The sequence below is a fragment of the Sitophilus oryzae genome, unplaced genomic scaffold, assembly GCF_002938485.1.
Source record: "Sitophilus oryzae breed Bouriz unplaced genomic scaffold, Soryzae_2.0 scaffold_1177_pilon_pilon, whole genome shotgun sequence".
Taxonomy (NCBI): Eukaryota; Metazoa; Arthropoda; class Insecta; order Coleoptera; family Curculionidae; genus Sitophilus; species Sitophilus oryzae.
The window spans coordinates 216215-485689 of record NW_022145812.1 but is presented as its reverse complement, the minus strand read 5'-3'; the positions used below and the strand labels follow the sequence as shown (position 1 = coordinate 485689).

At 32.7% G+C, this 269475-nt stretch overlaps 8 protein-coding genes and 5 long non-coding RNA genes across 15 annotated transcripts in view; 5 read left to right on the top strand and 8 right to left on the bottom strand.

The window, feature by feature from the left end:
* Nucleotides 1-20389: 20389 nt before the first annotated feature.
* On the bottom strand, nt 20390-20854 carry LOC115889442. The gene has a single exon (XM_030909428.1). It carries the CDS (start codon nt 20852-20854, stop codon nt 20390-20392), a length of 465 nt encoding a protein of 154 aa, XP_030765288.1.
* Nucleotides 20855-26454: 5600 nt separating this feature from the next.
* On the bottom strand, nt 26455-29092 carry LOC115889709 (putative nuclease HARBI1). 2 transcript variants are annotated; one of them, XM_030909772.1, is made up of 2 exons: nt 28945-29092; nt 26455-28890 (listed from the first exon to the last, which is right to left on the bottom strand). In XM_030909772.1, the coding sequence occupies exon 2, from the start codon at nt 27954-27956 to the stop codon at nt 26871-26873; it is 1086 nt and encodes a 361-aa protein (XP_030765632.1). In that variant the 5' UTR covers nt 27957-28890; nt 28945-29092; the 3' UTR covers nt 26455-26870. The 2 variants fall into 2 exon arrangements, with proteins under 2 accessions (XP_030765632.1, XP_030765637.1); XM_030909777.1 differs by having other exon boundaries at nt 26455-28885; nt 28945-28957.
* Nucleotides 29093-47057: 17965 nt separating this feature from the next.
* On the top strand, nt 47058-49096 carry LOC115889432 (uncharacterized protein K02A2.6-like). Its single transcript, XM_030909421.1, has 4 exons — nt 47058-47412; nt 48359-48606; nt 48746-48922; nt 48965-49096. The coding sequence occupies exons 1-4, from the start codon at nt 47058-47060 to the stop codon at nt 49094-49096; spliced, it is 912 nt and encodes a 303-aa protein (XP_030765281.1).
* A 13988-nt stretch (nt 49097-63084) lies between these two features.
* On the bottom strand, nt 63085-65644 carry LOC115889755. Its single transcript, XR_004051501.1, has 3 exons — nt 65428-65644; nt 65072-65187; nt 63085-64782 (listed from the first exon to the last, which is right to left on the bottom strand). It is a non-coding gene; the product is annotated as an uncharacterized LOC115889755 (long non-coding RNA).
* Nucleotides 65645-79534: 13890 nt separating this feature from the next.
* On the bottom strand, nt 79535-80632 carry LOC115889416. The gene has a single exon (XM_030909405.1). The coding sequence runs from the start codon at nt 80630-80632 to the stop codon at nt 79535-79537; it is 1098 nt and encodes a 365-aa protein (XP_030765265.1).
* A 6350-nt stretch (nt 80633-86982) lies between these two features.
* Nucleotides 86983-184221, bottom strand: LOC115889736. Of its 2 annotated transcripts, none has more exons than XM_030909805.1 (6): nt 184139-184221; nt 162333-162496; nt 153361-153554; nt 130345-130608; nt 128740-129725; nt 86983-87112 (listed from the first exon to the last, which is right to left on the bottom strand). In XM_030909805.1, exons 2-5 carry the CDS (start codon nt 162484-162486, stop codon nt 129681-129683), a joined length of 657 nt encoding a protein of 218 aa, XP_030765665.1. In that variant the 5' UTR covers nt 162487-162496; nt 184139-184221; the 3' UTR covers nt 86983-87112; nt 128740-129680. The 2 variants fall into 2 exon arrangements, with proteins under 2 accessions (XP_030765665.1, XP_030765675.1); XM_030909815.1 differs by lacking the exon at nt 184139-184221 and adding an exon at nt 183087-183142.
* On the bottom strand, nt 99898-103873 carry LOC115889726. Its single transcript, XM_030909795.1, has 2 exons — nt 103807-103873; nt 99898-100969 (listed from the first exon to the last, which is right to left on the bottom strand). Exons 1-2 carry the CDS (start codon nt 103851-103853, stop codon nt 100306-100308), a joined length of 711 nt encoding a protein of 236 aa, XP_030765655.1. The 5' UTR covers nt 103854-103873; the 3' UTR covers nt 99898-100305.
* LOC115889718 lies at nt 105840-107599 on the top strand. The gene is made up of 2 exons (XM_030909786.1): nt 105840-106083; nt 106743-107599. Exons 1-2 carry the CDS (start codon nt 105950-105952, stop codon nt 107320-107322), a joined length of 714 nt encoding a protein of 237 aa, XP_030765646.1. The 5' UTR covers nt 105840-105949; the 3' UTR covers nt 107323-107599.
* LOC115889745 lies at nt 132133-134132 on the top strand. Its single transcript, XR_004051500.1, has 2 exons — nt 132133-133463; nt 133731-134132. It is a non-coding gene; the product is annotated as an uncharacterized LOC115889745 (long non-coding RNA).
* Nucleotides 184222-207819: 23598 nt separating the features above from the next.
* Nucleotides 207820-269475, top strand: part of LOC115889402 — a 70506-nt gene continuing 8850 nt past the window's right edge. Inside the window, exons 1-2 of the mRNA XM_030909386.1 lie at nt 207820-208029; nt 223981-224114. Coding sequence (XP_030765246.1) covers nt 207820-208029; nt 223981-224114 — 344 coding nt within the window. The remainder of the gene's footprint in view (nt 208030-223980; nt 224115-269475) is intronic.
* On the top strand, nt 234809-238580 carry LOC115889690. Its single transcript, XR_004051489.1, has 2 exons — nt 234809-234947; nt 238364-238580. It is a non-coding gene; the product is annotated as an uncharacterized LOC115889690 (long non-coding RNA).
* Nucleotides 244790-250670, bottom strand: LOC115889683. Its single transcript, XR_004051485.1, has 2 exons — nt 250538-250670; nt 244790-245036 (listed from the first exon to the last, which is right to left on the bottom strand). It is a non-coding gene; the product is annotated as an uncharacterized LOC115889683 (long non-coding RNA).
* Nucleotides 259256-263172, bottom strand: LOC115889695. Its single transcript, XR_004051490.1, has 2 exons — nt 262997-263172; nt 259256-259473 (listed from the first exon to the last, which is right to left on the bottom strand). It is a non-coding gene; the product is annotated as an uncharacterized LOC115889695 (long non-coding RNA).

Below are 269475 nucleotides of genomic sequence, written 5' to 3'. Positions count from 1 at the left end.
TTGTTGTACTTCGTTCAGTTACGTATTGCTAGTAACTACAATAAAATTAAAAGAGACAAAATATACCAACAAACAGATAAACCACATAAAACAGACAACAAACACACTAACAAAACAGTCTGTCTAAATGAATTTAATTCACATAAATGAAGTAAAATTTATAGCAACAATGAAATGACAAACAGATGAATACAAAGGCAAGACAACAAACACACTAACAAAACTGTCTGTCTAAATTTAATTCACATATATAAATTGTAATTTAAAAAAATACAACAAACATTTTTTTTAATTAAAATTAAAATATAAAAACTACAATAACAAACAAATAAACCACAAAACAGACCACCAAAAACGCTCTACACAACAACAATAAAATTAAAATAGACAAAATACTAACAAACAGATAAACCGCAAAACACACAACCAAAAACGCTAAAAACGCTGTCTGTCTAAATTTAATTCACATATATAGTAAATTATAACCAACAATAAAATAAACAAACACATAAACCGCAAAACAGACAACTAAAAACGCTAACAAACTGACTACTCAATATGACATAAATTTCTATTCCAAATTTCTTTCATTATCAGATCATCAAAGATGCAACATAATAGTATCTTAATAAAGTCAGTTAAAATAAATAATTCTTTTATAGGACTGAAATATCAACATGTTCAATTGCACATCTTGTAGTAAATCTTTTAGTCGTAAAGATAACTTATTACGTCATATGAGGACTGCCTGTAGCAAGTCAAGATTTTTCAATCAAAGGGTTGCAAAGTCTACTGTGAATGAAAAAAAAGGTAAGACATTTTCTCACTAGTTTACAATTTTAGTCTTATAAATATTTCCTTTTACAGAGAGATTTTGTAAAGATTGTAATGTGCCAGTTTTGTCAAATATGTGGGTAGGACATTTACTATCAACTTTTCACAAAAAACAATTCTAAAATGATAGAAGATAAAGGAGTTCAAATTATTAAGTCGGCATTTAAGGAACGAATAGTGTCATACAGAATTACTACAGAAAAAATATTCTAGATGTCAAACAATAACTTTTCAACATTTGGAATCAAAAATTCAATGCATATTAGACTATCAGCTGAATAAACATACATGTATTAAAATTAATGGAACTTTTTGGCTACTATTATAACCCCACTAGTGAAAATTATGATGTTAAATCATTTAATACACCTTTCAATGTAATTTCTAAGAGCACCAGAGCAAAGACTTAATGGGAAAAACTTATAATAAGTGGTAGTAAAAAAAGCTGACGAATTTGCAGAAAGGGATTCTGGTAAGTTATATTCATAGTCAATAGGCAAAAATTGTTTTATTGCTATTTTTTTTTTTTTTAGGATGGGCTCTACTTAATCTTCTTTACTTGGAGATTAATATAAATAAATTCAATCCTCTGAAGTCATCCTCATTCATTGAACTTCCAGTTGAAATTTCAAGACGCAACGCTGTTGTTAACATAAGAAATAATGATGACTACTGTTTTGCATGGTCAGTAGTAGCAGCTCTTCACATTCCAACAGGACCTAATTTTGACATATCATCATACCCGCACTATTCAACAGTTTTAAACATCACAGGTATTGATTTCCCTATGTCATTAAAGACATAAAAAATTTGAGAATCAAAACAATATTTCTATTAATGTTTACGGTTTAGAAAAGTATTTTGATAAAATTTCTAATAATCAGAAATATGAAGTAATTGGACCTCTATATTATTCATGTGATAAGAAAGAGAAACATATTAATTTGCTTTTGATAAATGATGATGACGATAATTTTCATTATTGTTACATTGCTGATTTTTCTAGACTAATTTCCACTCAATTGAGCAAACATCACGGAAAAAAAACATTTATGTGATGGTTGTCTTCAATACTATCAAACAGAACAAAAATTACAATATCATAGTAAGCATGATTGTGATCATGTTAGAATTAACTTACCTTCGAAAGATCCAGTGACAGATAAGTATGGAAATGAAGTATGAAATAAATTAAAATACATAAATTATCATAAACAAATGGAAGTTCCTTTTATAGTGTATGCGGATTTTGAATGCATTTTAAAACCTTTAATAATGGAAATGATGATGAAAATCAAATAGTTCTTATACCTTAAAAAATTTGAACATATTCCTTATTCTTTTGCTTATTATATCAAATGCTCGTTTGATGATGCATTCTCGAAATTTGAAAGATATAGAGGTTTTAACTGTGAAAAAGTTTTTATAAATTTGTTAGAACAAGATGTATTAAATTTGTATCATACATTTTTAAAAATCCTAAAAATGAATAGTTTGACAGAATTAGAAAAAATTAAACACAACTATGCCACAGACTGTCATATTTGTGATAAACCACTTTTAAGTGATAAAGTTGCCGACCACTGTCACATTACTGGAAACTATAGAGGACCAGCTCATTCTTTATGTAACAAATATAAAACTCCTAATTATATTCCAGTTGTCATGCACAACTTACGTAATTACGACTGCCACCTATTTATCAAAAACCTATGTTTAAATAAAGAAGAATTAACAGTAATTGCATAACAAAGAAAAATACATATCTTTTGAAAAATATATTCCCGTAGATTGTTACGTTGACAAACATATCAGTATTATTAAGCGAAAGAAATTGTCCTTGAGATTTATTGACTCATTTCAGTTTCTATCATTTTCTTTATCAAAACTCTCAGATACCCTGAAAGATGAACAATGTGTAGAAATAAAAAAAAATTTTCGATGATGATAAAAAATTTCAGCTTATTCGTCAGAAAGGTGTGTTTCCCTATAGTTATATTGATTGTTTGTAAAAACTAGATGATACATATTTGCCAGAAAAAGATAAATTTTACAATAACATAACAGATGAGCACATTTCTGATGAAGAATATGAAAGAGCCCAAACAGTATGGAATTTATTTGAGTGCGAATGTATAGGTCATTATTCAGATATATATTTACTATCAGACACTTTACTTTTTAGCAGATATTTTGAAAATTTCCGTAAAACTTGTTTATCTACATACAAACTAGACCCTGCACACTTTTATACTTTTTCGGGTTAAGCTGGGAAGCTAGTTTACGATATACAGGCATAGAATTGGAATTATTAACTGATCCGGATATGTTGCATTTTTTCAAAAATAGCGTTCGTGGTGGGGTTAGTTCTTGTATAACAAGAAAATCTGAAGCAAATAATCCTTTTCTTTCAAGCTATGATGCATCAAAACCACATAAATACATAATGTACTATGATGCAACAAATTTATACGGTTTTGCAATGTCACAGTATCTACCAACAGGGGATTTTTAAGTTTAGTTATGAAAAAGAAATAGAAAATTTAGATATTTTTCTATTTCTAACACTTCTGAAAAAGGATTTGTGCTAGAAGTTGATTTAGAATATCCTGAAAATCTCCATGACCATCACAATGATTTTCCTTTTTGTCCTGAGAACTATAAACCACCCAATTCAAATTCCACAAAATTAATACCTAATTTAAATAGCAAATCCAAATATGTTATTCATTACCAGTTATTACAACAATGTCTACAAAATGGACTTAAAGTTAGCAGAAATACATAGAGTTTACAATTTCGCAATCTGCTTGGTTGAAAAAAATTTATAGATTTAAATACAACATTACGTAATGAGTCTAGAAATGAATTTGAACGTCATACATATAAATTAGCAAATAATAGTATATACGGAAAAACTATGGAAAATATTGATAGGAGAAACGATGTCAGGCTTGTTACTGAATGGGAAAAAATAAAAAGGAAAGATGGTGCTGAAAATTTGATTGCAAAACCATATTTCAAAGATCTGACAATATTCACAGAAAATCTAGTAGCTATTCAAATGCAAAGAATATCTGTTACTTATAATAAACCAATATATGTTGGATTTTGCGTTTTAGATATATCTAAAACTGTTATGTACGATTTCTTTTACAACTTTTTAAAAAAAAAAAAAAAAAAAAAAAAATGTTTCTCTTCTGTATACAGACACTGACTCTTTTATTCTTGAAATTGAAACAGACAATGTTTATTATGATATGCAAAAGAATATTCATAAATTTGATACATCCAATTACTTACCTAATAATATACACAACATGCCCATAACACAATCAGTAATTGGTAAATTTAAAGATGAATATGCTGGTGAACCTATTACAACATTCTACGGTACGGGAGCAAAAGCATATTGCATAAAAACTGAAAATAGTCTCTTAAAAAAAGCTAAAGGTATTAAGAAACCTACTATTAAAAATCAGTTAGACTTTATCCACTACAAAGATGTTGTAGAAAATAACTCTAAAAAATTTTGCTCTATGTATGTGTTTCGTTCTCGACTACATACAATTTTTACCGAGTTGGTAAATAAAATCGCGCTAAGTTCAGAAGATACGAAGTGTTATAAAATTCCACATGATTATAAAACACTCGCTTGGGGTCACCAGGATATTCCATTTACCAGTGGAGCGCTGATCATCCCGATTTAGATGTATTTTTTTAATTAACATTATATCAAACATATTGTTAATATTATATTAATAGTTTAATCACATATTTTGTTTTAATAAATTATTATTATATATGTTTTATATAGGTATATAAAAAATGTATATACATGTAATTATGATTACATAGTTGTAAATTTTAGTAATCAATTATTTTAGTCCACCACATATTTTATATTTCACTTGCTAATGTTCTCAAATAAATATACTTATATTAAGTATGTTTTAAATTATTTTATTTTCTATTGATCGTTCATAAGATGTGTTTGGAAAGCTTTGATAAATATATCGATAATGTTGCTTATAAAACATATGATACAAGGCTTTCTACCTTTAAAAAATGGAAAGGTAGATTAAAACCTGAGATATTAGCTGGAGCAGGATTTTACTCTATTTCATATAATGATGTTTGTAAATGTTACTATTGTGGAGTAGAAATTTATGATTGGATCCATGATGATTGTCCTATCGAAGAACATTATAAATTTGCACCAACATGTAACTTAAATGAATGCTTATTGCTAAACAAAAATAAAATTGCAAAAACAAAAATATTTTCGAAATGTAAAATTTATTGATTTTAGTATTAATTTACCTCTGTTTTCAATATATATTTGTTATAGCAAAATGTATTTATATTAGTTTATAATACTCGTTCAAATGTTATTGGGCTATCCTCTTGAATAGATGTAAATTTTGAATAAATAAATTGATACAGTATTTACTTTGTTTTAATGGCTTCTCAAACCCATTTTATACTCCTTTATTTCATTTTTCAAAACATTATTTATGTTCATTACCCTCTTAATGTAACACGATGTGAAATATGTTTCTCTAATAAGACAAATATAACCCTTGATAAAAATTGCCAATTTATGAAAGTTGGTTTAATTAATAATAATACAATTAGTTTTATGTATCACATAAACAAGGGAGAAAATGCTAGTAAGGTTTTTAAAGTTTATATTCATTGACTAAACCAAACCATTTTGATACTAATTGGATTGAAAAGATCAGGTAAATGCACATTTTCAAAATGAATCATTCAACTATACTAAATTTATTAATGAAAAAAAAATAATGGATATAACACTTTTAATATCGTTAATCTCTTTTTAACGTTTACAATATTTTTTATATATCTGTATTTAATTATCTTTTTTATTATAAATTTCAAACAGAAATTTATACTTTCAATAATCAATTTCATTTAAAACATTGTTGTGAATAGACAATAAGCAATGCACATAAGTTGATCGATATGAATAGGTGGGGATATAAAATGGTAGGGGTTTGAATATTAAAGTAAGAGAAGAACTTAATATCATTTAGTTCATTCACCATGTCTTCTAAAAATTTTGAAAATCTTTTTAAATTCAAAAATTTTCTTTTGAATAAATCTTGGAAAAGTTTGTTATTGTTGGTATAAGTAATCAAGATTTATCCCCGAAAATTATAATCGGTGGAAAAAATGGTGTCTCTATAATTTTAAGTGAAGAAAATTGGAATAGTTTTTGCAATCATCGGGGAGTTATTGAAAACTACTTCTCTTTCCCCAACAAATTAACGATCCCATGTTGAATATAGACAACTTTAATTATATATTTTGAGAAAGTCAACAGTCTTCCTGTTGTAAAAATTAAAGAAGAATATTCGAGATACGTATATTTAGGATACGAGTCTATAGAAACATTATGGCGATTAAAGGAAGTTGTGGATTACAGGATTTCTATTATAAAGAAACAAGAATTTTCACTTTTCTTTAAAGTGTTCCAAACCAGCATTTCAAGTCAGGAAGATGATCATATTGATAATATTTATCGTATTTACAACCAAATCAAAATCCAAACAGTGAAAATGTGTCAACAATGTTGGAGTTTCTAACACTCTATCCTGAAGAACTGGAAACCAGGTTAAAGAGAAATGGACTTAAAAGAAAATATTATGAAGAAATCGGTGACTTTTCTGGAAGAGAAAAATAAACTTTATGTGTTAGTGCAGTGGAATTTTGCTTATAAACAAGCACGAAAAAGTGAATTTAGAACTTATTATTTAGATAGACTTCGTTTTGAAAACGAATTTAATAATTATAAGCTTATTCTTGATCAAATACTAAGCAAAGAACACAGAACTAAAATGTATTTAACACGATTTGCTAATACTTATATTTAACCAAATATTAAATAAAACTATATTATATCAATTAGTGCTTTATTTTATTTTAAGTTACATAAAACAACTATACAACATCATTTTATTAATCCATGTATTAAATTTTTTATCTAATCCTAACCAATTTACATACTTTGTTTCCTTTTCTTCTTAGAATTTTTTCAACGAGATATACATCAAAGTGTTTTGCTTTCTGTAACTCCTGTTCATAAAATCCACCCTGAATTTCCTCATTTCTTTCATCTTCAATTATATATGTTCTGGGATTTGTCATCTTAACTTTTTAATTCAAATATTTCATTTGACCAATTTTGAGTGTAACCTTTGGAAAACACCCCGCGATACTTGCTTATACGCACATGATCTCCAACTTTAAGTTTAGCAAGTTTTGAATCTACTGTTTTAGCATGAGTAAAGATTGATCTTAAAATCTTCTTTTCATTTTGTTTATTTACTTAGTTTAGTTTCATTGCAATTGTTGAATGTTTGGTGTTGTTGTAATCCTTAACGATATCTTGTAAAATATTAAGCCATCTATAATTTCCTTTGCAAGCTAAACATTTTCCACATTCTGGTTTTTAATGTTCAGTTTACTCTTTCAACTACACTTGCTTTTAAATTGGAAAACGTACTATAATGATTAATTTTAAATCGTTCCATCAGTTTTTGGAAATGTTGGTTGAAAAATTCTGTACCCCTATCCGTTTGCAAATTTTGTGGATTGGTTTTTAAAGTATGTAATATGGTTTTCATTGCAGTTGCAACATCCTTACCAGATTTTGTTTTTACAGGTTCTACCCAAACATATTTTGAGAACACATTTATAACAACTAAAATATATCTATAACCCCTGTTAAATTTGGAATATGGTTGCATTTCTACTAGATCTGCCTGTAAAGATCATTTAGTCCTTTAACAATTACCCTTCTTCGCATAAATTTTTTCTAGCAGGTTTATGTAACTCATTAACTACTTGTTCCTTAATGGTTGTCATACTTTTTGAAATTTTACCAAAGATATTTAGTTTTTGAGAGTAGTTGTCCACAAAGCTTTTATACGTCTATCCATTCTTTTTAATTTTTGTATTTGTTCATCCTTATTAGTTTCAATCAAAATTTCATTAATTTTATTTCTTTGACTAGGTTATCTAGATATTCTTTAACAGTTGTTAATAGAAAATCTTTGTTTTATTGAATTTTCTACTTCCGTTTCTATTTTTCTTAGTTCTTCTTCAATTTTTTTTTAGAATGAGTATATATATATTTTGTGAAGATTTTGTATATATTGTCTAATCTCTAAAGATACAACAGATAATTTTTTACCATTAAAATTATCGTTTATAAGTTTACTTTTAGTTTGATCAATATTATCAATATCATTTCTTAGATGTTTAATTCTTTCTTTTGATTTTTAATTATCACTTCTCTAATTTGAGTGTTCATGGTCTTATCAATTTCATCAATATCAGCATTAATTTTTTTATTTTCTTCTTTTACATTCTCTTTCAACGATTCTAGACTTACATATAGTTCATCCAATTTTAAATTGAACTTCTCTAAACTGGATTTTATTGTAGAAATTTCACTTTTACTTTTATTTCTATCTTCACTTTCCAAAATTTTTTTTTTTCTGATTTTAATTTTGTAGCAGCTAACGTATTATTAAATTGCTGTCTTAGATCTTGTAGTTCTTCTATATCTTTTTTTTATGGTTAATTATGTGCATATTTAATGCTGTCGCTGTAATTTTCTCAGTTCTATCAATTTTATCATGAACATCCTTAAAATAAGCTACTTCTTGATTAACTCTTTCGTAAACTTTGTTTGTAAAATCTTCAAATTTTGTTTTAATGTCATTTTAAGAACTGCTAGTTTCAATTTGTGATGTATCGTTAATGGAATTTTAATTTGTTCTATTTCTGTTTTAAATTATTAATTGTTTTTATTATCATTAAATTGTACAATTTTATCTTCATGTTTTTGTAATTTTTTCATCAAAAAACTTAATTTGCAAAATTATTATAGTTTGATTCATTTTCACTTAATCTCTTATTTGTGTTGTCTATACTACCTTGAAAATGTTCCGAATTACTTTATTTTTCAATATAGTTTACATCTGTCTTAAACCTATTTAAAATTTTATTTCAACATTTGATAAGACTGTGTTTTCCAAGGTTGTTGTATTTAAAATGTTACGTTTAGAAATATGACAACCAAATTTATCAACAGACATGGTTTGATATTGGTAAACAATTGATTTGTTTATAACTGTCAATTCGTATTTATAGTATAACTTTAGCCTTCCTTAATTCCTCAATTATAGATAATATTTCATTGTTGTGGGCTGTATTGCCAGCATCTGTAGATGCTAGTAAAAGACGAAGTCGATCCACAAGTTCGTTTATATTATCCCAATACACATAATCTGTATTTGATTTATTTATTTTTAAAGGTTTAAACCTTTCCTTTCTGGACATCACTCATTCTACTAGTTCTAAATGGAGCTTTCGGTTTAGCAAAAGCTTCAGTCAACCTTTCCAATGGTGTTATTGTTTTAGTTTTTGTAATACCCTTTCGTTGCAAGTAAGGTCCAATTATTGTTACATATTTATGTGAACTATTTCCTTGCACTTGCTCGTTGGGATCAAAATTTCTACGATATGCATTAGTTCATTTTAATATGTCCATATAATTTTCTAAATCTTCATTTTTATATCCAACAGGTTCTTTTTAAAGTAATTCATATAAACCAACCTTTCCGGGATATTTTATACCTTCCACATGAATATTTTACCAATTATTTCCACAGGTTTTTATTATTTAAACCCAAAAAATTTATCTCTTTCGAGATCATGTACTATTCCATAATTATGATCAAACTTAGACTTTGTATCTCTCACACCTTCATCTATATATGTTCTTGGTAATTCGTGGAAAGCATTCAACCAATCATCATATCCCGAACTGCCAACATATGTTTGAATAGTTTGTCTTGTCTCTTCTAATATATCCTGATAAATTTCTATTTTTTCTGAATGGTTAAATTGTGAAGGAAATGTTTCTGCAATAATACTTGTTTCTTGTATATTGGGAATCTGACTTATAGATTCTGTTGATCTGTTAAAAAATGATGGAGTTTCAGGTGGTAATATAGGAGTTTTGCCAGTTTTCGGAGTTATTTTAACTTTTGTAGGTGTTGAAGTTTAAAAATATTCTTCTTGTAATGAAAGTCAACAGGTTCTTCTTTTTTGTGTAAATGTTCCGATTTTCCAATAGCTGAGACTAGTTCTTGTATAGGTTTTGTTATTGGTTTATAAGTCTGTTCTAACTCTGCTTGTGTTGTAGATGCTGCTGATTTTAGCATATGATACTTTTCTTTTACTGCTTGTCTTGACTTTATCAACTCTTTAGCTAAACGTTTATCCATGTTAGATAATTTTAAATGAGGAAAAACCACAAAACTCGTCTTATATATAAATATAGAATCAAATTTATTTCTATATCTACCATTATTTAATTGACAATTTTATCAATTACAAAAGAAATCCATAAGGTTCCTTCCAACATTTAGCCCTGGAAATAATTTTTTTAAACTGTTCAAATGTCATATCTATCATAAAATGATCATTATATATATGTTTAAACTTGAAGAATCTTGTTTAAATAAAATCAATAAATTTGAATTTTCACGAATTAGTTGTTTAAGAATAGAAGAGTAGCCCTGAAATATGAAAAAACAATCTGTGTTTGTATGTCTACCATGTGTAAAATAATCTCGAATAATTGATTGATTGTGACAGGAATATCATCGAAGATAATAACAGAATTTGGTTTATTTTATGGTGAAATAGCATTTTCATCATTATCATATTCAAAATATCCAATTTCTTTCATAGGTTCTAAAAGTTGTCTTAAATATTTATATTTCAGTTGATGTGATTTTGAATATATATAAACATTTTTCAAACCTAATACCATTAGGATGTTCAAGCAATGTTAACATAACATTAGTTTTACCACTTCCACTACAACCAACAATTAATCCTCTTTTCGAGCCACCACCAAACAAAACCCCATGTTTCCTAAATTGTTTGTGTGAAACTTTTTCATCATGGTTCTTAATAGGTAAAGAGAATTTTTGTTTTTCGATCTTCATTTTTAAAATTACTAATATATTCCATTGTGTGTAAAAGTATTTATACCCTATCAGCAACAGTTTATTTTGTGATATTTAAATACATTTAATTGTACATCACTTCAGTGTGAACAAAACTATAAATAGGAGACGAAAAAAAGGTTTCGGGTTAGTAAACAAAATTAAACTTCCCTTCAGATTTCACATACCAGGATATAACTACTGTGGACCGGGTACAAAATTGGAAAAGAGAATAGCCAGAGGGGATATTGGTATAAATCCATTGGATGCTGCTTGTAAACAGCATGATATAGCTTACTCTCAATCTGAAGATTTATTAAAGACACGCATCTGATAAATTGTTAGGAGATCAGGCTTGGAATAAGAGTAAAAGCTAAGGATTCTTCTCTCGGTGAAAAAGGCGCTGCATTAACTGTTGCTGCCATAATGAAAGGAAAACGAAAGCTTGGAATGGGTATAAAAAGAAAGAAAAGGAAAAAAAAGGTGGAAAGCTTAAAATGAAGAAAAAACGTATAATTCGAACACCTGAAAAAATTGGGGGACTTTTACCACTTTTGCTCCCAATATTGGGAGCGTTAGGTGCACTAGGTGGAGGTACTGCAGGAATTGCCAAAGCAGTCAATGATGCTAAAGCATCTAAACAACAGTTAGAAGAAATGCATAGACATAATATTGCAATGGAGGATGTTTCTAAGGGAAAAGGATTATTTATTAAACCGTATAAGGGAAAAGGACTTTTTATAAAACCGTATAAAGGTGGTAAACTTGGTATAAAAAAAGACCAAAGATTAACATAAGTTTTTCACGTAGACCGCTTACAAATATTGACATTATTAAATATGTAAAGGTAATGAAAATTCCTAATTTCAGAGGTGTATTTATGCTTGATGAAGTTCCAAATACAATATCTTAAAAAGAGTGTGGTGTTGTTAATTTAGATAGGAAGCAAAATAAAGGAACACATTGGACTTCATACATTAAAAATGATAATCATATTTGTATACTTTGATAGTTATGGAAATTTAAAACCACCTCTTGAACTTTCAAAATATTTTTAATTCAAATGGTGAAGTGAAAGTATTTTATACATATGAAAATAAACAAAATAATAATTGTTATACGGACAACTTTCTCTAAAATTCTTAAGAAAATAATATATAAGCTAACAACATGTAATAAAAATAGCATTTACACAATGTCTACAACAATAGCAATATCAGGAAACAGTTCAGTTTTATCAGCTGATTTCAATCCACCTATATATTTGGATGATGAAAAACAATATTACTTAGGTTTAGCAGATTTTGAAACTTTATGACTATACCCAATATAGAAAAGGGTCACAATAAACTTTATATAGATGATAAAGTGATTGTTATTCCAGATGGAACTTATGATATAATTGACATAGAAACATATATAAAGATAAAGTTAAAACTGTGTTTGAAAATGAAAACGTTGCTTTTAATAAAACCTAATACTAATACCCTGAAATGTACCTTAATGTGTAGCAAACAAATTGATTTTACAAAAGATTATTCAATAGGAAAAATACTAGGTTTTAAAAGTAGAGTCATAGAAGCGGATAAAGTAGATCATTCAGATAATGTTGCTAATATAAGTAAAGTCAACGCTATTTGCATTGATTGTAATATCTGTGTTGGTTCATTTAGTAACGGAAAACCTGTTCATATTATTCACCAATTTTATCCTGCTGTAGCTCCAGGGTATAAAATAGTTGAATCTCCATTACCCATATTATATTTTCAGTCAGCGTTAAAGCAATTAACAACATTACAGTAAAAATTGTTGATCAAGACGGAGATCTTATCAGTTTCAGAGGTGAGACTATTACAGTAAGGTTACATTTAAAACAAGCAGTTTATAAAATGGTTGTTAGATATAACAGAGGTAATATAAATTATTCTCCAGTTATTATTCCTAATAAAATAAAACTTATAAAAAGAGATTGACACAAAAATTATTACATAAAAAAATAAAAAAAAAAAAAAAAAAAAAAAAAATCATAATTTTCTAAAATCGTTAGGTTTTAAAGTCTTAATATAATGAGCATATTAAATGTAAACGAAAAGTTATATATTGATAACTCTATTGTTAGTTCAGAATTACATACCTATCAACCATACATTTCTTCAAAATTTGATTATAATGATGAAATACGTATACCAATCCAAGAACGATGCTTACACTCTACCATCAGAAAGCCTACTTTATATCGAAGGAAAGTTAACAAACACAGAGGGAAATTATACAAAGAGATTGCGATTTACAAACAATGGTATAGCTTTCTTATTTAGAGAAATTCGTTGAGTTAAATGGTATTACTATTGATGCCTTAAGAAATGTAGGACTAGCATCAACATTAAAAAGTTAACTATCCAGTAACACAAATGAAAGTTTAAAACTGCAAAATGCAGGTTGGTTTCCACACAGAAAAGAAGAGGATAGAATCTTAGTTGATGATAATGGAAAATTCTCCGTGTCTATACCATTAAAACTGTTAATGGGATTCTTTGAAGATTATAGAAAAATTATAATAAATATGAAACAAGAGTTGGTTCTTATAAGATCTAATAACGACTTAGATGGAGTTTTCTTTAAGGATGATGTGACACCGCCATCTACAACTGTAGAAACCCCAAAAGTTACTTTCGATAAAATCTATTGGAAGGTACCACACATTTTAGTTGATATACAACAACAACTAGCTCTCACTAGAATATTGGAGTCAAATAAAGATGTACCAATTGGATTTAGAAGCTGGGAACTTGTTGAATACTCTTCCCTAACTGAAACAACACGACTCACATGGCCTGTAAAAACTACTAGCAAACTTGAAGCTCCCCGTCATGTAACCTTTCAAGAAAATCAGAAAAGGAGATGTTAAAAAAGATATGAGTCAATTTGACAATGTAGATTTAACAAATATTAGAATATTTTTAAATTCCGAAAGGTATCCTTATCATGACTTATATTTAAATTTCAAAGAGAACAAATATTCATCTTTATATGAAATGTTTGCAAATTTTCGTTATTCTTATTATGGTACTTCTAATGAACCCATTTTTAATCCTGAAAAATTCAAGGAGATTTCACCAATTGCATATATTGATTGTTCTCATCAAAAGGAAACACTTCAAACGGGTTCTGTTGTAATGAAATTGAGTTTGAATCAAACAGTGCAATCAAAAAGACACATCTGCTTATTGTCTTATTTTACATGATAAATTATTTAGTTACAATCCTTTAACAAAGATTGTCAAACAATTATAAACTTTTACCCCCACTCTCTTAATGTTTAGTTTTGATATAAAATAAGTAAACATAGTGTCTGTAGTAGTAGATATGTCTTCAACACTACAGCTAAATAAAAATTTATTTTTAAATACAAAAATTGAAAGAACAAATTGCAAACTACTCAAGGGAAAAAGTCTAATTAAAGTTTAGTGAACTAAAAATATGAGGTTGATTGTGGATATACAAGGATTTAAAGATGAGAAAAACACCTTTTTACCTAAAGAACTTGCAGCCTTTGATGGACATAGAATCTCACATTATATATTTAAGAAACCTTATCCATTAGACTTTCTGTCACCAGAATGTCACAGACAGGCAGTATGGCTAATGAAAAACCATCATTGTATCAACTGGAATGAAGGATTTACACCTCACCATTATTTTTCAAATATAATTGAAAAGCTCACTGAAGAACCTGAAGTGGAATTTGTTTATGTTAAAGGAGCTGAAAAAGCAGAATTTGTAGAAATATTCAAAAACAGTGATTGAAATAGATGAACAACCTGCTTTGCCCATCGGAACACCAAAATGCTTTCATCATTCTAAGTCAACATGTATGTGTGCATTATCAAATGTATTGTATTTATGATAATTTTTTTCATGAAATGAATAAAATCTATATAATATTTATTACATCTTTTATTATTAAAATACAATTTTTTAAAAAATACTAAGGTAATTTTCAACTAAATTATTAGATGAATTATCCTGGTTAACTAAATTGCTATTTATGTTAGTGTTTACATCATCTGTTACTTGATTGTGGAATTCCCCACTCTTAACAAATTTATTTAAATATGTTATTTGATTTATAAAATCTAAGTCTATCATTACAGAGAATAATTCTAATATATTATCATTTTCATAATATTGTGCACAAGCATGCATACCTCTTTCATATTTAAGAATCACATCATAATATATTTTTTCCATCTGTCTAAGTTTTTGATAAGTTTCATGAAATGATTTATAAAATTCTTGATGAATACATATTACTGCACTAATAAGTTCAATATTCTCACTTGACATTTTTCACTTTAAAACAGAATATAGTTTTTTAAATATTTTGGAGTATGATATTGACGAAGAGGTCTATGTTTTCTTGATACTGTGCTTCCAACTTCTAAGGGTTGTGATAACTTGCCTTTAAATCTTCGCAGTAACTGATCTCTAGCATCATCCAAGTGGAACCTCTCGAACACCTTTAAAATTTCTATTATAACTTTGGAATTCTTCGTTAGTCTCAGGTATGGAACAATGTGTGTTAGTTCACTTGCAAAATATGTTTGACCAAATGCGCGCACAAATTCAAAAAGATTAAGCCGTTTTAGTAAATAATCAGCACAGAACTCAACTATCCGATGGCAGTCTTCTTTTCAATGGATAAAAATAAATCTTTTGATTAATTAAAATTACTTGGCTGCTAATCGTTTGATGGAAATAGGTATACTTTCGAATTAACAATCTAACAACATTAATAGTTTTTCTTATTGTGCGACTACTCTTGATATGTAGAAGAGATTCACTTTTATAATACGAAATTTTACTATATGACTAGACACTAATATAGTGAGAGCAAGTGTAAGTGGGGATAAGCAAGCATAATAAAGCTCTTTCTTTCTCTGTCTGTCTGTCTGTCTGTCTGTCTCTGTCTGTCTGTCTGTCTGTCTGTCTGTCTCTGTCTGTCTCTGTCTCTCTCTGTCTCTGTCTCTGTCTCTGTCTCTGTCTCTGTCTCTGTCTCTGTCTGTCTGTTTCTCTTTCCCTCCCTCCCTGCCTAAGGATATGCTCGATATTTGTAAATGTTAATAATATATCGATAATGTATATTTTGTTTTTTATTCACTCATCTCTATAAGCGAAAAGTTCATACCAATACCGAAAAGATCCACCACCTCCTCTTAATTTATGAATTCCTGCTCTTTCTTCTTGTTTGTTTATAACCTCCTCCTCCTCTGAATATGGGGTAACCTCCTCTCTCGGAGGAGGTATCCCATAAACTCACTACTATAATTATTATTGTAAGGGTTACGAGTAGCAAAATTACTGGGTGGCTGAAATTATTTGAATGGTTAAAATAGTTATTTCTAGAATTAAATTGATTTTGTTGATTATTATTAAAAGAATTAGGTGGATTATTAAAATTTCACGTTTGTGATTTATTAAAATCACTATTACGTTTTCCATATAACCTTTCAAAATTTTCAAATTCGATTACATAGGCCATCGTGTCTTCTAAACTTGTTGGCTTTTTAATATGTATATATGTTATTTTTTAAGGTACCACTAGAGCCTGCGATAATCGTATTTAACGCGGTTTTGTCAAGGTAAGAAATATGACAAAGTTTTTCTTGGCGTTGTAAAGTGGTTACTGATACGTTGTACCATGTTAACTCCTCAAAATTATAACGTATTGCCAAAAACATCGATATGTTCGTGCTTATCAATGTGAGTTCGGGTCAACTATTGTATTAAACAGTCCAGATTTCTTCTATCTGAGAATTATTCAATCAAAGCGTTCTTAAAACTATTCTAATCGGTTTAACATTTCTTATATTGATACAAGAATATTATAATTAAGTTCGGCATCATTTGAATTTTTGTAAAAATTAAAAATACTTTTACATCTATATATCGATGAATTTATTAAGAGTATTGCTGTCTCCATCGTATGGTTTAATATTATCCATTTTGGATTTGAATAATTCCCAGTTAAGCTTTGGTTCAGTAATTTTTTTAGATAGTATAGATAAAGAAGCGATTTTGGTTGATTGGTGTATAGAAAATGATAAACTATCTAATTTTCCTATAATTTCCTCTAATTCTGTCATTAATTTTTAAATAAACTTATTTTTAAAATTAAAGATAAAGTATTTATTTATGTATTGATTGTTAAAAAAATATTATACAGGGTGCTACAAATTCGAGGTACGAGCATTGATATCTCGGAAACCTTAATAGATACGAAGATAGTTAAATTTGGGCAAAGTTGCACCTTGAGATGTTCACCAAGACGCCATCAAATAAGTTTTAAAAATTTCAAGGATTGCTGAGTCTTTTGGAAAAAACGGATTTTTTGGAAAATCAATTTTATTTTTTCTTGTCGTTACTTTTTAGAAAAACTAATTACACATTCTCATAGCCACTTTATTAGGGTTATTTGGTAGTACTTTTAAATTTTCAAATTATCTGATAATTTGTCAGATACAGAGGCCAACTTAATTTTTTTAAATACGGACCTGTATTTTTTATTTCAGGTCTTGAAAGAACTCGGTCTCCTGAGTATAATGATATGCCACACGAGATACTTTATTTTGTTTTGGGTACCTTAACAACAACAAAACTAGTTAATTATTATTTAAAATAATTTCAAGTACGACTCTGGTTTTCTAAATTATTTAATCTGATCATATTCATCGCAACAATATTGATCACCGCTATTTAACACTGAATAAGAAAAATTGAGCCAATTCAAATAAATAATATCCAGGTCAGCAATTTAAATATATTATTTTTAACTTTTTTATTGTGAATTTGTAATCTCAGTATACGATCTAATAATATTCATAATATTAATCGTAGTTGTTATAAATAAATCAACTTCTATAAACTAGTTTCTAATGCTCTACATGTTCGAACCACCCTTCCTAATACACAAATTTATTTATTGTTCAATCTTATTTATAGTTCTTTGAACATAACTTCTTGTTATAGTTCCGAATGCATTTTGTACTCTTTATTGTAAATGTTGAAATGTATTGATTTCACTTTTACAAATGACGCCAAGTAATGCCCCTTTAGTTATTGCATTTGATTTTCCGTATTCAATGTTTCACCCCCCGTTATTGTTAAGTTTGAAAGCTTATCAATATTGTAACGATAAATCGTTTAAATCTTAAAAAAAACAGAGCCGGACTTGAAATTAGTTTAAATAAATTACGTTCAAATGTCCGAAACAAAAAAAATATTAAGTGTGGCATATCATTGTACTCAGGAGACCGAGTTCTTTCAAAATCTGAAATAAAAAATGCAGGTCCGTATTTAAGAAAATTAAGTTGGCCACTGTATATCACAAATTATCAGCTAATTTGAAAATCAGATAGCCCTAATAAAGTGGCAACGAGAATGTCCAATTAGTTTTTTGATTTCCTAAAAAGTAACGCCAGGAAAAAATAAAAATTATTTTCAAAAAAAAGACACAATAATTAAAAGTTATTTTTATTTTTTACGTTCGTTTCGACCATTCTTATTATTGTCAAATACATATACACACAACAATATAAAATAATTTTAAAATTTAATTAAAGACTACACATAACATATTAAATAACAAACCACATTACTAGTACATGTCAGACTCTAAAATAAATATTATCTATCTAATTATTTTATATTGTTGTGTGTATATGTATTTGACAATAATAATTTTCTGAAGAAGACCTAAGAATGGTCGAAACGTACGTAAAAATAAAAACAACTTTTAATTATTGTGCTTTAAATCGCTAACCTAAATCCAAGAATAAATCCCAACTATTTTTTTAATTATATCGATTATAGATTTATTTTTAAAATCGATAAATTATTTTTTCTTTTTTTCGTTCTTAAAATTACTGCTCCTAATGAGCTGCGAAATTTGTGTGCGCTATGCAAGGGCCCTAACTATCACTACCGAAAAACTTTAACCAGAGGATCGGAGAAGAGAGTTTTGATGCTGTCGTGTTTTTTCTCCCTTCTCGATCCTTTTGCGACTCGTGGGTGCTGCACTCTGTTGCCGTCGAGGTTTTGAGGTTTTTCTTCGACACGCGCTTAGTGGTTGAAACCACGAAACGACACAACTGGCCCGAAAAGACGCTCGAAAAATAGAAATGCCGTTGCACGTATCCTACCGACTGCGCCAATTATGTTGTTCGACGGAAGAAAATTCTTTTTAAATAAAATAATTGTAGTATAACGAGTACGTAAGAATGATTTTTAATTAACATTAACTTAAAATAAAGACTTATCAATAAGAGCATGATCAGCAGGTCTAACGGGAAGATCTTCTGTGCGGTTGCAGGTGTGACAGCGCGTTTGAGATAGCGCTGACGCTTGATGTCCCCATACTGCTGTGTCTAACCGTTATATTTTTGTTTTGCATTGCATTCGAATGTTATCTACACATTTTTAAACATCAAAGTTTGGGGTTGTTAATTAAAATTATACACCTTTGCGCGCTTCTCAGCGCCAGGGGTCGCAGAACTGGAACTGTTGACTGTACCTTTGTTTTTTAACAGTAAAATGCAATCGATTTTGAAAATATGAGCTTTCAGAAAACTCTTGCATGTTTTTAAGACGTTCGCAGATACCATTAGGTACTTCTGTTAATCTGGTGGCGGCCTGCTAGGAGTAGTTTACTATTCCTCTTCCCCAGAAAGATGGCAGGTCTGGGGGTTGTATAAGGTTATACCGCCTATGCTTAGACGTCAGAGCCTTGTTTGTGTAAACCGGGTGCACGACGTGAAGGTGAGGTTGACTTTTGGGTAAGCTAGGCTATATGTACCGCTTATATTCCCCTTGCACCCCTAGCAGCTCATTGATAAGAACAGCGAAAACCAAATGCCTCTTAATCAGCGAAGCAACGAATAAAATGTATTTATTAAATAACAAAGACAAAACTAACATCAAAAACAAGTCGGGGGTCGATCATAGCATATTTTGCGATAATTGTGACCCCGTGTACATATGCCAAACAGGTAGAAATATAGATATAAGTATTTGTTTGTTTCTTGAACTTGCGAAGGACCACCCTTTATACAAGGGAAATAAGGATTGCGGCGACACTACTTTTAATTAATTTATTACAATTAAAATGGTAAAAAATACAACAGCAAATTGAGCCCGTTTTACGTGACGTGACAATTATTTTCGCGAATTCTTCTCTCGTCTCTATGGAACTGTAAACTAAACGGTCAGGCCTGCTCACAATTACAAACATGCCGCCCGCGTTGAAAAATCCATTTTTCAAAGTATAACTTAAATTGTTTTTTTTTTCTAACTTGAAGAAAGACGAACTCTTTATTCGGTATCAACTGGTAACGCACAAATATATGTCCATTGGACAAACGAACGGACACAACACGAACTATTTGATCTGCACCAGGATGAAGTTCGACAATGCGAGCCATTGGCCATCGTAGCGGGGTTTGTTATCCTCTAACTAACATAACTAGCGTTCCCAAGTTCAAATTTTCTTGATTTGTCTTCCACTTGGAGCGATTCTGAAGATTGGTCAAATACTCTCGAGACCAGCGGCTCCAGAAATGCTGATATAACTGCTGAAGTTTTTGATATAGCGATAAGCGTGATGATTTGCACGCCAAAAAATCGACTTCGGGGCAACTTGCTGGAGACTCGCCTATTAGGAAGTGGGATGGGGTTAAAGGATCATAGTCTTTAGCATCATTAGAAAGCGGGGTTAAAGGCCTTGAATTTAAACACGCTTCAATCTGTACTAACAACGTGTACATATTTGCATAGTTTAAAGAAGTATTAATAAGAACGCGTTTTAAGTGGAATTTTGTGCTCTTAACTGCTGCTTCCCATAAACCTCCCATGTGAGCAGAGCGAGCTGGTATAAAATGCCAGTTGATCTGATCGTTAGCCAAGAACATGGATACGGTCTCGTTATGTTTTTTGTCGTTAATTAAAGTATATAATTCAAGAAAATAGTTTTTTGCACCTATAAAATTTAGACCGTTATCCGAATAGATGTTACTAGGCTTACCACGTCTTGAACAAAATCGTTTTAACGCGTTTTAAAAAACAATCTGGAGTCAAATCATCTTCGATATGATCACTAGTTCAACATGAACAGCATGAGTGGTAAAACACACAAATAAAGAAATATAAACCTTTATAAGCTTACTTCGGTGTAATCTTCCCTACTTAATGTAAATAAGTAAATAAGACTCGGCATGACACGTGACTCGTTAATTTATAAAAAGTTGAGTACCGTTCAAAGATGTCAAATTTAACTGTATGCATATGTTCCGTTAATTTTGTTTCGGTATTTAAATTTAAAGAAACTGCGTCTATGTTTATTTCGGGTAATTTGTCTAAATCGCCGGGTATAAACTCATTTTCAGTATTATCTAGTATTCGCGATTTGTTATATAAAATTCTGATCCATTAAAACAAATCACATTTTCAACGAAGTTTCGGGTTCCTAAACCTCGTGATATTATATCAGCGTTTACCTGTGTTTTCTTTTTTACGTGTTTCCAATCCTTTATATTTGACAGCTTTGTGATTTTAACAACTGTATCAGGTAAAAAAACGTGGCGATTTATTTTTGTCTTATTTAAATGTTCTAAAATATGTATAAATAGCATATGTAAGTTCTCATATTCGGCCATAAAATCTTTGTATTAAACTTCAAGTTCATTATTTTTTCTAAACCGTTTTTCCAAATTATGAAACTTTTTTAAAGCTACTGACTTTGAATCCTCTAACTTGGTTTTGCATTCTTCTTTAAACGCATACTGTACTATGAATCTACCCTCACTGTCGCGTTTTGTTGTTTCTCTAAAAATGTCTTCGCAGATTTGTTCCTCTTTTGAGAAAAAGTTTTATTTGGTATATTTTCTATAGTGCAGAATTTGTTTAAAGTTTCGTTTAAATCTTTATTCGTTATCTTTGTAGATAAATTACAAACTGAGTTTTGATTGACAATTTTCGGCAATGCAATTCTCGCTGCAAAAACCCAACCTAAATGTGTTTCTTGTAAAACTGGCAATTCACTACCCAATGATATTTTTCCGTTTTTAAGTAGTTCATAAAATGTACTAACTCCGAGTAATAAATCAATTTGTATAGGTACGTGAAACATTTCATCAGCTAACTTAATATTAGATGAATAATTTACTTTGTTTTTATCAAATTTAATCAAAGGTAGTTTCTCCGTGATTGCTGGCACTACTAAAAAGGAAAGATTTGCTTGAAATTGTTCAACTCGTGATTTTATTTTCGTGGAAACCCTTTGCGAGATGCGAGTTACTTTTTGATTCACTCCTGACTTTTTCATGTTTGAGTTTTAACTTATTGCATAAAGATTCCGTCATAATATTCGATTGACTTCCCGAGTCTAAAAGTGCATTACATTTATGCCAACTACCTGAATTATCCGAGATCAAAATAGTAGCAGTCGATAATAAAATCTGCTCAGATGAAAACTGTTAATACGATAATTCTAATGCGTTATTATACAATTCTTTTTGGTGAACATTAAATTCAAATTCCGAATTCTTATTTGTTTCCATTAAATTTCGCTCGAAATTCTGACTTGTAGCGCATGTAGCAGGCGCAGACGTATGAGCGCGCGCGTTCTGTTCACCAGCTGCAAACGATGCTGCGTTGCTACTATCATTAACATTTCGCCCTGAATTACCACCCTGGGATTTTGAATCGTGTAGCATGGTATTATGTTTAAGATGGCATTTTTTCCAACCACTTGATTTGCAATCACGTTTAAAATGTCCAGCTCTAAGACAGTTGCTACATAATTTATATTCCGTAATTACTTTATATTCTTCTGGAATTCATAAAACGCTAAATGATTCCAATGATTTTTATGACAGTATTGACAGTCTATACTGTAATGACGATTTTGACTAAAATTACATTTTACGGTTTTATAATTTCGGCGCGTACGATCTCCATAAGACTTATTTTGTAAAGTTAATTTCGAAAATTCATTATTGACAGCTTCGAGCGTAAAACATTTTTTCGTTAGAAAATCAACTAAATCATGCAAAGTGGGTAAATTTTGATCGGTTTGTTTATTTTCCCACTCTCATTTAATCCTGTCATCCAATTTTTGTAATATAATAGGTATAAGTAATATATCCCAGTGATTTACAGGTAAATGTAATTTTTCTAAAGCAGAAATATGTTGATGCAAAGAATCTAATAAACTTCTAAGTAGAGGAGCTGATTCTCGAGAAATCTGAGGTAAATTAATAACAAATTATTAACGTGATGATTTACGATTGCCCGTTTATTTTCGTATCTCTTTTGAAGTAAACCCAATGCAATAGAGTAATTTGCAGATGTAACATCTAAAGAATCGATTACTCTTAAAGCATCAGCCTTACAACAAATTTTTAGGTATAAAAATTTATCTATATCGCTTAGGTCGGTTTGTTTATGTACTACAGAATCAAAAATATTCTTAAAACTATACCATGTTTCATACTTACCGTAGAAACTCGGTAGGTCCAAGTCTGGCAGTTTGGCAACTGTGCTTAGGTTTGAAAGCGGTTTGACAGGATTTTCCGTTAAAATATTTTGATCATTTTTCTTTTGATCGGCGATAATTCTTTTTGCTGTCGCAATTAGCGCGTAAAAATCTGATTCTGTATCTAACCGATATCTTTTTTCTTCGGATACTAAAAATTCGAGACGCGTTTGTATTTTATTAAATGCAGAAAAATCCTCTTCTACACTTTTCAACCTTACTTCAATCTGGAAAATTTCATCGCGCTTGGTATCTAAAAACTGTTTAAATCGTTCTAGTCTTTCACAAATGACATTACGTGCGTGCTGAAATTCAGCAACTTCATTTTCGAGAGCTAAATCTGGCGTGGATGTGTTTTGTTTCGACTTTCGACCCATTTTTAGCTAAAGATCAGAGAAACTGTCGTGTTCTTTTCAATAATTGTAATATTCTTTCGTGCAAATACTAGAAACAGAAGTTAATTTACAAATTTTCACCTTTGTTATGAGACAAGAATAATAATTAAACGTATTTACGAGATGCTTTTTTACAATACGATAACGAGTAACAACTATACGAGAACTGCTACCTATATTTTTTAAGAATTACGAGACGTGAAAAAGCAAATAAATATATTTGACGTGAATTAAATAGATTTGTTTGTCAAAAAACGAGGAAATATACAAACGTGTATGAGTAACTATAACAACATATCAATACAATCGAGATAACGCTTTCTAACACTGATTATACAAACTACGTGGAATAAAAGGATATTTTTTGCGGGATGGATATGGGATTCTTTATTTCGTGGTAGGAAAAGCGGGAAAATAGAACGAGCTCACCTTCTTTCCTCTTCGACTTACGAGTACTGCTTCAAAATGCTGCCGATATTTTCATCTGCGTGCCTATCGCCTGACGCAGGTTTTCATCCGTCTCGATGGGACCAAAATGTATGTTTCATAAACTCGCGAAGGACCACCCTTTATACAAGGGAAATAGCGATTGCGGCGACACTACTTTTAATTAATTTATTACAATTAAAATGATAAAAAATACAACAGCAAATTGAGCCCGTTTTACGTGATGTGACAATTATTTTCGCGAATTCCGTTAATTCTTCTCTCGTCTCTATGGAACTGTAAACAAAACGGTCAGTGGTGCGATTCTATAACAACAAAGCAAGAAATGCGTTGTTGCTATCGATAGCGCTCGGCAGATTCCTATTCTATAACCGCACTCGGCAAATTTCGTTAGTCGATAACGCGGGCGATAACGCGGGCCAACTGCTTGATGCTTTGAGAATTTCGCTGTTATTTGAGGTTAAGAAATTTGTTTGCCGGTGATAAGTAATAAGTTTGTTTTTGGTTCTATTTTATTTAGGAGAAACTGCTTATAATACAAAATATATACAATAAAAAATGGAGAAAAGAGTAAAAACAAATCCTCTTCAATGGTCCATGTTTCTGGATTTTGCCGAGAAACACCCAGAGATATTAACTAAAAAATTCAGCTCCATGGGAAGCAAGCAGAAATATAATGATTTGTGGAAAGAAGTGTCATCTCACTTTAACAGTATGGGATTTCAACAGAAATCCGTGGAAAAATGGCAAAAGGTAACTTATTACTCATACCTACATTATTATGATTCAAGTATGAATACAATAGAAAAGTACCAATGGGGGGATCATACAATTTTTTTATGAATTATTGACAGAGTATGGATTCGGTACCTACCTAATAATCAAACAATTCTCATAATTAAAAAAGAAACTCTTAAAAAAAACTTACAAATTTAATATTTTTAAATTTGTAAGTTGACACTTACTCGACACCTAGGTTTTAATTTGTCATTGAATCATTGCAATTATAGAATTAGAGCTTCAAAGTAAAGTCAAAAATACTTTTTTGTCTAAAATACTAGATTACTAGATAAGTACTAGATTTTGTTGACAAAGCAAACTTAAAATTAAAAATAATACATAGATATACAGTAACAGATACTAAAATTACAAAGCGTATTATTGGTTCGTAGGCAATTACTGACTGGAAGTCTAAAGTGAAGGCAAAAGCAGCTGATTTAAATAGAGGATTAACCCAGACTGGAGGAGGTAGTCCAATGCCCCCCCTAAATGACAATGAGCAGAGATTGCTTCAAATTATAGGGTGGACCTCAGTGGAAGGACATAATGTCCCAGAGTTGGGAGTTGTAAGTTTATCTCTTGGAAATGAAGAGTACACGTAAAAATAATAGTACAAGTTCATATAAACTTTTTTCGAAGAGTCGATATTAACGGACATAAAGGGTGTCCAATGTTTTATTTTTATTTTTTCTTCACGACCAATTATAATTATATAGTTCATATAAACTTATGATATTTATGATATTATATGATATTTATAAGAAAATTGTATAGGTATTTTATATGTCATATTGGTAATGATATTTTTTTCAGAATATACATTTACCAGCTGCTATACAAGAAGCAGTGTCAGCTGAAATTGAGGAGGATCCAGCTGCAATTGTAGAGCAACTATTGCCTTTGCCTGTAACATTATCTCCACCACCATTAGCTGCAATCAAAAGAGCAGCTCCTGAGGAAGAGCCATTTAAGGCAGCAAAATTGGAACCAAAGAAAAAGATGAAGAAATCATCAATTAAAATGTCCAAGAAGAAATCTGATATTCAGATATGTCAGGACCAAACCATGGATATTTTAAATAAAATAAATGGAAACCTCTCTAGAATGGCAGATGCACAAGAAAGAATGTTCTAGATTGACAAGAAAGAATCATTCTAGAGAAGTTAAGTTTAAGTTAGGTTAGTTTTGAGTTAATGTTACTGTTTTTTATTTTTATATTTATAAAAATTGTGTTCTTGTTTTTTTTTGTATTTATGTAGATTTTTTTTTAATTTATAGAGTATATATTTTGGTTGTTACTAAGAAAATACATTTGTTTACGAGTCTATGTTTCCTATTTTCTTTTTAAATAAAGTTTCTAAAAATAACTGAAACATAGATTTTTTTTAGGTTTATTTCCATTATTGTGATAATGTTACACATCATTCCAACAAATTAGTATATTGAATTAAATAGTAGGCCAGTTAAAAACTTAAAAAATATTCAAAAAATGTAAACAGAATATTAATATACCTACAGTTTTAACTAAAAGGCATGTATAAATGCTTATTTCTCTAACAAGTTTCTCTAATCATACTTTTATACTGGTGTCTTATGAAGGTTTATTGAAAAGTTAATATTATTATGAAATGTATTCTTTAAAAAGAATACATTTCATAATACTAACAAAACTTTTAAGAGCTACTCATGAGAATGAAGACATAGATAAGCATGAGAAAAATAACAATCATAAAACATTATATCTTACAAAAAACATTACAAATTAGAGTATTAATTATTAAAATATCTATTAATCATTGCATTCCTCACTGCTCTTCCCACATCTAGAGCAGCTGGATCTGGTGGAGGTTCATCAATGTTGATTTGACCATTGGGATCCTCTTCAACATTCTCTTCCAAAGGGATTCTTGCTCTGATACACATGTTGTGAAGAATGCAGCAGGCACTGATAATGCTTGCTGCTTTTTCTGGACTGTACCTTAAGCCCCGTTCTCCTAATATGCAGCGAAATCTTGTTTTGAGTACTCCATTAGTCCTCTCTATACAATTTCTTCCTCTAGCATGACCCTGGTTGTACCTGTCTCCTGGAGTATTTGGTAAAACTCCAAGATTTGGGGTCATCAACCAAGGTTCTTGAGGATACCCTGAGTCCCCAAGCAACCATGTGTTTTGCTCACCATTTAGATAGGACTGCTCCAAAATATTACGTATTGCTGATTGCCTCCAGATATAAGCATCATGGCAACTACCAGGAAATCTTGCATTCACATTAGATATATTCAGATCTTCATCACAAATTAGTTGCACATTTATTGAATGATAACCTTTCCAGTTAATATATGCATGTTCTTCTTGTGTAGGTGCCAAAATGTTTACATGAGTACAGTCAACAGCACCAGCTACTCCTGGGACCCCACAATATTCAAAAAAAATTCTCTTTATTGAATTTCTTCTCTCTGCATTAGGAAATTGAATCCAATTATTACTAAAGTGAAGTACTAGAATCCTGGAAACCTCCTCTACAGCTCTACTAACTATTGGCTGACTTACAGCTAGCAGATACTCCTGGCCAACGCCTCTTTGGTAGTTCCCAGTAGCATAGAATCTTAGTGCTATGAGGATTCTTTGTTGATAATTCACACGAGATGTTCTATATGCTATGTCCATATATTGGCGAAGTTCTTGGAATAGATGGTTTACCAAATCCTTGTTGACACGATAAAGATGAATAAAATGGATATCTGGCAATGAAAATGGGTCGCTTATATCCCGAAGCCTCCTGTGTTCTTCACGAAGCTGCCTTAATTGATTTTCGCGTTCCATCTGCTGAATCATTAAAACTCGAACAGGCAACATATTAAATTAATTGACTGGGATTTAAAGCCAATAATAAATTTCAATTCACTTCAAATATATAGAAGACATAAACAAAAAAGTTAGGTTAGTTTCGTTTCTGATTTTATTGCTCCTCTTTCGCTAAGTATCTATTTTTACGACGTTGCAAATTTTTACAACGTTGACATCAAGCAAACAATCTCGCTATCGCTATGCTTCGTTTTCGCTTGCTGTCGCTATTCAGACGTCTATTATAGAATCGTACCACAGGCCTGCTCACAATTACAAACAGTATTAAAAAATATATAAAATGTATTTTAATAATATCAAGCAAAGTTCCGGTCTATTAACACATTCTATATTAAATAGTCACACAATTAATGAGTTCAATAATTAAGTTAAATTAAATTACTACATAAGGAATCAAAATGCAAACGCTTAAATTACCTGGAAGAGTTAGAAATATTAAAATCAGATAAAAACGATAATAATGTAATGAGACAATCAAGGATTTTTATTATCCCTATAGCAAATATATATCGTTCCAGTGTAGTCAGACGAGTAGTTTCAAAAAACTTTTTAAAAAGGCTTAACAAGCCGAAACTGTAATTAGTGATAGAGTTAGTATTATTCAACTTGAAATATCTAAAAGCGTGTGTTTTATTAATATACTAATTTCACCATAAAAACACGCTATGTAATATAAGATTTAGGGAAAAAACAACGATTAGAAGCTATCTAAATAACCGACAGCAGATCCTTTCTATCCAGGTTATTGAATGTGAGAAAAGGGTGATCAACTAGGTTGTACCTAAGAACTTTATAGTGGGCTCTGTATTATTTTATGTATACATTAATGAGTTACTGAACTTCAAACTTGATGTACACATTTTGACTTATGCTGATGATACAGCTGTTTTCTTTAGATCAACATGTTGGAATAATGAAAGCTAAACTAAAAAAAATCAGTGGAAATAGTATGCATTTTTTGATAACATAATCTCCTTACAGTTAATTTTAAGAACACTTTCTTCTTGCCTTTTACCTGCTATTCGATAGCCTTCCTGAATTCAATCTAGATATAACTTATAATAAACTAGTGACAATAAACTCAACAACAAAAATAACATTTATACGTAGGTCCTAAAAAAATTGTTTATAAGTAATAATATTCTATTATTACTTCAAAAAAAAATACTAAAATGGTGGATGATTAGGACAATAACCGACAGATCAACTTCAAAACAAAGATATAGAAAACTTGATACAATCAAAATTAATATTATATTTTTAATTTAGTTTACTTTGTTCTTTGCTCATTTTTACTTGTTTTTATATTGTACTCTTCACTTTTCATTTTAATATTTTTTAGTTCGTATACACTCACCGGCAAAAAAAAAACGGCCACTAAAAACTAGTCCCAATTTCAAAGTTGGATTTCTCGCAAACCACTCAGTAGATTTTAATGATTTTTTTTAAATTGCAAATTAATTCCTTCTTAACGGATGCTACGTCAGAAATGTTTATTCCGAATTTATTTTGGGCATATACAGGGCAGAACAATAAGACGAAGTTTTTTTTTAATGCTAAATCAAATGTCATTGTAGCCTCATCTTTTGTGAGCATTTTGTTTTTTTTTAATCACGACATTATCTCTGTTTGTATTGGAGATACGCTGCTTTAAAAACGAACGTCTCGGAAAAATGCTTCGCAGGCAAGACCGCGATTCATCCGTGAGAAGGACTTTAGCCCATTGCTCAATATCCCAATTCACATGTAAACCCGCAAACTGAAGACGTAGCTCGACGATGTCTTGGAAGTAGCTGGGGTCCTGTGGCAGGCCTCCTTGCAGACAAGCTGTTTTCTGTTAGTCTTCGTCAGATTGTTCTCTCACTGACTTGAGTTCTACGCACGGCTTGTAGCAGATGTTGATTCTGAAACACTGTAATTAATTAATTCTACGGTTTCGTAAAGTATTCAGGACAATTGCATTTATCTTCTGTTTTCTTTCGGAACCCACTCGCCTCGCCTAGTGAAATTTCCCTTTTCCATATACCAATTCCAGGCATCCTGGACTATTGTTCGAGGTATACCCTGGGTATCGGACACATAACGTTGACTTCGGCCATCCTCAATGAAAGCCACAATACGAGCAACATCCGTCACAGATAATGGCATTTTTTAATTTGACAACCGTTTTTGTCATTTTGCAAATACTCATAAATCCGTTTTCGCCTATGTCACTTTCATTATTTATACCTAAAACTTTCTGCCTGCAAAGCATTTTTCCCAGACGTTCGTTTTAAAGCAGCGTATCTCCAATACAAACAGAGATAATGTCGTCATTAAAAAAATAAAATGCTCACAAAAGATGAGGCTACTATGTCATTTGATTTAGCAATAGCTACTATAGCTACTTCACCCTACAGGGTGTTACAAAGTTTGGGCAAAAAAAAATCGTCACATTGTTGTGCCCTGTATATGCTCAAAATAAATTTGGAATAAAAATTTCTGACGTAGCATCCGTTAAGAAGGAATTAATTAAAAATTTAAAAGAAAATAATCAAAATCTAATGAGTGGTTCGCGATAAATCCAACTGAAATTGAGACTTTTTGAAACATGCCGTCAATAGCCCTTCTGATGACGTGGCTACATATAAAATGCTTCCTTTTTATCTTTAGTTCTTATTAAAAAATTGATACATTTTTATTCTCAAATTAATTCTATGAGAGCTGTTGGTGTGATAAAAGTTTTAGACTAAAATAGCCATATTTTAGTTAAACTCGATACAGATTGTGACATTACATAATTTTTCATGGTAACGTTGCATGGTAACGAAAAATTAAAAAATATCCAGCGGAAAATCAGAAGTTCATTGTAAAAATATATTTAAATAATCTTGTATATTTATGAAAATATTGGAGTGAATATTTCAAATTATGAAATTTCAAAATAAGAAACTTGATATGGAGTTAGTCTGGAACACATCAGATACGGTCTTCCTGTATCTAACGTATAAAGGAAAGCCCAGTTACAAAAAAATACTTGTCTCTACATATATCACTCAATGATCATAGCAATAAAAAATATAAAATAGGAATTACCTTTAAACTAGCATCAATCAAATCAGTTGTTTTCACCATGTTCCGTTCTGTGGCCGAGGAAAGTGCGGTTTTATTGTAACCATTCACTCTTATGTAAAATTCTAAATTAATGTTCTTTTGAATAAGCAATTTTACACATTCAATGAATGTTTCTGAATCATCATCTTCAGCCTCTGCACGTCGAATAAGTAGTATTAATGGATTTGTACCTGTAAATATAAATTATACCGTATCATAATTGCCGAAAATAATTTGCTACATATGAATATGATTTATTTTTATTTTGGTTTAGTTCTAAACAAATTTTTTTGTTATTATACTACAATTAACTACAATTTTATAATGACACATCTGTAACATGTCGGTCCTTTGTTATTCAGTTGCAATACTTTGGTCCTTTGTTATCAAGCAAAACTTTTAACTTCAATTACATTTTTATCTAGGCTATATTCCGTTTCTTATCTTGTATGTGGTTTTCTACTCTGTGCCGTGAAATTTTTAATGTTAGGGAACACGATTTATTAAAAAAATTGTTATTAAATTAACCAGCAGAAATGGCAAAATGCTTTTTTCTGGATTCTTTGCCATTTATACCTCATTCAAACTACTTTTTGTTGCAAAAAAGTCTTGAATTGTCTGACGAGCTTAACAGCCCATTTACAAAAAAAATCAACATTAATCTCCATTGAAAAGATTAATGAAGCCATCAAATAAAAAATATATAACAAGAATATTGAAATTTATAATTAGTTATATTAAACTGTGCTGTATTTTACAAATATTTTTCATGAACGGTTTCCTTTACTTAGTTTAGTAATCTTGCTAACTTGGTTTTACAACGGAATACAACCTTACATAAAATATGTGAATTTTAAATGTACAGGGTGGGTCAAATTCGACACATTTAAAGGGAAACACCCTTTTCTATAGGAAATAGGCGAAAACTAATATCGGTGTCTGGAGCTCAGTTTTTATCAAAAACATGATGGTGAAAACCATCTGTTATCTGTTCGGAGTTACGGGTTGTTCTTCAAAAATGTGCATTTTTAACAAATTCTTCTATTAAAACATTTCGAAAGCACCTTTTTACGTAGAATTTTTACGTAGAAGGTTTAAGTATATTTTTTTAAAATTAATAATTTAAGAGTTATCAATAGAAAACCTTATATATTTTTAATTAACTAAAAATATCTTAAAATTACCTTTCCAAAAATATAGCACACTTGATATTTTGTTATAGTCCCTTCGAAATACAGAATTTTTAAAAGTTCGCCACTTTTAACTAGTATGATTTGGAACCCTTATTGATGATCTGCCCCTAATCGAACTCGAAAACATATTTTCCTAACAAGACGAGGCACTGTATCAGAAAGCCAATTTCGGAAATAATTGAATAGCTAACCAAAATCCCAGCCGTTGGCCGTTGAGGCCACCGGATTTAAGGCACTTACTTAAGGTACTTAAGGCAGAAGAATAAAGGTTTTTATTTTTAATTTGCCCTCATAATCTAGATAAGAATTATAAGTACTTAGCGGTTATGCGAGGGTATCTTTCACCCCCACTGAGTTGATTGATTTCGGCGAGAAATGTTCAAAAACGGCCCCGTCTGACCATAACAGAAGACGGTCGATATGTCGAACACCTGCAGCAAAATCTCATGTCTTGGTTTGTTTGTTGTTGTTATTAGATATAGTCTAAGTGTGTTGATTCTAGTTAAAAATAGTTTAATATATTATAAAATTCTGCATCTCTCATTACAAATATTATTTTCGTTTTAATTGCTGCTCACAGCTAGAATTTTTTTGTATTACGGCCGGTGCCGTTCAAAGTCTACTTATTCAAAGTGAGTGAATTTTTATAAACTCTATATCCTGAAGAGGAATCGAGAAAAATATCAAGTGTGCTATTTTTTGGAAAGGTAATTTTAAATTTTTTCAATGAATTAAAAATATACAGGATGTCCCATATAAAAAATCAATTTCATTTCGATAAATAATATTCAAATTGAGCGAATCTCTGATGGACGATGGATAGGTTAGGTGTGAATATCGTGATTGCTTTTGCATACATTCCGGGTGATTGGCAGGCACCGCCTCCGGAAGTAGAGAAGCTCGCGCGATTCTGCAGCCAACGGCGACTACTTCTGCTATTGGGATGTGACTCCAATACGCACAATGAGGTATGGGGAAGCACTAATACTAACACTAGAGGTGAGTGTTTACTAGAATTCCTCTTAGCATACAATCTTGAAGTTCTCAATATAGGGAACACCCGCACGTTTGTGACAAAAACGCGGGCGGAGGTATTAGATTTAACAATCGGGAGTGCTAGTGTAACTAGTTACCTAAAAGATGGGAGGGTCTCAACGGAACCATCCCTATCAGATCAAAGAATCATCGAGTTCAAATTAGGAGGAATCATACTCCAAACTGAAATTCGAAGGGGAATCCAAGAAAAACCGATTGGGAACTATACAACACCAATCTCGTAGACACAACCTGGACGAAATAGATGCAGGTAGGACTAGGAACCACCTGTATCTAGAATGGTACGCAAGGGAAGTCAGTAGTGCAATATTGGATGCATATGAATCTAGTTGCCCCACAAGTAAGGGCATACAAAAAAGTAACAACAAGCCCTGGTGGAACAAGAAGCTGGCGAATCTTGGGTCGGCGGTCCGACGACTCTTCAACAGAGCCAAACCCAGCAGCGAATGGCAGCTCTACACCGAGAAATTAACTGAGTATAATAAGGAGATTAGAAGGGCAAAACGGTCTGACTTCAGATCCTTTTGCAAAAACATCACTTTAACTACTTATGCAGCTAGACTACACAAAGCTATGGCCAAGAGTAGGCCATAGCTTAGGGCCCATCCTTAACATGGAACTTAAGAAACCTGACGGAAGCTACACGGAATGAGATGTAGAGAGAGCTAACTTCCTACTTCATACACACTTTCCAGGTAGCATATCTATGGATACGCAAGTAGCTCCGACAGAACCCCACAATCCCCGCAGGGAAGACTGGGAGATGGCCAAGCTAGTAATAACAGAACAAAAACTGAAATCGGCTATTGACACCTTTCAGCCTTAAAAAAAAACAGGAATAGATGAGGTTTTTCCTGCCCTTCTAAAGAAGGGTCAGGAAATAGCTATTATTAAACATAGCTCCATTAACATTAGATTAGATTAATTAGCTATTATTAAACATAGCTCTATTAACAATAGACATCAGGAGTATACCAGTATATGCCAGGGATATATCTACAATATTCCTCAATGGGTATATACTCTAGACCGTCTGGGTATATACCAGGTATATAGTATATTGTATATACCAACACGTTGGGTATTTACCCATCGCCTATCACTGCTTATTTATATTAGTAGCGAGACATTTTTGAATAATAGCGATTAACTAACTACGAGTATCATTATACCCGTATAATTACTCAAACTTTATACTAAAATACGATTATATCTTCTGTCTACTTAATTAGATTAGTTATTTTAATATAGGGTAGAAATAATGTTAAAAGTAATCCGCGTAGGTTGATAGAAATCTCAGTAATTACGGATTATAGATCAAGAAAGATCTCCTCAAAGAACTAGGTAATTACAGCTACAGTTTTCAAATCAAAGACAGTTTTATAAATAATTTCTAGATGACTTACTTAGTCATAAACTGTGCTTTCAAATTAACAGGACCGATTCAAACTGCAGACGTCTTTAAGTTGTTTTTTATTATTTTGTAACTAGTTTATCGCCTTAGAGTCGATTTAGGTTGAAGATAAAAAAGCAATTTTTAAAGGATTAAAATATTAACTTCGTTCTCAAAAGGGGTCCTGCCTTTGTCGTTTTTCTGTAACTATCATAAAAAGTAAAGTGTTCTGGGGGACATTTCTAAATTAGGACATTTAGAGAACAAAAAGAAAAAAAGGTTTGCTTAAAGGTAGTATAATATTTGAATTATAACCTGTTCATACTGTTCATAACTTGCCTGCGGACTGTAGATCAGTTGCGTATCGTATAAACTTATATCCTAAAATGCTTCGTTTCGGAGATACAGGGTGTAGAAGTTTCATTTTTATTTCAATTTTTTCCTAATAATTTCTGAACTGAATTTGGTATTTGGATGAAAATTCTGGTGGTTTTTTAACATGAGAAATCTGATTTCGATGTCAATATGACTCCTACTTGTAGGGAGCGCCACCTACGGACGACATCCACTCCGAGCATACAGAGGAATTGGGCGCAGGTCACATCAGATACCGCGCAAGGCGTTCAGGATGGCCCCAAAAGAAGAAGAGGAAGGTCTCGTCTTTACCTTGCAATCTCTGGGAGGCCAAGCAAGTACAGAGGCGACTCGACACCGGACATATGGCCCCCCTAAAAACTACGGGAGGGGGAACAAAACAGAAGGTGGGCCGGAGAGAGAACATACATCCACAACCCGCATCAAACCTGGAGAATGCTCGACTGCACCAATCGGGTAGGACAAAAGGTGCGTCTCACGACGGAGAAGAGTGGCAGCAGGCTGGCCGTGGGAGGAAGAAGAAGCCCCCTGTGAAACCCCGCAGGAAACCACTACCGCCAAATGCATTAGTGGTCCATAAGGCGCAAGAAAAACAAGCTACTACAACAGGTGAAGTCAGACCCCGGCTTGAAAGAAATCAGGGAGAAAGTTGACAGAATCAGGCGAACGGCAAATGGCAACCTGCTCATCGTATTTGCGAAAGCGAAGGACGAGGAGATGGAGACCTATCTAGCGTCTATTAGGGAGACACTCAAAGATAAGGCGACAGTAGAGATGAGAATCCCGTAGTCGGAAATAGAAATCAGAGACCTGGACGAGTGGACAAACAAAGAAGAGGTAGTGAAACTTCTAAAAGACCACATTCCAGACCTGAACGGCCTCACTACCGATGCGGTGAAATCCCTGAGGGAAAGCTCGGCCTCGATGCAGACCGCGGTGGTCTGCCTTCCTGCCATCTATGCTAGAAAAGCGGCGATGTTGTGGAAGATGAAAGTTGTTGATGAAAGTATTCGGGAGAAAATATCACCCAACAGGTGCTACAAGTGCTGACACTTCGGGCACAAAGCTCTCTACTGCAGGAAGGGAGTGGATCGCAGCAAAACCTGCTTTAGATGCGGACAAGATGGCCACAAGGCCCCAACGTGCAAGAAAACTCCTAGCTGCATTCTATGCAGAGAGAAGGATCCTAACTGTAGTCAACAGCTGGGGGATGGAAATGTCCCATCTTCCAGAATGCTAGAAGAGCTGTCCAGAGCACGGAAAATGAGAGTTCTACAACTTAATCTGAACCACTGCAGGGCAGCCCAAGACCTGCTGACACAACGAGTGCGAGAAGTGCAAGCCGACGTAGCCATGCTTTGTGAGCAATACTACGACCTAGAAACCCAACCGTGGGTCTCAGACAGTACAAAAAAGGCAGCCATATGGGCATGCGGTAGACTGCCCTTCGAGCAGCTACCAACTAACCCTACTTCATGGTTCGTTAGGGCCAAGATGGGGGGAGTGTACTTGTATAGCTGCTATGCTCCGCCGAGTGCTCCAATCGAAGTATTCGAGACCTTTCTGGACACTCTCGTGGAAGACGTGAGGAGGAGACATGACCCAGTCGTAATCGCTGGTGACTTTAACGCCTGGTCCATTGAATGGGGCAGCCGTGAGACGGACAGAAGAGGTAAAGCCATTCAAGAGGCTTTCTCATCATTAAACCTCATTCTTATGAATGAGGGAAATACGAGTACCTACCGCAAAGGCGCCGCGAGCTCCATCATCGACCTAACATTCATTAGCAGTGTCCTCTCAAAAGGAGGCTGTGAATGGAGAGTCGATGAGGAGTTTACAAATAGCGACCATCAGGCTATAATCTGGGAAATCAACACCCATCCCAGCAGCGGTCGGCGCCAGGGGATCACAAGGAGGGAGCCATCAGGCTGGAATGGCAAACGTTTGGATGCGGAGACCTTACAATTGATAATGAGGGCCTCACCAGTACCCCGAACAACAACTGCAGAGGGGATCACGGAAGAAGTAGCAGCCATTTTGGAGTCAGCTTGCGACGCGTCGATGCCGAGGAGTGGACAGAACAACGGCCGGCCACCAGTTCATTGGTGGAACGCGACCATCGCCCAGCACCGGCGAGAGTGCCTCAAGGCAAGAAGGCAACACCAGCGTGCCCGAAAGCGTGACAGGGCCACAACAGAGGAGCTCAGACAGATTTATGAAGAGAAAAGGCGTCTCCTGCGAAACGCCATAAGCTCGAGTAAGCGAGAATGCTGGAAGGAACTCTGTGCGGAAGTGGACCAGGACCCGTGGGGCAGACCGTATAAAACGGTCATGCATAGGATTAAAAGCCTACCCTCAACAACACCAACTTGCCCCGACATGCTGCACAGAATAGTGGTACACCTATTCCCGGAAAAACCAGAACTCCACGAATTCCACCCAGAGGATGGAGAAGTGGATATCCCCGGAGTGACCATAGAAGAGCTCACGAAGGCCTGTACTAGGTTGCAGAATGGCAAGGCACCAGGACCAAGCGGCATACCCAACATCGCACTCAAAAGTGCAATTGCCGCGAGACCGGACATGTTTATAAGCATGTACGACGCCTGCCTGCAGCAAGGCGTATTTCCGACCCGATGGAAGCAACAACGACTGGTTCTTCTTCCAAAAGGGAAGAAACCACCGGACGACCCAGCCTCTTTTCGTCCACTTTGCATGCTGGATTCAGAGGGGAAAAACTTGGAGCGGATAGTGGCCGACAGATTGGAGCAATACATCGATCCTCAATTTTCTGAATTCCAATTCGGATTCAGGAAGGGGAGATCGACCATCGACGCACTGGAACTCGTCACGAACATCGCAAAGGAAGCCATCTCAGGAAAGAGATGGAAAGGCGGTTCCAAAAAGTACTGCTTCATCGTCACCTTGGACATCAAGAACGCGTTCAACTCAGCCCGCTGGGATCGCATTTTGGAGGCTCTCGAGCACATGGGTATACCCTACTACCTACGAAGGATGGTCAGATCATATTTCAGCGATCGACTTCTGCTTTACGAGACGGAGCAGGGAGCAGCGGTGCATGGGGTCACGGGAGGGGTACCTCAGGGCTCTGTCCTGGGGCCACTCTTGTGGATTGTTATGTACGACGGTCTGCTCCACCTTGAATTACCGGCCAACACAACACTCGTGGCTTTTGCGGACGACGTGGCGGTTGTCCTTGTGGCGAAATACTTGGAGGAGCTGGAAGCTGCATTCTCCATCACCATCAGGAGGATAAGACAGTGGATGCAATCGGCAGACCTGTCGCTGACGGAGCATAAAACTGAAGCACTCCTAGTGAGTAGCCGGAAGAAAATGGAGACCATCACCCTCAGAGTAGGCGACCATGATATCCAGTCGCAACGTCGCAACCCCATATTCGGTACCTTGGAGTGGTCTTGGATGAGAGACTCAACTACAAGGAGCATATCTCCAGCGTCAGCAAGAAGGCGGGAGCAGTTCAGGGCGCACTCTCACGGATAACGCCCAATATCGGAGGCCCCAGGCAAACCCGGAGACGATTACTGCAACAGTAGTTACCTCCCTCCTGCTATACGGAGCACCGGTGTGGTCAGAATCGCTGGAACTAAAAACATATCGCAGGACAATGACATCAGTCCACCGACTCTCAGCGATCAGAGCGGCGTCAGCATACCGGACGGTATCACAGGATGCAGTGAGTGTAGTGGCATCATGCCTGCCTGTCGACATCTTGGAGGGAGAACGCCAGCGACAACACCGCAAGAAGAAAGCCGAGCAGCGACATGTCTACTGTGAAGAAGAAAGGCCTGAAAGTCATCGTCTCTAGCAAGTGAGATGGGACCGCTCGACGAAAGGTCGGTGGACACATCGACTAATCCCGGATGTTACCAAATGGTTCACCCGTGTGCATGGGGAGGTTGGATTCTACATCACCCAACTCTTGACTGGGCATGGATGCTTTCGAGCATACTTGCACAGATTCAAGAGAAGTGACTACCCGAACTGTCACCATTCCCGCGTGGTGACCGAAGATGCGGAGCACGTGTTTCTTCCGATGCCCTCTATACGAGGAGATATGGACGGAACTCGAGAGAAATCTAGGCTTATCCATCAGCCCAGAAAATATAGTGGACCGCATGCTGAAGAGTCAGTCGGCATGGAACAAGGTAGCTGAGTATGCTGAGACCATACTCAAGGATCTTCGCACCACCTACGAAGAATAGACAGCAGTAACCCCAAATAAGAACGCCCCCGGCGAAGTAGTATTTACAAAGAGTGCCGCCGGGGAAAGAACGTTCCTGGAGAGAGGACAGAGGTGTAGGTTAGGTTTTAGTGAGGTAAAAATCCCACAAAACTCGTCTGGCACATAGGAGGTTTTACCAGGCGAGTACCTGTTGCAGGTTTCCCCCTTCACCTCTTAAATCAAAAAAAAAAAAGTTATGCCTATGCGACAATGATTAGAATGGTCATTGACGGAAACAGTACTGGGAAATTTTTCAGGTCAGGGGCTTGGAACATCCACAAAAAGAAAATTCCACTTCTCCAACTCCCAGTGGATGACATACCAAGAATTTACAACTTTGAGAAAAACCTCTCAGTAGTATTGAGTAATAAAAAGGATTGGAGCTTCGAAAACCAAAGCAGGGACAGGGAAAGGAGTATTTGGACCGATAACTAAATACTCCGAACCAATGGGCACCTACCCCAGTATCCTTTAGGCAGAAATTTACGCTATCGAAAGATGCGTACAATTTATTTTAGATAGGAACTATCAAAAACAGGAAATAAATAGTAACCATCAATTCGAAGTTGGTCAAAGAATGCCTAGAAGCTCAACAAATTAGGCAAAGAAAATAAAGTCCTCCTACTCTGGATGGCTGCTCACAATGGAATAGAAGGCAATGAAAAAGCAAATGATCTGGCTAGGAAAGGAACAAACACTCCACTAACTGGACCAGAACCGATCGGTTTTCCAAGCGGGAACCAACTGAAAGAGGAACTGAAGAATCTGGAAGACTCCATCCGTAACTTGGAATGGGTATCCTCCAACGGTCTAAGACACTCGAAAAAGTTCCTCAGAACTTACGACCGAGAAAAATCAAAGGTTTATCTTGATTTAAGTTAAAACAATCTTCAGATTATCACGGGTTTTTTAACAGGATACTGTCTCCTCAACGAACACCTCAGTAGGCTGAAGCTGAGAAACAACGGCAAATTCAGATTCTGTGGGGAAAATGGGGAAACACCAGAACACCTTAGCACTGAGTGCGCCGAGACAACGACCATTTGTGCCATGAACTTTAGTACTGCTGATGTCGAGGATGGAGAGCTGGCCTCTGTGGAGCCGTCTCAGATACTGGTTTTTGTTAAGGCTCTGAGACTGTATGATGAGTTATAACTCGTTATAATTCAAGAAAGGGGAACACACAATAGATCTGTAAGATCGCGGTGATTAACTCCCCTCCTAAACATTCTACATTCTACATTCTGAAAGAGCTGGAAGTAAATGTACGTTATACAATTTTTTTCGAAAACTTTTTTTTCTCACATCAGAAAATTCACAATATCGCTAACTTTTTTCGATTAGTTTATGTGCGATATTGCGCTGAATGATTGTAAAGGATCTCGGAACATATATATCGACCGCCTTGCATCGAGATTGCAATCTGGACCGCTGCTTAGTATCCCGAGATTGCAAACGCCACCCATATCCAGACAGTCATCCCTAATGTTCCCCACAGCCAACACAAGATAACAAGACACCCTCAATATGGGACTTCCTATCCCTATAGCGAGGTTTGTGCCTTGACATAGATGAAATGTTCTCAGGGCTGTTTGGTCAAATTATGCCACTTTGATAAATGTATCTGTTTTCTTCTAGTAGAATCGAGAAAATTATTTTCGACTTGTAGGCGCCGTTTTGGGCTGCTGTTAAAAAATATACCTCTGGTGGATACAGGAGGAAATATATATCAGAGAAACTAAATGAAAGCCTCGCACTGAGTTTCTGTATATCTCTCATTTTAATTTTGCGTCCAAAATTATGCCTAGTTATTTTTCAATATTAGCGTAGGGGTAGCAAAATCGATGTAAATGGAAGATAAATTCTCACTACAAATTTTCGATATAAGGTATTATATGAGAGCTAATTTGTGCATATTATTCTCATTTCCTTTCAGTGGTTGTATCTTAAATAGGGTGGGCTGAAAAAGCGTTTTTTTCAAAAATTTTGGATATTTGTTTTGGAACAGTGCGGAAAAGTTGCCTTTTGTTATTCCAATAATTTGAGATAATTGAGGTTTCTTATTTGTTCTTCCAAATTTTTAGACTAATAATTTGAAAGGTACAAATTATAACGTACATAATACACCTTTTTCCATAAAAAAAAATGAATTTTTATTTTCTCTTAAAGTTTCCGGTCCGGTAGGGGGCAGAAGACGTAATGTAATAAAAAAAGTGAAAATAAGTATTTTTGTTGGAATCAAGTAAGAAAAATTTTGCGCTCTATTCCAAATCAAAATTTCATGAATAAATTTTTCAAAATTTTGGAAATTTTTGAGTTCTTGTAGGGGGTAGAAGACGCACTACTATTGAAAAACTGGTAATTAACATTTTTATTAGAATAACCGACGCAACTTTTCCGCACTATTCCAAAGCAAATTTTCAAAATTTAAATTTTTGGCCCACCCTAATCTTTAATCGTTTATCCACAAGACGCAATGTAGCCATCTCCATATGTTGAAATCGTCACCCATTCCGACTTGGACACACAACTTTTACACACAAATCACTCCTATAGAGCAGATATAAAACGGGTCACTAAAGCACTAGCCTGAAAAATATTAGATTTAACTATTTCACAGGGTATTATACTGAAAAATATATATACTTTGTCAATATTTTTAAAATATAAATACTATTTAGAAAAAAATCACTTCGCTATACATAATAAGGGTCGATATTGATAAGTTGTGAGACAAACGAGATACAACGGATACATGAAATTGAAACATCTTCAATATACGTAGACCTGTAGATTTGAAATTAAAGGGGCTATAACAATTTTGAATGCGGCTCTTATCTTTTCACATTTTTTATGTGAAATTATATGAAATGAAAAAGTTTTTGAAACCCCCAAGGTTCTATCTTTACTAGTGAGAAAAAAACCTCCAATGCATTAAAAAAGTGACTAGTGTCACTTAGTTAAATCAAAATTAACACATTAATATAATATTAAAATAATATAATAAATAAATTAAATATTAGTACATGTTTTCTTACTTTCGTCTATTATGAGTATCAACTGACAAAATGTTTATTAATTTTTTGATTAGGTTAAATAATAAGTTAAATAATATAGGGTGATATACGGCGATTGTAAGTTAGACGTTTCTGGAGAACCGGTAATAGGATTTTTTGAAAATTTCATCATTTGATGATGATTTTTTTCATCTATCTAATTATTTTGAGAGTTTTTTTTGGGGGGAGGGGGGGGGGAGAGGAAAAACCTTTTAAAGATATCTATCGGATGTTCATGACAGATAGTGTGGGATTTCCACCCACTAAAAAACTTCATCCTTTTCTTCACTACATGTTGGAACTACCGGTAAGTATTACTTCAGCATGCAGCTCTGTCTTCTATTTAATCCTTCTGTCTTCTCTTTAGGTCTGCGTGTTTTATTTCTAATATCTTTTTTGCCATATCGGATACAGAATTCCATACAACTCTTGATTTTAACATTTGTTCTATTATATTGTTCGGGTCTAATTTCAGTCCCACTTCGTACTCGCTCTTTTGGTTTCTTGTAACACACTCAATATAGCGTCTGTTGTCGAAGATCCTTTTATAAACCCATACTGGGCTTAGCTAGTCCCCCTTTTTGGTTTAGCTCCTCATTTATGCGATCTTTTAATAAATGCTCTAATAGTTTCCCCATGCGGTCAAGTAGGCAAAGCAGTCTAAAACTCGGAGCTTGCTGTTCTGATTTACTCGGCTTCTCTAAGAGTACTAGTCTGGCTCTTTTCCAAACACTAGGAAACTCCCCGATAAGCAATTGTAGGTTCATTAACAATAAGCAATCGTCTGGGAACTTTTCTGCTATATACCGTATCAACTCCGGTGGTATCTGATCAGGCCCATGTGCTTTTTTGGTTTTGATTCTCATGGCCGCATTCTTGAGTTCTTCTTTACTAAACATTGGTATGTCTTGTTGTTGGATAGATATGTTTTCCCAGTTTGGTTTCTCTGATTTTGGAAATAATTTCTGGGCTTCCTCTATTCTGATTTTTTCAGAGAGATGCATAGGTGGTCTTAGTTTGAATGAATTTACTACTATTTTATAACCAATTCCCCATATATCGTTTTCAACTTCTTCCAGCACATTTCTTCGCCTTCTCTATAGCCTTTTTAAGTTCAGATCTTTCTTCTTTATACTGATCTCTAGCATAATTCTTTTCCTCCTCCGTCACATGTAGCTTATTTTTACGTGTAAAATGTCTCCTCTTTAATTGGCGTTCCTTTCTAATATTCGCGATTTCCGCTGACCACCAGTATACGGGTTTACTTTTATCATTCCTTATCCTAATTGTTTCGAAAGTTTTATCACAGGCTGTTCTGATAAGATTCATAAAAGTGTAAGGTGAAATATTTGTGTCTTGTCTGGTAATATATTGTTTTAACTTTTCCGCGAATATTTCCATTTTTTCGTCTTGTACTTTCCATCCGCCATGAATGCTGGTACATTTATTTGTGTGAGCCATGGAATAACCATTATTACTTTTGACATCCGGAATATTAAGGATGATATAATTGTGATCGGAGAGACTTTCTTCATCCGATGTTACCCAGCTTATATTTCGTGTTGCTAATATACTACTTGCAAAAGTGATATCGATATAAGACTCTGTCATGCCTCTCCTAAAAGTAGGAGTTTCTCCTTCATTCAAAACTATTAGATCTAGTTCGGCGGACCATTCTGACAAAATATCCCCTCGGTTGTCGTTCACTGGTAATCCCCACATTATAGATTTTGAATTAAAATCACCTCCCTCTAGGCATGGTTTATTATGGGATACTATACTCTGTTTAAGTTTACACAGGAATTGGTTAAAAATCTCCATATTTACATTTGGAGAGATATAGCAACTATAGAAAATCATCTCTGGAAATTCTACTATTTTGAGAGTTACCGTATGATGTGAAAAGTGGTAGCATCTTTGTTATTTTAAATAGAACATCCGGTATATTATTAAATTTTTGGAAGCTATTTTTATATCTCATATTTTTTTCTGATATACTAACCTATACTTGTCTTTAATAGTTTTCAAGATAATAATAAAACATATCTAAAATTGACAAAAACGTGATTTTGAATAAGCATAAATTGAACATTTATAAGGTTGAAATATGGGTTAGAAGTTAACGAAAGTCGATATATTCGATATGTCTAAATCAACCGATTGGATATTAAACAGGAAGACCAAAAAATATTTATTTTTGCTTGTTATGAAGATCAATCAAATTAGAGGGTTCACTTGGAAAAAAGTGTTGGAAAGTTAATTGTAGTCTTGATTTATTCAGTTGACGTGAGAGATAAATATCCTAGTTTTGCACGGTTGCTCGACCGCCGCTCGACTCAGGAGGACTAAAAGATGGTAAAATTCTTGGACTTTTTTCAGATTTTCGCCTATAGTTCCAAAACGTTGCATCCTAGCTAATATTTCACTATTACAAAAATTCAAGACCATTAAATTTTGCGTATGAGTATGAATACAATCTGTTATGAATTCAATAGAAATGTTGAAGGAGGATTTAGACCGATTGAAAACCGAACCATCAACCAACCAAAACGCACTGTTAATCAACGGCGTCGCAGAAGCAGAGGACGGAGCAAGTGACCTCTATACAACTGTCACCGATTTGATAAATTCAAAAATGGACATCGAAATTAATAAGTTTAACATAAATATTATTTACCGTATGGGAGCAAAAAATGGAACAACAACAAAAAAACCCAGATCTATAGTAGTATCGTTTTGTCAGCGCTGGCTGCGGGATCAAATCATTATAGTAAGAAACGTTTGAAGGGATCCAGGCTTGTTATTACAGAATTTTGTCGGGCAAAAGCATGAGAATTTATAAAGAAGCCAGAATGCATTTCAAAAACTTGTGTTGGACAGCAAATGGTAAAATTATAGTGCATAGTGATGGTGCAAAAGTGGTGATTGGTTCATCCGAGCAATTGACTGAGTTGATTGTATGAAAAACAGTATACAATGATGCGGTCTGAATTTGTTCAGAAGGTATGTATTTATTTTTATGTTTATATTTATGAATAATCTGGTCGTACAGGGACGTATTATTAATCAAATTATTAATGTTTTGACGATACAGTACTTATTTTTAAATGTACATTAACTTAGTTTGGTTTATGTTTAGAGATACATATTTTTTCTTGTAATCTACATATAATAATGATGGGTCCACTCTTATCTCTTTTTTTTTGTTTTTTTTTATATAGAATTTGTTATTATTGGTGTTATTGTTTTATCAAAAAAATCAATATCTTATTTTCAGTTTTATTTATGATATGGTTATAATAATCTTTTTATAATTATAAATTTTGGATCGGCTAGAGTGTTAATTGAATAATGCTTTTTCCCAAAAGCATTTTTTTGTTTGATAGTTTTTGGTTTTGTAATTTGAAGGGTATGAGCGGATATAAAAGGGGAGGCATTTTATTTTGGATGGTTTATTTGTCTGGGTATGGCTAGCATCATGGATTCGGGCGGTCAGCAGAGCAATAGAACGAGTAAAAAATTTTGTATAGGACATTTAAATGTTCGTACCCTAAATACCGGTTTTGACGAATTTGTTCACTATCTAAATAATTACCGATTGGATGTTTTGGGTCTATCTGAAACTTGGTTGTCATCTAACTATGGAAATGACGCTTTCAGTGTTACTGGATATTCTTTTGTTAGAAAAGATAGACATGGTCGAGGAGGAGGTGTGGCAGTATATATAAAAAAAAACATTTATCATACGAAATTCCTCATTTGGATATTGCTACTAATTTGTGTGAATTTATAGCCGTCCAGTTAACCATAAAGCAAAGAATATTTTACTTTTTTATTTATATAGGCCTCCTTCGTCAAATATTGAAGATTTTATTAACTTTCTGGAAAACTTGTTGAGTAATACTGTACCATTTTATGACAATGTGGGTGATTTTAATATTAATTTTTTAAAACAATCTCCTGTAACATTGAAGGTATCTAAAATTTTAGAATCTTTTAATCTTGTACAGATTATCAACGAACCAACTCGTTTTTCGGATGGTGCCTGCAGTCTAATTGATGTAATGATCACAAATAATAATTTTAATTATGATTTCAGCACTTCCGTCCCTGTATCTGAGTCAGTTTCTGATCATTGTTTGATATATGTTATATTTACTCTACAAATATCCCATAGCTCTACGAAATATATTGAATATAGAGATTATAATCATATTAACCAGGAAAATTTAAAAAAAAAATGCAATTATGTTACCTTGGGAAAATATTTGTTATATAGCGGATATTAATATTAAAATAAAAACTCTATACAGGATGCAACAAATTCGAGGTACGAGCATTGGTAACCATTATAGATACTGTAATATATACATATTATTACATCATGTTTGCAGGTACATAGAATTAAAAAAATGTTGATTTTATCCTAGTTCTGCAATATATAAAATATTATTTAGATATTAAGACGCAGTTTCATTGTAGAGTTTATACTGGCTATTTTAAACATTATTAAAATATAGTATTATTAAAATATATATAAAGTTTGATTTCCACTCAACCACCGAGTATTTCACATTGGCGACGAGGATGCGATAATAATCAGTGTTAGTCTCCATTCCTGGAAAGAAGAAAAACATAGTTTGAAGAAAGATTTAAAAAAAAATGGGGGAAGCTGAGAATCCATCATATTATGGAAAAATGAGAGAATTCAGTGCTCAAAATAGTGACTGGAGGATTTATAAAAGGCGTCTGGAAAATTATTTCACCGTAAATGGCATAACTGACAACGAGAAGAGGAAGGCATTGTTGCTTAATGCTCTGGATGAGGAAGCATATAAACTTATTTATAATTTGGCTTTACCAAGATTACCAGAAGATAAGACCTACAATGAACTCACCGAACTGTTCAATACACATTTTAAAGTGGCTGAGTCAGTATTCGTAGCAAGGTCAAAGTTTTTTACTTCGTTCAAAGATACTCACGAAAATGCGACTGAATGGGCAGCAAGAGTACGAAGTATGGCAATTAATTGTAGTTTTCCAAACAGTTTTTGACATGATGTTACATGATCGATTTATCATTGGATTTGATAAAGGACAAGTGCAGTCAAAATTGTTTAAATTGGAAGTAAAGTAAGTAGGAAGGAAAGTAAGGAATGTAAGTAAGGAAAAGTAGTGCAAGTTGCTGTAACTGAGCTAGCAGCTGAGGAAATTCCAAGGAAATTCAGCGAATTTATAATTAAAAAGGAGCCATCAGTGCTACATACCCGAAGTCATCGTGCTAAAGAGAGTGCGGGAAGTTCAAAAAAATCCGAGAAAAGTGAAAAGTGTTCGTGTTGTGGTCGAAAAAATCATATTACGCAAAATTGTCGTTTTCGAAATTATACCTGCAATATATGCAATCAGAAGGGACATCTACTGTGTGTTCGAAGAAAGAAAATGCAGCTAGTGGTAGAAGAAATCACAAGAAAAGACTTACACAAAAATTTATTGAAACTGAAGAATTTTTTTCCGATAATGATAATGAGGTAATCAAAAATCCATTTAGTGTTGACGTGTTTATAAACGGAAATACTTATACTTTTCAGTTAGATACTGGAGCTAGTATTTCGGCAATTTCCGAAAAGTTTTGGATGCAAAATTTTTCACAGCATAAATTAGTTCACCTAAATAAATGTTTAAATGTTTATACAGGAGAAAAAATGTTAGCTCTAGGATTCTGTAAATTAAAAATATTTTTCAATAATATTTCTAAACTAATAGATATATATGTTATTAAAAATGGGGATGCACCTATTTTAGGTAGAGATTTTATGTCGTCATATCACTTAAACATTTCACAAATTAATTTCTGCAGTGATTTACAAATTGAAAATTGCATTAAGAAGTATAATAAACTTTTTTCGCCGGGTATAGGTACTTTTAACAGAGGGACGTGAAACTTAAATTAAAAAATGAATCAGTTGTACCAAAATTTGTTAGAGCTCGACCGATTCCGTATGGTATTAGGGAAAGGGTAGAGTTAGAATTACGTAACTTAGAAAATTTTGGAATTATTAAACCTGTTGATTTTTCTTCTTGGGCTACACCTATAGTTCCTGTCCTTAAGAAATCAGGTGAAGTAAGGATTTGCGGCGATTTTAAAATTACTTTAAATCCAGTTTTAGAAATCGACCCGTTTCCATTGCCTAGAATAGAAGATTTATTTTCGGTACATATTATTAGTACCTTTATTACAAGGTGGTATAATTTTTTCAAAAATTGATCTTTCGCAAGCTTACGCTCAAATTTGTTTAGATGAAAATTCAAAAGAATTAGTAACTATATCAACTCATAAAGGTTTATTTCAGTATCAAAGACTACCTTATGGTATTGCTTGTGGGCCATCTAAATTTCAAAAAATTATGGAATCCTTGACACAGGATATGGAAGGATGTGTTTGTTTTTTAGATGACATTTTGGTATGCGGTAGAAATCCAGCTGAACATTTGAATAGAATGGATAAATTATTATCTCGATTACAAGATGTAGGTTTAAAGATTAAGCCAGAAAAATGCAATTTTTTTCAGGATAGGGTATGTTATTCAGGTTATATAATTGACAAAGAAGGTCTTCATACAACAACGGAAAAAATTAATGCGATTAAAAAGGCACCTGCGCCGAATAATGCTGAAAAGAGCTGCAATCGGTTTTGGGTATGATTAATTACTATGGAAAATTTGTTCCTAATTTAGCAACGTTACTTAATCCCTTATATAAACTTTTAGAAAAAAAAATGTAAGATGGTTTTGGAATGAAGCTTGTCAAGAAGCTTTTGAGAAGGTTAAAGACATTTTAACGTCCGCTAAAGTTTTGATTCATTACAATTCCATGTACCTACAAACATGATGTAATAATATGTATATATTACAGATACGAACATGGTTAAATTGGGGCAAAGTTGCGCTTTAGGATGTTTACCAAGATTCCGTCATAAAATTTTTAAAAATTTCAAGGATTGCTGAGTTTTTTGGAAAAAACGGAATTTTTTGAAAACTAATTTTTATTTCTTCCTGACTTTACTTTTTAGGAAATCAAAGAGCAAATTGCACATTCTCATTGTCACTTTATTAGGGCTATCTGATAGTATTTTTAGATTTTCAAATTAGCTGATAATTTGTGAGATACAGTGGCCAACTTAATCTTGGAATTTGTTTAAATACGGACTTGCATTTTTTATTTCAGATTTTGAAGGAACTCGGTCTCCTGAGTACAATGATATGCCACACTTAATATTTTTATTGTTTCGGACATTTGAACATAATTTATTTATAATAATTTCAAGTCCGGCTCTGATTTTTTTAAAGATTTAATCTATTCATCGTTACAATATTGATAAGCTTTCAAACTTAACAATGACGTGGAGTAAAACACTGAATACGGAAAATCAAATGCAATAACTAAAGGGGCATTACTTGGCGTCATTTGTAAAAGTGAAATCAATACATTTTAACATTTACAATAAAGAGTACAAAATACATTCGGAACTATCACAAGAAGTTATGTTCAAAGAGCTATAAATAATCAACAAAAAATAGATTGTCCATTAGGAAGAGTAGTAACCCTTTCGAACATGTAGAGCATTAGAAACTAGTTTATAGAAGTTGATTTATTTATAACAACTACGATTAATATTATGAATATTATTAGATACACATTATATTATTACGATTAATTTTATTAATTAATTAGATATACATTAGTACACTGAGATTCCAAATTCACAATAATAAAGTTAAAAATAATATCTCTAAATTGCTGACCTGGATATTATTTATTTGAATCTTTGAAATGGCTTGATTTTTCTTATTCAATGTTAATTAGCGCTGATCAATATTGTTGCCAAGAATATAATCAGATTAAATAATTTAAAAAACCAAAGTCGTACTTGAAATTATTTTAAATAATAATTAACTAGTTTTGTTCTTGTTAAGGTACCCAAAACAAAAAAAAAATATCGAGTGTGGCATATCATTATACCCAGGAGAACGAGTACTTTCAAAACCTGAAATAAAAAATGCAGGTCCGTATTAAAATAAATAAGTTGGCCTCTGTATCTCACAAATTATCAGCTAATTTGAAAATCTAAAAGTACTATCAGGTAGCCCTAATAAAGTGGCTATGAGAATGTGTAACTAGTTTTGTTGTTGTTAAGGTACCCAAAACAAAAAAAAATATCGAGTGTGGCATATCATTATACCCAGGAGAACGAGTACTTTCAAAACCTGAAATAAAAAATGCAGGTCCGTATTAAAATAAATAAGTTGGCCTCTGTATCTCACAAATTATCAGCTAATTTGAAAATCTAAAAGTACTATCAGATAGCCCTAATAAAGTGGCTATGAGAATGTGTAATTAGTTTTTTGGTTTTCTAAAAAGTAACGACAGGAAAAAATAAAATTGATTTTCCAAAAAATCCGTTTTTTCCAAAAAACTCAGTAATCCTTGAAATTTTTAAAACTTTTGATGGCATCTTGGTAAACATCTGAAAGCGCAACTTTGCCCCAATTTAACCATCTTTGTATCTATTACGGTTTCCAAGATACCAATGCTCGTACTTCGAATTTGTAGCACCCGGTATAATTACATTTTTTGTCTCCTCAATAAACATGCACCGTTGCAAAAGAAGAAAATTTAAAAAAGGCATCCATTTTTCTCAAAGAGACCTGGTTCAAATTAAAAAAGGTAGAAAGAAGACTCAAAGTCTCGGTCTCAACGTTTATACAATGTTAAACTGTTACACGTGTTTCGCTCATATACGAGCATCATTAGACAAATACAATTAAAATTAATCCGTATATGAGCGAAACACGTGTAACAGTTTAACATTGTATAAACGTTGAGACCGAGACTTTGAGTCTTTTTTCTACCTTTTTTAAAGAAGAAAATCACAGACAAACCATATTTACCCTGGATAACGGATAACATTAAATTATTAATAAAACTTAGAGACAAGGCACATCAAAAATATTTAAAACAACGATCTGAAGCCAAATTACAATATTATCGTCAACTCAGGAATTTTACAAAACATGCTATAGTTAGAGAAAAAATTAGTTATTTTGAGGGTTTATCGGAAAAGACCGGTAAAGACTTCTGGAAAGATGCTAAACGACTTAAGTTAACATTCAAATCAAGTCCGGAAGTTCCTGAAAACTTAGCGGATGTAGATTGTAGATAAGCTTAATATATTTTTTTCGAACTGTCATATAATTGCATTAATACTACCTCAAATAAAACAATAGATTTTTATAGGCAAAATAAGCATGATAAAATAAGAAATAATGTTCTAAATTTCAAACTAATAGATGAGGTATCGTGACATCAAATATTAAATTCTTTTCGGACTAATGCTGTCGGTGAAGATAATTTATCAACTAAAGCTGTGCATGCCTTACTGTGGTAAAGCGGTAATAAATATAATTAATACTTCTATTTTAAACAGTCTCTATCCCGAAATATGGAAAAAAGCTATTATAACACCTCTCTGTAAAATTTCCAAACCTTTAATTTGTGATTGATTTACATTGTGAAATAGTCATATCTGCCAGCGCGACCCCGGGGCTTAAAGCGGTGACGGCCAACCGAAAGGGTGAAATTTTGACACTAAAAATACTTATAATTGCCAAATAGCTTTTATTTATTGTGGCTGAAATGCCGGCAAACAACGCGAAAGAGGCATAGCATATTGACAAAAGAAAATCATCGCATACATGCATGTCGGTTGGTGGAATGTCATGTTTATTGTTAATTAATTTAAATAGCCGTATGCAAAAGGGCAGACAAAAAAATCGTTATTGAAATAATAAAAAAATATATTTATAATATAATCGTATATTATTTGATTTATCTATACTTAAATGTATGAGGCGGCCAGCGTTCCCTGAATAAAGCGTTAGAGTAATATCGCGCTTTTGATAACTGTCTGCAGCATACTGCAGCTGATTGAGCCACGATCTTTTTGTCTGCCCTTTTGCATACGGCTTTTAAAATAAATAAATATGACATTTCACCAATCGGCATACAAATATACCATAATTTTTTTCATTCTTCAAATTTAAATTTTTAATAATTTTTAAAATTTCATGCCACTTTCGCGTTGTCTGTCGGCATTTTAGCGACTAGAAAAATGTCTGCCAACAATTTTTCACGTTTCTTAATAATAAATAAAAGCTATTTTCGCAATTATAACTCATGTATCTTATAATATTTTTAGTGTCAAAATTTCACCCTTTCGATTGTATTCTGTCATTATAAACGTCAAAAAATTTCCAGTATAATTCGCTGTTGGGTGCCCACAAGGAAAAAACGTTCACTAAAATTTATCCGTTGCCATGGTGATTTGTCAAAAAACATGTTTTGATTGGTTAAAAATAGTTTCAAAATTTCACCCCTTCGATTGGTCGCCCCCGCTTTAAGCCCCGGGATCGCGCTGGCAGACATGATTATTTCATAATGGCTACACAAAAGGATACTTCACACAAAAAATTAGCCATGTAACGATGATAAGGTTTTTTATATAGCCAGCTCTTAGACTATAAATTAAAGGCTGCTCATATACGTTTGAAGAATTTTTCCTCTCTTAAGAAATATATACCATCAAAGACTAGGTATCAATTATGTAACACACTTATTTTATCTTTATTTGATTACGGCGATGTTGTTTATGGTACATCCATAAACGCTAGATTCTCTAGAAAAATCCAAATACTTCAAAACTCGTGTCTACGGTTTTCTTTCAACATTCCTTTTAGAGATCATATAACGCCACATCTTAAAAATTTATCTATTTTATCAATGACCAACAGACGACAATTTCATTTAATGACATTCATTTATCGAATTTTAATTACAGAGCAGCCTCCCTATTTGTTCTCATTATTTCACTACGTTGACCATGCTCATTCGACTAGGCAAGTGCATTATTTTAAAATTCCTCAACACCGAACAGCTAACTTCCAAAAATCTTTCAGTTTCATGGCGGCACATTTGCGGAATAATATTTCTAATAACTTTAAATTTCAATCCTTTACAGATTATAAAAAACAGATTAAAAACCATTTACTAAATTCGTGAAAATTATAATATCATTGACTGATTTGTGAGGTTCTTGTTCTTCTGATATGTCCGTCATTGGTTGCTGTTCCGGATATTACACTGTTTCGTTATGCCTCTCTGCTTGTCTCCGCTCATCCCTGATAAAATTATATTTAATCTTTTTTTTGTTTATTTATCGAATTTCTGTTTATTTTTGTAATATAATTTATTTCTACTTTGTTTTTGGGGTCGCACCACTCTGGCACTTTGTGTCTTTGTATCGGTTTTTTAATCGCGGTGCGATCCCTTTAGACACACATTTATTAAGAATAGTAAAACGAAATTATTAATTTGTAAAACGTAATATATATATATATATATATATATATATATATATATATATATATATATATATATATATATATATATATATATATATATATATATATATATATATATATATATATATATATATATATATATATATATATATATATATATATATATATATATATATATATATATATATATATATATATATATATATATGTTCCTGTCATCCCTTCGTGGGACATAGGGCTTCTAAGAGATGTTTCCATCTGATCCTATTCTGATCTGTCTGTTAGATCTCTCCCCATGTTTTCCCGACCTCTTGGGCTTCAGAGGTTACTGTTCTTCTCCAGGTATTCCTTGGTCTTCCCCTGGCACGTCTTCCCTGTGGATTCCATTCAAGTGCCTGTCTAGCGATATTTCTGTGGGGTCTGCGCAAAATGTGCCCAATCCAGCCCCACTTTCTTTTCTTAATTTCGATATCTATTCGATTTTGTGATATTCTTCTCCACAGTTCTTCGTTGTTAATTTGATTGGGCCAGAAAATTCTCAATATTCTTCGAAGGCACTTGTTAACAAACACCTGTAGGCGATCTATGAGACCACGCGTAACCTTCCATGTTTCGCATCTATAAAGCAAAACAGATTTGACATTGCTATTGAAGAGCTGGACTTTTTGCTATATATAGATGAGTTCCACATATGTGTAAGCATGCCAAAAGCTCTTTGTGCCTTCAAAATCCTTTCCTCTATATCTTTCTCTGTGCCCCCATCGCTGTAAACCATACTTCCCAGGTACTGAAATTCATCAACTCTTTCGATGGCTCGGTTGGAGAGGTATAGATCTTGGTTGTTGGGAGTATTTGACCTCATTTCTTTGGTTTTCGCCACGTTGATTTGAAGACCAACATTATTAGCTTCCTCTTGGAGTCTAAGAAGTTTTTGAGACATATCCGAATGTGAATGGGAAAAGATGCATAGATCGTCTGCGTAATCCAGGTCTTCTAGCCTGTTTAACAGTCCCCATTGTATCCCTAGTGGTTCTTTAAATGCTCTATTTAGTGCTACATCCAGAACGATGTTAAAGAGTAGCGGCGAAAGTATACACCCCTGTTTTACACCTACTGCAATAGAAATTTTCTCCCCCGCTTGACTTTTATGTAATACACAGCTTGTAGCATCATGATAAAGCATTTTAATCATGCGGATTGTTTTTTCGGGTATTCCTTTTTCTCTCAAAGCTTTCCAGATGGCTATGTGTTTTATAGTATCGAATGCTCTTTGAAAATCCACAAACGCCATGTATAATGGCGATCTGAACTCTTGAGATTGCTCTATTATTATTCTGAGAGTATTAATTTGGTCGATACATGATCTTTGAGGCCTAAAGCCTGCTTGTTCTTTTCTCAAAGTCGGTTCAAGGGCATCTGATATTCTTTTTTGGATGACTATAGCAATTATCTTGTTAATGGTGTTAAGTAAGGTAATGCCTCGCCAGTTCTTACACTGGGATAAGTCGCCCTTCTTGGGGAGTTTTACAATAAGTCCTTCTTTCCACGTTGACGGGATATGTTCTGTTTCCCAACTGCTTTTTATTATTGTCTCTAGTAGCTGTGCAATGTTTTCTGGGTGTATCTTAAATAGTTCAGCGGGTATAATTATCAGGACCTGCCGCTTTGCCAGTTTTAAGCTGTGATAATGCTTGCTTTGTAAAACGTAATGGGGTCTAATAAAAAAATTTGAATTTGAATTTGAATACGTTAAATTCAATTCGGTCCAGTAGTATGGCAGAAATAGATACATGAAGAATGGTGATATTTACCTATTTTGCTTATAAACGCATTAAAGTGACATTCAAACGTTCGTCACAAGGAAACGATCATTCTAAATAGTAAACCATACGATAAAAGTTACAGAGTATTTTACAAAGATCCAAAAATCAAATGTAATTAAGTAATGCACGCTGAGAAAATAAAAATATTTTCGCGTTCCGTTCAACAATTCTGCTTATTACAGTGAGTATCAATTCGTTCAATTCGGTTTAGTAGTATAGCTAATGCAATTGATTTAACACAGAGTTATCCATCAGTAACAATTGTTGGAGAGGAGATTGCACTAATGAAGGAACTTGGGAACCTGGGAAGGGTACGGAGGAAAATAATTTGCACTCTGCTTGAAATACTTGGAGAGTTTAAAATCAAACATTCTGTTCCTGCATACTTTCAGTAGATGTGATACCACGTCATCATTGTATCAGCAGGGGAAAATAAAGGTTGTCAAAACTTTGCTGCGCTGATCTTTAATTTTTAAGCAAATTTGTTTTACAAGTAAAAAGTTACTGACAAGCTAGTTTCCGTCTGAATTATACGCAGTGGTATTTTACAAAAAAAAACTTTTATTTTTTAGATTTCTATTTCAATGGCGATTTTTTTTTCAAGAATGAATCCGCCATGAAGATATAGACGTTATCGTAATTGTGGCTTAAGAAGCATGCTTCGTATATTTTATTTAATATTAGCAAAATTTAGTATATAATAATTTGAATGTTAATTAAATGTAGAATACCACTTCTTAAGTAATTGCATGGAAAGTTGGACGGACCGCGAAAATTTTCATTTCATTTGCTTAAATATATCTTTGTTGTATTAATTACTAAAAATATTAGTAATTTGATTTAAAAAATCAAATTACTAATAATTTTTTTGTCAATGATATATCATGTTCCTATACCTAAAACTTCCTGTTTTTTAGATAGAGGTATTTATAAATTAATAATTTTATTATTATAGCTTCATTTAAAGAGTTTTGTTTTCGTGACAATTTTAAAAAATTAGCCATTTAAAGTCTCACTGATACTTATAAATTTCAATATTTGTCATTGCAACGACTTTTCTTTAAACGAAATTATTATTATCTTTTAAATTAATTTACTGAGGAAACCAGTAGATTTAGGTTTTTGTTTTCAAACATGATATATCGGTGAAAAGGAATTTAATTTGTGTTTCGATTTTTTAAATAATTAGTATAATTTAAATGATAATAATAAATAAAAAATTAGGAGATATGAAACCTAGTTTCAAATAATGTAATAATATACAGGATGTTTCATTAAAAATAATAAGGCTGCTACCACTTTTAGTCTAAAGCGGCAACACTGAAACGCTGAAAATGGAGCAGGGCCCTTTATACAAAAATCCAAATTTTTAAAAAAAATCCTATAACCGGTTCTTCATAAACGTCTAACGTACCATTGCCGTGAATTACCCTGTATAGTGTCCATAATAAATTCCTACCATGATTTATGCCGGCATCAACAAATTATTTTTGTTGTTTTTAAATATAGCAAAATATAAGTAATAAACTAAATCAATAGTTTTCAGATATAAAATTATATACAAATAATCGAATTTTTATGTTTTTTTTTATATACAAGGTGGTCCGAATTGTATTCCGAAATCTTCGGCAGCAAATTCTGCATATAAAAGTAAGTAAAAAAGTTCGTAAATGTATGTCCTTAAATGCTTAGTTTCGCAGATACAGGGTGTAGATATTTCATTTTACTTCAATTTTTTCTAAATAATTTCTGAAGTAACATCAATATTTCGATGAAAATTGATGTCTGGGAGTTTTTTAACATGATAAATTTGATTTTGATGTCAAAATGACTCCTACTTGTAGAGGGCGCCTCCTACATATTTTTTAACTGGTTTGAAGTACCTGTATAACACTGTTGACTAAAAAAATATACATTTGCGGCTTTTTTACGTAAAAAACGCTCTTTTGGTAAAAATCGCTACAGACAATGGTTCTCGAGATATTTGGAATATAGATTATCAATACCTGTCATCATTTACATATAAATCAAACATGTTGACTAAATAGTTATTATAGACTGAAATCATAAATTTAATATGTTTTTGTGCTAAAAGTTCAACAGAACTGTTTTATCATTTTTCCCAGAAAAATTTATGATTAATTTAAAATAATAAAAATTTCCCAAATTTATTATTTCAGTTAAATAACTGTATCTACTGAACATGAACGTGTCTATTTTTTGTCAATAATGACATATGTATTGACTATTTCCATTCTAAATATCTCGAGAACGGTTGCTCTTAGCGATTTTTACTAAGAGATATTTTTTACGTAAAAAGTAACGGATATGTATATCTTTTCACCTCTTCAAAACAGTTAAAAGACATGTAGATGGCGCCCCCTACAAATAAGAGTCATATTGACATCAAAATCAAATTTATCATGTTAAAAGAATCACAGATACCAATTTTCATCCAAATATTGACGTTACTTTAGAAATTATTTAGAAAAAATAGAAATAAAAATGAAACTTCTGCACTCTGTATCTCCGAAACTAAGCCATTTTAGGACATACATTTTCCGGAATACAGTTCGGACAACCCTGTGTAATGAATCTTCTATGAATTCTAATAAAAATGTTTGCTCTTACCCTCAAAAAGTTGATTCATATTTGCCTCCTCTAATATTTTACCTATATCATTAACATCCTTAAGAATATCTTGAATTTCATCATAGTTCCTATTTTTTATAGCGACGCTCAGCCTAGTTAACTAAAAACATTTACAGAAATGTTAACTTCTCGTTATTTTATTTTTAATTTTTATTGTTAATCGTTTTTACAATATGATCAACCAGCCAGTAGAAATTATTTATTTCATTTATGTTCAATAGAGTGGCCGGTAGTAGCTCCAGCAGTAGTGTGTCTATCTGTGGTGCGAAAGGTACTGGGTTTGTTCCCCTGCCAGTACGGTAGTTTTATTTATTTAAAGTAGAAATATTTATTTATCTAAATAGAGCGACCAGCGGACCGCCATCACCACCAAAGGCAATGGCAAACCACCTTGAGTATATTTGCCTTGTGCCGCCTCCCAAATAGTGCCGTTCGGATTCTAAACTAGGATCTTTTTAACTCCAAGCTTGAGAATAATAAACATTACCAAGCAAATGTAAATAATCTGAATAAATTTATTTTAAGATGTGAAAATTTTATTGACAGCTATAAATCATTAAGAGATAAAAGTTTAAGTTTGCCACCAATATCATCTAAAACAGCTTTAATTCAAAGTTTTGCCTATCGGCGAGATTTAGATAGTCTTTTGCAGGAATTAACTAGGACATATCCATATAAAAATGAATCACTTTTAAATTTTGATTAAATTTTGAATGCGTCCGCTGCGAGCCGAAATTCTTAACATTTATGACGTCAGACCTCGTTTTCGCGCCAGGCGAATTTCAATAATTAATTTAAGTACTTTCCACATGGAATCTGTATAAATTGATTTTACATATACTCGTATATGTTATAGGTAAAGATGTATTAGAAATCATAAATATTTAAGTTTTACTCGACACGTGCACGGACCCCATTGTATTTTTTTTTGGGAAGTTTTGGACTAGTTCTGATTTATCTTGTTCCTTATATGTTTTGGGTCGCTGAATCCGAATCTGATGTTTGCTAACAAAATTTCGTGACGGAACACTGAAAAAAAATGCAAAAACGCAAAAAATTGCAGTTTTTGCGATTTTGCTTATAACTCCAAAAATGTGAAATTTTCAGAGATAATATTTCTATACAAAATAAAAGTATTCCTCCTCAGCTTCATGTGATACAATTTTTGCCTTTTCTGTGAGATAGTAGGCATTATAAAATCAGTAGTTAATATTGCAGCAGATTGGTTTCTTTGCATACTTGTCGATCTTTCTATCCTTAGTGTTACCGCAATCTTTTCAGTAGAGTAGCCATCAAAAATGACAAGAGAGAAAGGAAATAGGAACTAAGCTCGAACTGCGAAAATGTTTATCTGAATGTTTTACCATGGCAATTCTTTGGAAAAGTGTGGTTGGATTGCAATTGTTCTGTTTTCTATCTGCAGAGTCGGACTGGCCATATGGCTGACTATATAGTCAGGGTGGCGATTGCCAGCCGGGCCCCAGCCCTCGCGGGCTCTCCTGCCTTAGGACCTGCTTGCAAAACAATATCGAAATGAATTTATTTAGAGGTCATTGATATTTTACTATAAACTAGCTAAATATTTTTGAATATTATTTTTATTTTTTTGTTCTTTGACATTATAAACATTTATAAATGTTTATTTTAACAATAAGACTGACAATATTATTTGTATAATGTTTTGTTCTGTGTGGCTGTTGGTCTTTTGTTTGTTTGTTTGTGTACCTTGTTTTTTTTACTTTGTTTGTTAGTTTATCTTTGTCTACAAATTGAATTTTTTTTTGACAATAAAGACATATATTTATTTATTTATTTATTTATAATACAATTATGCCACTTAACTTTTTAGGCGTTACCATGAATTTGGTAATAATTGGTAGGTATACGAGGCGAAATAAAAGTATAAAATATTTACCTACCTTTTAAAAATGGGCAATTTTTCAAGTTTTAAAAATATTTTATTATAGACCAGCAGATTAAATAATATTTTGTTGTACTACTTATTTTTATCGCAATGGTACAATATTTACATTTGTATTGCATTACATTACGGACAGCTCCCTGATTTCAAACATTAACAATAAATTCATAAGGAAAAATTGTCCAAAACATAAGACGAGAAAATACGCAAAAATCCCCCGGGCCCCTCTTTACAATGCCATCCAGGCCCCTCTGGGCTTGTCCGACCCTGTACAGAGTTGTTCATTATTGCAAGAGGTTTTACTTTTTCACTTCATATTTAAATTTCATAGTTTAAGAATTACTGCCCATTAATGGGCTCTATACTTTGCTCTTTTAACAAGTGACAATGGATTCTTTCATCTGCAACTATACTAGTGCTCGCACATATTTTAAATATAATATAAATTTGATTTTTTTTATTATGGGAATGTGTATATTGTTGAAATTACTGTTTATATATCATTCAACTTAAAACTAAAAAAAAACAACGCATACTAGACGTTAATAATAAATTAAGAGTATTGGAGCACAAAAAGTAGATAGTTGCGGAAACACTAATTTTCATCAGGCTGTTGAGCTCGAACAGTTCTTCAGAGAAAAAGACATAGGACAGTATATTTACTTTAATTTTAAATATAAAGATTATTTACAAGAAGTTCATATTTTTGAAGTAATAAACAAAAAACCGCAAAAATTCAATTTTTTCCACTTTTTTGCATTTTTCTCCATGCAAACATCAGATTCGAATTCAGCACGCCAAAAAACACAATAAACAGAAGAAATCAGGACTACCCTAAAAACTTTTCTTCAAAAGGTTTTTTTAAGTACAAGGTGACAAGACTATCAGGACATTTCCGCCACATCTGCATCTGCAGAGAATATTTTTTGGTAGGAATTGCTGATCATTATTTTAACGATAAGTTTTCTGTATAAATTCTTGTTAATTGAAAATTATTCCTTTGTCCGATTTCGTACCGACAACATTCATTCTGTAACTTTTTAAATAAACAATTGTTTTTTAAAAGATTATCCTTCGGACAAACAAGATAATTGGCAGCTTGAAATCTTGTCAAATACTTCTTTTATGATAGCTAAACACAAAGCCAACTCTCAGCCGAATTGTTGTGGGAATTTAGCAACCTTTACGAAATAAAGATTAAAAAAAATGTTATTTTTTTAATTTAGATCTTCGATTTTTAATATTTGTCGAAAAAATCAGACACACGTAAACATCCTTTGGAAAAATATCACCTTCTACTTCAAAAATGGCAAAAGCCAGGGCTGTTACGATGTGTAAGATGCAACTACAAGTCATATTTGTTAAAATAAGTTTTTTAAGTGGTCATGTTGACTTAAAAACTAAAGCAGTGAGAGTATATTACTTCGGAGGATACACTTGAATAAGATAAGTACACATTTATTTATTTAGCGTATGGCGTACATGGATTTAATTACAACATCAAATGTATATATTCAAACACAATATAACATGTAAACAGATTGTCACAAATTGTAAAAATAAAAATAGATATTTAAAAAGTTATACACAAAACATATTACAAAAAGTACACTTAAATTTTAAAATCTAGGCTATTGATCCAGTTCAACACGGTGTCTGTGGCTTCAAAGAAATCACTGGCTTCTCCTCCATATGCTGTAAGAGGGCATTCAGTTACAATGTGATGAACAGTTTGACGTGGTTCTCCGCAGTCACAAGTTGGTGATCCGGCCAGTCCCCATTTATAAAAAGAATCACGACATATGCCATGAGACGTTCTTACCCTGTTGAGTACCTTCCACTCGTGGCGGGGCAGCTCCATCCCTGGTAGAGCTGCTGTAGGGTCGATGACATAAGCTGCTTGATCTGGTTTTAAAGAGTCCCAGTACTCCCTCCATTTATCATTTATACTGACGTTTTCTCCCAAAAGTTGTTCTGCTAATAGTAGTGCGGGGGATCTACCATACCCATACCGCCATTACTCGCTGACGAGTATTTGACACGCATCAGAAGATGGTCACGCAAGGCGTTTTCTTTCATGAGTTTTTCTGTGACTGAAAAGCCCGATACGTGATGTTATCTGTCTACCGCACTCCAGACATTCAAAAATCTCATCGCTTTGTTCCTCTTTTACTTTTTGGTTGTCGCTCTTAACTGACTTTACAATTTTTCTCCATTCCGTTCTATTGTGAGCTGCCTCTTCCCACTCATTCTGCTTGTTAATTCCCTTTAAGTTTTCGTGGAAAATATTCTTGAACCTTTTGAGTTGTCCACCCGGCCTCCTCTTACCGTCTACAAGCTCACCGTAAAGCAGAGTTTTTGGTATGCGGTTTTCTTGCATTCTGCATACGTGACCAGCCCATCTTAAGCGGGACTTTGTAATCATGGCTACAATACTCTCGCAGTTAGCGTTTTCAAGGATCGTTACGTTTGAGACGTGCTGGAACCATTTTATTCTTAAGAGTTGTCTAAGATGTCTCTGTTGCAACTTATTTAATGCGTTCATGTGTCGGCGGTACGGCACCCAAGTTTCGCTTCCATATAACATGGTGGGAATTATTATCGCTCGGTACACCGCAAGTTTCGTTTTTGTGCGCAAGTCATGATTGTAGAAAACCCTGTCTTTTAATTTCCAGAATGCTCTTGAGGCGCTGCTAACCCTGTGCTGAATTTCAGAGTCGATATTGGCCCTTTCCGAAATCAAACTGCCGAGGTAATTGAATTCCGCTACATATTCCAACAGTTCATCTCCGATTTTTATAGCATAGTTGTGATCTTCCGGGGGAGTGCACATGATTTTAGTTTTATCGATATTCAGCTTAAGGGGGGGGGGGCATACGAGGCCTTGGGGGATCTAGACTTCAGTCTTCGCAGACAGGCATCTGGCAAGTCATTGTGGACTGGAAGATGGGGATTTGATAATATTTTCTGATATTCCTTAACGAGTCTTTCCTGTCTTCGAATACTGGGAGGTGCAATATGACTCAGAGTGGGCAGCCAAGGTAGAGGTGTGCTTTTTAAACAGCCGCTGACTATTCTCATAGTCTCATTAAGTTTGGTGTCAATTATCTTTAGATGGCAGCTGTTTAGCCAAACTGGGGCGCAATATTCAGCAACTGAGTAAACTAGGCTGAGAGCTGATGTTTTAAGAGTGGATGCGTTTGCGCCCCAAGTAGTACCGCAAAGTTTGTGTATTATATTATTTCTAGTAGTAGAAATTTTACTGCTGTATATAGGTTATAAAAATTTACTGATTGTAATTGAACTGTAGATCCTGTATTATTAATCAGGTAAATGATGGAGATAAATTATTGTGCTTGATTACAATTTTATTTTAAGATAAACTTTTTTAAACTACAATCTCAAAAATCGAATAATGAATAATGACATATACAAACTAAAATATATAGGAAACTGAAATGATACCGTCTGTTGGAGAATTCAGTGGCGCCATGCATCGGGTCGTTACACAACTTATGATACAATTTTATTTTATTTTACAGGAAACTTTACATTTTAACTACATGTAACTATATTGTTGCGTCCACTCTAGCGCCATCTATTATCAATTTTTGGAACGTAATTTTTGTACAGAAAATAGATGATTTTTCTTCTATTTCCTATTTTTTAATAAGAATAAGTTACTCTAAATGCGACATCGCTCCATTATATCGTATTGTTCTCAAACAGGTGACGTTTCATTTAGAATTAACTTATCCTCATCAAAAAATATGAAATAGAGAGAAAAAACAGCTATAGTTAATAAAATAAGAATAATTAACTGTGTGTGTGTGTGTGTGTATGTGTGTGGATATGTTGAATAATTATTATTAGTAATAACTTTATTAAAAAAAGTAAATAATACAAATTATACAATAAATAAAATTTCTTCTTCAGACGAAGGCTCGCACGGCACTGCTATACTTAACTTGTTCATATAAATACAATAATAATTGTAAATCAATACAATAGCATTAAATAATATAAAATGCAACTAACAAAGTTTTGTCGCGAACTTATTCGATGCGTGGCGAAAAAATGTGAATTGGATCAATGGTATCTATGTATAAAAATGCAGACCCACGGATTAAAGCGAAGTAACGCGAAGAATCAAAATACACGCAATTAATCCAATGACATTTTGGCGCTTCGCAAAAGTTTAAAGCATGATGAGCACTTGAGCGAAGCGCGCCGAAGCCGAAGCCATGCGAAGCACTGTTTTTCGCACGCTATGGATAATTAAAATTGTTTTAACCTGACCTTTTTAATTTTAGTATTATGCGTAGAGAAATATTATCTATGTGACGATTTGATAAAAACAATGGATTCATAACGATAATATAAAAATGCCTTTTGTCTGCATTTTTTCTCAATTTCCACCCAGGTGTTGTCTCGTCTCAATTCATTATGATAATTTGGATTCTCAACATAACTCTTTGTAGCTCTGTATAATCATAATGAATGTTTCATCATCCTTGATCTCAGTAATTAAACTGAATTCACAGGTTGTACGATTCCTTTGCTATGCTTGAGATCTGAAACAAATAAATATGTATAATTATGTGACACATCAAAAAAACCTCGAGTATGGTTTATAGGAGGAAAAAATTAAAAGTTGATGCCATTGAAGGGCTCTAAATCTCAACAGAAATTGGCTATGAACTTTTTATCTTAGTCTTTAAGTTAACACAAGCATTATTTTTCATAAGAAATAATTATGGAGTTTATATGCCTTATAAAAGTAGGATTCAAAAACAATTGCTAATGAAGGAAATTTACATTTCTGAGTAGTATGCTCCACTTATTATATTTTTTAATTCTTACCTAACTTGGTTGTAAACAACTGCCTGGGTTAAATTCTTAAAAGAGGTCTTACAAGAGACAGATCTTATACCTCACTCACAAAAACTGCATCATCTGCACTCTGGAAGATCCTTTCTCTAAAATGATAGATACAATTTAAAAAATCTAAAACGATAATTTTAATAAAACTTTGGAATATCTAATAATTGAATCACTCTCTGCCAAATTAAAGTCGCCAGTGCCATAACTTGTTTATTTACAGTTCAATTAAAATATTTTTTGTTATAAAGTTGATATGATATATTTTTTAAAATAATGTTCATCTTCATTACTGAATATTTTGCAACATTAATTTGGTCTACGGTGTAGGTACCTACCCTTTTCAGCTACTGCTTTTATCTCAGGTAAAAGTACATGTCTAATACCAACGAGAGAGTGGTCCACCAACAAGTTCTACAACAAATGTTTGTCTTTAAATACAGGGTTTATACCTGGATCGACATCACCGTGCACCAAATTACCAGTAGGTTGATCATCTAAAAGATTATTTTAATTTTATTAGATCAAAATATCTGAAAACGTTCTTTATTTAACTAAATACATATACTTATCTATATGAACTGTTGTATATAAAAAATTTACAATTAACTTCTAAACCTCTTTTTATTCCAGGTACGATCTTGATTACAAAAATGTAAATCACAAACTCTATAAATCTTTTAAATATCTTGCTGTGTTGTATTTTCCATTTTAAGGTTTCGCACTTGATATCACTTTTAAAATAATGTAGGATCGTTCTTCGAGAATGTATGTCTTTTGGAAAACAAATCCGGCATCGGAACAACATACTTATGAAAGGGTTTACGGCCTGATTCCATCATTGTTTTTAATAAAAAGTTTAAAAAATAACTAAAATTCCAGTAAAACTTTTTTCGATTTTTGACGGTCCATATTATTTGATTAGAACTGACTTGATTTGATTTGAACTGCCTAAATATTTTCGCCTTAAGCGCGACCGGTGGTTCGTCACAGAACTAATAAATTTGTGTATAACTGGTTGCGGTAAAAAAGTCCTTTCAAAGATCTCAATTTCAGTTTCCCATATAATAATGAATTATAATGATAAAACAAGTGACATCTGTCCAAAAAAGACAGCGATTTAGAGTAACAATTTGGTTATAAAATTTGTGACAGTGACAATTTTGGTTATGTAAAAGAAATACATATTCTATAACTAAACGTTCTCTAATATATTCTATAGTTTACTGGTTGCCTAACGATTAATATTAATTTAAAAATAAATTTCCAACATGCCGCCCACCTTGAAGGCAACACCCTTCACCACAGCACATTGTCGTAGAGTAGTTTGGCCTCTTCATTCTTCCTCCTTGTCTTCTTGAGGTAATAGACATATCTGACTGCACGTATCAAATCTCCCTTCTGAGTCTTCAACGTGACAACTCGAACGGTCCATCAGATCCTGGATGAACTTCTATTATTCTTCCAAGTTGCCAACACAAAGTAGGAGCATTCTCGTTTTTAATCAGTACGAGGTCTAATATTGACAGACAACGGTTTTCCCCATTTGGCACGTGTTTGTATAGTTCTGGCAGAAATTCTTGACTCCAACTTTTCTAGAAATGCTGGAATTCTTTGATACTGTCTCAATCTGTTAACTTCAAAATTAGTCAAATCGGCTTCGGGTAAGGCAGTTAAAAGACGATCAATTAAGAAATGTCCTAGTATCAATGCCATGGAATCATTGGGTTCGGAAGATTTAGGATAAAGAGGACGTGAATTTAGGATGGATTCTGGTTTAGAACAGTGACAAACTTTTCGTAAGTTAAATTTGTAGTCCCTAAAACTCTCTTTAAATGTGAGTTAGAAGATTTCATACCGGCCTCCCAAAGGCCTCCGAAATTTGGAGATTTAGGCGAATTAGAATGCGAAGTAATATTATCAACAGATAAATGATCTTTTATTGAATTTGATTCAGCTTCCAATAATTTAGTTAGTTTCTGTAGTTCATTGTTTCCCCCATAAAGTTAAGACCATTGTAATAAAATATATTTGAATGTTGACCACGTCTTGCGATACATATTTTCAAAATTGCGATAAATGCAACTAATAATGATGATCTGGGTCCCTTCACCAAATATTCAAGTGTTTTAAATTATTGGCAGTAGTTTTTCTTGATAAAATGTCCGCAGGATTGTCCTCAGATCTCACATGGTACCAATCTTTTGTATTTGTTAACGACTGAATTTAACTAACTAACCAAACAAATGATTTCCATTTTGTCGACTCACCTTTAATCCAAGTTAAGGTTATGGTTGAGTCTATCCATAAATACTCTAAGCGTCTACTTCTAAATTTACCGATATTTATACCTTTCTGATCAATCGTGCTAATAAAAGTGCTCCGCAAAGCTTTAGTCGTGGTAGTGATACTTGTTTTGTTGGAGCCACCTTAGATTTTGCACAAAATAAATTAGTAGTTACTAAACCAGAGTTATTAGTGCAACAAATATACACACATGCTCCGTACGCTCATTCTGAAGCGTCTGAGAATCTATGTAGTTCTATAATATAACAATTGGAATACATAACATGCTTCGGTATTTTAATATTATCATAAATCAATTGACAGTTGTGTTCATCTAGCATAAATCATGTTTGGCACATTATCATCCCATCCAAACGTAAGCTTAAATTTTTGCTATTATGTTTATTGGGCTCAATAATCCCGGAAGATCATATAAATTTCAAAGATTTGTGATAAAATTACTCGTTTAGTTTTAGTTATATTGCCCTTATGTGGTACTATATTAGAAAAATACTGAATACTATCATTATACGCATTCCAAAAAATGCCTAGTGTTTTATTACATGCGTTCTCGCTAAATTCTGAAACACTAACATCTAATACATTGCTAATATTGAGTTGTTTTAGTATGGTTTCGTCTTTGCATAATCACTTACGTCGTTCAAAATCTCCTCTTTTCAAAATGTAAGAAATTTGTTTCTAAATAGTTAAATTTCTGATGCCAGTCAACAAATCATCTATGTAAAAGTCAGATTTACTTGCTAACGGAAACTCATGTTCATGATTGCAACCTAACTAATACAGACATTTAATTGCTAAATAAGGCGCTGCTGCCGTCCCATATGTAACAGTATGTATATAACAGTCTTCCGGAGTGTAACGTCAAAATATTCGTTGTAAGGGTTTTTGTGTTGGTCCAATTTAAATATTTCTATATATTTTAGAAATATCAGCACTTAAGAAATATTTATATTTTCTAAAATGAAGAAGAATCGAAAAAATGTGATCTTGTAAAGTTAGTCCAACATATTGTACATCTTTAAATGATAAACCACTGTCTGTTTTTGCTGATGCATCAGATGCAACCTTAACCTTTGTTGTAAGACATTTTGTAGATTGTACTACCGCGTGATGAGGTAAATAGTAAGATATAAGTATTTCATTAGGATCTGGTTTAAACTCAGACATGTGACCTAACTTTAAATAATCAGCCATAAAATAATTACAAAAATAATTAATATGTATTCTGTTATCAGATTATGATCCCTAATTAATTTTCTTTCCATCGAATGAAATCGATTTATTGCTGTTTCTTCCGAACTATCTAAATAATTAGTAGTTTTAGCAAAACGGTCTTCACAAAATTGTTCATCCTTTGATAAAATTTTATCTTTATATTCTGCCTCTTCTAATTTCCAAAAATTCTGTAGACTCTTTTGCTGATCTATGCTAACTGTACAACAATTTACTTGAATTATTTGTCTGGTTACCTTCAAAAGAGCCTGCTATTATCCAGCCAAATTGTGAATTTTGTAAAACTGGCAAATTGTCTTCTAAGTCTTTCTTAACCAGGTCACAAAATAGATCAAAACACAGATGACCCTAATAATAAATCTATTTTTCCACCTTGATCAAATGTTGGATCAGCTAACTGTATTTGATGATTTAAATTTAATGATCCTGAATGGTGAATTATTTAATTATCAAATGATACTGTAGGTAAGTTTTCTGTAATATTTTTTTTTCACTAAATACTTGACGCTTAATGAAAAATTGTTGTAACATGACTTTATGTTCACATCTACTAATCTGTTTATTGAAGTTGATATTTTACCTAGCCCTGTAACTAAATGATTTGTTTTAATGCTCTTTAAATCTAATTGTTCACATAAGGAATTAGAAATAAAGTTACTTTGTTACCCACTATCTAAAAGTGCTCGACATGATACAAAAGTGTTATCGGTTGGTAAAAGTACCTGACTGCTCAAATTTGTGTTTAATTTCTCTTGTACTGAACAAACTGATTTTAAAGCACAACCAGCTACTATAGGTTCAATTGGTATATTCCCCGAGCTATTACTTACTACTTCTGCTAATGCTCTTTCAAAATGTAATAGCGTGTTGTGAGACTTGTACTTTCTTCATTTACTTGTTGACTGGCATTAATCGCATCTATGTCCAGATCTCAAAGAATTTAAACATAATTTTAATTCTTTTAGTCTATTGATCTTTCTTTAGTATCTAATTGCAGAAACGACGGACAGTTATAAAGAGCATGTTCCTCTTTACAATGAAAACATGAAATTGTCCTAGTACTACAAACTTGTGATAAAATTACTTTATTTTTAAATTTAGAAATATTGTATTTATCCGATCATTATTCCTTATCTACCTTTGAGCTATGTGCTAAATGTTCTAAAATTTCACACCGTTTATTTAAAAATTTAGTCATATCTTGTGTTTCGACTTCCAATTGAGCCTGTTCAAATTCTTCAAACATTGATAAAGTTTTTTCGTGTCTAATATGCAGTTCAGAAATGATTTGAGGAGTTAAGTGATCCATATCCAACTCATCAACATAGTAATCCTTCTTAGTTTTCTATCGATAGCGTCTCTCTTTGCGATTACTTTCGCTATTGTTCAAAATGAAAAAAAATGAAATTAATAAAATATAGGTGATTTGAGGCAAGGACAGATACTGACAGGAAAGTTTTGGGAGGTTTGGAATCGACCCTTTTGTTTTCGTGGTCCAAAATTGCCCGACTGCCTTGCTCTTCAATGGTTATGGGTTTGGAATAGCCCTTTTCATCTTCGGGATCCAAACAATGCCTGAACTGCCTAGATGCTTCAACGATTACAAAAAATGCTTTTTGTTTTCCATGTGCTTTCTCTGTTTACCAATTTATCTCCATTCATCCGGCGCCAAGGACCAAATTATATTTGAAATTGAATTGTACTTTCTGTATCATTAATCCGGTAAATGATGGAGATAAATAATTGTGCTTGATTATAATTTTATTTTAAAATAAACTTTTTTAAACGACAGTTTAACAGAATTATAATGACAAGACAAGCGACATCTGTCTAAAAAAGACATCGATTTAGAGTATACTCTGTTTTTTTTCTCAGGTAAGATTTCGACAGACGATGACAGAAGAAAAGCAGATGACGTCCCATACCAATCTATTTATTTTACTAAAAAAAGTTTCTAAATATTTTTAAGTTATCTATGGATGGGTTTAAATATAAATCCGTCATGCGTCGTGTCTTGTTGTTTTTAACCAGTTTTATTGGTTTATTTAAAAAATGACAGATCGTATTTCAATTTTATTGGTTTGGCGGAATGATGAACGACAAACGGACGCCGATGCGTATAAACTCGCCTTTAGATTTTTGTAATTTTTGACGCTTGTCAAAGTCTTGCCAGATTATAGGTTATAATTTTGTGTCAACTTTTGTTTTTGTTAAATACCCTGCGTTTTGGAAGATGATGCATTTTGATTCGTATTATTACGTGTGTTTTGTGTCTTTTGAAGTCAAGTGGAGGAAAAATCGAGTGAAAATTAACTGTACACCCAGAGCACAGTTTATGGTTAATACTCGCTGCCCAGGCAGAAAGTCTTATACACCAATGAAGTTGCCATCGATAAAGTTTGTATACAATTTCGTCGTAGATAAGTGCATCTCGTATATGGTAGAAGGATCAAACTAAACACATACTAAAAACTGGAGTAGCTATAAAATATCGACATCACACGATAGGTAAATAATGGATTTTAGTACTGCAGAAAAATAATGTCAAAAAGGTACTGGTTTAAAAAATTAAGATTAAAGTTAATTAATCAACCTTTAAGGTATAAAAATTTGGTAGGTGTTATTATTAATAAAATAGTTTGTTTTATTTACCTATGTTGTTTTATTTATTCCTGTGGAATATTACAAAATGCGGGTAGTTTCATAAAGCTTGTAAGTAAATAATAGTTCTTTTTATATTTTTTTTTTGGTATGTAGTGTCTTGTCTTGTTTGTTTTGTATTAACACATACCGTTTTTATTAAATAAAATAACTCGATTACATTTTTTCAGTTTCATACAGTTTTTTTCACAATATTTTGAAGTAATCACTTGTCATCTTGTCAATCAAATTTTAAATATTTACTGCTATGCGTTCCAGTTGTACCAACTTATTTCTTTGTAAAATAAAATAAACTACTTTGAAATTAAAATGACAGACACATCTATCACTGTCAAGGATCTTCTCGTTGGACAGACTATAACGATTTGGTTATAAAATTTAGAGTGACAATTTTGGTTATGCAAAATAGATACATATTCTATAGTTTACTGGTTGCTTAACAATTAACGCGAATTTAAAAACAAATCCCCAACACTCATATTCCCTATTAAAATAACAACAACCGAATCCAAGCAAAAACTCTCAAATTGCATCTTTATATGGATATGGTAGTAGTATAATTGGAGGATAAAATTTTATTTTTAATTAAAAATACTAAAGCCCCATACTCACTATTTTGTTTGTTTGACACAGTGGTTCTCTTGCTTCGTTCATATTCACTGTAGTGTCTGTATTTGTTGCCATTATGTAATTACACACCACAAGACTTCAATCAGTGCTGAAATTGATTAAGTAACGCCTACTTTTGATTGCTGCAACACAAGCATGTTATATAGTCATTTCGCTTTGTAGTGGACGTGTAGTTATGTAGTGGACGCAATCTCATTAAGTTGTGATTATCTACGCCTTTAATCTGGAAACTTTTTGTCTAAACTCGATTATAACGATATTAGGGAATATTTTTAAAATAGCAGAAATATGTTTTTATCTCGAAATATCTAGTAAGCTATAACAGTTTTCAAAAATCCTAAAAGCGCAAATTTGACCTTATAAAATTGTAATTCTTTCTCTATTTGACCGACTCTCTAGCTTCATTAGTGTCCCAGATTCCCATAGAGAATGTCTAAAATAAATTCACCCTCTCTATTATGAAAAATACCACTAGGGATTGTCCATATAATAATTTGTTTTCTAAATAATGCCAGCAAGAACTTCCCAAAGTTTGTCAAACTACTTTTAAAGCAGAAAGTAAGTACCTACTATGATGCAAATAATCTTAAAAAAAATTCCACTAGTTAATTTTACCTCGTACATATAGTTTTGGTTGTTTTTGTCATAATTCACACAAATATTGCTAATTATAAAATGAGTCCCACCTCGATAATGGAAGAGTTATTCGTATTTTACATAGCTTCAGTCAATATTTATTTAGATCTAAATTTACGTTTTCCTTAAATTAATTTATTCAATAAATTTAAGTAAATTTTTGACAAACAAACTACCATCAGATATTTTTGCGAGCTATTTAGAGTGCTAAAATTTGGTATACTTACTTACGTTGAATTAGAAATAAATAAAAACAAACAAAATAAACAACTTTTTTACATCAAGTTACTGAAATATCAGAAAATATTCGACATTTTATTCATGGCGAATATCCGAACTAACAGGGTATATTTTTATGTAATTTTCCTAGCTTTTATTTTGATGCAAATCAAAAGCTAATCCATAATCAAAGTTAGGTAATTGCTGCATATAGAGTTTTCGGCTATTTTTGGATTATATAAGAAATTTTTTAGATACTCACATTCTATTGTCCTTAGAGATTGCAAATATGCTGGGGGAGAAGAGAAATTGTGTTTCTTTAAGTATTTTTTCAACCAAACAAACTTACGGGACCGGGGAGCAAATAGGGGTACTGGGTGGGGTAAAAACAATATTCTGATTAAAGATACTCATAACGTAACCATTTTACAATCCTTTAATTAAGCTTTTAATGTAAAATTTCTTCAAAAAATCTATGAAAAACTGTTTTATTCAGAAATCATTGGCAGGTTACATTGAAGGATATGTTGACGGTAGTGAAGGTTGAATTTTGACAAACATTGTGAATTGATGCATAGTTGCCAAATCAGCTAGTAAATTGTCCGGAATTTCATGCATCCTTTTTTTAAATCGCCACCAGCGGTATAGAGAATTTCTTAGTTATAGCTCTAGCAATGAAAACACACTGAGCGTTTTGGTTGGTTTGGTTTTGGTTGGTATTGTCTTGGTTGGTTTGGTTTAGATTGGGTTGGTCTTGTTTGGTTTGATTCTTTGTTTTAACAAAATTGCATTTTTCCTCAACTCAAGCTCTTTATGTTTGCCTCAACAGCATTAGAATAGACGCTTCATTTTATAGAATATTATTATTATATTTTTCAATGTTTGTTTTATTTAATTTAGTTTGATTTTGGCTACAGATATAAAAATTTTATAGGAAATTCAGTGGGACTGTCAAGATTACTTTCCCTTCTGTCGGTGTCATGTCAAATCAAGTGTTAAAGTTCTCATAACGTCAAATATGTGTCAAATATTAAACTAAAATATTTTGAAATTCCGTGCATAATCTATAATTTCTAAATTTTTTTAAATGGAAAATGCGATTTTTCTATATTTGTATGTCATGTTTTACCAGCACCCCTATTCGCTCAGTTTGTTTGGTTGAAAAAATACTTAAAGAAATACAATTTCTCTTCTCCCCCAGCATATTTGCAATCTCTAAGGTTAATAGAATGTGAGCATAGAATTTTTTTTCCAATACAAAAATAGCCGAAAACCGTATATGTAACTGTTACCCAAAGTTATTCTACTAAATCAAATAATTAAAATAATTTCTATATACAGAAAAGTCCACAGACTTCGAGACATAGGAAAATCAAGTCCATTTGTCGTGTGTCCAAATTTTGACAAGTTTTCAAAAATGACATTTTTGTTAGACTGACGTTTAATTTCATTTTATTTAAACTAAGAAGTTCGAAATTATTTATCTCAGATTCTTGAATTGCATTTAAAAATGGATGTATATCACGTTAATGAAAAAATTCAGATAATTAAGTAGATTTATCAGAACAAGTCGATTGAAGAAATAAAAACGGGATTCAGATAAGCTTTCGAGAATAGACCGGTGCCTTCAAAAGCCTCCATTCACAGGATAAAAGAAAATTTTGAAAAATATGGCTGCGTTACTCCCCACATACATATGAAACTAAAAATTGAAGATAATTCTCGTAAGGAAACATAAGTCTTAATATGCACTGCAATTGAGGAAAATCCAAATAGAAGCCGTGTACAAGTTGCTGAAGCAGTAAATTCAAGTACAACAACAGTTAAAAGGGTCCTCAAAAAACATGGTTATCGTTCAAGAAAAGCTAAAAAGGTTCATGAAATTTTCCCCGACGATCAATTTCGCCGTATGGAGTTTTGTGAAATAATGATGGAAAAGGTAAATCTTGACGAAAAGGCCTGACTGACTGGCCTGAATTTACTTTCTTAGGAGAATTGTTTTTACTGATGAGTCGTCCTTTTCCTGATTAAATCGGCAAAACTCCACGCAAATGGGATATTGGTCAAGAGAAAATTTTATAGGTTTTATAATCTGCTCACCCAATATCCATAAAAACTAAATGTTTGGGCAGGTATTGTAGGGAACACGTTATTGGACCATTTTTTTATTGGGGGCAATTTAAATACTACGAAATATTTTGATTTATTGCAACAGCAAATTGTACCGGCGATTCGACGATTATTTGGTGATATTTGGTGGCAATAAGATGGGTGTCCAGCACACAATGGTCGTATTGTGCAAGAATATTTAAACAATACTTAATAGGGCAATAGACTAATTAGTGGGCATGGAACCATCTTGTGGCCGCCAAGGTCACCTCACTTCTCGGTGAATGATTTCTTTTTATGGGGGTACATAAAATCTAAAATTTACGGCCATGAAGAAATTCAAAACTTGGAACAGTTAAGGAGCAATGTGAGGAGGGGATTTTATGATCGTTTGGGTTATTGTTTAATGCAAGAGGGAGGCATTTTTGAAAAAAAAATTGTAATTTATTAAATTTCATTATCCTGTTTTTTTACCGTTTACCCATTACCTACCTTGACGAACATGGGAAAACAAAGGTCCTTTTCAGGACCACAAATATTTTAATGGAAAAATTTGTTACTTTTATTTTTTTTGGATTAAAAAACAAAAGTTGTTAATATAATACCAATTTAAAAGTGTTTTAGTAGTGTTAATGCACACTATGTTATAAAATTTATTATTATTATAATGTAGGTACATTGTTAATACTATTATTCATTCGCAATGAATATGCAATGGCATTAAGGCCCAATTGCACCAATGATTTAAATTTTCCTTAAAGATAAGTAGAGCTTATAATGAGCTATATTTATATTTACTTTAATATTCACGTTAAATGAGGGAATTTGACTGATACAATTTTTGAATTTGAATTGTTTTTAATGATACTAACAATTTTAGTTCAATTTTTAATAAAATTTATTTAATATTAATAGAAATCTAAGAGATTTGAAACCTCTTTTAGCGATTTATAACATTCTCAAATGAATTACAGGTGCCCTTATTTTCTATGAAAACCACACAGATTTTTTCATACTCGCTACAGTTGCTATAAAAAACATAAATAAATGAATAGGGACACTCTTTATTCTCTTAGTTTCATAGGAATTACGTTTTTAAAGAAAAAGTCACAGTTATAACTCGACTTAAGCTAAGAAAACCTTAAATATCGCGGTGCAATTGGCCATACATTGTGTGAAAATTGCGACACACGCTAAATGGACTTAATTTTTCCTATGTCTCGAAGTCTGTGGACCTTTCTGTATAATTCGGGCTTTATCCTTGATACTGTATATTCTTTTTATAAGAATTTGTGAAAACCCTAATAAATATAAACATTTATTGACATTGGCCTTAAGTACTACTTATAAATAGTTTTGATAAAGTACGTTGATTTCCAATAGATTGTAGTTGTCCAAACATTGAGGAGTTATTTTTATTTGATTAATTCAAAAATTCATATAGGTATGTTTATCAAATATTTTGCGGATTTGAAGTGCAATAAATTAATCTGAATATTTCTTGATGACATTTCTGTAATCTTAGACAAATATAGGTGAATTTATTTTTTAGAAAAAATGGAGCAGAATTTTATAAGTATTAACATGGATTTTAAAAGTATTAACTATTGATTGCTTAATGCCTATAACTGAACAAACTAACGTGTAGATTTAGTTTTCGTTGACCCAATAATGAGTCAATATAAACATTGTATTTTTAATATTTTTATATACAACATGTGCCATCTCTCGTGGGGAGGTTCCTCACGTAAAAATAAGATTTATTTTTTATATCAACCTAGGTCCGATTCTGCTTTATTTCGTAACTACAGGGTGTTAAAGTCTTAATAATTTTTCGATTTATTATAATTTTCTTTCAAGTAGTTTTAGTGATTTGAATGAAATTTTGAGGGTAAAATTTCCTATACGTGTCAAATTCATCAGGGACGTGTATGTAGGTTATCACTGGAATATCTTTCAAAAAAAAAGCATGTACGGAACTGACTTTTTTTCTTTTGATATCAAAATTGGTGTAGGCCGTTTAATGCGAATTAAAAATTATCTCTTGATATTATGTCGAATTCGCCCTCCTTGATGAGATAAACGCAATTTTATTATTCACAATTAATAAAATTAAAATAAAAATGAAATTAATAAATTATTTATTTTACCTAAGTTATCACTAAGTATTATTAGTATTAGTTATTATTACTATTAGTCCAACCTACAGCAATTTCAAATTAAAAAAAAATGGTATTTAAGATAATTACAAAAAAAACTAATTTTAAAAATGTTTAACACCCTGTTTAGAGTTACAGGTACTATGTTTATAGGAACTTTTTTTCATATTTTTTGATGAGAAATCAACGAATAATTATTTAAAACTTTCGCAAATTAATTATATTAAAAAATTTTAAGGTTGCTCTTAGGCTTGGATCAAGGCAAATTAATAAAATTCCGTTTATCTCATCAAGGAGGCCGAAACCGACAAAATATAAAGAGACAAATGTTAATGGGCATTAAACTTCTTACACTATTTCGCTTACAAGAGGAAAAAAGTCACTGGCGTACATGCTTTTTTTAGAAAAATTCCAGTGATAACCCATATGCACGTCGCTGGTGAATATGGCAACACTTTTTTAGCCCTAAAATATGTAGCATTTATAGTAACTTTTACCCTCACAATTTCATTCAAATCGCTAAAAGCACTTGGAAGAAAAGTATAATAAATCGAAAAAATATTAAGACTTTAACACCCTCTATAGCTAGGAAACAAAGCAGAATCAGACCTATGTTGATATAAAAAAAAATCTTATTTTTACGTGAGGAATCTCTCCACGAGAGATGGCACATGTTTTTTGAAACAATCTGTATAAGAAAAACTGAAAAATATACATTTTTTATTTATTTATTAATATCTCTGAAACTATCGAAGTATATTTACTCATATCTTAGGATTATGTAGTGATCTGAAAGGAAGCCAAAAATGCAATAATATACAAGGTGTAGTATTTTAAGAAAATCATCCCAATCCACCCACACTTTTTTGAGCCATCCTATAGAAGTTAAAATATTTCCCTGAAATATATCCCCGTACATACTTTAGGTTTGCACTTAAAAAAAATCCCAAGTTTTTTTATTCTAGGAGCTACAGATGCCCGACGCACTATTGCCAAACCTTGTATAAGCGAAAAATACGAATTGGAAAGAAATATGTTTGTAATAGGCTTTCTACAGTATGTACGAAATAGCCTGAAATATGTCGAATAGTGAAAGGGATTATTTCGTACTGCCTCGTGTAATGAAAATAAGCCGAGACGAAATAAAATTAGGCGATATTTCCTCGAAATATCCCTTTTTATTATTCAACCTCGACATAGTTCGGGCTATTTCGCGCACAGTGTAGAGGCCGTTTAAGGATTTGTAATACGCCATTTAATATAACCCCCAAATTTATAAAACGTGCAATTTGGAAACAATAAATATGGGGACAAATATGCAAAGGAGTATTTTTATAAAAAATTGTGCTAAGTTCGTTCTAAGTGTAAGTTTTGTATAATTTGTCCACTAAAAATAATATACTTTCGAAGTCATACTATTCTAGATATAAACGTAAACGTAATTAAAAAAATGATATTAACCCCTCTCCTCCCTCGTGCTCATATTAATAATTACAATTAGGTATAAAGGCGCATTCTCACGACTCGTCTACTTGGCAAGTATTTTTTATTGGCATACAGGGTCTGGCGATATTGCTGCGTAGTTCCTATAATAAATAACTTAGAAATTCTGTAAACAGGGCCGAGCCGCCCATGTGTGCGAAGTGTGCGGTGCACACAGGCGCCAAGACGAAAAGGGCGCCGGATGAAATGCCAGCGCCAATTGTTTTAAATTAGTTTTGTTACACAAATCCAAAACTTACTGGTAAATTCCAAAACGAAATAATTTATACAGGTACTTAGTGGCAAATTTCAACATTTCATTTTGAATTTATGTTGAATATACTATTAAATGCAACTCACCAAAGTGGGATTATGGTAAAGTTTACAACATTGCTCAACAATCAAAAGAATCCTCATTTCTCAAATGCAGTAGTAAAAATCAACTTTTAAAATACACGTGAAAACTAACTACAAAAACTTTATAAAAAACAATACAACGTGTATGTGAGTACAAAGTCAAAGCACGAAAATTGCATGTCAAAAATCTTAAAATACAATAGCAATTAATTCTGCTTCATGAACGATCCAATTATTTTATTGTAAATACTTAAAAGACAAAAGAAACGAATTAATTTTCAAGATTTTCTTTACAGTAAAGTGCGTTTCTGTTAGCACCGCCGATCGTTCACTAACGAACACCATAGTTTCAAAAAAGGTAAAATATGTTACTCTTGATAAGTAAAAAAGGATAAACTTATGCATATAATAAAAAGAGTGAAAGAGAAACAACTACATAGAAATATTTTGACACATTGGTTCGTTTCATCAGCGAGAGAATTGAAAAGAAAAGCAAGATCTCAAAAAAGAGGGAATTGTAATACAAATTTTAGTATAAAATAATATCTTAACATTCAAATGACATTAAGGATGGTGAAATACAAAAAGCGATAAAAATCTTTTCAAAAACTCAACAATCAAACCCCACCCACACTACAGTATGAAAATATAACTATTGAGAACCTTGAGTAGCCACTTGTCGCAATGAACCATAGTTGCCACTGTACAAGTCTAAAATGTAACCGTAAATGACACTAAGACTCTGGGTGTCACTTCTTTTATTCATGGTGTTAGCTTGTGAATTTATGTGAACCATTTCAAGAAAAGTTCTTTTACAAAATGAGTCAGCTCTATCCAGAATCTCAGCACCATCCCAGTCTATCTTGTGGTCTAAATTGTTAACATGTTCCGACAATGCACATGACAAAACGCCCCTTCTACAGTCACTTTTATGAGATGTGATACGACCTTTTAAGTTTCTAGAAGTTTGGCCTATATAAGACAAATCGCAATCTCTACATTGCAACCTGTACACAACATTCCAATTTTCCATTATCTGAAGTGGTGTCTTAGTTCTCGAATAGAGTTTAGAGAGAGCCTTGACTTGTTTGTTAGCAATTTTAATATTATTATATTGTCTGAAAACGTTTGCAAGTTTATATGTAAGATTATCTATATAAGGTAAAGAGAAATAACTGACAAGTTGTCCATTTTGATCCTCTGTCACTCGGTTAGGCTCAAGAGGAGTATTAGTGATATTAGGTAGTTGTTGTGCTGTAGGTTCCTGGTTATTATTGTTCACTATAGCTGTATGAAACAAAAACCTATTAATGATTTTTTCTGGATAAGAATTGTCAATCAAAATATTTTTTAAAAGAGCCACAGATTCCTCTACATAATCAGAGTGGCTTAGTTTAACTGCTCTAGACTTCATTCCCAAAATTAAATTTATTTTTGATGTCATTGTGTGATATGAATGGTAGCTGATGAAACGATTTGTTTTAAGGATGTTATTTTCTGTCCTCATAACCAACATATCAAGAAACAGAACAGCTCTGTTCGTTTCTTCTTCCACAGTGAATTGAATATACCTGTCGTAGGTATTAAAAAATTCTAAAGTCATGCCTATCTGATATTTAGGAACAGCCAGTAACAAATCATCTACGTAGCGCTTAACAAAGGGAATATGATGTGGCATGTAATGTAGACAATCCTTAACCAGATCGTCCAACACAAAATTTACTAAAATGGGTGAAATTTTAGAACCCATAGGGGTGCCAAAAATCTGTTTGTAATACGTACCATTGAAAATAGTAAAATTAGAATCAAAAATAAACTCTATTACCCGCTCGAGTGTTTCGAAATCAAATGGACAACACGGGGAAATACTATTCCAATTATTACGCAAACTTTTCAGAACCACCTCCATAGAGAGGTTAGTAAACAAAGAAACTGAAAAAAATGAAAAAGAATCCCTGACATAATAATCATTGTCAACATTATACGCCCTAGTAAGAATATCTGGTTATATAAGAATATCTGTTATATAAGAATATCTGTTATATATTTGGCCAACTGAGCTGTTCCGTTTCTTGATATGTTGGTTATGAGAACAGAAAATAACATCCTTAAAACAAAATGGTATAGAAAGCCATATTGTTCAAATCGTTTCATCAGCTACCATTCATATCACACAATGAAATCAAAAATAAATTTAATTTTGGGAATGAAGTCTAGAGCAGTTAAACTAAGCCACTCTGATTATGTAGAGGAATCTGTGGCTCTTTTAAAAAATATTTTGATTGACAATTCTTATCCAGAAAAAATCATTAATAGGTTTTTGTTTCATACAGCTATAGTGAACAATAATAACCAGGGACCTACAGCACAACAACTACCTAATATCACTAATACTCCTCTTGAGCCTAACCGAGTGACAGAGGATCAAAATGGACAACTTGTCAGTTATTTCTCTTTACCTTATATAGATAATCTTACATATAAACTTGCAAACGTTTTCAGACAATATAATAATATTAAAATTGCTAACAAACAAGTCAAGGCTCTCTCTAAACTCTATTCGAGAACTAAGACACCACTTCAGATAATGGAAAATTGGAATGTTGTGTACAGGTTGCAATGTAGAGATTGCGATTTGTCTTATATAGGCCAAACTTCTAGAACTTTAAAGGTCGTATCACATCTCATAAAAGTGACTGTAGAAGGGGCGTTTTGTCATGTGCATTGTCGGAACATGTTAACAATTTAGACCACAGGATAGACTGGGATGGTGCTGAGATTCTGGATAGAGCTGACTCATTTTGTAAAAGAACTTTTCTTGAAATGGTTCACATAAATTCACAAGTTAACACCATGAATAAAAGAAGTGACACCCAGAGTCTTAGTGTTATTTACGGTTACATTTTAGACTTGTACAGTGGTAAATATGGTTCATTGCGACAAGTGGCTACTCAAGGTTCTCAATAGTTATATTTTCATACTGTAGCTTGGGTGGGGTTTGATTGTTGAGTTTCTGAAAAGATTTTTATCGCTTTTTGTATTTCACCATCGCTTAATGTCATTTGAATGTTAAGATATTATTTTATACTAAAATTTGTATTACAATTCTCTCTTTTTTGAGATCTTGCTTTTCTTTTCAATTCTAAAGTAAATTCTAGTCTGGTTCTATGTAAAGAAAAACTTTTTCTTTTTACTTAAATTAATTTATCAAGTTGTCTAATGCCTGTTTTCTCAGTGTAGCATTGATGTTATATTGCGCATGGTCGATCTCGCTGATGAAACGAACCAATGTGTCAAAATATTTCTATGTAGTTGTTTCTCTTTCACTCTTTTTATTATATGCATTAGTTTATCCTTTTTTACTTATCAAGAGTAACATATTTTACCTTTTTTGAAACTATGGTGTTCGTTAGTGAACGATCGGCGGTGCTAACAGAAACGCACTTTATGGTGGGTTCATACAGCCAAATAAAATAAAATAAGAATAAAATAAAATAAAATAAGAAAGTTGGTTATATGAGATACCGTACATGCGTTCATACAGCCAAATAAAATAACAAATAAAATAAGAAGTCTTTATCTTTTAACTTCTTGTTTTATTTTATGTGAAAAGGGCTTTGCGCACGCTTAATTCTAACCTACAAATATTTTCAGTTTGGATTTAATTTATTTTTTAATTTCACATAAGTAAAATGTATAATATAGTAGGCAACGAATAAATAAATATACTATAAATAGTAAAATTACTATAAACAATCGTAAAAGTTAACTTTTATCCAGCCTCATCGTACTGCGCATGAGCAAATATATATTTCTTATTTTATTTTATTTGACTGTATGAACGCACACAAATAAGAATTCCTTATTTCTTATTTTATTTTATTCTTATTTTATTTTATTTGGCTGTATGAACCCACCATTACTGTAAAGAAAATCTTGAAAATTAATTCGTTTCTTTTATCTTTTAAGTATTTACAATAAAATAATTAGATCGTTCATGAAGCAGAATTAATTGCTATTGTAATTTAAGATTTTTGACATGCAATTTTCGTGATTTGACTTTGTACTCACATACACGTTGTATTGTTTCTTATAAAGTTTTTTTGATTTTTACTACTGCATTTGAGAAATGAGGATTCTTTTGATTGTTGAGCAATGTTGTAAACTTTACCATAATCCCACTTTGGTGAGTTGCATTTTAATATTTTTTTTTACAAGAATAGAAATTGTATTTAATTACTATAATTGTAGAAGAGTCCTGAAGAAGAGAACAACTGAATTCTCGAAAGCTTGACTAAACAATAAAGGGTTTTTCCTTGAACTAACGGCCTTCTTATTAGACTGCAGCCCCAAGACACCTGTTTGAATATTTTTCTCAACTAGTCAGTCGCGTAGACTACCCATCTCTTTATTATATATATATATATATATATATATATATATATATATATATATATATATATATATATATATATATATAGTATATATATATATATATATATATATATATATATATATATATATATATATATATATATATATATATATATATATATATATATATATATATATATATATATATATATATATATATATATATATATATAATATATATAATAACTTAGAAAATATATATATAATAACTAATTCTGTATACAGGGCCGAGCCGCCCATGTGTGCGAAGTGTGCGGTGCACACAGGCGCCAAGACGAAAAGGGCGCCGGATGAAATGCCAGCGCCAATTGTTTTAAATTATTTTTGTTACACAAATCCAAAACTTACTGGTAAATTCCAAAACGAAATAATTTATACAGGTACTTAGTAGCAAATTTCAACATTTCATTTTGAATTTATGTTGAATATACTAATATATTATTATACAGGGTGGTTCGAAAACTTCGGCAGCATATTCTGCAGGTAAAAATAAGTAAAAAAGTTCGTATAAATGTATGTCCTAAAGTGGTTAGTTTCGGAGATACAGGGTGTAGAAGTAACATCAATATTTAGATGAAAATTGGTGTCCGGAAGTTTGACATGAGAAATTTGATTTTAATTTCAATATAACTCCTACTTGTAGGGGGCGCTACCTACATGTGTTTTAACTTTTTTGAAGAGTAATAACTTTTCGTCCGTAGGTATCCGTATAAAACAACTGAGTGAAAAAATTTACATTTCTGTGATTTTTTACGTAAAAAATGTCTCTTGGTAAAAAGATATTTGGGATGGAAATAGTCAATACATGTCATTATTGACAAAGAATAAACATGTTGAGTAGATAGTTAAAATTAAAGAAGTTTTTGATAGAACTGACAAAAATTTTGACAAATTAATATTGTAAATTGTAAAAATGAAAATTGTCGAAAAATTTGATGTCGATGGTGAAAATCATCCGAAAATCTTTAAAATTTATGAATTTTTTATATATTGGATGAAGCTTTATACTCCGTAGACGAAAGATTTAATTTGTTAAATAATAACAACTACGTATTTAAGTTTTTATTTAAACTGAGTGATGACCCAGATGAATGATAAGAACTAGCTGCAATCGTTTGTAGGAAAAACTTTCGCCAAATCATTGGATATTAACACCGCTGATTTGTCCGAAGAAGTTATGTTATATCAGTCTTTTTTCAAATATATCCAAAATATAATATAATATTAATTAAATAATGATAAGGTGACAATAGAAATATTTATGTCGAATCCCAACGGCAAAAAAAGGCGCTTCGTAGGTTTTGCACACAGGCGCTGCCCTGTCTGTTATAGATGCCCTGTACGCCAATTACAAATGTTTGTCAAGTATACACGAGTCGTGAGAATGCGCCGTAAGAAGATGGTAGCTTTGAAAATTTTCCGAAACTTTGTGTTCAGTAACCGATCTTAGCATTAATTCGAGTTGATATTTCTTCTTAATAAAATAGGATGTTCACGTTGCTCACTTCAGTATTTTTTATTAACTTGGCAAGTGGATAAAGCTCATACAGTTGAATCATACTAAATGATAACTAATTGTTTCATAAGAGATAGTGGAGTGCCCAGAGACTTTTACCTCGGAATTCAATTACTGTGAATGTATTAATTTGAAACCTTCTGTATTGTGTTTTATAAGTAAAATCCTAAAATGTTTACCCATTTTTTTCCGTTGCTTTTAATTTTTTATTTTAGTAATTTTAGTAAATTCTTATTTATTTCCTTCTTAATTTTTTGATTTTTTTAATTTGTTTTCTAAGTAAATTTATTGACATAAATGAATCTAATGCATAAGCTATACCTATTCTGCTTATATTCTAATCATTGAAATTTTGGTTGAAATCGAATTATACAGGGTGGCGCGTCATATACGACGCGGTTCTTGCAAGGAGAACAAAAGTTTGTATTGAAGTAAAATTTTGTGAGCTTATGTAAGTCAATTTAAAGCATTTTCTAAAATTATATAGAGTTCTACAGGGTGTCCCCAAAAAAAAGTTACACATGAAAGTTGTGATTTTTGTAATGGAACACCTTGTATATTAATTGATTTTCGGATTCTGGTAAAAAAATAAAGGCGAGTTTCATTAGAAAAGCATATGACTAAAATGTATAGTTTTTGAAATACATTCACCGACAGGAAAAATAGACACCTTAAAACTTTGATGTATTTTAAAGTTTAATATATTTTTTTCTAGTGGGCCGATTTTGATGATTTTTTAAGCAGTATCTAGCCAAATTATTTGACTTTTTGGTATCTCTTTCTAAATTAAACTACCCATCTGTTAATTATACGAGGGAAAACAAAATGTTGATATTTTGGTAAAAGTTTGAAACACCCTGTGGAATATGTTAAAACAGCAAGAAATTTAAACATCATTTTATCATCTAGATACATTCTTTCTCGATAGTTTGTTTTTTGGTTCATCTCATTAGCTTTATTTTTATTGGAGATATTCGCTTTTGAAGAAGACTAACATTTTTTCGTAATTTTTACATTAGGACCATGCCTTTGCTTTTGGTCCTAGTCAACAGATCTAGTAAGTTCTGGTCCCGAAGCAGGCCTTCTTGACATAAGATTTGCTACATTTAGTCTTCTTCTTGAATAGTTAAGGCCAGAAATGCAATAAAATGTGTGAACAATATACTGTGAAGTAACAAAATAGGTAAAGACAAAAAATTACTGGCGGTATAAATGGACTCGATAAGGAGATCAGCACGAACATCAAGGCTGGATAGAGTACAAAACGAGACAATCAGGGACAAAATGGATAGACAGAAAACTATAGTTTTATATATATTTTTTTCTAAACAACACGAGCCATATTTTTTAATGTAGTTTTTTATGAAGGTCTTTTCTGTACCACGTTAATGTCCTGAGGAAGGAATAAATAAATTCCGAAAGCTTGACAATTAACAATGTGTATTAATTCTTTGTCAAACCCTTCCGACTGCAACCCCACTAGATCCTAGATTTTCTTTCTCACTAGTCAGTCGAGACTACTTTCTGCTTATATTTTTATATAGAGATTGCCCAACTGAAGTGGTATGGACATTTTATAGTAATTTTATAGCAAATTCACTGAACTAAACAAATATAAAGCATTTCATTTGAAAAACTAAAACTTGAGAGTTGAGAGTAAAAATATATTTGACTCACTGTATACTACTCTCCTGTATATCTATAAAAAGATTTTTGAAACGGGAGCTACCATTAAATATTTTGTAAAAGATTTGGAGTGAAAATCTCAAATAGAAATCCTGATACAAAGCTTTTTCGGAACACGGAGCCATCTTGTATGTATGCATTTGTATATGTGTGTTTATTATTGAAAGCAACGAATTTAAATGGGTAAACTTTGTAATATATCTTATTAACAATACAATGCAAAATTTTTTATAAAAAATCGTTCCCAGTAAATGAATTCCGAGGTTTGTATCCCATAAGGGCTTAAAGCACTCCACTAAGATGGTAGCACCGAGTCATTAATTCTATTTTATTATTTTTTGTCAGTTGATTATTAAACTTTTAATTTGTACATAAGTCTATATGATAAAGAACTTTTCACATATGCATATTTTAAACTGTTTTTTGGGGTGTGGGGGAGATTAAAAATTGAATAATACTTACCACCTAAATAGTCACTTTTTAACCTCGGTGTCAATAGATGTATAAATAATTCACCGAATATTCCTGTATAATTATAATGCAACTTCAATTATGCAATTGAAATTAAATAGTCGGATCATTCCACTTAAATAGCTAAAATGTTATCAGAATTTATTAAAAAAATAATTCATCTTTATTTATTTTATGAATTTTTTAAATTATTAAATTAAATCAATCTTTATCTCCTTCTTTACACTTCAAAATAAACTATAATAAAATAAAACCCGATAAAACCAACCTATTGATAACACCAGACACGTAATTGCAGGAATGAGTCACTTAAGGTAACATTTAAAATAAAAATACTTAAATATTTATTATTTGAGTGTGTTTAACATATTAGGGCTAATAGTTTGGAAAGCCTCTCGTATTTTTACTTGAAGCTCATCCAGATTATTAGCCCTATTATGACCATACACTTTGGATTTTACATAACCCCACAAAAAGAAATCATTGGGAGGAAGATCTGGTGATCTAGCGGGCCACAAAATAGTTCCATGTCCACTAATAAAACGGTTGGGAAAAGTATTGTTCAAATATTCTTGAACAATACGGGCATTGTGGGCAGGGCAACCATCTTGTTGAAACCAGACATTGTGGAATCTTTCTCCCAATAACTCACGAATTCTCAGGACAATCTGCTGTAACAAGTCCAAATACTTTGCAACAGTTAAATTACCCTCTATAAAAAATGGACCAATCATATGCTCCCCTACAAAACCACCCCAAACATTTAGCTTTTGAGGATATTGCGTGCGTACCTCAAAATATTTGAGCAAATTTTCCTGAGACCAATATCGTACTTGTGTAGGGTTATGACGACTCAATAAATGAAAACTTGATTCGTCGGTGAAAACTATACGCCGAATAAAGTTTTCATCTAAATTGGCCTTTTCCATTACAAATTCACAAAACGCCATACGCCGAAATTGGTCTTCATGGAAAATTTCTTGAGTTTTGCGCGCTTTATACGATCGGTATCCATTCTTTTTAAGGACTCTTTTAACCTTGCTAGGTGAAGAATCTGTTACATCAGCAATTTGATTACTTGAAAACATGGGATTTTGATCCGCGGTAGCACAGATGAACACTTGCTTTAACTCCTGTTCTTCATTAATCAACACATCAGGCTTTTTGTGTTTTTGTGGGGACACGCACCCATGTGTTTCAAAATTATTAATAACTCTTGATATGGTAGGTAAAGATGGAATTGGCCTATTTACAAAAGTTTGTGGAAAAATTGTTTGTATATCCCGATAAGACATATTTTGGAAATACCATTTTACAATTTGAATTTTCTCACGAACTTCGTAAACATCCATTATTTTAGTTAAAAAATAAATTTTACACGAGAGCTGCCGCGAGAATCTATGTATTCGTTTTGGCTATTAAAACACGAATAAATACAAATTCTGAAACATTCTTATCACATATCTACCTATTTTTATTGTATCGCATTTTTTCGCCTGCTTTTTATCCGGCGGACGGGTATGCGCTAATTCGTCCGGTTCTGCCTATGTTACTACTAGGTGGTCCGGTCTGTATGATGGTTGTATGAATCAATTAAGGTATAGATTTAGATTCCAGTTGTCAAGTATTACTCAATAAACATTTTCCATTTAACATTAGTTAAAAAGAAAAATTAACACTGAAAATAATATAATATGTTATTTAAGTGGTAATAATCTAGAGAGAGTTACGATTCGAGATTTAACTTTAATTTAATAAACATACTACTGTACTTTTATATTATAAATCAATACAGATATTATTCAAATATTTGTTTAGTTAAGCACTTTATATATACAGAGTGTCCCAGTTCAAACGAAACAAGGCAATTTAAAGGCATTTCTGGTGTGAAAAGGACAACACGGTGAAACACGTCAACTTTATTTTCGAAGGCGGATATATGATGCGACTATTTTTGAAACCCCTAATTCAAACCGCACGGCCAAGAGTGGGCCCATCCCCAACATGGCACTTAAGAAAACTGACGGAAGCTACACGGAAGGAGATGAAGAGAGAGCTAACCTCCTACTTCATACACACTTCCCAGGTAGCATATCTATTGATACGCAAGTAGCTCCGACCGAACCCCACAATCCTCGCAGGGAAGACTGGGAGACGGCCAAGCTAGTAATAACAGAACAAAAACTGAAATGGGCTATTGACACCTTTCAGCCTTATAAAACAGCAGGAATAGATGGGATTTTTCCTGCCCTTCTAAAGAAGGGTGAGGAAATAGCTACACACCATCTATTAAACATTACAAGAAGCAGCTTAGCTATGGGATATATACCAACCATCTGTAGAAGAGCGAAAGTAATATTCATACCCAAAATAGGCAAACCTGACTGGGCTAACCCCAAATCATTTAGGCCTATTAGTCTCACATCGTTCATATTAAAAACGATGGAGAAAGTAGTGGACAACCATATTAGAGTAAATCATCTAAACCACTGCACGATAGTCAGCATGCATATAGAGCGGGCAGATACACAGAAACTGCTCTGTACCAGTTAACTGAACTAATACAGGCAAGCCTGGATAGCAAAGAAACAGCACTTTGTGCCTTCTTGGACATTGCAGGGGCGTTTGACAATATACCTCACAAGGTGGTCAAGCGATCTCTTGAAACAAGAGGGGTGAACAATACGATAATTCGCTGGTTTTGGAAATGCTCTCAACACGAACAGCAGAGGCTGAGATAGGTACCAAAACTGTAGTTGTTAAAACAACGCAAGGAACTCCACAAGGTGGAGTGACCTCCCCCCTACTGTGGAGCTTGGTAGTGGATGAACTACTGGAAGAATTAACTCTAGCGGGAATACACTGCATAGGGTCGCAGATGACATAGTCATCATTGCACAGGGGAAACATGAAGGCACCCTGTGTGATATTATCCAAAGAGGATTCCGCATCGCTGAGAGATGGTGCAGGACTGTCGGGCTGAGTATTAACTCAGATAAAACCGCAGTAGTGCCATTCACCAGAAAGCGAAGTTTGAAAAACTTGAAAAGAATCCATCTAGATGGAAAGGAAATACTGCCATCACAGGAAGTGAAATATCTGGGAATAACCCTGGATAGTAAACTTCTCTGGAACAGGCATATTAAGAACATTACCAGCAAAGCCACAAAGGCTCTCATGATATGCAGAAGACTGGCGGGAAATAGGTGGGGCTGCGCCCCTAACATTTTGCGCTGGATGTATACCATGATAGTAAGACCCATGATTACTTATGGAGCAGTTGCTTGGTATACAAAACTAGAGCAACGTACAGCAAGGCAAACCCTGTGCAAAGTACAGAGACTGGCATGTATCTGCATCACAGGTGCCATGAGAACATGTCCAACAGCAGCAATGGAGGTCATTCTAGACCTAACACCACTGCATATTGTCGTCGGTAGTTATGCCAATGCGACAATGATTAGAATGGTCATTGACGGAAACAGTACTGGGAGAATTTTCAGGTCAGGGGCTTGGAACACCCTCAAAAAGAAAATTCCACTTCTCCAACTCCCAGTGGATGACATACCAAGAATTTACAACTTTGAGAAACACCTCACTGTAGTATTGAGTAATAAAAAGGATTGGAAGAAAGAAACGCTTACTCAGCATATAAAAGACCATACCATCACGTGGTATACTGATGCTTCCAAAACCAAAGCAGGGACAGGGATAGGAGTATTTGGGCCGAAAACTGAATACTCCGAACCAATGGGCACCTACCCCAGTATCCTTCAGGCAGAAATTTGCGCTATCGAAAGATGCGTACAATTTATCTTGGATAGGAACTATCGAAAACAGGAAATTGCCATCCTATCCGATAGTCAAGCAGCACTTAACGCGATCAACTCAGTAACCATCAATTCGAAGTTGGTCAAAGAATGCCTAGAGAAGCTCAACAAATTAGGCAAAGAAAATAAAGTCCTCTCTACTCTGGGTGCCTGCTCACCAAGGGATAGAAGGCAATGAAAAAAGCAAATGATCTAGCTTAGAAAGGAGCGAACACTCCACTAACTGGACCAGAACCGTTCTGTTTTCCAAACGGGAACCAACTGAAAGCGGAACTGAAGAATCTGGAAGACTCCATCCGTAACTTGGAATGGGTATGTCCTCCAACGGTCTAAGACACTCGAAAAAGTTCCTTAGAACTTATGACCGAGAAAAATCAAAGGTTTTCCTTGATTTAAGTAAACAATCTTCGGATTGTCACGGGGTTTCTAACAGGACACTGTCTCCTCAACGAACACCTCAGTAGGCTGAAACTGAGAAACAACGGCGAATGCAGATTTTGTGGGGAAAATGGGGAAACACCCAGAACACCTTATCACTGAGTGCGCCGAGACGACGACCATTCGTGCCATGAACCTTGGCACGTCTGATGTCGAGGATGGAGAGCTGGCCTCTGTGGAGCCGTCTCAGATACTGGCTTTTCTTAAAGCCCTGAGACTGTATGATGAGTTATAACTCGTTATAACTCAAGAAAGGGGAACACACAATAGATCTGTAAGGTCGCGGTGATTGACTCCCCTTCTAAACGTTCTACATTCTACATTCGAGAGTTGTCGCGAGAATCTATGAATTCGTTTTGGCTATTAAAACACAAATAAATACAAATTCAGAAACATTCTTATCACATATCTACCTATTTTTATTTTATCGCATTTTTTCGCTTGCTTTTTATCCGGCGGACGGGTATACGCTAATTCATCCGGTTTTGCCTATGTTACTACTACGGTGGTCCGGTCTGTATGATGGTTGTATGAATCAATTAAGGTATAGATTTAGATTCCAGTTGTCAAGTATTACTCAATAAACATTTTCCATTTAACATTAGTTAAAAAAAGAAAATTAACACTGAAAATAATATAATATGTTATTTAAGTGGTAATAATCTACAAGGAGAGTTACGATTCGAGATTTAACTTTAATTTAATAAACATATTCTGTACTTTATATTATAAATCAATACAGATATTATTCAAATATTTGTTTAGTTAAGCACTTTATATATACAGAGTGTCCCAGTTCAAACGAAACAAGGCAATTTAAAGGCATTTCTGGTGTGAAAAGGACAACACGGTGAAACACGTCAACTTTATTTTCGAAGGCGGATATATGATGCGACTATTTTTGAAACCCCTAATTCAAACCGCACGGGGGGGGGGGTGACATCTACCCTTAATCGTAAATGTAATGCGGGGTCAAGTAGCACATCATTTGAAAGGATCTTTTCAGCGCCGCCTCATTTTTGGAGTTTTTGTCATGTCACATTTGGTGGGATCGGGCTGAAAAATAAATTTACCATAATTTGATGATGCTTTGATATTTGACAATTTTACAGGGGTCCCACTAAGAATAGCTCTCGGCTGTTTCTCGGAAAGTATTAGTAGTAGAGCTTGCCGAAAAAAATATATATTACTAAAGAGAGCATGAGAAATTGCTGGAAATTATTTTCAAGTTTGTAGAGCGGCCGCTAGAGGGTGCAGCTGCTATTAAAAATAAGAAAAAGGAGTTTTTACCCAATTGTGCTTAGATAACGGATACTATAAATAATAGATTTATAATCTTCAGTAAATTTTGAATATTTTTTGTTAGAACCATTTTACCCTATCTGCCAAAATAAAGTGGTGGGGGAAGGTTAAATCTGTTTATATTTAAATGTTAATAACTCCGGACTGGTTGATCGGAATCCAATAAGTGGGGGCTCGTTTAAAAGAGCGTTTCTTAAGAGTATTTAGTATTATTGCGAATTGACGACATGGTTTATTCTACTGCAGATAAAGTTGTGATAATTGAAACTTTCTTTAGTCATAACGGATGTGGCAATAAAACGGCACAGTTATTAATTTAGTAGCTAAATTTAGAGAAACTGGAAGTGTTCTTACAAAGAAGCGAGAAGTTCCACCTGGGGTAGTTAACAATGAGGCGATGCAAATAATATTATTTATCCATGCCGAACCAAGAACGAGTGTTAAACAATTGTAACAGCCACAGGAATAAGTAAGAGTAGTGTTTACAGGATACTAAAGTTCCACAAATTCCATCCTTACAAACTTCATCTGGTCCAAGAATTGAACGAAGCTGATTACAACAGACGATTACAATTCTTTGAAGAACCAAATGAAATGCTCATTGCTACTCCACTAACAAAATACTTATTTTTTGTGCAGAAATTAATTAATGAATGAAAAACTAAACATGATATTCACACGGGTGCATCATTTTCTCGTAGTAGGATTTCAAATGCTTAGACTAGTGGATTTATTTATCAAGAGAGGGCTTAAGTGTTTTAATCTGAAAAATTATACCTCACATGGTTCCACCTTGTAACCAAAAAGTTTGAAGTTGCTAGCTACTATAATTTCTGTTAATATGGCAGCTTGACCAAACTCTAGGGCTATAATCTGGAGAAAGATACCTTTAAAATTACGTATCACTCGACCCCTCTTCCCATTACAAAAACTAGGGGTGCCACTCACCCCCGCTCGGGGGGTTAAGCTAGAGGCAAGGTATTGTGCATAAAATGTGCCCCGTTTAAAAAATAGATCGACGTGTTCGAGCATTGTTTTTACTAAAATCCCAGTTCATTCAGAAAATGAATTTATTCCATACTTTATGTACACACTGTAGATATGACAGTGATTATTTTTAGACTTTATACATTCTCAGCAAAGAAACGATAATAAACACTACTCCAAGACATATGAAAGACCAAAAAAAAATCCTAAAATTTGAAGCATAGTATATTAAATGGGAAACGTTGAAAAATTATTGTTTTAATTTAACCATAGCCACAACACCTAAGAAACAACTAATAAAAATTATATATATAATATATGTATACAGGGTGAGTCTTAAATAAGTGCAAACATTTTCAGGGCTGGTAGATCTCGATTAAAGTATCATATTTTCTCTTTACCGTTTTTCAAATAAGTCCAAAATAACCGAGTTATTTTACTTTCAAAATTTCCAAAAAAAAAAATGATTTTTTGCTTAAATTTTGAGAACCATTGGATCCATTTTGGGTTTTCTTTCTTGTAAATTTAATCTACTACCTATGTTGCCATATTATCAAAAAATTATGTTTTTTAACTAAAAATTAAAAAAAAATCCAATTTTTTTTTTCAAAAAATTCTAAATTTTCAAAATTTTTCCATTTGCAACCTGGTTAGGCAGAACCTCACAATTCGCGAGCGTTACCACCGAAAAACAGCGGATGCATTCCAGCACACCTCGCCGCTATCATCTTGGCCCAGAGAAAACAATAAACAAAAGATGTTATCATGGGGACTGTAATAAAAAAGAAGAAATAATTTATTGGGCAAGCCTACAGTAAGATTAGCCATGAGACATGACTAAAACATGACTACCCGTAGACACTCAGTGTTTCTGCCCCTTCCGGCTTCATCAATACGGGAGGAATCGGCAACGATACCTCAAGAACGAATTCGAATAAACAATTCGAAATGATCAGTTTGCTTCATTTTAAGGAGTTCTTTAAAAAGTTTCAAATACATTTTTTGTAAAATAAAATAGGGAAAACTTATTCATAATTTTTAAAATTTACATGGGATTTCCTATGTCCAGGTCGGCGATGCAACAGACTGTATATGCAAAGTAGTAACAAATCCAGTGCGCGACTACGAAAATTTGAACCACTAAAAACAATGCTTTTGACGATAAGTTTATAAGCTGTGCTATTACATCTTTGATGCAGGGGGATAAGGAATGATGGGAGAATATAATTTTTAATTGTATCTATGAACGAAACACAAACGGAAAAAAATGCTGCTATACTAAAAAAGTTCCTTTTACTGATTTCCAATGGTGGTTGTGCTAACTTAATATTATCTTATCACAACCATCAATTTAACATACTTACCGATGAGCGGCAAATTTTTTGTTTTCAGGGCGAATTTACGGCTAATTTCTGGCAATTGTTCCACATAGTTACACACATTTTTTTAAAGCGGTGGTGCTATGCAGTACGTTCTTTACAGATTGACTTAATTATTGTATAAAGATAATTAATTACTTCATTGAACTAAAACTAATTATTTTCCTATTATACTCTGTCCAACGAGTGCATACGTAACAATGACAGTTTGTAGGCTGTTACATTTAATATCAAATCCCCTAAAACTTTTTTGTATAACATACGTTTACTCAAAATTTTCAAAACAAATGCACTTAAATTGAGTCACCATGTACAGGGTAAGTCAACGATAGAGTAAAGTCCATTATCTCATTTGTTTCAAGGTTTACAAAAAAAAAATATTAAATATAAAAGATTTTTTTTTTTTATTAATTTTTTTGTAATAGAGTATACAGGGTGGTTCAAAAAGGTGTGGCGAATATAACATAACTAACTAAATTATTTTCTTCTAACCGCACGATTTTACAAACATTATTTTTTTATATATTAATGTTATATACCTAAAACTAATACTTTTAATAATATTTGAATTTGTAAAACTTTTAAATAAAAAAAAATTTGAAAGAAATGTTAGATTGCAGTGTGGTAAAAAATTGTCAGTGATGCCATTGTTTCTGAAGTTGGACAACTAAAATTTGGTAGGAGAATTTTATAGAGATATAGAAAAAGACCTATGTAAAGATATTTTAGTTAGATGTTACAGGGTGTTCAAAATATATTTTTGAATTTCAACTACTTAAAATTAAGAAATTTCAAATTTTTTAAATGGGACACCCTATATATTATCATTTTTTCTGATAGATTTTACAAAACTCTTCAACTTTTATTAAGTATGTCATATACCTATTTTTAATAGTTTGCGATTTATTCCATTTTATTTTATTTTTACCCATATTTTTAATACAATTGCGCTGTAACATCATAGTTGCCATGACAAAAAGTAATAATTATCAAAATTTCTTGTTTTTCAAGCAAGTTAAGAACAAAATTTGAATTTTAGTTTAATTTGTTGTAATAAGTATAAATGGTAGAGGTAATAGTTACAGATTTTCCTGAAATGAATTAGTCAATGTGACTGATAAACACGAAGAAGCCAAGAAAAACATATTTTTTGGTTCAGTACTATATATTATATAGTACTTTGCTAAGTAGTATTAATATAAGTATAATAGATATAGATTACATATCTAGAAAACATCTTCGTTGTGTAATGGGACGGTTTCGCGGCAGTAGTAATATTGATTTTACCAAATGAATTATAAACCAGAATTACTACGAGAAAAAACTTTACTGTGTGTCGAAGAAAATTCCTATATCAGTAGTCGTCAACAATTAGGTAATCTAGTATTACCTTAATCTGCGTGTATTCGCCCCGATGAAAAATCCAAGTGTCATCTTTCATAATATGGAAATACACCAAGAAATTCACGACTGCGATTTTAGTTTATTTGAGTAAATTTAATTAAATTTAACTAATACCAACAATTGTAACTAATTATTAAGCTACTTGTTAAAGATAAGTAATAAATAGTTTGTTTTGTCATGGTAACTATGATTTTATAGGGTAATTGTATTAAAAATATGGGTAAAATAGAAAAAATTGGAATAAATCGCAAATTATTAAAAATAGGTATGCGACTTACTTAATAAAAGTGGAAGAGTTTTGTAAAAACTTCCAGAAAAAATAATATATAGATGTCCATTTAAAAAATTTGAGATTTTTAATTTTAAGTAGTTGAAATTCATAGATATATTTAGCACTCTGTATCATTTAATCCAACAATTCTGTATCATTTAACTAAAATATCTTTTACATATATATTTTTTTTTTCATCTCTATAAAACTCTCCTACCAAATTTGGTACTCCAACTTTAGAAACAGTGGCACGACTGGCAATTTTTTACCACACTGCATTTAACATTTGTTTAAACAAATTGCATTATTACAAAAGTATTAATTTTAGGTATATAACATTATATATAAAAAACTTATGGAATTTTACGCAGAATCTAAAAAGAAAATAAAATATAGGGTGTTGCATTTAAAAAAACATATGTTATATCCGCCACACTTTTTTGAAGCACCTTGTATACTCTATAATAATTTTAAAATGTGTATCTTAACCTTGTAAAGCTCGAAACAAATGAGATAATGGACTTTACTCTATCGTTGACTCACCCTGTACAATACTTATGAGGTGACATCCTTTATAGAAAAAAAAATTGAACAGGTTTATACGTCATATTATCTCTAGTAGATATAGTACAATTCTTTTAAAAGTTCCTCAATATGGCCGACCTAGTTACGAAAATTGGTAATTTTTTTTTAATGAAAAATAAGTTGGCGTTACCGAATTCAGAACTTATATTCTTTGGTTAATAATATTTTTCGGGATTGTCAAGTTGACGTTAAAGCAGTTAGGTTAAAAGTTTGGTTATTAGGTGGCTGTCATAAATAAAAAACATTGAATTATTCAAATTATTTAAATAAGAATAAAGGTATTTTACCGCAGATCTCAAGAGATTTTATTTAAAGGTATTTATAAACTTTCCCAGTGAGAATATTAACTCTCTTTATTCTTATATATCAAGTTAAAGGACGTAAGAACTATAGCAAGTGAATTTTTGTTTTCATGTTTTAACGAGAGGATGATGGGTTTCATTGTTATAGAGTTGTTAGATCGCCTAATTTCTCTTAATTTGTTTATATTTCATTACAGTTAATCAGAAACTGAATCAATTCAAAAGTGTACAAAAACAGCTACATATTTTATTAAAACTCTTATTTAAATATTTTTATATACTGTTAAACTGTACAAGTCTTTAGCAAAAAAGTTATATATATATAAGGTAATACATTATGTATAACTTATGAAAGTTTCTATATAAACTTTGATTCTTAGACTTACGATTGTTTAACTCTACGGTACAGATGTATAGACTCTACAGATCTAATATACAATATGAAACTTCTATTACTTGTTTTTAATCTAACTTATATTCCAAAATTATTTATATATTTTATATAATAAACTATATTTATAATACAGTTTAATATTATTTATATTAAACTATATTAATTTTATTTCTAAGCTAAATATCTCATAGCTACTCATTTCACCTCATAATAAGGAAAAAGAAATGCTTAAAAACTCATTAAATGTGCTTTTATTTAAAATATCAACATACAAAATAGTCATCCATAATCCATGCAAACTGCAAGAATGAATATAAAGTAATATTTACAACTGTAAGTTAGAGTGCAGCCCAACTAATACAGATTTATTGTCATGCCATTCATGTTTATTATCATAATTAATTTTTATTAATAATATACTCTATTTTGGTGTCACTAAGTTATTTATAAACCCAATACTTATAAAATAAAATTAATACTACTAATTAACTGACCAGATTAAGCCCAATGTCACTCTTATCAGAAAAGCCAAAAATTTTTTTTTTTTAATATTCACTTATTTTAAATTGCCAGAAAAACATTAGAAAGTAACTTAAAACTAGGTTTGGAATCAGAAATGACTTGTACACCTAATAAAAATGCATATGCATCAACTAGAGATTTTGGTTAAGTATAGAGCGTACTATAATACGTAATTTTGCTTATAAAATAATTTTCCTTTCAAACGAGCAGTACCTGTAAAACAAATAAATAATAATTTTTGAATCAATAGGTTACTTCAACACATTCAAGACAATTTAGATAAATAATTAGTATATGCATGTATATATTTTATTTACAATGTGAAGTACTGCTTTAAGATAATGTGTTAGAACATCAACTCTTTCAGAAGACAATTCATTAGCAAAGAACTACAGAGGTAATAGATGATCTGGCAACATCAACCACTCCATTCAAAAATTCTAAGTGAATTAATAAATCAAATGTTACATATAAAAACTAACACTGCTCTACAAGCTTAGAAATAAATAACGTTTTTTAATTATGGGAACTACCAGACACTATCCAAATACTTGTTATTTGTTGGTATTTTGAGAGATAGACGTAATATTTTGTCATTTAGGCTAGTGGCTTCTCATCACCAACCTTTTTACATTTTCAAAGCTTTTGTGAAACTCTCTCTCATCTCTGATCTATAAATTACTCAGTGTCCTAAAGCTTTTTTAATATACTCTTTTTTTCTGTCTCCCTCATGTAGACTTGCACTGAACAATCACACAGGAGGTGCCTCATTATTTTCACTGCATTTTCGATTATCAATAATGAATCTGTATTTTCCAGTTAGGTCCATTTTTCAGATCTATGCAGATTATGCTCAGTAAAGAAATCTGTAAGGTGCTGTAGGAAATCTGTTTAAGTTGAGGCCGATCAACCAAATGGCTTGTCTTTAGCTTGGGGTATGGTTGTAGTAGGGATCCAATATTTAAAGTAATATATTCCCGACCTCAAAATAATTTAACACTATTCTGGATGTGGTGACAGAATTTATAATTTTGAAATATATCTAAAAATGGTCACATCAGGCTAATTCCACATGTAACAAAAACTAATCTAAAATTTGACTCTAAATTGGATGATAATCATTTCTCAGTAATGGAAAGATACATGACATTATTTCCTTGGGTCTTAGTTCGATAATTTAATTATGCATTTGTTAGAATGACGATATTTTCAGAAAAGATATGATGAAATACTAAACTTATTTTTGACAGAACTTACAACAATGAAAATAATATCTATACTTTTCAGCGGTTCATTTTCAAAAAAGGGTTCTAAGTTTTTCGCTACTGGAAGAAAATCTACTAAATAAACGGTAGTCTTTGTAAACACCACTGCTTTGATCCAACGACCAATTTGTCATTGTATTTTAGTGAACAAATTTGCCTACTAAGAGAGAAAACCAACAAAATATACTTAACCTTTCAGGAGGTGGGCATATCTCCTCCTGTCGTCAGAAGCAAAAAATACAAAGAACAAAGAAAGAAAGTATTTAAAATATCTAAATACAACTATTCAAGAGCATGTTATTTTTTAGCAGAAAGGTCTATTATAAAATGTTGACGTTCTTACAACAATGGTTAAATTTGAAAGCTGTAAATTAAATAAGTTGATTTTTTCTTTTTCAATTACAGATTGTTAGATCTCTAAATGTTTACCTTAACAGGAGAGTGAAATTTCATATTTGAAAAAGAAAGGTTAGTGTTACTATTGGTATCAATAAATGATAATGGCTTGAGACTAAGAAATAAATATTAGTCAAATACAGTATGATCAAAATGGAATTAGCCAATGTAATCGTTCATTTTTCTGTAGCTTGCATTTTCTTTAAAGAGAAATAAAAAGATCTTTCATCATTTATCCACCTCATTCGTCATTTGACACATCAGAGTCATCATCTAGATTTATGATGATTGGCTTCTGGACACTAACTATTAATTTCTCTTTCTCCCATGTGTCCTTAATTAATTTAGTACACTGGCCCACATAATTTGCCCATTGTTCCACAATGACTTGCTCCAAAGCTGCTTTCCAGCATTCTTCTGGGTTTTTTATTTTGAGAATATGCTGGTCATAGTATCTTTTTGTTTGACTCCATACCAACTCAATAGCGTTAAATTGGCAGTGGTATGGAGGCAAACGCAATACTTCGTGACCAGCATCTTCTATAATTTTATTTACCGCAAATACTTTATCATTTTTTGGGATTTTATTAATTACATCCCATAACACACCCAATGTAGAATGTTCTGGAAAGCTAATGTTTTTGGAGCGAAGCCACTGTTGAATATCACTCTTTTTCCAGGTTTTGGTGGGCCATTTATCTAGTTGACGACTGTGATATGCCGCATTATCTAATATTATTAATGAAGGTTTCTTCAAATTTGGTAATAATTGTTGATGCAGCCACTTTTCAAAGTTAATTGAATTCATGTCACCATGATAATCCCCCTGGCTTGTCTTGGATTTAAATAACAAGCCAGCATCCTTTATAAACCCTTCTTCTGATCCAGCATGGAGAACAATGTATCTAAAAGAAATTAATAATATTAATATAGTGTAAATTTTATTGTATGAAGTAAAATATTAACATGTAGAGCACATTATCTATTTAATTTATATTTTTCTACTTCTGCATGATATTGAATTAGGCAGAACTTACTGAAAAAAGGGTACTAAGGGCCATGCCTGTTTATAACAAAATTTTAAATCAACTTCATGATTACACATTTAATTCAAAAACTGTAAAACTACATCCTCGTGAAATTATGGGCAAAAAGTTTGAAATAAAATAATTATTCTGCTTTTTTTCTTTCTTAATAGAGATATACAGGGTGCTACAAATTGAGGTACGAGCATTGGTATCTCGGAAAGCCTAATAGATACGAAGATGGCTAAATTGTGGCAAAGTTGCGCCTTGGGATGTTTACCAACATGTTATCAAAAAAGTTTCAAAACTTCAAGGATTGCTGAGTTTTTTAGAAAAAAAAAACGATTTTTTGAAAAATCAATTTTTATTTTTTCCTGTTGTTACTTTTTCAGGACTTTACAGAAAATCAAAACTAATTGAATATCTCATAGCCACTTTATCAGGCCTATCTGGACAGTATTTTTTAGATTTTCAAAATTATCTGATAATTTGTGTGATACATAGGCCAACTTAATTTTTTAAATACGGACCTTAATTTTTATTAAGATTTGAAAGAATTCAGTCTCCCGAGTATATAACGATATTGCCAGTTTATTTTTTTTTTTGTTTTAGATACTTTAACAACAAACTGTTTAATTATTATTTAATATAATTATTTTTTTTTCTGGATTTTTTAAATTATTTAACCTGATTATATTCATGGCAACAATAAGGAAAATCGAGCCAATTAAAAGATTTAAATAACAATATCTATGTCAGCAATTTAAAAATATATCATTTTTAACTTTTTGTGAATTTGAATCTCAATGTATGATCTAATAATATGCATATTATTAATCGTAGTTATTATAAATACCTCAACTCCTACAAACAAATTTCTAATGCTCTACATTTTCGAAATGGTTTATTTAATACCACCCTCCCTATTGCACACATTTATTTTTCGTTTAATTTTATGTATAACCCTTCCAAAAGATCTTATACTTCCGACTTCCGAATGCATTTTGTACACTTTGTTGTAAATGATGATGAGGTACCTATACTATATTGATTTTCACTTTAACAAATGATGTCAACACACAGGTTCAGGAACCTCGCTGGCCATTATGCTACTCCACCATTCCCAATCCATCGTCCGAGGAAATTATTTTATTGTTTATTATTATTTATCTTATTATTTTTTTTTATTATTTTATTGTATTTGATTTTCCGTACTTAATGGCTTATCTCACGTCATTGTTCAGTTTTAAAACTCCTCAATATTGTAACAATGAATAGATTAAATATTTAAAAACAGCAAAGCCGGACTTGAAATTAGCTTAAATAAATTGTGTTCAAATTTCCGAAACAAAAAAATATTAAGTGTGGCACATCATTGTATTCAGGAGGCTGATTTCTTTTAAAAAGAAGGGCCAAAAATGCAGTTCCGTATTTAGAAAAATCAAGTTGGCCTCTGCATTTTACAAATTATCAGATAATAAAAATCTATAATACTATCAGATAGCCCTAATAAAGTGGCTATCGAAATGTGCAATTAGTTTATTGATTTTTTTAAACAGTAACGACATGAAAAATAAAATTTATACAAAAAAAAAAAAAAACGCTTTTTCCAAAAACTCAGCAACTTTGAAATTTTTAGAACTTTTTGATGGCATCTTGGTGAAAATTTCAAGGCGCAACTTTGCCCCAATTTAACCATCTTCGTATCTATTATGGTTATGAGATACAATGCTCGTACCTCGAATTTGTAGCACCCTCGTATATGTTACGGTTAAAGCCCGATGTCCGGTTAATGTCGACATTAACATGTTAATGTTTGGGTTAGGCTATGGGTTGTTTTGTTGTGTGTTTGGTTTACTGAGATTAACCGGGTAATGTCGAGATTAACCGGACATCGGACCTTAATCGTAACATATACACAAACAATATATACTAGGGTTACAACTTTCAAAATAAAAAATGGAGGACGAGAGGGTAAAAAAGTAGCACAGGTGAAATTATTTTGAAACCTCGCCCAAATGTCTAGAATTTACCAAAAGTTTAGTGTTAATGGTATGCAATTGATCGTCTCTCTTACTTTCTTAACAATATATATATGCTCAAAATTTGTTTAAATAAAACTAACCATTTTAACAAAACTTTTTTTTCAAAACAAGATTATCAAGCCTATTAAATATTTTTACAAAAATATTTCTTCATCATATTTTCTGTACAAATGAGTGAATGAACTAGCGAAAGACGCAGATTAATTTTTTAAAGCATTGATGGCGATACAAACATTTTTAGATATTGAGTTTGGTATGTAAAAAACAGACCTTTTTTCAATATCATGAGACAAAAGAGGACAGTGAGATCAAAAGAAGACTGTCCTCTGAATAGGGGACGGTTGGCAACCCGAACTTAAACACCACTTGCGTGATTTTTTATTATAATAACTTAGAGGTTAAGTTAGAGTTAGCATATGTTGGAATTATATACTTGTACCCAGTTCCATGAAGAGTAAATGTAATGCTTTATACCTATGTCCTTCTCCAGAGGATTTTCTTACAGATCTTACATCATCATCCTGCCATGATCTTCTAAATGAACCATTTGAAAATACCCAGGTTTCATCAATATATATATGCAGGGTTTTTTATTTATACCCAACTCTTCATTCGCAATAAATCTATGAAATTAATCAGCTAACTAGGTTATAAGTTACAAAAAAGAAGTACCTTTGCAGAAAATTTCTTCTCAAATGTGCTATGTGAGGCAACTCCATTAAAGCCCTGCGATTGTCATCTTTTTTTGTAAAAACCAATGTTTAAGAGATGACCAAGGCTGGTCGTACTACCACCGTAAATTTCTTTTTTCCATTGTTGGCTTCTGAAGGGATTTTTATAGTCACTGGTAATCTAAATAAATATGTATAAATACAGCAACCATGTCTCATATGCTATAAGTTAAAGTGTTACACCACATAACATATAATTAGATTCCTGCTTTTGACATGTGCCTTATGAACTTTGGTTAAAATTTCTAGACGTACCTATTAAAATATTATTTACATATTATAATTAAAAGCTTAATGGTATTATATACTAAATATATTTTTACTATAAATTAAATACTATGCAACTGAAAAATGGTTAAATATATTATATCGCCCAATGATGGATAATTCCTGCAAGCACACATGCCAAAGGCACAACTCTATTTTCATGATTTAAGCATAGATAATGTTAGAAATAGGTATAGTTATGAACACATGCACTAATAATTTCTACATGAATTGGAAACATGGGATATGAGCCATGCATAGAATTGTTGTCAACATATTCTCTAATTAAATTCTAAATGAAATAACTACATGGAATATGAGTCATTCATAATATCGTTATAAACACATTATCTAAGAAATTCTACATGAAATAACTACTTGGAATATAAGCCATCCGTAAAGTTATGAACACATTTTCTAATTAAATTCTAAATGAAATAACTATATGAAATCTAATTTTTCTAATCTCTTTTTTTTATAAATACCATTCGAGAAATTCTACATGAAATAACTTGGAATATAAACCATGCATTTACTAACTCATTACAACATACCTGTTGTTTGATATTCTAACTATATCTATTACAAACCTTAAGTGTTTTAAGTGTATAATTATTTCCTGTTTTTTTTTGTAGTATTTTTTTTTTTTTTTTTTTTTTTTTTATAAAAATATAAAACAATGCAATAAATAGATTCATAAAAACTACTACAATTATTGTACATATTGTATATTTCACATCTTATTTGGTCTTTGGTGCCATTCCCAACATCAGCTGTCTTCAGTTTCTTCTTCTGTCTTAAAGTCTTCCCAACTAACTCGTCTTTTGGACCTTCTTTATATTTCGAAACTGACTTGCAGCTAATTTGTAAAGCCCGTGCTGTTTCCTGAAATATAAGTTTTTTAATCTTACATTTACCTAAAATATGACAATAAATAACAAACCTGAAGGGGACTGTATATTGAAGGAAATTCTTCACAAAATATTGTAAACATTTTTTACCCAAATATCTGGGCTAGTTTATTCCCACAAATTTGTGGATGAGACATAGCTTCCTAAAAAAAATTAAGTGCTTTACACATTTTGAATATCTTCCTGGCTATCCTGATTTTCTTGAGCAGTGAAAGATTATTTATATATAAACAAAACATCATTCTTAAAGGTGATTACAATGTCATCACTTTGTTATATTAAAATACCTTTAAAAACTATTTATTACCTGATCCATTTGATTTTCATTATCACTATCCGAAATATTGGGCAACGGTAGTGATTGCTATGTTTCTAAAAGATATTAAATTAAATAAAACTAACAGAGATGCGTTATAGGTTATGATCTTACCTTAAAAAAAGGCTCTCTCTACTGTGCCCTATCCTGATTAAACCTACCCGATAATAACTATAAAAATACAAACCATTAAAAACACAAAAATAAACACCCTCCTGGGGGATTAATACCCTATATAAACAAGGAACATACAAGCTAAATTAAAAGAACACAAACAAAACAAAAGAAAAACCAAACACAAATATTTCAAAATCACAAACACGGGCCGCAGCGTCGATCGTCGATCAGAATAATCTACCACAGAAGAAATGCAAGGAAGGTTGGAAGAATCGATTTGAGCTATGGATTTGAATTCTATGATTGGTTGGTTTTTCAAGGCCCTTCCAATTCCTGAAGTCGGGCGCATTGGAAGTTTACGTGGAATACGAGTATATCTATATTAATATCTCGCAATAGTATGGGATTGGTCTCTGCACTTTTTATCAGTATAAGTTGTGAATTCTTATTAACAGCTGCTGCCGTTGGTGGATATGCCACGTAAAACTTCCACGTCACGGTATTGGAGGCCTCCACCGGAAAATCAGGGCACAGGTGGAGCAGGTAATTGCACTTATTGCGGAAAGGAAAAAGAAGAAAATCACGATAAAACCAAGAATCATATGAGGTAAATTAATTGTACATATTTACTGACAACCCCCTTTTTGCATAAGTCTTTCCTTTTATGAATTGCTTATACAGGGCGAGCCTTAAATAAGTGCAAATATTTTGAGGGCTGGTAGATCTCGATTAAAGTAACATTTTCTCTTTACCGTTTTTTAAATAAGTCCAAAATAACCGAGTTATTTTACTTTGAAAATTTCCAAAAAAATAATTTTTGCTCAAATGATTTTTTTTCTGGATTTTTTTTCTTGTAAATTTTACCTACTATATATGTTGCCATATTAACAAGAAATTTTGACTTTTATCTAAAAACCAAAAAAAATTCCAAAAAAATTATCAAAAAATTCCAAATTTTCAAAAACTTTTTTCACGAAAAAAACCTCATAATCATGTTTCTGGGGTCGAAATATACTACCCCTAAAAATATTGGCACTTATTTAAGAGTCACCCTGTATATACTTTTTATTTCCATACAAATATACATTATCGAAAAAAAAACGGCTTTGCGAGATGTCTTTGAAATGAAGATCGCCCTAATTTTACTGATATATATTATTACTCATATTACATTATATGAGGAATGCCATGAATCGTTATTTCCAAGCCACTTTTTTCGGTTATACTGTATGTAGAGAAACGAATTATTTTAATTTATTGTTTTAGTGCTGTCAAAAAACTATTTTGCCACTTTTGTGGTGTTCAGCTTTCATCAGATTCTGACCTCCAAAAACATAGCGACACAGAAGATCATAATATAAAAGTTAATAAAAGACACCCAAATCAAACTCTATTCATAATGGAAGGTCCGGAGGTACAATGGAATCCGGAGGTAGAATTAGATCTAAAATTACGTAAGCTAGTTTACAATCTATATTATTCAAATACACTGCGTTACGAAGTCAGTTTGGAATATCTAAAGTATTATCAACAAGAGATCACATTGAAAGAATATTGGTGGTTATATAAGTACATACGTATAATATTTTATAAAATTGTTGTACCTACCCGGATTGATTCTCCTCTGCTGATACTTCTGAAAGAAGACCTAAAACTTTTGCATAAGCGTGAGCATACGAACAATTTAAGAATTAATGTTCTGAACGAAATGGTAAGTCTGATAAGCTCATTGAACAAACCTAAACGTATGTTGCCATCAACTCTACAAAAAGATATTATCGACCTTGTAAAAAAGTGGAATAATAACTTTTCAAAGATTAATAAGTCTTTGGTCTGTGAGGAGTAAAAATTTCCAATATGTTTTGTATCCTGCGATTGTTTCTATATTTTTTTAATTTCATTTTACATTTTAATTTTTTCTATTGTTATTTTAATTCGTTCAGTTAACCCGTTATGTTAAGTTTGTATTACGTAATTGTTTTAAATATTTTGATTGTTAACCTTTTATTATTTTCACCTATCATTCTTTATGTTAAACTAACTATTATAAGTTTATATTACATTACTTTAGTTTGATCTATGTATACTATTTTTTAATTATTCTAAATAAAACGTTATATCATACAAATATATACTTAGTATTTTATTACAAATCTAATAAAGAACCTATTACAATATTTTTTACATGTAGGTGCTTATTTTTAATTTATAGGGTTAGGGAACAAATTTATTAACCGATAATTTTTTTTAATGTTTTTGAGGGTGTATATCTCACACGTGTCGGAAGCATTAAAGACACACAAAAATTAAAAAAAGTTATTTAAAATGTATAAATGTAGCTACTACGGGAACATTTTAATTATTTAGCAGACACTTCAATTTAAACCATTTCAGCAGCATTTCCGAAATTTGTTGTCTTATTGGAGTTTCACTAACTCGACAGTATCAGGTTTCCTATTTGAGATTTACAATCTAAAAGATGTGTGTAATTGAAGTTTGCATTTCAAAAATGTTATCATAGATATACAGGGTGAGTCAAATATATGTTTCCATTTAAGTTTGTGTTTTTCAAATGGAACGTATATTACTTTAGTTCAGTGGATTTACTATAAAAAATTTCCATCCAAAAATACCCTAATACCATAGAGTATAATGAGTGGTTTTTGAATTATGACAATTTATACATACTAAATTATATACACACTTAAAAAACCCGACAGTATAACTAATTTATTAATTGACTAGCGTGTACCAGCGACTTCGTTCGCGTCGAATTAATCATTTGTAATGGTGATGATAAAGCAAAGCAAGAATTTCCATTAACATACAAACTAGATAAAATTTTCTCACATTTATGTCAGCATGAGAAAAAACAATATGGCGATATTATTATATAACTTAGTAATATTTGAGGGGTAGTTTCATCTCGTTGGAATTTGACTTTCGAAAAATCCGTTTGCCAAAAATAAGCTTTTTACATCAAGCAGTTTAACCAGAATCGTGGTTAAGAAATTACCCAATTTTTTGTTGATTTTTTAAAAAATTTCAAAATATGTAAAAAAAACCAAATAAATTATGCTTGTCCAAGCGTTTTCCCGAAAGACTAACCGTTTTTTAAATAACAAATATTGTAATATTTGACGGGTGTTTTCACCCTCTTGGAAATTGAGATTCGAGAAACCCCTCCTTATCGAACCTCTACACCCCACAGTCAATCCGTTTGCCAAAAATCAGCTTTAAACGTCAAGCAGTTTAAGCAGAATCGTGATTACTCAATGGTCATATTTTATGAAGCACCCTGTATAAATTTATAAAAAAAATCTTATGTGTGAGGTTCAAGTTAACGTCTCCTTTCTGCTGCAATGGCTAAACTGGACGGGACCTACTTTGTTTACGCGGAATCCGAACCGCGGTCCTCGGCCATATCATGGTCAATGGCCTACCGACTTAGGAAGTGTCTAAATTAACTCTTACTCACAAGATATCCGATCTCATCCGGCCTCGAACCGGCGTGAATGAGCAGTGTGTATCAATAGATTTTACACTTTTCCCTTGGACAACAGCACGATGCAAAGTTTCGAACCGGTCACCCGTCCATCAACTAGCATCGCCTTACGTCGCTTAACTTCGGTGTTCTAATGGGAACCGGTGTTTCGACGTAGCTGGGCCGTTGCCCCCAAAATCTTATGTAAAACAACAAAATAAAATATACGTGTTTAAGAGTTTTTCCGAAAAACTCACCGGTTTTTAAATAAATAATATTTTAATATTTGAGGGATAGTTTCACCCCCTTAGAATTCGAGTTTCGAAAAATCCCTTCTTATCGACACCCTAAAGTCAATCTGTTTTCCAAAAATCAGCTTTTTACGCCAACCGTTTTAAGCAGGATCGTGATTAATCAATGACCAGATTTTTCGAAACAGCCTATATACATTTTTAAAAAATCTTAAAATATGTAAAACAACAAAATAAAATACACGTGTTTAAGCGTTTTTTCGGAAACTTTACCGTTTTTTAAATAAAAAATATTGTAATATTTGAGGGGTGGTGTGGTTTCACCCTCTTGGAACTGAAATTTCTAAAAATCCCTTCTTATCGGACCTCTACACCCTAGAATCAACCTGTATGACAAAATTGAGCTTCTTACGTTGAGTGGTTTGAGCAGGATCGTGATTAATCAGTATGTCAGTCACTTAAGGATTATATATTAGTATAGATAACTCGACAGTATCAGGTTTCCTATTTGAGATTTACACTAGAAATATTTTACAAAAGATGTGTGTAACTGAAGTTTACATTTCAAAAATGTTGTCATAGATATACAGGATGAGTCAAATATATTTTTCCACTAAAGTTTCAGTGTTTCAAATGGAACGTATATTACTTTAGTTCAGTGTTTTTGAATTATGACCATTTATACATACTAAATTATATACACACTTAAAAACCCAAAAGTTATGAAATAGCAAAAACTTTATACCTATTTTTAATTGGGAATATAATAAGTATTTTGAAAGACACTATATTCCACGATTCAGGGTAGAGCTGTCACAAGTACTGGAAAAAAGTATTTCAAATATCAAGTTTCAATTAGAGAGACGGAGATTAAATTAATCAATTAGATAAATCCAATCCAAATCAAATAAATCCAATTTTGTTTAACCGGAAATCGATCTAATTATTTCAAGTCCATACTTTGATCATCTGCGTACTGTGAATTTACTGCGTACTGAATCAATTTCAAGTTCAAATTTCCTTTTATTGTAACTTTGAAGATTCGGAATAATATAATTCAAAGAATTCATCAGTAGTGTCAATTATAATATTGTCTTTAATAGATACACTTTTAGTTACCTGTATTTTCTCTGCTACCTCTTCTGTGTGTGCTTGCCTTGTAGATTAATAAATGTCTTTTGATAGAATGTAGAATATAGAATGTTTAGGAGGGGAGTTAATCACCGCGACCTTATAGATCTATTGTGTGTTCCCCTTTCTTGAGTTATAACGAGTTATAACTCATCATAAAAACAACAAACAAACAACGCTTTATTGTAAAAAAGCCAAAACAGCTTCATCGACAAAGCACTCACAAAACTCAAAAAAATACAAACAACAAAAAATACACAATACAAAAAATACAATTCAAAAAAAATAAGTTTTTAAAATTACAAAAAGAATATACATGGACAATTATAGGACAGTACGCAGTAAATAGATATAATTTTAGAGTTATAAAATATTAAATACTTGACCTTTGACCAGTGTGTGAGATGATCAAAATTTTAAAATTCAAAATTGTTCATAATTAAACATCAACAAAAAAGTCGTTTACCGCATATAGGTCTCAGGGCTTTAACAAAAGCCAGTATCTGAGACGGCTCCACAGAGGTCAGCTCTCCATCCTCGACATCAGACGTACCAAAGTTCATGACATGAATGGTCGTCATCTCGGCGCACTCAGTCATAAGGTGTTCTGGTGTTTCCCCATTTTCCCCACAGAATCTGCATTCGCCGTTGTTTCTCAGCTTCAGCCTACTGAGGTGTTCGTTGAGGAGACAGTGTCCTGTTAGAAACCCCGTGACAATCCGAAGATTGTTTTTACTTAAATCAAGGAAAACCTTTGATTTTTCTCGGTCGTAAGTTCTGAGGAACTTTTTCGAGTGTCTTAGACCGTTGGAGGACATCCATTCCAAGTTACGGATGGATTCTTCCAGATTCTTCAGTTCCGCTTTCAGTTGGTTCCCGTTTGGAAAACAGAACGGTTCTGTTCCAATTAGTGGAGTGCTCGCTCCTTTCCTAACTAGATCATCTGCTTTTTCATTGCCTTCTATCCCTTGGTGAGCAGGCACACAGAGTAGGAGGACTTTATTTTCTTTGCATTCGTCTGTATTATTATTTTTTATAATTATTATAGAGTTCTTTTTTCTTGAAAAAGAATTCGAACTAGACGTCGCGTCGTGTTGTGTTGTGTCAATTTCAAATGTTAATAAAATTGCCCAAAAAATGTTAATGCGTAAAGGAGAGCGTAATTAGGGCGTTGTTGGGTGCAATAACATTCAATAACTCAGCTGTCCCGGATATTGAACTCTCCCGAAACAACACTTTATAGCTTAATAATTTGTTACATCGATTTGATCAATAGTCAATACCAAAATGGATTCAAGCAGTTCGACGAAGCAAGTGAGTAAAGCAAGTGCTAGTTACATAATAAAAAATTAAATAGACAAGTATGAGAGGATGAAATATAATTTGTGTGTGTGTGTGTGTGTGTGCAATATTAATGGTAGCTTTTTTAAATACATACATACATACCGCCATTACTCCCTGACGAGTATTTGACACGCATCAGAAGATGGTCACGCAAGGCGTTTTCTTTCATGAGCTTTTCTGTGACTGAAAAGCCCGATACGTGATGTTATCTGTCTACCGCACTCCAGACATTCAAAAATCTCATCGCTTTGTTGCCTCTTTACTTTTTGGTTGTCGCTCTTAACTGACTTTACAATTTTTCTCCATTCCGTTCTATCGTGAGCTGCCTCTTCCCACTCATTCTGCTTGTCAATTCCCTTTAAGTTTTCGTGGAAAATATCCTTGAACCTTTTGAGTTGTCCACCCGGCCTCCTCTTACAGTCTACAAGCTCACCGTAAAGCAGAGATTTTGGTATGCGGTTTTCTTGCATTCTGCATACGTGACCAGCCCATCTTAAGCGGGACTTTGTAATCATGACTTCAATACTGTCGCAGTTAGCTTTTTCAAGGATCGATACGTTTGAGACGTGATGGAACCATTTTATTCTTAAGAGTTGTCTAAGATGTTTCTGTTGCAACTTGTTTAATACGTTCATGTGTCGGCGGTACGGCACCCAAGTTTCGCTTCCATATAACATGGTGGGAATTATTATCGCTCGGTACACCGCAAGTTTCGTTTTTGTGCTCAAGTCATGATTGTAGAAAACCCTGTCTTTTAATTTCCAGAATGCTCTTGAGGCGCTGCTAATCCTGTGCTGAATTTCAGAGTCGATATTGGCCTTTTCCGAAATCAAACTGCCTAGGTAATTGAATTCCGCTACATATTCCAACAGTTCATCTCCGATTTTTATAGCATTGTTGTGATCTTCCGGGGGAGTGCACATGATTTTAGTTTTATCGATATTCAGCTTAAGTCCCAAGGCCTCGTATGCCCATGTATATGTGTTCAACATTTCTTGCAATTGCGTATTAGCAACTAGAGCACAGTCATCAGCGTATTGAAGTTCTGTGATGAATTTTGTACGTGTTTTTGCCCTGAGTCTTTTTATGTTGAACAGACCGCCGTCGTATCTGTATCTAATGCCCAAACCTCTCTCCTGCAGATTGCTGTCCACTATAATGGAGAGCGCTGCCATGAATATATTGAATAGGAGAGGCGCTAAGACACATCCCTGCCTAACGCCTGTGTTTGTTAGGAAGGGATCGCTCAGTGATCCATGATATGACACTCTTGATTTGTTGCTGTTATGGAGGCTTTTACACACTGTAAGAAATTTGATGGGTACTCCGAACTTTTTCATAATTGCGCAAGTGCATCTCTGTTCACAGAGTCGAAGGCTTTTGTTAGATCGATGAATGCAACGTAAAGACTGCTGCTCTTTTACTTTTTCCTGTAGTTGGCGGATGGAGAATATGGAATCGACGGTACCGCGGTTAGTGCGAAAACCCGTTTGCGATTCTGGGAGGATTTTTTCTATATGTGGGTGCAGGCGGTTTGACATAATTTTTGCAAGAATTTTTCCTCCGATAGCCAGTAGTGAAATTCCTCGGTAGTTTCCGCAGTCTGATGCACTTCCTTTGTTCTTAAATATATTAACTATATTCGCGTTGCAAAAGTCCTGAGGTACCTCTCCGCTTTCCCATATGATATCAAAGAAGGCCTTAAGATGACCAATAAGTTCTTTACTTGCGCACTTATAGATTTCCGCCGGAATCGCGTCACAGCCAGCTGATTTGTTGTTTTTAAGCTGTTTTATGGAGTCCTTTATTTCCTGTTCTGTTATTGGAATGTCTAATACATCGAGGCTGTTATACTGAGGTATTATGTTGAGTGCTTCCATATTGGGGTTGTTTTCTTGGTTAAAGATATGGCTGTAATGCTCTTTCCAGCGGTTTCTGATTTGCTCTTCCTCTTTTAGAAGTTCGCCATTTTGTGCCATGATTGGGCATCTTGCCTTCTTAGTTGGACCGTATACTTCTTTTACAGCCTCGAAGAATTTCCGATAGTCGTGATGCGTGGCATACTCCTGAATCTGACTAGCTTTTTGCGACCACCAGTTATCCTTTAGTTGGCGCAGATTTCTTCGGAGCGTGTTGTTGGCTGCCTTAAAGTTGTCTGCTAGTCTGGGATTGTGTGGATTTGCAGTGACGGCTTGATGTGCTCTATGCTTTTGTTCCAACAAAGCCTGTATATGCGGTTGATTTTCGTTAAACCAGTGATTTTCGTTAAACCAGTTTTCGTTAAACCGACTGGTTTAGCTTTTTTAATCAACTAGTGATTAAATGTTTTATAAACATCTTCTAAAATTATAATTATGTACCATAAAAAATTTCTTTACAGCCGATAGCTCCAATTATTATGCTCCACTAGCAAAACCGGTGATAAAACTCTGCTCGCTACCGTAGTTGAACTCATCTAATTTTTTTTTAACTGGAACAATAAATTATAATGCATGTTAAACCTTCTGAATTCAAAATATTTACCTTTTTATTTTCTTTTGTTTACAATTTCCACAAATTATGCTTTCTAACAGTTTTAGAATAATTATACTAATGTTTACGTTTACTCGCCATTTAAAACCGTGTATTTGTATCTGTTCGTTATTTACGATATTCCTGGGCGGTGGCAGCACCGGCAGAGAATGCACCAAGCCTATACCGTTAATTTTTTATCGTGCCACTCGAGCCTCGTGTCGCCTCGGCGAGTGAACACTTCCAACAGTTTAGCTTTGTCTCCTTCTATACAATAACAAAAATTCAGTATTTACATAGACCAGCTATAGATAAGGAAGAAATAATGATTAATACCGGCAAAATCCCAACAAAAAAGCAAAGCTATGCCGCCAAAAAAAGTAAAAAACATTTTCTAATAATATTTATTTTCGCATTGTCTTCAGTTTAATAACAACTTTTTTGATCAGCGGGGAGGTATTGTAACGGGTAATCCATTGTCTCCATTTTTGGTTTGGTTCGGTTTGGTTTGCTTTGGTTGTCTCCATTTTTGGTTAATTTATTCTTGAGCAGGTTATAAAAAAGGACACATCATTACACCATCAACGTCAAATACAGTAGTGAGAAAAGTAGAATAAACAGTAGTGAGAATAAACATGATAAAAGAATCTTGAAAAAAATCTTTTACAATCTTTATGCACTTGCAAAAAAAACGAACTTAGAAAAATTAGACAAACAAACAATTTTTTTTAAATATTTTTTTCATCCTAAGCGCTTTCAGATAGAGCGGAGCGTCCGCGACTTCGAGCAAGTACCATGAGTTTATATGAACAATTTCACATGGGTCGCGTATGGATGAACTATGTTGGAAAAGTATCCGCGCGGACGCTCCGCTCCATCTGAAAGCGCTGTTATAATTAAATATATTTACTAGTATTAAGTCGTTAGTATAAATTACTTTTTGTTAAAAATTTAAAATGTGATGCTGAAAGTACACACTCGCTGAGGGGACCACAAAAAATGCAAGGTCCAGCGAGGCGCTGATTCCATATACCCATGGAATATTGACATTTTAATTTTTTTTAAAGCAACATATGTAGAAAATGTACTGGTAGTAAAAATAATAACATTGCAAGCCCATTTGTTTAAAAAAAAAGAAACGATTTAAATCTTTGTAAAAGAGTATACCAATTATTACTAATTTTTTAATATACCACCATTATTTCCGCCCAAAAATTCGTTAATTACATACTTAATTGTTTTAATTAATAAATTATTCTAAATAAATGTGGATTTGACTCAGAAATCAATACCATAAAGTTGTGAAAATGAACGTCTCTGTTATTATAAATAAGCATTCGTTAAAAAATGAAATAAAATTTATAAGGTGTTACTTTTTACCACACTGTCTAATACACATACAAAATTCAGTTTTTTAGTATTTGGAGCAATGGGCTCTTTCACTATATTTTGGAATTAGCATAATTGAATAAAGCAATTAATTCTACAATTTTCCGCTATCTCACTTTCGAAAAATTTGAAGTCGTTCTTCAGAAAATAAATAAAAACAAAAAAGGCCAGAATAAAAATCCGCACTTTATTTTTAATACGTCACACCAGGCATGTTGAAAAGCGGCAACAAGGCCGCGGCCGGGCCACCATGCTGACCCACCACCACCTCCACACAAGGTCATTCAACCTTTTCCAATATGGCGGAGATAGAAGTGCTTTATTTGGCGCGTATTTTAAAAACTGGTTTATTTCCAAATAGACATTTTTCACACAAATGTCGGGTTAGATTACGTAATAGTTCACTAATTTTTTCTTTGAATAAGAAGACTAAGGAAGGAGCATATCAAAAATCTTAGGTCCACCGCGATGGGCCTCAAATATGACCGACTTAAATTCCGGTTTATCAGTGCCGTTCTAATTTTATTTAAAAAATGTAAAACTATGATGTAGGGTAGACGTGGGGTGACTCAATAATATGTTGTTTTATTTGACATTGTGAATAAATGTGAATAAATTGTTACAAAAATGTATAATTCTAATAAAAATAGATAAGTTATAATAATTATTTATTAACACAAACATCCGATACGCTACTGAAGCAGGTAAATCTGGTAAATCAAATTGACGTATCTAAATTCTTTGACATATAATCTTTGACAAGTAGTAAATAAAAGCAAAAATGCAAGAAAAAATATATAATTAATTAATTTAAGTGAATTTCATAAATGATCGGTTTACTACACGTGTGTATATGCCTATTGCTGCCAAAAGTCACTAACTAACATTTTTCCGAACAACCAAATTCAATCACTAACTATGTGTTGAAGCGGAAAATCGATTACAAAAGTCAAAAATATTTTAATACCGAATAGTTACTAACTATAACATCTTTATGCAATGCAATTCATCTTTACACGCATCTTTCTCGGAAGTAATAAAAAGTAAATTAGTGATTTTTGGCAGCAATGGGACGATATTATATAGTCACTTACTAGCGAAAAGTTGTTCCATTATTTCACTCGGTTTTTGCCGAGATCTACCGTACGCTACACAACCAACTATTTTAGAGTATTTTTCGATAAATCGCGATAGTGTGACGCATTTTGCACTGTTAATTTAAGTTCTGCCACAATTTCCATCTAGATTTACTACCTTTATACAACTATCAGTAGTAGAATAAATAATAAATAACATAAAATAAGCTCCGTAAAGACTGACAAATCCATAAAATTTGAAATCAAATTCAAATGTGTCAAATGAATCGTCAAACAGAACTGTCAAGGATCCCCACCCTAGAGTGTTTTTTCCGCCCACCATGGATGAATACATGGATAGCATTATGCTCCTTCCTTAGTCTTCTTATTCAAAGAATTTTTTAATATACAGGGAGTCTAAAATTCTCCACATAAGTATGGAATTTTTTGTATTATTACTTTTATAAAAACATCAGTTAGTTACTTTTTATAAAAAGGTCTGCTTTCTCAGAAAATAGGAAAAAAATAGGAAATAGGAAAATATCTTCATGACAAGGTAACTCAAGTTCAAAAATCGCAAGCCTCTCTAGACACTGTCAAAGCTCTGGGAACCTGTCTAAAGAAGAACAATGATCTCCTTCCGGTCATTAGGAGATGTACGATATTTTGAGTTACCATGACTCCAAGTGGAAGACCTTGTACAAGAAAGTGGATGACATTCACAGCCTCCATACCAGTTCGTCCGATGGTAGACAAGAATCTTTATTCCATTCCATCAGGGACATGAAGCAAGATATTTTCAACTTGTCATCTATTTTACTGGACAATCATGATGAGTCTATTAAGGTCCAAATTCATGACTCATCAAAGGAAGACTTATCAAAGGAGTTGGGTGATTTGCGTTTGAGTGTAAATAAAATGGCACTCATGTTGGAAAAGTTGGCCTCCAGCGAAAAGACATCCAAGAACATTCCTCCAAAGAACATTAAAAGTACCAAACCAAACCCACAAATAGAAAAAAGTCTATTTCGACGCAGACTGAATATTCAGATAACAAGGATACAGTGGGTATTACTTCTCCCAATACCATCACACCCACACCTCACGGATTGTCCAAGAAAGAAGACTGGCATTATCTGATAGTGTCCAAAATCCCACCTCCTTATACAGCAAACCAGCTTGCACACTATGTCAAGGAAAAGCTTGGAACTACTGACTTTATCCGATGCTTTCCCTTGCTGAAACACAAGGACATTTCACACTCTGACTTCAAAATTGGTGTGAGGACAAGAGCCACCTTGAGCAGCTGAAGGACATAGGTATGTGGCCGCCAGGTACTGAAATAGTCACTGCCAATTCTTTTACAAGACCTTTAAAGTTATCACCGCCAGCACCAGGTACTTCGTCCACAGGCTCTAAACAAATTTTATCCAACACTGTTGACATCCAAAGTCTACCACCTTGCTCTGACTCGACATTCATAAATATACCGAGGGAGGTTAAATCTGCTATGATTTGTTCTGACAAGGAGGCTATTGCTGTCTGTAAGTCTCTTGGGCTGAAAAATGTGGAAATTGTTGTGGAAGAGAGTGCGAGGAGGGATGTTGGGCTGCATATGGACCTGTTGACTCTGCCTGTGGTTCGGATGACGCAGAATTCGGATGAGGCAAATGGGCGTTATTTGCTTGCTAGGCTGAGGGACCCTTCCATATTAAAGCCTATTCGGCTATTCCTTGCCTATCTCCATGATCAACCCTCAAGTGTGTGTTTTGAAGGGCACACCAACACCAGCATCAAATTATTTATGGCATCAGAGGGACTTCCTAGTGACGCGGATTCCCTGCGCAGGCTGTATTATCGCTTCCACAACGTTTATGGTATTGACTCAGCTGAAGTGGATGCGGATCTTTCTGCCTTCAGGTCCTTCTTTTCAACGGAAAAACTTCAGCAGCTTCAGAGAATTAGGGAAAGTCATACCAAGTATTTCTCTCCAAGTAAAGCTACAAATTTTTAGGTGAAATGACGCGAACAGAGGATCAAGCACCCTCTGAAAAACTAGACGATAGCAAGCTTAGTGTTTTTTTAATTAATATTCAGTCCTTAAGACATGAAACGGATGAATTATATCTTTTATTAGAAGAGCTCAATTTTCCAGAAATTGTTGCCATAACTGAACATTGGTTAAATATGGATGAGTCTGTATTTGTCAAAAAATACACTATATTAACTAGATTCAATAGAAGTAACTCATCTCATGGAGGTACTATGATAATGTCTACTAACAACGACTTTTCGGCAGTAACTAAGTTCGATACTCTGATATCCGAAAAAATTTTTGAATTTTCCGTCGTTTATCATAATGCTTTTGACCTCTATATTATTTGTATTTACAGAACACCTGACGCTGACGTACATATTTTCAGTCAAAAATTGCTAAGCTTGCTTTAATCCCTACCTATAAAAAGTAAATTAATTTTGTGTGGCGATCTGAATATTGACTTTTCCAGTGTGTGTGCAGCTAAGGAGTCTCTCCAGTCCGTTTTTCATTCTTTTGGTATACTCATGCATGTTGACTCACCAACTAGAATTACTAAAACTGGCTCTAGTACTATAGACTATGTCGTGTCGTCTTTTGACCCGGAATTCGTTGACTGTAGAGTCCTTCACTCAGGTTTCTCTGATCATGAGGCAGTATTGACAAAGTTTTTGCTAAAATCCAAATGCAAAAATACCTCGCCCAAATTGGGCCGTATTTTTCGGATGAAAATTTTCTAAATTTTCACCACCTATGTCTAACAACAGAGTGGGTTGTCCTCTCGGCTGACGTCGATTCCGAATTTTCTAGATTTATGGATACCTTGTCTAATCTGGCGTAAAAGGCGTTTCCTCTTAGGCCTATCAAAAGTAAACAAGGTATACCCTGGTCTACTACAGGCTTGCGTATATCTGCAAAGAACATGCGCTCATTATCTCACCTTAAGAAATTCACGGACAGCGTCTTCTTTCATAATTACGTGAAACTTTGTAGAAAGGTTTATCGTAAGACTATGAAAGCTGCCAAGGACATTTATTATAATGCGAGGCTAGCCAAAGCCGGTAATGTCGCTAAGGAGACTTGGGCTATTGTAAATGACTTAAGGAATAAGACTTCTTCGTCTGGCACAGTCTTTAATTCACCTAAAGATTTAAAAGTACTTACTTTGTTAATGTGGCTAAAAATTTAGTGAACACCATAACTCCTTCCCATGATTCACTTTCATATCTCCCGAAAGCAAATGAGAATTTACACAGTTTCTTCCTCACGCCCGTAGTATTAGATGAGCTCCGCAGAACAATTAATAGTATTAAAAACAAATCCTCATCTGGGACTGATGGGCTTACTCTCAAAATGTTCTCTGAACTTCCTGAATGCACATTAAACCATCTTACTACTTTAATTAACGAGTCATTCCAAAAAGGAGTTTTTCCAAACTGTCTTAAGACAGCAATGATTATTCCTCTGTATAAAGGAGGTGATAAAGATGAAGCTTCGAACTATCGCCCAATTGCACTCCTGCCCACATTATCTAAGATCATTGAAAGATTGGTTAAAAAATGGTTTCTATCTTTTCTCCTTAAATATAAAATACTTACTACCCATCAATTTGGATTTCTAAGTAACAGTTGCACAAATGATGCTATGTTCGACCTTTTTAATAATGTATACTCTAGCCTGAATAACCATCACTCTACAGCTAAAATTTTCTGTGATTTCTCTAAGGCTTTCGATTGTGTAAATCATAATATCTTAATTAACAAATTGCAATACTATGGTTTCAGGGGAGTGCCGCTCGAATGGCTTAAGTCATATCTTGGCAACAGAGGGCAGCTTGTGAGGATTGATACGTCTATGTCTTCTTGTAAGCCTATAGAATGTGGTGTCCCTCAGGGTTCAGTACTTGGCCCTATTTTATTTCTGGTGTTTATCAACGACATTGCAAATCTAGACATTAGCGGTAAAATCTGCCTCTTTGCGGACAATACTAGTTTCACTTGGAGCGGCCCAGATGTTGCGGCGCTATATGATACTATATCCAATGACTTACGCACCATTAAGTCTTGGTGCGATTCTAATCTCCTATGCCTCAACCTATCAAAAACTAAAGTTTTGTCATATAAAAGTACTATACAACCTTTTGTACTTAATAACACTACTATTGACGTCGTGGACTCTGTGAAATTCTTAGGACTTCTTGTAGACAACTCGTTAAAATGGGACTCTCACATTGAAGCTCTATCAAAGAAACTAAACGCTGCCTGTTTTGCGCTAAGATCAGTTTCTAAGGAACTTAACTTCTCAACCTCTAGAATAGCCTATTGTGCCCTTTTTGAGTCACATCTTCGTTATGCCCTTCCATTCTGGGGTACTTGCTGCGCAACAAAATTTGATCGTGTTTTCATACTTCAAAAGAGAGCAGTTCGATATTTATTGGGACTGAACAGTAGAACTCACTGCCAGAATTTCTTTAAAAATTTGAAAATACTGACTCTTCCTTCTTTATTCATTTTTGAATCCGTTTGCTTAATCCGCAAGCACATATCTGCTATTCCCGAAAGACCATCTCATAACTATCCACTTAGGAATGCAGAGCACGATCTTTATCTGCCAACCCCGAGCTCAGAACTAGTTAAGGGTTTAATACTGTACAATGCCAAAAAAATGTACAATCATCTGCCTTTGAATATCAAATCGCTTTCATTCTTTCCCGCATTTCGCAAGGCTCTAAAATCATACCTACTGGAGAGAGCCCTATATGCGGTAAACGACTTTTTTGTTGATGTTTAATTATGAACAATTTTGAATTTTAAAATTTTGATCATCTCACACACTCGTCAAAGGTCAAGTATTTAATATTCTATAACTTTAAAATTATATCTATTTACTGCGTACTGTTCTAAAATTGTCCATGTATATTCTTTTTGTAATTTTAAAGACTTAAATTTTTTTGAATTGTATTATTTGTATTGTGTATATTTTGTTGTTTGTATTTTTTTGTGATTTTGTTGTTTGTGAGTGCTTTGTCGATGAAGCTGTTTTGGCTTTTTGTACAATAAAGCGTTGTTTGTTGTTTGTTTGTAGGTAGTGTTAAAATATTCAAACTTGAGGTAGCATATATAGGGTGTTCAAAATCATCGGAAAAAGAAATAACCAGAAATATATATATGACAGAAAATAGTAATATAAACTTATATTCAATTGCAAACACTTACCTAACATAATTTAGAATTTACTGAACTTTGATAAATATATACTATTATGGACAGTATAGGAAGTTACTTGTCTTAGTAAAAGTCTTGGTAAATGCTCTTGGAATTATAAACTACACTGGCTTGTGTCAAAAAATATGGAATATTGTTTCTATGTCTTGCAGTATTACACAAACGGGAATAAATTTAAACTATAATAGGTGAGGATAAATAAAAAATACAATATATGTGTTTCAAGATTTTATTTTTAAAAAAACTAAATACCTTCTTGAAGGTTCGTAAGTGAAACTTACGCTTAGCTTAGTTATCTTTACTCTTTCTCTTTACATAGGGCATTGTCTTTGTGGTAAAGAAGTCATTCCTTTTTTTGCATAGTTCTTCAATAAAATATTGGATATTCTGAACAAGATGGATTTAATAATAAATTCTGACGTCTGTGAGGGGCAATTGTGATATAAAAAAAGACTAATATCCAGGCCATTTATATTTTCAAATGTCAATGTTGTCAATATCTTTCTGTGATCTTTTTTATGTAAAAAGCTTGAGTCTTCTTCCAATATTAGGTAAGTGTAAGCAGTAGCCATAACTACATCCTCACTAGGTTAACAGAGGCTTTGGCCTTTGGCCTTTTTGAGGCATGTTTAATGCACTTCTTACCCGAGAACTACTAGTAGGAGTGAAATTATCTCTTTTAATAGCTGTCAACCATTTTTTACGAAGCTCGTCATTTTTGGGGAATATAAAAGCAGAAACCTTGGGACCCCCTCTATAATTCCCGTGACAATTTGGAACAGAGCATGTAAAAGGCATGCTACAATAAAATGTTAATACCTACCCTTTAATACCTATCTTTTGATTATTGTAAGTAACCATTATAAAGTACTATGCAGACTGGCGGCGAAGGCTTTTTACTCATTTAGGTGTAATATCTTAATAAGTACTTCTAGTTCTTACCTTAAAATAATTAATAATACGAGTACGACAAGCACAAAAGTTTGAAGTTCCCTATGTGGAATGGCTGGTTTGGATTTTTATTACACTGTTATTTTGTCACAATTTTCTGATCACACCATGCACTGAACACTAAGAACTAAACAAACGTGTTGCAGAAGCACAACAAACTAAAGATAATTAATTATTTCTGGTATGCAATCGGAACGAGAAACCACTACCGGCTTTTCAGGTTAAAGGTAAACAACTCGGTAAACAATTTAATAATGCGCTGCCTTCGCCGCCATATTTGCCTTGCCCATATCATGTTGATAGGCCTTGAGTTGAGGTGGTGCTGGTCAAATCAAAACGCAATGTTGCCAGTTGTTGGCTGGCGCACGAGCACGGTTCTGCAAGGTGATTGGGCGTATTTTTCATACGTCATCAATTGGCACTTTAAAATTATTTCAAATTAAAGCAATTTTGAGGGCCTATAAAAAAATTATTCAATGTCATGGAACTATTTTTTTTTGGATAAATATACTTAAAATAGTCTTCTATTTCAGATTTTGTCCTTGAATTGGGTATTTTATTTTTTGTGAAAGAACCCATTATTATTAATCAACGTAAACAGTCAATTAATGTAGTTTAAATACTGGGATCATATTAATTAGTCCTCTTTAACAAAAAATATTTAAACTGAATATTTAAACTGCGTTTTATCTTTTAATGAAATAAGCGTATAATATCGACAATATTCGTATCTGTACTCTTTGAAAATTTGTTACATCATTAAAAAAATCTAAAATGTCAATATTCCATAGGTATAGTGATAAATGAGGTCTAAATTATAAGAAAATGCATTTTCTACGAAAACTTGAAAAGATGAGAAAAAATGGTATAATACAATTTGATAGACAATTAAATTATGCATCTGATTCTCGTAAAATATACAAGGTGTTCCATTTATAATAAACAAATTATTACCGTTTAATGCTAGTAATTATTTAAAATAAATTTTTAGACACTCTGGATAAGATAGAATTTTGCTAATTATTGCAACACAATATCTGATCAATAAATAAACTTCAGTAAATATTTAGTATCAAAAACTTCGATACCGTTGAAGAAATGAAGCCTTAAAATTTTTAATGCAATTTCATAAAATTGAAAATATTTCAAAAACGGTAAGGTTTAAGTGTGATAAACCTTAATCAAATTTATCTTTATTTCAATCGTAGAATCTAAAAATAGAATAATATACAGGGTGTTCTATTAAAAAAATACAACTATAACATTTTTTAATTCACTCTGTATCTTGTAAATATGTTTAAATTGTAGCTCTAATAGCCCTTCAACGAACCTAAAATTTACAATTTGTAAAAATCTAACCATTTAGCTACAATACTCCGTGTCGTGTATCGTGAACAACCCTATACAGGGTTGTTCTAGAAGTTCAAGGCAAGAAACTCTTATACAAGAGTTTCTTGCCTTGAACTTCTAATATAGAAATTAATTCCACAATGTGTTCGTCATAATGTGGATCAACCTGCTCTCACTACCAAGCTCACCTGATGATGGGGTAGGGCCCCGAAACCGGTAGTGAGAGCAGGTTGATCCACATTATGATGAACACAGTGTGGAATTAATTTCTATATTAGCAGTTCAAGGCGGGAAACTTCAACTGCGAGGGAAGAGTTTGCCCAATAATTTCATTCTTCTTTTTTATTATAGTCCCAACGATATCATCTTTTGTTTATTGTTTTCTCTGGGCCAAGGTGATAGCGGCGAGGTATGTTGAAGTACCTCCGCAGCGGTTTTGTGGTAGTAACGCTTGCGAATTGTGAGCTACTGGTTAACCAGGTTGCAAATGGTGCCTAGTGCCTCGTTTGCTTCCCTTTTTCTTTTTTCAGGATCGCTAGCTCATCGTTGCTGATTCCTCCCGTATTGATGAAGCCGGAAGGCAGAAACACTAAGTGTCTACAGGTAGTCGTATTTTAGCCATGTTTCATGGTTAATCTTACTGTAGGTTTGCCCAATAATTTTAATTTTTTTTAATAATTATATTTAGTTTTATTAATAATTATAAAAAATAAATAAATAAACAAGTCTCAAATTACAGGCATTTAGATGCATATGAGAGCGTCAAAATTAATAAATGTAAAGATAGTATGAACACAAGGCAATGGTCCAATTCCTTCAAGTTCTCTGGTCCTATTGTTCTAGTTTCGGTAATTAATTATTACGTTCGGGTGGTTTAGATTATCGCTTGGCCATTTTTCAATTTGTAGATTTTAATTAAGTTTTAATCATCTGCTGATGTTTATTGAAACGCGCTTCCAGTGCAAAAGTAAAAGTGTCTTGGTGAATTAGTGTTTTCTTTTGCTTAAACCTGTACGTTAGATATCTTAAAGGAATGTAATTGGTAAAAATATAGTTGTATGAGATTCTCTGCAGAAACGTATTAAGAAATTAATTCTGTGTTATTTTGACAAAGACTTTTGCACTTGCATATTACGTAGTGTTCATTCTACATTATAAAGTAAAGGAATATATTTTAAAACTAAAACTCACAGTTCCATGTGCAAAGAATTATTAGAGACTCTCGAAATCAGGATGAATGCTGAAAATATCTTAGATGGACAGAACTGAAGAACAAATTAGTACTTACAGGTATGTCAAAATTTTTAATTATATTCTCTCTTTAATTGTAAAAGTAATAACCAAGAAATATAATTTTCTTAAAGTAACAATTATTTTATAAACGTCTCTTCTATCTAAGTATATGACAAGTTTGTTAAAATCTCTACCATTTAACCCGTTAGAAAATAAAAATCGTTTTCACCAAATCGAAACTAGAGTTTTCATTATTTCAAAATATTTGTAGCTCGAACATTGACTAATTGAAGTTAAATAGAATATAAATTTTGCGATGTATTTATATGGTGTTCTGGAATGGATAGTATATATGGAATGATTAATTATAAAATTTCAGAGCTCTGTCCATTTTTTATTGGTTTTGCTTTCATTTATATGTATGGGCACAAACTAAGAATTTATTGATATGTTTGTGTTTTTTGTGTTCCATAGAAAATATCTCTCTCATACAAGTAATTAAACTATGATTGTAACATATTGTTTATGGTGGAACAATATATGGAGGAACTTCCGGCTCAAAATATCATAGCAGTCAAGAACGTAGTCAACTGTCAAGAAGGGAAGCAAACAATAACATGATCTGCGACATTTGCGGAAGGAAAAACCATACTAAAGATAAGTGTTTTCACAAAAATTCAATATGTTTAAATTGTAAAAAGGCAGGGCATTTAGCAGTTATGTGTGACCGTAGAAAAAAATTTTCAGAAAAATAAAGTAAATCATGATTTTATTAAAGAAAACAATGTAAACAGTGATGATGAAAATAGTTTAGACGAAATTCCTTTGTTTACTATATATATTAAAAAATTATTTGCTTTGGAGAAGTGTGCTACAAAAAACACAAACATATCAGATAAAGATTTAAATTATTGTTTGCCAAAACAGGGAACTCGACCATTTTAAAATAGATTCATTTTTTATTGATATTTTGGTCGAAAATGTTCCAATTAAATTTCAGATAGATACTGGTAGTGGAATATCTTGTTTTTCTTTAGATTTTTATTTAAATAATTTTAAAGAACAAAGAATATTGCCGTCAAATAAATGTTTTATTGTTTACAATCGAAATAAATTTCAACCTGAAGGATATTTAAATCTAAAAATAGAATACAAAGGCATCAAAAAGATTATACAATTTTTTGTGATAAAAGATGGAGGCCCACCTATACTTGGCAGAGATTTTTTAAATTTATTTGAAGTAAAATTGGATATTGCAATAAATAATTATATAAACTCTATTGAAAATTTAGTTAGCCAATATAGTGAAGTTTTTTCAGAGGGTTTAGGTTTATTTAACAAAGGTGTTGAAAAAATATATATAAAAAATAATGTAGTGCCAAAATTTTTTAATGCCAGAACAATTCCTTTTGCTATTAAAGACAAGGTTGAAGCTGAAATTAATAGACTTAAATTTTTAGGTGTTATTTCGCCAGTAGAGTACAGTCGCTGGGCTACTCCCATAGTCCCGGTATTCAAGAAGAATGGCGATATTAGAATATGTGGAGATTTCAAAGTTACTCTCAATCCTGTTATTGAAGTAGATCAACACCCAATGCCCACTATCGAACAACTTTTCAGCAGACTTCACGGAGGGGGAGAGTATAGCAAGTTAGATTTATCGCAAGCTTTTCAGCAAATAGAAGTCGACGATGATAACATACACCTTTTAACAATATCAACACATTTGGGATTATTTAGGTATAATCGCTTAACTTTCGGTGTGGCTTGTGCACCAGCAAGATTTCAAAAAATAATGGATTCCCTATTTGTTTCAATTAAGGGGGTGGCAGTATTTCAGGATGATATTTTAATAACGGGCAAAAATAAATCAGAACATTTTAAAAATCTACAAACCGTGTTAAGCATTTTACAAAGGGTAGGTTTAAAGGTAAATTATAAGAAATGTAATTCTTTTAAAGAGAGTATTGAGTATTTAGGGTTTATTATTGATAAAAATGGATTACATCCTTCCAATAAAAAAACAAAAGTAATTGACGATGCTCCCAGGCCGCAAAATGTAAAAGAGTTGCAATCATTTTTAGGTAGCATAAATTACTACGGTCGATTTGTTAAGAATATGTCTACAATGTTAAATCCGCTTTATAATTTGCTAAAATTAAATGACAAGTGGACTTGGAATGATCTTTGCGATCAAGCATTTGAAAATATTAAAAAAACTTTAAAGTCTGATAATGTATTAGTTCATTATAATCCTGATTTAGAACTTCGACTAACTACAGATGCTTCTTCAGTGGGAATCGGGGCAATTTTAAGTCATAAGTTTCCCACTGGAGAAGACAAACCTATAGCTTTTGCTTCGCGTACTCTCTCAGCGGCTGAACAAAAATATTCGCAAATAGAGAAGGAAGCCTTGTCTATAATTTATGGTGTTTTGAAATTTTATCAATATCTTTATGGCAATAAATTTAAATTGATTACAGATCATAAGCCTCTAGTATCTATTTTCGGACATAATAAGGCTATACCTCAGTTTGCAGCAAATAGATTAAGACGATGGGCTTTAATTCTATCTAATTTTAATTATGAAATAGAATTTATTAATAGTAAAAATAATAAGGCGGATTGGTTGTCCAGAATGCCTTCTAAAAGTGAGAACGATTTTCTAAACGCAGATAAATTAGACGTAGATTACTGTTACTTTTTTTCAAGTTGTTCAGATTTTAAAATAAATTTTGACAATGTACTGGGGGGCTTCAATTAGTGATAATATCTTTATTAAAATTAAAAATTTTATTAAGAAAGGTTGGCCCGTAAAAAATAAAGATCTTGAACTTCAGCCCTACTATGTTAAAAGGTTTGATTTTTATATTCGTGATGATTGTTTATATTGGAACCATAGATTAGTTATTCCAACAGTTTTACGTAACGAAGTTTTAAAAGAATTACATAGCAGTCATATGGGAGTTGTTCGAATGAAAAATTTTGCGCGTGGTTATATATGGTTTCCAAATTTAGATAAAGAGATTGAAAATATAGTTCAAAATTGCCAAAATTGTATATTTCACTCAAACGCACCAGCGCGTGCCGAAATTTCCCCGTGGCCTGTCCCGTCAGGTCCCTGGGAAAGACTGCATATAGATTTCTGTGAATTAGATCGTAGATTTTATTTGGTAGTAGTAGATGCCTATTCAAAATGGATAGAGATTTTTGAAATGTCAAATATTAATGCGGTGTCAACAATAAATGAGCACGGAGCACTCACCTGTAAACGGAGCACTCACCTGTAGAAACCGCAACACAAATTTCATACAAATATTTTTTCACTCAAGAGAATCCTCGTCTGGTAAATCACAGTCAATAATAATATAGTTCACAACTGGCATATTTTCGCACTGTTGTATTTGATTCCCTATAGTTCCTGCAAAAGATCTTGGACCTGGTTTGACCATCAAGCTTTTGAAAAAGATGCCTAAGAGGTAACTCATTAGCGTGAAGCTGGCAGACCAACCTTTGTAAAGGGCGTCCTAATTTTAATTCTAATTGAGAAATTGCACCATTTTTTTCCTGTATTCACCACAGTTCCGTCACATCCTACTGCTACTAGTTCTTCTAGGTCATATTCATTACTTTCTAAGAAGTTCACAATACTTTGACAAATGCTTAGAGCCGATCCAGAACTGGGAACTGTGTGACCCAAAAATATAGAACCCGGCTCCTGAACTAAAAAATGTGTTCTTCAAGTACAGTTCTTTTGTGGGACTTACCTTCAATATTTTTAATAACATAGGTTTTATCTTTCCTTCCGTCAAAATAAATGGCCTTCAAAGTTTCCGAGGAGTTTTGCTTAAAACTGTTTCTTGTTTGCTCTCTTGCTCTTCTCAGCTTACAACGATCTATAACGTTTTTTTTATAGTCTTTGGTGACATCGTGTAGCACTGCCGTTGCCACTGCTACTGCAGATCTATCTGATAGTCCGTAGCTGTCACAAACTTTAGTCAGGGTAGGCAGTTTCACAAAAATTTTTGTACACTGGATTTTTCTCTTGATACTGTCATAGGAAGTGGAAGGCAATTCATGATCAATTTCTATATCTGTCGACTTTCGCTTTCTTGATAAATTGATGTTGTTTTCATGTTGGATGGATTGTTGTAGTTCTTTCCGTTGCATATCTTTTTCCGTTCTACTGGCCTTCTTTATCAGCGAGGTTTTTTTGAGGTTTCCATTATGTCAATTTTCCCAATAACCATTTTTCTAAGCCCCCTCTGATCTATCAAAAAAACCTGTTCATTTTTGCAAGAACATTGCTGAAAAAAATTGCATTTGCATGCGCTGATATCAAACAGGCAAGTATTTTCGGTTTGAAATTCTTTATTTTTTATTTTTAACAGCCGGTAGAGGGCAGAAGACGTGATTTAATCAAAAAATTAAAAAAAAAAATTTACTAAAGTTAACTTTTGATAGGTATTCCAAATCGATCATTTTTTAAGAGCTGGTAGAGGGCAGAAGATTTGATTTTATTAAAAAGTTGTAGTTTTTATCAACACTTTTTTATCAACGTTACTAAAGGCAACTTTTCGTAGGTATTCCAAGTCGATGTTTTAAAATTTTTAAAATTTTGAGATTTACGATCCAGACTAGTACTTATAATTTGTGTCTAAAAACTTACTGCTTCTCATTTGTGGTTTAGGAAAGATTTGAGTTTCAGAAGTTTACTACCTACCCTACCTCTTTACCCGACCTGCTAGCTGGACAACATCGGTTCCCATCAATGCAGCGAACGAGTGAACTCAGGGGCATCAGAGGTACAACTCAATTTAAGTACCACAGTTATATATTTTTATATTGTCTGGCATTAATTTTGTAATATTATAACAATATTTACTTACTGGAGTATTTTTATTTTTACGTCTTTTTTCGGCAATTCCTTCTGAATCTGCACCATGATCTAACAAATAAGCTGCAGAAATAGTATAATTTAAACTACAACATAGTTGAAGTGGAGTATTAAGTTTTGGAGGTGCTATATTTAAGTCGTTATTTAAATTCACGATTTGTGTGTGATTGATATTTATAATATAATTTTCTCTTCCTTCTTCGAAGTATTTTTTTAAACCATCTTGAATTGATAATTCTCTTTCTGCCTGAGGTTCCTATAAAAAAATTTATGATATAGACATATATTCTAAAAAATCTACAAATAAAACCGTATAATATATGTTTGTTAATGCTATTTATGTTACTGTTTTTTAATTACCAGTTAAACAAAAAGAATGAAGAACGATACATTAGAAGCACACCAATGTAGAGGCATAATAAAGATAATATTAATTCCACCCTGTGTTGGATTGGGTTGCAGGGGTTGGGGAGTATGACAAACACAGTGTGGAATTAATTTCTACACTGGGTGCGTCTCAAAAGTGGTTCACCACCTATATCTTTTTTATTTTTTCAGATAAAAAAACGAGATTTGGTATGTTAGTATATGACATAAATTAGGATTGATTCGCGGATTGAATTGTTTTCGGTCACTTACGGTTTCGCCCGAAGAGACTACAACTTTCGATTTTTAAATGGAACCCTCGGCTTTTACTTTATTCGATAGAAAATATCACTCTGAATAGAATGACATATCATATGTCAACATTTGACATTCTTGCTTAAAAAAGAATTGTATATTAAATTTCACCCTAGTGTGTCATGGCTGTATTAAAAACACTAACTTTTAATCAAGGAGCCTTGGAAAAATAGATTTGATCGTCGATGTTTTAGTGTCTTATTTTGGCCGGTTAAAAGATTCCCAAATCGTATTTTAATCATATATCATTTTTTCTCAAATGGAACGAGGGTGACTCATTAGCATATTTGGAAAAATAATTTTTTTACGAATAATTTGGTACCACACGCTTGATAATTTGAGTCAAATTATCGTTCTGAACCGCATATTACAATTTCAAATAAACCATATGCGAAAATGTCAAAAGTTGGCATATGCTATGTCATTCTATTCAGACTGTCATTTTCTATCGAATAAAGTAAAAAAAATACTGAGAGTGTCATTTAAAAATCAAAGCTTCTAGTCATGGTCATGGTCTTCTGGTAAAACAGGAAGAGACAGAAAACAATTGAATAAATCTCGATTTTTTATCTAAAAAAATTAGAAAATTATAGGTGTGAGCCACTTTTGAGACGCACCTGGTATTGCTATACCAAGTTCAAGGCAAGAAACTCTTATATAATTTTATTATATTTTATTCAATATACAGGGTGTTCCAAAAAATAAGTGTTATCTCTCATGGGGAGATTCCTCACGCAAAAATAAGATTTATTTTTCATATCAACATAGGTCCGATTCTGGTTTGTTTCGTAGCTACAGGGTGTTAATGTCTTAATATTTTTTCGATTTATCATAATTATTATTTATTAGTTCCGTGTGCCCTTTACCTACACCGCTGCCACCACACATTATCGCTCACCAGCATCAACGATGGCAGAGAGAGAGAAAGAACCCTATATTATAATTATATTCGCGTCCAGTCCGAATGTATTATCTTGATTTTTCTATACGTAGTAGTACCGTCCCTGCGTGCACAATTTTAAAGCTATAAGCTAAATTCCATCCCGCTACCAGTCTAGGTGGCCGCGCCGGCCCTGGCGCGGCGGTGGGTATTCATTCGTCTTTCGTGCACGGTGCAGTGCGGATCGTAGCTCTCCGATTTCTTCGTCGTAGATCGATGAAGCCATTTTGTTTATTCTCTACTCATTTTGGATATTACTATGTAATATACGGTGTTTTACAGCTAGGTAGAACACAAGGAACAATATGTAAGTATTGTATAATATTTATTTTTAGAGAAAAACGAAGTGGACGTAAATAGCGGAATATTAGAATTAGATAAAAGAAGAAAACAATAAGAATATTATATATATCGGACTGTTGTACTCTCAGTGAGACAAAGTTCGTACGTGTAAAGAATGTCCTTCTCCTTGTAAGAGGAATTCTCATTTATATAAGGTTCTATATCTCGCAGTCAAGAGAATATTATAAATGCCAAAGTGTTGCATCTCCGAGTGAGTCAAATTTCGTACTTTTAGAGGATGGCCATATGAGAGAGATTCCTTTTATAAGTCAATATTGATATCCCACTATCGAGAGATAAATTACAGGTATCACAGGTAAGTATCTTATAATATTTATTTTCAGGTAATTAAATAATGGAGGGAAATAATTGAAGTGGAAGCAAATCTCTAAATGTAGAAATTAGAGGCAAGGAGGAGACAATGGAAGTAGACAAATGGAGAAAGCAATAAGAATATCGTATATATCGAACTGTTGTGCTCCCAGTGAGACAAAGTTTCCTATTTAGAGAATGCCCTTCTCCTCGTGAAAGGGATTCCTATTATATGAGGTTAGAAATCTGGCTATCAAATAATATTATAAATATCGAACTGTTGTTTTCCCAGTGACGCAAAGTTTCCTATTTATAGAGAATGCCCTTCTCCTCGTGAGGGGGATTCCTATTGTATGAGGTTCTAAATCTCTCTATCAAGAGAATATTATAAATACCGAAGTTGTGCCGAAGTGTTGTATCACCCAGGGAGTCAAATTTCTCATTTTTCGAGAATGGCCGTCTCCGTGTGAGGGATTCCTTTTATAAGTCATTGTTGATATCCCCTATCGAGATATTAATTACACGTATTACCGGTGAGTATCTTATAATACTTATTTTTAGGAAATTAAATAATGAATGGAAATAATTAAAGTAAAAGCAAATTTCGAAATATGGAAATTAGAGGCAAGGAGGAAACAATGGAATTAGACAAAAAGAAAAAATGAGAATAACATATATATATCGAACTGTTGTCCTCTCCGTGAGACAAAGTTTCGTACTTACAGAGAATGCCCTTCTCTTCGTGAGAGGGATTCCTATTATATGAGATTCTAGATCTCGCAATCAACAGAGTACTATAAATGCCGAAGTGTTTTATCTCCCAGCAATGAAATAAGGTATGAAACAAAATTTTGTACTTTTAGAAAATGCCTATCTCTGGAATGGATTTCTTTTTTTATGAGATTTTAGATCTCACTCTCAAGGGAATATTATTTATATATTTAGGTGCCAAATATTTGTATCTCCCAGTGAGACAAAATTTCGTACTTTTAGAGAATGCCCATCTCCGTGTGGGAGGGATTTCTTTTATACGTTATCGATAGCCTTATCGAAAAATTAATTACACGTATTACATGTAAGTCTTTTAGAATATTTATTTTTAGACGAATATTGGATGGAAATAAATAGAAGTACATCCCGAAATGTGGGGATTAGAGGAAAGGAGAAAACAAAGGGATGAGGAATATTGTATAAACACGGACTGTTCTTCTCCCAGTGTTCTTTTCATAGCGAGACAAAGGTTAGTACTTTTAGATAATCCTCTACTCCGTGTGAGAGGGATTCCTTTTTTAAGATATTCCAGAGCTCGCTATCGAGATAATATTATAATAACCGAAGTGTTGTTGTCTCAATGATACAAAATTTTTTAATTTTAGTGAATGCCCTTCTCCGTGTGAAAGGGATTCCTTTATAAATGACGTTCTCGGTCTCGTTATCGTAGAAGTAGATTTCACAAAAGAATTTCAAGTGATAAATCTAAAAATTTTAGACCCTCAAAAAAAAAACGATATATTTCAACAGGAAAACTCCCCCACACATTATATTTATAAGGCTGTACGTTCAAAAAGCAGGACAGTCGTTATTTAAGTGTCACTATCTCATAACAGATCGAACACAAGGTCAGCAACTAGGAAGAGGAAAATAACCAAATCTAGCGATTTGTGCAGTTTGTTGGGGGAAGGGCAATCCAAAGAGACTACAGAACATTCGACTCTTCGATGATGATACATTCTTCTTCGGGGAGACGAATTCAGTCTTAGCCAATGATCTGGCTTCAGCACAGAACAAGGTCCAACTTTTATATCTGAGAAAATATTTTAGCTCCCTAATTTACCAAGGAGCCGTGGCATGTCGCCTATCCTCTCCTGTGTCATAATTGTTAAGATGAAGTCCAGCATATTTTCGAAATCAAACTCTTAAAAAAAAAAAAAAATATCTGGGTTATAAAATTTAACAATAGTCGTAGACTTAATATTCTTTTAAAGGAAGAGAAAAATATTCATAAATATATCATGGAACAAATATGGACGGTTGTTATAGATACCGGACGCATAGTCCTAATGTGGTTGACGGTATCTTGTACGAAAGGTATCAACTATTTTTCCCTCTGAAGGATTTTCAAATGAAAATCATGAGGAAGAAGGACCTCTGGATAAATTTACGTTTGAACCTTGCTTAGAGGAAAAGATACAAACAACGGAATGTATCCAGATATTTGTGACAGATATTCGAATATGTCTTTACCTTCCTTCTTTGAAAAAGAGGGGGGGGTGATACATGAGGCACGAGCGGCCAATTCATTAGGTACCCTCCAGTTTGCTGCCTTGCCAGCTTCCTACCATAAAATAGGCGACAACCAACTTAACGTTGACCTCCAAGTCATTAAAAGTAATCAACTTATCTGACCAGCTAATAATATAATAACTCAAATATGTATATAATAATAAAATAGCTAATATCCTAGATTTTCATAGCTAATATGTAGTGTGTGTGTGTATATATATAAAAAGAAAAAAAAAAACGTCCCCTATTTTTCTCTATTTTGGCTAAAGAAATTTCTCTATTTTGGCTAAAGCTATTCTAATGGAAATGTAAGTTTTATTCTAAATCTTAAGAACACGTAACTGTGTCTCATTTCAAAAAGGGAGGTCCTTATGATAACGGCTGTTAAATGCTAATTTGTTTATGTAAATCTTTGACTTTCATATGTTGGAATACTCACCATCTACATTTAGAGTTTATATTTACCCATTTCGGTCTATAAAAGCAGTGTTGTGTTTTGGCCAATACTTTATACATTTTGACAAAGTGACAGACTTTGTGCAAATTATCGAAACAAAAAGTTAGTTTTTTCTTACAGCTTACAGTATATAATATATATTTTCTCCTCTACAATACCCTTTCGAAAGAGATGATTATAATAACATTAATGTAAACTTTCGCAGACTTTGAATTTTTTCTTAAATATATCTGGATGGTTTCTCGTTGAAAGAGGCTTTTGTAAGATATGATGTGTCTAAGGTTTACTGCATTAAAATTTTACCATAAATGTTCCCTAACAGTTCTACTTTCTTATCTAGAAATTTCGGAAAGAATAGACATATCAATTAAATCATAAAGTAGAAATAGTTTTCTTGCAGTTTTACGTATATAAATAGATTATATAATTCTTGCCGTGAACTGCTATGAAAAATAATAAATCATATATTGGTTTCACGTTTAACCTTAGATATCAGAGACAGATGTCAGTTTGTTTTTAGTCAGTATATAATTATATAAGCATATCATAGTTACTGAAAATTATCAACAAAAAAAAAAATAAAATAATAAATAATACAAATAATAATAAAACTTCTGGTATAAAATTGACACAGATCAATATCTGTGTCTACTTTATATCAATGTCCACAATATCCATACCAATGTATGGATCGAAACCTAATATATATGATTACTCTGGTTTAATTCATCGACGTAATTAAAGCATTTTGGAAAATAAATTATTGAAAATCTTAATTTCTTACTAAAGGCTTAAAAGTAAGGCCTTTAAATATAATAAAATGTATATTTAAATATTAAGCAATGGGTTATAAACACATTAATATATATATATATACTTATATATACTATATATATATATATATATATATATATATATATATATATATATATATATATATATATATATATATATATATATATATATATATATATATATATATATATATATATATATATATATATATATATATATCGGTATAATATATATATATATATATCGGTAAGTTCTACATTGAGACAGGGATTTCTATAGACACGATGAGTTAACTGGTTTATGAAGTATAATTGAACAATTTTGGCAGAATCCTTTATGGAAGTGCCATCTTATGGGTTTCTGTCTCTGCTTAGAATGCATATATGTATAGGTTAAATTGTCACAATTTAATAAATCCATGTATTGATGGCCGTTAAATTGGTTTCATCTTGGTTGCATTCAATAAACATATTTATAATTTCAGCTATTTTTTGTCTCAAAAAAAAATGCTTTCTGCACCACATTCATTAATTTGCAACCATCAGTTCTTTAAACATCTACGTATAGAAAATCAAGATAATACATTCGGACTGGACGCGAATATAATTATACGATCAAACGAACTTACCTGAAGTGAAGTTCGATCGTAATTATATGAGGCGTCCAGTCCGAATGTATTATCTTCCCACCCCTCCCGTTTTGCCCCATGGTCGCTTGAATTAATGAATAAATCTTTGAAAAATGAATACCGACCACCTAGACTGGTAGCGGGAGGGAATTTAGCTTATAGCTTTAAAATTGTGCACGCAGGGACGGTACTACTACGTATAGAAAAATCAAGATAATACATTCGGACTCGACGCTTCATGTAATTACGATCGAACTTCACTTCAGGTAAGTTCGTTTGATCGTATAATTTTCTTCCAAGCGTTCCAACTTCCACTTTTAGGGTTGCGAATGAAATGCGACATATTTTAAAGCTAAAAAAATGTCGACGTATTCACCAGGGCCGTGCATATGGGTTATCACAGAAATATTTTTCTAAAAAAAGCATGTAAGCCACTGACTTTTAAATTTCGATAATTATTAATGACGACTAAAAGTTGTCTCTTGATATTTTGTCGATCTCGGCCTCCTAGATGAGATAAACGCAATTTTATTAACGATGTACTTAAACAGCCGTTAAACGGTAGCCTACTAAAATGCCGTTAATAGATATTGTGACGTCGTTCATGTCGGCGGAAAGTAATGCCTAGCCTTAAGCATTCTGTTAGAGCACCTGTGGATCAGTGTTTGAGGCTATCGCTTCGTAAGCAAATGGTCCGTTGTTCAATTCTCACGCCGACCAAGATTTTTTTATATTTTTTTTGTTTATAGCGTGATCTTATTGCAGTGGTTTCACTCTTTTTGGTTGGATTGGTTTAGTTATTTGGCGGGTTGGTTAGCGTGGTTATTTGGAGGGTGTTAATTCATTGGTTAGTTGGTTATTTGGTGGGGTTGGTTGATTTTTACTAATTTATATTTGTTTTTTATATTTTTTATCAGTGTCGAGGTTAGTTGCGTTGGTTAAGTTGTTTATTTGGTGGGGTGGGTAGCGTTGGTTAGTCCTTATAAAATTCCTATATTTCATAAAGCCGTCAAGTGGGTCACATCAACGATGTCATACCTATTAACGGCATTTTAGTAAGCTTCCGTTTAACGGCAGTTTAAGTACAGCCTTTTATTAATTTGTCTTGATCCAAGTCTAATATTGTCTGTCCAACGACAAGATCCTTGACAGTGATAGATGTGTCTGTCATTTTATTTTCAAAGTAGTTTATTTTACTTTACAAAGAAATAAGTTGGTACAATTGGAACGCATAGCAGAAAATTAATATTTAAAATTTGAATGACAAGCAGGGTTCGGAAGTAGTTAATTAAGACGTAATATACCTGATTAACTACGTGTAGTTTTTCTTCAAAAACTACGTCTTTTCCCGTTCATTAACTACATGAAAACTACGTTAATAAACTATGTATTGATATTATGAATAATTTTCCTTTGTATAAGGTGTAATAGAGATAATATGATGTAAATATTACATTTAAAGCCATATTTCTTCTGTTTTCTTAAATACATGATGTGTTTTTAAAGTTTCAACTATTATAACCTCACCTCAAACCTTTGACATTTGAAAGTTACCTACATAAACTACATTAACTACATGTAATGTAGTTTATGTAGTTTTAAAAGTAACATGTAGTCTTCCGAACCCTGGTGACAAGTGATTACTTCACGATTACTTCAAAATATTGTGAAAGAAACTGTATAAAATTGAAAAAATCTAATCGAGTTATTTTATTAAAAACAATAAACAATTACAGTATGTGTTAATACAAAACAAGCAAGGGTGTATTTTATAAAACACCACATACCAAAAAAAGACATAAAAAAGATTTCCTGCTGTCAAGCTCAAACTTCTTGCATTTATAAATATTATTATTCAATATGATTATTATTTACCTATCATGTGCTGCTATTTTACAGATACTATACAGTTTTTGTTATCATATACAAGATAGTATACAAACTTTATTTGTGGCTAATACAACTCTCTGGCCATAACTGTCTCTGGGCACCGAATATTAACTCTAAACTATGGTCTGAGTCAAGAGTCAGCACTTAATTTCCCCTTTTAGTTTTCCTCCACTTAATTTGAAAAAACACGAAACGCACGTAATAACACAGTCCAAAATTCAAAATACAAAATGAAAATATTTATCATATCTATTTGAAATAATTTGACACAAAATTATAACCTATAATTTGGCAAGTTTGACAACTCTCAAAAATTTTAAGTCGAGTTCACACGCATCGGCGTCCGTTTGTCGTTCATCGTTCCGTTAAACCAATAATATTGAAATATGATCTGTCATTTTTGAAATAAACCAATAAAACTGGTTAAAAACAACAAGAGATGATGCATGACGGATTTATATATAAACCCATCCATAGTTAACTTAAAAAATATTAGAAACTTTTTTTAGTTAAATAAATGGATTGGTATGGACGTCATCTGCTTTTTTTCTGTCATCGTCTGTCGAAATCTTACCTGAGAAAAAAAAACCGAGTATAGCAACCTATAAAAAATTTTAATATAGTTAACTTGCGAAAGTTTTAAATAAGTACTCATTGATTGCTCATCAAAAAATATAAAAAAAGTTATTCATGAACATAGATATGGAAATGCCTAGTTTTAGAGTTACAACATGTTAAAACTTTTTCAAATTAGGCTTTTTGCATTTATCTTGAATACCATTATTTTTTACTTGAAATTGCTGTAGATTGGACTAATAGTAATAATAAAATAGAAAACAAATTTCTTGCAGTATAGGTATTGTATAATAAGGGTGTATAGGTATATAGTGTATAGGTATATTATACAGGGTGTCCCAGAAATAAGTGCAAATATTTTAAAGGGTAGTAGATCTCGATAAAAGAAACATAATTTCCCTTTATCGTTTTTCAAATAAGTCTAAAATAACGCAGTTATTTTACTTTAAAAATTTCCAAAAAAAATGATTTTTTGCTAAAATTTTCAGAACCTTTTTTTATACTTTATAAATTATGTAAAATATATAATTTATTAATTTTATTTTATTTTAATGTTATTAATTGTGATTAGTAAAATTGCGTTTATCCCATCAAGGAGGCCAAATTCGACATAATATCAAGAGATAACTTTTAACTGGCATTAAACGGCTTACACAATTTTGATATCAAAAGAAAAACGTCAGTGGCGCACATGTTTTTTTTTTGAAAAATATTACATTGCTGACCCATATCAAATTTAATTTATTAATATTAAAATATGAAATTTTGTGGGCACACATAGATTAATTTAGCGCGATTTCTTAAAAATATATATTCCCGGTATAGCCTAATATGCAGTTAAACTAACTATTGTACTTTAAATCAAATTAAAACTTGACCCAAAAATTTATACATTGTGAGATCAAATTAAAATTGAACAGTGGTCACTTAAAAGCAAGTAACCTTTTTATGTTATATGGAACACCCAGTATATTACTCCGATATTCAATCAGGAATTCAAAATACTATTAAGATTGTCTACCCATTCAACAACTATTTTTCTAGATATTTTCATTTTTATGATTTTGTGTCAGTAGATATTTATTATTTGATAAAATCTAGGTAGCTGTGATAAGTCCGACTGATGATTATTAGTTCAACCGTGGCTAACGTCATATTCAAGGCCTGACTGTTTTGACAGTTCTACCGAAGTGGTCGAGAATTAGTAGTCGTAAACAAACCTATTCTTTTCATTAGTTTCGCAACAAATCTGTGTTTTTTACGCGTTTCTATGCTAATAAAATTATACTAAATAATTTTGAGTGTACTCTTGTGAGTGAATAGTGAACTATCTAGATCCGATTCATAACATCGTACCCGCGAAAAAAAACCATACTTTCGGTTTTTAATTTTAATTAATTATAGTAACACCGGCGATGCGGGCTGTGTGTCCGGGCTAGGAAAATGTTGGGGAATTTATATAAAAACATAATTAATAGCGTTAGTGTTAGTGTTTAGTGTTAAACCAACGTAAGTGACGTGTATTTTTAGGTAAAACAGTTTTCGTTTCTTTATTTTTTCTTTGTGAAATAAAAAACGCCGCGACATTGTTCTGTGTCTGTGCCTTGTAGCAGCAATTATAATAAGTAGTCAGGATCTGTCTACATTCTCTTTCCCAACAATATTAACTGTAACTAGGTCACGTCCAAAACCTACAGAAGATGCTGTGCCTATAATTTTTCCAAATCAACCCTCTTATATGACTGTGCATGTTCCCAAACATCCCGATGAAAGAAAACAAGATTTGGAAATTCAGGATGAAATAAATATTGAAAATTATTATTATTATTATGAAATATATATTATTATTATGAAATGGCAATATATTTTAAAGAAATTAAATGAATTGTACTTTATTTTAGTATTTTATATAAAAAAAGATATTTTTATCTTTTTATTTAAGATATATGGAGATGGTTACTTGATGAACATCGAACTACAAAGTATTTAATGAAAATAGTTAATTCTAGGTCATATCCACATTTTTTAAATATGTTAGGCAAATTTTTACAATTATTATTTTTAATTAAACTTTAAAATGTGTTCTGCCCTTATCATATAAAATACATTTTCTTAACTTGTCGATAAAGTATAGTTTTCAAATTTTTTAATATTTGGAAACTTTATCACAAGGTATATTATTACTAGTTGCTAAATACTCGCTAACGCAATTTTAGGACATGTTTTTTATTATCTGGATTTTATTCTGTTCATCTTATGCTGTTGTTTATTTCATATTAATATTCGTGTTTTAGATCTAAATTTTAATGCTATTCAATTACTTTAACGCGATAAAAAGTTAATGTTATTTTTTAATACATTTGTGTATAATAGTTTTCATATTTATATCTGGCAAAACTATCAATAAATACTATTATTTATGCAAAAACTATATGCAGTACCATATGGCCCAATACAAAAGCCCGACTATTGCGGTGACGTCACAAATCGATGTCTCTGGCCTGTATCTCATGTTGGTTATTGTTCAACTTTAACAATTAGTTATCATTTTGTATCAGGTAAAACAAAAAAAAATCTCTGAAATTTGCCAAATATGGAAATTTATCTTACATTAGAGAGAACTGATTCGATTCTATTAGTTGGTGACTGCAATGTGCATTCACCAATTAATAGAATGATCAAATGATCCAGATCTATCTAGTCTCGACTTTTTTATGGGAGTATGTTAAAGACAGTGTTTACACTCGACCTATGGTCGACAACATGAGAGAAATTATTGTGGCTGCTTTTCAAAATAGAATTCTACATAATATGCCTTTAACACGAAAATAAAACAGGAAAAGATCTTTTGAAAAGAGAATGATTTTATGCAGTGAACAGGAAAGGAAGCATTCTGAGCATTTGATTTCATCTAGCTAATTTTTGTCACATAATTATACGTTCATATGTAGTTTCAGTTCTGTAATAATTAAAAAATGTTTTAAACGTGTTTTTTTATTACCGATAAATATTTTACTCTACATCTTTTAATTTTTGTTAAATTAACAAAAGGTTATAATCAATAACAAATAGGATATAATCCTTAACTATGAGTAAATATATTTGAAAAGTTTCAGAGATATTAATAAATAAATAAAAATTATATATTTTTCAACCTTTCTTAAAAAAAATATTAAAAATACAAGAACTGTCCTGAAATCAAAACTATAGTAGGTATTTAGTTTAGATGGTCTGTACTTACTTTGATTTAAATATGGTAATTGTGTAAATCATACAGGATGTTCAAAATTCAACGCCAAACTTTCTCAAATATAAAATAATTTTTCTTTGTTTCTTTAAATTGAACACCCTGTTAATTATTTTTTTCAATAGATGGAGAATTAAGAAATGAACATTTTTTGTATTTAGAGTATTTCAAAATTTTTAATGATGTCGCAGATATTTGCGGTTTTATATTTCATATGGCATTTTCCACAGTAAATTTTTATCAAAGCCACCAAATAATTTTTCACTCATATTTTACCGTTGAGAGAGCCATATGAAATAATACTGCGTGTATCTGCGAAGCCATTAAAAATTTTGAATTACTTTAAATACAAAAAATGTTCATTTTTTAATTCTCCAATTAATAGAAAAATAATATACAGAGCGTTCTATTTAAAAAAAAACAAAGAAAAATTATTTTATATTTTAGAAAGTTTGGCGTAGAATTTTGAACATCCTGTATGATTTAAGATTGCGATATTTATAGCAAAGTAAATACCTAATATAGTTTTGATTTGAGGACAGTTCTTTAATTTTTAATATTTTTTTAAGGAAGGCTGAAAAATATATATTTTTTATTTATTTATTAAAATCTCGGAAACTATCAAGAATTATTTACTCCATATCTCAGGATTATGTAAAGTGAGCTGATAGCAAGCTAAAAATGCAATATTATACAGGGTGTTATTAAAAAAAATCACCTCGATCCACTCACATTTTCTTGAGCCACCCTATAGAAGTTAAAATATTTTCCTGAAATACATCCTTGTACATGTACATACTTTAGGTTTATCTTCTTCTTCTTCAGATGCCTATCCATTCACTGGATGTTAGCGACCACATGTTGAAACCTGTCTCTATCTCTTGCGGTGTTTATGAGCTCTCCTATAGTCTTCAGACCGGTCCACTGTCTGATGTTTCTCGCCCATGACAGCTGTTTTCTAGCTATTCCCCTCTTGCCTTCTATTTTTCCTCCAAGTATGAGCTGCAGAATGTTGTATTTTTCATTTCGAACTATGTGTCCTAAGTAGGAGGTCTTCCGTTTTTTAATTATATTTAATAGTTCTCTCTCCTTCTGCATCATATTGAGTACTTCTTCATTAGTTATCCTATCGGTCCACGATATTTTCAAGAGACGCCTGTATGTCCACATCTCAAACGCTTCTAATTTATTTATAGTATTAGTTTTCATGGTCCACGCTTTCACCCCATAGAGCAGGACGGACCATATGTAGCACTTTGCATATCGTAGACGCAGCTGCAGTTGGATGTCTCTGCAGTTCAGTACGTTTTTGAACTTAAGAAATGCTGCGCGCCCTTTTTCTATTCTTGTTCTAATTTTTTGCTCAGGGTTCCAGTCCGCATGCAGCCAACAGCCAAGATACTGATATTTTTCCACCCGTTCTATAAGTTGATTTCCTATGCTGGGGGTTGAGTTCGCATACCTTAGTTTGTCACGGCTAATGATCATGAATTTGGTTTTATTAGCGTTGATGTTTAATCCATATCTGTTGCTAGCTATATTTAGGCGGGTACACATGTCTTGTAACTCAGTCATATTGTTTGCTAGCAACACGGAGTCATCTGCGTATATTAGGTTTGATATTGGGATTCCATTTACCTTTATTCCCTGCTCTGAGTCCTCAAAAGCCTCACTGAAGATCTCCTCCGAGTACATATTAAATAAACGTGGAGAGAGTACACAACTTTGTCTTACTTCCCTACGTATACGGATATCCTCAGTTCTGAAGCTTTGTGTCTTGACATGTGCTCTTTGATACCAATATAAATTTTCGATGCATCTGATGTCCTCATCCACGTCTGTTTTCCGTAGTATCTCAATGAGTTTACCGTGGCGCACTCGATCAAACGCTTTTTCATAATCAATGAAACACATGAACACATCTTTCTTAACGTCTAGGCAGTTTTGTACCAGCACTTGTATGCGGAACAGCGCTTCTCTGGTGCCCATTCCAGCTCTAAACCCAAATCCAAACCCAAACCCAGCTCTAAACCCAACTCTGAACCCAAACCCAAACCCAATTCATTTAGGTTTATACAAAATTTCCAAGTTTTTTATTCTAGGCGCTACAGATGCCCGACGCACTAATGCCGGACCCTGTATAGTTTTTAAACATTTCGGAGCATGATATTAACGAAGAGGTCTATGTTTCCTTGTGTTATGATTTTTATGAGTACCTTGTTTATATAGTGTATTGTTATGATTAACAAATTATGGTTTATGTATTATGTCAGATTGTATTATTCATAATGCATGGTTTTTATGACAGGCGATAGAATGTTACCAGAGATAAGATTGGGAGTGAGGCGTCCGCAGCAGTCAGTCGGTACCGTGCGCTCGCACGATACACATGTTTGTGTCGTAATCCTAGAGTACTAAAATGTAATAAAAAGTTATGAGGAAATCCAGTGTTTTGTTGGAAATACAGAGATCTACTATTTTATCAGAGTGGGATGAACTACTAGAAGTACACAAAAGTTTAAAAAGTGCCAATATGCCATGTTGTGTGTGAATCCATAAGTTAAGTTGCTGGAAAAGGACATAAAGCCATAAAGCAACAAATCCAGCAGTGTTAGTGAATAAAAAGGATAATAGTACATACAGGAACATTTGGAAATTGGCTTATCCACTCCTACTTCAAAAATGGGAAAAGACAAGGCTGTTACGATGTGCAAGGTGCAAACTGCAAGTCATGTTTGCTAAAATAAGTCTTGATTGACCATGTTGACATAAACACTAAAGCAGTGAGAAAATATAGCTTCAGAGGATACATTCGAATAAGATAAGTACCTACACAGATATCAATTAATTGTTAATTTATGTTTCATAGTTACGAATATAAAATTTTTAGTTGCTTGTTTATGATTTTAAAGACGTTATTGAAATTAATATTCCAATAAATTGAATTTGTAAAAGAATCAAATAAAATAAAAGGTTCAGATCAATTAATGATAGTGATATCAATATAGGACAGCCTGTATAACACAAAAATGTTTTAACTAAAATTAAAAACGAGCATCTTTTGCATAATCTCTTTGCAAATTTGATACAAGCAAAATCAAATTTTTAATGTCTAAATTATTTAAATTGATTTTGTAAAGGCTATTCATTTCTAGTGAATAAAATTAAACAATATGAAGGTTTAAAATATCACCAAGGTTTAAATTTACACTGTGAACAAATAATCGCAAAAATAAGTCTCTACAAACATTATAGACCGATATAGTCTAAAAATAATTATTGTTTTAATAAAGTTTATGATTCAAAAATTATTTCTCTCTGTTTCTTATAAAGATATAATGCTCTTTTTAAAATAATTAAGGACTAATTATTTTCAGGACGGTCTTGGAAAATAGTCTGTTAATAAAAATAAATGGAGTTACACAATATGTTTCAAAAAAAAAAATATGGTGATAATTGATAACAGAAAATGTTCGTACACTGGTCGATAAACACACAGAGTTTTTTACATAACACAATAATATTTGTTTGGATTTGTAAAAAGAAATTAGTATGCACAAAAAATTGTTTTGTATGTTTAACAATTTATACAGAGGAGTTTAAAAGAAACCATTTAATTAATTTTGTGTTTTTGATTATATTTTATGTTAGGGTTTTAGTAAAGCCCTTCAGGATTTTACCAGAAGATAGAGTGTCGGAGGAATAAAAAGTTTAAATAATTACTTTTGTTCGGCCTCAAAAAAGAAATAAATAATAAATAAAAAGAAATAGGAAGTTTGAAATACCAAAAGCTGTAACTTCAGACAATAGCAATTAAAAAAAATAAAGTTTATCAATATAAGAAATCAGACTGTTTTGCAACAAAAATAAAATAAATTAGCATTGAATGCAATGTCCTCACAACATTCTACTTCCTAAAAAAAAATGTTTATTCTGAATGTTCTCTTTGGAAACAGTATATGATTTCACTTTTTGAATGATTATTATTTTGTTCCATGATTTATTCGCTAATCTCTTTTATTGAAATCTGTTTTAGTGACGTGAAAGACATATTTAAAGTGCTTCATGAATTATAAAATTATAAATGACAATTCAGTCAGAATCTTGATAATATCTCCCAATGGAGATATTATCAAGATTCTAGAACCCTAGAGAGAGCAAGGTGTCTCTTTTGGTAGCACAGCCGAGTAGAGTAATTTACAGATGATAAGTTTGCTGAGCGATTTGGAATATGAAGTTTAGAAGAATATGAAGTATCTGTTTCTTTTATATAGAAACAAATTGAGCAACTACCTACTACTTATATAGTTGGAACGGTTTCAACCATCATATGTATCCTTTCAAAGTCATCACACCATTCACTCTGTACTATTTATTTAACAAAATTCTTAATGCATTTAAAAAAAATCCCGAATTTAATTAAATTAAAATAATTTCCAATCTCTAGTGTTCATCAACACTAAGTATCAGAAAAAAACAAAATAATAATTTATGTTTATTACTTATGAATAACAGTTAGGTACAGATATCAGTCATTGCCTCCAGCTTTCATGGAATGTTGCAAATTTGACTGCTGTATATAGTTTATCAAAACTCAATAATTTCTTATTAAAAACAATTGAGTAAATATCATTTCCTATTTAACCACAACAGAGTTCAAGCAAAAACACTCAAATTGCACCCTGTATGTTTACAGGATAAAATTTTCTTTTTAATTAAAAATACCAAGAATTAAATATGACTAAGTACTTGCTAAACAAAGAGGATCAGAATATCATCAATATTTCTAATATTTCTATATTTTGTTTTAAAGACAACTGCGATAGTTTAATAAAATGTTCGAAGCATATTGATAAAAACTAAAGTTCTTTGGTAAAAAAAATAACTTTGGTAAAAAAAACCTGTTACAAACAAATTACTGCATACAACTAACACTATATTTCGTACAAGGAATTATGAAAAACCATACCAGTCTTTCATGAAGTTGGCTATTATTAGTAAATTGATATTTAATATTTAAGACTATAAAAAAAACATCTCCAGTTTTAACAAAAGTTTCAGTTTTAATTAATTTTAAATTTTACAGGAAGGTATAAAAAATTAGAACTAAATGTTCTTATACTTTTAGTAACACGTAACTTTTAGCAACACGTGTAAAAGCACAGGGTTACAATGCTGCAACCCATATTAATTAATTAATGTTTGGCTTCGATAATGATCATTGAGGATCGTTGGTTGCAGGGGATTATGGGCCCGATCCTCTTCAACTGGGTTCTGATTGGTGGTCTAATTGAATCTAAACTTTTCAGTAAAAATAGTAAATAAAAAAAAATAATTAAAAATAAAAACGAAATATCTTTAGTATTAAAAATAATTGGAATATTATTCATTAATACTTATTTTTATTAAAATAGGGTCAAAATATAATCGATTGAAAATATACTTGGTTGGTTACTGTATGAAAAGCAAGGTGAATTTAATTCTCATATTTGGAGAAGTGTGATTTAAAACTGCAAACAGAAGTAAAAGAAAAATAAATCAGTTTATGAAAGCTTTTGGCAGATAAATATTTCTAAATATAAAAAAAATTACAGTTCCATAGTAAATAAAATTTTCAGTCAAAAACTAAATGAAATCTATGCAATAATCAAAGATCAAATGAGTTTGTAATAAAAATAATTAATTCTGACAATTGGGGTACTACAAAATACAGTATCTGCCATAATGTGACGTCTAATATTAAAAAAAAAGAAATCTAACGTCTAATATAAAATACTCTTTGACTTTATGGATTCACTTAAGGCGAACAATTATTAAGTAGATATAAAGTTTTGTATGTTTCAACATTCAATTCCTTAGAACCTTAAAAAGGGACATCGATTTGCAGCGATGCGAGTAAGGTCAGGATGAACGAACGTTCTTTTAAAGTTACAATTTACTCTTAATACAACAATTTAAAAGTGGATTAGGTTTTCCCCACTTTACTTATTTTCATTCTTACTACTACTAAAATAAAACAAAAATCAAAAAATTTAAGTAGATCAAGTTAAATGTTTAGATGATGTTAATATAAGCAAATACTTCTTAGCCAGTATAAGGCGTGTATTGTCAGTTACTTTATATTTTGAAATTTGGTTATTAATTATTTTACTAAGGATTAGGTGGTCTTTGTTAAGATGACCTTATAGAGATTTATTTTTGAATATAAACACAACGAAGGTATTACTGATTTAAATCTAAAAAATAAGTAGAGCTCTAATGCAGAGCATAAAACCTAAAAGTAAGTAGAGGCTCTAATGCGAGCATAAAACCTAAAAATAAGTAGAGCTCTAATGGGCATAAAACCTAAAGTAGTAGAGCTCTAATGCGAGCATAAAACCTGAAAGTAAGTAGGAGCTCTAATGCGGCTTATAAAACCTAAAATCAGTAGAGCTCTAATGCGAGCATAAAACCTAAAATAAGTAGAGCTCTAATGCGAGCATAAAACCTAAAAGTAAGTAGAGCTCTAATGCGAGCATAAAACCACAAAAATCAGTAGGCTCTAATGCGAGCATAAAACCTAAAAATAAGTAGAGCTCTAATGCATAAAACCTAAAGTAAGTAGAGCTCTAATGCGAGCATAAAACCTAAAAATAAGTAGAGCTCTAATGCGAGCATAAAACCTAAAAAAGTAAGTAGAGCTCTGAAATGCAGAGCATAAAACCTAAAATCAGTAGAGCTCTAATGCAGGCATAAAACCTAAAAATAAGTAGAGCTCTAATGCGAGGCATAAAACCTAAAGTAAGTAGAGGCTCTAATGCAGGCATAAAACCTAAAAATCAGTAGGCTCTAGTAGAGGCATAAAACCTAAAAATAAGTAGAGCTCTAATGCGGGGCATAAACCTAAAAATTAAGTAGGCTCTAATGCGGGCATAAGGCCTAAAAATGAAGTGGAGGCTCTAATGCAGGCATAAGAGCCTAAAATAAGAAGTGAGGCTCTATTTTGACATAAAGAGCCTAAAAGTAAGTAGAGGCTCACAATGCGAGCATAAAACCTAAAAATAAGTGAGCTCTAATGCGAGCATAAAACCTAAAAATAGAAATAGAGCTCTAATGCGAGCATAAAACACAAAATCAGTAGAGCTCTAATGCAAGCATAAAACCTAAAATAAGTAGAGCTCTAATGCGAGCATAAAACCCTAAAATGAAAATGAGCTCATGCGAGCATAAAACCTAAAAATCAGTAGAGCTCTAATGCGAGCATAAAACCTAAAAATAAGTAGGCTCTAATGCGAGGCATAAAACCTAAAAGTAAGTAGAGCTCTAATGCGAGCATAAAACCACAAAAATAAGTAGAGGCTCTAATGCAGGCATAAAACCTAAAATAAGTAGAGCTCTAATGCGAGCATAAAGGCAAAATAAGTAAGCTCTAATGCGAGCATAAAAACTTAAAAACAAATAAAGCTCTAATGCGAGCATAAGAACTTAAAAATAAGTAAAGCTCTAATGCGAGCAAAAAACTTAAAAATAAATAAAGCTCTAATGCGAGCATAAAAACTTAAAAATAAGTAAAGCTCTAATGCGAGCATAGAAACTTAAAAATAGATATTTTTTTTTCTTTTTTTTTATTTTTTTTATTTATCTTTTCAGAAGCAATAAAGGAGGGAAGTCGAGGACGACCGGAAAGTAGGATGGCCGAGTGTTATGATTTTATGAGTACCTTGTTTATATAGTGTATTGTTATGATTAACAAATTATGGTTTATGTATTATGTCAGATTGTATTATTCATAATGCATGGTTTTTATGACGATAGAATGTTACCAGAGATAAGATTGGGAGTGAGGCGTCCGCAGCAGTCAGTCGGTACCGTGCGCTCGCACGATACACATGTTTGTGTCGTAATCCTAAGTACTAAAATGTAATAAAGAAGTTATGAGGGAAATCCAGTGTTTTATTTGGAAATACGAGATCTACTGTTACACTTGATATTGTGCGTCAAATTAAAATATTTTCCTGAAATACATCCTTGTACATGTACATACTTTAGGTTTATACTTAAACAAAAATTTCCAAGTTTTTGTTCTAGGCACTACAGATGCCCGACTTTGAGTCACCCTATAGAAGTTAAAATATTTTCCTGAAATATATTCTATGTTTTCTTGATATTGTGCTTCTAATTCTTCCGGTTGTAAAGTATAGTTATTAACGTAATAAGGCCGATAAACAACAAATAACGGCCGGGCTGAAGTTTGTGATCCGAGGCGATAGCCGAGGATCATAAGCAGCCAAGGCCGTTATTTGTTATCGGCCGTGTTGCGTTCTAGATTTTTCGTCATACTGCAGATTTTTAGAGCAATAAACACTACTATTTAATAACAAATTTTTATTGAACAATAACACACAAGTAAGGATAAAATACATAATGTCTTATACTAAATTCATTTTCATGATAATAGAACATAAAATTAAAAGTGCACTTGTTGTTCTTAGAAATCATAATCCTTCCCAGGGATTTACAGATTTTATAGAAAGATGATGCTACTGAAGAATGGCAAATATTTGTATCCACTAAAGACACATTATTTTGGAGCTATCATGAAAAAGTTGATTTATTATTTTCATTCTTTTGGAAGTTTTCTATGTAAGTTTCTGCCACTGTTGAAGACTCCCATCCTCTAGCTCCTTTAGCGATAGTAAAATCACCACCATTTTTCGACATGGTTGCTGATGATCTACAGAAATGAATGCCCTGTATAACGTTCTGGATTCTCCAAGTTCAAAAATTTTGCAATTTTCTGCGGTACGCTCCCGATGGTATGTATACCGACGATTTACTTAACACCTTGCCTTTCTTGCAGCAATGAAAAATTTTGGATTGTCAAGTTACGAGGACGCAGGTTGTCTTATTTTGTATAAACCATAGGCATCAAACGGAAGGCCCGTTTTGGAATAAGAAATTTCCTATCTTTCTTATTTTAGTATTTCTTAATGAGACAAATATTTTCTCCGAAATCTTCGAAATCATCAACTGTAGTATTAACTCGCTGCGCCTACAAGCTCAAAATACCAATACAATTTTTTCAGTAACCAGGTGTAATCCTCGGCATCCAGTAGAAAATTATTTATGTCATTCTCCGACAGAACTTTGGCTTTTTTGGTGAATAACCTTCGTTTTGCGCCTCAGAAACATGAACAGTTTGCAAATCTATGAACAAATATAAATTTAGATGAGTATGATTAAATATCAGAAAGGAGCTCTAATGGCTTTTTACCTTGATATGTCGATGTTTCATATACTCTCAACGCAAACTTCAGCATGGATATCTTTGTCCACAGTGATGTAGAGGAGAATACATTTCCGACATTCTTTTAGCATAAGCCAACAATACCGCTTCATTTACCGCTGTTTATACTTCTATCCTGCCACCACTTCAAAAATTGTCATATTCCTGCGATATCTCTCTCTGGTTATAGTCGGAAGTAAATTTTGAGTAGCCGCAGCCGCTTCCTCCTGTATTTCCAACGGAATTTCTCGCGACATCTCGCTATGGTCTATTTTCCCAATTTTTGTAACTGACAATAAATAGTCATTATTGTTGCAGGTGACAGACGTTACGATTACCTTAGAAACTTAACGGCCGCCGGCCGTTATGATAACGTCCGGCGGACGTTATATGCATCTTTTCCATTCTGATTTTGCTTATGTTATAATAATATAACAATATAGTATGACGAAAAAGATTTAAAATAAAAATTTAAAGTACAGATTTCAGTTAACGCCTCCTTTTTGCTGCCAGGGCTAATCTGGACGGGGACTACTTTGTTTACGCGGAATCCGAACCGCAGTCATCGGTCATATCATGGACAGTGGCCTACCGACTTAGGAAGTGTCTAAATTAACTCTTACTCACGAGATATCCGATCTCATCCGGCCTCGAACCGACGTGAATGAGCAGTGTGCATCAATAGATTTTACACTTTTCCCTCAGACAACAGCACGATACAGAGTTTCGAACCGGTTACCCGTCCATCCACCAGTATCGCCTTACGTCGCTTAACTTCGATGTTCTAATGGGAACCGGTGTTTCAACGTAGCTAGGCCGTTGCCTCTCTTCCGGTTGTGGTAACTTGCCTTCAAATCTGCGCAGTAACTGATCTCTAGCGTCGTCCAAGTGGACCCTATCGAACACTATTAAAATTTCTAGTATAACTTTTGAATTCTTTGTTACTCTCTGATATGGAACAATGTGTGTTAGTTCACTTGCAAAATATGTAGGTATGTCCCAATGCACGTACGAACTCGTAAAGATTAATCCTTTGTAATAGAAAATCTTCACAAAACTCCTAGCTAGTTATCCTATGACAATCTTGTTTGAGTGGAAAAAATAAATCTTTTTGATTAATTAAAACCGAGGGGTGTCTCACTATTGGAATTACATGTACATTTTCTTGGCAGTCGCTGGCAGTTATATTATGTACATTTTTTGCCCAAGTGAGACACCCTTCGATTAAAACTATTTGATGAGAAATACTTTGACGGAAATCAGTATATTTTTGAATCAGGTTTTTAACAACATTAGTTTTTTTTTCTATTGTATTGCATCACTCTCGATTAATAAACGATATTCACGTTACTTTTACGGTATTCTCAAGGATTCTCAAGACTACTTATATGACTATTGATATAGTGGGGATAAGAGTAATGGGAATTAACGAATGTTTGAAACGTATATTATATTGCTGGGAGGAAGAAGAGTATAATGAGGAGGAGGATCTCTCATAATAACTACTGCCCCCCCCCTTTATGTGTAAATCTCTCTCTCTCTCTCTCTCTCTCTCTCTCTCTCTCTCTTGAATAATAATATAATTGAATTACCTTTAATCTGGATTCAATCAAATTAACTGTGTCTGTCATCCTCAATTCTCTAGCCCATGAAAGTGCAGTTCTATCATCATTACCTTTAAATTCTAAATCGATTTTCTTTCTTATAAGAAATTCTACACATTTAAGGCATTTTATTGGTCTCTTATCTCCATGTTGAATAATAAGGAATATTAATGGATTTGTGCCTGTAAATATAAATTAAATCGTATCATGTATTACAGAAAAACGACCATATATCATATATCATAATATTTTCTTATTTTACGGTAGAGGGCTTTTAAATTGAAAAAAAAGATATTCAGTTATATAATATAAGTTAAGTTCAGTTTAAATCAGTTTGATAAGTTTAAAGAAGTATTAAACTATTTTTTTTCATAATCATTCATTAAGTGCAAACCTAAAGTAGGTATGTACTAACATGCATCTGAGGAAAATATTTTCTTAATATAGTAATAACTTATACAAGGTGGCTCAAAAAAGTGTGTGTGGATCGGGATGATTTTTTTAAATGGACCGCTCTGTATATTATTGAATATTTTCTATCCTTTCCGATCACTTTACCCCCATAATCCTAAGATATTAATAAATAAATAAAAAATATATATTTTTCAGCCTATATAAAACAAATTATTTAAAATACAAGGACTGTCCTGAAATCAAAACTATACCGGGTGCGTCTCAAAAGTGGCTCACCCCTATAACTTTTTTATTTTTTCAGATAAATTGACAACGATATTTGGTATGTTAGTATATGACATAAATTGGGATTGATTGACGTACTCAATTGGAAATGACTACAACTTTTGACTTTTAAATGGCACCCTCAGTATTTTTTTACTTTATTCGATAAAAAAAACACTCTGAATCGAATGACATATCATATGTCAACTTTTGACATTTTGGAATATGGTTTATTTGGAATTGTAACATGCGGTTCATAACGACAATTTGACTCAAAATACCAAGTGTGTGGTATCGAATTATTCGTAAAAAATGCTTTTTCCAAATATGCTAATGAGCCACCCTCGTTCCATTTGAAAAAATTGAGATATGATTAAAAATACGATTTGGGCATCTTTTAACCGGCCAGGACAAGACACTAAAAATATTAGAAGATCAAATCTATTTTTCCAAGGCTCCTTGATTAAAAATGAGTGTTTTTAACACAGCCATAGCACTCTAGATTGAAATTTGAAATACAATTTGTTTTTCAGTTACTATGTCAAAAATTGACATATGCTATGTCATTCGATTCAGAGTGTCATTTTCTATTGAATAAAGTAAAAAAATACCGAGGGTGCCATTTGAAAATCAAAACTTGTAGTCATTTCCGGTGAAACCGGAAGTGACTGAAAACAATTGAATACGTCAATCAATTTATGTCATATACTAACATACCAAATCTCGTTTTTTTATCTGAAATAATAAAAAAGTTATAGGGGGTGAGCCACTTTTGAGACGCACCCGGTATGCTAATATAATAGCTATATTTGCTTTAGATGGTATGTACCAAAGATATTTAAACTCAGGAGATACAATTGTTTACCTTTTTCCTTCATCGGCCATTATTCTATCCTTATTTTCCCATCTCTCTTACACCGAAAACGTTTTCTAGATTTACCTGTATATTGATATTAGTATTCGATTAAATACCACAACCAATTATTAAGTAAAAATATAATTTTTTTTTTTTCGGTCAAGAGGCTTGAAAAAGACATATACTGTCGAAACGTCGTCACAAAATAAAAAAATAATGAACAAAATCTAGAAACATCTTTGCAACCCCAACGACCTAAAGCCAAGAGTGAAAACAAAAAAATATAAAGTAAAAATAATTTCGTTATATTTCTATAATATATCAAGTACATTAATTTGCTAACGTCAATTTTTTCATTTAATGCTTAACTGCTTAACTATTTTAAATTTTGTAACGGAATAAAAATATCATGGTCGTGTTTCTTTTAACAATAAAAAGTAGTTTGACAACGTCAGTTTTAGAAATATGCCGGCGTAGTACAACGGCTTTCGAGGATGAATGGAAATTCCTATATTCTCCTGTTGCGATGTTGCTACGCCGCCGATCAAGCTCCCTATTCTTTATTTGCAGTATTATAGCAATTTTGCTTTATTTTGTAGACTTCTGTGGACATTAATTTGAAAATATGGTGCATTCATGTATTGTGTACAAGAGGATGTTTCATTTAAATCCAAATTTATCTTTTCACCGGTAAATAAAAATAAGTAGGGTTAGGTATATTATTATATCCTATTCTCTGTAGATCAGAGGCGTACCTAGACATAAAAAAAGCAGATTTCTAAACTAAATACACCAAACCAATGGGCATCTACCCCAGCATCTTTCAGGCAGATGTCTACGCTACCGAAAGGAGCGTACGATTTAACTTAGATAGAGAAGATTACAGTTGAGGGTTGGAACCTTTGGTGTTACACAGCAAAATAAAAACACTAAATCACCACAATACACCAAAACACTTTTACTTATACACTGGACGCGCGTTTCGCTAACCATGTTACCATCATCAGCAGATGATTATAAACTAAAGTACAATCTACAAGTTGAGCGTTTATATACTCGCCCAGTGCGCACCGAGTGGGCATGGCAAAATCTAGCCAACCGAGTCAGAGCCCACTGAGCCTAACAGTTAGATTTCCGCCACTAGAGTAGTAGGAACAAAGAACTTGAAGGAATTGGACCGTTGTCTCTGTTCATACTATCTTTACATTTATTAATTCTGATGTTTTCATATGCATTTAATTGCATATAATTTGAGCCTTGTTTAATTAATTTTAAATTTATTATGTATAATTAATTTTAAATTTATTATTATTTAATATATATTTATATTAATTTTATTATTATACATATTAAGATATATACAATGTTCTTTATCAACAATATGTTCGGCAACGCAAGATTTATCCGGTCTACCATATCTTATCTGAGCTAAATGTTCTTTAAATCTAGTTAATATTGATCTTCTAGTTTGCCCAACATATTTCTGATTACAATCTTTACAAGAAATTTCATAAATACCCGACCTATCCAGTGAAGGTGTTTTATCCTTTGGATTACCTAAAAATTTGTTGTAATTTATTATTAGCACTATACACAAGTTTATAATTGACATTCTTAAAAATTCCTTTTAGACCACGGGATAACTCTCTATCAAACAGTATCGAAAAATATTTATACGTATCTTTCTCCACTTGAAAAGTCGAATTTTCAGAAATCATTAACCTATACCAAAGAATATCTTAATACCCTAGAAGTCTCGTCTGGCATCAAAATCTGACCTGTCGATGGGGCCTCGCTTTGGCGAGCGAGGCCCCAACTTCGTGGAGCCTCGCTATTTTGCTCGGAATTGAACGAATAGACGCGCGGCGTTGCCTTGTTTTGTGTGTACTTTCTTGAATAGTTTTAAATTATAGTTTTAAATTTTATCTATTGCTATAATAATCAGTCTTTCCGTTCTCCGCACTCCGCAGTTTACATATAATATTATCTTATATAATTCCCGTGTTACAGTTTTGAGTTACCGTACTCCTCCGAAACGGCTTAACCGATTTTTAATGAAATTTTATATGTATATTCGGTAGGTCTGAGAATAGGTAGTTATATATTTTTTTATACCCTTAAATGATAAGGGTAGTCCATTCCCCATTTTTTTTTATTTTGTGAAAAACAATATTTTAATTTTTTTTTTTATTTGGCATTAAAAATACAAACAACACTAAATTTTCACCTTTCTACTTTCATCCCCTATTTTTTAATAGGGGTTGTTTTTTTAATTTTTTGTTACCATCTCCGAAACGGCTTAACCGATTTTGATAAAATTTTATATGTATATTCAGTACGTCTAAGAATAAGTTGTTATCTATTTTTATACCCTTAACTGATAAGGGTAGCCGAGAGGGTAACCCACCCTAATTTTTTTTTAATTTTTGAAAGGAAAAAAATGTTTTTTATTTTTTTATTTGGCATTAAGAAATACAAACAACACTAAATTTTCACCGTTCTACTTTCATCCCCTATTTTTTAATAGGGGTTGTTTTTTTAATTTTTTGTTACCATCTCCGAAACGGCTTAACCGATTTTGATAAAATTTTATATGTATATTCAGTACGTCTAAGAATAAGTTGTTATCTATTTTTATACCCTTAACTGATAAGGGTAGCCGAGGGTAACCCACCCTAATTTTTTTTTTTAATTTTTTGAAAGGAAAAAAAATGTTTTTATTTTTTATTTGGCATTAAGAAATACAAACAACCCTAAATTTTCACCGTTCTGCTATCATCCCTATTTAGTAATATAGGGGTTAATAGGAGTTGTTTTTTTTTTTTTTGTTGCCATCTCCGAAACAGCTTAGCCGATTTTGATGAAATTTTATAAGTATATTGAGTAGGTCTGAAAACAGGTTGTTATATATTTTTTTATACCCTTAAGTGATAAGGGTAGCCCACCCCATTTTTTTTATTTTAAAAAAATATTTTTATTTTTTTTATTTGGCATTAAAAATACAAACAACCCTAAGTTTTCACCGTTCTACCATCATCCCCTATTTTTAATAGGGGATGTTTTTAATTTTTTGTTACCATCTCAGAAACAGCTTGATCGATTTTGATGAAATTTTATATGTATATTCAGTAAGTCTGAGAATACGTTGTTATCTGTTTTATACCCTTAAGTGATAAGGGTAGCCCACCCCCCATTTTTTATATTTTTGAAAAAAAAAATATTTTTAATTTTTATTTGTCATTAAAAATACAAACAACCCTAAATTTTCACCGTTCTACCATCATCCCCTATTTTTTAACAGGGGTTGTTTTTTTTAAGATTTTTTGTTACCATCTCGAAACGGCTTAACCGATTTTGATAAAATTTTATTTGTATATTCAGTACGTCTAAGAATAGGTTGTTATCTATTCTTGTACCCTTAAGTGATAAGGGTAGCCGAGAGGGTAGCCCACCCTCATTTTTTTTTTTTTGGAAAAAAAATATTTTTTTATTTGGCCTTAAAAATACAAACAACTCTAAATTTTCACCGTTCTACCATCATCCCCCCTATTTTCTAATAGGGGTTGTTTTTTGATACCATCTCGAAACAGCTTGGCCGATTTTGATGACATTTTATTATGTATATTGAGTAGGTCTGAAAATAGTTTGTTGTCTATTTTTATACCCTTAAGTGGTAAGGGTAGCCCACCCCATTTTTATATTTTCTGAAAAAAAATATTTTAATTTTTTTATTTGGCATTAAAAATACAAACAACCCTAAATTTTCACCGTTCTACCTCATCCCCCCTATTTTTTAACAGGGGTTGTTTTTTAAGATTTTTGTTACCATCTCCGAAACGGCTTAACCGATTTTGATAAAATTTTATATGTATATTCAGTACGTCTAAGAATAGGTTGTTATCTGTTCTTATACCCTTAAGTGATAAGGGTAGCCGAGGGTAGCCACCCTCATTTTTTTATTTTTGAAAAAAAATATTTTTTATTTGGCCTTAAAAAATAAAAACAACTCTAAATTTTCACCGTTCTACCATCATCCCCTATTTTTTTAATAGGGGTTGTTTTTTAAAGTTTCTTGTTACCATTTCCAGAAACGGTTTTGCCGATTTTGATGAAATTTTATTATGTATATTGAGTAGGTCTGAAAATAGTTTGTTATCTATTTTTTATACCCTTAAGTGATTCCCATTTTTTTATATTTTGAAAAAATATATATTTTATTTTTTATTTTGCATTAAAAAATACAAAGAACCAAAAATTTTCACCGTTCTACCATCATCCCCTATTTTTTAATAGGGGTTGTTTTTAATTTTTGTTACCATCCATGAAACAGCTTTGACCGATTTTGATAAAATTTTATATGTATATTCAGTACGTCTAAGAATAGGTTGTTATCTATTTTTTTATACCCTTATGTGGTAAGGGTAGCCCACCTTCATTTTTATTTTTTGAAAAGAAAAATGTTTTTATTTTTAGTTGGCATTAATAAATACAAATAACCTAAATTTTCACCGTTCCACCATCATCCCCTATATTTTAATAGGGGTTGTTTTTTAATTTTTTTGTTACCATCTCGAAACAGCTAGACCGATTTTGATAAAAATTTTATATGTATATTCAGTAGGTCTGGTTTGGTTTGGTTTGGTCACAACCTATTCCTAGGTTGTTATCTATTTTTTATATACCCTAAGTGATAGTGGCCCACCCCAATTTTTTTTTTTTATTTTTTAGACAAATTTTGTATTTTAATTGTTTTATAAGGAGTGCTTATTTTTTAGGGGGTGCTTGTCCAAAAATTTTCTTCTGGGTACACACTTTCATCACTTAAGGGACCTCTGTACAAATTGCATACTCCTAGTCCTAGAACAGATTTTACATAAAAATTATACAAATTTTTACCCTTAGTTTTACCCCTTAAGGAATGAATTCCAAAAATCGCTCTAATTATTCAATTACGCTACATAATAAACCTCTGTGCAAATCATCAATATATATAATCATCATCATATTCCTTGAACAGAATTTATTGTTCCAGAACGTTCAACCCTTCATTTCACACCCTTAGAGGGCGAATTTCCAAAAATTGCTTCTTAGTGCTAAATTACGTTACATAAGGAACGTCTGCAAAATTCATACTTCTAAAACCAATTTTAACAAATTTTTGTACAAATTTTCATCCCTTATTTTTTAGGGGATGCATGCCTAAAATTCGCTTCTAGGTACTCACTTTCATCATTTAAGGGACCTCTGAACAGAATTTCATACTCCTAGTCCTAGAATGGATTTTACATAAAAAAATTATACAAATTTTCACCCCTAGTTTTACCCCTTAAAGAATGAATTCCAAAAATCACTCTAATTATTCAATTACGCTACATAAGGAACCTCTGTGCAAATTCTCATATTCCTTGAACAGAATTTATTGTTCCAGAACGTTCAACCCCTCATTTCACACCCTTAGAGGGCGAATTTCCAAAAATTGCTTCATAATGCTAAATTACGTTACATAAGGAACGTCTGCAAAATTCATACTTCTAAAACCGATTTTAACCTTTTTGTACAAATTTTCATCCCTTATTTCTAAGGGATGAATGTCAAAATTAGCTTCTAGGTACTCACTTTCGTCACTTAAGGAAACTCTGTACAAAATTTCATACTCCTAGAACTAACACTTTTTGTACAAAATTTCACCCCCCAGTTTCACTACCCTTAGGCTATACATTTCCAAAAATCGCTTATCAATGTTCAAATGCGCCACATCTGTGCAAAAGTTCATACTCCTAGTAGGTACAGATTTTTTATGTATAATTACGTCCCTTTATCTAATAACACCCCCTTATGGGTCGAATTTTAAAAAGTTACTTAGTAGTGCTCATCTTAGAGAACGAATTAATATTCTCCGTATTTACTCCAGTTTCCTAATACTAACACAGATAACACATAATCATACTAGTTAATTTTTTATTGGAATAGAAGTAATTTTTATTAGAAGGTACAAAAAAATTAAAAATCTAAAATTTTATTTTCATAGCTACGTTTTTTTTTCATAGCCTTAGGATGCCTCATGTACTATCGAATATACGAAATATATAATCAATACGTGTTGAACTTTCTTTAAATATCGAGAAATAAAATATGTTTGGCAACACCGTACGAAATATCGCCGCCCGTAGTCCTCAACATTTAAAATATTAGCATTTTCAGGCTTCGATTATGTTCAAAAGCGCCACCGTATGACAAATCACTAAAGCTTCCACACGAGAGTTCTTAAAACTATAATATTCTTTGCCTATACTTACGTTTTCTAATTAATTTATCAACTAGTGAAGGAGAATATCCATTACACTCAGCTACATTCCTAATGTAATCTCTTTCTATTTCATATCTTTCTTTGGAAAGTGGGAAACTAAGTAATCTATGAACTAAGAAATTTAAACTAGCCATTTTATGTTCAACGCTATGATGTGATTCATTAGGAATATATCTGCGTTGAAAGGAAACAACTATATTTTTGAGATGTTTCGCGACTTTATTGTCACTTTTTCAGGCACCAAAACATATATTAATCCATATGCCTACAAACATACATAGCTATGCCAACCGCCAACACTAAGACACATACAGAAGTACTATGTTTAAGTACTCTAATGACATAAACCTAGCATCGGTGTGCATCCAAAAAATACCCCATGTTTCTGTTCGTTCGTCTTTATGTGTCTTAGTGTTGGCGGTTGAAATCGTCATGAATGTTATTAGGCATATAGATTAAAATGTTTTGGTGCCTGAAGAAGCGACAATAAAGTGGCGAGACGTCGCAAAAACATAGTTGTTTCCTTTCGAGCCCAAACACCCACGATTTTTTTCTGCGATTATATAAATATTAACAAATTAACACTTTAAATAAAAATACAATTTTTCTTATCGTTGTCTATTATGTACCAATTGATAAACCAGTTTTATTGATTTTTTGATTAGGTGAAGTCGAATTTGTTATCAAAATATTATTTTAGTGATTTTTAAAGATACTATAAACATATGGGTAATAAGGAAAATCTGTATGACTCATTTATATAATGATGTAATGATAATATTTTTTTATGTTCATTATAAATGAAGGATCCATGGGGAAAACTTGATAAGCGCTAATTTCTTTATTTTAGGATTTTACAATATTATAGTAGGTCTAACTGGTTTCTATAAAATGTATAAACTTTGCAGGGTAATAAGTTGTTAAATCTTATGATATATGCCTAGTAAAAATATCGAATACACGGAAAGAACCTGATAACCATCAGCCGTCCAGTGCTCTCCTGTAACATTAGTAAAATGGCGTATATCATGATTTTCCTCTGGACCCTTCAAATGCTAAACCGGCCACCAAACCAAACAAGTGCATGAAATATATTCTGCTATATATTTTTGTTCTTACCGGCAAAAATTTGATTATCTTCAGGCTCTCCATTTAATATTGCATTTAAATCATCAATATTTTCAAGAATATCTTCCATTTCCTTATAGTTAAGATGTTGGATAGCATATTTCAAGTCCTCCAATACTTCATGGTTTTCTGCTGGATTATCCATGATTGTACTTCTAAAGTTAGATAAGTTTAACATCAGGTACTAATTATAATGAATAAAAATGTATTTGTGATAATTTTACTATTTTTTTTAAGTAGGTAGCAGATATTTTCTATTTCAATGCATATTGATCATACGTGTCACAGATAAAATGTGCATAAATTGGATTTTCTATTAACTCATTTTGATAAATTTTGCTGGTGAAAGTTTTTACTTTGAATTAGATTAGAAATGGCATAATACAATTTGACTTCTTGAAAAAAGCCTGCGTATTTTGCCACTAAAAAAGAAGTTATTCTTTGTTAACACTACCGGGTCGAATCCACACTGAAAAAAAAGCTTTTTGATCATGAAACAAATTTTGTCTAACCGATAAAAAATGCTTAACGTTTCAGAAGGCATGTCTCCTCCTGTCATTAAAAAAAAATAACAAAAATATAAAACCAGCGCGCCCCAAATTATCCTATATTATTATCCTAATTTTGCCCGCGCATTATCCTAATTTTGTAGAAGTTGACGTAAAAAAATTGGCGCCGGGAGGCACGTATAGTCGCCCATACTAAAATATGTTAATATCTCGAAAATTGCGACTTTGACTGATTTTGATGTTATTATAAACTAGGTTTTTCCCGCGACTACGTTCGAATAGTTCGTGCATTGATTTGAATCATTTACTTTGTATATAGAGCTAGTGAGCCTTACAAATGCCCTATTTAAACTATGTTTTTAAGAGTTTTAGAGCTGCTCGTATTTCATATGAAAGTTATCAATTGTCGATTTTCTGGGTATTATACAGGGCAAGTCTTGAACAAGTGCAAATATTTTCAGGGCTGGTAGATCTCGATAAAAAACCATATTTTCTCTTTACCGTTTTTCAAATAACTCTTTCGAATTACTTTAAAAATTTCCAAAAAAAAATATTTTTTGCTTAAATTTTGACAACCACTGCAGCTTTTCAGATTTTTCTGTCTTGTAAATTTAATCTACTACCTATCTATGTTGCCATATTATCAAGAAATTATGGTTTTTAACTAAAAACTAAAAAATATCCAAAAGGTTTTTCAAAAAATTCCAAATTTTCAAAAGAAATTTCGCAAAAAAACTCATAATCGTGTTTCTGGGGTCAAATATACCTACTACCGCTAAGAATAATTGCACTTATTTAAGACTCGCTCGACAAAAAATCGATATTGTTATTTTTGACTTATTACATATTTTTTATTGAAAATTTATAAAAAGCCGTCAATATTCCAATTTCAAGAGCATTTTTATTCTCTTTAAATATTATTATGTACTTAAGAAAATTCGAAAATTTAAAAACCGTTTTTTATTTTTTCATCGCCTGTATATGACATTATGACACACTTTGTATACCAAAAATAAAACTTTTGATTAGAGCCGTCTGAAATAAAAAATCTTAATAATTCTAGAAGTTATCGAAATAAAAGTATTTCAAAGAAGTTCAATTCTAGCCACAAAATGTTTTTGAATTCTTGTAAATTTTTACTAACTTTACCCATTTGGTTGATGAATTTCAAAAATCTCTTCTAATTCTTTTTGTTGGATTTCATTCTTCTAGACCACATAGTAAGGAATTTTCACACAACAAATTATTCCGACATAATTTTACTCTCTAAGAGGATGAATTTCCTAAAATTGCTTTGTGTAGCTATTTCACTAATGTCGTTTAAACGAACCTTCCTTCTTAGATACATTTATGTATCTAAAGCTGGCTGTATGAACTGATCACTAAAATATCTGAAAAATGATATATAATCTAACTGACAAACCACTGACAATGACAAATAATTTATTTCTGGAGGTATTGTGTGTAGGTGTTTTTCAGGTATGTTTTAATATTTAGTCGATTTACACAAAGAAATAGCCATTCAACAATTTAAAAATACTTCATAACAAATCTAGACATATATACCTTTCATTTAAAAAAAGAATCATCAAGATTGGTAAAGCAGTTTCGGCGGGATGGATGTAACAAAAAAAAAACATATATAAAAGCTCAAAAGCCATTTGAGCTTTTATATATGTATGGATTTTGTTGCAAATATTATTCCTAATCTTAATTTGAAAACCGCATTTCGCTAGCTACTGTAATTTTGGAGTTACGATTTTTTAAAATTTTTAATCCCCTCCCATACCCCCTTACCAACACCCCACTCCCACCAAAAACTAATGGCCAGATTCTCCGGTGCCACAGTATTTTTGTGCCAAATTTGGTTAAAATCGGTTCAGCGATTTTTGAGTTATCGTATTACAGACGGCAGACAGACAGACAGACACCATGAAAATATTTTGTATTTAGGTCATTTATGACCCAAATAACTCATTTTGAGTGAAATTAAAAAAGCTTTTTTTTTGCCGATCCTAATAGCCTACCATACCTATTGGTATGGTCGGCTAAAAATTGCTGTTTTTTTTTAAATAAATACCAATTTTCAGCCACCTAGTAAAATATTTTTGTGTCTTTTTTCTAAACAATAGCATCCGTTCCTCAAATATCATTTGGACGAATATACTGGCAATTGTATGCTGATTTAAATAATTAAATCGAAAATACAGGCCTTAGACCGAAAAAAACATAATCTATACTAATATATAAAATCCTTAAGTGACTCACATACTGATTAATGACGATCCTGTTCAAACCATTCAACGTAAGAAGCTCAATTTTGGCATACAGGTTGATTCTAGGGTGTAGAGGTTCGATAAGAAGGGATTTATCGAAATTCCAGTTCCAAGAGGGTGAAACCATCCCTCACATATTACAATATTTTTTTTTAAAAAACGGTCAAGTTTCCGAAAAAACGCTCAAACACGTATATTTTATTTTGTTTTTTACATATTTTAAGATTTTTTAAAAACGTATACAGGGTGTTTCGAAAAATCTGGTCATTGATTAATCACGATCCTGCTTAAAGCGCTTTACGTAAAAAGCTGATTTTTGGAAAACAGATTGACTTTAGGGTGTAGAGGTTCTATAAGAAGGGATTTTTCGAAACTCGAATTCTAAGGGTGTGAAACTATCCCTCAAATATTAAAATATTTTTTATTTAAAAACCGGTGAGTTTTTCGGAAAAACTCTTAAACACGTATATTTTATTTTGTTGTTTTTATACTCGTATATTAAGATTTTTTATAAATTTATACAGGGTGTTATACAAACTGCTTGACATTTAAAGCTGATTTTTGGCAAACGGATTGACTGTGGTGTGTAGAGGTTCGATAAGGAGGGGTTTCTCGAATCTCAAATTCCAAGAGAGTGAAAACGCCCCTCAAATATTACAATATTTGTTATTTAAAAAACGGTTAGTCTTTCGGGAAAATGCTTGGACAAGCATAATTTATTTGTTTTTTTTTACATATTTTGAAATTTTTTAAAAAATCATAGAGGATTAATTTCTCAACCACGATTCTGCTTAAACTGCTTGACGTAAAAAGATTATTTTTGGCAAACGGATTTTTCGAAAGTCAAATTACAACGAGATGAAACTACCCCTCAAATATTACCAAGTTATATAATAATATCACCATATTGTCTTTTCTTATGCTGACATAAATGTGAGAAAATTTTATCCAGTTTGTATGTTAATGGAAATTCTTGCTTTGCTTTATCATCACCATTACAAATGATTAATTCGACGCGAACGAAGTCGCTGGTACACGCAAGTTAAATATAAGACTCAATGTATTTCTAGTTCTCCATCCTATTATGATATTTATATTGTTACTATTACATATTATTTTTATTTAGGAATTAGGTAAATAATACACATAATGTATGAAAATTCAACAATTTTTGAATTATGAAGTTTCGACTTTGACATGTTAAATGAAAAGTTTGTAATTTCCTGACTTGATATAATCTCATTTTATACATCTATAAATACTAACTTGAAAACTAATCAAATATTCATTCAGTGTCACAGTTTCTGCAGAATGGTATCGTTAAATGAAACAAATCGAAATTAATTAAATCGAATTGTTGAAGTGATATTTTCAATAACTTGCTTGGTTGCTTTGAGGTATATTATATGTATCTCGATTTTTGCTTAGAAATGAAGAAAGAACCGACATGAATTACAGGGAATTCCATTAAAAAAATAAAACTTTGATGTACCACTACTTTATGACCGACCCTGTATACTTAAATTTATTACCCGCTAATAGATATTCAAAAAACCCTATAACTTTTATATATATATATATATATATATATATATATATATATATATATATATATATATATATATATATATATATATATATTTTTTATTTTATGTAACTAACTGTATGTGTGTTTGACGGAGATTAAATAAATAAATAAATATACAGGGTGCTACAAATTCGAGGTACGAGCATTGGTATCTCGGTAACCGCTATTTATTTATTTATTTAGCGTATGGCATATTAAGACACAAAGTAAATATATGACAAAAAGAAAAAAAAGTTAATAGGTACGGACATGGTTAAATTGGGGCAAAGTTGCCGCTTTGGAATGTTCGCCAAGATGCCATCGAAAAAGTTTTAAAAACGTCAAGGATTGCTGAGTTTTTTGAAAAGAAACGGATTTTTTTGAGAATCAATTTAATTTTTTCCTGTTGTTACCTGTTGTTACTATTTAGAAAACCAAAAAATTTATTAGGACTTACTGACAGTATTTTTAGATTTTGAAATTAGCTGACAATTTGTGAGATACAGAGGCGAACTTATTTTTTTTAAATACGGATCTGCAATTTTTACTTCATATTTTGAAAGAACTCAGTCTCCTGAGTACAATGATATGCCACACTTAATTTTTTTTTGTTTCGGACATTTGAACACAATTTATTTAAACTAATTTCAAGTCCGGCTCTATTTTTTAAATATTTAATCTATTCATCGTTAGAATATTGATAAGCTTTCAAACTTAACAATGACTTGGGGCAAGACATTGAATACGGAAAATCAAATGTAATAAAATAATAAAAAATAATATAAAATAAATAATATAAATATAATATCATATTAACAATTAAATAATTTTCCCGGAAAGGGGATTGGAAATGGTAAAGCAGTATAATGGCCAGCGAGGTTCTTGGACCTGTCGCCAAGAGGCGGGGAGATATTACTTGACATCATGCGTCATTTGTAAAAGTAAAATTAATACATCTCCATGTTTACAATAAAGAGTACAAAATGCATGGAAGTATAAGAAGAATGTTAAATAAAAAGAAACGAAAAATAAATTTGTACAATAGGGAGGGTGGTAACTCTAACCCTTTCGAATATGTAGAGCATTAGAAACTAGTTGGTAGGAATTGATTTATTTATAATAACTACTATTAATATTATGCATGTTATTAGATCGCACACTGAGATTTCAAATACACAACAAAAAAAAATAAAAATAATATCTTTAAATTGCTGACCTGGATATTATTTATTTGAATCGATTTTCCTTATTCAATATTAATTAGCGCTGATAAATATTATTGCGGTGAATATAATCAGATTAAATAATTTAAAAAACCAGAGTCGGATTTTAAATTATTTTAAATAATAATTAAATTGTTTTGTTGTTGTTAAGATACCCAAAACAAAAAAAAGTATAAATTGTGGCACATCATCGTACTCAGAAGACTGAGTTCTTTCAAAACCTAAAAAAAATGAAGTTCCGTATTTAAAAAAATTACCTCTGTAACTGATGATGCTAACATGGTTAGCGAAACGCGCGTCCAGTGTAAAAGTAAAAGTGTTTTGGTGTATTGTGGTGATTTAGTTGTTTTTATTTTACCTCTGTAACTCACAAATTATCAACTAATTTAAAAATCTAAAAATATTATCAGGTAGCTTTCATAAAGTGGCTATGAGAATGGGTAATTAGTTTTTAGATTTTCTAAAAAGTAACAGGAAAAAATAAAATTTTTCAAAAAACTCAGTAATCCTTAAAAATTTTAAAACTTTTTGGATGGCGTCTTGGTGAACATCCCAAAGCGCAACTTTGTCCCAATTTAAACATGTTCGTATCTATTACGGTTACCGAGATACCAATGCTCGTACCTCGAATTTGTAGCACCCTGTATATAACTTACCTTTTATATTTTACATAATAATCGACCGTTCCCATCAAATAGTTTTGCTTCTATTTCGAAATACGGCTGCTATTGTTTAAAAAATGCGAAAATTTGTCTAGAATTAGAAAAAAACAATTTTTTCTCATAAAGTTTTTGAAAATTCGGAAAATATTCGACATTTTATTCATGGCAGATATCCAGAAAGAACAGGCTAATAATTTCTATATAATGCTGGCTTTATCCTTGCTAGAGTATATCCGTTTTATAAGAATTTGTGAAAAACAGTAATTTACTACAAATATAAATAAACATTTATTGACATTAGTCATGAGTACTACTTATAAGTAGTTTTGATAAAGTACATTGATTTCCAATAGATTATAATTGTCAAAACTGTGATTAATTATTTTTATTTTATTACATAAATAGCTAGGTACATATATATTTATCAGACATTTTGCTGTTTTCAAAAGAAGAGAAGCAATAATTTAATCTGAATATTTCTATATGACATTTTTGTAATCTTATACAAATATAGGTGAATCTATTTATATTTATATAACTCTACAGGTTTGTTACGCATAATATATTTTTTACATAACGTAATGTGTGTATAATAGATGTGTGTATAGATGCCCGACGTACCGTGTATACCCTGTATATCAATTACAAATGTTTGTCAAGTACATGAGTCGTGAGAATGCGCCTTAAGGTAAGTATAGGGTTAAGAAATACTTTGACGCACCGCATCAGCGCACAATGAGTATGAGGCTTTAGAATAGCGAGTATTTTAAAAATATTAACAAATGAATTTTATAACAGTATGCTCTTTACAACTAATCATAGTAGGTGATATTGCTTAGTGTATATGACTGAACTAATAACGTGTAGATTTAGTTCCTAATTGTCAAGAATTAAACATATATAATTCTCCCTTTAAAATTAGTGAACAAAAAAGAAAAATAAACACTATTATATTTATGTTAATATAATTGGTAATAACCTACAGGAGAGAGTAAAAATTAGATATAATATTTTTCAAAGCTAATTTAAATGGAGCATCCTTTTTTATTATTTAAGTAAGTTAAAAGTCATAAACCAACTTATGGTAAAGAATATTTTATTCAGAATTAAAATACATACATTTTCCTATAATTTTTGTTATTTAAGTTTTTATCTCTGAAGAACTCTTCGGGCTCAACAGTCAGTTGAAAATTCGCTTTTATTTTGTTGTCTCTGCAAATACCTACTTTTTTGTAATTTAAAACATATTTGATGGCTATTCTCAGAAGATTGTGATTGTGGAAATACTAAAGGCACAGAAAGAATCGACAAGAATGCAAAGAAAACAATTTGCTGCAATACTATTTGCAGAGTCCATAGTGCCTACTGTCTCAGATAAAAGGTAAACATTGTATCACATTAAGCTGAGGAGGATGCTGATGTCCCTATTGCGAAAAACACTTTTATTGACCCCATTAAGTAAATACGTCACAATAAGGGGGATATTCATCTTTTGTAATTTTGATGTAGCCCTGATTTCTTTCTAAAACCAGACAGAGGACAGGTATCAAAAACATTCTGTGATATCCTTTCTTACAGTCGACAACAAAACTGTGTCCTAATACTCTATTAATCCTTTACGCAACAAATAGATACGATACTAGTAAAAGAAAATTAAAATTCTTAAAGTTTTACAGAAAAATAATGACTAAATCCGTCACTAATGTTTTTAAAGATACCCAAGCACACCAGGACGATATTGCTGAAGTTTCAGAAACTTATTTCTAATTGATGTATATAGTAAACACTACATAGAATGACACACTGCACTGAACGAGATAAGGTACAGATAATACATATCATTTCGACCTATATTAATAGCACATAACATTGCTTCACTGCACGAGCATTTCTTTGAAGGGCAGGAGAGGTTTTTCAACAAAACCACATATAATGAGCAAACAAGAAATTCAAACGAGTGCGAGTGGGAGTGGGAAAGCACCAGAGAAGGTATCGTTCCAGCGGTGCATTTCTTGCAAATTCAAGAAAGACTGTCAACGCAATTGTGAACACAGAAGGACAGCAGGACTCTAAACGACCACATTATAAATTTAGGTGCTCTATAAATGTGATATTATAACTAATTTTTCAAGTTTTTTTGTTGATACTTTAGTTTTTTATAAAAGAACTAGCGTGTACCAGCGACTTCGTTCACGTCGAATTAATCATTTGTAATGGTGATGATAAAGCAAAGCAAGAAATTCCATTAACATAAAAACTGGATAAAATTTTCTCACATTTATGTCAGCATGAGAAAAACCAATATGGCGATATTATTATATAACTTGGTAATATTTGAGGGGTAGCTTCATCTCGTTGGAATTTGACTTTCGAAAAATCCGTTTGCCAAAAATAAGCTTTTTACGTCAAGCAGTTTAAGCAGAATCGTGGTTAAGAAATTACCCAACTTTTTGGAACACCCTGTATTATTTTTTAAAGAATTTCAAAATATGTAAAAAAAACAAATAAATTATGCTTGTCCAAGCGTTTTCCCGAAAGACTAACCGTTTTTTAAATAACAAATATTGTAATATTTGAGGGGCGTTTTCACCCTCTTGGAATTTGAGATTCGAGAAACCCCTCCTTATCGAACCTCTACACCCCACAGTCAATCCGTTTGCAAAAAATCAGCTTTAAACGTCAAGCAGTTTAAGCAGAATCGTGATTACTCAATGGTCATATTTTATGAAACACCCTGTATAAATTTATAAAAAATCTTAAAATATGTAAAACAACAAAATAAAATATACGTGTTTAAGAGTTTTTCCGAAAAACTCACCGGTTTTTAAATAAAAAATATTTTAATATTTGAGGGATAGTTTCACCCCCTTAGAATTCTTTATCTTCTTATCGAACCTCTACACCCTAAAGTCAATCTGTTTTCCAAAAATCAGCTTTTTACGTCAAGCGCTTTAAGCAGGGTCGTAATTAATCAATGACCAGATTTTTCGAAACACCCTGTACATTTTTAAAAAATTTTATAATATGTAAAAAAACACGTTCTTACGTTGAGTGGTTTGAGCAGGATTGTGATTAATCAGTATGTCAGTCACTTAAGGATTTTATATATTAGTATATAATATATAGATTTGTGATATATATTTGTGTATATATAGATTTGTGTACATTCTGCCTTTACAGTGAAAAAATTAATTTTGAAGCAATGTCGCAAATTACGCTAATTTTAACCAGCGCTAGAGTCTAATCGAATTGTCTGAGGAAAAAGATTATATAAAACTATAGTAGTAAAAAATATATGTACATATTTTCCAATGACTTACTCTGTATATACATATCACGCTATATAGCTTATTAAAATAGAATTAATTAGTTTTATTTAAAAACGCTTTATATGTGTAAAACAGTTAGTCTAAAATTTTTAATTTTTTAAAAATCACATACTTATAAACTAAAATACAATTATACTTATAGAAAATACAATTAGTAGCCATTTATCCGTTATTGTAACCAGTTGTCATATAAATAAACATGTGTATAAATCATCATGTGTATAAAAATCACTTTTTATAGACATGAAGTTATTTTCAAAATGTTATTACTACTGCTGGAAACTTTGCAAAGAGCTAGAAGTGCTTTAACGCAAAGAAAGAGTGAGAGGAAGGTTTGGTACAACAGTAACAGGGGTATCGCAATGGGCCCAAGGCCTCCGAGAGATGGATCAAACATGATACCAAACCCCAGCAGCCTAACCTGTTACTAGTCCTGGCATCTTTTTGAAGAAAATTGTTAATAATTTCAAATAAGTAACATAATAAAAAGCTTTTTGGAAACAATAAACCACTTTGTGTAATAGATAAAATAAATTATCTATAATTTATTCTCATATACAGAATAGCTCATAGAAGGCAAATTAGCCAAATCGGTGAAAAACATTATAGAGTTATGAAAATCCAATTAACGGTTCCTGAGTTGATATGTGCCAAGTTACCAAATAGAGACAGTATAGCTCAAGGAGGGAAAGGTCATGTTTTACTTTCTCGCGTAATACGTATCTCGGAAAATATGACACTTATAGAAAAATAACTTTATAAACAAAAAAGCTCCGAAAATCTCTATAAGATAATCAAGCGCATTTTTTTCATAGGCCTTTAAGTGTTAATGTGTTAGGCCTAGAGTTAAAATTGTGGACTGGTATTACTTATAAAAGGAATACCAGTCCACAATTTTTTTTTCGCATTTAAAATCAAATTAAATTCTTCTTTATCAGTAATATAATATTAATAGTTTTCCGTATATAGCTTTTGTCTCTTTGTCTTGTCTATAGCTAAATACAGCAGGCTCTACTGGAGCCATTTAGTGTGTAAACATTATGTGGCTCACTACGCTTCAACCGCTTATTATTACCTGCAAATTGTTCATCATCTGTGCTCACCAAAGGCTGAGTTATTCTAGATACCCAAAATGCAAAATAAAACAATAATTCACCACAATATACCAAAAGCAATTTACTTTTGCACTTGACGCGCGTATCGCTACCCATATTAGCATCAACAACAGATGATTTAAACTAAACTAATATCTAGGTAAAACTTGTTTTTTTTTTAAATACGGATATCTCTAAAAGGATCTTCGACAATTGACGCTATATCGAGTGTGTTACAAGAAGCCAAAAGAGCCAAGGCTTTTGCACCCCAAAATAGAAAACAATGTCTTCTTGTAACTATAGATGTTAAAAATGCATTTAATTCGGCGCCATGGGAAGGCATTGTAAAAGCTCTTAAAAAAAACATTTCACCGTATCTAATCCGAATGATAACTAGCTACTTCACAAAGAGGGAACTGCATATATGTCAAAATAACACAATGGATATATCGTGCGGAGTACCGCAAGGCTCTGTCCTCGGACCATTGTTATGGAACATCTATTATGACGAGGTGCTTCGATTAGAGATGCCACCGAATGTATTACTTGTTGGCTATGCTGACGATTTGGCAATTGTGGTAACCGCAGACTCAGAGGCAGTTATAGTAACGACAGCAAATACTGCTATACATAGGATTGTAGAATGTATGAGGAACTTAAAACTAAAAATAGCACCAGAAAAAACAGAGGCGGTGATATTGTCTAATAAAAGAGTAATGCGTCAGATTTCCATTAACGTCCTTGAAACCAAAATATTTACAAAGCCGGAAATAAAATACCTGGGGGTGTTTATTGATCAAGGGGCTTTTATGAAGAAACACATAATCAACACATGCGTAAAAGCTGAAAAATCTGCGAAGGCTTTAAGTTGGTTAATGCCAAATCTAAATTTAATGGACCATCATCAATGAAACGACAAATGCTAAGTGCGGTAACACATTCAGTTATGTTATACGCAGCACCAATATTGCATGAAGTCCTAAAGGTAAAAAAATACAAAAATATGTTTACGAAAATACAAAGGAAGCTGGCTATAAAAATATGTTGTGCTTTTCGTACGGTGTCTACAGAGAGTCTACTAGTGATTGCAGGCGTGGTACCCATAGATCTACAGGCAGGGGAGAGGAGTCGCACATAAAAAGCTGAGCGAACAGTAAAAATATTAGAAAAACATCGCACCCTAGATTTTTGGCAAGAAAGATGGATAGAAACGAGTAGTGTTGGAACTTGAACAAGAAGACTGATCCCAGATATACGACCTTGGGTTAATAGAAGGCACGGAAACCTGAATTTCTTCTTAACACAACTGATAAGCGGCAATTGCTGTTTCATGTCATACCACTATAGGTTTAAAATAGGAGAATCACCAAGCTGTCACTATTGCGAAAACACACAAGATGATGTAGAGCATACTTTTTTCTCGTGTCCCGGTTGGATAGGAGAGTGAAGGAAACTATATGGCAAAAAAGATATTAGAAACAAAAGAGGCAGACCTGAAGAGAAGACAGAAGGATTAAATAGAAGACAGCGCTGCATGCTGAAGTAATACTTACCGGTAGTTCCAACATGTAGTGAAGAAAAGGATGAGGTTTTGTAGTGGGTGGAAATTCCACACTATCTGTCATGAACATCCGACAGATGTCTTTAAAAGGTTCCTCCTCTCAAAATAAAAAAAATAAAAAAAAACGGTTATCTCTGGTTTGTGGTAACAAAATTAATCAAACTGAGGCACGTTTAATAAAGATTTTCTGTCTTAATAATTTGCAATAAAATTTTTGTCGCAATATACTTTGGCGTGGTAGCTAAAACGTGGTAGCTCGGTTTGATAACATAGCAGATATTGTGCCGTTCTATAAAATATTCAAATATCTGGTTATGCTCTTTTTATGCATAATTAAATAGACAGCCATTAAAAACATTATTCCAACCAACCCAAAAACATTTCGAGACTATATGGCGAAAAACAAGAAACTACTGAAGCAGTTGATTTATCCATAGCTAAGAAGGCAGCATTGTTTTAAAGATTGATACCTAGTACTCCAGAGAGGGTGCAGACGTCCATTATTTTAAATTTGTTATTACCCGAGATTAGAGTTAATCTTAGAAACGTTTCAGGTATGGAAAATTTGAAAAAAGACTTGACTCGAGTAGCAGGGCAAGTAGAGAGTAACAGGGCAGAGACAAAAAGGGTAACCAAAATCGCAAATGCCAAGTAATAAGAATATTTCAGTAATTAACTCCACTTTTCATTCTGCTCAACATCTGCCTCAGGTCCAAATTAAGATTTTTGACAAAATGGTGAATGCGCTGATTGATTCGGAATCTTGCAGTAATTTTATTCGTATTTCGGTTATTCCTTCTAAGCATTCAAATGTTTTGCAAGAAGAGGCACCACACAGTGTTTTGTTTGCGTGTAGGTATGCCAACATCACTAGTTTTGGGTCAGTTTTTCAACAATTTTCTATAGAGAACACTAAATTTAATTGTACCTTTCAAATTGTTTCAGAGTTAGAAGAAGAAATAATATTAGTGGCTCCTTTTAGAACAAAATTAAGTAGTTATAGATTATTGTAGAAAATGTATATATGCAGGTGTGGAAGAACAAAAAACATTTTATTTTCGATAAAATTGTAATTTTGATCTTTCAGAGTATTTAGACAATTCCAGATCAATATAAATTAGATCTTTATCCCCTTTTTTAAGAATTTAGCGAACTTTTCTCCATTGATAATTTACAACCTACTGTGTCTACCACAAAACACTCTATTAGATTAAAAACAAATAAAGTAATACAACAGAAACCTTATAGAATCTTACCAAAAAATAAAGAGGTACTTTATGAACAAATCCAACAAATGTTACAAGCCAGCGTTATAGAACTGAGTAATAGTGACTACTCGTCACCATTCGTATTAGTAGATAAGCCTAGTACCCAACCGCGATTTTGTATACATTTTAGAGCTTTGAATCATGTAACCATGGACGAACCTTCAAACTTGCCTAAAATTACAGATACGATGAAAGGTCTAGGTGACGGAAAAATATTTACTGTAATCGATCTAAAAAGCGGATATTGGCAGGTTATCTGAGGACTAAAAGAAATATACAGCTTTTTGTACACAAGAAGGACACCTTTATAATTTTAATCTACGACAATGTCATTATGACACATTTAACATTGTCATTTGGATGTCATTATGGCTCTCATAATAGCACTAGTGCTATTATGAAAGCCATTCATAATAATTCATAATAACACGCAAATTTACATAGGCTTGCTCGTACGTTTGTCTTGATTTTTCGGGAAGTAGGGAATCGACAACATTTTGCGCAATACCTCCAATATCCGAAGGGACACTTTGAGAATCAGAATCACCCATATTAATATTACTTTTTGCTTTTTGCTAAAACTGAACGTTTAACATAAAATTGAAAATCAATAATTGAGTTGTAAAAGTCAAAATGGAAACAGTCAACAAACACGGTTACCACGGCGTCGACGAATATGGGTACCTGATAATTTTGAATTTTAATTTTTATGAGGATATCTCTGATATTATAAATTAAATCTAATCTCTCTGGATCGTCCCTCGTGCCGCGTCGTAGATTAAATTTTGAATGATACACGTTCGATACGAACTTTTTAATGAAACTTGTGTAACGTTACACGCGTTTCATTATGATGTTCGTATCGAACTTGTATCATTAATAACTATAACGCGATGCCTTTCGGGCTTAAAAATGCGCCTTGTGCGTTCCAAAAATTAATGACACTAGAAGGTCTATCTGGTCATTTACAGAAATTTGTAATGGTCTACTTAGATGATATTATCATTAATCCAAATTTCCTATCGCGTAAAAAGCATTTACGGTTAGTCTCAGAGCGATTACGTCTTCATAATTTACATGTTTCATTAGCTAAATGTCAGATTGCCTCTTCAAGCATAAACTATTTGAGTTACCATATAGAACATGATCCGAATACTCCACAAACTTATTAAAGGAATTTTAAATTTTTCAGTACCAAAAAACAATTACAAGCTTTTCTTGGTACTTGTAACTAGGTACGCGAGTTTATAGCGAATCTGTTAGATATAACTTTACCATTAACAAGACTTCTCCAGAAAAATATTAGATTCCGATGTGCAGATAAGCAGGAGGTAGCTTTCAACAAAATAAAAAACCTTGTTGGCAACCCTTTGGTTTTACACCGGCCACACACAACAGATCTGTATCTGAATATGGTTACGGCGATTAACTACCCCCCTAAAAATTCTACATTCTACATACTTTACTGCGAAATCAAGTATTGGGGACCATATAAAAGTAAATCCCAATATGTTAAAAAAAAATGGAAAAAAACACACGATAATAAAGTTGAGATAGCTAACAAAACAGGCAAATTCCACAAAGGTATAATAGATGGTATGATAATCAAATATAGCTTCTAGAAAAAGTCATAAAAGATACTTACAAACCTAAAAAAGAGTTCTGCAAGATTAGTGGCAAGCTTAGTTTATATTTGGAAAAGCTAAAAAGGAGTGACATGCAAGAATGGCTAGAATCTGTTATGAATACAAGGAAAGAATTATCCGTATCACAGAGTTAAAAATAAAGAACTTGAAACACGACTAACAGAGCTGGAAGAAAAGAGTTCAATCAATGCAACACCAGCGATAATAACTAGTTTAGCTTTCAAATCCCGGTGACATGCAAAGGATGCATGAGACTGCAATATATTGAAAATAGAAAAATTAAACTAAAGAAGGAGACATATCACAATTTTCAATCAGTATCTGATAAGAACTGGGAAGAAGTATTTGAAGAAACAACCTCGGTTATTTTCTGGCTCTATCTGGATTTGGCTGCTTCAATAAATACCTGTACAAACATCGAAGATCAGAGAGCGCTGAGTGCCTGTACTGTAGTAAAGAACTGTTAAACATAACACTTTTTATCTGTATCAGATGATAAGAGCAAAGGGAAACCGGAAAATACTTTAATGCTACAAATATAATGAAGTCTTTAATGTCTACCGAAGAAATATGTCACCTGGGCTATAAAACCATAAGACACATTATTGAGACCAAAGAAAGAGAACATAGACTGAATAAAGCCATCCGGGCCATATAGGTCTCCATAAAACATACTTATATGTAATATTATACTGTGATATATACTTACCTGTGATAAATACCTACCTGTGATAAATACCTACCTGTGATATATAGTTTTACCTGTGAAGTATACACACCATATTTGTCTAAAATGTTCAGTCCGCCAGAGATTCTGTGTTATATAATAAAGAGACCAGACCAGGCAGAGCGTGCTGAAGAAATGCGAGGGCGATTTCCGACGCGCTTTTGTATACATCCGAAGTGGAAGTTTTTAGTAGGTAGGCGGAGTTACAGCGGAGTTCGAGTCCGACCCGCCACCCTTTAGAACACAAGTTCGGTAAGGTCTTTAGAAGATTGTTTACCCCTCACAAAAAAGACAGTTGCGGGTTGTATTACATTCTGGAACTTTTGTGTTCTATTTAACTGTACAAAAAGAGACATAGCCTGCCATTTAACCGTTTTATAAAAAAATACAAAACTGTTGATGACTGATCACATAGCGCCCTTTAGGGCACAAACATAGTAAGGCATATAGATGCGATGCTCGCCAAGATGCTGGCCGCGATGCATCCTATGCGCACTGTTTTAAAACGGCGAGTAAGTACGCGTAGGATGCATCGCGACTATCGTACAAACATAGTGCGGGGCATTTCATCTCGATGGGATGCGCGCCATTCACCTCGCCATCCGGCGATGCTGAATCAAACATGTACAGATTTATGCCTCAAAACATACTGGAGCCTCGCACCTCGCCACGCACCTAGATGTTTAGCGCGATGCTTCCTGGGAAACAAAATTTTTGTTTTTTGCGAGAAGCGGACTCGGATGCCTGAAACTTTACATTTGATTGGTCGGTTTAGGATCACAATTCGTTGAGCATATGTCGAACTAGAGTCGGGTGGAATAAAATGTTCACAATACTAATATTTAATTTATCACCAACAATGTAAATAACCTTGATTCTACAGGGTTCGGCAATAGTGCGTCGGGCATCTGCAGTTCTAATAATAAAAAACTTATGAATTTTGTAGTCCAGACATAAAGTATGTATTAGGATGAGGAAAATATTTGAACTTCTAAAGGGTGGCTCAAAAAAGTGTGAGTGGACCCCGAATATATTTTTAAATGGAACATCTATATACGGGGTGGCGCAACTCATTCGCCTCGGTTGATTATACGAAAACGGAAATATGTAGAAACAAAATATTTTATGGGCATATGGGGGAAGACCACGTGCATAATTTAAAATTATTTTGAAATGTACAGGATATGTCAGAACTAAGATTTACACCAAAATTATATTTTTTCTTATGGAACACCCGGTATTTTATTTCATATTTGGATCCTTGGACACAAAATAAGGCAGGTATTATAAGGGTTATTATATATTAATATGTTTACAAGCTTTGGTTTTTGAGATATTTAAAGATATTTAAATATGCATGCTACAATGGAATAGATTATCAACACCCTGTACATTACTTTTTAGAATTAATTCTTGTGCTGAGTTTAAAAGTAGAGAAATAAACTTTAATGAAAATTGTATTGCTGCCTTAAATTTATACAGGGGTACCAAAAATTTATGATTTATTTTAAATATTTATTTTACATAAAAACTTTGTTATTTCAAATACGACAACCTGTTTTTTGAAATAAATCGAAACAGATTCAAATGGTCTTTCAAACTATATGTTATATTAGGGTGTCCTATACCTATCTAGGTCAGATTTTGAATACAGAGCAATTTTTCAATAAAATGGCAACAAAGAGGGCTGATGTCGTCATGGCAAGTTTCTAGTGACAGTAGCTATTTTCAAAATTCAAATTAGTTTATGGACTTTATTTATTTATGATATGTGTCATCCATATTTCACAAGTACACAAGACCTACAGTTTATCGCCGAATCCGAACGGCACTATTTGAGAGGCTGTACTAGACAAATATACACAAGGTGGTTAACCTAATCCAGAACTATCTCTGTTTTAAGCTCTGAAAAAGCAGTTTAATTAACTTGTTTTATGAGATAGAGCAAATATAACTAAACATATAATAAAAAAAAAATTAATTTTTTTTAAATTTTTATTTTTTTTAAATTTTTATTTTTTTCTTAATTAAAATGGCTAAATCTATAATACCTTTTTACGTACATATTTTTGAGAAAAAATACCGTTTGTTGATGGGCTATAACCGATGCGCACGCTAGCGAACATTTGCCGAACTTGAAAATAAAATTCGAGCGATTTTTCTCATTATCTTTTTTCTAGAGTTATAAGTTAAGTAATGGTGCCCGGTGGCGTAGAGGTACAGGCTCTCTTCTACCAATCTCAAGGTTGTGGGTTCGAATCCCACCCGGAATTTCATCAGCCGACTATTTTTATTAAAGTAAAAATAATTTGGGTACCTAGGTCGACTCAGCCTTAAATGAGTCCTTGGGATTCACAATCCTGAGGTAATAATAGGCGGTTGAAGCGTAGTGCTAGCCACATTACCTTCCTTGTATACCGAACGGCTCTAGCATGGCAAGCTATACCTTGCTACTCCCAAGGCGTTAAACGCTATATACGGGAGCTATTATTATTATATAAGTTAAGTAGCTTTTGAGTTACAGATCGCATACATTTTTCGTTTACTACCCGGTACATTGTTATTATATTATTCTACATGCTCTATTATAATATTCCTTCTGGTGTGGAAGTAAGCGCAGTTAACGTAAATGCAAAATCACAAAAAGTGATTTTAATTTAATAATAGATATTTATAAAAATGCACATATTTATAAAAGAAAATTTACAAAAACTTTTAGTAAACAATATGAGCAAATTAACAGTTGACATAGATATTTGCTAATTTAAGTGATTTTACGTAAACACACCACATTAAGATATAACATATATTAAAAAATCACAGTATATACTAATAATATATACTAAAATCAATGTTCAATATGTCATGATATTGTATTTCGTTAAAGCTATATAACCGAAAAATACGAATTGGTGTGTTTGTAAAGATGTGTTTGTAAAGATTTGGTATACGCCATTTGATATAGCTCCCAAATTTTTGAAACGCACAGTTTGGAGACAATAAATGTGGCGACGAAAATGCAAAGAACTATTTTTGTAAAAAACTGTAAGCTTCAGTTTTGTATAATTTTTCTACTAGAAATCATACTTTCGAACTCATACTATCCGAGATAAAATCGAAAAAGTAATTGAAAAAATTATCTCGTGCTTACTTGCCTCGTTCAGGGACTTGTGACACACATCAACCACACATCAGCCTAACAGCGCTTTCAGATGGAGCGGAGCGTCCATGACGGACCGTCCGTCGTGTTTTTTCAAGATAACCATCGGACGAACTCCGTCGGACGGAGCATACCCACCAATGACCTCTAAATAAAGTATACCCGGCATTTCATTCATAAAAAGAAAAAGACCAGAATCAGACATTCGTTTCTTGTTCTATGCGAGTGGGAACAAGACGGGCTGATCGCAGTCATGAAGGATTCCCGAGAGAATGGCAACGCTGTTCAGAGATCTTAAGAATGTGTGCCAGTGGCGCAGTTACTTTGATTGTAATATATAATTTAATATTATATTCTCGTAAATATGATTTTTGGATACGATATATTGTTGTGCCAGATGGCTCTTCAAATTTTGAAAATGACTACTTCTATACTCCAATCACTTCTATACGAAAATAACTAACTGAAATTATGATATGCACATTTCTATAGTAATGTCTGTAAATTGCTCCAGTAGTAATATAATCCATCAAGCGTTCAATGAATACGAGCCGAAGACGACTTTTATAAAACATTTATGTGAATTAATGGTATTATTTTGATTGAAGCAACGGTGAAAAATAAGAATATTTTAAAACTGTCGTGACGAATTGCAATTTAATATTAGGTATAAAAATATTACTATTTATAACAACAATAATAAAGATCTTTGTTCAACAAAAGAAAATTTCTAAAATATTTACTTATTTCAGGATCAGTTTCTTCGCAGATAATCGGGACCTTGTACTGAATAAATAATTAACTATTCAATAAAACATATCAAACAAAGACGCATTTATCTTTTAAACTATATAATTTTTTTTTGTCTTAATAAGCAAAACAAAAAATACATTCCTCTATTACAAAAATTATACTATCAAAAAAAAAACGGCGTCGGTGATAATTTTAGTGATAATTTTGGCAAGGTGATATGTCATGACCCCTACTCTTGTTTATTTTTTAATGACACCTACTCACTTATTGGCAGTAGTACGCCTTATGGTTGTATTTGATTTTTAAATGGTGTAATATAAACTCGAAAACATTTTGTTTGAATATCGATTTGTGTTTCTGGAAACGTTCTATCCTTTTATAATTTTTCTATAATCAGTATTAGTTTTTGACAAGTTTTATGTCAATTTTTAATAAATGACATCTAGAAATAGACCTCGCCAAAATTATATTCGATTGTTATTCCCAGCAGTCTTTGACGCCGTTTTTTTTTCGATCATACGGTATTTAGTATGTAATATCCATTATATAAATCTATTTTGATTTTACACTTAAAATATCATCTTTAATAACGAAAAATCCTAATAACAATCAGTATGATCGAAAAAAAAGGCGTCCAGTTGGGTTAGAAATGAACATCGATGACATTCCCCATATACGCCGTTTTTTTTCGATCATATGGTATATCACTATTAAACATTATTCGTAATTGTGACATCTTTAATTTTTTTATATATTTTTTCAACAAATTAATATTCGCATTTGTATACTTGGTTTTGATAATATTTAAATATTATGATCAAGATATTCAATAAAACCAAACGTGACGAAACTAACTTAATTCATTACTTATAACGGTACATTCCAAAACTGTGTGATTTACTAATATTTCCAAAGATTTTTTCCTATTTTACCTTTCGGCACCGCACTGACGTAACATAGCCTTACTCACCTTCGAAATCAAACTTCTAGGTTTAAATCGTCTCTATTTTTGCAAACGAAGCAAGTTCGCACCATTGTCTTATTGTTTCTGAATAAAATCGCTAAAAATAATACCACAAAACACTAAAATATCTGAAACTCACCTCATAAAACATTTCGAAAAACCACAACACATTGGCAACGCCGTAAAGCAATTTATGAACGAATTCGAACTGGATGTTTTGTTGGCTGCCTGAATTTAGGAGTAAAGATAGTAAAATGCGTACGTTCTCAGTATCAGCTGGCGTTGCGACGTTGTCGATTGTTTTATGTTAAATTTCTTAAAATCTAAAAATTATAATTACAGAAGATTTAAATAATGGCTAATGCTGATTGGGAGTAGTTCGTGATACTAGGCTACCTTTAATTATGATCGGTTTAAAGTATTCTACGACGTAATCTATATTTGGAATTCCTGGTTTACAATGTGGGTTAGCTATCCCCGTACGTATACGTAGGTAAGATTTCCTTTTAAAATGCGGTCGAATTGGAAATTTGGCATACATGCAATTTTCTAAGGCAATGATGGATTTCGCCAAAATGTAAGTCGCCGGGTCTAATTTATTTCGATGTCATTGATACCCACCCATGTAAAATTGTTCATATAAACTCATGGTACTTGCTCGAAGTTGCGGACAATCCGTCGCGGACGGTCCGCTCCATCTGAAAGCGCTGTAAGTGTTAACAGCGTTTTCACAGGCGACGGACCGTCCGTCGTGTTTTTTCAAGATAGCCGTCGAACAAACTCCGTCGGACGGAGCATACGCGCCCATGTGAAATTGTTCATATAAACTCATGGTACTTACTCGTACTTACTCGTACTTCCGTCGCGGATGGTCCGTCGCATGTGAAAGCGCTGTAAGGAACAGTTTTAGAAACTGTTCCATTTTACAAAAGTCTTGGATTTTTTCTATCGATTGGCCTTTTTTAACTAATTGAATAATTTATTTATTACAGTTAGGTATAAGAGAATTGCTTTGAATACATTTTTGTGAGGGAAATTAAAAATTGAATAATACTTACAGCCTAAATAGTAACTTTTTTACCTCAGTGTCAATAGATGTATAACTTATTCACCAAATATTCCCGTAATTATTATGCAATTTCAATAATGCAATTGAAATGAAATAGTTATATTATTCCACTTAAATAGCTGAAATGTTATCAGATATTAATAAAAAATCAATCTTTATTTATTTTATGATTTTTTTTAATTCATAAAATTCAATCAATCGTTATCTCCTCTTTTATACTTAAAAATAAACTTAATAAAACCAAGCCATTGATAACACCAAACACGAAGTTGCACCAATGAGTTTTGATTCCTTTGGATTCAATTATTTTTTACTAATTCCCCTTTTATTTAATTTTGATTGCTTCAAATGTCTTGATTTCAATATTGAATGTCTCACGTCAAATTTTAAGTTATTTGCTGTATTGATCGGCTCCAATCGTCATATACCGTTTATGATTTCTGTTCTATAAACTCTATTGCTATTTTGATTTCATGATTGAAGGGCTTACTTACTTTATTTATATCGTTATATTACTTTGAAAAACGGTTTTCCCGAGAAAGGAATGCCCTACAAAAAGAAACAAGATCCCATCAATAAAATAAAATGAAAAAAATGTCCAGTCTCGCAAGGCGCAGTTCTTCCGCTAAAAAAATTATCGGTTATCTCAGTTAGTGTCTATGGAAGCCCCTATTCAACAACTTTGTTATAAATTGTTATCTAATGAATTATACCTATTAATATATAGTTAGTTACCGTAACACTATTAGACATCTTCATTTTTATAATAATTGTACAGCAAGCACAGCGTCATCATTTTAATAGATATTCTACTAATTTGGTTACTAAGTAAATATAAACAGTGCACTTAAGAATGAAGTATTTTAATTAGTAGAATATTTTGCAGTGCAGTTGCCAACTTATTATTGTAAAACCCTGTTTATTTTATTTCATAATATTCTAGATATATTTCAAACGCCGTAGCAAAATCACACCAATTTTGTCAAGCGAGGCTTCAAAGCTTATCGCTCCAGATTGTTTAGTCTACGTAAGGGCAAGCGGCGATAATATAAAGAGAACGCTGGTCACGGCACTTCTTATACTTATAAAAAATATCTTAAATATCATAGTTTTTTATGAAAGACGCACACAATATCGGAGAGGCTCAGTTTAATATCTGGGTTGGCATTTAGTTGCTTTTGAATCTTTTAAAGAAGTGGAGTGTCGCTAAACGTTAATTTAAATACGAGCTAAATAATTATTTTAAATAGTTGTAAACAAAATGTTGTAAACAAAAAAGTTGGAATAAAATTGTGACAATGTTGTGGCAGTGTTAAAGCTACAAGGGTGAGTTGGTTCACTGAGTATGCATTCTCTACATGTTCTAATTTTATAATTGATTTATTTAAGAGTATGAGTTTAAAGAGTTATCTTCTCTATAATGATTTGTTGAGTAGTCTCTGTAACTGAAGCAGACCCTTCCGTTTGGTGTCATTGCACGTCTAAGTACAGAATTTATATTATATAAGTAAGAATATATATATTTATATATTTTATAACGAGCTAGTGGCAAGGGTTCACTAGGCTGGTGGCAAGGGTTCAACAGTTGTTTAAAGGGCTAGTGGTAAGGGTTTACTAGGCTGCTGGCAAGGGTTCAACAGTTGTTTAAAGAGCTAGTGGCAATGGTTCGCTGGGCTGGTGGCAAGGGTTCACCAGTTGTTTGGAGAGCTAGTGGCAAGGGTTCACTAGGCTGGTGGGAAGGGTTCACCAGTTGTTTAGAGAGCTAGTGGCAAGGGTTCACTAAGCTGGTGGCAAGGGATCACCAGTTGTTTAGAGAGGGCACTTCGCGTTTAGTGCCGTAATATGTTTTTGAGATTTCGGAAAGCACCCTCCGTTTAATACCCGTTGTAACATTAGAACTGTGGTATTTTACCTTAATAATAAATATCAGGAATTTTGTAGGACCGACATACTCACAAAGATTTTTTTTTTCAGGCAACTCTATGTCATGAACAATCCTGAACAAGAACCTGCCTTACCCATAGCCTTTCGAAGTTTGTTTTCTTTTAAGTTTTTTTTGTTTATTTACGAATGATTATTTTATATTTTTTACATTTATTAAAGTCGATTAAAATTTGATATGGTCAGGGTTTTTGGTACATTATTATTATTTTGGGAATAAATTATGTCTAATATTTATGATAACAGACTATAAGTGTAGTGAAAACCTAGGAATTAATTAGGCTTAAATGTTAGTTTATAGCTAGTATGTATTTTGTTTCACCTACAATATTTGTAAACGCTGCACGCTGATACAAGTTAAGCGTAATCTTGAGAAAAATTTGAGAAGCAATATTAAAGAAATCCATACATTACAAGAAATTTGAGCCAAACCAAATATAGCTTGCTATAGCGTCCTGCTTTCAATTCATATTATTTGAGATCTCGCCCAACAGATGGCAATAATAGACATAAAATTTTTGCTTTATTTCACTTTTTATTCACTGTCTTTAATGTTAATATATTACACTACTTTTTTTCTGGACTTGTATCTTGAATTATAGATTAATAGTATTTTATTTTTTTATAATTTGATAATTAAAAATATGATTGTATTATGAATGCCTATTCGCCTAATGAGATTAAAACTGAGATTAATCAAATATATATTTTAATCCAGAGGTGCCTTTATAAAAATGTAATATTTATAACGGGCGTTTTTAAAAGTCGCATGCGATTTCGAGTCGGCTGATTATTTACATTCAAACGTGAAAATATATTCCCTTGGAGTCGATCGGCGGACTATTTCATTACATAGGTGCGCAGCTTCATAAGAATACCTATATTAATTTCAATTCTGCAACTAAATAATCGGCCAACTTAAAATTATATAGTACCACCTTAAAATTATTGCCTGCCTATATAGCTCAGGGCCGATACATCGTTTCACATGGGTGACCTTCAACAAATTAGAGACAAGCTGTAATTTTGCATGGAGCTTCATTTTGTAGATCCTTAAACATCCTGAAACCCCAGCGATGAACCGTTGAGCCCGTCACCCCAAAACCACCCCTACAGGGGGTAAAAATGGCCCTTTTTTACTTTTTCTTCAATAACTCTAAAACTGCGAACTTTAGGAAAAAAAGTCACGAGTAAAAAATTGAAGAGAAGAAAATTTCCTACCTGATAGGTAAAGAACCAAAATTTTTAGAATTTCAGTGGCGCAGATGCGAATTCTTTAATTTAGGAGAATTATTTTAATAACCCACCATTCTGTGTTTAACTTCAAATGAAAGCATTTTTGAGATAAATCTCGATACCAAAAAAATTATTAGAATACAAGTTCCTATAAAAACGATCTCTTTAATAGAGGTAAGTTACCAGTGGCGGAGATATTTTTTTAAATGTGCGTTTTTGACATTTTAAAAACATTGAATAAGAAAAATTGCAGTTTTACAAATAATTTCCTATGAAATAGGTATATTCAAAAATTTACACATTTAATAACAAAATAAGAAAAACTTTAGCTCAATAATAGGATAACTTATGTTAAGGATAGTCCTCATTCACTTTCACATTTGTTGAGTTCATACATGTAATGCCATTGCATTGACCACATGCCATAGTGCAGGTAAGTCCCATTCGCTTGCATGTACATGCTTTCTTAGAACCTCCCGCAGAGCAATTGCAAATTTTTTTCTCTAAAACCCATGTAGGAGCAATGGGCTGGTCTAAGTGTATTGGATGTATCTCTTGATTTTTCATATTCCAACCCCAAACTTGCGGTGGTAAATTGTTATTTAACCAAGCCTGTACCCATGCAATATTTTCAGATCTGTTTTCTCAATACTATAATTATATAACATATCACTATGGTAAAAACATCACTGTTGTTTTTGATGGCTATGAAGAGATACAGACCACAATTGTAGAGCAGAATCGCAGATCTGCAGGTAAAAAAATGATACCAATTGTATCTTTCTCGAATTTATCTGCAATGAAGGTACCAAAGGCAGATTTGTCAAACACCAACAAAAGCAACTTCATTCGTGCGCTCGGAAAAGTATTGTTGGAAAATGGGAATCAATGTTAAATTCGCTGATGGTGATGCCGATGCTCTTATTGTAACTACAACGTTCGCCAATAAGTGACAATTTACCAGAAGGGACCGTAGCAGTAGTTAGCGAAGATACGGACATTATAGTGTTACTGATTCATTATTGCCACAAGAGACTGTTTATGATTCGTCCGGGAAAGGTGTCAAAACCAAATAAAATAATCGACATATCGGCCTTACAACAAAAATTGGGGGATGAAGAACGTGATTCTTAGTGTCCACGCTATATCTGGTTGTGACACAATGCTCTCAATAAAGAGAAGATTAATTTAGTGAACACCATCCAGATGAAAAAGTTATGTGAGCTATTAAAAGAATTTGACAATCGCGAGGCTACAAAGGAGAAGTTAGAAGAAGTTACATCTCAGTTTTTTATAGCAGCATATTATCATTACCACCAATCTCCAATAGTGCGAAATATCATGGACTTAGAGTTTTTCATCAGGTAAGTTAAATTTATGTTGTATTCAAATCTTAAACTAAATTCTCATTTTTAACTTACAGGTACAGGCTTGGTTAAATAACAATTTACCACCGCAAGATTGGGGTTGGAATTTGAAAAATCGAGAGATGAATCTAATACATTCAGACCAGTCTATTGCTCCTACATGGGTTTTCGAGAAAATTGTTTGCACTTGCTCTTCGGGAGACTGTAAAAAAGCATGTACATGCAAGCGAATGGGACTCTGCACTATGTCATGTGGTCAATGCAATGGCATTACATGTATGAACCTAACAAATGTGGAAGTGAATGAGGACTGTCCTTAAGATAAGTTATAATATTTTTGAGCTAAGGTGTAAATTTTTCAATATACCTATTTCTTGGGAAATTATTTGTAAAACTGCAATTTTTCTTATTCAATGTTTTTAAAATGTAAAAAACGCACATTTAAAAAAAGTATCTCCGCCACTGGTAAATTACCTTTATTAAAAAAATCGTTTTTATACGAACTTGTATCCTAATAAATTTTTTGGTATCGAGATTTATCTCATAAATGCTTTCATTTAAAGTTAAACACAGAATGGTGGGTTATTAAAATAATCCTCCTAAATTAAAGAATTCGCACCTGCGCCACTGAAATTCTAAAAATTTTGGTTGTTTACCTATGTGGTAGGGAATTTTCTTCTCTTCAATTTTTTACTCATGGCTTTTTTTCCTAAAATTCGTAGTTTTAGAGTTATTGAAGAAAAAGTAAAAAAAAAACATTTTTACCCCTTGTAGGGGTGGTTTTGGGGTGACGGGCTCAACGGTTCATCGCTGGGGTTTCAGGACGTTTAAAGATCTACAAAATGAAGCTCCATGCAAAATTGCAGCTTGTCTCTAATTTGTTGAACCTCGGCCTGTATAGGCTCTGGACTAATACTGTAAATACTCGTATACTGGAATAAAAGTTTCAAAAAATCATGAAGATGATATATCAAAACAGAGTCGCCCTGTATATGTAGAAATAATGGAATTTGACTGCCGACTGTTTGTGATTGTCCGACTGTTTTGTGCCGAAAAATGTGATTTGTCATACCCTAGTATAAAGTATTAAATTAACTACTAGTTAATAAGTGTCAGTTTAGTTATTTGGATTGATAGAATTAAGAAAAGTCAATTTAGCATTTGATATAAAAATAATATATATTTTTTAAGTCATCCAGGGAATTTATTTATTTTAATTTAATTGCGACCGCTGTTCCTTGAGAATTAGAACAAATGTGATCTAATTTATGATTTTATTTTATAGTTTCGGAATCCTCTTGGCACAAGCTGCCTATCAAAAATTTCATAGATATTAATATTCCATAGGCGTCACTACCGTTTTATATGAATTAAATTATATTTGCTTGCTCCAATTTCTCAAAAGAAAAACCTTGGATTGGTTTGCAATTACAATGATTACAATTGTTTAATGAATTTTAACAATCCATTTGTTTTATTTTTTCCGAGTGGTGTGACTTCCTGGTGTGATTTTTGTGTGAGTATGCTCTAATTTTAAATAACATAATTAAAAAATAAAAATTAAATATCTACATATACAAATTAAAATAATTATTATAACTCTATAAAACAAAATAACTACTATAACTAGAATAAGTTAATTCTAACATAACAAAAAATAGAAAATATATCCTACATATACATTTGACTAATAAATAAGTAAATATCTCTAAATAATGCATTAGAATATAATATAAATACTGTCTTATTACACGCTCCATCCCCGTCATTTAAACTTACTACAATGGATAATATGGCTTCTCGCACCTAAAAAGTTCTTGAAAGGATTTTCCCAACCTTTTCTGAGAATTGTTTTTTAGTTACGCCTCTTGTTGAACTTAAATTGAGTATTATTGCCCTTTCTGATTGTAATTTTATTGTTTTAATTTCCAACTAAGCTTGCCATAAGATGTCTGTGATTAAGTAATTGTGATAAAAATAATTTTTAACCATTTTTATTTTTTTTAACCTTTTGAATTTGTGATTGTATTTTATAACCTGACCTCTCTATGACTATATTATAATTGTTTAACTATTCTGATTGTAATTTGATTATTTTAGCTTTCTGGGCCTGAAGATGGGAATTAAATGAATCCTGAAACATGTCACCCCATTTTTAATCAAATTAAATTGTTGAAATAAACATCCTAAAAGGATATTTTGAGTCCCTTACCCCTCGTCACAGGTTTTAGATTGATATGTACTCACACTGGGTTGGAGAACGTTTAGCATATTTTATATACAGAAAAAAATTAATGTTAAATGGTTGTAATGTTTTATTATTATTAACTATATTATTTATTTTTGTTCAAATAGCTGGACACAACGTTGTTACTCGTTCATTACCTCAGTTGATTGAGGCTAAGAAATAACGGCGAATACAGAGTTTGTAGGAAAAATGGAGAAACACCAGAACACCTCATCACTGAGTGCGACAAGACGGCAAGCATTCGTGCCACAAACTTTGATACAACTGATATCGTAGATGAAGCAATTCTTACAGTGCCATACTCTATATAGAGCGTCGGCTACCTCTCGCCTGTACTTGTGATGTGTGTCATCAGTGTTTCACAAGTACACGGGACCTACAGTTTATCGCCGAATCCGAATGGCACTATTTGAGAGGCTCTACAAGGCAAATATACTCAAACTGGTTTGCCATTGCCTTCCTTGAGGTGGCGGCTCGTTGGTCGCTCTATTTATTTTAAAATAAATATTTTATTTAAATAAATAAGCTACCGTACTGGCTGGAGATCGAACCCAGTACCGCAGATCGACACACTACTGCTGGAGCTACGACCGGCCACGATGAAGAACTAACCTCTGTAAAACCGTCTCAGGTACTAACTTTTTTCACAGCGCTGAGACTGTTTAACGAGTTATAACTCAAGAAAGGGGGTCACAAAAGATCTATACGGTAGCAGTGATTAACACTTTCCACCCCTTCCCACATAATCCACAATCTACTACTCGTTCATTAAAAGTTTGTCTTTGCGATTTTAATTGTTCAAAATGATACACCTGATAAAAAAAGTCTGGATTTTTCACCACCACTGTATGGTAAAGTTTGATATAATTACTGTGCCCTTTAGTTTGGGACGTCTATAAGACTGTATCCAGTGCACCAATTACTACTGGGACTACTTTCGTCTTCGTGGTTCCACATTATACTGATTTCAATTTCAAGATATTTATACTTGCTGATTTCTATCTATACTTGCTCTATTTCTTTTGCTGACACGTTGACATCGCCTCGTCTGTTTATATATTTATAATAGTATTCGGTCTGAATAATATTGTTCGGTCTGTGATAATTGGACTACAGTGTTTTTTTATATTTAGGACCTTCTTGCCCGCTTCTCGGGAACTTGTTTCATAAACCAGCGCTGGTTATTAGCTTTATGCTGGGAATAGCTTACATACCCCGAAAGTTGTTAGCGTGAATACCTTAGGTTTTTTCAGGCCCGGATTCACCTATTACGGCCTATTCAGAAGACGAGCGGAGAATGGAATGACAATAATAATACTTTATTGTCTAATAGGTTAAATAACCCAATTACAAGGCAATACATAAGAAAATATGAAATATATACATTAAAATTAAAAATAACAATAAATTAGAGAAAATAAGGAAAATATAAAGAATATGTTTCTAGAATGTAACTTAACTAAGAAAATATAAAGATTGAGTAAAAAAATGTTGAAAAACTTTAAAGACAAGATAGCAATAATACATAAGTATACATGTTAAATAATTCTATAAACAATAAACATTCCAAGAAGTGAAAGCATCAACCACACTACAATCCAATACACACACCAACGGCAATCAAACCATAGAGCAAAGTTTACAATTTAATACAGACACAATATTTATTTAAAATTTTGATTTTTATGTTATATCTAAGCATGGGCAAACTACAGTTAAATAAATCAATACCAAGGTAACTTACAATTTTATAAAATAGGGTACAAGATTGGTTATTTCTAAGAAAAAATGAATGAAGAATAAAGAGAATTTTGCTCCAGAACTATTTTTAATATTGATCTTCTTAAAGAAGGGTTCAAGAATATATTTAATAATTTAGAATAATATCTTGTGTAACACTTTTAACTGTAATCTTCTTACTGGTGTTTTCAATCATGGGACTCCATTCCTCTGGTATATAAACTCTCTTTCCTTATTTTTTTTTCTTTTTCAACTAGAACATATAACCTGTCGCAGGGCAAATAACTATGTCCAGGTTCTGGATAACGATGTCTATTCTCTTAAATATTCCATGTAACAAAAGAGACTGCTAAAAATGAACAAGAACGGAGTTCTTATTCTGCGCTGCACAGTTGTCACTAGAAACGTAAAGGGTAATAAATTAACCGAGCTAAGGACTTTGTTGTTCGGTTCTTGCTGTTCGGTTCTTGCTGCAAACCCAAAGCAGCTCCAACTAACGTTACCAATTATGTACTGTTATATTGAAAGAACTTCTTGTTGCAGTAAACGAACGGCCAAGTTTATTAAAGGGAAATTGTTAAATGGAAGCTGAATGGACCACAAAAACTATTAGTGTTACTAGTGAGGTACCGCAAGGCTCAGTGTTAGGGCCAACATTGTGGAATATACAGGGTCCGGCAATAGTGCGTCCGGCATCTGTAGCTCCTAGAGTAAAAAACTTGAGAATTTTGTTTAAGTGCAAACCTAAAGTATGTACCAGGATGTATTTCAGGAAAATATTTTAACTTCTATAGGGTGGCTCTAAAAAGTGTGAGTGGACCTGGATGATTTTTTTTTAAATGGAACGCCCTGTATATTATTGCATTTTTGGCTTTCTTTCAGATCACTTTACATAACCCTAAGATATGAATAAATAAATTTCGATAGTTTCAGAGATATTAAAAAATAAATAAAAAAATATATATTTTTCAGCCCTTCTTAAAAAAATTATTAAAAATACAAGAACTGTTCTGAAATCAAAACTATTTTAGGTATTTACTTTAGATGGTCTGTACTTACTTTACTATAAATATGAAAATCGTAAATCATACAGGATGTTCAAAATTCTACGCCAAACTTTCTAAAATATAAAATAATTTTTCTTCATTTTTTTAAATGGAACACCCTGTATAATATTTTTTCAATAGACGGAGAATTAAAAAATGAACATTTTTTGTATTTAGAGTATTTCAAAATTTTTAACGGTTTCGCAGATATTTGCGGTTTTATATTTCATATGGCATTTTCCACAATAAATTTTTATCAAAGCCACCCAATGATTTTTCTATCGTATTTTACCATTGAAAGCGCCATATGAAATAATACTGCGTGTATCTGCGAAACCGTTAAAAATTTTGAAATACTCTAAATACAAAAAATGTTCATTTTTTAACTCTCGATCTAATAAAAAATAATATACAGGGTGTTCCATTTAAAAAAACAAAGAAAAAATATTTTATATTTTAGAAAGTCTGGCGTAGAATATTGAACATCCTGTATGATTTACGATTACCGATTTACGATTACCATATTTATAGTAAAGTAAGAACAGACCATCTAAAGTAAATACCTAATATAGTTTTGATTTCAGAACAATTCCTGTATTTTTAATAATTTTTTTAAAAAGGGCTGAAAAATATATATTTTTGATTTATTTTTTAATATCTCTTAAACTATAGAAATATATTTATTCATATCTTAGTATTATGTAAAGTGATCTTAAAAAAAAAAAATCTTCCGTGAAAGGAAGCCAAAAATGCAATAATATACAGGGTGTTTCATTAAAAAAAATCATCCAGGTCCGCTCACACTTTTTTGAGCCACCCTATAGAAGTTAACATATTTTCCTGAGATACATCCTGGTACATACTTTAGATTTGCACTTAAACAAAATTCTCAAGTTTTTTATTCTGGGAGCTACAGATGCCCGACGCACTATTGCCGGACCCTGTATTTTATGCCAACCTAGTACATATAGATCTACCTAGCGCCGCGCCGTGACCTTAATTAGATTTGCTGTTGACGTATCCCTGGTTCTTGTTGCTGAAAATAAAAATTTGTTAATGAGTAAAGCTCACACTGCCCTTCTTATAGTTTCTATCTGGATGATGTATAATAAATTAAAATTAGCACCGAAAAAGACGGAAGCTGTGCTAATATCCACAAAAATAAATATTTCTCCAGTAGTTTTCTAAGTATAATAGGGAACTAGATTGAAACCGAAAGATGCAATCAAATACCGGGAAGTGTGGCTAGTAAAAAAAAAGCACCTTCAAAAGCCATGGCCATTTTGAAAGGTGAGGAATCATTAAGGGCACTATCGCGTTTACTACCAAATGTTGGAGGCCCAAGAACTTTAAAGAGAAGAGTCATACTTGGGGTAGTTCATTCACAACTACTTTACGCTACTCCTGTTTGGATAGAAGGAATAACTAAAGCTCAAAATAAATTAAAACTTGCCCGATTGCAACGGGCTGCAGCAATCAAAACAAGTTGCGCGTATAGGTCTATCTCGAGAGATAGCCTTGGTTATAAGCAGGACCTCCTATACACCTACTTCTGCGAGAAAGACATGAAACATATATGGGTCTTAATAAAAAAGAGGCACAGCTGGAACCGGACAACTCCAATACTCGTAGATAGACCTATAGGATAATTCAGGACTTAAAACAATGGATTAATAGGCCATATGGGGAAACTGATTATATTATAACGCAAGCCCTCTCCGGTCATGGATATTTTAACAAATACCTCTACAAACGTACTCGATCGCAAACCGACAGATACTCATACTGTACAAAATATCCATGACGTAACAACTTGATACTATTACTTAAAATTTCAAAAATATTTGTGGGCAAAGGGAAATGCGCTAGTTCGTACCACCTTCCAATAGGGAAGCTTCACGGAACCATTCAGGAAAACAAAAAACTTCTTCAAAAACTTCTGGTAAAAACTTCTGTCAAAACTCGTTTTGCTAAAAATTGTTGTTAAAATTCAGCTGCTGTTTCCAATATCTTCTCGTTACCAAAATGTCAATTCTTTTCAGGCCCTTTTAGATGGCAAGAGGTACAATCTATAAAAAACTATTTTTTTCTATGGGAAAGAAGTCAAAAGACGAAAAAAAAACTATGACTTACATTTCGGGCTATTCTCCGCCACGTACGATGTAAAATATACTTTTTAGATGTTGATGCTGGCTTGTTTCCTTTGTAATTGAAAAATAAAAATATGGCACATATCTCAAAGCCTGAAAAAAACCTCAAAAACTATCAGCACTAGACAGGAACTTCTGTGATAATTCCCAAAGTTCTACCCGAGATTATCTTCTTAAGACAAAAAATAAATACACACCAGACTGTGCACAAAATATTCAGGAAAGTTATTATTACCATTTAAAGAATAATTTAAACTAATATGGGGACACTACCCGTACCTTGGATATTACTAGGACCTTGGATAATGCCCGTACCTTGTAAATAGTTCGTACCTTGGAATCAATACATAGATATGGGACACCTGCCCATACCTTGGACACAGTCCGTCCATAAGATAACGGTACAGGGGAACACTACCCGTACCTTGGTCACAGTCCGTCCATAAGACAATGTACGTCCATAAGATAATGTACGTCCATAAGATAATGTACGTCCATAAGACAATGTACGTCCATAAGATAATGTACGTCCATAAGACCCTAAAAATACGAAACTCTTGTTTAAAACCAAACAAGGTCTAATAAACAAAATAAACCTACCTCGAATTACTTCCGAGGGCTCACTAAATAATAAAGAACATGTCCTTTCTTCCATGTGACATTCTGGAGGACAAAAGAAAAGGGACGTCAACGTGCCAGCAAAATACAAATACAAGTTAGGTTGGGACATCCAAAACTCTCTCCTAAAAATATTCAATAATAATATCGAATCTATAAAAGATAATAACTCATCTTTACCTGTAGCTTCGAAATGGCAGCTGATTCAGATTTTGCAGCAAGATTTAAATTACCATTTCTAAAAGCAGGATTTGCAACCGTGCCGCAAACTGGCCAAAAACCGAGTGAGGTTAAAACGCAGAGAGGCGCCTTGACATATAACAAGGATCTTTACAGCGCCATGGCGCTTTTATATTAAATCGACATAAATGTTCTTAAAAATCTAACCACTAGACATAGTCTGTACGATTACTTAAGATGGACGTTATTGTTTAAGACTGAAAATGTTTTAGATGTTAAATGTAAAACTAGAACTTAAATCTACACGTAGCTGTTCTTTATGTAACCTTGCTTCAAACAGTGGCAGCGTGAGGTGGTCTCGCATCTCTGTACTCGGCCATCCAATACAACAAAAGGGGACCAGAATGAGGACACCATGAATTGATACAGCCGTAACTACTGACTAGACTGAGAAATGGAAACGAAGCAGCATGGGGCTTACGCTACATCCATACTGTTGCAATATGGGGACACTACCCGTACCTTGGAACACTACTAGGACCTTGGATAATGCCCGAACCTTGGAATCAATACCTAGATATGGGACACCTGCCCATACCTTGGACACAGTCCGTCCATAAGATAACGTACAGGGGAACACTACCCGTACCTTGGACACAGTCCGTCCATAAGACAATGTACGTCCATAAGATAATGTACGTCCATAAGACCTTCGAAACACTTCCGAAGGCTCAATAATAACCAAACAAACTGTCCTTTCTTCCATGTGAAATTCTGGAGGACAAAAGAAAAGGGACGCCAACGTACCAGCAAAATACAAATACAAGTTAGGTTGGGACATCCAAAACTCTACCCTAAAGATAGTCAATAATAAATTTGCAGCAAGATTTAAAATACCATTTATAAAAGCTGGATTTGCAACCGTGCCGCAAACTGGCCAAAAACCAAGTGAGGTTAAAACGCAGAGAGGCGCCTTGACATATAACAAGGATCTTGACAGCGCGCGCCTCCACAGAACAGTGAAACGATAGCAGGGTTGGCGACTAGGGAACGTAAACATTACGCCAAGCGTGCCAAATAAATTATCAGGCCTGAACGATACGGAATCCGGTGATTATAGGCCAGACATCATATATTATATATAAAAAAGATATGTAACGAACTAAAAACGTTACAGTATATAGGGTGACCCAATATTACGTGGACATAGAACTACTAAGTATTTTTGGAATCAAAATAAGTTTATTGGACACAATTTACCTCTATACAAAAGTGCTTCGTTTGTCCACTAGAGGGCATCGAACTTTAAACAAAATAAACACATTTTTTCAGATTTTTTAAAAACCATTATTCCGATTGGAATGAGATTTTAGGTGTCTATATTTTGCTAAGTGCTCTAACATTTGACTGTCACAAAAATCAAGAAAAAGTACGGGACAAGCCAAAATCTACACCGGTACAAGCCAAAACCTACACCCCTACATAAATTTTAGTATAAATATTATCCGACTTAGTATAAATATTATCCAACAGGGAAGCTTCACGGAACCATTCATAACAACAAAAAACCACTTCAAAAACTTATGGTAAAAACTTCTGTCAAAACTCATTTTGCTAAAAGTTGTTGCTAAAATTCTGCTGCTGTTCCCAACATCTTCTCGTTCCAAAAATGTCAATACATTTCAGCCCCTTTTAAATGGTAAGATATACAATCTATAAAAAACGATTTTTTTCTATGGGAAAGAAAGCAAAAGAAGAAAAAAACTATGACTTACATTTCGGGCTATTCTCCGCCCACGTACGATGTAAAATACACTTTCTAAATGTTGATGCTGGCTTGTTTTCTTTGTAATTGAAAAATAAAAATATGGCACAAACCTCAAAGCCTGAAAAAAACCCTCAAAAACTATCAGCACAGAAAAAACTACCCAGGAACTTCTGTAATAATTTCCAAAATTCTGCCAGAGATTATCTTCTTAAGATAAAAAATAAACACACACCAGACTGTGCTCAAAATATTCAGGAAAGTTATTATTACCATTTAAAGAACAATTTAACTCATTATGCCCAGAACTATTTTTTCTCTCGGATTTGGATGATTTTTTGATACAAGATATAACATATAATATGATAATAAAACATTTTGAGTCCATTTTTTTCTACGTATGATATATCATACGGTGGGAAATAAGAAGATAAAATATTTCATATTATTTTATTTACAAGACCTAGCAAGAATAGTAAAAATTTATAAGCATTTTGTATTTTTGGCAAGTTCAAATATTAAATTATGTAGAAAAATTACTTTTCGTGATATAGGCGGAAACATGTATGTATGGATAAAGACCAACATAGCATTTGAGGCACACAAGTTTGGAACATTTTCCACACTTTGCACAACGACGGTGAGTTGCTTGCTTCTCTATCCAATGATTTTTTGTATCGAATCTAATATTAGGCATCACTTTCGAAATTAATTTTGGTTTTGGACCGGTAACTGATAGTGGAGATGGAGTAGTGAGTATAGCCAAAACTCTTCTTCTTATAAACTCGACCAATGGGATACTTTAGTTTGAACATTTTCTATACAGATGCCACATATTCACTACGGCACCATTGACACAAAAGCGAAAAAGGGCCAGATTTATTATCGTCTTCGCTGCCGCTATCGTTTGATGTTTGGTTGTATCTCAGACTAATGGCAGCTTCTTCTAGTGTAGCTTTACCGCCACCTTTATTTACAAGAATAACCTCCATATTTTGAGCCAAAATTCCTCTGCCGATGTCGCTAATATCGGGAAAACTTTCACCGTCGCTGGTGCGTCTTGCATCTTGATCACTATCTCACCGTCATGTCATCTGGGGGAAAAAGAACCAGGTTTAACCGGTTAGAATTACAAAGAGTCTGATAGTCTTCATTTTCAGACTCCAACTCTTGTAAATAATTCAGAAGATCTTCCGCATCTTTAGGATTAGAAGGATCATATATTTTTATGTTTCTAAAAAAATATACTAGACAATGTATATTTAACAAAATTATGACAAAATTATGACAATAATAAGCAAAAAAAAACATACACGTATAAACAAAACAATATATCGCCTATTTCTCAGCGTATGATATATCATACGCAAAAAACAAACTTTAACAATTAATCTTGGCCCAATAAAATATTTTAAAAAACAAACGTACACGAAACGAATTATTATTGGAGAACAAGATAACATAAAAGTACAATTTATAGAAGGTTAGACTTACCTGTTGCTCATATTTGAATGAAAATAAATATGTAACGTCCAAACTAACACTTACAATAGGAACACTAAATATTTTTTGTCAACTCAGTGATATTTTATCTATAGATATGAATATAATGAACAGTTTTTAATATTCAAACATAAAGCCGGAAGAACACGTTGCGTTAGTCCAGACCAGACGAGACGAGAGCGAGACATATTCTATCCATTTTTTGAGGCAAGCCTGCCACGAGACAAGCGAGTTGGATCATAGTGAAAGGAACCCAAACACATATTAAATTGTAATTGAATACAACAAACGATGGCCAAATAATAACGCATACATATAAATTTTTGTATCTTTAACATGGCATTTGGTTCGTCTTATTTTATTCATCGTCGGTTTTTTCCCTTCTGGTTGTTTTCCCCTTTAACCCTTCATTTGTTTCGAGACTCGACATCTTTTACAAAATATGCTTTTTAACGCTTTGTTAATGAACAGAACACAATTTTAAGTAGAAAAGTTATAAGGACGGTTAAGAAGCCCATTTTAAAATTACTGTAGATACGATATACAAGGTACTTTGTAAAAATTGTTGCGGATATAACATATATTTGTAATGGTAATACCCCATTTTTTATTTTATTAGTAGATTCTGCATACAGTTCGGTAATTTTTTTACATATAATATTATACATCTAAAATTAATAGATATTGTAATAATTCAATTTGTTTAAAGAAATCTTAGATTTCGGTACGGTAAAATCGAGGGTAAAATTTATCAATGACACAACATTTGTAAATTCTATCAGAAAAAATGATAATACATACAGTGTACCATTTCAAATATTTAAGATTATTTAATTTTAAATAGTTGAAATTCATAAATCAGAGCTAATATCTCGCAGTCGAGCGAGCCGACCAAAAACACGTCCGGATTGTGCCGCGAGCCGCGAGCTTTCTTTGATCGGCCGTCGCAAAACCGACAGAAGACGGATAGCGATGAGGCTCCGTGGGTTAAGTTAGGTTAGCTTAGGATACCGGTGTTGTCCCGTATCAATAATAGAGGATATGCCCCTCTATCTCTATTGCCTCCTTGGATTTGAGGTCAATTCCTATTGTGATAACCTGACCATGACTCTCCTCCCTCGAGTTGATGCTCATGAACATGAGCTAAAATTTCTATATTTTTATTGTTTTATGATCTGGCATTAAAAAATACATACCATCCTAAATTTTCACCCTTCTACCATCAACACCTATTTTTTAATAGGGGTTGTTTTTTTAAATTTTTTTACCATACTTCTCCGAAATGGCTTAACCAATTTTGATGAAATTTTATATGTATATTCAGTAGGTCTGAGAATAGGTTGTTATCTATTTTTTATACCCCTAAGTGATAAGGGTGATCCACCCCAAATTTTTTTTATTTTTTGGACAATTTTTTTTATTTTTTTATGATGTGGCATTAAAAATACATACAACCCTAAATTTTCACCCTTCTACCATTAACCCCTATTTTTTAACAGCGATGACAAACCAACGTTTGCCGGGTCAGCAAGTAGTTTTGTATAATTTTTTTATAGTTCGATTATCAATAACATAACATAATGAATATGAATTTATTAAATAACATATTTTAGAAAAAAAAATTAATAGTATATACAAATTACTGATTTTGCTGCTGGTTGCGTAATAGTTTGGACAACTTCTAGAAACGTTTATTAAATTTTCAAATAACATTAAATCAAAGGAACTATATTAAATTTAATAAAGTAATTATTTATTTTAATTAATACAAAAAAAACACGCGCGAAACGGCTTTCAAAAGAACTTCGATAGTAACATCTTGTTTCACAAACTATTTCAGTCGATTTGTATATAACGGCCCAAACAGCCGCTCCCGACGAGAAATAAACAGAAAAACACCAAGTGGTCCCGCTTTCTTCCCAGTTTACTAAACATTGTCCAGGATTAAAGTTACGCCAATGCTTTCCATTTTCGCGCCACTAACTCACTCCACGAATTGTAAAACTTCGCTCGACGTTTTCCGCCACAACGAAAAACACATTTTTCGGCCGATGGATGGATAGAAAAAAACAATATTTAGCAATATGAACGACAGTTTACGACAAAGCGCCGATTTTCCGTCTATCCTGACCCGATTCGAAATCAAGCAGGCGGTCGGAATGTGTGCCATACGTTTCGGTCAGACAATTGTATCCAGTAGGTTATTTGTTTTCTACTGGTTCGCCGGGAAACGGTAAAACTACGGCGCGCGCGAGTGACAGAATAGAAACCTGTTTTGTGGTTGACAAGGACAGAACATGGTGCCGTCGAAAGATCTGGAACATAACCTTATTTCACGAATCGAACGTAAGTAAAATGTAAATACTTGCTTTATGTTGTAGTACAATCAAAAAAGAAATATGAAAATTATGTGTCATTTGAATATAAAACTTCAAACCGCAGTGTTTGGCCATATAATGGCATACCGATATAATGAGCAGTGGCGACTTGCTTTGTCGTAGCCGAGGGTTTGAGATGAAGCAAGAAATTTCGTAATAATTCATAATTTTCTGGTTCTGGTTGAATGATGAACTCTTGTTGACTGATTCTGGAATATATATTTTCAAATAGATACCATATGGTGTTTAGTTTGAAAAATCGTGCGGTTAGAAGAAAATAATTTACTTAAATTTCGAAAAACATTTATAGAAAGAATTGACTTAAAATATAAAAAAAATGTAAAATAAAACTTTTAGAAATGTGTATGTGTATTTATATTTTTGTGACATTTGAATGTCTTTTAAATCCTACCGTGGAAATGTGTGTAAAGAACATTGACTTGATTTTTAGTGAAATGGCACTAGACCACCTGTTTAAAAATGTAAGTTTAGATTCATTTTAACATCATTTATATTTATTTTTAGATTTATTTTATTCTGACTATTCACTTTATTTAAACCCCAACAAAGCAACGCTTATACGTTTTCATCACGCACAGAGGCCTGTTAGTGAATTGGAGGTCAAATTAGATAATAAAAATATTTATTTTAGTGAGACTACTAAATTCCTTGGACTTTACATTGACTCCAGCCTTAACTGGAAAGCACATTGTGCTCAACTCGTACCTAAAATAGGCTCCAACAGTTATGTCTTAAGACAACTAAAATCAGTTCTAACATCAGATCAAGTAAAACAAGTTTATTTTGCGAATGTCGATGCCAGACTGAGACACGGTGTCTGTTTTTGTATACGATCTCTGGCAGGTATAGCGCCCTCACAGATTTGTAGGGACTATTTTAACAAATTTAGTATTTTAACCCTTCCATCTTTGTTTTTATATGAAGTGTGAAGAAATTATAATGTACATTGTTTTAGTAGTAGAAGCGCCTTAGATTTGCATTTAAGCATTTGTAAATCTAAGGTGGCTTATCGATCACCACACAATATAGGACCTTATAGGTATGTTTAATAATCGTCCTATTAAAATTAAATCCCGTAATACATTAAATAAATTTAAGTTAAATTAAAAAAAAAAATTGTTGGGAATGACCTTTTATAGTGTGGAGGAATACCTGCAAATTGTAATATGAGGCCTACGAGTATATGATAATTTTATGATAATTTTATTATGATCTGTTGTGTTTGTTTTTGTATATTTTGTTTCATATAATTGTGTTAGATTTAAGAATTTATTGACTATTCTTATACAATAGTACATTGTTTTATGGAAATAAATAAATGATTGATGATTGATTATTGCAAAAAAAATATAAACAAACCTTCGATAGTTTCGATTTTATTACTTTTTTTGTTTAATATTGATCAACTGACGAATAAACTAATAACTGACAGTTATTAAAAAGTCCGTATAAATCTATGTCTTAAAATGCTTAGTTTCGGAAATACAGGGTGTAGAAATTTTATTTTTATTTCGATTTTTTCCAAATAATTTCTGAAGTAACGTCAATATTTGGATGAAAATTGGTGTCTAGAAGTTTTTAGTATAACTATTTTATTTAATTTTTTTTCCAGATAATGTCTATATTATCTCCAAAATATAGCCCAATTTCTAGCTTTTAATTTCCAGAATGCTCTCCCTAAATTTCAGAATCGATATTAGTCTTTTCTTGAAATCAAACTGCCGAGATAATTGAATTCCGCTGCATATTCTAATAGTTCACCTCCATTTTTATATCATTGTTGTGATTTTCCGGGGGAGTGCACACGATTTTAGTTTTATCGATGTTCAACTTAAGGCCCAAAGCCTCGTATGCCCAGATATATGTGATCAGCATTTCTTGTAATTGCTGTAACGTTTTTGCACCAAAGGGCGAGTCATCAGCCTATTGAATTTCTGTGATGAATTGTGTGCGTGTTTTTGCACTGAGTTTTTTTATGTTGAATAGACCGCCGTCGTAATTGTACCAAATGCCCCTTTCCTGCTGTTTGCTGTCCTCTATAATGAAGGGCGCTGCTATGAATATGTTGAAAAGGAGTGGCGCTAAGACACATCCCTGCCTAACCCCTGTATTTGTTAGGATGGGATCGCTCAGTGATCCATGATATGACACTCTTGACTTATGGAGGATTTTACAAACATGTAAGAAATTTGTTGGGTACTCCAAACTTTTTCATAATTGCCCAAAGTGCATCTCTGTTCACAGAGTCGAAGGCTTTTGTTAGGGCGATGAATGCGACATACAGTTTGGACGGAGAATATGGAATTGACGGTGCCGCGGTTAGTGTGAAAACCCGTTTGCGATTCTGGAAGAATTTATTCTATATGTGGGTGCAGGGCGGTTTTACATAATTTTTGTAAGAAAGAAGAACATTACAATGGGATAGCTCCATGATGGTGGATGACATTCCCGCTTCCTGCAAGTGGTTGTTAATGTCCACTAACTGCTTCAATGGCACAGGTTCACAAAGCGATAAGGCCTGCCGCGATATAATCCGGGCACCGGAAAACGGAAAGCCGGTGCCTCTCCAATATCAGCAGGAATAATAGCTGACCATACTTCGGCAGCTGGTTCCTCGGAGTCGGACTGTCTTAAGTAGGCAATAATTCCGAGTTCAACACTGTCTAGGGGTTATTTCTATGATCGTCTCTCTCGAGGGATGGTGATGGGAGTTCGTCTATAAAAGATTTTTAAACCACTCCTTCACGAAAAAAAGGAAAGCCGGTGCACTATGGACGTACACTTCCAGCGGTCCTCTCAAATCAATCTCCGCCTTATGCGGCTTGATCGTGTAGAGAGTTTGAACAGATTATAATATATAGACATTATATGATAATATAGACATAGGTGTAGACATTTTTTAAAATTATAATACCGTGCTGGCAACTGTTACTCTTGGGTCGGTATTTACATGTGTGGAAGTAAATCGCATAGGGATCTTACTAAGTCGTAGTGAGAGAAATGCGACGGAGTGCTGTTGCGGCGTTGCCGCTACGCCTTTGCCTATCAAGTAAAGTAAAATCACGATCGCAAACCGCTTATTTTTAAAAGACTTTTTTTTCGAAAAGATAACTAGATAAAATCATTAGAAATGTTTCTGAGCATCTGAAATAGAATTATAAGGATATATTTAGGGTGTCATTTTTTTTGTAACGAGAAAACGTCAATAATCGCGATAATTTAAAAACTCAACTTTTTAACACATAACAGGCCATAACTCAAGAAACACATTAGATATTGAAACTTCTTTTTTATTTTGAAGATAGGATCTTTTACAATATGTTTACATAAGAAAGAATCGATAAGGTTCTTTTTCCATTCAAAAATTGTAAACAACCCATCTATTTACTTTTAGAGCATAGCAATTTTCAGCAGTCGTGTAATTTTTTTATTGATATAGATTTTCACTTACTGTCTACGAAGAAAATACAGCAGAAATATTAAGAAAGTTTTTGAAAAAAAACTACAATCAATTATTTCTAATAGATTTTGAGATATCGATTTTTGAATTCAGAGTTCTAATAGCCCGACCACTGTCGAAAACCAACTCAGTTCCACTTATTTTTACCAAAAATGCAAGTGTTTCTAGCTTGCACTTAAATTTTCAAGCTATAGGGAAAATTACAACGACTCGTTAATGAATAAACAAATAAACTATCACGAGACGTAATTAAATCGTGAAGCTGAACGCATGATGTACACCTTTCCCTAGAACTTTAAGTACTGACAGAAGTAATGATTGGATCGACCGGTCAACTGCGACAAATCTGCTATATCCCCTTCCACGTCTCTTAGCAATGTGCACATTCTCGATATATTTCATACGTTTGGCAACGTCTTTACTGTTCTCTCTTTGTTCAGTACATTATAAACGCATTGTACCCTTCTTACATAGGGAAATCTCGACCCAAGACTAACAAAAATTGCCCAGTATACTCCAGCCCTTAGTATACTCTCGCATTAGAGCAATTGCACGCATTCATAAGTCGTCGAAGATCTTAGGTCCCATACAATATACGTTAAATTAAAAATATATTTTGCTCACTTAAATTTTAATATTTTGAAAGAAGTTTCCTTAAATATGTAGTAAATAAATTTAATTTTCTAACGTCTACTGGGTATTTATTTTTTTAATTCAACATACAGACTTTACTATAATACAAGGTGGACCAAACTGTATTCCGAAAACTTCGGCAGCATATTCTACAGATAAAAAAATATATAATATGTTCGTATAAAATAGTTTCTAAGATACAGGGTGCAGAAGTTTTATTTTTATTTCGATTTTTTCCAAATAATTTCTGAAGTAAGGTCAATATTTGAATGAAAATTGGTGGTTGAGAGTTTTTTTACACGAGAAATTTGATTTTACTGTCAATATGACTCCTACTTGTAGAGGGCGCCACCTACATCTTTTTTTAACTGGTTTAAAGAGTAATAATTTTTTGTTTGTACCTGTATAAAACTAATGAGTAAGAAAATGTAACGACCATTAACGACATTTTTTACGTAAAAAAGTTCTCTTTGTAAAAATCGCTACGAGCAACTGTTCTCAAGATATTTGGAATCGAAATTATCAATACCTGTCATCATTGACATAAATTTAAACATGTTGACTAAATAGTTGTTAGACTGAAATCAGCAATTTGAAATGTTTTTGTGCCAATGGTTCAACAGAAACTGTTTAATCATCAGTTTCTCAAAGAAAAATTTATGATTAATTTAAAAAAATAAATTTCCTAAATTTATCATTTCAGTCAAATAAGTATCAACTCGAAATGTTTATTTTTTGCCAACAATGACATGTATTCCGTTTTTTACCAAGATTTTTATCAAGAGACATTTCTCGCTACAAGTCTTTTCGCTGACATTTTGCTGATACGTGGGAGCCTAGTATTGATTATTCAATTAATATTAATTACAAAATTAATACAATAATTATTTCAGATCTTTTAATTTCTAGACCGTGTTTTTTGGTAACTAAATCATAAATCCATAAAAATAATAAGTCCAGTTAACCATAAAAATTATAAATCCTTTATCTGTAACATCGAATCAAAGAAATTTCCGCTGTTTCCTATGAAACATTTACACAACTTTTTTAAGAGTTCATTATTTTAGACACAAAGCAGAAAAAATATTTTTTAGGAACTATGTTAAACTGTGACTTAATTCTGTTAGTTTGGCCTAAATTCAGATTTTAGCATTTTTTAAAAATACTTTACTCCTCTGACGTAAACAAATATAATATATACAAGGCGCGAAATGAATCTATTGGGGAATATAAACACACAATAAATTTACATTCCCTTCGGTTTATTTCAGCTAAATAAGCTTTTTACATAACAATATTAAATATAGATTTTCACTTTTTTTTCGTAGGTGATTTAGCGGACCGATGAAGTGATGCTTCGCAGATCCAGTGTAATAATTCCCAAATGGGGAAAACTAAAACGGAGCATCATAGTCCGACTCATACGACCGGCCACGGGAAGAAGCCTTTTTACAAGACGTACCCGTTTCATCAATCCGCCCTTAGAGTTAAGTTACATAAGAAGCGGAACGATTTTGCACACTCAAGACGGACAGCCAGAGAGGATAATTTAAGGAATATGGACCTTTTGAGGGGATTTTACACTTTAACGCAGGTATGTGAGAAATCACCATATTACTCGAGAGATTAACAAAAGTCTATAAGAAAGTAAGAAAACTTCTTTGTTTGTCGTGCTATTCTACCTGTCCGTATTCTCACCTATATTTTGTTTTATACTAGATATATCTGTCATGAATTGTGTTCTACACTTTGTATTTGTATGTATTATTTCTATTCTATTCTTTTTGTTATATATTATGTACTATTTTTATGTAAATTGTTGATGAATCTTTTAAGACATACGAAATATATATAGTGCCACTGTCATGTAAGTAATCATAGTGGCAATTGAGACAGAGAAACGTTTTCGTTCCAGATACTCAACTGCAACAGTCAATAGTCCTTACGTTGCTGTTGTGCTGATGGAGAATTACAGCCACTAGTATACATCGGTTTTTCTGTTCTTTTGCTGGTCTAAATGCCACGAGGGGTGTCTCACTCGGGTAAAAAATGTACACGTACTGCCAAAATATCCTTCCACTGCTAAGCGACTGCCAATGACTATGAAGAAGACTGCCAATGACTGCCAGCAACTGCCAAGAAAATGTACAGGTAATTCCAATAGTGAGACACCCCTCGAAATGCCATTAAAAACAGGTCTCTAATAAATCTTTAACTATTAAATTGTTTTGGAATTAGCTAAACTGATCGGTTAACCAGCTAAGGGTGTCTGCAACGACATCCCGTAATCCTGCTGTTAAAACATAACAATTTGTTAACAGAAGAACTACGGAACGTCGTTGTAGCCACCCTAAATGGTTAAATAGGCCTAACGCTAAAAACTGGTTCATAATAACTATGATAACAATTAAATGACTAAAAAACTTAATCTGGTATATCATAGTAAAGAACTCTCTATCAACGAAACACCAACCCTCCATTATTGTTCTTTCAACGTAGAGATTGTTTGAATTGAGTGCCTGGAATGAAAGCGTCTGTCTACCTAAAGTGCCCCCATGTCTACTCACTTGAATAGTCATGACGGAATTTGTTAAATATACTATATTTTCAACATACTCTCAAGTGCCTCCATGTCTACTCACTTGAGTAGTCATGCCGGACCTTCTTAAATATGTTACGTACTATGTTAAGTACTATGTTTGCCCAATTTGGCTTCGATAAGCCAAATTGCTCAAATTATCTGAGAGTCTAATCCCCCTTAAAGACAAAAGTTTAAAGAGACTAATTGCGTTAAGTTCCGGTTATGCCCGCTACACACGCAACGATATATCGTAGCGATTTCAAACTGCACAGATAAATCGAATACCCCTAGTGTCTCCACATGTTGCAGATATCTGCGTCGATCGTCAGTTCTCTACAGAAATTCGCGCGGAAACATGTCATCGGCAATAACAGAACTTGATGAAGACGCATTCGCATTTTTGGTTGATGATATACTTAAAGGAAAAAAAGTCACGTAGGGTGTGGTGTAAAGTCTGGCTTCTAAAACGGAAGTCATACTGTCATATAAATTTATTAAATGAATTAAAATTCGCTCCAAAAGATTGGCTGGTTTATTTTAGGCGGTATTTTTTTTATTGTGACCATGGTAATTTTTTGATTTGGTTTGCCAAAGGCAAGTTTCATTTCTGTAACATTGTATGAACTCTTCCAATAATTGCTCACGGTGTCCGCTTCGATCGTTCCGACATGTTTTAGGACTAGGACCTTTCCACGGACGTGTGCGTATTCTGAGTTTGTCTAATAGCCTCTCATAAATTGAGCGATCGTTCGGATCGATCGTTGTCGCCATCTACACGCAACGATAAACAGCGCAAACGCAATCGACAACGGTTTATCGAATAGAAATTGCAACTGCCGCCAATCATCTGTGCAGATGAAAATATCTGTAACGATTTATCATACATACGTTCGATAAAACTGTGCAAATTGACTGTACAGATAGATCGCTAACGATAAATCGTGGACGTCTGTAGCGGCCATTAGATATACTAACTTCAAAAAATTATACTAAGAAAATATTTTAATATATTACAATAAGCACATAAAAATAACTCCAAAGGACAAAAGTATATAAGAAGAACAGCCAAATTATTAAGAATTAATTTAAGAATTTGCAGGTTACGTTAGATAACGTATCATTTAAATTGTAGCTGATCAAGTTAACATAAATATATGATCATGGAATATGATCAAGGGTAAAAAACAGAAAAGCATGCGATTTGTAATAAATGTTTATTAGTTGTAGTATATCTAGTCAACTCTTTCACCTTCATGCTGAGATGCTTTCACATGTTCATGATGCAAATGCGCGGTTAGTTAAATATGTTCGTGTCCTTCCTATGCTGATTGCTTTATTCTACTATATAAGATTTCGAGTTAGATTTTTAGTTAGTTTATGATATAGTTCGCATGGAGTACTTATAGAAGAACTCAATCATATTCAAATCTAAAATGTCACTTCATCTAAAGAAGAAATCACTGGGTCAATGTGTACTATCAGTCACGACCTGTGCATGCAAAACCTGGACACTTAAAAGGGACATTATAAGGAAAGTGCAGGGTAACAGTAATTCTGTAACTTAGAAAACGCTAAGCGCTTTTAGACGCTCAGCGTATACTCGTATGACTAATCACCCTCCACGCACAGCGTATACTCGTATGACCTCGTCCCTAATCTTCTCTTCCAAGATATTTTTAACCACATCATATGTTCGGCTCCAGCCCTCAGGTGACTCCATTAACTCATCCATCATGCTTCGGGCGTTGAAAGTTTTGCCGGTTTTATTCATAAAAGCTAATCGATAATCTTCCCATCTCGTGCACTCAAACATTGTATGGTCTCGATCGTCAGGCTGATTACAGTATTTGCACTTATCAGATTTTCTCCTGCGAAACTTGAATAAGTAGGCATTGAAACATCCGTGACCGGTGAGTGCCTGCATAAGAAAGTAGTCCGGTTCTCCATGGGTCCTCTCTGTCCATCTTCTCACGTCCGGGATTAGTTTCCTCAACTGCTCTCTTTTTACTCCATTCTCCCATCTGATTTGCCACTGCATCATAACCTCATTCTCTAACTCTAGACTTCCTTGTCCTACGTATCTCTTGGCTCTCTCTTTGATTTTTAGGTCAATCGGCTTGCCCGCCAATACTCCGGCCGCTAGTTCCGATACTCTCCTGTAAGCACTACAAATGCGTAGATTTACTTACCTTTGCATTGAGGCGAACTTTTGCGTAAGCTTTCTGTTTTCGGTCACTGTGTGCCAGATTGGTGCACCATAGAGCATCTGTGAATGTATGACCGATACCAGTATTCTTCTCTTTGAGGCTCTGGGACCCCCGATATTCGGCATTATGCCGTTTAACGCGCTTAAAGTTTTTCCAGCTTTTTCCAAAGTTCTACTAGTATGCTCTGCAAAAGTGAGGTTTGTGTCTAGCCAAATACCGAGGTACTTGATGGAATTTTTGGGTCGTACAATAACTCCCTGAATTTTAAATTCGACTCGCGTCATCTTCCTTTTCCTGGTGAGGAGTATTTCTTCTGTCTTTCTCTTCTTGTCTTTCTTCTGACAGATATGAAGCTATCATGTCCACGTCTCTTCTTAAGAGTTGATCGATTATTTTCTACCAACTTGCACTATTAAATGCGTTTTTGACGTCCACTGGGATTACTCAGCAAATCCTACAATAGGCATGGAAGTAGTCCTCTGCTTCTCGAGAGAGACTTATTATTTGCTTTACGGCATCTACGGTTTGTCTCTTTTCCCTAAAGTTATATTGCCTTTCGGAAAACCCTCCTGTTCTTTCTATCTCCATTTTTAGTCTACCAAGGATTAGCTGCTCGAAGAGTTTCCCTTCCACATCCAATAGACAGATTGGCCTGAAAGATGAGGGACGATCTGTAGGTTTATTGTCTTTTCTTATGAGGGTTAGTTTAGCACGTTTCCACTCCGCTGGAAACCGCTCTGCTTTTGCCAATTTATTGTAAGCTGCTAGTACATAGTCCGGCGCGGTCTGCGCTGCTAGTTTTACCATTTCAGGTGGGATCTTATTTGGTCCTGGTGCTTTGTTATTTTTTAGTTTTGAGGCTGCGCGGCTCAGCTCTTCCATGCAGAACTGTAACGGTTTGTTAGTCTTAGTTTTGCGGTATGTGACTAATTCGTGTTTTGAGAAGAGATGATTGACGATATCCATTCTCCAATGTAATCTGCTGTTTCGGCCGAAATCTCTTGATTTGTGTCATAACAATCCTATATCCGTTCCCCCAGATATCCTGATCAACGGTGTCACACAACTTCTTCCAGCAGGTTCTTTTTGCCCTCTTTATGGTATTTTTCAGGTCTTTCCTGGCTTCCTTGTAGCTATCCCAGCAGTAGGAGCTGCCGTTTAATGGAGATCTACGGGCTGTTCTGATATATATTCTTTTCGTTTTTGCGCTATTTCGTCATTCCACCAATACATGGGCTGGCCTCTGGGGTGATTTTTTGTATAGGGCATAGATATATTACAGGTTTTTATTAGGATTGATGTAAATTCTCTGCTTGATGATGGCACTTTATTTTTGCATGTTTTGAGAAACTCGGCAGCTTTTTGACTGTCCATTTTTTTAACAGTTTAGGTATTTGTTTGATTTTTCTGCTTTAAAAAATATTTTTTATCCGAAAGCTTGAATATTATATAATTGTGATCACTAAGTGACTCGTCCTCGCTAACTTTCCAGTGAACTATTTTATTTTTTATGTCGGATGTGGCTAGTGTCAGGTCCAATATAGACGCATAATCCCGCCTTTGGATTGGATCATTCCCCATTCTGGGGAGACTTAGCGTTAAAATCACCCCCAATGACCGCTTTTTCTTTATTGCGCTTTATGCGTCCACCAATTTTGTCTAATAGCGTTTCCAGGTTCTTTATGTCATCATTACCTGATGTGTATACGCTATATACGCTGTATTCTGCTGTGATTACATATGCATATCCTATGCCACTTCCTTGTTCCTTAATAATTATTTCAGTGTTCAGCACTTTTATAGTTACGTCTAGCGCGTTGTCATATATCCAGTCACTTTTATTTCTGATAGCATTACGGTTTGGTTCACTCACCATTAAAAAATCCTGCTTCTGTTTAAATTAATTTGCAAAAATTTCGTCATCATTGCCCTGAATTGCTTTGTCTTTTTTTCAGGACATTCTTTGCTGCTAGCCTGATGACCGTCTCTCCCACACTGGAAGCATCGTGCCGTATTGCGACATTCTTTTGCTTGATGGCCTTCTTTGCAGCATTTCATACATAACTTCGTCCTATCTGGGCCTGTGCACTGCAATTTATCGTGTCCGAGCAACCAGCATTTTGAGCATTTTTGCTCTCGCCTTCTTTCCTCTATCTTGCAAGGCACCCACCCGATTCGAACGGCTGAGAGGGCAAGGACCGTCTTAGCGTTAGCATCTGATAGTATTAGTGTGGCATTTTGCTTGCCACCGTATGCAGGTCTTAATGCACGCACTTCAAGTTCGGTGTTTTTAATGCCGGTAGCCGCAGAAATCACCTCCGCTACTTCATGCTGCGTCACTACTTCATCCATCAATTTTATGTGCAGGACTCTGACGTTCTGAGAGATGTTGAAACCTCCGGTACATTCTGTTCTATTGTCTTTTTAAGAGCTTCCATTTTGTTAGTACCATTTTCCACGGTCAGTAGTAGGTTTCCATCTCTTGTTCTCCTCACAGTCTTTACATCCACACCAATCTCTTTCGGGTTTACCGATTGTTTTACCGTCTTAAGCAGCTCAGCGTATGATTTGTCCTTCATTTGGACTATCAGCGCATCCTGTTTTGATGGTCCATCTCTTCGAGGAACAATTGTGGCATCTCCAGTCGTCTTGTCTCTCGGCGTCCGTGATCCTTTCTGATCTCCTTTAATATCTATTAGCTGCATATTTGTTTCGCTGAACAGGTACAGTAGCATTCGGGTCATCTTTAAGCCCATAGGGCCTTCCATGTCTGGAATAACCATCTTAGTTGTTTTTTTTACGGCATATTCCTTAATGGATTTTAGAGATTTAAAATGGTCTACAGTTTCCATTTTTAGAGACGAGTCTTTGTTTGCAATGATTGGATAGTGGACCATCCTTGTTGTGTGCGCGAAGCTACCGTCCTGATCAGGGAAGCCGAGGGAGTAAATCATCCTGGCTACGTCTCCCTTCATTTTGCCTTGTTTCAAGAGTCCTTTTTTACCTCCGACTTTTAAGATCATTTTATTGACCTCTTCGAACTGCGATTGAAATGCGTTATTGCATGGAAGTATTACATTACATTTCGTCTCCGACTGCAAGTATTGGCATGTTTCGCTTAGAACTGTACCAAATACTTCTTCTTTCCAGTCTTCTTCTGTCTCTTTCTGGTAATTTTCGAATGTTTCTGTTGTTTTAAATGCACTTCTTATTTCTTTCCTCCCTAGTTCTCTGATGCATTCTGCACAACTGGGCTTAGAGGGATTCTCACAAGATTTTTCCTCTCCCATCCTTTGTATTTGTTTGCGCAGTCTAGCATTTTCTAGACAAGCATCTTCCAGTTCTTGTATGTTATTTGCCGCTTCCATATCTTTGTCTAACCAGTCAGACATTTCTCTTGTTTTGAGCCTTTCGATCTGCAGGCGTAGATTTGCACTTATTTCACAGAATTCATTTTTTGGCTTATATGTCTCTTTAATAGTTTTATTCGAAAGACCTGATTTGTATTTTCATGCTTTCCAGAATGCCCTTGAGAGTTTTTCCGGTATCGCTTTTGTCCTCATGTTCTGGTGTACTAACTGTCCTTTTCCTTTTTGTTGCTTGTAATTCCGGTAGAGAATGAGTCCTACTTTGGGGTGAGGTTCTGGATATAGAGTCTCTTCTACCGAAAGGATTTTCTTTTTTGCCTCCTACGCTGCTGGCATAGGGGTCTTGGGTCTCTTTAATTTCACCAGTAGTGTGTTCTTGTGTCCAGACCTGGTCTTCTACCTGAGACACTGAGAAAAATGTTGTTTTGCTCCCCCCAGAATCCAAGGTGCTGCCTGTATTTACAGGGTGGGATTGTGAGTCATTGACTCTACCCACCTGGGGTACATATTCTGTTTTGTTCGACATTATATTTTCCCTGTGAATGGGTCTTGTTCGGTTACCCTCCCTAGACTGGTTGTCTCCACCACGACTAACGACTCCAGTCTCGCCGTTGCAGCCGGCCGCTACGACTCAGACGCTGCATGTTGTGTGTTCCCATTTTGTCTGGCCCTTCATTTAGAATCTGTCCGACTAGGGTGGCCCTACCAGTAGCTACGCTACCGTCGGATAGCCTCTAAACTCATTAGGACACGCAAGCCCACTCGCCACGTCAAGGCAGGAACACTTGGAGTGGGTACTCGTATGACATTAGTTTTCGCTTAGTGTACTTAACTACCGATTTGGGTATCCTCATCTGACGCGCTTAGCGTCTTTACTGATTGCGCTAAGCGATTCGAAAACGGATACCTTAAAGCTTAAAGGATAGTTTTACTTGTCGAACTGTCAGTAAAAATAGAAAAAAAATGTGATTTTGTGCGTTCTCTTGCTCTGTAGTGAAAACTACTACTTCTATAAATTCCTCAATAAATAATTGATAATTTACGACTGGGCAGCTATAAATACTTATTGTTCAATACATCGAAAATGCTGGGAAGCGTCTTCAACATTTCCCTCGTATAATAAGAATAATGACATATCCATAGAAAAATAGGTTGACATAATTCTAATGATGATGATGAGATTTTGGGGTGTAACTTATAGTGATTTTTCATTCCGAGACTCGTATTTATAAGTTGAAGTTTCATAGTCGCACCGATATAATAGATATAAGTTCGGTTTGGTTTGCTTGTCTTAAAGTTGTCGAAGCAGTAAAACACTTAATAATTGTCTCAAACCATTTTTATTTTCTCACCGATTTCTTTTTTTAATGGACATAGAATAACAAAATATCTTCGTCATTTTCTTGCTTGGTTGATGTCATTTCGTTGTCAATTTTCTTAATAGTAAAAAAATCAACATTAGGTAAAGGCAATTATAATTATTATTGTCATGAATTTACATTCAAATAATCTTGCTTTTTATACATTTTTAAGTTCTTTTAATTTTGTTAAGCGGGTGTATTTATATTTTTTAAGTGTCCTAGTCAAGCATCAAACATTGTTCCTATTATATCATTAAATATAGCTTATGTAAAATTTTATAGGAAACTATTTTAAAAGAAAGTAAATGTTTCAACGCCAATTTTTTCCAAACAAGAAGATTAAAATACGAGGACATACTCCGGTAAACGTTGACTACTTGTATACATGTTTCGACCTCCAGGCTGACGTTTTACCTTGCTCCATTCCAAAATAAAACGGCCATTTTAAACTTAATTACACGGTAAATTACCAATTAGCTATAAATCAACGCAGTTTCTATTTAGATTCGGCAGCAGAAATGAGGTATAAAATTCTAAATCGCCATATTATTGTTTGTTTTCGTATTATGCCTATCGAGTAATTAATGAATGAATTTGGGGTATTCGAGATGAGGTGCAAAACAATTATGAAATTGTCTAATTATACAGGGTGTTTCACATTTGATTTTGAAATTTTTAGAATTACTGGAAACAAGTTTATAATTTTTAAATGTTTATTAGGGTTTCCTCTACTTTCTTGATATAATCTTTTCCGTGGATCTTCACCACTTCTTCTTCTAGTAGGTTATTTATCTGATTTCCTGATCTGTCAGTTTCCATTCCGTTGATGTTGTCATTTCAATTTTTACTGTTCTGTAATCATTCATTTATAATTTCGACCTTTCTTGAGTTTCCTCTGATGAAAGGTGGAAATGAAAAATATTTCGTATGAACTCGTTTCTTTTTCTAGTATATTTACTGGAGGATTTTGGAGCATTTTTCTTCGTTTCCACTAATGATCGTTTTGTTTTTGATGTTTAATATCTTGCCCATGCTAGGCATGCCTAACCACAAACTTGGTTTATTGTTTTATATAATCTGGTTTACTAGCTTTTGAGACTTACTGTCTCAATTCGACTTTGACATCTCCGTAGCTGATTTGGTGTATATCAAAATATCTAAACTTAAGTTTCTGTAGCAAAAGGGACCGTCAAAATGTATTCTGTAGCGTAGGAAGTGTTTAAGCTATCCTGTATTTTGATTTTATGACTCAGATTATCATATTGTACTATTAGTCCTATTCTTCTTTCCGTTTTACTTTGTGTATCATATTTTATCTATTAGTGTAAATGTCGTAGCGTTATTCAAAGGGTGTACTTCTGAATAATGCATTTTGCGCGTGTGTGCAAGTAGATGGGATTTCAAAATGATAATAATAATAGCTCCCGTATATAGCGTTTAATGCTTTTGGAGTAGCAAGGTACAGCTTGCCATGCTAGAGCCGTTCGGTATACAAGGAAGATAATGTGGCTAGCACTACGCTTCAACCGCCTATTATTACCTCAGGATTGTGAATCCCAAGTACTTATTTAAGGCTGATGAAATGCCGGGTGTAGGATTCGAACCCACTACCTTGAGATTAGTAGACGAGAGCCTGTGCCTCTACGCCACCGGGCACCTCTACGGGGAGCCTACGGGCAGCCTGTACCTCTACGCCACCCAATTTCAAAATGATAATTCTTTTATAATCCCACTTTTTCTGTCAAGAATGTCTTGAAATTTTCTATGGAGCAGTAAGTTTAGATCACCTACGTATCGATACCTTACTTTGAAAACCTCTTAAGTACCCAAAACCTGTATTCAAAGGAAAAACTAAAAACATTTTTCAAGTGAGCTCTATTCTTATTAATTGTGAAATGTTGTCTACAATGTTGTCAATATTATCAACTTATTATTATAAACTTCAAATAAAACAAACTATGAGGTCTTGAGTGTCTTGAGAGTATCGAAATAGGCTATAAATAAGTATAATTATTGCCAAAAACCGAACTAACGAGGTTTTCAAAGAAGGGTATCAGTATGTTGTTGTGTAGAAACCTATAAATTTAAGTTTGCTCTGTGAAATGCTCTATAAAAAACGTACGTATAGTAGGGGTGACCAGGGGCGGATACAGGAATTTATTTTAGGGGGGGGGGCCAAAATGAAAAGCAATGTAGAATATGCTTTTTAGGGCGCCATTTTTAACGCAAAAGCCTAATATTTTACACAATTCACAGATTTTAGGGGGGCCCGGGCATCATGGGCCCTCCCCCTGTATCCGCCACAGGGGGTCACAGAACTCCATACTGGGGACCGCCTTTCATCATCATATTTTTAGAATTATAAGGCTTTGCATTAATATTCTGATAATAACAAAGTGAATGTGTACTGGCGAGTCACAAGCGGAGACTATTTTACAAAATGGAGATCCAATTAAAAATGGCTTAGAATATAAATATTTATGTTTAAATATCAATCAAGATGGTTTTCCATACAGCAGTCAAAGATCGTCAATCACAAGAAAGAAAAGCTCCATGATGAACGGAATTCTATGGTACCAAAATATATCTAAGTATATAAAGGACATTTTTTTTTAGTTACATATAGCAGCGCAATAATATGTATTCACAGGAGAAATGGATTTCTGAATATGAGAGATAATGGAAGCTAAATCTACGATTGATGACATAAGAATCAAACAGTTATATGTTACAACCGCTATGTTTTGATAAATAAGTCTTATATGCAAAATTGATGCTCAGTTACTTTTATTTATTAATTATCTATATCAGAACAGTAGATCGTGTTTAATAAAGCATTCAATTACAGAATTAGTATTAACTAAACAAATGGTTTTAACATGTTAAAGACAAATTATGTCAAATGAAACACTAACTAGTCCTATGTAAAATTAAATATCCAATAATAACAAGGTGCCAAAAAAATAGTGTATCTGACTTTGGTAAATGATTCTACAGATAAAAATAAAACAACAAGTTCCTATGAACACATGTCCTAAAATGCTTGCCGAAGAAGTTACAGCACTGGAAAGGTTTAGTAATAGTATATTTTGCAACTAGTGCGACAAGTTGTCGATTGGACATGAGAGCGAATGAGCGCACGCGCAAAGCGAGTGCGCTCAACTTCGCTCTCATGACCAATCGACAACTTCGCACGAGTTGCACATACTATTTTTTATTACGTTGCTTTTTAATATGTGTCTTTTGTTATATTTCAGCATGTAAATAAAAGAGACATACTAAAAAGCAACGTAATAAAATAAACAAAAAATAAAAAAATATTTAAAAATGTCAACCTCACTTCTTTAATGTTGACACTTCGAGACCAAAGATTATTTTCTTTTATCTATGTTCGAGACTGTCTTTTTGCTTGTCAATTTGCGTGTGTCAATGAAAATTTGGGTGCGAGAAGTTTACTTGTCGCACTCAAATCGACATTAAATTTGCTCAAAACTAATGTGGTAATTGTGAAGTGGGCGATTAGCGTCTTTTTGACTCCAAAAGAATGCGAAAAGATACAACTTTCCCCTCATGAGTAATAAAAAAATATATATTTTGGTTATTTTTAAGAACATTGGTAAACCGTTTTTGGTGAAATTTGCTACTCTTACACACATTTTAATGTCAAAGCGAATGGCAATTGTGAAAATTTTCGTAATAGCCCTGAATGGGTACTTTTCATTAAAGTATGGAGTACTACTAACTGGTGTGGTACTTGTTTTATCTTTATAGATAAAATAATTTCAACAAATGTTATAAAAAGCTAGGACATTTTTACGTAAAACAGATTCTCTTCGTTTAGTTCGAAAAGGTGAACTGGTTTCAAGATATTTGCGTTTAAAGATTACGATGCATTGACTTTCGTAATAGTAAAATGATAAAATGTAAAGAAATTATAAATAAATTAATCTCCTAATCTTGACAATGCTAAAATCGATGTATCGCAACCTTTAAACGCAAATATCTTGAAAACCATTCACCGTTTCGAACTAAACGAAGAGCACCTTTTTAATATAGAAGACCTAGCTTTAATTTTCATTTATTCAAATTACGGTATCTATAAGAATAAAAGAAGTACCACCAGTAGTACTGTCTACCCTAATGGAAAGTACGCTTTCATGTCTATTACGGAATTTTACACTATCGCCATTCGCTTTGGTATTAAAATGTGTGTAAAGATACGAAGTTTAAAGAAAAACGGTTTAACAATATTCTTAAGAATAAACAAAATATATTATTTTTATTTAACCTATCGAATGCTGTAACTTTTTCGGGAAACATTTTAAGTCATGTATTCATAGGTACTTTTTATTTTATTTTTATCTATAGAATCGGTACCCGGTGGCGTAGAGGTACAGGCTCTCGTCTACCAATTTCAAGGTAGTGGGTTCGATTCCCACATCAGCCGACTATTTTTATTAAAATAAAAATAGTTTGGGTACCTAGATCGACTCAGCCTTAAATGTGTACTTGGGATTCACAATCCTGAGGTATTAATAGGCGGTTGAAGCGTAGTGCTAGCCACATTACCTTCCTTGTATACCGAATGGCTCTAGTATGGTAAGCTGTACCTTGCTACTCCCAAGGCGTTAAACGCTATATACGGGAGCTATTATTATTATTATCTATAGAATCACCCACCGAAGTTAGATACACGATTTGTTGACACCCTGTATAAAATAATATTTATTATATACCGGGTGTCTCAAAAATTGCTCACCCCTATAACTTTTTTATTTTTTTAGTTAAAAAGCGAGATTTGGTATGTAAGTATATGACATAAATTAGGATTGATTGACGTATTCAATTGTTTTCGGTGACTTCCGGTTTCACCGGAACTGACTACAACTTTTGATTTTTAAATGACACCCCGGTATTTTTTTACTTTATTCGATAGAAAATGCCACTCTAACGAAAATTTGACTCGAAATACCAAGTGTGTGGTATCAAATTATTCGTAAAAAAATTCTTTTTTCAAATATGCTAATGAGCCACCCTCGTTCCATTTGAAAAAATTGAGATATGATTAAAAATACGATTTGAGGATTTCCTAGCTTGCCAGGACAAGATACTAAAAACATTATACGATAAAATCTATTTTTCCAAGACTCCTTGATGAAGAATTAGTGTTTTTAACATAGTCATGGCACTCTAGATTGAATTTTAAAATACAATTTTTGATTAAGCGAGAATGTTAAAAGTTGACATATGATATGTCATTCTATTCAGAATGTCTTGTTCTATCGAATAAAGTAAAAAAATACCGAGGGTGCCATTTAAAAATCAAAAGTTATAGTCACTTCCGGTGAAACAGGAAGTGACCAAAAACTAATGAATACACCAATCAATCCTAATTTATGTCATATACTAACATACCAAATCTCGTTTATTTATCTGAAAAAATAAAAAAGTTATAGGAGGTGAGCCACTTTTGAGATGCACCCGTTATATTAAAACAATACCTACTTTTATAAGAGGATTAAATAATATAAGGTTTTATAATAGACTTTTTGCTACAAATTATCAACACTATAAAATTTGTTGTAATTTCTTTTCGATTAAAATATGCTGTGACGAAAATCTCCAGCAGTATTTTAGGAACATTTCTGAATTATTTAGAACACGCACATGTTTAAATGTCTTTACCAAAATATGTCCCAAGTCTTTTGATGTTATTTAAATAGCAAGACCGCACGCTTTAATACAAATGGATTAGTGTTTCGGCAATAAAGAAGATTAATTTAGTCGATCTGATGTGAATTATAGATTTTTTTAGGAATCTCTGTTCTTGAATACTGCTAAATCTCAATTTCAGAATATTTTTAATTCTTGACATATTTTAATGTCCTCCTCGTACTTTTAGGCTTATCGGTTATGTTGATTAATGATGGCGTTTTAAATATGGCCAGCCAGAGTTTGTAACAGAACGTTAAAATCTCACTTTTAAGAACAGCCCAAAATACAATTCTACTAAGTCTATTTAAAGAACATTTATTTCTGTATTTAAAATGTCAACAAAGGAAGAAATGGAAGGAAGAAAATTATAATGCTGTATATTTACTTTAAACAGTTGTAATAATGTAACTTCCAGTATACAGGGTGATCCGAATTGTATTCGAAAAACTTCGGCAGCATATTCTGCAGATAAAAATAAGTAAAAAGTTTATATAAATTTACTTCCTAAAATGCTTCGGTTCGGAGATACAGGGTGTAGAAATTTTATTTTTATTTATGTTTCTTCAATTGTTTGAACTTTAGTCGATATTTGGATAAAAATTGATGTGTGGGGTGTTTTTTAAGATAAGAAATGTTTGAATGAAATGCGTTTTAACTGTTTTTAAGGGTAATAACTTTTCGTCCGTACCTGCAAAAAACTATTGAATGAAAAAATGTACATTTCGGTCATTTTTTACGTAAAAAATGTATCTTTATAAAAATCGCTACGAGCAACTGTTCTCAAGATATTTAGAATGGAAATAGTCAATACATGTCATAACTGACAAAAAATAAACATGTTGAGTAGATAGTTATTTGAAATGAAAAATTTGGGAACTTTTAATTTGTTTAAATTAATCAGAAATTTAGATATAAAAAAGGAGTAGAGCGAAAAGGGGATCTCTGCATCAGGTGGCGGCGGCGGTGGCTGGAGTGACGTCATAGGCTAACGACATGTAAAATAGGCTAATAAATAAGAGTAAACAGGTTTACACAAGAAACAACCGCTTTAAAACAGAAATAAACAGGTTTGAACAAAAAAATTAACAGGTCTGTTGTTTAAAGCTAAAAAGCGGTTCGAAGCAGTACAAAAGCGGCTCAAACCTGTTTATTCTTGTTTATTATCGTATTTTAACTGTGTTCTTACCTGATTTACGTCTCACGTATGACGTCATACCGCCACCGCAACCGCCACCACCTGATGCAAAAACCCCCTTCTCCCTCTACTAAAACGTTTATTTTTTAATTCTCCATCTAACAAAGAAATAATAACCGGGTGTTCTATAATGAAAATCGAGGAAAAATATTTTATATTTTAGATAGTAGAATTTTGAATATCCTGTATGGTTTAAGATTACGATATTTATAGCAAAGTAGTAGAGGTATTTCTGGTAAAATACTCGCACAATGTGGTCATAAACGTTAAGGCGACATAAAATCAGGGTTTAATCTTTTACCGGTAACGTGCGGTCTACGGGACCCCTTTAACTATAATTTAACTTACAACGTAACAACTCATAACAATTGCATTTTGAAAAATTAGGTACACCGCGGAGATACCACGATAAAGTTTCGTATACAGTGGACAACAGCATCTTGCGGAACTACAATGTGGTAGTGTAGCAAAAATATGTCGTCGAGATCTTCGATAACTCACGTTAGCGATTATACACCGGGAGTAAATATATTATTTCCGATGTTCTTCTCAACTTGGTAGATCAAAATGATGGCTTGTTGTGTGTTTTGCACAAAAGAGCTGAATGTCTCTAATGCTCAAAAAATATCTGCAATGACTTTGTATCGATTGTATCAATGAGTTTATATCGACCTATTGCCTAAGGTCTAATTTTTTTAGAACATATTTGTTACGATATGCTAGTGTTTATTTCAATGTTCTTCAGTATTTTTATTATCTATATATAATTTATGAGGAAATGCTCCTGATAAAGGATTTGTTTTCGTTTAGGCTGGTCAGTACATAAAGGCGCATTCTCACGACTGGTGTACTTGACAAACATTTGTTAAGGCGCACTCTCACGACTGGTCTACTTGGCAAGTACGCCAATATTTGCGTACTTGGCAAGTATTCCCACCAGTCCCCACTTGTAAACAACATCGGCAAAAAATCCTTGGCAAGTAAACTGTATACTATAGTCGCATCGATAGATACCGGTCGTCCCGAAATTGTCGTTGCTAGTGATTCTTTACTGTACACCATCATAAAATTATATTTTTAATCAATATTAATACTTTTTATTGTAATTTATTTTTCAGACCAGTACCATTACAAAAGACTCTATCATTTTTCGTCTGCATACTAAATTTACTGTCGTCGTACTCGTTACCCTCTCCATTGTGGTTACAACCCGTCAATATGTTGGAAACCCCATCGACTGCATTCACATAAGGTTAGTAAGCTATATTATACCTACTATTATATCAAATTCAATATTAGTATATGAAACATTTTTATTTCAAAGATCATCTACTTATAAACAATAGCACACTACTATTAATTATCTGTAATTTGTTGTTTATTATATTGAAATTTATTATACCTATTTATTATACAAAGGACTACAAAATATGCAGTGAGCATAGTGCATATGAAAAGAAAATAATGCTTTAATTTTTTTATTTGAAATGAGAGACATGGACCGAAAGTTTTGTTATTAGTTAGACCCAAGTAGCATCTATCTGACTTTGAACTAAATCTGACCTGAAGTGACGTCAGATTCTGTGCAAATTTAGGTCGGGTACTGGTGATACGACCGGTGACGTCGCTTTCGGTAAATCCAACGATCTGTCGACGTACAAAATAACAACGTACTGTTTTTATTAATTTTCCAACGTCGTTCCCACGTTGGCTTGCACGACGTACATATATTTAAAATAGCCCGACATCTACCTGTTGTCCGAATAGGATACGTCTCGCTGATAATCCCTAGAGTAACGTCCAATTATATTTTGTTGTATTTACGTATCTCTATTTACATCCGTACATACAACCAATTAAGTAGCATTTGCAACGTCATAAACATCATGAATATAACCCAATAAAAAGTTTTTGTAAACGAACTTATTTTTTTTATTATGCCTAAAAAACACTAAAAAGGCATTTAGACATTAATCTACATTTTACAGAAAGAGGTCGAGGCTTTTGCAAAATAATAATAGTAGTAGTGATGTCTTGCCTCCACTCACGAATGCAGAGGAGACGGTACACCAGCCAGAACAGGTAGGTATACAATACTTATGTTTGTGGTATTAAGAAAGTATTCTCCTCGTTCAGGTAGTGGTAAAAACTTAATGGGGTAATAATCCGGAAGAGATGCTGCATTACACTGGTGGCATCTTAATTTCTTTTTTTAGCTTAGGAAACCAGTAGACCCCATCCTCCTCCCACATGTGAGGTACTGGTTCCAATTCTTTTAAATTTTGTATATATACTATCTTAAAAATGTGGCTGCCCATTTTTTTAAGGAGAAAACAAAAACTAAAATATAATTGCACAAATCCACAAATCACTGACACGCAAAGTGAGGTTACGCCTACGAAACCGTTGAACCGTCAACCGCCAAACATTTTTTGACAACAAACAATTGAGCTATCATAGACCAATAACAGTCGGGAATCGTTTACCAGGAATTCGAAAAATTATATGCTCTGTGGCCGACGACGGATGCTCCTACGTATGCCGGACGATCGCAAATTTTACGTGGCGTACGTTGGAATTATATACGTCATAATACGATTGCCAGTCGTCCGGTTTGATGACTTCGGTCGTGTGAGACGACTAATGTTGGAGACCCGGTCGGAATTGATATATTGTTAGTTCATATTAAGCCGGACACAGAAATCCGCCATTCAAGTATCCGATTGTCAGCGATTTTAAAATCGTTTCTTGTTTTTAAAATTTATATTCACATTCCGATTTCTAGTAGAATAATATTGATAAGGTTGAATTTGGGGAGTACCACAATACAGTTTTATGATTAAACCAGCTAGAAAATAGAAAAAAATATATTTTCCAAGTTACTTTTTTATAGATATTTTTATTTCATAAATCTACATAATTTTGAAGGCGCTCGTTGTTTTCCGGAGTGTTTTAATCAGATATATCAAAAAAATGACTTCCGTTGACAAAACTGATGTCTGGATTAATGATTCAGAATTATTATAATGTGAAATTAGATAGGCACTTATAGTTATATTCGAGGAGTGAATATGAAACCATTTGTAATTAGATAGTTTGGTTAGGTTTTTATGTATTCTTGGTAGCGAATATGAAACCAAACGTAACGTAAGTGCTTAGCGACGAATTTTAAGTGACTAAAATCCAACGTAATATGACGTTGGTAATTGGTAGAATTACATTCCCTATTAGATCAGATACTGACGTCGAGGCGACCCGAATCTGTATTCCCCATTTAGGTGCAAATAAGGGTCGTCAGGCGGTCGAACCCACGCGCGACGGCGACGTTGGTACCCGACGTCGGGTTTATTGAACGCGACGTATACCCGACGTTTGATAACGTCCAAATGCTACTTGGGCACTTTGGGCAGGTTGATGTAGATTAGTATTTCTGATTATAGCAAAGTGTGTTACAATGATATATATAGAAAACAGAAGAAAAAATTACAAACTCATCACAAGATACAATTATCTTCTTTATGGCAAAATACTATTGAGATATCAACCCGGGAACTACTGCCATTAACATAGCAAAAAGTTTATCTATTAGAAACCTAAATTTAATATACAGGGTCAGGTAATAGTGGGTCAAGCATCTGTAGCTCCAAGAATAAAAAACTTGGGAATTTTGTTTAAGTGCAAACCTAAATTATGTACGAGGATGTATTTAAGGAAAATATTTTAACTTCTATAGGGCGGCTCAAAAAAGTGTGAGTGAATCGGGATTATTTTTTTCGGGGGGCAAACCGCTGCCAAAAATGGTGTACAATAAATACCAATTTTGGGAAAAAAAGTACCAAAAATACCAAATTATTTCCAAAAAAATACCAAATTAGAACCAAAAATACCAAATTAGTATTATCTCTTTTTAGTATCTAAAAAATTTAAGATATTTGAAGCTTTGGGACCTATTCATGTCAAACTACGATAACTAGGTCAGAAAAACATATAAGCTTAATTCGAGTTTCAAAAAAGTACGGTTCTAGAACGATTTAAAACAATCGCACAGTTTAATTACGACAATCATTCATTTCAAAAGTTGCAAAAAATCATATTGTGCTAGTGTTTTGAACCGTTTTAAACCGTACTTTTTGGGAACTCGAATAAAGCTACTGTCATGACACATTTAAAAAGTCATTTTAACGGTTCCATTAACATCGATACTTCAAAAAATATAATTATATGCACAAGAAAAATAAGAAATTCTAACGAGATCCATATTATGTTTCCATGATGCGAGTTCCTTAATATCTTGACATTTTTTCGTATGACGCTATGTACCGTTTTTGCGTAAAAACCATTTTTAATGGTTTTGAATAGTAAATTATTAGAGACTGTATTTAAAATAAGTAATTATTCTTAAGTATGTATATTACGAGGTATATTACGAGGTATACCGCAGACGGACGGCTACTGTCAAAATTTCAGCCGAATCAGACTCGTAGTTTTGTTTTGACCACGTGTGGAAACGGTGGTGTGCGTCGATTTTAGAGAAATGGAGAAAGAACAATATCGATCGGTGAATCGATTCTTGTTTCTTGAAGAGAAATCGCATTTTTAATCATAACTCAGGTTTTTCAAATTGAACGATGGTCGCGTATTAGCATATTTAGATAGAACATTTTCTTACGAATAATTTGGTACCACACACTTGGTATTTTGAGTCAAATTCTCAAGAAGAAACAAAACAATTTCAAGCGAAAAAGTCAACAGTTGACATGAGATGTCATTCTGTTCATAATGTCATTGTCTTTCGAATAATGTAAAATAACAGAGATGAGCATCAAATCGCAAACTGCGATTCAATCGTCATTCGTTTTAAAATCGCAATCACAACCTGCGAGTGGCTCTCAAAGGAAACTGCGACTGCGATTTCTTCTATTTGCGAGTTTCTATTTAGGCAAGCAATATTGCTATAGTTGCTAGTTGCGATTTTACTGCGATTGTGATTTTGTAAACTAGGACCGTGATAACTTTCTAACTGCGATTTTGAATTTTTAGGAGTTGCGATTTTGTTGCGAATGAAATTGTGTGGTACATTGAAGGCATTTTATAGTAAACTGCGATTGTATTTTTTCTCTGATTTAATTTATTTATAGAGAGGGTATTATTTTTTAGACACAAAATCAATATTATTTTTTAGACACAAGATCAATAATATACCGGGTGTTTCTCAAGAGCGTTCGCCTCTGTAACTTTTTTATTTTTCTGATAAAAAACGAGATTTGGTATGTTAGCATAATATGTCATAAATTAAAAGTGATTGACATATTCAATTCGTTTCAATCACTTCCTGTTTCACCGGAAATAATTACAACTTTAGATTTTTAAATGGCACCCTAGGTATTTTTTTACTTTATTCGATAGAAAAATGACACTCTGAATAGAATGGCATGTCATATGTCAACTTTTGGCATTTACGCTTAAAAAGTCGTATTTTAAATTTCAATCTAGAGTGCTATGGCTGTGTTAAAAACACTAATTTTTAATATAGGATCCTTGGAAAAAGATTTAATCGTATATTGTTTTTTATGTGTTGTTCTGGCCGATTAAAAGATGGCCAAATCGTTTTTTTAATCATATCTTAATTATTTCAAATGGAAGCTCATTAGCATGTTTAGAAAAAACAATTCTTTACGAATAATTTGGTACCACACATTTGATATTTCGAGTCAAATTGTCAGATGTTCAAAAATAATTTAACAACTGATTTTTTTTAACTTTTTTTAACTGTTAAGCTGTAGGTACGTAAACAAACAATTATATCCCTAGTGCAATATTTAAATATTAAAATCGCAATCGCAGGTTAGAGTCCTAGCGATTTAAAGATCGCAATCGCAGTTTTGCTCATTTCTATAAAATAATACCGAGAGTACTTATTAAAATTCAAAGGTTGTTATCACTTTCAGTGAAACAGGAAGCGACCGAAAATAATTGAAAACGTCAATTATTCCTGATTCATGTCATATAACGACATATCACATAAAAATCAAATTTTTATTTGTATTAAAATAACAATAAAGGTCTAGTCACTTTTGGAAAAACACCCGGTATACTAAAGAAAATCTTCTTCTTCCTACTCTATATTAGCCAGATTACCTTTTAATTCTTCACAACATGCCTATAGTTTTAATCGATAGTAAGGTTATTACTCTATTGATTAGTATTAATTGGTGAACTATTGCGAACTAAAATAATGGTTTTGTTAAAGCCTAAAAAATAGTTAAGAAGTTTTATTAGAGCCAACAGAAACAGAGAAAAATATGTAATTATACTATACTTAGTCTTATACTTTTCTCATTGTTATTATTTTATATTGACACATTTGGAACAAAACCAAAATTTGAAGCAAAATATTTTCTTAGTCAGACTGGAAATACTATGTTGATGATATATTTGCAACATGAAAATATATTTTAGGTTTACGTTTTCAGAATGAATAATTTTTAAAATATAATTTCTCATCAAATAATTATTAACAACAAAAGCAGAGAAAGATATATTCAGTATTCAAAACGATAGTAGATGGTATTAAGTAATAGAGTATTTAGGCCGAAAATTAAATACTCCGAACCAATGGGCACTTACCAAGGCATCTTTCAGGCAGAAATTTACGCTATCGAAAGATGCGTACAATTTATCTTAGATAGGAACAATTGAAAACAGGAAATAGCCATCTTATCCGATAGTCAAGCAACACTAAACGCGATCAACTCAGTAACCATCAATTCGAAGTTGGATAAAAAAGGCTTAGAGAAGCTGAACAAACTAAGCAAAGAAAATAAAGTCCTCCTGCTGTAGGTGCCCGCTCACCAAGGGATAGGCTAGAAAAAGGCTAGAAAAGGAGCGAATATTCCACTAACTGGGCCAGAACTCTTTTCAAAGCAAAAACCAAGTAAAGGCGGAACAAAGGAACCTGGAAGACTCCATCCGTAACCGGGAATGGAAAAGGAATGGAACGTCCTCCTAAAGTCTAAGACACTAGACAAAATTCCTCAGAACTTACAACCGAGAAAAATCAAAGATTTTCCTTGAACAACGACGAGTGCTGATTCAGTGGTGAAAATGGGGAAACACCAGAACATCTTATCACTGCGTGCGCCGAAATGACGACCGTTCGTGCCATGAACTTTGGTACGGCTGATGTCGATGATTAAGAGCTGGCCTCTGGAGCCGCCTCATAACTGGTGATAACTCAAGAAAGGGGAACACACAATAGATTTTTAAGGTCGCGGTGATTAACTCCCCTCCTGAACATTCTACATTCTGCCTTACCAATATATCTAAGTAAAATTTCATGTGGAGTATTAAAATACCGCACTCGAGTACTGGAGGGCTTCGAAAAACTAAAATATATTTTTATGATTTAAAGGATTATTGGTAAAAAGCAGGTAAGTCAATTTTTTTCTATATTTAAATATTCGATGCATTTAGTTCAGAGTGAATGTAAGCATCAGCATAAAAATTTATACAAACAGCATAAAAGTTTATACCGTAAAAAACGGCGCCAGCGATGGCTATGAAATGAAGATCGCTGTCATTTTATATGTAAATTTATATGGGAGTAATTTCCCAGTCAACTGGACGCCGTTTTTTTCTCGATCATACGGTATTACATTAATTTTAAGACAATACGTTAAGTGTAATCCTTATTCTAATTATCCTTAATTTTAATTATCCTTAATTTTAATCGTATTTAATTAACACAAATGCATTTTTTATTTAGTTAAGCACGTATCTAATAAAAAATAATTTTAAGTGATAGCTATACAGGGTGTCCCCAGAAATAACTGCAAGTATTTTAAGGGATGATATATCTGGTTTAAAGAAACTTATTTTCTCTTTACCCTTTTTAAAATAAATTGAAAATAACCGAGTTATTTAACTTTGAAAATTTAAAAATATTTCAACATTTTGAGAACCGCCGCGCTGGCAAAAATCGGAAATTACTCGGATCTCGGGATGCTCGCCGGCCACTGTTGGCACATCGACTAGAATGACATAAAAACTACATGTAAAATTGTACACCACCCAAGAGGTTTTCCAAAAGTGCGTTATTTTTTTTAAGTGGGTGATCGTCAGTAGCCCTACTTCCAACATGATCTGTTCGAATTTAGACCATTTTAGAATATAAGTATCTAGTTTATTAAAGCAAGTTTTTTAACACATTTTGTTGTATTTATGTAAACTATTATGTGAAAAATAATATTTTGCAAGTGATAGTTTTGTGATGTTCAGTTTAATAGATATGTGGGTGTGTAGTGGATGGTATAGTAGTTATATATTCTGGATAAAATACTGATAATTTTTTATCAAAAAAGTAAGCACTAACTAAATATTAAAAGGTTACCCCTGTTGATTGAACGATTGAAAATATTTCCTAACATTGAGAAAAAGAAGCTGTAATAATTGTTATGATTTATTCTTTCAGTTTACTCAACTGCAAAAAGTTCGGTAAAAAGCATTTAAAACATTTAAAACATACCGCGTTTCTCTAGAATTAGTATAATAATAAATCTGCATTAATATGAATAAAATTAATATGATTAGCAACAATGATTTTATCCATTTACAGTTTTCCTTTTGTAAAATTTTTGTGAACTAATAATTGTAAGATTAGAATTGTGGTATTTTTTATTTCTCAATATATGCCCTAAGTATGATGTTTTTCTTATTTTATTATATTAAGCAATTCTCTTTCTCTGTCTGTTCTGTTGTAAACTTCGGTAATTGAGATGTGGGCTGTCCATGAAATTTTAAACATTCTTCGATATATCCATATTTCGAACGATTCGAGGCGATTCATCTGTTGAATTTTCAGTGTCCATGTTTCTGATCCGTATAATAGGATTGACCAAACATAACACCTGACGAGCCTAGTTCTCAACTCAAGGTCCAATCTGGGGTTCTGGAAAACTTTCTTCATTTTTAAAAATGCATTTCTCGCTTATTCTATACTGTTCAATTTGCGAAGTTTGAAACTTTCGTATTCATTTTCGGCGCCATATTGGTTTTCACGTATTTCTTGACTTGGTTCATGAGTTGTTTATATCTCTGGTTGTAAACTAACAATAACAAATTTAATAACAAAATATTAAACAATGACAAATTTATTGTAGCCTACCCGCAGTGTATACAATGAATAAATACGTCCTCTATTAATATGTTCATGGATCTTATAAGCAGGAATTCCAGGAGACAAACGAATACTGTGACTTGTTTTGCTGCTTTTTGTTCTTTATCTTTCACGATTTCTCTGGAATTTATTCTTTGCTCAGTCCAGCATGAAATTCCTAAAGCCTCCGATGCTCTCTATAAAACACGTGAATATTTTCGATTTAGTTACAAAATATTAACTCGGTAGTTGTCCAATTACATCGTAAACAGCCGACACAGGTAAAAGTTTTTTTCCACCATCTTTTTCGAGTTTCAAATACTCTTGAGCCGTTATTCTTTTTCACTAAAACGGGACGGCATTTTAAACACAAATTAAATCACAAATAACTAAATAAACACAGAAAACCCCACAAAAATTTACAGGAAACTATCGGAGTCGTTAAAATTTAACGACAACGTTGACACTCGGCGATATTCTTTTGTTCGATTTCGGCGGGTAACACAATAAATATGATGTTTGCCTTTTTCTATTCGTGCACATTAGACAAGGAAGTACGATTCTTTATACGTAATGAAGGTGATCCGTGTGTAAAACGAAAAAAAAAATAATCGTATGATGTAAGAAATATAAAGGACTTACGTTTTTGACACAAAATTTCCATTTCATGTGATAAATATGGATAAGAGAGAGAATGACAATATGTGACGAAAGACTCAAACTTCGCAAATTGAACACTATTCTGGTTTTTATTTCCACGTCGTTGTTCAAGGTGTTAACTATCCAGGACCCTAAATATTTGAACTTTTAGACCTGTTCTAAGGTATTGCCCTCTATTTTTAATAGGAATTGGTACATTTTGATTCTTTCCAAATACCATGACTTTGGTTTTAGAGGAATTGGTCTTCATTCCGTATTTCTTACACGAGCCTTCAAGTCGCTCCGCTAAACTCTGGAGTCCAGTAGTAGAGTCGGCAATAAGAACTGTCTCTTAGGCAAATTTAATGTTGTTAATGACTTTGCTGTTGACTTTAATACCGCAATCTGTTGAAGAGAAAGTTTCCTAAAAAATTGCAGTTACCCACCAGTTAAAATACTTGCACTTTGTAACGTTTTTAGTTCGTTACATGTCTTTTTTTATATATGATATATGATGTTTGGCGTATCGTCACCTGATTCCGTATCGATCAGGCCTGATAATTTGTTTGAGGCGCTTGGCGTAGTTCTAAAGTTTTCAAGCCGACAATCCTGCGCTGCTCTGTGGGCATTTATTTTCAAAGTTTATTCGCTCTCCGCGAGGTAACGTCACTTTTGGTTTGGCCGTTTAGCCGGGCGGTTGCCATCAACCCGGCTTTTAGAAATGGTAATTTAAATTTTGCTGCATAATTTGAATCAGCTGCTATTTAGAAGCTACAGGTAAAAATGAGATATTATGTTTTTTTGATTCGATATTATAACTGCGTATTTTTAGGGTAGAGTTTTGGATTGGCCCACCTCAACTCATATTTGGTGTTTGCTGACACGTTGGTTTTCTTTTTTTGTCCTCCAGTAAGTTAATGGAAGAAAGGACAGTTCTTTTGTTTATTATTGAGCCCTCGGAAGTATTTCAAGGTAGGTTTATTTTGTTTATTAGATCTTGTTTGGTTTTAAACAAGAGTTTCGTATTTTTAGAGTCCAAAGTACGAGCATTATCCAAGGTCCTAGTAGTTCCCTTCCAAGGTACGGGTAGTGTTCCAAGGTACGGACATTATCATATGTAAGGATATCCTATGGATGAGTGTCCACTGTGTGCATGGTTTGTCTCATGTACAGATTGTCCCAGTATGGATGTAGTGTAACCTTCATGCTGCTTTGCTCTTATTTTCAAGCCTAGCTGATAGTTACGGCTAATTTGGTTCATGGTGTCCTCGTTCTGACCCCTTTTATTGTATTGGTCAACAGAGAAGCCGAGAGGAAGTGCAGAGGTACAAGTCCCACCTCACGCTGTACTCTTTGAAGCAGGATTGACTCAAGAACGAACAGCTAAGTTTAGTTCTGGTTCTATGTTTTACATTTTCTATATTTTCAGTCTTGAGTAATATCGTACCGATTTTACGCTTAGTGGTTAAATTACTTGTGTCAGATTAGTATTTAAAATATGATTTAGATCTTAGCTTTAGCTTTCTTTGCGAACATTACGTCTTGTAATAGCATTACTTTCTATATATAAATAGCGTCATTTTGACAGATGAATAACCGAACAGATTCTAGAATCTACGGCTATTATATATATATATATTGTATTTTTCTATAGTCTTTATCATTAAACATATTTAGTACTATTTTTAACATAACTTTCTTTGACAAATAACCACTATAAATACTATAATTACTAGAGTTCTACAATGTCATTTACTATCAACATCGTGAATAAATATAGTCATTATTAATTAAGTAATATACAACTGTGTTTTCTTTCTCTGTTCATGCCTGGCGCCCAATATTTGTATTTTTGATTTATTAATGTTAGTTAGTTTTTTCTCCGGTGAAATACCTTATCCACGACTGCTCTCTGATGAAAAGCTGCCGTTCGCAGTGGTAGTTGTTTAAAAAACGCTATAACTTTTCTGAGACACCCTGTATAACAAACGGATAGCATAAAATTGTTCAATTTAATGTTTATTAGCTGATATCTCGGATAACATGCAATCTGGCATATTAATGGATGAAAACTTAATATTTCGTGTTTAATCAATTCCTTTAAAAACTCATATTGATAACCGGACATTAATAAGCTGCAGTTTAGATGTATATTTAAAGGAAATTTTGGCTACAAAAAATTACAGTTCAAAATGAATATTATACTCGTATATGCTGTAACCATTCTTTTTGCTTATAACCTTATATTGGTCGACAATGCTCCTCAGGAAGACAATATACTTTCATCATTAGGTAAGTGATTATTTAAAAGTACCATAATGAGTTTAAAATTTCTTTGTATATTAAAATTTTTACATCTTTCTTCATACTAAAATGTTTTTTTTTATATTTTAAAGTTGCAGTGGTTAATAAATCTTATATCCCTTATACCCCGTTGAATTAATAATGTAACATAACTATTGTTTATAGAAAGTACAGTAAATTACAGACTTTTAAACACACTTTCAATCAGCAAGATTCCTTTGATATCTTATTATGCAAAGGTGCTACTATGGGTATATATTGCTTTATATTTTTGTTAAACAGATGCGTTAACACATCTGTTTAACAAAATATATCACTCCAAGAAATTACCGGAGGATTGGCTTAAAGTGACCTTTGTTGTCATTCCCAAGAAAAATAATCCGAAGAAATGCGAAGACTTTAGATTTATTAGCCTCATCAGTCATGCACTTAAAGCGTTCACCGTAAAATATATAAAAATGTGATGAAACGAGCGGAGAGATGCAGTTTGGATTTATTAAGGGACTAGGAAACGTGTACTTGTGAAACACTGATGACACAGATCACAAGTACATGCGAGAGGTAGCCGACGCTCTGTATAGAGTATGGCACTGTAAGAAGAAGAAGGAGAAGGGACCAGGAACTAGTCCTTGTTTTCGCTAAAGCTTTTGGTGCAGAAATGTTACGAGCAACAACATATCTTTATTTGTTTTATTGATTACAGAGAGCATTTGATAATGTCAAGTATGATTTGGATTAGTATGATAATGTCAAAGTATAAGGATTAGTATGTTAATGTCATAGATTAGGACATCCAAATCATAAATCAAGTATACTGGAACCAGGCAGTCGAAGTGAAGATAAATGACGCAGTCTCGACCGAAGCCTTTGAAGTAACCAAATGAGTACGACAAGGATGCATTGTCACCGATGCTTTTTAAACATCTATATCGAAAAAATATTCCAGCTTGCTCTCGAAAACGAGTCCAGAGCATTAAGGGCAATGGAAAGCCCACTAATAATATCAGATATTCGGACGATACTGTTTTATTGGCCTCCACTATGGAAGAACTGCTAAATAAGATGAATAGTGTCGGACAACAGTACGAGCTACATATTAGTACTTCAAAAACAAAAACCATGGTGGTTAGTAGATAAATCCAAAATGTTAACCTCATTATAGGCGGCGAGATTATTCATCAGGTGGATAGGTTTAAGAATCTCGATTCGATAACAAATGGGACTGCGGAGGAAATTAAAATACGAATCGGCATCGGCATGACCAAAACAACATTTCGAAGGCTTCTGAATATCCTCCTACAACAACGCTTACCATTATACCTCCGACTAATAGTGATAATGTGCTATATATGGTCCGTCCTGTTGTATGGTGCGGAAACGTGGTAAATCGAAGTAAAGTCCCTAAATCGCATTGAATCGTTTGAAATGTGGACTCCTTCTGACTATTTAAGATTTTGTATGTCAATCATATTTCAAACGAAGAAGTCCAGCGAACAGCCGGTGTCGAAAGACAGCTGATAGTAAAGCCTCGGAAAATGTCATTCCGAAACAGGTCCCGCAGGGTAAAATTGAGGGTCGAAGAGGGCCAGGAAGAAAACAACACATAACTCAGGTATTAGTGCGGGATATCGGACGCGATAACCCATATTTCGTTGGGCAGAAGACAATACCCAAACAATAAAATGAAGTACATAGTGTACAGGGTGGTCGAAATTGGTCTGTTTTAACAAAGAAAACCTATTTCCTGATTAGACTGTGGCAAAACCGACATATATGTCATGGGCGCGATTTGTTAGAAACATTTAACTGCCAACTGAGATAGTTTTTGAATTTTTTACCATTTGGAAAAATTGCCCATAACTTTTTTTACTTTGTGGAATAATAGAATTCTGTAATAACGTTCTTAAGGCACTTTTTAGGCACAATCCCACTGGATTCGATTGAGTCATCAGTTTTTTTTCTCTACTTGCTCTTTTTGTCAGAAATAATAAAAAAATATAATTTTTTAAATGGAAATTATAGTTGGCTATGAACTTGAAAATGCTGAACCCTTTCCAACGGTATAAAGTTATGTGTATTTATTTCTAAGAATGAGAGAAATATTAGGTTTTTTATCTTTGTGTCGAAGCGGGCCTATTCTCACAACTATTTCTAAGAAGGAGAGGTCTATCTATGTACCCTTAACTTTATATCGTTGGAAAGGGTTAAATGCCAGCACTTTTTTAAGTTCATAACTAACTCTGATTTCCATTTAAAAAATTATATTTTTTATTGTTTCTGATACAAAGAGCAAGCATAGAAAAAAACTGACTACGCCACTGGATTGTGCCAAAAAAGTACCTTTTGAACGTTATTACAGAATTTTATTATTCCACGAAGTAAAAAAGTTATGGGCAATTTTCTAAATGGTAAAAAATTCAAAAAGTATCTCAGTTGGCAGTGAAAATATTAACAGGCGGTTTACGCCATTAACCGTGTCTCAGAAATGGAACCCATGATATCTATGTGGTTTTTGCTCTATATAGTCAGGAAATAGGTTTTCTCTATTAAAACAGATCAATTTCGACCACCCTGTACAAATGATTCCCAACGTACACGATTGCATCTGGGACCGGAAGAACATGCTTTTATAACTAACGCTATTTATCATTAATATATATAATTATTTATTATAATATATTTATATACCCATATACCTTTTGTTAAACTCTAGTTACTTGTTTTACTAATTTTATTTACTAATTAGGGATCTTCCCTTTTTATATAAGAATATAGATTTAATTACCTGGCAATGGTAGTATGAACTTAGTAAGTGAAGTGTCCATTAAGAGTATTTTATAATTACAATATCAATGCATTGTGGTAGATTTGTGTAGCTGTTAATAGTTTTGTCCAGCTTATATTTTATTTAATATATAATAAATCATTAGAAAATATATTTAATTTCAATAAATTTTGCTATTATGATTTTCAAGGTTAATAGATTTTGATAAAAGAAATATGTTTTTCCAGTACCGTTTTTCAATTAAGTCCAAAACAGCCGAGTTATTTTAATGTGTAAATTTGAGAGAAAAAAAATATTTTTGCTAACATTTTGAGAACCACTGATTTTTTTCCGTTTTTTAGTTTCTCTAATCTTTTTCCTTTAACCAGGATATTTTGTTGTTCAACTGAAAAGTTAAAAATTTTCTAAAAGATTTTTGGAAAAATACAAAATTTAAAAAAAATCACGAAAAAAACCCTCATGGGCGTGAATAGACGTAAAAATATCTACACTTGTTTAAGATACTATATTACACCTATTTATGATATAGCAATTATTATACTCATAAGTTTGCCCAGAAAAAAATAAAATAATAATGTTTTTTATGACGTGTATTTATTTATTATTTTTATAATTTCAGTAAGTGCAATTAGATGTAGCCTTGAGGAGACCGTCAACAGCAGAGGAAATTATTCTCATAGTCAATGTCAGCAATCGTGTTCAGTTAAGGGTTACACTAACGGTTATTGTAAAACCAATGGAATTTGTAGATGTTACAATAGAGCTTGAGCCTCATAAGTTTGGAGTACAATTTTATTATGTTCTGTTGAGTTTTATGAAATAAATGTTTTCAGACCCATATAATCTATACTGATATATAAAATCCTTAAGTGACTGACATACTGATTAATCACGATCCTGCTCAAACCACTCAACGTAAGAAGGTCAATTTGGGCATAGAGGTTGATTCTAGGGTGTAGAGCTTCGATAAGAAGGGATTTTTCGAAATTTCAGTTCTAAGAGTTTGAAACCACCCCTCAAATATTACAATATTATTTATTTAAAAAACGGTCAAGTTTCCGAAAAAAAACGCTTATACACGTATATTTTATTTTGTTTTTACATATTTTAAGATTTTTTAAAAATGTATACAGGGTGTTTCGAAAAATCTGATCATTGATTAATCACTATCCTGCTTAAAGCGCTTGACGTAAAAAGCCGATTTTTGGAAAACAGATTGGTTTTAGGGTGTAGAGGTTCGATAAGAAGGGATTTTTCGAAATTTCAGTTCTAAGAGTTTGAAACCACCCCTCAAATATTACAATATTATTTATTTAAAAAACGGTCAAGTTTCCGAAAAAAAAAACGCTTATACACGTATATTTTATTTTGTTTTTACATATTTTAAGATTTTTTAAAATGTATACATAGGTGTTTAAAAAATCTGATCATTGATTAATCACTATCCTGCTTAAAGCGCTTGACGTAAAAGCCGATTTTTTGAAAACAGATTGGTTTTAGGGTTTGGTTTGGTTTGGCTTTTTGTCGAATTCTAAGGGGGTGAAACCACCCTCAAATATTAGAATATTTTTTATTTAAAAACCGGTGAGTTTTTCGGAAAAAGTCTTACACACGTATATTTTATTTTGTTGTTTTACATATTTTAAGATTTTTTAAAAACGTATATAGGGTGTTTCATAAAATATGACCATTGAGTAATCATGATTCTGCTTAAACTGTATCCTAACTATACTAGGATTTCCTATACCTCAGATTTTGAATAAAAAGCGATTTTTAAATAAAATGGCAATCAAGATGGCTGGTATCGCCATGGCAATTTTCTAGTGACAGTAACTATTTTCGTAACTAGTAACTAGTAACAGAAACAAAATATTTTATGAACATTATTAACATTATTATTTAAACAGTTTTCTAAAATTTACCCACAATAGTTTAATAAGTAAGTATTCTTTATTTTATGAAGAAAAATAAAGCCATATCTGCTGGTGGAACGAATGGATATGTTACTAGTGATTTTATTTTGTGAGGAAAATTTGTTGAGGAAAATTGGCCTCAAGAGCTAATGCTCAAAGATTTTGAAACACGTTCCTTTGAAAAACTACTTGTCCTATTTCCTATTTCGCAGAATTGGTAGTGTAGTTTATAAAAAACCTATTTGGCAGAAACCTGTCGTTGGAAGTAGAGAAATTGAATTTGCCGTAATTGGCTCTTTTATAAAAAAAAATCATATACCTACAATCTACAAGTTATTGTAAAATAAAACAAAGAACTACTTCTTCGTTTTACTTGATAGAATAATAAATACATATTAATAAATATTATTTATTAAACTATTGTAGGTCAATTAAATAAACTGGTATATATTTAAATAATGTCTATAAACTAATGTCGATTTTGAAAATAGTAACTAACTGTCACTAGAAAGCTGCCCTAACCTAACCTAACCTAACCTAACCTAACTAGTGAAAATATTTGCACTTATTTCTGGGAAACCCTGTATATGCGATTAAATATTTCATTTTCTAATAGTTTTAATTTTCTAATTATTATTTTTTATTAAACGCTAACAAGCCTGCATCTATTTTAAGTTTTAATAATATTTAGTTCTGAAAGTTAGTTCTTTCCTCGGTTCTTTCTTTAAGTACTATTATAAGGTAAGGATAAAATATAGAAAAATTAATTCAAAAAGACTAATTGTATACAAAAATAAAAAAATAGTAAGATTTCAGGACTTTATATTAACAATGGCACCGCTGGCTGTATTCCGAAAACACGTTGAGATGACAGTTAGCATGTTTACCTCCCACTCCAAATGTTTAGGCGGGAATCACTTTGTCGCTTCTCTACGATTGTTCTTCTCTGTCAGAACTATGCCCAAGAGTTTCAATGAGTGTGTTAGAAATCGGGGGTCAGCAACACACTATTGACCTTTGATTTTTCATTTAGTGGTATGATAGAGATGAAAACCCAAACCACTACCCAGTCAGAATCTGCTCTAATGTAAATCAACAATTATTAAAGCTTATTATTTAAGTGCGCTACATTTTGAAAGTTATAATTTCCTTCAAATCATTCCTCTCTCATTACTTACAGTATATCAATAGTAGCTTAGGATATACGAGTATCAGTGGTAGTTAAATTGTAATACTTACAATATATCAGTAGTATCTTAATGGAGAAGAAGGAATGTCGAAAAGAACAATAAATCAAAGAGGCGAAGTGATCATATCTATTACAACGTAAAAGAGTGCTGAATAAATAAAGTAGTAATAAATAATAACTTTTTTTAATTATCAAATATACTAGGGACCTAATGTTATTGAAATATCTGTAGAATAAGTGGAAAATAATAGAGGTTAGGGAATGCAATCCCGCAAATGCTGGATCCCGCAAATGCTGGATCCCGCAAATGTGGGATCCATCTGTGATTCCGCGGGATCGAGGTTGCGAGATTTATCGTGCGGGATTCGCGGGATTGACACATTACTACTGGGTAACACAAATACGTTTAAAATAAAGTATACGGAGTGTACCGCTTAAATTTCTGTCCCGATATTGAAGGATGGCTATAGAATTTCAATGCATTTCCTACATAAGTCTATCCTTGTGTTGTAGGAGGTTTGACTAAACAAGGATGAACCTATGTCTTCAAACCATTCGACTCGATATTCTGTCCTTCAATACTGGGACGTAAATCCTCGACCGTCGTATATTTTATTTAAACGTATTTGGGGTAACAGAATCGATCTCGATCAAGGTCAAATCCCTTCATTCCGGGCCGATGAGTCGACGCTCGGAACCTGGGGGACCCGTTTAACTAGTACTTGTGGACAATTTCGTCAAATAAACTGCCGGACATAATTATCGGGACAAGCAAAATTTTAGGGTAAATTTAAAGTTGAATATCTCTTGAACTAAAAAAGATTTTGGGATGCGGTTTGGACCAGGTTTTAGATGCATCTATTGTGGTTTTCGAAGATGCTATGTGGTTTTCGAAAATATATTTAACGAATTTTCGTATACCGGGTGTTTTATAAGAGAGTGAAAATTTGGTTCAGAATCTTTTTTACCGCAAATTTACGAGTTTTAAAAATCGAAATGTTTACCAAGTAATGACCGAGGGGTAAACACATAGGGCAAAAAGTGTACACCTAAGATCCTCTATCCTTAGTAATATCCCCATCCTCTGTACATCCCCTAGTACATCCCCCTACATCCAGCTTAGTGTACATCCACTACATCCTCGGTACATCCCCTACATCCTCTAGTAGATCCACGGTACATCCCGTGAAATCACTTCATTGTACATGAAAATAACAAAACAAACATTTACTGGATCTGGATAAAATTGATAGTTAACAGTAAGGCTCACCTAGGGGTACTCCGCCCCCAGCCACTGACATCACTGACATTCTATTCAATATATCCCATTCCATATCTTCCATCTAATTCAAATATTATTCGGATCTATTGGTTAATAATCTTCAACAACTAGCTAGTGTCACCTAAAATGCTATAGGGGCTTCCCCCGGACGCAACTCTGCCGCTAAACAGATTCGCATCCCAAACGATGAGGCTAATTGGGGTCCTCACGCAACGCCCCACCGTCTCAATCGAGAAGCAAGAGAGACCTCAAACTCTCAAGACCATCCTCGAAGGAACGACGTCACAAGAGGTTTTCTACTTCCATAGTCAAAAGACTCGCTACTTCCAAATGTCAGCTCTGTGACAAAATACAACACTACACAGCCGGCCGGCCTATCAACAACTGACTGACCTGCCGCCTGCCGAGCTAAGCATCCTCTTACATCACAATTTTACCTGATCACAAATATTTACATCGTTTGCCAATGAATCATACTGTTTTATCTAATCGACTTTCAAATAGAGTGTTTTAGCATTACCAAATAAATAGAGAGTTTCCGAAGGAATGCATATTGTTTATTAGAATAGTAAATAAATAAAAGCATTATTATAACAAACTTATTTTCCAAGTTTTACAAATATGCATTTTTAGTCATATGTTATAAGTGGTACAAAAGCGTATAACTAACACAAGTTAAAAAAAACTTCAACATCAGAATAATATTTAATATTAAATATATTTTTTGAACACCCTGTATAAATCGGTCCAAATTTCTGTACAGCTAGTTTAAGATACACGCTGTATCAATATATTGTGCGCCTATGCAAAATGTACCACGCCATTTGTACCATTTAGGACCAAATGTATGACTATTGTTTACAGTCCCGCAATTTTGCGGATCCGCGGGATTGATTGCTTTAATCCCGCGGGTTTGCGCAAGATTTTGGTGCGGGATTGCATTCCCTAATAGAGGTGTAGTAAAACCTCACCTTTAATCATTATACACTAACTAGTGTGTACCCGCGACTTCGTTCGCGTCGAATTAATCATTTGTAATGGTGATGATAAAGCAAAGCAAGAATTTTCATTAACATACAAACTGGATAAAATTTTCTCACATTTATGTCAGCATGAGAAAAAACATATTGGCGATATTATTATAAAACTTATTAATATTTGAGGGATAGTTTCATCTCGTTGGAATTTGACTTTCGAAAAATCCGTTTGCCAAAAATAAGCTCTTTACGTCAAGCAGTTTAAACAGAATCGTGGTTAATCAATTACCGAACTTTTTGGAACACCCTGTATGATTTTTTAAAAAAAATCAAAATATGTAAAAAAATAAAATAAATTATGTGTGTCCAAGCGTTTTCCCGAAAGACTAATCGTTTTTTAAATAACAAATATTGTAATATTTGAGGGGCGTTTTCACCCCCTTGGAATTTGAGATTCGAGAAACCCCTCCTTATCGAACCTCTACACCCCACAGGAAATCCGCTTGCCAAAAATCAGCTTTAAACGTCAAGCAGTTTAAGCAGAATCATGATTACTCAATGGTCATATTTTATGAAACACCCTATATACGTTTTTAAAAAATCTTAAAATATGTAAAACAACAAAATAAAATATACGTATGTAAGAGTTTTTCCGAAAAACTCACCGGTTTTTAAATAAAAAATATTCTAATATTTGAGGGGTGGTTTCACCCCCTGGAACCGAGGAAAGAACTAACTTTCAGAACTAAATATTATTAAAACTTAAAATAGATGCAGGCTTGTTAGCCTTTAATAAAAAATAATAATTAGAAAATTAAAACTATTAGAAAATGAAAGATTTAATCGCATATACAGGGTGTCCCAGAAATAAGTGCAAATATTTTCACTAGTTAGGTTAGGTTAGGTTAGGTTAGGTTAGGTTAGGTTAGGTTAGGTTAGGTTAGGGCAGTTTTCTAGTGACAGTTAGTAACTATTTTCAAAATCGACATTATTTTATAGACATTATTTAAATATATACCAGTTTAATTTAATTGACCTACAATAGTTTAATAAATAATATTTATTAATATGTATTTATTATTCTATCAAGAAAAACGAAGAAGTAGTTCTTTGTTTTATTTTACGATAACTTGTAGATTGTAGGTATATGATTTTTTTTATAAAAGAGCCAATTACGGCAAATTCAATTTCTCTACTTCCAACGACAGGTTTCTGCCAAATGGGTTTTTTATAAACTACACTACCAATTCTGCGAAATAGGAAATAGGACAAGTAGTTTTTCAAAGGAACGTGTTTTAAGATCTTTGAGCATTAGCTCTTGAGGCCAATTTTCCTCAACAAATTTTCCTCACAAAATAAAATCACTAGTAACATATCCATTCGTTCCACCAGCAGATATGGCTTTATTTTTCTTCATAAAATAAAGAATACTTACTTATTAAACTATTGTGGGTAAATTTTAGAAAACTGTTTAAATAATAATGTAAATAATGTTCATAAAATATTTTGTTTCTGTTACTAGTTACTAGTTACGAAAATAGTTACTAACTGTCACTAGAAAATTGCCATGGCGAAGGGATTGCGGGATAGTATATATCTACATAGAAAAACTAAAATGTATTTTTATGATTTATGTAAACCTTGAAAGATATCTATGTATTTTAAAATAATAAAACAATAGGAGCTTATTATAACAACCAGCATAAACATTTATATTGTTGTATTTATTTTAAAAGACAAAAAGTGACAATACATTACGCGTTCCACATTGAATGAGTATTATGGTTTATTATCCCAACATTTACAATTCCCATCTATCTCACATAGGCCGTTACTGTACCCTTGAGCAGCACAGGACTTTTGGCATACACTATCACTGTAATTTCCTGCAGTGTGGAAGTTATTCTCAATGGTACATTTAAGCGCTGTAACTAAAAATATAAGAGAAATAATTAATTCACACTGCTTCTTTGAAATATAAAATATTTTTTCTATGACTAGCCTAGAAAATGCAGTTTGACCTTTAAATAAGAAGACTAAGAAAGGAGCATATTAAAAATCTTAGGTCCACCTCGATGGGACTCAAATATGGCCGACTTAAATTCCGGTTTATCAATGCCGTTTTAATTTTATTTAAAAAATATAAAACTATGATGTAGGGTAGACGTGGGGTAGACTCAATTTTTTTTTTTTATTTTACGTTGTGAATAAATGTTGTTAGTTATTAAATTTTTTATAAAAACATATTATTATAATAAAAATAGATAAGTTTTAATATTTATTTATTAACACAAACATCCGACACGCTACTGAAGCAGGTAAGTCAAATTGATGTATCTAAATTCTTTGACATCTAATCTTTGACAAGTAGTAAATAAAAACAAAAATGCAAGAAAAAAATATAATTAGTTAATTTAAGTGAATTTCATAAATGATCGGTTCACTACACGTATGTACCTATATTATATAGTCACTTACTAGAGAAAAGTTGTTCCATTATTTCACTCGATTTTTGCCGAGATCTACCGCACGCTACACAACCAACTATTTTAGAGTCTTTTTCGATAAATCGCGATAGTGTCATTATTAATTTAAGTTCTGCCACAATTTCCATTTAGACTTACTACCTTTATACAACTGTCAGTAGTAGAATAAATAATAAATAACATAATATAAGCTCCGTAAAGACTGACAAATCCACAAAATTTCAAATCAAATTCAAATGTGTCAAATGAATCGTCAAACAGAACTGTCAAGGATCCCCACCCTAGAGTCCTTTTTTCCGCCCACCATGCATGAATACATGGATAGCATTATGCTCCTTCCTTAGTCTTTTTATTCAAAGTGTTTGACACACGGAAAACTCGATCTGAAATTGGCGTTTTGCAAACTGTGTGCTAAGGATTTAGCGCACGACATGTGTCATTTTGCACATGACTTGTGCCAATTTTAACATTTTTAACCTCTAATGTTTAGCTGAAACCAAACGCAACGCAGCCGTCAGAAAAGTGTCATCATTACATCGCAAATTATTTCACAAAACTGGCAAAGACTGAGTGAGTCTGCTGCTAATTTGTAGTCGTAGAAAAAATAGCGTAAAAAACTCGTTTGAAAACTTCTTTGTACACTCGTTCGACTTGTGGCTCTTGCCTGCGGCTCGAGCCAACAAACTGTCGAACTCGTGTGCAAAACGTCATTTTCGAAACTCGTTGTTTAATATACTATTAATATGAGGAAAGATGTAATAGACGGAGAGCTGACTACATAAAAAACCTTATCATCGTTACATTGCGGCGACTTTTTAAAAGGTTAAGAAAAATTATAAAAAAAGATGGTAAAAATTAAAAAGAAAACCGCAGCGTACGGCTGCTCTTCGTCTGGTGAACAATAGGTGTAGGTTCATTTAATTATTTTTGCATACTATTGGGCACCACTTAATTTAAGCCAAGTTAAGGTGATATTTAAAAAATTAAGAAAACTACCACAGGCTAAAGATATTCAGTAATGATATATCTCAAATTAAAACAACAAAATTTAATATAAACTATGTACATTTATTAATAATTAAATAACTCCAGTTTGAAAGTGAATTAAAAAGTCATTTAAAAAAAAACAATAAATTAATATTATATTGATATACCGAAACTTAAATTAAATATTACCAAATATAAATCATCAAATGTAATCGTTTGTTTAAGTTTCATCAAAAAAGAGGTTTCAATATAAGGTAAGTTTCAGTAGAAAGTTAAGAAAAAGGCAAAACGATTCTAAAGCAAAACGTAAAGGAGTACTTGCTTTTGCTCTGAGGCTGTAGTCAGTGTTGATTTGGTGTCGTACTGGAGCCCATATCCATTACGTAACTGCTTCAAACCATCAGAAAACTTGTAAATTTGCGGAAAAAGGAAAAACTCGTCAATTTCACACCAGCCTCCAACAGGGAACCTTCACGGAACCATTCATAAAAACCAAAAACTGCTCAAAACTTTGGCCCAAAAAAACTTACTGCTAAATCTTCTTAAAAAACTCGTCCAAAATGTTCTCAAAAAATTTCTCGTTTCCAAAACGAAAGTTGCTCCCAAAATCTACTCCAAAAAATTACTCCAAAAAACTCCCAAAATGTCAAATCTTCCCCTTACGTTGGTAAGGGACACACCTATAATAAATGATATTTTCTCTAAGTATATGAAAGAAAGTAAAAGAAAAACTATAACTTACTCGCAGGGCTATTCTCCGCCACATACAATGTACCAAAAAACTTTTCAAAGAAGACGAGAACCACCCTGGAACTACACCAGTGGTTGAAATGGAAGTGTCGAAAAATTCGAATAAAATGTTAAAATTCTGCCAGAGATTATCTTCTGACGACAAAAAGTAAATACACACCAAACTGTGCTCGAAATAAGGAAACTTCAGGAAAGTTATTAATAACATTTAAAGAAAAATTTAAATAATAATATAAATGGCAACCCTGCGCCATCACATCGAACGGCATTCACGGTACTACCAAAATTGCAGCGGTACCGACTAGGGATGGGCATTATTTGCTTAAATTCTGCTAGAGATGTAGCGCAAAAATAAGAAATTATTTTAGGCTGCTACAACATGGCTAATTTTTCTTGTGAAGTATCCTATGGTGTAGCCATTATGAAATGTAATGTCTGCCAGCGCAATCCTGGGGCTTAAAGATGGAACGGCTAATCTAAAGGGTGAAATTTTGACACTAAAAATATTATAAGATACACGAGTTATAATTAATTGCGAAATAGAAATTTGAAACATAATACATGTAATTCTACAAATATTTTACGGTGCAGATATCGACTCAGAGGAAGACCCGTTTGCGAGAGGGAGGATCTGCAGTACAAATGAGTCAGATACAAATAGTGAGACAGAATAGTAAATGTATGATATCTGTTATTGAAATAATAAAAAATATAATTATAAGTATCGTATACATGATTTATCTATACTTAAATGCATGAGGCGGTGAGCGCTCCCCGAAAGCGCTAGGTTAATATCACGCCTTTTGTTGCGAATTGAACGAAAAGAGAATTGAAAAAAAGAAAGTACTGAGAAATAAGTATGCCAGGGCGCTCAAATGACTTACCCATTTTTGTTGCCCACGCTCTTCGGATGTACGTTAAGATGCACGTAACGTTTTTGCGAAAATATAGTACCAGAAAAATAAAAACAGTGTCAGATCTCTGCACTAGTGTTTGCGTCTTGGTCTTTACACACCGGCCGAATTGCGAATGTCTTCTGGTAGTACGCACACTTTGATCGCGCGCACTGGGCGATAGAGAAATCATCTGAGTTTGAATTTTGAAACGAAATTGAACTTAATTTAATTATTTATGCGATCATTCTCAACCAAGAATTAATAATCGAATAATGTAAAGAAAAATAAACAAAAAATTAAACTACTTATTTTTGCACGTCACTTATATTGTACAAATGATTAAATATTGTAAACCCACACCCAATTAAAGAAAACTAAAAAAAAAGAATAATGAGATGCGTGAACACTTTTGATAACAGTTTGCCGCTGATTTAGCCACGATCTTTTTATCTACTCTTTTTTATACAGCTATTAAAATAAATTAATATGACATTCCACCAATCGGCATGCCTCTATGTCATAATTTTTTTTCAAAATTTCATGCCTCTTTTGCGTTGTCTGCCGATATTTTAGCGACGAGAAAAATGTCTGCCAATAATTTCCCACGTATTTAATAATAAATAAAGCAAGCAATAAAGCAAATATTTTCACTGGTAATACCACTAGAGGTCAAATTATTTCCGGAAATTTTTTTGATCTCAAGAATATTTTGAAAATTATTTATTTTCTAAAAATATTCATGAGCGAGAAAAAATGTCCGGATTTAATTTGACCTCGTGTGGTATTCGGTAATAAAATTCCACACCAAATTGTGTTTGAAAATCAAACAATTAAAAAGTATTTTTCGATTTTTGGTCGAATTGATTATTTAGACAACTTATTACTATGACAACTAAGTGACACCCAAACCTAAAAACTATTTCAGTTTTCAAGCTGTCAAGCGGCACGGCTTAAAAAAAATGTTTCGCTTCGGCCATGAAAGCAAAGAAAATATTCGCCAGGAGATTAAGCAGTTGACACCCGCGAATACTAGGAAATCGAAGTCAAGCGTATGGAAGCAGTTTACAAACTTTCATCTAAGCTTTGTAATTGAAATGTATCAAAATTATCATGTAAACAAATAAAAACCAGACTCTCAAAAAGATATTCTGTCATTATAAACGTTAAAAAATTTCCAGTATAATTCGCTGTTGGCTGCCCACAAGGAAAAAATGTTCACTAAAATTTATCCGTTGCCATGGTGATTTGTCAAAAAACATGTTTTGATTAGTTAAAAATAGTTTCAAAATTTCACCCCTTCGATTGGTCGCCCCCGCTTTAAGCTCCGGTATCGCGCTGGCGGACATGAGTATTTTATAATGGCTACACAAAAGGATACTTCACAAGAAAAATTAGCCATGTAACGAGGTTAAGGTTTTTTATGTAGCCAGCTCTTAGACTATAACTATATGAAAATAATAGTTGAATTGTTTTTCTTATTTTTCAATAATCGATTTATGTATATAATATAAATATATGTTTTAGTTTTTTTTTCTTAGTATGAGGCTTATTTTAATAATGAAATTATACAAATAATTTCTTATGCGACGTTTTGCGCAATCATGGCGGTATGCAGCGTTTTCATTAGAAACGATATTTTCCTTTTTTAATATTTTTTTAGGTTATTTCGGTATGACAAATTATTTGAATTGTTTTTATAAGGAAAATAAACTAGCTGTTACGCAAGGTATCCCAAAAATAAGTGCAAATATTTTAACTGGTACTATATTTCGGCCACAGAAACACGTCTATGAGGTTATTTTTTGCGAAATAATAAAAAAATAAATAAAAATAAATTGTTGAAAATTTTATATTTTTCTTCACATTTTCTGGGAAATCTTAAAAAACTTTTTAGTGGCACTTGTTTATTCACCTGAGGCGCCGAATTAGCTGAAAACCCTTGTGAAAACCCCTTAATAGCCGGCTATAGCCAGCGGTTCTCAAAATGTGGCTATCATTTTTTCAAATTTTCAAAGTTAAATAAGTCAGTTATTTTCAATTTACTTTAAAAATGGTAATTTTTCTTTTTACCAGATCTACCACCACTTAAATTATCTGCACTTATTTCTGTGACACTCTGTATATATTTCAGATTTTTTAGAATACATTGCTTGAAATAGCCCACCATGACTGTGGAAACCTAAATTAATTGCATAATTTTATTATGAAATTAAACCTTATATCCAAAAAAAAATAAAAACATATTATTTTATATATTAATATTTAGATAAAGAAATGTTTAATTAAATATATTATTTTTAAATAATCACTTACACATTAATGAAAATCCATTTTCTAACTGAGGAGCATTTTCGACCAATATATGGTTATAGGCAAAAATTATGGTTACAGCATATACGAGTAAAGTATTCATTTTGAACTGCAGTAATTTGAGATGAACAATTTCTTTAAATATGTTTCTTATTTGCAGCTTATTTGTGTCCGGTGAAAAATAAGCGTTTTTAAGTGAATTGATAAAGCACGAAATAAAATATTTCCTCCATTAATATACAACATTACATATTGACTAAGGTAATAAACTAATAGCTAATACTCGTTATTTGTAAATGTCCATTCCCGTTATTCGACGCGCAATGTTACAGGAAAATATATTTTTTAAGAAAGTCGACTTTATGTTTAATCGTTAAAGAACAGCTATATGTAGCTACCACTTAAATAAAAAATATATTTATGTTAAATATCATCATCATCATTTTCAGCTTATTCAATAATTTCTAATTATGGGGTAGTCTCCCTCACATATTTAGATACTCTATTTGTAGTTGAGCCCATTGTTGTGTATTGTTGGTTATGCGGGCCCAAATTATTCCTGCTAATATCATGGTCCCATCTCAGGTTCGGTCCTTCTCTAGGTCTCCTAATTCCTCGTGGGTACCATACTGTAATTTTTGTGGTCCATCTGTTGTCAATGTCAAGTGGCCGGCCGTAGCTCCATTGTTAGTGTGTCGATCTGCGGAGCGGAAGGTACTGGGCTCGATCCCCACCCAGTACGTTCGCTTTATTTATTTAACCACCTCAAGGAAGGCAATGGCAAACCACCTTGAGTATATTTGCCTTGTACAGCCTCTCAAATAGTGCCTTCGGATTCGGCAATAAACTGTAGGTCCCGTGTACTTGTGAAACACTGATGACACACATCACAAGTACATGCGAGAGGTAGCCGACGCTCTATATAGAGTATGGCACTGTAAGAAGATCTGTTGTCAGTCCATCTTGCCAGGCGTCATGCCCATTACCACTTGAAGGATTTGATTCTGTGGATGACATCTATTACCTGGGTCTTTTGTCGTATCCACTCCATTCTTTTACGGTCTCTCTTGGTTATTCCCAGCATATTTCGTTCCATTGAGCGTTGTGCGATCTGCAGTTTCCTTATAATGTCCGTTTTACGTGTCCAGGTTTCGCATACATAGGTCATGACTGGTAGTACAAATTGGTCGAATGTTTTCTTCTTTAGATGGTGGCATTCTAGATTTGAATATGACTGAATTTCTTCCATAAGCAATAGACAGGTAAGTTCCAGGTAAATTCCATAAAACGATACACAGGTAATATAATTGATTAGTCTTTCACTGTAGTTGTTGCAAACAATTTGTCGTGTAAACATGGTAGAGTCTCGTTTCCTATTGTGTCTAACTGGTGCCTATACCTCTTGAACATATTTAGCAAGGAAACCTTACAAATCTCTGGGAAGAGCTTGTATACCAACCCATTCCTTTTTTACTTATTACTACAAGTTGTATAGCATATATTTGATAGAATGTCACAAAATCTTTCAAAAAAATTAATTAACTATTAAAAACTACATCAAAGTAAATCAATAATGTTATAACTATTTTATAACATTATTTAACCGGGTAGTTGTCAAGTTGACGAAAGAATTGCTATTGAGAGAAAATCAATGCATATACAACCACTACAGACAAGGGTGTTAAATATCCTTAAATAAGAATATAACATATACATATTTAATGGCACTACCGATCGGGGGTGCCTATTTTACTGACCAAATTTAATTTCCTTTCGGGGATTAGTTGAAAGTAATACCACCCTAATTTTGCTTCTAACACCCAAAAATAAACTTACCACCTTAACTTTGCTACTACTACCCAAAAATAAATTACTACCACCTTAATTTTGCTACTACCACCCAAAAATAGACTACTACCACCTTAACTTTGCAACTACCACCCAAAAATAAACTACTACCACCTTAATTTTGCTACTGCCACCCAAAGTCCTCGTGGGTGGAAAGTAACATATAATGGTCTGGAGAAAGTAAGAGCTCACGTTCAGAATATGGCCTAGCGATGAGAACATCTGAGCTGGAAGGTCTAGATAAATCCCTAAGGAAAATCTGTAATAGATTCTTGTTGTGCAAAAGGATTGGTGGTAATAGGAAATCGGTATATTTGTGGAACAATGCGATTGCCGAACTGAGAAAAAACTGCATTTGTTTGAGACGATTAATTAAGAGGTAGAATAAAAGACTGGGGACTCATGTGGCCGTCACTAACTTGGGTGAATAGTATAAAGGGGCAAAAAAGAAACTCAAGGAGGAGATTGCAAGATCCAAAAAGCAAAAATGGGAAGAACTGTGCGACGAACTGAACGCGGATGTGTGGGGAAGGGCATACAGAATAGACCCCAGGAAGTTTGTTGTTCCTATCCCGGCAGATGAAGTCAGAGAACAAGTGAGGGCTCTTTTCCCTTACGATACCAGACAATGAATGGGGTAACTTGAATATACCTACTGAGGAAGTGCCGGTTTTTACTACGGATGAAATTTTATGCGCCGCGCGTAACATAAAGAATGGCAAAGCGGTAGGTTTGGACAGAATACCTGGAGAGGTGTTGAAAGCAGCAGCTTTGAAGTATCCGGAGTCCATTGCTAGCGTTATGATAGCTGGTTTTGATAGAAAAGCCCAAAATGGAGAGTTCATCTGCGATAAACTACAGACCAATATGCCTACTTAATGCCGGCGGGAAACTCTTTGAGTCCTTAATAAATGCTAGACTGGAGATTGAACTGGAGGAAAACGATAGACTGTTCGATAGGCAATTTGGATTCAGAAAGGGCAAATCCACAATAAACGCTCTTAACATAATTGTGGACAAGGTCGACCTGATAAGGCAACGCAGCTGGAAGAGTAGGGGATACGTAGCCCTTCTCACCTTGGATGTGAAAAACGCATTTAACTCTGGTCCCTGGCGGGGTAGTATAGACCAATTGAAGTCAATGGGGATCAGCAGGTACATAATTAGGGTAATCCAGTTCTACTTATCATGCAGGAAAATAGAGGCGAAGGACGGTCAAACCTATAAAATATAAAATGAGTTGCGAGGTTCCTCAGGGATCAGTACTTGGCCCGACGCTGTGGAACGTCTTCTATGACCAGGTGGACTGAGGTTGGACATAGGAACTGGGTGCGAGATTTTTACTTACGCAGATGATCTGGCACTCCTGATCACAGCCTCAACGCCTAATATGTTGAAAATAAGAGTAGAGACTGCGGCGCTAATAATAGGCAACAAGCTGGATAGCATGGGTATCAGCTTAGCAAAACAGAAGACGGAGTTGCTTGCTTTGGTGGGACAGCGGAAATTAGAAGGGTGGAGAGCTGAGCTCATGGGAGTGACTATTATGCCCTGCAAAGCTGTAAAGTACATGGGAGTGTGGTTGGACAGCGGTCTGCGTATGACCACCCACGTCCGCAGAAAAAACCGCAGTGGAAAAGGCCACACGTGCAACCAACACCCTGTCGCGGGTTATGCCCAATGTTGGCGGACCTAGGGCTATGAAGAGGAGGACAATAGCATCGGCCGTGACTTCTATGATATTGTATGCCGCTCCAATTTGGAGAAGAGCTATACAATATCAACACTATCAAAATATGCTGCAATCTATGATTAGGAGATTGGCCTTACGTATTACGAGCACCTACCGCACTGCGCCGACAACGGCAGTACTGGCATTGGCTGGTGTCATGACTATTGTACACCAGGTAGTCTGCCTTGAAGTAATGCCCGGGCGGTTCCAAGACGGAGATTGATGTTTGATAAAGATGGGTTTTTAGTGGGTAGGCCCTCTGGGTAGAGTAGAGAGAGAGACCCACACTCCGGCCCTGAAGGCGTTTCCCATCTAAAAATGACTACCACGAAAAAATAAACTACTACCACCTTAATTTTGCTACTACAACCCAAAAATAGACTACCACTTTAATTTTGCTACTATCACCCAAAAATAAACTACTACCACCTTAATTTTGCTACTACCACACAAAAATAAACTACTACTACCACCTTAATTTTGTTACTAACACCCAAAAATAAACGACTACCACTTTAATTTTGCTACTATCACCCAAAAATAAACTACTACCACCTTAACTTTGCTATTACCACCCAAAAATAAACTACTACCACCTTAATTTTGCCACTACCACCCAAACTTTGCTACTTTTTTTGCTACTACCACCTTAACTTTGCTACTACCACCCAAAAATAAGCTACTACCACCTTAATTTTGCTACTACCACCCAAAAATAAACTACCACCACCTTAATTTTGCTACTACCACCCAAAAATAGACTACTAACACATTAATTTTGCTATTACTACCCAAAAATAAACTACTACAACTATAGTTTTGCTACTACCACTACCACTACCATAAGCAACATAAAAATAAAATGCAAAAATATCAGGAGTAAGAAAACAAACAAGATTAAATAAATTAAACAATGCGTTTCTAAATATGCTTTTATGGTTTGCACTGCAAATCTCGGATTAAATTTTAAGTACTTAGTAGAGATTTTTCAAAAAGCAAAATATTTATTAACTATTTCATAACTCTACCTTCTACTAGCTTAGACCCCATTGACTTATTGTTCAACTTGCAAACCTTTTTATTAAGTTCAATTTTAAAAGTATTTTTTCGTTTTGAGCTGGCGATGTAAAGGGAGTACGAGAAACAAGTACGGTGGTAGACAAACAATTAAGGTGGTAGTAGTCTATTTTTGGGTGGTAGTAGCAAAATTAAGGTGGTAGTTGTACGTACTTAGATAGTAGTAACGTATATAAGCTGGTCAGTAAATTACGCTGGTTAGTAAAATAGATTTTCCCGTCCAAAATATCCAAGTAATTTTACTATAAAAAAATGAAAAAATATTGCAGACGTTTTGAAAATCACTGGATTTTTACTAAATATGTTACCATACCATCAATCGTATGTTGTTGTTTAATTCAAAAGTTAAAACTTTTCCAAAAAAATGGTTTAAGAAATACAAAAATTAAAAAAAAAATGCGAAAAAAGATCTCGTAAACTTGTTCCTACATTCAAAATAATCCAAATATATTTGACCTTATTTAACACTCACCCTCTATAATAGAACAATCGATGACAATTACATGATATTTGATATACCGATTTTTATATTCATATGATTGTTAAGATAAAAATAAATACATATCATAAAAAGTATTTTATTTCTTGTATTTATATCTTATACTTATACTTTTAGTAACTATTTATTTAGATGTACCCTTAATTATTTAGATGTACCCTTGACACCGTCAACAGCGGAGGGATAGAAGAACATCTCTTCTGATAGCGAATGTCAGAAATCGTGTTCAGTTCAGGGTATATAATATATGTTTACTTTACCATTAGTATATCGAATCAATAAAATTTGTAGATGTTACATTTATCCTCAGTAGTTTGGAATAAGATTTTTATTGTGTTGTGTTCAGTTTTATTTGGATATTGAAATAAATTTTAGAAAATAACTTAGAATTATGCACTAATAACATAATGTATAATGATTAAATATAAAGTGATTATGCAGAGATATTTCAATTATCACCCAACAATCTAAGATGAACAAAACAAGTTATCATTTATTATAGTTTAATTTAATCATCATAATTTTACTTGTACGAGATCTAAGTGCTTACGCCTTTTCATTTATCATTCTCTCTAACTTTCTATATTCTTCGTTGAAATCCTACTGGTAAGTAATGACAGTTTGTTCAAACAAATGTTGTGAAAGAAATTATGACATACAAAATGTATCGCGTAGTGGTTTGATACATAACGGGCTTAGTACCGAGGATGTGGTCGATGTCCTCTTAGGTTATCCCATTGGCAACCCAAACAATAACGCCGACAGTATGATGGACATGACTGTCTCTGTGAAATTGTGGATTGCGACTTTTACCACGTCGTCTTCTCACCTATACCTGGTAACGAGTCACGAAAGATCACATGATTCCATTCCTGATCTCATTGAATTCTCTTTCGACACCACGCAAGTTGTCGTCTTCTCACCTATACCTGGTCACGAGTCACGAAAGACCACATGATTCCATTCCTGATCTCATTGAATTCTCTTTCGACACCACGCCAGTGGCAGACGGTTAGGACGATGTTCGTCAGTTTACGCCCCACAACACCGTAGTATGGCGCTTAAAGATTTGTTGGCTCTTCTGGAAATTTCTCGTTCCAACAATGCTTCGTGCAATCCAAAAATTCGACCCCTTCAAGGTCAGTAAGCTGTGGTCCGAGTATGTATAGTTTATCTGAAGTCAGTTGGAATAGATTGGGACTCCAATTTCGGCACTATCTTTGTCGGCGCCTTTGCCGGCATCCTCGGATCAAAAGAATTAAGTATCTGAGTACTTTCAATTGACTTCGGATATACTATAATAATATTCATATATCACGGGACCTATAAATTTAATCGATTAAACTATTCAAATATATTTTGCTTGGAAAATAGTTGAATGCACAATAATTTAATAAAAACCCGAGACCGCAAAGCGGTCGTGAGTTTTTATTCTAAAATTATTGTGCATGAAATTATTTTCTAAAAATCAAAATCATGCAAAAAATTATTTGGGTATTTTAATCAATTAAATTTATAGGTTGAGTGATGTACGGCTATATTATTTCCTGAATGACTTAGAATGAAGCCAATGACTTAGGATGAAGCAAATAACTATAAGAATTTTATTAACTATAAAATTTAATGTTTTTAAATGAACTGTTGCCAAAATCTCTCAGAATTAGTGATAAACGACAAAAAGAAAACCCAAAAGGATGCCGAAAAAATAATCCCGGTTAAACTGGTCTTAGGATTTAATCACTTATCTGAACAAAATTTATTCGAAAAATTAGATTAGCTGATTCGTCCATTTCACGATGAAGGAATTAATCTCCCAAAAATTAACGCACCAATGTGAAATTCTAATTTTTTAAATATTTTTTTCCCAGAGGGGAATTCCTACCTTCAGTTTATATTTTGCATAGTTTTTGCCCGATATGTGCCAATTTTTTCTTAAACTTTTTTACAAGAATTCACAAACAAGTAGTAAGGTATCAGAATTGAATTAGTTCTCAGTATTTTTAAAGTACCTCCTGCGTTTACTTTGTATTTCTTCTCCAAATCTTCACTAGTTTTAATTATTATGGAACCTCCCAGTCTAAATTTAACTAGCGAAGAATGCGCTCAAGCTGTAGTGTTGTGGAAAGAGGGAACCTTCCGAAGAATTGGTCGTCGATTTGATGTTAATCATACAGCCATTTCACGGGTAGTACTAGTACACAAATTCCTAGAAACAGGAAATCATTCTCGTAGGTCAGGACTAGGTCAAAATAGCATTACAACACCAAATCAAGATAGATTTTTAAGAATTCTGCCTACAGATATGCCTACATAGCCTACAGATTCAACTGCGTGAGGTCCGTGGTCTGGAAATTAGTCATGAAATAGTTCGATTACGATTAAGAGAATCTGATTTAAGACCAAGAATTGCTGCTCGAGGTCTTTCTTTAATCATAAATCACCGACGAGAAAGACTACGTTTTGCCAGAGAATACGTAAATTGGTTTAGAGGCTGATTGGGAACGTGTGCTATTTACAGATGAGTCCCGATTCTGCTTGTACAATAATGATAAACGCGTCCGTGTTTTTCGACGACACAATGAACGTTATGCCCAATGCAATTTCTCACAAACTACATTATTTGGAGGAGGGTCAATTATGGTTTGGGGAGGGATTTCTGTGACGGCGCGTACCTTTCGCACCATATATCGGTGATAATTTCTTGTTCTCGTTGCTTCAACGCCAGACCGCACGTTGCACGAGTTGTCAGAAATTATCTAGACGAGGTCCAAATTAACACCCCGGCATAGCCGGCTCGTTGTCCAGACCTAAGTCCTATTGAAAACCTGTGGGATATCTTAAATGGGCTGTTAAGATCAGAACCATCGAACCAAACAATCTGGAAACGTTGGGTGAGAGGCTAATCCATATCTAGGAAAATTTGAATCAAGATGCAATAAGGCAGCTTATTTTAAGTATAAATCAATGATGCCAAGATGTTATTCGTGCCAGAGGTGGAAACACTCGCTTCTAAAAATGTTTTTGTCCAATTTTGTTTTTATACCGCCAATTTCAGAATTTTCACTTTTTTAGAAATTTCGGGATTATTCTTAAGATTAAACAGATTAAGAAGTAGTTTAACTATAATTAACTTTACTATGATTTATTTAATATCAATAAACCTGATTTAATATTGTGGTGCGTTAATTTATTGAAAAAGTGTATTTTTTTAATTCTTGAATGAACTACAATTGAATCGCTACAATGTGTATAATAAGAATATAAAACTAATATTGTTAATCAAACTATGTTTTTTATAGCTACTTTAAGAACTATGTGAAGATTTATTATGTTTTCGGGAAGTTAATATTTATCAAAAAATATATAATCATCGTATTATTCAGAGGCTGTAATATTAATTTGATGCTTATTTTGCTATTATTCTCGTAAGTAAAATTATTACATTCAATAGGTTTATTTTTTTTAGGAAAATTTGAGGCTTAAAACTTAATAATAACTTTAAATTTGCATTGACTAATCGATAAATTTGACTATAATTAATAAACATATAAATAAAAAAGATCTATACTATCATAATATGTATTTATAAAAAAATATAGAAAATATATTCATGGTACTAATTAACAAATATCTAGTAACATACACATGTATTATTCAGGCTACAGTAACCGCTTTTTTTCTTAAAAATGTAACATTTAAGCCCACAAAGTCCTTCGCTGAGTTTAAATCCTTTTATTTCCCAGTCAGGAAGATTACATGCCGATCTTTTCGCTCGATGTAAACCTAAAATATACAGTTAAATAAAACAAATGTATACAGGGTGTCCTAGAAAATAAGTGCAAGTATTTTAACTGGTAGTATATTTCGGCCTTATCAAACACGCCTATGGTTTTTTTGCGTAAAATATAATTTTCAAAGTAAAATAACTCGGTTTTTGGACTTACTTGAAAAGCAGTATAGAGAAAAAACGTTCCTTTTGACCAGATATACCATCCCTTAAAATGCTTGCACTTATTTCTGGAACACCTTGTATAGTGACAGTATTTTTGTTATAAGAAGACGTAATTAACTAATTTATAATTTGTAAATATTTTACAACTTAATTATTAAGCACACACTCGCCGAGGTAACCCGAGGCGCGACAAAAAAATAGCGATATGCATGCGGCTATCGATTAGAACCGTCCATTTTTATCGCGCCTCGGGTCCCCTCGGCGAGTATGTACTTACCAGCATTTTAGGATTGTTTATGGAGGAGGTTTCCTATATTTATTATATTTTTCCAAATCATTTATCAACGGTTTTTGATAAACGTTAAAAAACTAAAGTGTTCTTGAAGAGTTTTTAGATATTTTAAATAGTTTTTCTTTCTTTGTGTTTTTTTTGCTTCCGACGACGGAAAAAGATATATTTCCCGAAAAATTAAGATTTTTTCTCTTTAGGAAAATTTGTTTTATTAGTAAAATACCACTGACAAGTTGATCAACACAAGTTGGATTAACGCCAGCGGTGTTTACAAAAAAAATAACTATTTTATTTTGTTAATTTTCTTACTTAGATTTTTTTTTTTAGAAAGAATCAGGAAATATCAGATGAATCTGCCACACATGTATAGACATTCTTTACAAATCATTTTATAAATACTGGAACTCAATTATTTATGTCTGATCATTATTGCTAATATAATATAATATGCTGATATTTATGTTTAAAATATTTATTTTAACTTATTTTGTTAAAATTACTAATTAGATAGTTGTCGAAGGTTAATTATTAATTAAAAATAGTAAATTGTATTTAAATTGTTATAGGTAGAGATTAATTTTTGAAGTTAAGAACAAGATGACAACATTATTTATCAAAATGGCATCATAAAGTGTTAATTCCAAATTCATTATTGCGAAATGTTGTAACTACTCAATCTAATCAATTCAAAATTGAAACAATCTACTGAAATTTAAATAAAAGAGGTTTTTATTCGAATTGCCGAAATAAATTTATAATAAATTTCACAATTAATATTTATTCAAAATATATGCAGTAAGAATCGGTTCTTCGAAAAAACTAGATATTAATAATTGTATATGTTACGGCTAAAATTGACACTTGGCTAGTTTAAAAACTAGCCAGCTATTGTGCAAACAAACAGCACAACCAACACCACAAAGAGACACCTAACCAACAAAATAACGGCGCTTTTTGCAAAATAGCTATCATATCTGTAAAAATAATTACCAAGTTATTCCCATATCAGCTAATAAAATATACAAGGTCCGGCAATAGTGCGTCGGGCATCTGTAGCTCCTAGAATAAAAAACTTGGGTATTTTGTTTAAGTGTAAACCTACAGTATATACAAGGATGTATTTCAGGAAAATATTTTAACTTCTATAGGGTGGCTCAAAAAGTGTGAGTGGATTGGGATGATTTTTTTTTGAAACGGAACACCCTGTATATTATTGCATTTTTGGCTTCCTTTTAGATCACTTTCCATAATCCTAAGATATGAATAAATATATTTCGATAGTTTCAGAGCTATTAATAAATAAATAAAAAATATATTTTTTTTCATTCTTCATTAAAAAAATATTACAAATACAAGAACTGTCCTGAAACTAAAAAATTATATTAGGTATTTAATTTAGATGGTCTATACTTTGTTATAAATATCGTAATCTTAAATCATACAGGACGTTCAAAATTCTACGCCAAACTTTCTAAAATATAAAATAATTTTTCTTTGTTTTTTAAATGCAACACTCTGTATATTATTTTTGTATTAGTTGGAGTATTAAAAAATTTACATTTTTTGTATTTAAAGTTTTTCAAAATTTTTAATGGTTTTGCAGATACACGCAGTATTTCATATGGCTCTCTCAACAGCAAAATACGAGAGAAGAATTATTGGGTGGCTTTGTAGTGGCTAGTGTGGCTTGCCATATGAAATATAAAACCTGGAATATCAGCGAAACCGTTAAAAATCGTAAAATGCTATAAATACAAAGAATATTGAATTTTTAATTATCCACCTATTGAAAAATTAATATATAGGATGTTCCATTTAAAAAACGAACAACAAATATTTTATATTTTAGAAAATTTAGCGTCAAATTTTGAACATCCTGTATGATTTACGATTACCATATAGCAAAGTAAGTACAGACCATCTAAAGTAAATACTTGATATATTTTTGATTTCAGGACAGTTGTTGTATTTTTAATATTTTTTTTAAGAAAGGCTGAAAAATGTATATTTTTTATTTATTTATTAATATCCCTCAACCTATCGAAAAATATATACTCATATCTTAGGATTATGTAAAGTGATCTGAAAAAAGCCAAAAATACAATAATATACAGAATTTTCCATTTAAAAAAATCATCCGGATACACTAACAATTTTTTGAGCCACCCTATAGAAGTTAAAATATTTTCCTGAAATGCATCCTAGAAACTTTAGATTTGCACTTAAACAAAATTCTCAAGTTTTTTATTCTAGGAGCTACAGATGCCCAACGCACTATTGCCGGACCCTGTATGTAGAAGTAGACAAAAACTGCAGTTGCTACAACATATTTTTTTAAAGAAGTAAATAGACATAGATTAGTAGTAAGAGCGTTAATAATGGAACTATGCAAGAGTGCACTATGTAGAAATTCTTAGTATTGTCACAGGTATTGTTTTTGATATTTTTAAGAAAAACAAGAAAGCTTTTCTTTGAAAAAAAAGTTTAAAATTTAATCCACAAGAAGCAATTAAATGACATCTTGGGCAAATATTTTCTTGTCACCTGATATAGTCCACGATGTTCTCTTATAATTTAAAATTACGATATTTCTTTAAAGGTTTTCGCATTCTTTCAAAGTAGGTAAATTAAAAAATAATAACTTTTATGAAAAAGTTGAATATAAATAGCAATATGAGATAATTTTATAGTATTTTCTAATGAATTTTACATATTTCGGAGACCATAATAAAGTTTTTAATTTTCTCATATAATCTAAAATATTTCATAAAAAATTGTTAAATGCTATAATAAGTTTTGCTTTACATTATCTTACCACAAAGAATAATTGGTTCAAGGTATACTATATTGTAGCCGTAATACCGTATGATCGAAAAAAACGGCGTCCAGATAGCTTGGAAATGAACATCGATGACATTCCCTATATCATATAAAATGACAGCGATCTTCATTACATAGCTATCACTCACGCCGTTTTTTTTCTCGATCATACGGTATAAATATCATTGGTTTATAATATTACAAAATTTACTTAATTTTGCTATTATAAAAATTTCACTTACCATAAGCCTCCCCATCTAAATTTTCACTAACAGCTGCAGTATGTATGCTGGACACTAACATCACAGCTAAGATAAATGCCAAAACTATAAATTTACACATTATATCTAGATCTATTTGGTCAGCAAAATAATCAAAATGTATTTGAGGTAAATCTTCTTTGAGCGATTTTATATGATCATCAGGGGAGTATTTAGCCTTCAAGCAGGAGATAATTTTTAATCTTTATATATAAAAATTCCCATAAATTTTATCTTGAAGGATCGTCATGGTTTAGTTAAATGTATCATATCTATTAAAAAATAGATTATTCTGTATCATTTGTTAATTGCCTAATATATTTTGACAGGGTCCAGGCTTTTCAGATGTCATCACCAGTATAGGCATGATAGTCAGTTGCTACTTGTCGTATAATGCCGATATGGAGAGCTTAGAAACATCTTTAAGGGCGATGGAAGAACTGATTCGAGGATTTCATAAATCTGTTATCATAGGAGGAGATATTAATGCTAAATGGCCACAATGGGGTATGTTATTTACAGATAAAAGGAAACAAGTTGTGACTGAGTGGATTGCATCCAATAACCTAATAATTGCCAATAGAGACAATAAACCTAATTTCCCAAGACAAAACTATACGTCCATGCCTGATTTAAGAGTTATATATGAAGAAACTGGCATTAAAGACTGGAAAGTAAGCAACAAAGGGACGCTTAGTGACCACAATTATATAGTCTTCGAAGGTGTTGGAAAATTAAACCCTTCTCCCATCTTAAATGAACAGAGTGGATGCCGTAGATGAGCGGAAGAAAAACTTCAGAAAGCTTTAAATGAGATTGATCTTGATGGAGACGACGCCACTACTGTATACCAAAGTATAGTCGTAGGCGTATTTCTGCATATTGGTGGAATGAATAAATTGCGTCATTGCGAACGCTATACATAAAGAAGAGGCGGATCTATAGAGGCAAGCTAACGATAAACGAATTGAAAGTGAAAGACTGTGGGAATATAGACATAACAAAAATAATAATCTACGGTTGAGGGCTTATGTCATGACAGACGAGGATCGTCATAGAAGCGAGTCTGGGAAATCCCATATCTCAACTGTTGGACAAAATGCCGTGACAAAATGTTACCAAAGGAAGCACCTATGAAAAATATCAAATTTAATAATGATTTTATAGAAGGTATTAAAGTGATTGATACAGTTCGAAAAAAATATGGTTTAACGTTCCAATTTCTCTACAATCGCAAAAGGGATATACATTTACATCTATACGATGTAAATGGGACGGAATTAGACAATGTCTTCTTAACCAGAAGAAGAGTGTTAATATTTTTTTGGCAAAATGTTTTAATGATCTAATCCATATAATTTTGTAAGAAGTAACAAGTTCTACATAATTTTCGCCTTTTGTATGAGATAACTGCTTCTATCTGCCTTTCCATAGTGACCAAAACCAGACCAAAACTTTTTTTATATGGAATAAAATCATTACATCAAAGCAAAACCTTTGAAGGCGGGTAAAAGGACAATAACTCACAATCTTTAAGTTTAATTTAAATTTTAATGATTAAAAAAGTAAGGGGGGCGACATGTTTCGGGAATTTAAATTATTCCCATCATCAGACCCAAAGACAAAAGTCACCTAGGAAGTACAACCACTCGGAAGAAATAAAATTAGTTAGAGTTGTTAACATTTACACAACTCATGCATTGTAATTATAAATTGTATAACTCTTCAAGAAGGAAGCCTTTCGTTGTAATACCAAATAAATGTCTTAAAAATCACTACAGTTGGGGGTTTAATACCTTTGGTGTTACACAGCAAAATAAAACACTTTTACACTGGACGCGCGTTTCGCTAACCATGTTAGCATCATCAGCAGATAATTATAAACTAAAATACAATCTACAAGTTGAGCGTTTATATACTCACTCAGTGGGCACCGGGAGGAAGGGGGTGGCAAAATCTAGCCAACCGAGTCAGAGCCAACCGAGCGTAACAGTTAAATTTACGCCACTAGAGTAGTAGTAAGTAAATTTTGAACATGGTCAAGATATTTGTATGTTAAATGTGGTCGAGATATAGAATATAAATCTTGGTTTATTGATTTTATTCCAGCAAAATAAAACACTAAATCACCACAATACACCAAAATACTTTTACTTTTACACTGGACGCTCGTTTCGCTAAATTTTTTGCTAACCATGTTAGCATCATCAGCAGATAATTAAACTAAATTACAGTCTACAATTTGAGCGTTTATACACTCGCTCAGTGGGCACCGAGTGGGCGGGGCAAGATCTAGCCAACCGAGCGTAACAGTCAGATTTCCGCTACTAGAGTAGTAGGAACAAAGAACTTGCAGGAATTGGACCGTTGTCTCTGTTCATACTACCTTTACATTTATTAATTCTGATGCTCTCATATGCATCTAATTGTCTGTAATTTGAGACTTTTTAATTAATTTTAAATTATTAAGATCTATACAATGTTCTTTATCAACAATATGTTCAGCAACGCAAGATTTATCCGGTCTACCATATCTTTTCTGAGATAAATGTTCTTTAATATTGTTAGATTCTATTTGCAATATTTGAATCTGGCGCTCTTTTTAATTATCTGGTTGTTCACGCATGTGCGCCAAGAAGGCGGGACGCGAACGACAGTGAAGGGATAGCGTTGCCGCGGCAGTCACTGCTTGACATTAACCACGAATTCAAAAGAATTTAACATCAGGTGTGGGGTAATAAACCCGGGTGGTTTTCGTGTGCCTGTGAATTTTGTGTGACTTTATGCTAATTAAATTAGCAATGGCCAAGCGTGCTACAATCGAATCTGTGCCCATCTTCAACGGCGGGCATTGGAAACTCCGCCTATACGAGTGGTTTGTAAAAATAAATTGGTATGAAACTGAATTTCGTTGGTCTGATCGGGAAACTGTAAGTAGAATTGTCCCTTTTTACTTAAATCTGCTAAACGATGGTTTACTGCATGGAAACCCACCCACGAAAAATGGAAAAATTTTAAAACAAATTTTTCAGCTGTTTTCAAAAAAAATACCAAATTACAAGGATAAGCTCATGATCGATGCATATAACTTTCAAAATTGCCATGCTCATAGTAACATTGAGTAAGCACGCATAAAACTTGAGAAATTAAAATTGCTCTCTTGTTGTTTCAGAATATTGAGAAAAGGTTTAGTCAATTTAAAAAGTGATATTAATAACATCAAAGTACGAAGTTAACACTGTGAAAGTTCTTTTAGAAACCAAGATAATGATACAGGTTTTAGGACTGAATTTTAGATCTATAGCTCCGTAGTTTTAAATGGGGGCTTTTGTAGTTTTATATACATATTCAAACCAAACTTACGATCATCAATAAACGTAATAAAAGGTTCTGACAATACGATAAACATGTAATTATTAAATTAAAACAGAAAAAAAAATAAGAAAAAAAAATACAGATTTAGGGTATTCAGCTAAAATAAAGGTAATGTACACCAGGATTTTTTAAGATTTCAGGAGAATAGCATAAATTGGACTATTTTAAATAACGACAGATACCACATTTCCATTTCGCGTGGTTTTAATCATGTTTAACTATAAAATAAAATATCCCCGAATTTTTCTGGTATCGATTGTATTACAAAACTAATTAAAAGTTATGATAAATTTATTTGTACTAAAGATTGAAGAAAAGTACCAAGAAAGGCTGGGCATTTGATAAAGGGAAGCCAATAAGTCGATTCCAGAGCTATCGGATTTCAGTTCTAAGAAACTTATCAGTTAAATGTTGTTCCATATTTTTCTCAACGCAAGTCTAATGAAGTGTCTAAATATCAATCATGAGACCTTGGCGACTGTTTATAACTCGGTGCTTTGTCAGTATTTTACGAAGTAAGTCAGATATTTTTTACTCTTTTTTCTTTTGGTAGCGATTTCAAGCTTATGAGTATAGATGAGTTAACAATTTTAGTATTGAATACCGAAATGGTGTTATTTTTCAACGGGGCCGACTATTCCAGATGAAGTCGAATTGAAAATGTTTGTCAACATGGCCTACTGGTAACTGAAAAATACGAAATATGACACCGAAACAGAAACTTCAAGGTAATTTTTGTTGTTAAAATAATATTTAAAAAAATATGTGGCCAACTTCTTTTTTATATAAAAGCTTTGTGTCGAGAAGTCGAAAGGCAGCCGTTTTGATTTATTAAGATTGTTTTCCGACAAGCAGTGTTACGTTACAACTGAAAAAAAGATCTTTTATTGAACTAAACCATTATTTTTTATTTTAACTCATGGATCAATTTGTTAAGAAGTATTATGATGAATGCTTAAAATGTATTGTTACTAAAAACATACAGTGTAGGTACTTTTTAAGTCACCGCATGACATGAAGTTTCAGGTGTACTCTTAATCGACGGCTTTTGTAAAAAGGCGGTATCACAGGAAGTTTAGAAAAAGTACGCCATTATAGAATTATTCATTTCACCGATAAATAACTATAAATTACTATAAAAAAAGCTGAATAAATAACGGTGTTCGAGATATTGAAACGCTGACTAAATCTACGAGTATTACTTGACGTTCCGAAAAATGTGTAAAAATATTGAAAACTACGAACGTAGTAGAAAGCAAGCTGTTTATGTAAAAGAAAGGATTAATTGAATTATCAGTATTTGTGATTATCTCTCCAGATGTAGCCATTAGGAAAACTTAAAAAGTATTTTCCGATTTTGAGATTGTAAAAGTGGCCAAAGAAATTTGATGATGATCCTGCGAATTCTCCGTAAAATAACGCTTTGCAACCTGTTGATTTTGTTGAAAGCCAGTTTCTTTGTAAAATAACGCTTGACACCGCCATGATTTTCAATCGAGCGGTACATTGCGAACGATAACAAATTTGCTAAGAATAAGTTGAAGAAATCGTCAGTTTGGCCGAACAAAGTTTTGTGGGACATTATGCCATTAAACAGTTATTGGCTAATGAGCGATATTCAATTCGGAAGTTGGGCGCGCAAACAAACCTTTAGTGTTCTAAGGACCAGTTGCGTTACTGGCCATCTGATTAGACTCTATCAGTAGAACTAAACAGTTGTAAGTTGTAAATTGGGCTGAATAAAAAAAATAAAGAAATCAGACTATTTTTGTTTTTTTTTTATTTAGTTTAATTTTATAACATTCTGGGCCGTGTTAGATTGAAAAGTAAATAATTAGCTGACCCATCGTAAATATGTGCTTCTGGCAATATTTCCATCGTGTCAGTCTAAATCTAAATGTAAATTATTTTTGTTAAGTTCATTACTGGCAAATAACCCATCGCAAATACATATGTACAGGGACATCATTTTAAGTGTCTCACTCGATTTATAATTTTCCTGTTTGGTATTTAAAGATAGTAGAAAGATTTTCTAATGTAATTTTTCGCGAGGATGCCGATTCTCTACACCAAATTTTTTTAAAACATCAATTTTGACAGATACGACGCCATCTTGATTTTTTTAAATGGAAACCCCCATATTTTAGCATGGTCCGGTGGACATATTTTAGCTAATTTCAAAAATATATAGTTTAGTATACTTTGCTCATACCGTTTTCGATATACAGAGGATTTAAAAATGAATTGTTCCAGAATCATTTTAAGTGTCTCACCCAATTTAAAATTTTCCTCTTTTCTATTTTTTAAGATAGTAAAAAGATATTTTAATGTACTTTTTCGCGAGGATGCCGATTTTCTACATTAAAATTTTTTACAGTCAATTTTGACAGATACGACGCCATCTTGATTTTTTAAATGGAAACCCCACATATTTTAGCATGATCCGGTAGACATATTTATTAATTTCAAAAATATAAAGTTTAGTATACTTCTCTTACCGTTTTGGATATACAGTGGATTTAAAAATGAATTGTTCCAGAATCATTTTAAGTGTCTCACCCAATTTAAAATTTTCCTCCTTTCTATTTTAAGATAGTAAAAAAGATATTTTAATGTAATTTTCGCGAGGATGCCGATTTTCTACATTAAAATTTTTTACAACGTCAATTTTGACAGATACGACGTCATCTTGATTTTTTTAAAATGGAAACCCCACATATTTTAGCATGGTTCCATTATATTTTAGCTTAATTTCAAAATATATATAGTTTAGTATACTTTGCACTTACTGTTTTCGATATACAGTGGATTTAAAATGAATTGTTCCAGAATCATTTTATGTCTCAAATCTAATTTAAAAATTTTCCTCTTTTTCTATTATTTTAAGATAGTAAAAAGATGTTTTAACGTAATTTCGCAAGGATGCCGATTTTCTACATTAAAATTTTTTACAACGTCAATTTGGACAGATACGACGCTATATTGATTTTTTTTTTAAATGGAAATCCTCACATATTTTAGCATGGTCCGGTAGACATATTTTAGCTTAATTTCAAAAGCAATACGTAACTGAACGAAGTACTGAG

Bases quoted from the DNA above. Each gene is read 5' to 3' on its own strand.
- LOC115889432 (XM_030909421.1), top strand. From the start codon at position 47,058: ATGGGGGAAGCTGAGAATCCATCATATTATGGAAAAATGAGAGAATTC. The intron at 47,413-48,358 runs GTATGGCAATTA...AAAATGAATCAG, and splicing joins ATGGGCAGCAAGAGTACGAA to TTGTACCAAAATTTGTTAGA. The intron at 48,607-48,745 runs GTACATATTATT...GGTTTATTTCAG, and splicing joins GAATAGAAGATTTATTTTCG to TATCAAAGACTACCTTATGG.
- LOC115889442 (XM_030909428.1), bottom strand. From the start codon at position 20,854: ATGTTCTTGGCTAACGATCAGATCAACTGGCATTTTATACCAGCTCGC.
- LOC115889416 (XM_030909405.1), bottom strand. From the start codon at position 80,632: ATGGGTTCTAAAATTTCACCCATTTTAGTAAATTTTGTGTTGGACGAT.
- LOC115889726 (XM_030909795.1), bottom strand. From the start codon at position 103,853: ATGGAGTTGCCTCACATAGCACATTTGAGAAGAAATTTTCTGCAAAG. The intron at 100,970-103,806 runs GTACTTCTTTTT...AATTTCTTTTAG, and splicing joins AGAAGAAATTTTCTGCAAAG to ATACATTGTTCTCCATGCTG.
- LOC115889709 (XM_030909772.1), bottom strand. From the start codon at position 27,956: ATGTTGCCTGTTCGAGTTTTAATGATTCAGCAGATGGAACGCGAAAAT.
- LOC115889736 (XM_030909805.1), bottom strand. From the start codon at position 162,486: ATGGATAATCCAGCAGAAAACCATGAAGTATTGGAGGACTTGAAATAT. The intron at 153,555-162,332 runs GTAAGAACAAAA...TTATATTTACAG, and splicing joins AGATAATCAAATTTTTGCCG to GCACAAATCCATTAATATTC. The intron at 130,609-153,360 runs GTAATTCAATTA...ATTTTTTTATAG, and splicing joins TGATTGAATCCAGATTAAAG to GAACCTCAGGCAGAAAGAGA.
- LOC115889718 (XM_030909786.1), top strand. From the start codon at position 105,950: ATGCCACGTAAAACTTCCACGTCACGGTATTGGAGGCCTCCACCGGAA. The intron at 106,084-106,742 runs GTAAATTAATTG...TTATTGTTTTAG, and splicing joins AAAACCAAGAATCATATGAG to TGCTGTCAAAAAACTATTTT.